This window comes from Salvelinus namaycush, chromosome 10 (genome assembly GCF_016432855.1).
Source record: "Salvelinus namaycush isolate Seneca chromosome 10, SaNama_1.0, whole genome shotgun sequence".
In the NCBI taxonomy this organism is placed as follows: Eukaryota; Metazoa; Chordata; class Actinopteri; order Salmoniformes; family Salmonidae; genus Salvelinus; species Salvelinus namaycush.
Window position 1 is genome coordinate 17,861,054 of NC_052316.1, and position 288,358 is coordinate 18,149,411.

General features: G+C 44.2%; 8 protein-coding genes, 1 non-coding gene and 2 pseudogenes across 9 annotated transcripts; 7 read left to right on the forward strand and 4 right to left on the reverse strand.

The window, feature by feature from the left end:
• Positions 1-12,493: 12,493 nt before the first annotated feature.
• Positions 12,494-21,734, reverse strand: LOC120054463 (transmembrane protein 59-like). The gene is made up of 8 exons (XM_039001884.1): positions 21,570-21,734; positions 19,928-20,033; positions 19,433-19,527; positions 19,069-19,221; positions 15,472-15,577; positions 14,105-14,225; positions 13,884-14,001; positions 12,494-13,055 (listed from the first exon to the last, which is right to left on the reverse strand). The coding sequence occupies exons 1-8, from the start codon at positions 21,732-21,734 to the stop codon at positions 12,897-12,899; spliced, it is 1,023 nt and encodes a 340-aa protein (XP_038857812.1). The 3' UTR covers positions 12,494-12,896.
• A 7,266-nt stretch (positions 21,735-29,000) lies between these two features.
• LOC120055198 (cytokine receptor-like factor 1) lies at positions 29,001-37,057 on the forward strand. The gene is made up of 7 exons (XM_039003120.1): positions 29,001-29,058; positions 30,446-30,724; positions 32,555-32,684; positions 33,032-33,201; positions 35,038-35,195; positions 35,509-35,677; positions 36,807-37,057. The coding sequence occupies exons 1-7, from the start codon at positions 29,001-29,003 to the stop codon at positions 37,055-37,057; spliced, it is 1,215 nt and encodes a 404-aa protein (XP_038859048.1).
• A 19,423-nt stretch (positions 37,058-56,480) lies between these two features.
• Positions 56,481-60,052, forward strand: sac3d1 (SAC3 domain containing 1). Its single transcript, XM_039001885.1, has 4 exons — positions 56,481-56,537; positions 56,948-57,329; positions 57,425-57,701; positions 59,038-60,052. The coding sequence occupies exons 1-4, from the start codon at positions 56,509-56,511 to the stop codon at positions 59,499-59,501; spliced, it is 1,152 nt and encodes a 383-aa protein (XP_038857813.1). The 5' UTR covers positions 56,481-56,508; the 3' UTR covers positions 59,502-60,052.
• A 1,260-nt stretch (positions 60,053-61,312) lies between these two features.
• On the forward strand, positions 61,313-110,566 carry LOC120054787 (C3 and PZP-like alpha-2-macroglobulin domain-containing protein 8). The gene is made up of 43 exons (XM_039002410.1): positions 61,313-61,756; positions 64,054-64,205; positions 65,043-65,065; positions 65,603-65,768; positions 68,267-68,319; positions 68,858-68,875; positions 69,622-69,676; positions 69,757-69,870; positions 70,082-70,166; positions 70,301-70,409; positions 70,533-70,760; positions 70,896-71,066; positions 71,443-71,571; positions 71,766-71,958; positions 72,173-72,348; positions 74,561-74,710; positions 74,807-74,968; positions 75,059-75,201; positions 75,478-75,540; positions 76,687-76,918; positions 77,521-77,674; positions 78,869-79,008; positions 79,150-79,201; positions 79,550-79,848; positions 81,131-81,356; positions 81,660-81,836; positions 82,681-82,762; positions 93,634-93,790; positions 93,876-93,950; positions 95,410-95,575; positions 95,727-95,813; positions 95,946-96,082; positions 96,345-96,500; positions 97,115-97,177; positions 100,377-100,630; positions 100,749-100,836; positions 103,082-103,156; positions 103,267-103,372; positions 103,618-103,728; positions 104,835-105,047; positions 106,162-106,236; positions 108,115-108,304; positions 110,454-110,566. Coding segments are annotated over exons 1-43 (5,586 nt in total). The 5' UTR covers positions 61,313-61,676; the 3' UTR covers positions 110,455-110,566.
• On the forward strand, positions 101,387-101,441 carry LOC120055230. The gene has a single exon (XR_005477683.1). It is a non-coding gene; the product is annotated as a U7 small nuclear RNA (small nuclear RNA).
• A 1,571-nt stretch (positions 110,567-112,137) lies between the features above and the next one.
• On the forward strand, positions 112,138-115,483 carry LOC120055199 (annotated as a pseudogene).
• A 98-nt stretch (positions 115,484-115,581) lies between these two features.
• On the reverse strand, positions 115,582-117,310 carry LOC120054466 (cyclin-dependent kinases regulatory subunit 1-like). The gene is made up of 3 exons (XM_039001886.1): positions 117,109-117,310; positions 116,529-116,656; positions 115,582-116,182 (listed from the first exon to the last, which is right to left on the reverse strand). Exons 1-3 carry the CDS (start codon positions 117,165-117,167, stop codon positions 116,139-116,141), a joined length of 231 nt encoding a protein of 76 aa, XP_038857814.1. The 5' UTR covers positions 117,168-117,310; the 3' UTR covers positions 115,582-116,138.
• A 6,727-nt stretch (positions 117,311-124,037) lies between these two features.
• LOC120054467 (SHC-transforming protein 2-like) lies at positions 124,038-141,417 on the forward strand. The gene is made up of 13 exons (XM_039001887.1): positions 124,038-124,979; positions 129,824-129,894; positions 135,965-136,025; positions 136,115-136,234; positions 136,384-136,437; positions 136,637-136,688; positions 136,910-137,036; positions 137,697-137,874; positions 138,268-138,361; positions 138,515-138,685; positions 138,867-139,174; positions 139,442-139,606; positions 139,836-141,417. The coding sequence occupies exons 1-12, from the start codon at positions 124,257-124,259 to the stop codon at positions 139,568-139,570; spliced, it is 2,088 nt and encodes a 695-aa protein (XP_038857815.1). The 5' UTR covers positions 124,038-124,256; the 3' UTR covers positions 139,571-139,606; positions 139,836-141,417.
• Positions 141,418-147,959: 6,542 nt separating this feature from the next.
• On the reverse strand, positions 147,960-151,723 carry LOC120054468 (ankyrin repeat domain-containing protein 24-like). Its single transcript, XM_039001888.1, has 6 exons — positions 151,443-151,723; positions 150,012-150,245; positions 149,472-149,648; positions 148,666-148,848; positions 148,503-148,568; positions 147,960-148,389 (listed from the first exon to the last, which is right to left on the reverse strand). The coding sequence occupies exons 1-6, from the start codon at positions 151,638-151,640 to the stop codon at positions 148,315-148,317; spliced, it is 933 nt and encodes a 310-aa protein (XP_038857816.1). The 5' UTR covers positions 151,641-151,723; the 3' UTR covers positions 147,960-148,314.
• A 12,671-nt stretch (positions 151,724-164,394) lies between these two features.
• LOC120054469 (SH2 domain-containing adapter protein F-like) lies at positions 164,395-188,788 on the forward strand. Its single transcript, XM_039001890.1, has 7 exons — positions 164,395-164,573; positions 167,038-167,419; positions 169,861-170,011; positions 172,095-172,325; positions 183,034-183,208; positions 184,786-184,905; positions 187,858-188,788. The coding sequence occupies exons 2-7, from the start codon at positions 167,084-167,086 to the stop codon at positions 188,042-188,044; spliced, it is 1,200 nt and encodes a 399-aa protein (XP_038857818.1). The 5' UTR covers positions 164,395-164,573; positions 167,038-167,083; the 3' UTR covers positions 188,045-188,788.
• A 72,339-nt stretch (positions 188,789-261,127) lies between these two features.
• Positions 261,128-264,620, reverse strand: LOC120054788 (annotated as a pseudogene).
• Positions 264,621-288,358: the final 23,738 nt, after the last annotated feature.

Consider the following 288,358-nt stretch of genomic DNA (forward strand, 5'->3'; position numbering starts at 1 on the left):
GAAAAATTACTTGTGTCATGCACAAAGTAGATGTTCTAACCGACTTGCCAAAACTATAGTTTGTTAATAAGACATTTGTGGAGTGGTTGAAAAACAAGTTTTAATGACTCCAACCTAAGTGTATGTAAACTTCCGACTTCAACTGTAAATAAGTAATATATAAATTGGATGGGGAAAATACTGGAGCCTCGGAATGAACCAATAGATAGAGCATCTCTCCTCCTATCCTCTCCTCTCTCCCGTTGCCATTTCATCTAATCAGTGACCCTGTGAACAGCACAGGCAGGTTTAACTGATCTGTTTAAAGACACACGGGCTGCCTGATTATCGTCTCTGTATCCGGCCATAAATAATGAGATTTAGCTCAATTAGAATCCTCTTGAGGTGTAAAACAAGTGGAGAGGCTAGAGTAACCAGCAGTAATCCACACACCTCCTGCTCTCCGCATAGTGGATTACACCCCTGGCCACTGTTTATCGTTTACGTAAACTAGCCGCTCCGGAGCAGACACCTCCTTGCCAGATAGGATCTGATCCCAGCCGCTTGATGAACAACAGGGCACAGCCTGGCTTCTTCCACTGCACCAAACCCCACAACACATTAAGACTGTCTCAGTCTCATGTACAGTTCAGACTCAAGGTCAGTTTCATAACTGTTAGCTCATTGATTGGTATGGTGTGGTTCTCTGTAGTCGCCTATAACACAGATTGAGGTAACATGACACTACAGCCAAGCTCTGGAGTTCAGTCAACTCACGGGTGCTGGCAAGGAGTTAATGAAGAAAGCTTTGTCCAGTGTCAAGTCAAACAAGCAATGCTGAAAAAGCTAAAGAAGTGCTTCAGGATTAGGAAAAACAAGGAATTCCTCTGTGTGCACTGTGATGCCCTCAGGTGTCACGCCCTGGCCTTAGTATTCTTTGTTTTCTGTAATATTTTGGTTAGGTCAGGGTGTGACAGGGGGGGTGTTTGTGTGTATTTGTCTCGTCTTGGGTGGTTGTATTGTATAGGGGGTTTTGGTAGAGTGTATGGGTTTGTGTTGAGTGTAGGTGTCTAGGTAAGTCTATGGTTGCCTGAATGGTTCTCAATCAGAGACAGCTGTCATTCATTGTCTCTGATTGGGAGCCATATTTAAGGCAGCATAGGCATTAGGCTATTGTGGGTAATTGTCTATGTGTAGTGTTTAGTGTCAGCACTATTTTGTTTGAATATCTTCACGGTTGTTTTGTTCGTCTTCAAAATAAAAGAAGATGTCTTTCTATCACGCTGCGCCTTGGTCCTCTATTCAAAGTTACGACGATCGTGACATCAGGATTATAAAGACAACAGCATTACAATTGACATCAATTTGTTTAACAACAAGTCATCCCATGATGGACAGGAATGGTGATGGAATAACTAAGTTTACCTTCCTAAGATGACTTAGTCTTTGCATAACCCTACTGTTTGATAGTGTGAACATTACATCATTGTCTGTCCCAAATGATTGACACCTACAATACCACAGGAGAAAAAACACACCAGGGCCACTGAGGTTTGACAACATTTTCAGATGGGGTTTGGAATCTCTCCCAGCCAAGTGAAAGAGTCTTGGACTTCCATTTTATGGACTGTTCCCCAGTCCTGCAAAAGATATGGTTTCATTCCCCCAGATCAGAGCAGAGTAGCTACAGCCAGACACTGGCCCCTTCGCTGACAGCAGGTTTTATTTGATGTGGATGTCTTGTATTCGGTTACAGCGCAGCCTCTACATATGATCTCCATTATGGCTATAGCATGAGCTCACGCTGGTTGCTGACTTGTGACGTTGGGCAGAGGGACAGAGTTGATGTAAGTGTTCATAAAGACCAGTTGGGATCAACGCTGAGGTCCTCTTTTTCTCTGGCGGACTGTGGGCACGTACGCAACATGCCCCACTATGTCCAAAAGGTGACACTACTCTGTGTCTATCTATTCTAGACTGCCAACAGATCCGATGGATGGAAAACTGTTGAAATATGAACCACTGCCTAATTGTTTTATTTCCAAGGAATTAATTTCATTCAACATTTCAAGTCACTGGTGTAAACTAGAGTTGTGTTGAGAAGATAATGAGAGTTAGATAATCAATGTGTTTCTTCTGTTATTTGATAGCTTGGACTATATCTAATAGATAGCCTAATCTGGAAAATGATCAAACTGTCTCAATCTTTCTCAAATGCAAGAAACTGCTTTCCCTGTAAACCTCTATGCATAAAATGAATGGGTACTGTTGAATTACTTCCACAACCAAAGAGGCTGAACTTTGATGAAAACACTTTGTCTCTCTGATGGTGACCTATGTTCCACTGGTGTTGTTGTGTAAAGAGGTCGATGGTTTCAGCTATATTGCTGTTCATCCCAGCCTACTATTGATTCTTAAACAGAGACATTAAGATAGGAAATGGTCAACTTTAACTCCAGAAGTGAAAGTGGTTCATAACAAGACATTGATCAATTCCATTGCCATGATCATGAGCTTGAATCCATTTCTTAGTAATAGTTACTTCTCCATCATGAAAATGATCTGAGACTTGCCAGTTACTTTATTATAACAGTCCATTGATAAACCAAGCACATGTTGAGACACCAGACAGAGCATCTTGTTGTAAGATGAAAATGTTCCTATATTACTGTTTCAATCCACGGTCTCTCAAACTTCAAGAGAAACAAATATCAGTGAGAAGTGAAAAAAGTTAGATAACGTTATGGCAGTATTGTAAAAATAGAGTGGGGTGGTAGGCCTATACATATTGAATTTATCTGAGTGTTATGGGGAAGACATGGCCGTTTACATAGCACCCACTATGTAAGGTCAAAACGATTAGTGACTGGATTTCAGTGTACAGTATATCATTAGGCCAACTTATTCATTCTCTGTAATATGATTGTATAAAGCAATACAGACCAATAAATGACTTAAAGAAATATGCATTAGTGACATCATACAAAGACCACCTCTTTGTAATATATTGCCCTCATCAATCACATTTTTGTCACACTTGCAGCTAAGAGCTGTGACTATTGCAGGAAGCACCAGGAATTAGTGAATTTAACAAATTCATATTATCAAAGGTTCCCAATAATTCCAACAATTACTACTCCATAATTATTGGTCCAGAATATGTGACCTTCAATATCATATTTACTTAATTCTTCAAAGCATTTTGTATGATATGATATTGTTACAACAAATCAAAATCAAATCAAAATCAAATCTAATGTTATTGGTCACATACACATGGTTAGCAGATGTTATTGCGAGTGTAGCGAAATGCTTATGCTTCTAGATCCGACAGTGCAGCAGTATCTAGCCGGTAATAACTAAAATTTCCACAACAAAACCTAATACACACAATCTAGTAAAGGAATAGGTTGAGAATATATAAGTATAAAATATATGGATGAGCAGTGACAGATGCTAAGATGCAATAGATAGTAAAGAATAGATAGTGAAGGATACAGTATACAGTATATATGTACATATAAGACGAGTAATGTGAGATATGTAAACATTCTTAAAGTGGCTAGTGTTCCATTTATTAAAGTGGCCAATGATATCAAGCCTGTAGGTAGGCAGCCACCTCACTGTGATAGTGGTGGCTGTTTATCAATCTGATTACCTTAAAATAGAAGCTGTTTTTCAATCTCTGTCCCAGCTTTGATGCACCTGTACTGACCTCGCATTCCGGATGGAAGCAGGGTGAACAGGTAATGGCTCGGGTGGTTATCGTCCTTGATGATCTTTTTTGCCTTCCTGTGACATTGTTGTAGGTGTCCTGGAGGGCAGGTAGTTTGTCCCTGGTGATGCGTTGTGCAGGCCGCACCACCTTCTGGAGAGACCTGCGGTTGTGGGCGGTGCAGTTGCCTTACCAGGCGGTGATACAGCCCGACAGGATGCTCTCAATTGTGCACCTGTAAAAGTTTTCGGTGACAAGCCAACATTTTTCAGCCTCCTGAGGTTAAAGAGATGCTTTTGCGCCTTCTTCACCACACTGTCTGTGTGGGTGGACCATTTCAGTTTGTCGGTACACCGAGAAACTTAAAACTTTCCACTTTCTCCACTGCTGTCCTGTCGATGTGGATAGGGGAGTGCTCCCTTTTCTGTTTCCTGAAGTCCACGATCATCTCCTTTGTTTTGCTGACATTGAGTGAGAGGTTATTTTCCTGACACCACACCTCCTCCCTGTAGGTGTAACAGTATAGCTTCTGTCCCTCTCCTCGCCTCGAACCAGGTACCCTCTGCACACATCAACAACTGCCTCCCACGAAGCATCGTTACCCATCGCTCCATAAAAGCCGCGGCACTTGCAGAGCAAGGGAAACAACTGCTTCAAGGTCTCAGAGCGAGTGACGTCACCGATTGAAATGCTATTAGCGCGCACCCCGCTAACTAGCTAGCCATTTCACACCGGTTACACTCACCCCCCTTTTGACCTCCTCCTTTTCCACAGCAACTAGGGATCTGGGTCAACAGCATCAATGTAATAGTTTAGCTTCCGTCCCTCTCCTCGCCCCTACCTGGGCTCGAACCAGGGACCCTCTGCACACATCAACAACTGCCTCCCACGAAGCATCGTTACCCATCGCTCCACAAAAGCCGCGGCACTTGCAGAGCAAGGGAAACAACTGCTTCAAGGTCTCAGAGCGAGTGACGTCACCGATTGAAACGCTATTAGCGCGCACCCCGCTAACTAGCTAGCCATTTCACAACGGTTACATAGGCTGTCTCGTCGTTGTTGCTAATCAAGCCTACCACTATTGTGTCGTCTGCAAACTTGATGATTGAGTTGGAGGCGTGCATGGCCATGCAGTCGTGGGTGAACAGGGAGTACAGGAGAGGGCTGAGAATGCACCCTTGTGGGGCCCCAGTGTTGAGTGGAGATGTTGTTTTCTACCTTCACCACCTGGGGACGGAAGTCCAGGCCACAGCTGCACAGGGCGGGGTCAAGACCCAGGGTCTCAAGCTTCATGACGAGTTTGGAGGGTACTATGGTGTTAAATTCTGAGCTGTAGTCAATGAACAGCATTCTTACATGGGTATTCCTCTTGTCCAGATGGGATAGGGCAGTGTGCAGTGTGATGGTGATTGCATCGTCTGTGGACCTTTTGGGGTGGTAAGCAAATTGGAGTTGGTCTAGGGTAACAGGTAGGGTGTAGGTGATATGATCCTTGACTAGTCTCTCAAAGCACTTCGTGATGACAGAAGTGAGTGCTACGGGGCGATAGTCATTTAGTTCAGTTTCCTTAGCTTTCTTGGGAACAGGAACAATGGTGGCCATCTTGAAGCATGTGGGGACAGCAGACTGGGATAGGGATTGATTGAATATGTCCGTAAACACACAAGCCAGCTGGTCTGCGCATGCTCTGAGGATGTGGCTAGGGATGCCGTCTGGGCCAGCAGCCTTGCGAGGGTTAACACGTTTAAATGTTTTTCTCAAGTCAGCCACTGAGAAGGAGAGACCACAAAAGCGCGCAAAGAAGTTGTTTAATTTGTCTGGGAGCAAGACGTCGATGTCCGTGACGGAGCTGGTTTTCTTTTTGTAATCTGTGATTGGCTGTAGACCCTGCCACATACGTCTCGTGTTTGAGCCGTTGAATTGATACTATCAGTGTATAAACACAGAGGGCATAGGTTATTATGTTCAATAGGTTATTCTTATGATTACAGGATGGCAGCTCTTTTCTTATGCTGATTATAAACTCTCACAATGTGTTGAATAATTTGATGGTAGGCTATATAGGAACAAAATCATACTTATGGGCTTTAATGTTTGGACCATTTTCTCTCTGTAAAATCGAGACTGCACACTATTCTATAATTCCCCCTTATCAGCTAAAGGCTTTAGTTATTTACTTTAAAATTGACTAATTTCTTATTCCAGCGGAGGGAGGAATGGACGCTGACTTGAACAGCTGCTTCATGACCCAAAAAACTGTCAGTCTTTCCCTGGAATAAATTGTGGAACGTTCCATTTTTCGAAGCGGGGTACAGAAGCTATGAGGAATAAGAAACATGAGGGATAACCATTTAAAACATTATTACTTTGGCCATCAGTAAAACAAAATTAGGTTTATAACATAATTATTAAATAGTTTATTATCCCGATATGATTTGTTGGTCATAAACGAAGAGATAGACTTTAGATTACTAATACACACCCCGCTCAAAAAAGCGCAGATTCGAGTAGGCTCATAGTAGAATCAATTCACAGAGAGGGTAGCTTGAAACCGTCAACTCATGCCTGTGCGCAGAGTTTTGGAGAGTGGCGTGTCGGGCAGCTTGGAGTTTAATAGTCCGAGTAGCATCCGTACAATGTAGTCTGTCTATCCATACGTATGTACATGTGTGTAAGAGTTCAAATCTAATAGGAATTGTAATTGTTTAAAACAGATGTTTAGCCTATGCTGTAGGAAGAAGAGCGCAAATACGGGTTCAAATTAAACTGGATTTGATGTTACCAAACTATCTTGTCATAACTTTATTGATTGTGTGTGTGAAAGAGAGAGAGATAGATGTGTTCCTAAGTGTCCCTATAAATGTAACTTTGTACGAACTTTGTAAAAATACTGTATAGTCTATCGTCAGACAATACTCATCTTTGCAGTACCAGGACATATTATATAGTAGCCAAATACCCATTTAGCCTATGTTGACAGATTAGGCTACAGCAGGCATGATTTGCACCTGTGTATGGCCACAATTGAAATGTATACAATGTCTCAGCTTATTTGAATTGGAACTGACAGAATGTGTCCACCAAACTATTCAGTCACAGATGTGAAGAGTTACATAGCAATTTCAATGTATCACTCCTTAAAAACTGTTCCTCACTCAGCTATTGATTATAGCCCACACTTAATTATGGAAAACAATCCCCCTAAATTGTACCCATGAGAGACCTGTCAGGAGCTGTTACTTGGTCAGGAGTTTTCCCGGTGAACTGACCATGAAAATCTCCTGGCCCCTTATTATTACCCATATTATCCGTGAGGTCACATCAGTCCCAAAACAAGACTGTATTTTGTGTTTGGATGTCTCATACACTCACCACTTATCATAATCTACCCCTGGCATTATCTTGTCAATTAAATATCTTACTGTAGTACACCTACAATGAAAGTGTATTATTCATTCCAGTTTGGTTTACTTTTGAATCGGTTGTCTGTCCAGTGATGATGTTTTCTTGACCACAGTGCTTTAACTACACAGGGAAGTGGAGTCTCCTCAACACAGGCCTTTTGTGTTACATTGTAATTACATTGTAGATCCAACGACCATTTAGGAGTAAATAGAATCTTTCAAATATAACTATAGCCATCAAATCTAGCCAGATGTCATTGCCTGTCTTCACAGGATACTAGTAGAAACAACATAATCCACTGTAAATCTCAAACTTCACACAGCTATTGAGTCGGCCACCCAGTGGCTGTGGCCTGTCTTGACCTGATGAGAGAGATTGTTTTTATTTTGTCATAAGTTTTGCTCTAATATGGAGGCAGCACCCATCCTCGCATTAGGAGCAGAGGTTCTCTGAAACCTATTGACTGTTTTGATATAGCTTAACTATTTCCTTTTTATGATCACAAGTTAGTTAGCATGGAGTTATCAATGTCGAGTTTAGACAGAGCTGGATTCCTGAGCTTCTCCTCAGTCTCAATCAACACAAAACACAAAAGCATCAGCCAGAACACGATGAAGATGTAAAACTACAGAATACCCTCGCAATCGACTAAACAACAAACGCTACACAATCTCCCAAATGTCACACAAAGCATGACCACATGGCTCACGCATCCCTCCCCTCAATCTCTGTCTCTACGTCCACCTCTCTCTGTATCTCTCTTTATCTGTCCCTCCTTCCCTTCTCATTATTCTGTTGGTTTCTCCAGTCCTGTCCAGTGGTGCTGTGTGTGTGCGGTGGTGGGCTGTGCTGTTTAATGCACTGCAGGTTGGCTCCAGCAGCAGCAGGTTTGACCAGATAAGAGAGCAGCTCTGCCTTCATTCTGATGGGGGAGAGGAGAAGAGAGGATTAGAAAGAGGAGAGGAGAGGAGAGGAGAGGAGAGGAGAGGAGAGGAGAGGAGAGGAGAGGAGAGGAGAGGAGAGGAGAGGAGAGGAGAGGAGAGGAGAGGAGAGGAGAGGAGAGGAGAGAGGAGAGGAGGAGAGAGCCTGTGGAAGAAGCCTAGTGCCTCCAACCCAAGGAACTAAGGCAAGGAGCTGCGCTCAAACCTGGATCTGTGGCTCCCCCTGTGTCTGACTCACAGTAATGCAGACACTAGAGTAGATCATTTTAGAGCTCATGTTTGGGTAAGACGCCAGTGCCACCACCAAGTTGGTAGCCTGGCGTGCCAGGCTTGTAGGCTCTGTCGTCAGACACACAGCTGTTAGTGAAGACTAACAAGGCAGTGCTCCATGTTAATTGAACCAACATGGATTTGTACAACCCAAACAGCTTTTCACCCCCCTATTAGACAGACAGGCAGACATAAACAACCGGCTGCTCATGGATGTTGAATTAGGTACAACTGTGGAGGGTATTATTTCCGTGAGGTCACATTTCACAGTTTCAAACGATTGTAAGGCAGAAACCCATAAAAATCACAGATTACCTCTCTATGTCAACAGACCCAGGGAAGCCAGCAGAATGTATTTTCATTAAAGAGTCTATTTCACAAATGAAAAGAACATTCTTTCTTGTGTTGTTCCTCAACGCCCATACAGAGACCTGGATATTTTTTTGCCAGATCAGATACCCTGTGCGCCCACCAAAGAGCGTTTTCTGGCGTGAGGCATCAGCGCCTGTGATCTCTGTGTCCTCCCCTTCACCAGGCCTAGTCATCTGACATTGTTATCAATGGGAGCCCAGCTGCAGCCTGCCTCATTCATTCCAGATATAGCGCGGATGGTTCACGTTATTGGAGTGGCGGTACAATGGGATGCAGGGTTTAGTCTGTACAGCCCCTGAACATATGGGAGACAATCAGCACATTGAGGCAGCTCTCAGCCCCGGTGTGCCGCTGAATGGGAGTCGGGTGGCATTGTTTGCACACCGCACTGGCTGCGTCAAGAGCCCAGACAGCCTCCAGAGTGACTCATCCCTCCACCGCGAATAGGCTTCTTCTCAAGTTATGAGGGAGAATGTCTTCCCCTCATTATGGGCCATGACGAGGCTGGGGGACATGTTTAAATATGCACCACGACACATTGTTTTCTTACTGTCTAATATTCACACAGCCTGGCTGCCGATTATGCAGATGGACTGAGGGTGAGCAAATGGACATCATGCAAATAGGAAGACATTAATATCTATGAAGTGGAGGAAGTCAGAGGAGAAACACGAAGACGATATTGGAATAGCTGTAGAGATGAATCAACATTGGCTCTCTTAGAGGATCATTATCATTGATATGAAATCTTCACTCAGAGCCATGAGCATAAGATTAAAATGTAGTTCAATTCAAATACATTTATTTGTAACGTTTTTACTGCTATAGAAGAGGATAAAATCCTACTCCTGGTTTAAGTGGTATAAAAACCTTAAAGGATCTGCTAATGTTTTCTCCTATATGCTCAATGAACAGCAGGGTAGCCTAGTGGTTAGTGTGTTGGACTAATACCTGAAAGGTTGCAAGATCAAATCCCTAAGCTGACAATGTAAAAATCTGTTGTTCTGCCCCTGAACAAGGCAGTTAACCCACTGTTCCCAGGCTGGCATTGAAAATATGAATTTGTTCTTAACTGACAAAATAAAATATTTTGTCAGTTAAAAAAATAATGGTTTATAAAATTATTGACACTGAGATGGACACAGCAACATGATAAGTTTGACATATTTCTCTGTTTGTCTCCGTTTCTAAGCCAACATACACCATCTTGTGAAGACAGAACAGAGGGTCAAATTCACATCGTAAATTGAAAGATATGATTCTGTCACAGCAAAGATAAAAGGTAATCGAAACGTGGCCAGGAGTACAGATTGGGTACTGAAGTTTAGGTGTGTGTTACTTGCATTCTACAACAAATGAGTATAACGATTTGTGGAAGAGTAAAATACTCACAGTAGAAGATGAGATTGAGTGCATTTGTAATGTGAAAATTTGCACAGCATCAGCTTTCAGTAAGTTTCAATCAAATCCACAAATAGGGCCCTGGCCACAGTAAAATACAGGTTTGAAATTCTCACAGGAGAATCATAACCTCTCAGATATCACAAGTCAAAGAAGTATAAAATATATATATTAATACATTGTATTGTCACATACACCAGATACAGTAGGTGCAGTGAAATATGTTGTTTTTACAGGGTCAGCCATAGTAGTACGACACCCCTGGAGGAAATTTGGGTTAAGTGCCTTGCTCCATGGCACATAGACAGATTGTTCACCTTGTTGACTTGGGTATGCAAACCAACAACCTTTCGGTTACTGCCCCAACGCTCTAACCACTAGGCTACCTGTTGCCCTTGTATAATAAAACCTGTCTTCTGATTCCGGAGAGTCACAAGGCAAGACAAACAGCTAAAAACAGACACAATGAAATCAGTGAGGAGCTTTAGGCGCCACCGTGTGGATAAAAATGACAATCGCGTTGAGATTTTCCATGCATTCATTCCTCAGTGTATGTGATCCACCTCCATCATTAGGAGTTCATTCTGAATTAGTAGCCCTGTGTACAAGCTACAGAAAACAAAATAAGTTGCCCCACAGCAGAGTGAGAGGGGGAAAAAAGCACATTTCAGCCACCCAAGGCTTTGTGTGTGTGCCTTTTGTCTGGACAGGAGGGTTTCTAATGAGTTCCAGATGCATTTGGTGGGGTTCCCTCACTTCCCTGCAACTGAAATGTTCCTCACTTGGGAGCACAGAGACTCTGAAATAGCACACAGAAACAATGAGAGTCTGGGGATTTGTACATGCAAAATGTTGGACGTTTTTACAACCAAAATAGAACATTTGACAAACGGAAGATACTGTACCAACTAGTATGACGTAGTGCTATGTGATTATGTTGTTGATATTTCATATCCTCCATGAACAATTTGAATGTATGGAAGAAAGTGGAAATATATGTTTTAAATTAATATGGTATAAGAATGGCTTAAAGAACGTCTTGAATCTCAATGGGACTGCGAGTCATTCCATAATTGATCATGCATACTGTAGATGCGATACATGTATGTGTACTGACATAAAACCCACAAAGTCATCTCCATTATATTTACCATGAACACACTTTATTCATCATGTTATAGTTATGTATTATTTAATTGAAAACAAACAGATAAAAAGGAACCGTTTACAGTTCGAAACTCTGATGACATTCTACATGAAGCTGTAACCTTCACTTGAAGCAGGACTGATATCGAATGGCTTTTAGAGATATCCATCTTGTTTCTTAACTTAAATCATGAGATTAATATCCTAACATTCTATTCGACACTTAAATAGAAACACAAAAACCACAAGTGTACATTAGTTGCCTGCCATACTGAGATGGGTGGTTTCATTGAATGTGGTGTAGCGTACTAGCATGCACAGTGAGTAGGCAAAAGGAAAATGTACTTTACTGGGCATCAACATCACTGAGGAGAGAACTGAAATCTCATTGAGTGTGTTACTCGATAACAAAGGTCTTTTCTAAAAGCCTTGCATTGAGCATCCCATTGGTCTTCCCTATCATTATGTGCCTGTATAGCATACAAAACAGTCTACTATTAGAAAGCGCATGGTACATTTAAGAGCTAATAGGACTAACCCTTAAGGAGATATAGTAATAATACAGTAATATTAGTCTTCCGGCATGTCTCTGGAAAAGGGGGTACATTGTTGTATTACAGCTGTAGCAATAGGATAGATTTGGATAGATGAGTATTTACATGGGACTTCACTGACACTAGTAAACAGGTACCTTATGTTATTGGTTCTGAATAAATACACAAAGTCATGAATAAATACATACGATAATTCTCATTCTGAGTGGGCGGTACAATTCCAGTTTAATTCAGCACCAAGTACTGTTTTTATTTTGTTCACACACACATGCACACGCCGTGCGCACTCTCACTCACACAAACACACACACACAAACACAGTTAGCTGAGGGTGTCAGTCAACATAATTTGAGCACAATTCCTTTATTTGCCAAATGTCAGAATTCAATTAAATGGGGTGTTTCATCTGATCTGAGAATTCTCTGTAAGATCTACAGAGATCTATAATTTATGGAGTGTATTTGCTTCTTTTAGGTGATATATCAGTGATTATCATCAAAGGTGAAACCTGGTAGCCATTGTCTCCTGCAGCGTTCACAATATAGCTTTCAAAGCATTTTAAACATCTCCATACCTTTTCTCTATCTACACAAATTAATTCCAAGAGGATGTAAGATCATTTTTATTCATCTTCAATTTGAATCCCTGTGTGTGTCCTTTCTTTTTTATCACTTGACATCAAAAGCCTGGAAAGCTTTCAGAGCACATGTTCTCCTTGACTTCCTCACAGGCAGATCTAAGTAGTTACATTTAATAGTTACAATGTCCATTAAATACGCCTTAAGCAACTGCATTGTCAAATACAAAATGATAGGTACAAGAAGGTGGTGACAACTAGATCTCCACACTCTTAGTGAGATTTATCAACGGACACTAGGGATCTAGAAAATTGGTATTGTATGCAGAGATAAGCACAACAGGCTAAGATCTGATGGTCAGACTTGTTATAGAAACTAGAATTCAGACAGGACAAATATGTTTTGAAGGGATTGTGCCATGTGTGTATAAAAAATCTGGTGTGTGTGTTGGTGTGTTTCTGTTCCCCTCTTTTACTGAGGGAGGTTTTTACGAAATGGTTACCCTAGAAACCAGAGAGCCGATCCCTTTGGTCCCCTAAAGAGATGTCTTGTTGAGGTCAACCTTGACTGGCAGTGGTCCAGCTTCCTCGCTCTCCTCTGGTTGGTCGATGGCTACAGCAATCACAGGGGTCAGATAGTAGGGGTTGACCTTCTGGACGTCATCCAGAAACTCATTGTCTCCGTTGATGCTCAGCTGGGAAAGGAATCAGTTATTCATTCAAATCGATAGAAATGTTCCCATTGTCTCTAGGCCTAATTCATCTCAGGAAAACACATGTTAAAGCTGGAATCAGTATTGGTGAAACTGCCACATCCATTTGTGATATTACAAAAACAAAGAAATTCCTTAAAACAATGAAAAATGTTTGTTTCCCTAGGACATCATGCACACCATTGCACGCGCGATAGAAGAGCAGAGTATGAATTGCATTTTTTTCATCACGATGCTGGATGCTACTCTCTTCCATTTCATAAACAAAACAAAAACAATAACAAATGTTCCGTGGCTCTGTTTCCCCAAATGCAGATTCCAGCTTTCAGGTAACACTTCAGTGAGTTAACAATTAATCTAACACAGGGGAAATGAAGTTACATAGAGGGTTAGCTGGTTTTAATCTAAAAGACAGAGTTTGCCAATATAATTCAGGTTTTTCGTGATGCTGTTCTGGTGCTGTGTTGACCTGTGTTGTGAGGTGCTGTGTTTACCTCTGTGTTGATGTGTTGCTCTGGTGCAGTGTTTACCTCTGTGTTGATGTGTTGCTCTGGTGCAATGTTTACCTCTGTGTTGCTCTGGTGCAATGTTTACCTCTGTTTTGATGTGCTGTTCTGGTGCAGTGTTTACCTCTGTGTTGATGTGTTGCTCTGGTGCTGTGTTTACCTCTGTTTTGATGTGCTGTTCTGGTGCAGTGTTTACCTCTGTGTTGATGTGTTGCTCTGGTGCTGTGTTTACCTCTGTGTTTATGTGTTGCTCTGGTGCAATGTTTACCTCTGTTTTGATGTGCTGTTCTGGTGCAGTGTTTACCTCTGTTTTGATGTGCTGTTCAGGTGCAGTGACCAGGCTGGCACAGCTCAGCCACAACATCACCATGATGGACAGGAAGAGACAGGCAGCCAGGATCCAACGAGGCAGTCCTGAGCGCCTGAGAGAAAGGGGAGGTCCTACAACTCAGAAGACCTCTAAATCAGAGGGAACGAAATGGGTTGATTTGGGCAGATGACTGTTGTTGTTCAATATTTCCTCACCTTGACATGCAACCCAGGAAGTCATGCTCAGCGGTGGGGTCCTCTGTATGTTGCTGGACTGCTGGGTGCTTCCCCTTGCCTCCGGTCTTGGCTGCTCCCTTCTCCCCATGTCCTTTCACACCTGCACAGAGGTGAACACTTATGAGCAACATACTTTGTGACTTTGAGATCAATAAAGCATATTCAATTCAATGTAATCCTCCTTTAACCTGTTAGTGATCCCTTCACGCGGCAATCCCTTTAGCGGGATCGATTTGACAACATCCAGTGAAATTGCAGAGCGCCAAATTCAAACTACAGAAATATGAATATTCAAGATTCACGAAAATATAAGTGTAATACATCAAAATAAAGCTTAACTTCTTGTTAATCCAGCCGCTGTGTCAGATTTCAAAAAGGCTTTACGGCGAAAGCAGACCATGCGATTATCTGAGGACAGCGCCCCGCATACAAACACATGAAAATAATTTTCAACCAGGCAGGTGGCGACACAAAAGTCAGAAATAACGATATAATAAATGCCTTACCTTTGAAGATCTTCTTCTTTTTGCAATCTCAAATGCCTCAGTGACACAATGAATGGTCGTTTTGTTCGATAAATTCCTTCTTTATATCCCCAAAATGTCAATTTATTTGGCGGGTTTCATTCAGAAATACACCGGTTCCAACTCGCCCAACATGACTACAAAGTATCTAATAAGTTACCTGTAAACTTGGTCCAAACATTTCAAACAACGTTCCTAATCCAACCTCAGGTATCCTAAAACGTAAATAATTGATAAAATTTAAAACGGGATAAACTGTTTTCCAATACCGGATAAAAACAACGTGAAGCACGTTCCAGTTCACGCGCACCAAACAGTAGAATCCATCTGGAGTGACACTTACAAAGAACAGCCATACTTCTTAATTTCTCAAAAGAAAAACATCAACCAATTTCTAAAGACTGTTGACATCTAGTGGAAGCCATAGGAACTGCAACCAGGTTCCTATTAAATAGGGCTTCCCATAGAATACCATTGGGGAATACTATGACCTCAAAAAATAAATTCCCTGGATGGTTTGTCCTCAGGGTATCACCTACCAAATCAGTTCTGTTATACTTACAGACATAATTGTAACAGTTTTAGAATCTTTAGAGTGTTTTCTATCCAAATATACCAATTACATGCATATCCTAGCTTCTGGGCCTGAGTAACAGGCAGTTTACTTTGGGTACGCTTTTCATCCGGACGTAAAAATACTGCCCCCTATCCCTAAGAAGTTTTAATGCACTGTATACTAGGTCTTATTATGATTTGTACATTATGGGTCTCGATGTGTGACAGAGCTGCATGCCACAACACTGCAGGCGGTTGGTGTCTCACCATGGGGTCTCTGTGTGTGGGAGTGGACCTGTGGCCAGGGCTTGTCTGCCACATTGGAGCGGGGAGCCTGCAGCTCCGGCAGAGTGTACTCAATCTCTGGTTGGCTCTGGTAGGAACAACAAACAAAGTCAATTCAGGCACTAGTAATTACACACTGTAATTCACTGAAAAAGTGGCAGAAAAATGTATGTTTTACACATTGAGGTTAGACCATAATGAAGTCTGGACTAAGAATACTCAATGAACAGCTAAACACGACAGGGAGAAATACACACAACTGCAGACTTAGATGTAGAGGATACTGCCACATGTACTCAAACAAAGAGAGGACTCACTGATTATAGGAGAACATTGCATTTTTACAAAATGTGTGCTGCTGCAAGCCAGGCACTGTGTACCTCAGCCATCTGTGAAATTAAGCCAGATAGACTTCCAAACTACCAAACAGTACAAAACGGTACTTCCAAACTACCAAACAGTACAAAACAGTACTTCCAAACTACCAAACAGTACAAAACGGTACTTCCAAACTACCAAACAGTACAAAACGGTACTTCCAAACTACCAAACAGTACAAAACGATACTTCCAAACTACCAAACAGTACAAAACGGTACTTCCAAACTACCAAACAGTACAAAACGGTACTTCCAAACTACCAAACAGTACAAAACGGTACTACCAAACAGTACAAACATAAAACCACTTAATCACACCTTACAATGGCTGTTCAGGTGGCACTGAGCCCTCCTGAGGTATAGATTGTATAGAGCAGATTGTATGGATTGTTCTTTGGCACACAGGTGGAGTTTTAAATCAGCATTTCTTTCTCTCTAACTTCATTAAAGGACCCCCTGCTTGCCCATTGCTGAGTCTGTCCTGGTTGGCTGCTCAAGAGCCCCCCAATTCATTCTCTCTGAGGAGAGTGAAAAGGCCACTTGACTGAAGAAAGTGTCTCTGAAAAGAGGCCTTTAAAAACAGCAATTGTGCACTACAGTATGTGAGCGAACCTGAATGACTTAGAGTGAAGACAGGGTTAATCCCTATGTCTATACACACACACATTCAAGTAGGCGCGCAAACACACACACAAGCACACTCGCACGTACACATGCACGTGCGCGCGCGCACACACACACACGCACACACACACACATTGACCCAGCTCTGTCAGCAGAGGCATCATTGTGCCTTTCATTATGGAGACTGTGTTTCTGGCTCCCCCTGGAGAACTCATTAAAATAGGATTTTGGTTACCCTCTACTGAACCTTTCCCAACAACAAGACGTGTAGACAGAGGGAGTCCTTTTTTTAAAGAAAAAATCATAATCTTGACACACAGGTCCATGTATGCATGCGTAGTTATGACAACTGAAAATAAAATGTATCAATCGGCATTTGAATAGTCTATGGGTCAACGAATGTGAGATAAGCAAAGAGAAAAGGAAGTAAATTGGTCAGATATAGTCATTTAACTGAGATGACCTATGTGGGAGAGAATAAGGCTTGGTCTAACAAAAGGTCATAGATATTCAGACAAACTATTGTTATTTTCAAAGTCATTTCACCACCAGTTTTAGCAATAGCAAGGATTTTACGGAGCACATTGGATCCAGGTGTAATATTGGGGGGAAAGGCAGTGGGAAGAGAAGAGTGAACATTTGAGTATGTTAGTAGTTATTGGCTGCAGACTGGAAATCTTGCCATCAGTAACAGTAGGCCTTCTGATGTACATCTGTCATGCATTATTGTCCCAGAATGCCAAAGGTGCTCTAGCTATAGAGGCACAAAGACCAACAGGAAGGAGGGATCCTTTTCCAAAGTAACAACCTCCCTTCCCTTATTTGGTATTTTTGGGTTATTTGGGCTCACTTTCTTCTTAGAGGGGGGGATGTTATAGAAGTAGTATCTATGTATGTCCCTATTTCCTTCAAGGGGACCCTGCATCATGTGAATGTTGGACGCGGAAGGAATTGAAACAAGACCCCTTTTCCAAACAAGCGTTATCCCCCCAATCAGTGATGAGAGGGCCCTGTTGGCTGTGTTTACTCCCTCTAAGCCCGGAGGAAACAGCTTGATTCTCGCTGATTACCTTGGAGGAGCACTCCTGAATCACTGGGAGGCTAGGATGGCATGAATAAGTGTGATTAAGAAGGAGGCTGCCACTTAACCCATGTCAAATGTGGGTAGGAGAGGGATGGATGTTCCCCGAGCTGGAGCTCAGCCCATTGTCTGAGATACAGCTAAAGGGAGCTGAAGAAGGGAGAATCTGCCGCTTGTGGGACTGAGACTCAAACCGCCGCCCTCAGACACAGGTGGCTTGCCTGGAGCAATCAGAGAAGCTGCTTTGATCACAGTTGCATCTAAACACACAAACTTTTGGAAAATGTTGTGGGTAACCCACATTGATATAGAACCCAGATGGTTTATGTGCACTGCGTTAGTCCTCTAAATGTAATGGACCTGGTATCAATCTTCAGACGTTTGTGTGACTCAAGACCACATTAGACCTGTGAGCTAAAGCCTCAATAGCTCTTGGAAATAGAGTCTCAGTTCTTTAGAAAGTAGTTTTGGGAATCACCTCTGTACATCACATAGCAAAATACACCTACATCTATTGGCTCCTTAGTGAATTAAAAGTCTTATTTGTTCAAATGACTGATTAACTGAAGGAGAGCGCACGTAATTCCACTGTGAACTGATTCAAATAGAAATCACTTGGCCCAAATAAACTTGTCACACTGAACACTGCATGAAGACCAAGTGCCATTCATTCCACAAGTTGGCTCTCTCACTAACTCTTGAAAACTCATATGAACTTGTTAATACATTTATTTTTGTCCGATTCACTTCAGCTCCAGTAGTGTACTGTGTTGCAATTGAATGGCCCTTTTTGAGAACTTACTAAAACTGCTACATAATGTGGACAAACTGCTAGCACAGTGGGTCTCCTAAACATTTCCTGTTTGTTTTGTATCACGCCTAAGGCTACAAGTCACCATGGTCCTCCTAGTGAGTCCATACAGCCTGTCATCCTACACAGCCCTCTGCTCTGCAGAACCCACTCATTCTGAATGTCTGCAGTTGTGATTTGTATTGCAGCGGCGGCTTGTCTTCTCTTTCAGCTGTCCCTCAGCCTTAGTGCTTTTCTGTTGTTTCTTTGCCCCCAGTCAATTTGTCAAGAGGGTGGCAGCCAGCCAGTTGCCCACTAAACACAGGCCTGCTAGCCAGCTCAGAGCCTGTGGAGCCTGCTCTCACCTCTGCTAGCATGTCACATCCATAGAAGACAAGCATCCATCCATCACCCCTAAGGCTAAAGAAAGAAATGGCATGAAGACTGTTGTTTTCATAATTTCATGTTGTCTCACCACGTGTCTTTTTATTACTGGATTTACAGATCTCGGTTGTCCTTCTCTATAGATTCAGCCAGCCTGTCTTGACTTAGCCGTCACTTATCAAGTAAATCATATACAGTACTGATCCCACGCCCTTTTCACCCTTATGTTTGAGTTGAGTTCACCTCTGTTGCCCCCAAGGTTTGAATTACAGCTGTACCCCCAATAGTCACTGTGTAACTTGAGTCCTGACAGTGTCTCACCTGGAAGACAACCACCTTGCCGTCGTCGGCCTGCAGGTAGAAGGTCCAGGTAGAGGAGATGAAGCTCTGAGCAGAGCTGACGATGTCGTTAAACCAGCTCGACACGGTGTCCATGACAGAGGGGGGCTTGGGACGGTGGGCCATGGCCTTCAGCTGCAGGGAACAACAGGTTGAACTGTCTGAGTTCAGGTGCCATTATTTCCTCTGGCAAAAAAGTAATGGTGTGTGTTGCTGTACAAGACTATGTGTGTGTGTGTGTGTGTGTGTGTGTGTGTGTGTGTGTGTGTGTGTGTGTGTGTGTGTGTGTGTGTGTGTGTGTGTGTGTGTGTGGCCTACTGAATGGCTACTGAATGACCATGCTAACCTTCCTCCTCTTGATCTCAGGTTCGGAGGGCTGGCTGGCACAGCCGGTGCTGCAGGCCTCCTGCTCCAGCAGTTTGCTGTATGCTTCCTGGCATGCTACAGAGAGAAAGGGGGGGGGGTAGAAGAGAGAGGGGGAGAGGGGCGAGAAAGATAAGGGAGGGAGAGAGAGAGAGAAGAGAGAGATAGATAGAAAAAGAGGTTAAAGAGAAAATACACAGCATGTGTTAGTCATTGCGTCCCTATTCACCCCTCCCTATAGTCATCAATATCAGAACATTTGAGCATCTACTGCCGGGACCAGGGAGGACAGCAGATCACAGGATTGATTTTCAATAAACAAGTCACCAACTGAGTGAACAGCTTCAATTGAGCCACACACACACAGGGTTCCATTAATGTCATGTTGGCCCTGGTACAGGCACATGATAGGCCAATAGGTTGAATCAAGTGCTTTCTGGCCTTGAAGCATAGCTTGGGATTTGTTTGTTTTGTTTACCTCCTTGACACTCCTCCCTGCTGGTGTTGAAGCCAGCATTGCCATTCACAAACTGACATATGGAGTAGAGACGACAACCACGGTGACAGGCATTCAGTATGGAGTCCTTCAGGAGAGAGAAAAACATAGGAGCTAATTATGACTATTCAAACAAAGCAGATATCCTCAAAGAGAATGAGATATTGTCCTGGATTTGTGTGTGATTAATTAGATAGGCAATTAGATATGCCTATACCACAGAGGTATTTCAATTGGATAATGTTACAGACTAAATATTTTAAATGAGGTGAGGAATTATTGATCTTAGAGGTACACATGGAAAATACTGCAAATGTCGTGCCAGGGAATTTTGTGATGAGTGAAGAATAACAATCACTTGGTCACAGTTTCCGCCAAGCCTGGTTCTATTACAGAAGAACAAAACAGCGCCCCTAAGCGACTGACACAGGAACGTGAGCGACAAAGTGATCCCCTTGTCCGACCATCAACGGTTACATGCGTATTACAGTGTCATGCGTGTCATCCTTTCGATTTACTGCGTTTTCCCCTGTTCGCTGTGGGTCTAGCGGGACTTTATTCTGACCCAGGATGCACGGTTCCTTTGTATAGGTAATTATTTGCTTACTACACAGTGGCAATTATAGTCCCATGAATAAAATAAACGGAACATTGTTCAAGCACTGACTATTTGTCACTAAGGTGTTGTTCAAATAATACGCGCACATCAAAGGCATACTTTAGGGCCTATAAACTGGTGCAGTGTTCTGAAAACAGGTGATTCCGCATAGTTCACTGTGATCCATTTTGCTGCTCTGCTCCGCACTCCCCTGCATGATGTCTGAACCACACCTGAGCTGAGCCGAAACGATGATGTGTAGTTGGGAAAATAATAGCCTAGCTGAGGGAGTTACCGTTATTGGCTATAGCCACTAATCATCCATTAGCCATCTTACAGGTTATAAGTATTTTTCAAATGGTACATTATTTAAGATTATTCAAACATGGATATTGTAATTAATTAGATACTATTTACATATCCTGCATATTGCTGTTCATCGACAAATAATTGCAAATGGCAATAGGCTCTATTGGAGAATGCCATGCTTGGTCTGGTGCCCTCACAACAATTTTACGACTGGGTTTTATATGAACATACATAAGTTATGTAATTAATGTGTAAATCAATCAAGAGGAAGTAGGGGGAGTAGGCTATATGGCTATAATGGAGGATCAGAGCTGTGGAAAGAATAACAATTAGATGCGTCATAAAATGATATTTTCGGCCAAATCGTGCATGATAATGTCCACTTAGTGCAGAAATTAAGTTAGGTAGCGTAGCCTAGCCTACGGTTGATACGATTTAGGATAACCATGCCATTTAGTAAAAATGTGGGCCTTCGTTACGCATTGGCCATGCTACATTTAAACAACAGATTTCCAGCACTTAAAGACTAAAAGGAAGTCTATCGGTTATCGATATACCTTATTCAATTTCGGATACAGTCGTCGAAACGTAAGAACTTATTATAGCAGCGATTCAAGCACGAAAACAGACTTTTCGTCACATTGATATGGAGCCGAATATATACTGCTATTCTGCTATTCCTCAATGAGGTCTATATCGTTTCCAAGTATCACTTACTTTAGCTGGGCTTTTGTTTTTGATGGTGATCTGGCATTGCTTTTTGCAGTAACTGATGTCGCCTAGTTGGTTGTCAAATAGATCAGAAGACGCAGCCGCCAGCCCCGCCAGAAGCAGCCAGACGACAGCGGAGACAACGCACACCCTGCCGCCGAACTGAAGCATTTCAAAGACGGATTTGATCACCACAGTCTGGACGAGCACTGGCACTTTTAGTGGGCTCTGGGCTTCTCTGATGGATGTTGCTTCAACCCGATCGCTATCTGCTTCGGTAATCTTGTGCTATGGTTTCGTGGTGTCGTCACTCCAAACATCATCGCTCACACGCTGCTGCGCGCCCCCTCTCTGTGCGGTCTTCACTCCACACAGCGCAAATTCTCTGAGGTGTATACAGTGCATTCGGAAAGTATTCAGACCCTTTCACTTTTCCACATTTTGATACATTACAGCCTTATTCTAAAATTGATTAAATTATTTTTTTTCCCTCATCAATCTACACACAATAGCAAAGCGAAAACAGGTTTGTGGCAATTTTTGCAAATTTATTAAAAAATAAAATACAGAAATACCTTATTTACATGCGTATTCAGACCCTTTGCTATGAGACTCGAAATTGAGCTCAGGTGCATCCTGTTTCTTGATCATCATTGAGATGTTTCTAAAACTTCATTGGAGTCTACCTGTGGTAAATTCAATTGACTGGACATGATTTGGAAAGGCACACACCTGTCTACATCAGGTCCCACAGTTGACAGTGCATGTCAAAGCAAAAACCAAGCCATGAGGTCAAAGGAGTTGTCCGTAGAGCTCCGAGACAGGATTGTGTCGAGGCACAGTGTAACGCTTGTCGTGGTTGGAAGAAGAGGAGGACCAATGCGCAGCGTGGTAAGTGTCCATAATAGATTTTTAATAAATCAAAATGAACACAGAACAAAAAATAACAAAACACGAACAAACAACCGAAACAGTCCCGTATGGTGCAAACACTGAAACAGGAAACAATCACCCACAAAACACAATGAAAAACAGGCTACCTAAATATGGCTCCCAATCAGAGACAACGACTGACACCTGCCTCTGATTGAGAACCATACTAGGCCAAACACATAGAAATATACCAAACAGAACCAAAACATAGAATGCCCACCCCAACTCACGCCCTGACCAAACTAAAATAAAGACATAACAAAGGAACTAAGGTCAGAACGTGACACACAGATATAGGGAAGGGTACCAAAACATTTCTGCAGCATTGAAGGTCCCCAAGAACACAATGGCTTCCATCATTCTTAAATGAAAGAAGTTGGAACCACCAAGACTCTTCCTAGAGCTGGGTGCCCAGCCAATCTGAGCAATGGGGGGAGAAGGGCCTTGGTCAGGGAGGTAACCAAGAACCCGATGGTCACGATGGTCACTCTGACAGAGCTCCAGAGTTCCTCTGTAGAGATGGGAAAACCTTCCAGAAGAACAACCATCTCTGCAGCACTCCACCAATCAGGCCTTTATTGTAGAGTGGCCAGACGGAAGCCACTCCTGGGTAAAAGGCACATGACAGCCTGCTTGGAGTTTGTCAAAAGGCACCTAAAGGACTCTCAGATTATGAGAAGCGGAAGCCAGTCCTTGGTAAAAGGCACATGACAGCCTATGAGAAGTGGCAAGAGTCTCTGGTCTGATGAAACCAAGATTTAACTCTTTGACCTGAATGCCAAGCGTCACGTCTGGAGGAAACCTGCCACCATCCCTACCGTGAAGCATGGTGGTGGCAGCATCATGCTGTGGGGATGTTTTTAAGCGGCAGGGACTGGTAGGCTAGTCAGGATCATGGGAAAGATGACCCCAGCAAAGTACAGAGAGATCCTTGATGAAAACCTGCTCCAGTGCGCTCAGACTGGGGCGAAGGTTCACCTTCCAACAGGACAACGACCCTAAGCACATAGCCAAGACAACACAGGAGTGGCTTTGGGACAAGTCTCTGAATGTCCTTGAGTGGCCCAGCCAGAGCCAGGACTTGAACCTGATCGAACATCTCCGGAGAGAACTGAAAATAGCTGTGCAGCGATTCTCCCCATCCAACCTGACAGAGCTTGAGAGGATCTGCAGAGAAGAATGGGAGAAACTGCCCAAAAACAAGTGTGCCAAGCTTGTAGCGTCAAACCCAAGAAGACTCAAGGCTGTAATCACTGCCAAAGGTGCTTCAACAAAGTACTGAGTAAAGGGTCTGATACGGAGTAAAGGGTCTGAATACTTATACAAATGTGATATTTCAGTTTTTTAAACATTTTTATACATTTACAAACATTTATAAATACCTGTTTTTGCTTTGTCATTATGGGGTATTGTGTGTAGATTGATGATTGGGAAAAAACGATTTAATTCATTTTAGAACAAGGCTGTAACGTAACAAAATGTGGAAAAAAGTCTATAGTTCTGAATACTATCCGAATGCACTGTAGGCCTACAAACTAAGCATTCATAAAATGTATGATTCAATATATATATTTATACATCATGGGGTAAAAGAGACATTCTTTGCACTAAATTATATTCTATCAATTATTTAACCGGTATGTAAGATAATGCTTATATTTATGCGTAAATGTAACGGCTGTCTAATGCCTCCTCCTCGGATGAGGAGGAGGAGTAAGGGTCGGACCAAAACGCAGCGTTGAATGAAGACTTAATGAATTTATTAAACGAAAGACGAAGAACACTTGAATTGATTACAAAATAACAAACGACGTAGACTGACCTGAACAAGAACTTACATAAAGACACGAAGAACGCATGAAACAGGAACAGACTACCTAAAACGAACGAACAAACGAAACAGTCCCGTGTGGTGCAAACAGACACAGGAACAATCACCCACTGTCACGTTCCTGACCTGTTTTCTGTTAGTTTTTGTATGTGTTAGTTGGTCAGGACGTGAGTTTGGGTGGGCAGTCTATGTTTTCTGTTTCTATGTTGGTTTATGGGTACCTAATATGGCTCTCAATTAGAGGCAGGTGTGTGTCGTTTCCTCTGATTGAGAGTCATATTAAGGTAGGTGTTTTCACACTGTTTGTTGTGGGTGGTTGTCTCCTGTGTCAGTGTCTGTATGTTACGCCACACGGGACTGTTCTCGGTATGTTTGTTCGTTCGGTTTTTGTGTAGTCAGTTTTCCTGTTATTGCGTTCTTCGTGTTTCATGTAAGTTCGTCGTCCAGGTCTGTCTACATTCGTTTTGTTATTTTGTTAGTTAATTCAAGTATAGTTCGTTTTTTGTCTTCGTTGTTTTGTCGTGTCTTAATAAATCATGTCATTTCACAACGCTGCGCCTTGGTTCAATCCATGCTCCTCCTCTTCGGATGAAGAGGAGGAGGACTACCGTTACAGAACCACCCACCGATCCAGAACCAAGCAGCGTGAGTTCGAGCAGCGGCCAAGAGATCAGGACTCATGGACTTGGGAGGAAGTATTAGAGGGAGAAGGACACTGGGCGCACATTGGGGAATATCGCCGCGCTCGTGAGGAGATGGAAGCAGCGCGAGCCCAGGAGCGGTGGTATGAGGAGGCAGCAAAGAGACGTGGCTGGAAACCGGAGAATGAAGCTCAAAACCGGATTTATGAAGGTACGCGGCTAGCACGGAAGCCCGTGAAGAAACCCCAAAAATTTCTTGGGGGGGGGCTAAGAGGTAGTGGGCCAAGGGCAGGTAGGAGACCTGCGCCCACTTCCCAGGCTAACCGTGGAGAGCGGGAGTACGGGCAGACGCCGTGTTACGCAGTAGAGCGCACGGTGTCTCCTGTATGTGTGCATAGCCCGGTGCGGGTTATTCCACCTCCCTGCACTGGTAGGGCTAGATTGGGCATTGAGCCAGGTGCCATGATGCCGGCTCAACGCATCTGGTCTCCAGTGCGTCTCCTCGGGCGGCATACATGGCACCAGCCTTACGCATGGTGTCCCCGGTTCGCCTACATAGCCCGGTGCAGGTTATTCCACCTCCCCGCACTGGTCGGGCGATGGGGAGCATTCAACCAGGTAAGGTTGGGCAGGCTCAATGCTCAAGGGAGCCAGTACGCTTGCACGGTCCGGTATTTCCGGCGCTACCTCCCCGCCCCAGCCCAGTACCACCAGTGCCTACACTACGCACCAGGCTTCCAGTGCGTCTTCAGAGCCCTGTTCCTCCTCCACGCACTCTCCCTATGGTGCGTGTCTCCAGCCCAGTGCCTCCAGTTCCGGCACCACGCACTAAGCCACCTGTGCGTCTCCAGAGCCCTGTACACACTGTTCCTTCTCCCCGTACTCGTCCTGATGTGCGTGCCCTCAGCCCGGTGCCACCAGTGCCGGTACCACGCACCAGGCAAATAGTACGCTTTGAGAGTCCAGTGTGCCCTGTCCCTGCTCCCCGCACTAGGCTTGAAGTGCGTGTCTCCAGTCCGGTGCCTCCAGTTCCGGCACCACGCACCAGGCCTACAGTGCATCTCAGCCGGCCAGAGTCTGCCGTCTGCCCAACGGCGCCTGAACTGTCCGTCTGCCAAGCGCCGCATGAACTGCCCGTCTGTATTGAGCCTTCAAAGCCGCCCGTCTGCCATGAGCCTGCAAAGCCGCCCGTCTGCCATGAGCCTACAGAGCCTTCCGCCAGACAGGAGCCGCTAGAGCCTTCCGCCAGACAGGAGCCGCTAGAGCCTTCCGCCAGACAGGAGCAGCCAAAGCCTTCCGCCAGACAGGATCAGTCTGAGCCATCCGTCTCCGCAGCGCCATCTGAGCCATCCGTCTCCGCAGCGCCATCTGAGCCATCCGTCTCCTCAGCGCCGTCTGAGCCATCCGTCTCCCCAGCGCCGTCTGAGCCATCCGTCTCCCCAGCGCCGTCTGAGCCATCCGTCTCCCCAGCGCCGTCTGAGCCATCCGTCTGTCCCGAGCCATTAGAGCCGCCCGTCTGTCCCGAGCCGTCAGAGCCGTTAGTCAGTCAGGAGCCGCTAGAGCCATTCGTCAGTCAGGATCTGCCAGAGCCGCCAACCAGACAGGATCTGCCAGAGCCGCCAACCAGACAGGATCTGCCAGAGCCGCCAACCAGACAGGATCTGCCAGAGCCGCCAACCAGACAGGATCTGCCAGAGCCGCCAACCAGACAGGATCTGCCAGAGCCGCCAACCAGACAGGATCTGCCAGAGCCGTCAGTGAGCCATGAGCGTCCAGAGCCGCCAGTGAGCCATGAGCGTCCAGAGCCGCCAGCCAGCCATGAGCGTCCAGAGCCGTCAGCCAGCCATGAGCGTCCAGAGCCGTCAGCCAGCCATGAGCGTCCAGAGCCGTCAGCCAGCCATGAGCGTCCAGAGCCGTCAGCCAGCCATGAGCGTCCAGAGCCGTCAGCCAGCCCGGAGTTGCCAGTAATCCAGAACTGCCCCTCAGTCCAGAGCTGTCTCTCTGTCCGGAGCTGCCTTTCAGTCCGGAGTTGCCCCTCTATCCTGAGCTACCTCTCTATCCTGAGCTACCTCTCTGTCTCGACCTACCTCGCTGTCCTGAGCTACCTTGTCTTGGTGTTGCCCCTTATATTAGGTGGGTGGAGAAAGAGGGTGGTCATTCTAAGGGGGAGATGTAAGCTGGGATTGACTATGGTGGGGTGGGGACCTCGCCCTGAGCCTGAGCCACCACCGTGGTCAGATGCCCACCCAGACCCTCCCCTAGACTTTGTGCTGGTGCGCCCGGAGTTCGCACCTTAAGGGGGGGGTTATGTCACGTTCCTGACCTGTTTTCTGTTAGTTTTTGTATGTGTTAGTTGGTCAGGACGTGAGTTTGGGTGGGCTGTCTATGTTTTCTGTTTCTATGTTGGTTTATGGGTACCTAATATGGCTCTCAATTAGAGGCAGGTGTGTGTCGTTTCCTCTGATTGAGAGTCATATTAAGGTAGGTGTTTTCACACTGTTTGTTGTGGGTGGTTGTCTCCTGTGTCAGTGTCTGTATGTTACGCCACACGGGACTGTTCTCGGTATGTTTGTTCGTTCGGTTTTTGTGTAGTCAGTTTTCCTGTTATTGCGTTCTTCGTGTTTCATGTAAGTTCGTCGTCCAGGTCTGTCTACATTCGTTTTGTTATTTTGTTAGTTAATTCAAGTATAGTTCGTTTTTTGTCTTAGTTGTTTTGTCGTGTCTTAATAAATCATGTCATTTCACAACGCTGCGCCTTGGTTCAATCCATGCTCCTCCTCTTCGGATGAAGAGGAGGAGGACTACCGTTACACCCACAAACAAACGGTGTGAACAGCCTACCTTTATATGGTTCTCAATCAGAGGAAACGTCAAACACCTGTCCCTGATTGAGAACCATATAAGGCTAATTACCAATGAACCTAAACCTAGAAACACATAACATAGACTACCCACCCAGCTCACGTCCTGACCAACTAAACAAAGTAAAACAAAGGCAAATAAGGTCAGGAACGTGACAGTAAAGATGCATACACATTCTCATTGCAATAATGAGTCTAATGAGATGAAAGATAGTAAATAATTAAGTATACAAATACGACTAATACAGAGACCACACCTGATGGCACAGTGCAGCTTATGAGACATGCCAACTATTGACCCACAGTCTTTTATTCTGTAGCCTAAACAAGTATTATATTATAGGCCTATAATATATATGTAAAAACTTGTATTAATTTCAATTAATGCATAGCCTATGTATTAACTACAGCCTACTGTAATAAACCCCTTACAATTAAATGCCACTCTTTACCCCTTTGTCATGTGAAAAGTGAAAAACACATTTGCACCACATTTAACTTTGTTTTTATAAACATAAAAATAGCATATTTAGTCAATTATTCTAATGAGTGCTTTGGATAGGATGGACCCTGTACAGTGTAAGAATGTGCCATGTAACCTGTATGATTATAGGGCCTTAAGAGAACTTTATTCACATTTCCCTATAAACCCCATGCTGTGTTATAGTGAATCAAATCACCTGCCTAGCCTAACAATGAAGTAAACCTAAACATAAAATCGATGGGGGTGTACTAGAATAGAATAAAACATATACTTTAAAATGGGCTATTGAAATGTTTTATTTCTTTTGGGGGGGAATGGATATGACAAAATAAAGAGAAATAATGACTTGAGACTGTGTGGGAAGACAAGGGAGGGGCTTATAAAGTATCAACTTGAATGTTTTAGCTGTTGAGGCGTGCACCAATGCAAACCCTCACTAAACTAAAGGCAAACCTTAAGTTACTTTCATACAACCACTGTTTATCAGCTTATCCGCACTTACATACGGAGCTCCGACGTTCGATGTAAAACGTAGTTCCTTCGTTAGAATCAGACTGTTGATTCAACGGTGTTGGATAGCTGGGTTTCAAATCCTTCGTTTTCTCCCTTAGGAGTGTGGTTTTAACCCACGTAAGAGGGAAATAAAGGACAAGAGAGCGAAAGGAGACGAAAAAGGCTATCTGAAACATGATCTCCATGTTGTGTCTCATGCTGTTTGTTCCACGTGTGTTCTCCTCATCGACACGTAAGTACAAAACTCTGAAGTGTGATATTGTGAGAAGCCGACTACCAAATGTACCATAAGCCCGTTCCGGGTAGACTGATTTGAAGGGGAGGGGCGCTACCCCATTTGTCAACAAAAAAGTTACATCTAATGTACATGGTACAAGTCTTAACAATGTGTTAGATACATTGTATGTACATTGTGTAAAGGCACGAAACACAAGACTCACTGAATCACAGGTGTCCAGACTGTCCACATGTGTACTTGCCAAGTTATCAAATGTTTGACCTGTAATAAAGTAAAGAACATATATTTATATAGTAATGAATGAACAGATGATGAGTGATATTTGAAGATGTCATACTTCTAGATTTTTTGCTGTCCAAAATATAGGGCATTCTGGATTTGCCGATAAATGGTAAATAATTGGTAATAACTACTTAGGCTCTGTCTAATGAAACAAGTCTGCAAAAACGTATTGTACGGAGATTATGGCTTTGTACATCTTTGTGCATGACTAAATGTAAACTATTTTCCATTGATATTTCACATATTGAAATCAACAGGCTATTCTGTGACAATCTTCCACAGACAAAGTGAATGCTGAATCATTTTATATCTACAGTATTGCTTTTCATTATAATGCATTATTGGACTTATAGCACTGAAATAACAGAGAAATGTGCCACAAAGGTTTTCAAGTTCAACATTTCAAGTTCATTTGAAATTCCTAATTTGCAATGTTGCTGTGAAACATACAATTAATTTACCCCATTTGAGTAGCTATACATAAAGTGGAAATATCAGTGCAGACACACTGAATTCAGCACAAAATGTCTCACACCAAGTCCTCTTTAGCCTAGTCAGACTCATAGTGAGCAGCATATTGGCACATATGTTAGATAGCTTGTCCACCGCCCACCAAGAGCACACTTAATAAACCTTACATTAACCCTTGAATCTCCCCCAAAGGAACCGAGTGGTAACATACATTTCAAACAGTATCGCTTCTCAGGGCATTTCTCATGAAGCATTAATCATAAGATAAGAGTCAGAAGAGTAAAGGATTAGTGAGGATGGAAAAGCATTCAAGAATTTGACCAACAACCTTGTCTGACCTCTCCAAGTGATCTCCCAACAGTTTCAGCCCAGGACCCATAAATCCACTTCATTACTCTCAGGTCATAAATATCGCCAGCTCTTCTCTGAGTTGGAGTGTTTTGCACTCAAAAAAATAGCAAAGGTTGCTTATGATTCATTATCTATTCACTCTGAACAGACATGAGATCAAGAACAAACCTTTTCAAGCAAATCAAATCAAAGTTTATTGCCATACGTGTTAAGCCATCATCACCTCTAGGAGTGCAGCCCATATAAAGTAAAGTGTGTCTGTGTGTCTCCCCCCCAGAGGTGGCTGTAATCTTCCCCCAAGACCCAGCATTGTGGATGGGCTCCAGCCTGACGGCCACGTGCACAGTGAGCCCCGAGCGGGGGCTGCATGCCAACACTATGTACTGGACCCTTAACGGGAAGAGACTCCCAAGTAGCACCTACGGCCTGCTGAGCACCAACGGCCTCAGTGTCACCCTCCACCGCCTCAACGGCTCCCAGCAGCAGTCTGGGGACAACCTGGTGTGTCACAGCAGAGACGGACATGTCCTGGCTGGCTCCTGTCTGTACGTGGGCAGTAAGTGTCAGATTGGCCCTGGAGGCCTCAACCACTTCTTCTGGGGACAAGTTGTCAGTACATTTAATCCACAACAAAATTATATTTCCCCTCCAGATTTAGTTCCTTCTTAAATTTGGGTTAAAATGACAAATCTGAACCAATTCTGTGATGTTCTGAAAAACTGCATTATGACTTTTCATGGTGCATTAAAAGGGGTGTGCTCAAAAGGACAGCGCTGTGGGGTAACAAGGAGATATTGGCAAATGCATTTGTTTGTTTGCATCAATATTGTCTGAGTAAGCAGCTCAGGGCTCTGCATTTACAAAGAGATTATTGTTTTTTTTGCCTTTTTGATGATAAACTGTGTGTTTGCTATGATTTTAAAGAACCACTGAACACTCCGATTGGCACGTGTTTTTCTGTTGCTCATTAGAGAAACAAGATTTGAGTCTCGGAGGTGTGTTTTCTGACTGATTCCGCGTACAGTTAATGGTGTCCCCCCCCCACGAGACACTGTAGAAGCAGATTATTTAACTTCCTCAAAATCCCCAGAATTAATCTAAGATAACTAAAATAAAAACTCTGTAATTCATTTAGACGTTTTTGCCGAAGATGTTTTAGTTGCGCAATTTTACATCTAACTAAGGTGTTTGGTGCAGTATTTCTCAAGTAAAAAATGTGCGACATGTTGTTTTATGTAAACAAAGTCGGCCTGCTGGGCAGGTCTGTCTCAATGTCTATGCTATTGGATAGAGAGCAATTACTGTATCTGTTCACCCCATGTTAGAGGGCAAATGTACATCGTCAAATCAAAATCCAACCATAATTTACCCATTGTGACGCACAGATGTTCCATACTCCGTTTTAGACAAGACAAAATAATCCTATTTACACTTTGCAGTCAGTTTTGACACTAGAATAACTATTTCTGACTTCTATCGATGTCACGTAGGCCGTTTTCAAAGGGATACATTGCTTTTTAAAGGTAGTTGCTCTTTAAAGCCTGTTATATTACCCCACTCTAATCTGTAGTGTCTCTCAGCACAGTATGTAATGCTGTCTTTGAATCATACCCCAAAGCCTCAGTTTAGCTGCTCAGTAGGTTGTAATCAGCGCCATTACTTTGCTTCTCTCTCTCCACATCTGTGTTTGATAGTCTATCATTGAGAGGAAATGAGACAGGCAGCTGAATCCTCTAGCCTGTCGTCTGAGGTTAAGTAATGTGCCAGTGCATGGGTGTCAAACTTACGCTCCACTGGCCGGGTCCGGGCCACAAAAAACAATATATATATATATATATATATATATATATATAAAATTCTTATTTTTATTTATTATAAATATTTTTGGGGGTTGGGGGAAACAAACTCAATACACTTTAAAATGACTAAAACCAGATCAAAACTGTTTAGAAATGTTAATGGACCTACATTCATACAGTTTCTTGACCGTGTCCAGCCCACTAATAATAGCCAAAATGAAAGCTAGACAGTTAGGGAGCTTAGAAAATTGTTATAAATGATGGAGAGAGGAAAATGTTTAGCTAATTTTGACTGCGAGGAAATATAACCAATTTTCAGTGCAGCCCTCCGGACCTCGTTGAACACCGAATGTGCCCCCCAGGGCAAAATGAATTTGACACACCTGTGCCAGTGTATGATTATGGGATTGAGTGACCATTTATACCCGTTGTGATAGGAACTATTATAGTGATGTATTTGTTGTGGTTCAAAACCACTTTGTTTAATTCATGCTAGGGATTATGAGTGACAATGCATGCTATGTATGATACACAACCACTGTGATTAGTTACTGAGAGAACCATGTATTTTCACTGTTAATATGCAGTGCCCCCGGAGAAGCCGGTCAACCTAACCTGCTGGTCCCGAAATACAAAGGACCTGAGCTGCAAGTGGACCCCCGGTGGTCGGGGTGAAACCTTCATCAAAACCAAATACACCCTCAAGTACAAATTGAGGTGAGAGCCACAGATCTCCAGCATCTCCCAGGTGATCACCCAACCCACCATAATTTCTGCTTAGAAACAATGATAGATGCATCACCTGGAACACAATTACTTTATTTTACTCACTAGAGGCCTATGTCATTGTGATGAGGCATTTCTAACACTGCAATTGTGCCTTTTGTACTGCAGATAGATGTGTAATGGACTTTCATTTGACTCGTAATGCCACTTGTACTGTTAACATTTCATGGTCCAGAGCACACTGAAAATGTTACGCTTCGCTAGTTGTTGGCAGTACATTATATTGACCATTTTAGTACAGATATGATTGTCTTCACGTTGCTGTGTGTTCTGTTCAGGTGGTACGGGCGAGAGAGAGAATGTGAGGACTACAGCACGGGGCAACGCTACACGTGTTACATCCCCCGGGACTTGGCCCTCTTTACTCCCTACGAGATCTGGGTGGAGGCGTCCAATCAGCTGGGGACTGCCACCTCTGATGTCATCACTCTGGATATTCTGGATGTGGGTAAGTGGAGTGAGCCTTTGGCCCAGTCTCCCTCCTGCTCCCCAGCCTGCCACACCCCGCCCTCACCAGTGCCAGAGTGGGCAGGGCATGAAAGTGTCCCGTCACCATAGTGACAAGAGGGCGTGATAAATGCTTCCGCTCCCCCGTGTTACATGAGTCCTTCATGAGCCCATCCTTTCCTTTTTCTCTTCTCTCCTCCTCGCCTCACTTCACTCTCTAACTCACCGCCAGATCTCCTGCATATGGCTAACACACTTTCACGTGAGAAAGGAATTTTATGTGTTCTCAATCCATCCCTATAACAATATCATCGATTCTGGCTGTGATTATAAAAGATCAACTGACCTGTCGTAAAAGTTCACTAAACACCAGACGTTTGGAAAAAAGTGATACACAAATGATGATGGATAGATAAGGTTGAGGACACAAAACTAAATATCACTTGTTAATTCCAACAACATTTTGCTTGGCCTTGTACATTTTGGTGTTGTATTGTTGGAGTAAGCCAGCTTACAACACTAGTTTATGGTAAAAAGATGATCATTAGCCATATGTTGCAGTATTGTCTAGCTTTACGATTAAGGCATGTCCCTGTGAGTAGAAAGAAAACTGTAAGCAATTGATCTTTGTGTTGGTCTGCTACATCCCTACTGTACGTGACACATCTAGAGACCACAGGTAGGTTGGTCGGAAGAAAGAGGATCCCTATAACATGATGCATCACTAACCTCTTGTTTCTTCACCCTCTCCACAATGGAAACAATAAGCTGTGAAATTTTTCTGTGGAATCTTCCATGATTTTTTGCTCCCCCAGTGGTGAACTTGGTCAAACCAATAAAGTGCATCAGTAAACAAACAACAAGGCAAACCTAAAATGAAGGGAGCTATAGATTTATAGAAAATCACAAATGGGCTGCTGACATTTTTATATGATTCTCTCTCTTTCTCCCTTTCTCTCCTCTCTCATCCCCCTCTTTCCCTCTATCAGCGGCATCAAAGTCATTTAATTCTTTGAGAGCCTTATTGCGTAGGGAAAACATGTTTTTTTAATGCTGGAGCGAGGGACAAAAGTACTGTGTGCATAAATCATCAGACTGGGGAGAGAAGGCAGAAACAGACACTGACCTCATTACCCTGCTTCCATAACTACACTCATTAAAAGGACTGGGAGAGGGAGAGAAAGAGAAGGCGAGAGAGAAGAAGAGAGGGGGGAGGGGGAGAAAGAGAAGGCGAGAGAGAAGAAGAGAAAAAGAGCAGGAGAGAGAAGGAGAGCGAGGAGTAGAAGGAGAGAAAGAAAGAGAACAAGACAGTGAGATAGAAAGGGAGGGATAGAGAAACAATCAAATGTAGTGGATAGACTGTGAAATAAAGTGAATTTAAGGAGAGAAGCAAAGTGTTCTGTCATAGTACATAAGGGAGACAGCGTTGGTGCTGGACAACAGTACAGCCCAGCCCTGACATTAAACATTCATCACCATATTTTATTCAAGCATGGTGGCTGTGGTGTCTAGATATAGCTGTAGTGTCTTTACAGTGTGGTACAATATTTACCAGGAGGTTTCTCAGAGGGGAGAGTGCTTTCAGGTACACTCTGTTGGAGTCATCCAAAGGATGCTGATCAGTCCTCTACTTGTTCTGTCAGAAATACAGAACATAATGTACTGCAAAACCTTAAACAACGAAGATTGTATACAGTATTTTAGTGCTTATGAAGCAGTGCTGAGAGTGTGATATACTCTATGTACTGAATTTTGTACTGAGTTTTGTGTTCCGTAGTCTTGGCACATAACTACACAGCTTTGTGACTAACCTGTGTCTGGATCCCTGTTGTTTCAGTGACTACAGACCCTCCAGACAACGTCCATGTGAGTCGTGTGGGGGAGCTTGAGGACCAGCTGACAGTGCGTTGGGGCAGCCCCCCGGCACTTAAAGACTTCCTCTTCCAGGCCAAATACCAGATACGCTACCGACTGGAAGACAGCGCTGAATGGAAGGTAGAGTAGTACTTTATTTCAACATTCAGACACATTTCTCTTTCTCTCTCTGTCTCCATCAGAAACCCGATGGCATCTTTTATCTGTGTAAATATTTGAGATGCATGAGTGTCAGGTACTCTCGAGGGACTATAGAGCTATATTTTGACTGTCAAGCCATGCTTGTGCATGCTTGTTTGTGAGTTCTGTTTCCACTGAACTATACAAGTGCTATGTGTGAAAATCTGATTTATACTACCTAACGTGTGTGCGTGGTGGTTAATAGCTTCACTGTGAGCGTGTTTTTATATGTTTTATTTGATATTGCGCTCAGTTGGTGGATGATGTAGGTAACCAGACATCGTGCCGGCTAGCAGGGCTAAGGGAAGGGACAGTATACTTTGTCCAGGTGAGGTGTAACCCAGTGGGGATATACGGCTCCAGGAAGGCTGGGATCTGGAGTGACTGGAGCCACCCTACAGCTGCCTCCACGCCCCACAGTGGTGAGTAAAGATTTACATAGCTCTTGAAGAGGAAGGATTTTATAAGGGCTTATATCGCTGCATTAGCATTTAGTTAGATCAGACATACAGTATATTCTTGCGGGGGCAATTATGACATTCGTGAGCACTTGTTACATGCGTTTTCAATGCAATTAAGGGGATATTAATAAAATGATCTTCAATAGTGCACATTGGAGATATTATTGTGGGAGATATGTCGTAATCTTTAATACTTCCCAAAGTTTATTTTTAGATCAAACAGTGTTATTATAGCTCAAAAGCCATGGGACATAAAAACTACCCACTAATAATCAACCTTTCATTGCCAAATAAACCAAAGAAACAATAACCTCATCCCAGATTAGGCTTCAACATCCTGGGAAAATGAGATCCAAACCGTATGTGACCCCAGAAAGCCAAACATCAAATGACACGATAGAGATCTTTCATCCAAGGATTAAAAGAACTCAAGCTGAAATTGCAAAGAGCTGAGGGGGACATCTGATAGATAGACTTCTTTTTCACTTTCGTTAGCCTTGAAAAATTGATCAAGTTGAAATGCAGTCTGTCAGTTGCACACAGGGAATTAACACAGAGTGGAAACAGATTTGGGGAATACAACAGCAGATAATGGGTTACATAGGTTATGTGGTATTTACTTCCAATGGGGAGGAAGTTGTTATCAGGCTCTGTTGTTTGCCATGGAGTATTGGTTGTGGCAGGCTTTATAATAATGTTGCCCTCTACACTGGAAGTGCACCAGATCCATTTTGTGAATCCCTTCTATTGTAGTCATATCAAATCTATTGTAATCAAATGGACTATTCTCAATACGCAGCAGAATGACCTTTCACAATAGCCAGAGCCCAGAGGTCATGCTGAGGTCCTAGCCCTGTGTGAGCCACTGACAAATCTGGTCCCAGCTGGTTTAGTTGTAGGAAGAGACAGTGGGTTCAATTCCATTAAACCTGAATTGAGGTGTTTACGCGATAGCTCTTTTTCCCCATGGTCAAACAAAAACACATAATGGTCCAGCTACTGCAGGTAGTGCGTGGGCAGCATGCAGGAGCTATCCTCTCTATCTAACCTTGTCCTTGACCACACTGCTGCCTTCCTTCTCCCTGGGCAGAGCCGCTGCAGAGTGGGTCATGTGATCCCAAGTCGGGCGAGCAGAACTCCACCCTGCGACGGGAGCTCAAGCAGTTCTTTGGCTGGGTCCGCAAACACGCATGCGGCTGCAGCGGCATGTCAATCAAACTCTACGACCAGTGGCGGGTGTGGCTGCAGAAATCGCATAAAACGCGCAACCATGTAGGTAAGAATAATATCCCCTTTATTTCTGTTCCAGCTCAGCATAGGCTTCACAGTTATGCACCATGATTATGTACTACTAGGCTACTGTAGTTCCTTATCACAACAACACCCTTTGTTGTCAATGTGTTGAACTCTGTTTACACCCCTATTCTCTGACCCCCTTTGTCCTGAATTGTACTTTTGTGTTTTGCGATGTGGTCAGCGTTTTGGAAGCACACAGAACCATTCCCCTAGAACTGGTTAGACTTTCTGAAGTCTCAGTCTGATGTTTTATGTTCAGGTATGTGTGCGGTTTCCACTTTATTGGCCCAGAGTACAGCATAAAGTTGATATCCGCTCAGTTCTCCAAGTCATGAAATCTCATTTTATTACATATTTTAATGGCATAGACTTATGATCTTCAGTCGATTGCCACAACAAAGGGAAATGAGCATGTAAATATAATTAACAACCACTATAATGTGTTCCTTTTGTGTTTTGTCTCTCTGTGACGTGAGGAGCTTGTTTCACAACATAACTGAGCCCAAATGGCAGCCAGGAGGACTGAACTCACCGCTAAGCCACATCCTCTGTTCGCCCCCTGAACCCAATCGCTGGTTGTTATGCTACTGAGGAGAAGGGAACTGCCCGAGTCTTTTATCTCACCTGATTTGTGTGGTGTCCCTGAATAATGTCTGTGTTTAACTGCTCTGACAGGCTTATATTGATTCATCTCAGAGAAAAAAGGAGCAGTTTAACTGGCTGTTACCAATACGCAATTGGTGTCAGTATGATAATGATATGAATTTCCATCCTTTGTCTATTTAATTATCCCAATATTAAGCATATGTTTTCCCTTTCAGATTCTACAAGGCGATTAATCCTAACACATGCTAAACATCATTGAAGTATTTAAACAACATTCACAACAGCAACTGAGAAACTGTCTTAGAAGGCCACTTTGAGGCCTGTGGGTGAAAGCCATCCAACACTCTGGATATTCCAGCATTTGGTCACACACACCAACTTTCTTTTGTAGGAATCCATATGGAACAGAAAAAGAACTGATGCGAGACGCCAGCGTTACACTACTGTCTGCAGCCCAGGATTCAAATAGAGAGGAATTGCTCTTTGCTCAGATACCAATACCTATCTCGAAGAACTGCTCGACCCCCTCCTCTCCACACACACTCTCTCTTACACACACATCTCCGGGGAGTGGCAAAGAGGAGAGCCTTTCTCTGATCACTGAGTGGGAGCATGGAAAAGTTTCTTAATGTAGCATTAGTACATGTTTGACTCAGATGGCCATAAATCATCTTACTGACTACCATCAGATCAGACACGTAGTGGCCAGCTTCACAGGCTTTTACCAGAGAGACAAGGGCATTACGCAATCCTCCTGGAATGTCATATACAGTACAAAGAACTTCACTAATTCAGCTCCTGTTCAGGAAACTCAATCACAGAACATTTGTCAGAATTCTAGAAGATGAATGTACTTTCATAATGTATTTCCATTCTAACCACTTTAATAGCCACACAGTTGTCTAAGCTATGTGTCAATGCAATTTAATTGTATGGGCCTTTTACTGGCAAAAACATGGTTGGTATGCTAGCAAATGCTAACACACCATTTTGTAGATTAGCTTTGTTGCAGTAATAGCAATTGAACTTGATATATTTTTGGATTGAAGTCAGGTTTGTGGGTCACCATGACCAAAGCCCATTCTGCAGTTTGTTGTTAATATGGAAGTGTTCTCTTGTCCTGAGGGTTTGCACCACTCTGGATTCCTCTTATTGAAATTAAGTGGCATAAAGTTTAACTGTATATACTGTGTCTGTGTGACTGTGCGGATTAAGACATTTTTATATTTTTTTATCTGCATATTTAAGAGATCCTAAGTAATATGTCTCTCATTAAGTTATGTTCAATTATCAATAATAATTATGAATATGTCATATAGTTTGACAGTTGTCTATAAAACAATAAAAGAATGACACTTGCCTTGGAATGTTTTTTATTAACAAAGCAATTGTCAGATTATTGAAGTATATTTAAGGCTAATGCAATATTTGTATCCTTAAAAATATTTACAAGACAGGACAGGAGAAAAAAGGCTTTTTTTGCTAAGGCCACACAGGCATACACACGCAGAGACACACAGGGTACGGAATGACTCTGGGACGCAAGAAACTGCAGCAGTCAGGTGGTGTGAGGGAGGGATCAATAACTTAGGCAAATTAATACAAAGAGGAAAGTTGTAGCAGAGGAGTCCATCAATCCCTGTCTGGGCAGCAGCCTCCAGGGAGTCCCCATCACTCCGACTCCTCCGAGTCGTATTTAAAGTCCCGCAGGATCTCACTCAGGGCCTCTTTATTTTTTATGATGCTGCAGGAGGGGAGACAGAGTTATAAGAGGATTGAGTGCACTCCTGTGAGTAGTCTGCATGCAAACAGCAGGTAGGCCTAATGACAAATGACATCAGTGATCAGACATGACAATGGAGCAGCTTAACGAGACACTGAGCCGCTTCAGCAGCTACAACACTCCATTTTTAGAGTCAGCACATTGAGGGAATGGGTGGGTCAATGGGGAGATAAAGCCCTGAAAGGAGGGGTAAAATCTGCTCTTACTCCTGCTTGATCTCCTGGATCTTCTCCTGACAGCCCTCATCTTCTGGGTGATCCTGATTCTGCTTTGCCAGCTGCAGCTTGGCCGTCTGTGGACAAGACACATCAGACATGTGCAAACCATTTATCAAACGTTGAGCTGGAGCAATCAAATGTTAATACCAACCCGAGCCTTGCCCAGAAGGAAAGCCGATGCCAGACATTTAACATTGGGAAAATTGATAGTATGGAAATGAAAGCCATTATTTAAATCTTGTTCAATTCTCCTGTTTACTGCCTGAGATTCTGCGCTTCACATGACAATTGTGCATTACGATGTCAGATCCTTAAGAAGTTTCTCTACTATTTGAGACATTTGTTGCATGATACCTTCTCTCGATTGATAACAAGAATAATGTCTGACCCTATGCATCTCTAATTTACCTAGTCATGTTCAATCCCTGAACAATGAAGCAGAAAATACAGGATATTTGTTACATTCTCAGAGGACAAACCTGACCCCTTGTGGCTGACTGGAAGAAGTCTTATGATGAACCTTGGAGGTCATGCATTATGGAAGGGTGGGTTGTTCAGCAACAAAAGCGATGTGTGTGCAACCGTGGACAAAAACAGGCGTGGTTGGCTTAGAATCAAAGGATTGTTGACAACATGTAAACTACAGGTAACTGCCATAATAAAGGAAACCATTAGGAATTCAAAGTATATTTTTACATTTACATTTAAGTCATTTAGCAGACGCTCTTATCCAGAGCGACTTACAAATTGGAAAGTTCATACATATTCATCCTGGTCCCCCCGTGGGAATTGAACCCTGGTCCCCCCGTGGGAATTGAACCCACAACCCTGGCGTTGCAAGCGCCATGCTCTACCAACTGAGCCACACGGCCTGAAAGCAGGTTCTTCCACACAGGTGTGGTTACTGAGTTAATAAAGCAATTAACATCCCAACATGCTTAGGGTCATGTATAAAAATGCCCAGTTGCCCAGTATTTTGGCTACCATGGCTAGAAGAAAAGATCTGACTTTAAAATAGGTCTCAAAGGCGAATAGCGGGTTTAAAGTGTGTGTGTCTGTTACCAGATCACCACCCAATTGAACACTTGCAATGAGCAGCATTTCCTGTATGACCTGGGGTTGTATGTGTGGGAGGGTGTGTGCTCTCTCGCTCTTTGAAAAATAGATGTCTTACTCTGGTTAGAAAAGCAAAGTCAACGTACTTCTTGAATTGTGTATCTGAGAGGGGTGGAAATCCAGCTAAATTCTGGAATGTGGTCAAGTCTTTGCCCCAGCAGGTCATGATATGCCTCTGCTCCCATAAAAGACACACAAATGACATTGTTGGTGCTTTTAATAACCATTTATCCTCCGCTGGCCATCTATTTGACAGAATGGTTTCTGAAAATACCTCAAGTTCCACTAGAGGGAGTCCTATATTCACCTCTAAACATGGTCTGGAAGTGCATCATTCTCTGCTCTCACCCTTTTTTCCCCATTTTAACCATTTCATGTCAATTATGTATTAAGTGTCTTGCAAAACATTTATGTCAACAACAACAAAAAATACACACGATCCCTTTCTACTGCAGCATTCTGCCCCCCTCATTTTAGAACCTTTGACCCACATTTGTATTTAACAATTGCTTCTGGTGCTATCCCTAATATCTGGAAGGCAGCAGATGCCCTCCCCCTTGGTGGAGATCCTGACCTAGATAACTACTGCCCAATTCCTAAACTAATCTTGCCTTGCGAAAATATTACAATCACTGGCAAACTGTCAAGTACCTTTTTTTAACAATGATATTGTTAATGTGTACCAGTCTGGTTTCAGACCTGGACACAGCACAGTTTCTTAAATATTATACTAAATTGCTCAGATCATAGGAATCACTGGGCTGCCATATTTATAGACCTATCCAAGGCCTTTGATACTGTTGAGCATCCCCTACTTATTCAAAGGTTGTCTGAAATGGGCCTCGACCAGACGTCTTGCAAGGGGTTTGGAAACTATCTGTCAGACAGGACACAATCTGTGCTTTCTGATGGTGTCAAGTAACCTCGATATTACTAAAGGTAACCCGCGGGGGTAGATTTTGGGACCTCTTAACTATTTATACAAATAATATTGGTCAATCTGCAAAAACCTGTAACAATCATCTGTATGCAGATGAAACTTACGTATGCTATTGCCCCTATGACTGACCAGGCTGTTGGAGCTGCAATTCCGCCTTGCAGAAAATCCTTGTTGATTTAAACTTAGTACTTAATGCATGTTGTTTTCTAATTCTCTTAGAAATATTTCAGATGGCTTACACATTTATGCATTGGATGGTTCTTTCATCCTTTAAATATCTGGCCTTTTGGATTGACAATAATTTGACGTTTAAAAAAAATTACATACAGAAGAGCTAGTTAAGAAGCTGAGATTTAAAGGCTTATTTTATATAACTAGATCATACCTCTCCCTAAACAGCAGGAAGCAGATTGTACAGTCAACTTTCCTGTCAGTTCTTGTCTAGTGACACCATTTATCGGAATGCGGCAGCCACTACTCTTAAACCTTTGGATGCAGTCTACCATAGCGCCCTTCACTTTATCATAAGTGTTTTAATACGCATCACTGCATCCTGTATCAAAGGGATGGTCCTCATTAAAGTCCCATAGATCACATCATTATTCCCTCTTTGTTTATCACTTCACTGTTAAAATGTAAACATATGACACGCCAAACCCGTTCACAGGGATGGTTAACTCAAGGTTCCACAACTACGTACTGATTTAGGTAAATCCGCCATCAGTTTTGGTGCCCCCATTTTTTGAACAGCCTACAAAACTCCCTACATCTTGACTCTCTGGTGCCTCTAGGGAAGTTTAGGACTTTCATGTTGAGAACTTCAACTGTTTGGATGGAATAACTGTATTTGTGGTGTTTGAAGCTGTAGTAATTTGTAGTTAATTTATTTTTTACTCATCATTTTGAATTTGTTGTACTGTTGTACAATGGTGTCGCATCCCTCCAATAGAGTTCCAGACACTTGTAGAATCTATGCCAAGGCGCATTGAAACTGTTCTGGTGGTTCAGCGACCTATTAAGACCCTTATGTTGGTGTTTCCTTTATTTTGGCAGTTCAAATATTTATTGAAAACATAAATACATCTGCACAATGAGCACTTGTTGTCTCTTAAACACATCCTTACAGATGTTGGTTAGCTGGCCCAAAGGCTGAAGACCATGATTTGAATTAGGTGATATTAATGGGCTTGAACAAAAGCATGCACATGCAGTAAATTGCCAGGACTGGAGTTGCAGAACACTGCATTATTGTACATGTACTGTCAATATACGCTTGTTCAACTGAAGAAGATTCATCAAAGCTGTATAAAACTCAATGCTTGACATCCATATGTAATCCCTAAGATCCAACATCTATCAACTAGGCACTGTTACAGCAATACAGAGCCTGCACTTCGGTTCAGTCCCACTAAACATGGAGTAAAATAATATGTTACACAATTAGTTAAGCCCATGTTAATACCAATACAATGTTTCAATTCATGAGGAGTGAGCAAGTGCACACTCAGGGGGGAGAAGAGTAGGGGTCTGTTGTGTTCTTGCCATCTCCACTGAGCATAGTCAAGCCATTTTGTACATGATAGCACAAACAGACTGGCAATCAGGCTAAAGTGTACTGGGTAAGAGAGACTGACTGTGTTTCAAACTCAAAGTAGACAGCTCTCAGCCCTTGAATGACGTATCACATCATCACATCAGAGTGTACCTTAAAATGTCCCTTGCCCAAGCGAGAGAGAGTGGTGATCGGAGAGGCAACGTCCTTGGTGGAAATCTTGAAGTGGAGCTTAAAAAACAACCACCCTAAAGCTATTAATGTACCTAGTAAGCTAACGTATCTAGCTAGCACTCCTGTCAGGTAGCTAGCTACAGTTACCCATAGCCGGCTAGCTAGTTTTATAGTTAAATAATTTTTCCCAATAAATTTCAAAAATATGTTTATGAATCTAGCAACGTTTTACAGGCTCCTCACTACGAGACTAAACAAATTTGCCAATGCTAAAGTCAACTACCGTTCAAAAGTTTGGGGTCACTTAGAAATGTCCTTGTTTTTGAAAGAAAAGCACATTTTGTCCATTAAAATAACATCAAATTGATCAGAAATACAGTGTAGAAATTGTTAATGTTGTAAATTACTTGTAGCTGGAAGCGGCTGATTTTTTAAATGGAATATCTACAGTTGAAGTCGGAAGTTTACATACACCTTAGCCAAATACATTTAAACTCAGTTTCTCACAATTCCTGACATTTAATCCTAGTAAAAATTACCTGTCTTAGGTCAGTTAGGATCACCGCTTTATTTTAAGAATGTGAAATGTCAATAATAATAGTAGAGAGAATGATTTCTTTCAGCTTTTATTTCTTTCATCACATTCCTAGTGGGTCAGAAATGTACATACACTCAATTAGTATTTGGTAACATTGCCTTTAAATTGTTTAACTTGGGTCAAACATTTTGGGTAACCTTCCACAAGCTTCCCACAATAAGTTGGGTGAATTTTGGCCCATTCCTCCTGACAGAGCTGGTGTAACTGAGTCAGGTTTGTCGGCCTCCTTGAAAAAAAAAGCGTACACGCTTTTTCAGTTCTGCCCACAAGTTTCTATGGGATTGTGAGGTCAGGGCTTTGTGATGGCCACTCCAATACCTTGACTTTGTTGTCCTTATGCCATTTTGCCACAACTTTGGAAGTATGCTTGGGGTCATTGTCCATTTGGAAGACCCATTTGCGACCAAGCTTTAACTTCCTGACTGACGTCTTGAGATGTTGCTTCAATATATCCACAGAATTTTCCTACCTCATGATGCCATCTATTTTGTGAAGTGCACCAATCCCTCCTGCAGCTAAGCACCTCCACAACATGATGCAGCCACCCCCGTGCCTCACGGTTGGGATGGTGTTCTTCAGCTTGCAAGCCTCCTCCTTTTTCTTCCAAACATAACAATGGTCATTATGGCCAAACAGTTCTATTTTTGTTTCATCAGACCAGAGGACATTTCTCCTAAAAGTACAATCTTTGTCCCCATGTGCAGTTGCAAAATGTAGTCTGGCTTTTTTATGGCGGTTTTGGAGCAGTGGCTTCTTCCTTGCTGAGCGCCTTTCAGGTTATGTTGATATAGGACTCGTTTTACTGTGGATATAGATACTTTTGTACCTGTTTCCTCCAGCATCTTCATAAGGTCCATTGCTGTTGTTCTGGGATTGATTTGCACTTTTCACACCAAAGTACATTCATCTCTAGGAGACAGAATGCTTCTCCTTCCTGAGCGGTATGACGGCTGTGTGGTCCCATGGTGCTTATACTTGCGTACTATTGTTTGTACAGATGAACGTGGTACCTTCAGGCGTTTGGAAATTGCTCCCAAGGATGAACCAGACTTGTTGAGGTCGACAATTTTTTTGCTGAGGTCTTGGCTGATTTCTTTTGATTTTCCCATGATGTCAAGCAGAGGCACTGAGTTTGAAGGTAGGCCTTGAAATACATTCACAGGTACACCTCCAATTGACTTAAACGATATCAATTAGCCTATCAGAAGCTTTTAAAGCCATGACATTTTCTGTAATTTTCCAAGCTGTTTAAAGCACAGTCAACTTAGTGTATGTAAACTTCTGACCCACTGGAATTGTGATACAGTGAATTATAAGTGAAATAATCTCTGTAAAAAAATTTTGAAAAAATTACTTGTGTCATGCACAAAGCAGATGTCCTTACCGACTTGCCAAAACTATAGTTTGTTAACAAGAAATTTGTAGAGTGGTTGAAAAACGAGCTTTAATGACTCCAACCTAAGTGTATGTAAACTTCTGACTTCAACTATACAGAGGCCCATTATCAGCAACCATCACTCCTGTGTTCCAATGGCACGTTGTGTTAGCTAATCCAAGTTTATCATTTTAAAAGGCTAATTGATCATTAGAAAACCTTTTTACAATTATGTTAGCACAGCTGAAAACTGTTGTGCTGATTAAATAAGCAATTAAAACTGTCCTTCTTTAGACTAGTTAAGTATCTGGAGCATCAGTATTTCTGTGTTTGATTACAGGCTCAAAATGGCCAGAAACAAAGAACTTTCTTCTGAAACTCATCAGTCTACTCTTGTTCTGAGAAATTAAGGCTATTCCATGCAAGAAATTGCCAAGAAACTGAAGATCTCGTACAACGCTGTGTACTACTCCCTTCACAGAACAGAGCAAACTGGCTCTAACCAGAATAGAAAGAGTGGGAGGCTCCGTTGCACAACCGAGCAAGAGGACAAGTACATTAGAGTTTCTAGTTTGAATAACAGACGCCTCACAAGTCCTCAACTGGCAGCTTCATTAAATAGTACTCGCAAAACACCAGTCTCAACGTCAACAGTGAAGAGGCGGCTCCGGGATGCTGGCCTTCTAGGCAGAGTTCCTCTGTCCAGTGTCTGTGTTCTTTTGCCCATCTTAATCTTTTATTTGTATTGGCCAGTCTGAGATTATGGTTTTTTCTTTGCAACTCTGCCTAGAAGGCCAGCATCCCGGAGTCGCCTCTTCACTGTTGACGATGAGACTGGTGTTTAGCGAGTACGAGTTTACGTTACTATAACTATTTTTGGGAGCTGGTGTTAGTTAGATTGACATAGTTACATGTTTTTCAGAACTTGACAACGTCCATTTACCTACCCCACTGGGTAAAGACGTAATTTCATTGAAATGACGTGGAAACAAAGTTGATTCAACCAGTGTTTATTAGCTAACTAACTTTAGTTAAACGATATTGTTATAGCTAGCTTGATAGTTACACAACAATGTGCCTACTTGGCATTGTAGCTAGCTTCTTGCCCTGTGTATTGCTCACTTACTTAGCCCACGCGAGCTATCTAGCTTTCATAGACAAACTGCATGTTGTTGCCTCAAATGTACTGCAATAATACACAAACTTGCAATGGTCTTGAAAATATCGATGTACAGCTTGGTTAATGCATGAGGTCTAAACCAGTAGCACGTATTGATGTGCTGCTGTTCAACATTATCCAACTATTTTCAAGACAAATATACTTCTTCTGGGGTTTAACGGCGGTTGGCATCCAATTTGTTGCATTGCCGCCACCTACTAGACTGGAGTACAACTCCCTTATACTTTGCTTGAAAAATAAAAAAATACTAAATAAATACCCTACCATCTAACACTACACTCACTAATTTCAAAATTATATTAAATTAAAACCACCATACTCCACTAATTAAATGTATTTATTCCTACCTCATGCCCTCATCCTAAAAGGATGGGACATCACCACTTAACACACCCTGTAACTCTTCTGATGTCAAGTCTCGCACACCCAAATACCTCTCTGCACCTGTCACCACAACCTCAATTTTCTGCGACTTCGGTTCCATCCCTGCAGTACAGTTGATAACCATTGCTATAAATGCTAAAAATCCAATCTTACTGAAACTTATCACTTTTTGTCCTATCCCTCTGTACTGGTATACCTCTACTACTCTCACCACTCCTCCCCTTACCCATCTTCCTCTACTTTCTTCACTGCCTCAGCATATGACAACTTCTGCACCACTCTAACCCTGGAAACCTCAACCTGCATCTCTCTCACGGGACATTTCGGTTCCCCAGCTCCATGGGCACCCCTACAATTAACACATTCCATTACTTTCCCCAATAGTACACATTCCTTTGTCTTGGTCACATTCCTACTACACACCCTCCCTCCTACACACTGATGCCATATGCCCATAAGCTTGACACCTGTAACATCCTAATGTATTTGGCACGTACAGGATAACTTCTATATCCTAACTTCACTTTGTCGGGCAAAGACTCATCTTCAAAACTCAAAAGAACAGACAATGACTCTGTTTCCCCACTCTCACCACCCTGTCTGCGTCGCATCAAACGACGAGCATCACATACACAGGGATTCTTTCCCCTCAGCTGGTCAACTTTTATATTTATCTACAACCCCAGTGATCACTCTTTTCATTGGCGCTCTTTTCTTGAGAAAGAAACAATTCACTTTTCTTGCTCCCATTCGTTGTATTCCGAGCGCATTCTCCCTCTGACCAACAGAAACACAAACAATTATCACTAGACTACTTCTGGTTACCCTCACCGATTCCACGTTACCCAACTCTTTTTTCACCCATAGTGAAACCACAAATGGATCAGCCAAAAGGAAAGAGTCCACTTTTTCCATAAACCAAAAAAGTTTGCCAACATTCCATTAGAACAATGCAGTCAATCCACTGCCACACACTGGCTGAAATCAGTTGATGATAGAAGTTGTAAATGCAACAAGTAATGATATTGTATCATATAATAGCACTCACAACTTTCCAAGAAAACCAAAATTGAGACATGTATGGTCTGTTTACATATATTTTAGAGGCTATTTTTACAGAACATTTCTATAAAACCTGCATAAACTGTATTTATAATTATATGACAATATAAGACCCGTTTGGGTCTTTGCATGTCAAAAACTATACACGTCGTGTGTACTGAATTTGCACGTCACGCCAACCACCACCATTACGATCACTGTCAAAGCTGTAAAATACTGCGTTGGTAATAAGGCATTATTTGTTTGACCGAATGTGTAAACGTCTGTGTGAGCATTTGAAATTAGATCAGGATCAAAAATGTTTACAATTATCTTTGGTACAGATGTTATTAGCAACTTATGTGGTAGCTAGCTAGCACCAATGCAACCAGTCTGAAAACAATGACCAGTAGAAACTGCAGTCATTTTCAATATTCTTAGCAATGGTTTAGGAATCCATGTGAGTAAGTATTAGCCTGGTAGCCACTTGTTGTTCTCCTATTGAAATAACTAGCTAGCCAGCTACTTAACCCTGTTGCCCAAAACAAACGTTATAAACAGCCAGCTATCTTCATCCGGCTAGTATGGCTTGACCGGACCCGGTTATGTGTTGTGAAGCTAACCACAATATAGGATTAGCCACAATAGTAGAATTGGCATTTCAAATCAAATAGAATTTGTTACTTGCGCCGAATACAACAGGTGTAGAACTGTCACGCCCTGACCATAGAGAGCTGTTTATTCTCTATGTTGGTTAGGTCGGGGTGTGATTAAGGGTGGGTTATCTAGGGGAATTATATGTCTATGTTGGCCTGGTATGGTTCCCAATCAGAGGCAGCTGTTTATCGTTGTCTCTGATTGGGGATCATCTTTAGGTAGTGATTTCCCCATTGTGATTTGTGGGATCTTGACTATGTATAGTTGCCTGTTAGCACTATTTTGAGCTTCCCGTTTTGTTTTGTTCGCGCTATGGTTTTTGTTCTTTTAGTTATCTCTTCCTAATTAAAGGGATGGAAACATAGCACGCTGCATCTTGGTCCAATAATTATGACGATCGTGACAAGAACAGTGAAATGCTTACTTACAAGCCCTTAACCAACAATGCTTTAAGAAGTTTTAAGAAAAAAAAGTTAAGTATAGATAGGTAAAAAATAGAAAATAAAAGTAACAAATCATTAAACAGCAGCGGTAAAATAACAATAGCGAGGCTATATACAGGGGCGGGGTACCGGTACAGAGTCAATGTGCGGGGGCACCGGTTAGTTGAAGTAATTGAGGTAATAGGTACATGTAGAGTTAAAGTGACTATGCATAGATTAACAGAGTAGTAGCAGTGTAAAAGAGGGGTCTGGGTAGCCTTTTGATTAGCTGTTTTTATGGCTTGGGGGTAGAAGCTGTTAAGAAGCCTTTTGGACCTAGACTTGGCACTCCGGTACCGCTTGCAGTGCGGTAGCCGAGAGAACAGTCTATGACTAGGGTGGCTGGAGTTTTGACAATTTTTAGGGCCTTCCTCTGACATCTCCCTGTATAGAGGTCCTGGATGGCTGGAAGCTTGGCCCAGTGATGTACTGGGCCGTACGCACTACCCTCTGTAGTGCCTTGCGGTTAGAGGCCGAGCAGTTGCCATACCAGGAAGTGATGCAAGCAGTCATGATCATCTCGATGGTGCAGCTGTAGAACCTTTTGAGGATCTGAGGACCCATGCCAAATCTTTTCAGTCTCCTGAGGGGAATAGGCTTTGTCGTGCCCTCTTCACGACTGTTTTAGTGTGTTTGGATCATGATAGTTTGTTGGTGATGTGGACACCAAGGAACTTGAAGCTCTCAACCTGCTCCACTGCAGCCCCGTCGATAAGAATGGAGCCGTGCTCAGTCCTCCTTTTCCTGTAGTCCACAATCATCTCCTTTGTCTTGATCACGTTGAGGGAGAGGTTGTCCTCGCACCACACGGCCAGCTCTCTGATCTCCCTATAGGCTGTCTCATCGTTGTTGGTGATCAGGCCTACCACTGTTGTGTCATCGGCAAACTTGATGATGGTGTTGGAGTCGTGCCTGGCCATGCAATCATGAGTGAACAGGGAGTACAGGAGGGGACTAAGCGTGCACCCCAGAGGGGCCCCATGTTGAGGATCAGCGTGACGGATGTGTTGTTACCTACCCTTACCACCTGAGGGCGGCCCGTCAGGAAGTCCAGGTACCAGTTGCAGAGGGAGGTGTTTAGTCCCAGAATCCGTAGTTTAGTGATGAGCTTTGAGGGCACTATGGTGTTGAACGCTGAGCTGTAGTCAATGAATAGCATTCTGACATAGGTGTTCCTTTTGTCCAGGTAGGAAAGGGCAGTGTTGAGTGCAATAGAGATTGCGTCATCTGTGGATCTGTTGGGCCGGTATGCAAATTGGAGTGGGTCTAGGGTTTCTGGGATAATGATGTTGATGTGAGCCATGACCAGCCTTTCAAAGCACTTCATGGCTGCAGACGTGAGTGCTACTGGTCAGTAGTCATTTAGTCATCATTTTGCCTTCAAAATAAAAGTCCCCATTTGAAAGTGATGCAGAAGGTTACAATTGGTGGAATCCTGCCATGCTTAGACTAGATAATGTTAAACAAGGTTGGAGTGTTGGAATGTGGAGCAATAAAGTGCTTTTCCCCCAAAGTCCTCCTCAGCGTTATCTGGCTACCAAAACATCCACATCTTATTGTTTTTCCTCTGGAATAGTGTTCAATTCACATCGTAGGTTGACTGGTACAATAAATGTTGCTCAATTCACAGTGGTTTCAGAGTCCCGCAATAAGAGCTATGACCCTAATGTTCTAAAATAACCCTAATTTACAAGACAGCTGTTATTTGGTTAATGGTGGTCGGACCCAACTGTATGAAGCTAGCCACAATAAGGATTAGCCGCAATAGTGGAATTTGCGGTTCGCCTTCAAAATAAACGTCCATTGTTGAAAGTGATGCAAATTAAACACATGGTGGAATCGTGCCATAATGGAATAGATCATGCTAAACATGTTTGGAATGTTATATAAATGTAACAAAATACAATAATTTGTTAATTTGACAAAAATATGTTAATCACACTGGATCTATTAGACTTTAGAATTGCATTGGGGGCATACTTATTTCACTGTTTAGCCTTACCTATGGAGTGTGGATCAATGACATGGGGTACCAGTCTGCTCAGTGACACCCAGAGAACATTAGGGTCATAGCTCTTATTTTAGATGATGACACCTAGCTAGATAGTTAGCTAGCTAACTATAGCTACTGAAACAGATTATGTCGTTTTGCTATGTTTTTGGGGAAGAACATTGTTTTTTATTTTATTATTATTATTATTTATTTTTTTTTGGGGGGGGGGGGGGGGGGGGGGGGGGGGCATTGTTTGCATCCATCCATCATGCATCCATGACTTGCCTAGTTAAATAAAGGTTAAATAAAAAATAAAAATCAGCTAGCTAGCTTTTTTATGACCAGCACTGTCCAGAGCAAGGGAAAGTGTGTCTGTGCTCGTGCGGCAGCGGCACGGTCATGAATCGTTGTGACATGAAATACGAGTGATAGTGTAATCAATGTTTAATAACTTCGTAAAAAATGTATGAACGTGTTCAATTATTACGTGACGTGCAGTCATATTCAAGTCCTGATTGGTCAACAAGCTTATTTGACGCGTCAAATAGTGTTATTTGACACATTCAAGGTTGACATAGTGATGGGCATTCCGGATCTTTTCAGTGAGCCGGCTCGTTCGGCTCAGCTCACCAAAAAGAGCCGGCTCTTTTGGCTCCTAAACGGCTCTTTAAAAAAATATGTTTTGTATTTTTGACAATGCTTGGTGTTAAAACGATTCTAAATAAATTATTAAATGAAATCATACTGTACCTTAACCACAATGTATTTAAAAATCCATTGGTTTGTAATGAAAAAATGCTATTAAACATTTGCATTTAAAGTATAACTTTTTAATGTACATAAACAAAGTGCATATAAATCTAACCATTCAAAACGAACACAATTTGAACAGCATAATAGAATATTGCACCATATCAAAGAAAAATAACAGTTTCTGATAGCACGTGATTATATTCCATTCTGTGGAACTTTCTGTCCATTGATGAACATAGGGTGTCCATCAACTCTGTCACATGCCCTGTGGTTACATTTGCTTCTCTCTGGCGGCTGGCTGTGATTCGCTGCAGACCCTTACACAGAAGTATCATTTTTGAGGCTGTCCATAGCTGAAAAGAAAGAACAGTAACTTATTAGTTCAGGTTTATGTTTTGTCTACTGATACTACATTCTCATCTACCTCAAATATACATATATAATACTGGATTAAATAATGATGTAGTAATAACTGCTTACTGTACCTCTCTCTGCTGATCTCCACTGTGACCTGCTCAAAGGGTTCCAGGACTCTGAACACCTCCTCCACCACCTCGCATTCCTCTTGGGTCAGAGCATCAACAGGTGCATTGACAATAGAGATGACAGTAGAGATGATGGCATCCTTTGACTCAAGAAACCGCTTCAACATATAAAATGTTGAATTCCACCTTGTAGTGCAGTTTTGTTTAGGCCTCAGTTCAGGCATCCCCATCTGGCGTTGTGTAGACTTAGTTTTTCAGCACCTACTGTGCTCCTGTGGAAGTATTCCACAGCGGCTTTCACTTTGTTCACAGTGGGCTTCATCACCTTTAGAGCATCTCTAACAATCAGGTTGATTGTGTGGGAAAGACATGGATGATGGGTCCATTTGAACATTTTCATGGCTTTGGTTATGTTAGCTGCATTGTCGCTAACACAACAGACCACTTTTCCATCTACTTGCCATTCTCTGGCCACTCAAAAGTTCCTCTGTCAAGTTCTCTGAGGTGTGTCTCTCGCTGAACTCAAAGCAGTCCAGAAGACAGCTAGACATCGAAAGTCTTAAATGAAGTGACATGTAACCGACATGTAAGAAGCGGTTACCCTTGATGTCCAGCAGTCAGTGGTAAGGCAAACTGCAGTTGCTTTTTGGACTCTTTCCCGCACTGAAGCCTGTGTGCTCTCGTACAGTTCTGGAATAAGTGATTTTGAAAGGGTTTTCCTGCTTGGAATTGTGTACATTGGATTTAGACTATTGCTATAATTTCTGAAACCTCTGTCCTCCACGATCGAAAATGTCTGGAAATCAGTGGCAATCATTTTAGCCAATGTAATATCAATTTGGCCTTGTTTTGCTACAGACATAGACTTTGGCATAAACTGGTCCATAGAAGACTGCGTTGCTGTGGGTCGCGGAGTAGGCCTAATTGACTGAGTGGATACATCTCCACGTGTGGAGGTGCTGGCTCCACCACTATCACTAGCAGGCCCACTAGTTTCTCAAAGCTCCGCTTCAGCTAGCTTCACAGTTGGGTGCACAGTTCGCATATGCCGGTGTAGGTTGTGCGTAGAACCGGCTTTATGTGAGATTTTGTTTTGGCAAATTCTACACTGTGCTCTAACATTGTCTACATTATTAAAATGCACCCAAATGCTACTGTGCTTTCGACTCATTTTCCAGCTGTTGTTTTCACAGCTGTCCTTCCTCTCTCTCCTCGGCTGCTAAGTGTGCGACTGTGAGTGAGTAGGCTTGGCCATCCCTCACGCATCTTTGGTTCATTGGTTGACATTGCGTGTCTGATTGACAAGATCAACAGGTGAGGCTGTTAGTCTGAGTAGACAGTCAGAACGAATGTGTGTGCGCTTGAGCATTTAGGCCTATATTATCATTTTTTTTTTTTTGTTCTATTCATTTAAATCTTTTGATTATTTATATCTTAATTTTTGTATATTTTTATAAATAGATTTGGCTCTTCTGATATGCGAGCCGGCTCCCAACGTTCACCTACAAGAGCCGGCTCTTAGAGCCGACTCGTTAGCGAACGACCCATCACTAGTTGACAATAATTACATTACACAATTTAACTGTGATGGTGCTATCAGCTGCTAACTAGCAGTGTTGTTGTGGACACGTTACAAGAAAATCTGTACGGATACGTAAGGTTAACTTATGTGCTGTCACTATCTTGTGGATCTCACCATCTTTTATTAGCTGCATTTACCCTTAGGCTACATGTTTAAAGTTTTATGTTATTTTCAGTTCCAAAGCTGTGAGTGAAAACAGCAAGAACAACAACAGTGGAACTGTTGGAAAGGCACCTCTCGCCAGGGTAGTGTTATGAGTTAATGTCATTTGCTGATCTCTTATTTTTTAACATTTTTATTAGTAGTTAGAGTTCTCACAATTTGAACTCATTGCACCCATGTACTTTTCCACAGAACAATTCCCTCACCAATGAGTCCACCTTCGTGCCACCAAGGCCTGCCCCACCTAAACCAGGTGGTGATAAACCACGGGTGGGCTCCCGCAAAGTGTTCTATGGCTCCTCAGTCATTTCGCAATCCTACTCGTGAGTGCTTCCAATGATCAGTGAGATGTTTGGCTGTGATCTACCATGGGAAAAATGTTTATTTTCCCAATGTCTTTGGCCATGTGGAGTTGGTTAAGTGTCGAAAGCCTAAGTCTGAGATGATATGCTTACTTGCAACACAACCCTTTTTATCCTCCAGCAATGATGTCCAGTGTCCTTGAGCCTTCACAATTTGGAACAAGTATTCTGCAATACACAATCTTAGATGGTCACTGTCTTCGCCCAGACATTGATGTATCTGCCATTTTAAAGGTAAACTGTCCTTTTATTCAGATCATGATGATAACAAACCAACAATAAGATAACATGCCATGTCTCACCTATACTACAGACAAGACAGTCTTACCAAATGCAGCAGTAGAACCTGAAAGGAACAATGAACATGAAAAGAGACTCCAAGAGATGCAGACATTCTTGTTGGCCTACCTCACAGCAAAGGTAACTACTAACGGTTGTATTGAGTGTTTTTCTAAATTGGACAACATGTTCTATTGGTATTTCACCCATTAGGATGAACCTTTTTGTTAATCTACTCTGTTCTGTTTGATTTCAGATGGAGAATAATAGCCAGAAATTTGAGGTGGGGTTGTATTTTATCAGTGATGGAGGAAGAGGAGCAGCTACGGAAGGAAGTCCATGAGAAGAACAAGCAGCTTTATGACCAGCTCGATTTACAGGTCAGAGGTAATTTCTCTCAATACATCCTAAACAATCTTTGATTTATGTAAACAAGTTGTGAAGCTGAAAAAGTTGTTATCCTTTTTGTTTTGCGTGTGTTATTATTTTGGGATGGTTATTGATTTGAATTATAAAAGATAAATTGCTTGTAAACATGTAAAACAATCAAACAACATTAGATTTTCAGATCACAGCGCTAACTCCTGTTGCTGATGCTGTCAAGCAGTTCACAGAGAAATACAAGCCTTTTGCCACCGCAGTCGACACCCACGTCATGAGCTGCCAGTGAAGAACTTCTTCATTGAGGAGGACAGAATGACGTTTCTGGGTTGGTGTTATTCAATTCTTTCTTTACTGGTGTGAAGCGAAAAACCTACATCAGAGTTAAACATGTATTTATTGCTTTCGCATAGGATATGATTTCCTATGAATGTGTTTGAATGTGTCCTACCCATGCAGATAAAGTCACTGCTAGCCTGAAGATGAGTGAGGAAGTGTTACTGCAGTGCACACAGGGAGCTCAGCATGAGCTGAGAATTCTGTTGAGTGCCTGAGAGGGATGAATGAGAATTCTGTTGAGTGCCTGAGAGGGATGAAAGCTGCTGCACAGAACATCAGCTCTCAGGGTAAGACTATAGATTAGAGACCTAAGATGTTATTTTTTGTTTAAGTGTTTTGAAGCAATTATGAATTTTCAACTTGTTATTAGTGAGTCTTGCCCTTTGACTGATTTACTGTATGTGTATGCACGCATAAGCTAAGTGTTTACACTGGTCAACACACTAACATTATGGTGTCACTTCAAGACACTGTAACGTTTTCCAAAGAAATGATAAACAATTAATTAATGTCTAGTGGGTTTATTTTTGTTTTGGTGACCACAGGATTTCCTTCTTCACAGGGGTCTTTCAGAGTTGGTGGAGCTGTCATCGCTGGTCAGTTGCCAGACCGTTCAGATTCAGCAGGTCTTGGAGGAGCTTGGCTTGACCAAAAAGTGCCCCAAACAGTGAAGCAGCATTGGAGAACCTTGTATAGCATGTACAGTCTATAGTTTTGTTAACATAGTTTAATTACTGAACATGGGAATTGTTTTGTAAAACTTTATATATTGTATACCTCAATATTAAATGTATTTTACGTGCTTTTCAAATGACTTGATATTGTAAGACATTTCCGTCACCTCGGAAGTGTTTCAATTGTAAACATTTGTATCCGTATGATATTGCTGCAAGGATACATTTTTAGCACCGTTACTGAATTGATACATGTGACAAGTTATTGCTAAAGTTCCGTTCGCCGGATGTGACGTAGAAGCCATCCCGATAAACGTGGAATTCGTTGTTGCTGATTGGCTCATTCTGGCAAGTGACGTTGTTGCCGTCACAGTTGACCAATGAACAACAAGAGAGCGTCTTGTCGTGTGTGAGTTTTTGTTTGTTTTGATCTAAATATAAGTGTTTATCCACGTTTTTAAGATGAATTTGTAAATGATCTGTAGCATCGTAGAAAATGGATAAGAAAATTATCTTGCACAGTATTATGTAGAATCAAGTACAGTAAGATAACACTGGCAAGCAAGCACACAGCCTAGCTAGCTAACGTTAGCTATACATTCAGGGAGTGCTTAGTCGACTGGCATTTTCTTCGTACTAATTATTTTGAATGGCAGCCTTGCATGTAAAGCTGCTAGAAGGATGAAATAATGCCATTCCCGCTATGAACATGCTTTTGTAAGGACCGCTAGTGCTGCGTCCATTATACTTATTTAATGTTATCCACTTCTTTCTCAGTGATAGTATTTTGAGGCTTGATCAAAAATGTCTCTTCAATAGTTCCCACTCCAGAAGGAGAGGACAGCCCGTGGAAAGGGATTGGAGGCAACACCACAACCAGGGGGTATGGCGAGAAGTGCAAGAGGAGAGGAGGCAGGAGTCCATCCCCAGGGGTGTCTGCCTGTCTATGTGCCCTATCCGCGAGCTGCAGGACAGGGAGGCCCAGAACTTACTGCACCGATTTGAGGTGTTGTCAGGTACTGAGTGGGAATGCTGGCCCACGGCTGACCCCTCAGGAGTGGTAAAGGAGTATGCTAGACCTGCAGCAGGGAAGGACTCCACTCGACCTAGTGACCTGCGACCACCAGCTGTGCTGCTAAAGACGGTGTTCTACCTCGTCGACAACATCGCTGCCTCCCCCACACTGCGTCCATGGACCGAGGCTAGTCATCTCCACTATATGCCTTCTGTTATCTTGTCATATTATTTTATGCAACATTTCATTAACACATTTCTTCTTGTGCTGTGCATTTCTAGGTGTATGACTTTGTCTTTGACCGGCTGCGCAGTGTGAGACAGGATATGATAATCCAGAGGGTGTCTGGTGCTGACTGTGTGGCCGTGCTGGAGAGGACAGTCCGCTTCCTGATCTACGCCTCCTACCGGCTGTGTGGGGAGCCCCTGCGCCTCTACGACCCCCGCATCAATGACACCCACCTGCAGGAGAGCCTCAGCTGGCTGCTGGAATGCTACACCAGTGGAAAGCACCCCAACCAGGAGGAGTTCCAGGCCCTCGGTCTCCTCTACAACCTGGGTGAGTAGCCCTGGGCCCAGTCTCCCAAATGCATCTTTAAGCTAAGTTCGTCGCTAGAACCTTTGTAGGAGTGTCGGTAAATTCCTGAGCTGTTTCCCCAAAACCATTGTTATTAACGTTGCACTTAAACGCTTATAATCTAACGCCTGCCACAGACCACTCGTCGAACAGCTAAACAGGTCGTTAGATGCTTTTTTTGCCCTCCCACCTCACTTTATACACAGTTCTCCGCTAAACATAGAATCACATGGTTTATTTGTCTCTCTGTGACGCCGAGAACTTCAGAACAAAGTTGACTACAAATACAAAGTTGCCAATGTTTTTGCAGTTGATACAAACAAGCGATGTGTAAAAAGATGCTTCAAATAAAAACAAGAACTGCATTAAAATATGAACAGTAAGCTATTGGCCCCTTTCAATCATATTAAAATACATTTAATGTTCAATCAGTTCTATTTTGCTACTGTCTGTAATTTGTCAACATATTTCATGTGTAGTTTAACATTGGTGCAATGATGTGCCAAATTGGTGATAAGCCACCTCAATATTTGCAGCCATAGGTGGTAATATCTTTCTAGGAGCTGATCTGTCATCAGTTTTGTGAAATAATTCTAATGTTAAGGAAAGATTTGAATGGAGAAAGCTGATCTGAGAGCAGTACACCCTTTCGATCCTATCCGTATCAACACATGCTCCAACAACGTACGACTGTTCTCTGTGTGTGGTGTTTTGGGAAATGCATGTTGCATCTTTGCCCGCTGTAAGAAAGATGCATGGTTAAAATACTCGTAAGTTCTGGGCCCTGGATTGTAGCCAACATTGTGTTCACATAAATACAAGACAACCTGGGTAGGTTCTAGCTTGTTGTTTTTTTTACTCTCACTTACTGAGACATCCACTGGGAGTTTGGGAGTAAAAAACACAAAAAATGGATGGTAAATTGCTGTCTTCATACAAATAGCTGACATGTAGAGCACGACTCTTAAAGATAATTGAATCACAGCCTCTCTGAGGACAGGGTTGGGTTCACCAATGGTACATATGAGATGAAGGAAATGGCCAAAGGACCAATATTGTGTAAAAGAGCTGCATATGATTAATGATGGTGTTACTGCGAATTAGACTTGTAATTTCACTAAAAGAGGAAACGCCAGAGAAACTGACAGCCGAGTGTACTGAAAAGCAACAGGTGGTCGTCCTATCGCCTCTGACCATAGAACATCATCAGTCATTTTATATTAATTTCTAGACGATTCTACATGTTGATCTTCACGGTGATCTACTGTGCACTGTCTGCTCTCTTAACAGACTCATATTTCCTGTATAATATATCCAGGTTCAAGCCGTGCCACACAGCACACCATGGAGCTGCCAGAGCGGATACGCTCCTCCCCTGTCATGCATCTGGCCCTGTCAGTGAGCCGGGCCTTCATGGAACGCAACCCTGTACGACTCCTCCGATTGGCCCACAGTCTGGACTTCCTGCAGAGCTGTGCCCTGCACCGGCACCTAGAGACCTGTCGCAGGGACCTGCTGCTGATCTACAGCCACGGACACAGCAGCAAGAACTGCCGCTTCCCCCTCCACAAGCTGGCCCACATCCTGGCCCTGGATGTCCCCCTCACCAACCAGCTGTGCCAGGCCCATGGGGTGGAAGTCCATGGGGACTCTGTGGTCTTCTCCAAGACCTCCTTCACTGAGCCAGAGGCTGGGAAGCTTCAGTGTGCACACTTTCATGATCTGGTGGACAGGAAGCAGAGGGATCTCACTGTTGGTAGCATCATTCATGGCTGCACTTGATATGACCAGACATGGACATTGGATAAACTGCGGCCTGCCTGCTCCAAGAAGACTGAGATGCACTTGATTTTATAGATTTTTAAGTTGTTTTCTAAATAAACTTGTTTTAATGTGAATTGTGAATGTTCTCTTAACATTGACACCTTACATTTACACATAAAAATGTGTGATTATTAAGTTGCTTTTTTGGTCAAATCAAACATTTCATTATGATAGATCAGCGATCATACAAGAAATGTATGTCATATAGAGAACCACACGAATTGCCATGTTTTATACTGTGTATATATACTGTATCTATAATTGTTTTTGACTTCTGCTGCCTATGGTTTTAAAATTAAGCAACTATTTTTTTAAAGTTTAGTCTGTTTTCTTTCATGCATTTTTACTTCTCTGCCAGTGCTATTGACATTTTGTGTGTGCTGCAGTGGTTGAGTATGAGTGGGTGTAGCCTAGAAGTTCAGGCTTCTCACATGAGTCAATGAAACAACATTTGGAAGGATGGTCATGTGAGGCTAGAGCGGTTGTGACAGGCTGTTTTCCTATAACTAAAGGGGTAAATACAATTGCTGTCTTTCTAATGAATCCTTGTGAATTGTATGAAGCGCTGGAAGACTGTATGGAAAAGTATTCAAGTGCTCATTCAATGGAAATGATTGTCCAGACTGTTACATTTATCAGTGCTCACAATTTGCCACTTGAGGGGGCTAAAGGTTTATCTGGAGAGTGTGAGCACTGCAAGCATTGAAACGCATATTATGACTGCGACAAAGATTAATTTGAACTACCCTGATATTTCGAACATTAGTTCACATACCCAAGTTAAGAGGGTTTTCATCAATATTGCATGTATGCAACTAATCATATTCATACTTAGATCACTTCTGTCAGGTTAATCAAACATCATGCCTGGATTAATTAGACTGCTAAGTAGACAACACTGATTAGTACAAAATGTAATGCCAACTGCAAAGAGATTTTACTCCAGACTGTTACATTTATTTATTTTATTTTTATTTCACCTTTATTTAACCAGGTAGGCCAGTTGAGAACCCTTTACAACTGCGACCTGGCCAAGATAAAACAAAGCAGTGTGACAAAAACAACAGTTACACATAAACAAACGTACAGTCAATAACACCGAAGAAAAATCTATGTAGTGTGTGAAAATGTAGGGAGGTAGGCAATAAATAGGCCATAGAGGTGAAAAATTACAATTTAGCATTAACACTGGAGTGATAGATGTGCAGATGATGATGTGCAAGTAGAGATACTGGGGTGCAAAAGGGTAAGTAATAATATGGGGATGAGGTAGTCGGGTGTGCTATTTACAGATTGGAAGCAGGGGCTTAGTTGTATTTTTATTGTTGTTCAGGCCAGGGTCATTGTCAAATGTCCAGATCAACTGGTCGTATCACATGAATACACATTAGACATGACACAATGTATAAAATTGCAAGAAATGTAGCTTTAAAACTGCAACATTTTCTTTTTCACCTATGACAAAATGTGTAGAATTGCAGGAGTTAAGCTTTAAATTATTTCCACTAACAAGCAGTTTGTGTCATGAACAGTGCTGTGCTCATAGAAATAGACGTGGCGCGTGCGCGCGCGGGGTGAATTCTGGAAGAGGGGCCCCGGAGTGAAAAAGCTTGGGAACCCCTGAGTTAGGCTATAGGAGCTGTTCTGACTCGAACCAGCCGTGACAAAAGCTTTGAAACGTCAAGGAGGCGAGGAGGCACAGTTGGAGAAGAAAGGGACAACACCAAGGCTCTGGAAATAAATGTATAAACATGATCTATTTTCTATCGTGCTACATTTCAGGGGATGGGAGGACACTAATAATCTGTAATGCTGTTATATGAGAGAACGAAACTGAGGCGGGTGAATCAGGCACGCAAAAAGAGGACTGTCTATGTGCCTTGAGCTCTGACGGAAAAAGCCAGTTGCCCCGAAACGGGATTTCTCGAAGTGGGATGCTGATAACATGATCCTTGCTTGTCGATTCGAGGCAGAAGTTGGCGCTCACACATTAGTGCCTCAATGAATAGGCTACGTAAGAATGAGAGGCTGGTCGAAGCTACTGTACATTTGAAGCGTTGAGTGAAAGTCTGAACTTTATAACTCTGAGCGACTTTAGAACTCTCGTCACAGCAAACTGGGGTAACATTGAGAATGTGGAGGTCCTGCTGGACAGCGTGTATCTCGTGGACTTTATTCATCTGCATCGTCAGAAGTTATGCACAAGAAAGACAGTAAGTGGTTGACCTAATTCTATTGTAAATGAGCATGTTGCCATCTTTACTGTAATACGCAAAACCACACTGTTTCAACTCTGCTCATTCCTAGTTTAACAGATCAATCACTACTTAATTTATTGCAAACATTTTTACTTTTACACATCGCATTGTTTTGTATTTGTATTGTTTTTTCCCTTCATTTTCAGTACAAGCTGAATTTTGCATTTGCGGAATGAATTCAGGATTGTTTGGAAAAATCGAATGACATGGATTTATAAAGAGGGTTTGTTCATTATGCTATGAACGTGAAACAATGTATCGAACTCACTTGACACGTTCAGCGCCCTAGTTGCGGTTGGATTGATGATGCTGTCGACACGTTTTCACATGAAGTATGGGATTTTTAAAATTCTAAAATGTTATTACAACGCTTTATACATGATACTATGTCCCATAAGCAGACGACATTTGGGTTATATGATGTAAATCGAATGGTTGAGCCCCAATTTATTTGTGCCTTCGTTGTAGTACTTTGCAGTACTTCGTTGTAGTACTTTGCAGCAAATATCAACCCTGATAAAAGTTTGTGTTTTTCTCATTAGTTTTCACCTACTCCCTATTTGCATAAACGACACTATTGAAATTTAAACAGTTAAAAATAAAGTAATTTGTATAAAATTGGTCCATCAGGACTCCTGTTCTGCTTCGAGAAGTGTTTTAGAGCCCATTTACAACAAGAAAACAGTAAATGTTTTATTTTACAATACACCATTCATATACCATTATCTCTGGTAGGAGAAGAAAATGACAAAAAGCTTACAGTCTAAGAGCAATGAAATGCTTTACTTGATTTGTGTACATATTATTTCCTATGAATGGAAAACTATCCTCCACACTTAGCACCTTATGGTCACTATAGTACCATACCACTATTTCCTCCACCTCCCTGTGTTTGACAAAAAGCTCTACTGAAATTCGTTTGACTTTGGGCTCTTTGATGCTATCAGTTGGGCTGCTGTCAACAGTATGACAGAGCTTAATCCTGAACAGTGGAGAATTTGGCTGTGTTAATTGTGAAGGGTTACAAGCTGTGCTGAGGCCACAACACCACACCATAGAGAATGCTACAGGACTAATACCAGCGTTCCTAACAAAAGAACATCAGTCTTCCAGCATTGGAGACTGAATTCTGAGGCAGGCAGAAACCACTGTGAGTTCAGTGCATCTGCCTGTGTGACTAAAGTGAGCATGGTCCTCAGCACCTGACGCAGGCCTATCAAAGAGATGATTGAACTTGCTACAGATCAAACCCTGAGAGTCAATTTCCTCATATTATCTTGCTATTCTCAAAGCCCCCCTTATCCAAGGGATTTTCTCATGACTCTTGGACTTAGATAGCCTTAGATAGCCTCTGGCTCCCAGCACTGTAATGCTAAACACATGATCGGACACTCAGACATGCAATTGCATTGGTGGATTCCATGCTCATTCTAGTTTGGGTGATCTCGATTAAAGTTTAAGAGAGCTCCCAGGTCTGGAAGAACTGTCACCTGAATGACAAACAGAACTTGCCTTTTAAATAATGTAATCACATTTTTATTGAGTTTCACTCATGAAAGGGTGAAATGAGCATGTAATAACACCGTAGCAATTGTAATGTAATAGTGTGATAAAAGAACAACATGGAAACCTAAGTATGTCTCCAATCTAAAGCCAGTTGAACCCCTTGCTCTCATTTATGGTGGTCTTTTGCCAACTATTGGTCAAAGTTTAATTGGACTTTTAGAATGTTTATGTGCATCTGAGGATGTCCTTTGGCCTCCAACCCTTCTGACAGCCTTCTTCCCTCGACTAAATATCAGAATGACTGTCTGGAATCTTGTTGGTTATGTTTAAAAAACCAACGACTATAAGGTTACATCAGAAGTGGTTTCAGACCACCCAAAGAGAACACTAGAGCAGAGCCGTGTTGGCTGACAGGTACTGTGTCGCTGCTAACCTCGCAGTTAAACCTCATCTCACTTTACAAATCCCTTGAGGTGTGTTTGTGTGCATGTGTGCGCGTCAATACTGCCTTAGGAACAGCCATATTTGGAGGGCAGGAGGAGGGTGAAGTTGGGGCCACTGGTATGTTGATATTGGGTGCTGCTGGAAGCATAGTGGGATGAGAATGAATTATTTATCAGAACCTGTAAAAAACAGCAAGCCCTCAAGGACCAGAGTTGTGAACCACTGGCTGAAGTACTGTCTGATCAAAAGTTTCCCTGGCCCACTGTTTGTTGACCAAGCCCACTCTTTGTCCTGGTCACTAGGGGTTACCTGATTGCTGCTCCCTCAGTTTTCCGCGCTGGCGTGGAGGAGGCCCTGAGCATCACCATCTTCAACGCTGTGGAGGAGACGCATGTCCAAGTCCAGCTCTCTGTGAAGGGTGAGACGGTGGCACACAGCCATGGCACTGTGCTAGGTGAGGACCCCCACACACACACACACACATGCTGACGTAGAAAAACACACCATCTTTCCCTACACACACTGAGAGTGGATTACACACACGCTCTTACAGGGGACAGTGTGAGGCTGATTGACCCCTGACCTGTCGGGTTGAGTGTAAACTCCTGACCTCACAGGGCCCTTAACGGATGTTTCTTATGATAGGGGGTTTATGGCAAAGCCTGGCTTGTCTAACCAGGCTTTTGTGTATATCTATGTGGGCTTTGTTTGACAGCACTACTAATGGGACTTCAGCACTTCATTGAAAGAGTCTGTAGCTGTATTTCCTGCAGAGTGCATCGCTCCAGTTCCACTGGTTTTCCTTTCCTCTGGCAATTCATTGATAACTGTAAAATTGAGATTTCACATAACTGGTTATTGTGATGTATCTAAATGTTTGCACACATCGCACCGAATGTGGATCTAGCGTTCGTCTGCCAATCGTTCAGACATTTGTCACTCGATTCTACATGTAAACTCGATTCTACATGTAAAATCGGTGCGTCCTCGGTTCGCAAATTACGTTCATTAGTGCTAAGTACTCTTGGCCAGCAAACGCTATTGGACTTGTGGCTGAGCCTAAAGTACAGTATAACCAAACATTATATAACTAAGGTTCTTGATTACTGTAAACGGCAAGGACGGAAACCGGTATACAATGTGCCCCTCAAGGACCGGTGTTGAAACGAGTTAATGTTCCTTGAATCAAACCACACCTCAATCACAAGAGCTTAATCATTTTGAGAGAAGGTTTTACTTGGTTTTGTGTGTACTTTTACTGATTGATTTTATTCCCTTTTCTCCATTTCAGACAAAGGTACAATCAAATTAAAGGTGAGAGCAACGTCATTGTGTTTAACAGCATTTTTATCTATCATTCATCAGTTGATTATATCAGGTCTTTGTTGTGTAGAGTTATAAATAAAGAACGCAATTGTTGTTTCAAGAGTGTATTTGAAAGGCATTGAAATGGTTGTGGCTCCAGCTGTGCAGTAGTGAGATCCCATTCAGTTTGTCCGCATTCCACAAACGACATACAGAACAACACTAACATCATTTGTATGTGAACATCTGCCTTTTTGCACATTCATTTGGAATAAGGTAACAGCCTCAATATAATATGCAACATCTGTTTATGTGCATGTAAGGGTCTGTAGCCCCCAAAGGCTGGAATGGATCAATCCAACATGCACGACTTGATTCCTCCCATCCCTCTAACCCCCACCCCTGTCTTTATGAAATATAGTCTTGTATTGTCCACTGTGTTAGATAAGCACTTTAGCATCTGGTTTGCCACTGCTCTGTGTGGTGTGGTGTTGTGTTAGGTACCGCACCCTGAAGATATACTGTATGCGTCCTTCCTGGTTCCAGGTCCCTCCTGGTCTGAGAGGTCAGGCCCATCTGAAGGTGTGGGGGAATCGCCACATTACTGAGGGGGGATATATCTTCCACAACTACACCACTGTCACTGTGGACAGCAAGGGCACAGCCGTCTTCATCCAGACGGATAAGCCAGTCTACAAGCCTAAACACAAAGGTCTCAATCTCCCAGGCCCTTTTTAAAAAATGTATTTCACCTTTATTTAACCAGGTAGGCTAGTTGAGAACAAGTTATCATTTACAACTGCGACCTGGCCAAGATAAAGCAAAGCAGTGTGACAAAAACAACATCACAGAGTTACACATGGAATAAACAAACATATAGTCAGTAATACAGTAGAAAAAAAGTATATATACAGTGTGTGCAAATGAGGTAAGATAAGGGAGGTAAGGCAATAAATAGGCCATAGTGGCGAAGTAATTACAATATAGCAATTAAACACTGGAGTGATAGATGTGCAGAAGATGAATGTGCAAGTAGAGAGACTGGGGTGCAAAGGAGCAAAATAAATAAATACAGTATGGGGATGAGGTAGTTGGATGGGCTATTTACAGATGCGCTATGTACAGGTGCAAGGATCTATGAGCTGCTCTGACAGCTGGTGCTTGAAGTTAGTGAGGGAGATGAGTCTCCAGCTTCAGTGATTTTTGCAGTTCGTTCCAGTCATTGGCAGCAGAGAATCGGAAGGAAAGGCGGCCAAAGGAGGAATTGGCTTTGGGGGTGACCAGTGAAATATACCTGCTGGAGCGTGTGTTGCGGGTGGGTGCTGCTATGGTGACCAGTGAACTGAGATAAGGCAGGCTTTACCTAGCAAAGACTTGTAGATGACCTGGAGCCAGTGGGTTTGGCGACGAGTATGAAGCGAGGGCCAGCCAACAAGAGCGTACAGGTCGCAGTGGTGGGTAGTAAATGGGGCTTTGGTGACAAAACGGATGGCACTGTAATAGACAGCATCCAGTTTGTTGAGTAGAGTGTTGGAGGCTATTTTGTAAATGACATCACCGAAGTCGAGGATCGGTAGGATAGTCAGTTTTACGAGGGTGGTTGGCAGCATTAGTGAAGGATGCTTTGTTGCGAAATAGGAAGCCAATTCTAGATTTAATTTTGGATTGGAGTTGCTTAATGTGGGTCTGGAAGGAGAGTTTACAGTCTAACCAGACACCTAGGTATTTGTAGTTGTCCACATATTCTAAGTCAGAACCGTCCAGAGTAGTGATGCTGGAAGGAGAGTTGTATGGCATTGAAGCTCGTCTGGAGGTTAGTTAGCACAGTGTCCAAAGAAGGGCCAGAAGTATACAGAATGGTGTCGTCTGCGTAGAGGTGGATCAGAGAATCACCAGTAGCAATAGCGACATCATTGATGTATACAGAGAAGAGAGTCGGCCTGAGAATTGAAACCCGTGGCACCCCCATAGAGACTGCCAGAGGTCCCGACAACAGGCCCTCCGATTTGACACACTGAACTCTATCAGAGAAGTAGTTGGTGAACCAGGCGAGGCAGTAATTTGAGAAACCAAGGCAGTTGAGTCTCCTGATAAGAATGTGGTGATTGACAGAGTCGAAAGCCTTGGCCAGGCCGATAAATATGGCTGCACAGTATTGTCTCTTATCGATGGCAGTTATGATATCGTTTAGGACCTTGAGCGTGGCTGAGGTGCACCCATGACCAGCTCGGAAACCAGATTGCATAGCGGAGAAGGTATGGTGGGATTCGAAATGGTCGGTGATCTGTTTGTTAACTTGGCTTTCGAAGACCTTAGAAAGGCAGGGTAGGATAGATATAGGTCTGTAGCAGTTTGCATCTAGAGTGTCTCCCCCTTTGAAGAGGGGGATGACCGCGGCAGCTTTCCAATCTTTGGGGATCTCAGACGATACGAAAGAGAGGTTGAACAGGCTAGTAATAGGGGTTGCAACAATTTTTTCCAGATCATTTTAGAAAGAGAGGGTCCAGATTGTCTTGCCCAGATGATTTGTAGGGGTCCAGATTTTGCAGCTCTTTCAGAACATCAGCTATCTGGATTTGGGTGAAGGAGAAATGGGGGAGGCTTGGGCGAGTTGCTCTGGGGGGTGCAGGGCAGTTGACCGGGGTAGGGGTAGCCAGGTGGAAAGCATGGCCAGCTGTAGAAAAATGCTTATTGAAATTCTCAATTATCTTGGATTTATCGGTGGTGACAGTGTTTCCTAGCCTCAGTGCAGTGGGCAGCTGGGAGGAGGTGCTCTTATTCTCCATGGACTTTACAGTGTCCCAGAACTTTTTTGAGGTTGTGCTACAGGATGCAAATTTCTGTTAAAAAAGCTTGCTTAGCTTTCCTAACTGCCTGTATATTGGTTCCTAACTTCCTTGAAAAGTTGCATATCACGGGGGCTATTTGATGCAAGTGCAGTACGCCACAGGATGTTTTTGTGCTGGTCAAGGGCAGTCAAGTCTGGAGTGAACCAAGGGCTATATCTGTTCCTGGTTCTAAATCTTTTGAATTCCATTTTGAATTTAGTATCAACCATTGGCATAAACCTTCTACAGTAGATAGATTTACTCATAGGCCATTATGTCTTAATAGCAGCCCAGGAGAAAAGCTAATGACATGGATTGTCTATTCCACTCTACATAAAGAAAATGCATTAAAGTTGGTAATAATCTGTTCCTCTCAATCCAGTGCTCATCAACGTGTACTCTGTCACTCCGGATCTGAGGCCGGCCAATGACAAGGTAATGCAACCAGTCTCTCACATCAAAGCCAAGACATCACACCCACTTACAGGAAATGGATGGGATATGAATTATGAGAATCAGGTGTGTTGACCTAATGTGTGTCAGTGGGCCTTGATGCCAAGCAGCTGGCCTCCTCTCTTTTGATGTGTAGCGGCTTCAAATGAAGGGTGGCGGCATCATGTTAGTTTTACACACTTATTTTTTTCAAGAACCCCTCAGAGGGGAGTGAAGTGGGGGAAACCTGGCCTGAGTGTACTAAATGTACAGTAACCTATTTACCTCCACAAACCTTGAGTCATTTCTGTTGGAATTTTTGAACTGGCTCCAAATATACCATTGCCACTGTGTAGACAGTGTGTTTATTGATGGCTAGAGCTATAAAGGTCTGCTGCTGGCAATGGCTAACGATCGCACTCACAGATGGATGATTGTTGGAGAGGGGAGGAGATATTTTACCATGTGGCTGTGCAGTTTGTCTAATGTGTGTGCCAACCTTGACTCTTTTTTTTCCATCTTCTTCTTGCCCTGGTTGCAGATTGAAGCCTACGTTGTGGTGAGTGGATGGAGAAGGACCACTTGGGCCGGGAGGGAGGGCCACGGACACTGAGGGTTTAGTGTCCCAACCCCAGGCAGAAGATTACAGGGCAGGGAAGGGCTCACTTTGATAACAGGCCTGTGCTCTGAGCTCCAGCCTGGCCCCTGAAGCAGACCAACCTAACACTGAACATGAAAGGAACTGCTCTCTTTGACTCAGCTGCTCTCCCCTGCTGTTACTAGCTCCTCAATCTCTCTCCTCTCTCTCCCCCACTCTCCGTCCATCTCATGTCCTCCAGTGCTCTGTCTGCAGTGGCTTTGTAGTGTAAATATGCTACTTGGTGTTACGATTCCAGTAGAAGTTGTTGTATAAATGAGCTCAGCTCAGACACTAAGAATAACTGTGTAGCTGTTGTGTTATTCTGTCACCTGCAGCCAGCAGAGCAGTGGCCTTCTGGGTAGGGGAGTTTCTGTGAGAGTAGCTGTAATTACCTGATTGACAGCAGTTAGTGTTAGTCTTTCTCCTAGAGTCAGAGCCAGGCCAGTAAGAAGTAGCTTACTGTAGGAGTGGGGGACATGGAGGGGTTATCCCCAATATATGTATTTACATAACCCTTACATAACTTCACTCATGAGTACTTTTGTAAGTTCATGCTGTTTTAGGGCAATCCCCCACAGCTTTCACGTAGGGAGAAACAGATTGATGCTTGTTTTGATGAAAGTAGAATCTCTTGATCAACTGTGTATTCATACTCTGGGTTGCAGGACCCAAGAGGATCTCGGATGGTCCAGTGGAAAGGGCTTAAACCCCTCTGCTGCGGTGAGAGAAACTCCCTATGTTATCATGTGATGTTGACTGAGTCAAAAACACTGTTTTTTTACCCCTGCTTTTCTCCTCAGGGGTCGTCAACATGAGTTTCCCTCTCTCAGACCAGCCCGTGTTTGGAGAGTGGTTCATCTTTGTAGAGATGCAGGGACACACCTACAACAAGTCCTTTGAAGTGCAGAAGTATGGTGAGTTGATAACTGAGCGTGACCATTTATCCAGATTGGGATGTGGTTTGGGTTGAAAGGTTTTGGAACTCCAGCATGATTACATAACATAGATACGTTCAAAGACCCTTCTGTTTGAGGTGGTATTTATAGGTTTGAACTGGGACTGTACAGCCAAGTTGTCATGCCTCTCTTTGCATAATGTGGACTCCTCTCCCCCTGCTCCACACAGTGATGCCCAAGTTTGAGCTGGTGATAGACCCTCCACAGTACGTCCAGGACCTCAACATGTGTGAACAGGCCACTGTGAGGGCCAGGTGAGTGACTGACTCGCATCATTCACTTCAACATGGCCAGTGTGATTTCCTAACACATATTGTTCTTTGAATATTAGAGAGGCAAAGTAGCACCTCTACTCTTGTTAAAACACAACCTACTTTTCTGTCTTTAGATATATCTTTGGGAAGCCAGTGACCGGGAAGATGACAGTGAACATGACAGTGAATGGAGTTGGGTACTACCGGCATGAGGTGGGCCATCCTGTGGTCAAGACAATGGAGGCGAGTGAACCCTGCTGCAGTGCTGAATAATCTAAAACGATCAGGAAAATGGAATCACATTCAACCCTTTTAGGATTCATTTCAGATATTTAACAGTCTGTCTGTTTCCTCCACTATTATTAGATCAAAGGCTCAGCGACCTTCAGCCTGTGTGTCAAAGACATGATGCCCCTGGATGTGGCTGATCATTTCCGGGGCACGGTGAACATGTGGGTGTCAGTGACCAGCAAGGACGGAGGGCGACAAACCATGTTTGATGATTCAACCCCAGTTCACAAGCAGCTTATCGACATCAAATACTCAAAGGATACTCGCAAACAGTTCAAGCCTGGCCTGCCCTACAAGGGAAAGGTAAGAGACAGCCAAAGGTATTCATATGATTGACTTCACGTGACCTCTATCAAGGGAAACTGGACTGTACAAGACTTGCGTTCACTTATGCGTCTCAATGCGAGAGACCTGATTGTCTGTCCCCCTGTCCCCCAGGTAGAGGTAACTTACCCTGACGGTAGCCCAGCAGATGGGGTGCGGGTGCGTGTGAAGGCGGAGCTGACCCCTAAGGACAACGTGTACACCAGCGAGCTGACGTCCAGGGATGGCCAGGCCACGTTTGAGATCCCCTCCATTCCCAACTCTGCCCAGTACGTCTGGCTGGAGGTCAGTGGACCATGGGGGTGGAGAGATGTGGAGAGATGGAGGGAGGAGGACAAATAGAAGGAGGTGGACAAATAGAGGAAGGTGGACAAATAGAGGAAGGAGGACAGATAGAGGCTGTTGGAGAGATGGATGGAGGAGGTGGAGGGATAGAGGTGGAGCGATAGAGGGAGAGGTGGAGCGAGAGAGGGAGAGATAGAGGGAATGGAGATATAGAGGGAGAGGTGGAGGAGGAAGAGAGAGATGGACGTGGACATGGTTAGAGTTTAGTTAGCTTCTCATAAGAGCTATTCATAAACTCCGAGCTATCAGGATTTTGTTTGATAGGATTTTGCTTGATGTATTGGTGGGTTAAATCCTGTTGTGTGTTGTGCCCCAGACCAAGGTGACAGCCATAGATGGCCGTCCGGCTGGAGACCAGTACCTCCCCAGCTACCTGTCCATCAGCAGCTGGTACTCCCCCAGCAAGTGTCACATTCAGATCCAGAGCCTCAGCGCTCCTCTCAAGGTAGGCACTCCACTCGACTTATCATTACTTTACTAGCATTACAGATCATCAGGTCTCCAACACCATCGTTGAGACATGGGCCACATATCATATACAGACTGTATGTAAGCAGTAATAACATGGTACTTCTAATACTATTATGATCCTTAATGATGTCCCTAGGGTAATAGTGGTGTGTGTTTTTGTGTGTTTAGATCGGTCAAGAGGCTGATGTCACTTTGAAGTCCACCTGTCCCTGTAACTTCACCCTCCACTATGAGATCGCCTCCAGAGGAAACATTGTCCAGTCCGGCCAGCAGCAGCCCAACGCTACAGCCCACAGAAGCAAGAGGGCAGCGGTCACCTTTGACAAGAACATCCACACCACCACGCCACCCAGTGGCTCTGGTCAGTACTATAGAGTCCCATAATGAAGAGCAGAGAACATTGACCAATGGACACCATGTTTGCACCAAATGTTTCAATGCATTCTGCTAAGAATGCATAGAGGATAGTTGTTCAAACTCTGTACATATTTAGCTCTGAATCGCCCCTCTCTGTCTCTTCCACCCCTTATCTCCTCTCTCCGTTTACCCTCATCTTCTCTTCCCATGCTCTCCAGGTCCGGCAGCCTCCTCCCCACAGGGTGAGACAGACAGCTGTATGTTGGTGCTGCGTTTCCCAGTGACCCACTCCATGGCGCCCCTCAGCCGCATCCTGGTCTACTATGTGAAGGAGAATGGAGAGGGCGTCACTGACAGTCTACAGATCCCTGTACAGCCCAGCTTTGAGAACCAGGTACCGTACAGGACGTCCCTCTCTGAGTCCTTGCGTCCCTCAATGTGCACTGTACACACAGTCTTGCCTGTACACACAGTCCTACCTGTACACACAGTCCTACCTGTACACACAGTCCTACCTGTACACACAGTAGCTGTCAGAATGATAGGTAGGTCTATCATGGTTGCCAATTTGTCCCTGATTTAGCCAACTCATACCAGACAACAAAGGAGTTGGCTAAATCAGAAACATACTGGCAACCAGGCCACGTTCAGTTTGGGATAGGGCTGGGCAATATGGCCTAAAAATCCTGTCACGATTATTATTTTTTATTTTTCAAAAAATATGTTTTGCTGTACAATTAAAGGTAAAATACACTGCATGTCAAACAGTCAGCAATAATCAAATTAATTCAGGGCTTGTGAAATGATACCTAAACTAAATATAAGCCTTACAAAACCATAAGACCCACTAATTATTTCATTATTTCAAATAGATGCTTTTTTTGCAATAATCAGTGATCTGGCATTCAGGTCAGTCTATGAAAAGGCCCTTTTTGTTACCAATTTAACCTGAATGCACATTCACTAATAATGACTAACTTCTTGAAACAGGCATTATAGAAAATTAACACAGGTCTCATAAACAATATCTCAAGCACAAGCCCACGTGCTAGTGAGTATCCAGATAATATTTATATTTGAAGTTTATCCAACTTGGATCTATTTGCTAGCTGACAAGGTAGAACAGTTGAATTGTTATGAACACACCCTTCTGTCCGTCTCCAACTGTTTAAACAGCATGCTACCCTGTCCACTTTGTTCAGATGTTGAAATCAAGTGGCCTACCTTATTTCTCAGAATGAGAACAAGTTGGCAATTTCTTATACAAATGCATCTTTTTATACTTATTGCACATTTATAAAACACACACTAGACAGCTAGTATAACAGTCTTTGGCAGAAATGCTGCTATAGTGGTACTGCAATGGCGCGCGACAAACTGAGCCTTCATTTTCCAGAACCAATGTGCATCAATACTCCTGTTTTAGTAGTGTCTGTTTTGCGTGCAATTTGAGTAGTTGAGACATAAAAAGGGTTAACTTCTCCTCTGTTACAGTAAAATGCCTCAATGTGTTTCGGTGTCCATGTGACCAATTCTGTTGGACCAAACATCAAATGCAAATAGCGATTTGAAAGCACTTGTCAGAGAGGAAGAAGTGATCTCTCATCTTTGTTGTTGTGAGTGGCGGGAGAGGGGCTTGGTGTGTGTGTGTGTGAGTGTGTGTAAGCGTAAGCAGAAAGGAAGAGGCGAAGCAAGAGGTTTCACTCTTGCCAAAATCTGTCCAAAATATGCCCAATGTGTTTCTATGGGTTTATTTTGGACCTAAGCTTGTCACCTATCTTCCTGCCTTTGGGACAACGGCTCCAATTGTTAGGGCGGAGACATGAGCATCTCGTCATTATATACAGATCTCTGGTGTAAATGTGAAGTTGCACACAGCACAGAAGGCGTGAAAGAGACAAGAGGAGACCAAAAAGACAACATGAGAACAAGCGGACATAAACGCTCATAAAAACGAAAAATAACAAAACCTTGATTCTTGCGATACAGGCATTTGGAATATCGCGCAGCCCTAGTTTTGGATGACTGAGACATTACCCACTGTTCGTGTGTAGTTGACTGAAGTCTCATGCTATGCTACAGTGGGATCCCCAGTGCCAGTGAGTCCCTGTAAACAACCAGCTGTATTGGCCCATGAGCTCCCCAGTTGCTGGCTGCATTAGGCAGGCTGGGTTAACTCCTTCCCTGAAGTATTTACTGCTCCCTGGTATGCAATCAATGAAGTAGGGAGGTGTGTGTGTGGCTACCTGCATGGGCATGATTAGACAGAGACTGTGTGTGTGTGTGTGTGTGTGTGTGTGTGTGTGTGTGTGTGTGTGTGTGTGTGTGTGTGTGTGTGTGTGTGTGTGTGTGTGTGTGTGTGTGTGTGTGTGTGTGTGTGTGTGTGTGTGTGTGTGCACGCGCAGGGTCATGACAGGCAGGATGATGAGGGGTTAGGTTAGGAGCTGGAAAAAGAAGGTCAGCAGGAACACATAAAGGGCTAAAGTTTAGAGCTGTCATTGTCCATCTTCAGGCCTTGCGTTTAACTTTTGACTCCTGACCATAAATACATCATCATGGCTATGGGTCTCACAGGAACTCTCATCTTTATCTTTGTTTGTCTGTAGGTGTCTGTCTCTCTGTCTACCAATGAGTCGATGCCAGGTGACCCTATCAGTATGCGTGTCACTGGTGAGAAGGGCTCCTGCGTGTGTGTCGCCACTGTGGACAAGAGCCTCTACCTTCTCAAGCCAGACTTCCAGCTCAGTCCAGACAAGGTCTGTCTCCCTCCATCTTACCTTGTTTCTAATCTATAGTACCACTACATTCGAACAGGAAAATAATGTGAGCCATCCATGTCCACTGTTCTGTAGGTGTTTAAAGAACTGGCAGACTTTGATGTGTCCGATGGCTTTGGAGTCCCCAAAGACGACGGGCACTTCTGGTGGCCGGGTCTGTCGTCTAAGCGACGGAGGCGTTCTTCAGTGTTCCCCTGGCACTGGGACATCACTAAAGATGCCCGCTTCGCCTTCACGGTGAGAACAACGCCCAATCACCAGTCATTAGGCGTAGCATAAGATCCTCAGTCTATCGTTTTTACAATGTGTGTCTGTGATGTGTAACAGGAGACTGGTCTCGTGGTGATGACTGACATGGTGACCCTGAACCACAGACAGACTGGAGGGATGTACACAGATGAGGCCGTTCCTGCCTTTCAGCCTCACACATCCACACTGGTGGCAGCCATGCACTCGCGCACTGTGCCCAGGTAGCTACACATACAGTATAACGCCAGGTTTTTGCCCATTAGAACTAGTCAATGTGCCCACTATTCTGAACAAGAAACTGGACTGTTGGGATGGGGACCATAAATATTTAGGACTTTACTCTTCAAATGACTTCAATCCTTGAGATGAACATTACACACGTGCCTTAAATGTCAGCGTGGGTTTAAAAACAATCCATTTTCCAATTACAGGTTATTGCATCCAGATCCATAATGGAAGGCCTTTATTGATGTCAGTTTGTGTTGTTTTGGTTGCAGAGCCGAGAAGCGCAGGCGGACATTCTTCCCGGAGACGTGGGTGTGGCACTGCATCAATGTCAGGTACAGGAACACCCACATCATCTGTGTGTGTGTGCGTGTTTGTATGTATGCGTCTGGGTAAAAGATTGAAAGGAATGTAAGTCTTATTTATTAATTGCTTGCTTTTCTAAAGTCTCCCAACCTTGCCAGCAGGCATACCAGCTGAGATAGTTAGACAAGCTAGCTACTCTAACTTGAAATGGCTTCTTGGTATGAGGTTTGGAGATTGAGAACCTATCTGAGCTAGCTTAAAGCCAACTTCATAAAATTGCTAGGTGGCTTGTAGTATTACAGAGAAATGACAACAACAAAAAATATATATATATATATTTTATATTTTTTTACGGGTCAAATCTGAGGTTGGCACGTGCCCCTGTGCCCCCTATGAGTATGACACCTGTGTGTCTGAATGCATTTGTGTGTGTGTGTTTGAGAGAGTGGGTGGAGATGGTCTCAGCTGCAACAGATTGTGGGTATTTAATTGGGATTTGGTGGTGTTCCAGATCTGTGAGGATGGAGGAGTGGGAGGGGTAAGGGAGCACATATTTGAGAGGGGGATATTTCACCACTGCACTTTCTCCCAGTGGGTGTGAATGTGGCCCATTTAAGCAGGGTTGTCTTGGAACACACATCGGCTTTCTCAACAGCTCCTGCTATTCATTTCCAGCCAATATAAATGAACTGGCCATAGATTTCCATATGCTTGATTCCTTTGGGCAGAGTTATGTTCTGCCTAATTTCCTATTCAATCCAACGCTTTGATTTCCCTTATTGAGTGTATCAAAGTAATTTTGGGTTGACTTTGATCAAAAGGCAGTGCGTTAGTAATTTCCGAGAACACTTATTATGCCCTGTGAAAGCCGGCCAAAACCAACGTCAGTACGGGTAGCCAACAATGATCTCACTAATTTACAGCTTTACTGAACACCTGCCTGTTTTTCACACCTATGTATTGCAATGTGTTATGGGCAGAATATTACTTAGTTACAGGTGTTTCCCAGATGAGACACATATTAGATCAATCCCCTTCATTCCCATAACGTGGTCTTGTTCCAAACATTAGTCTGAAACAGTGTTTTCTATGGGGTCATGATTAGAGAACATTGTTTGTTGGAATGGTGCATTAGCTTTTGAGTAAAAATGTTCCACCCAAATCTGTTTTGGCAGTGATGTCACCGGCGAAGCTGAGTTACGATTGGACGTTCCAGACTCCATTACCACCTGGGTGACAGAGGCCATTGGCTTGTCAGAGGAGAAGGGGCTGGGCCTTGCCAAGAGGGCGGAGCTTCGTACCTTCAAGCCCTTCTTCGTCGACTTCACCCTCCCCTACGGTGTGATACGTGGGGAGCAGACCAAAGTACCGCTGACTGTTTACAACTACCTGTCTACCTGCGCAGAGGTGAGGGGGCGAAAGAAGGGGTGGATCCTATACCATGACGACCACAAGGAAATATGTACGCTTGGAGCAGAGAAATCTGGTCCTAACATGACCATAAGTGTGTCCATCCTCCTGTTTACAGAGATGACATCATGATGTTGGCAGATGAGCCTGTTGAAGGGCTATGCATGGTGTGCTTTAATGTCATGTTAGGTGATTATGTAAGCCAATGGAGCCCTGCCTTTGATGTCTGCCTGAAAACATGTGATTCTTATATTTCCTGCAGTTATTTACGACTTGTAGCGTGTGGGTAAAGAACAGTGAAACAATCTGACTGCATTACCGAGCCCTCTGCGAAATTTGGACGATGGGTGGAACTTAATCCTTCAGGGAGCCTTAGAGCCATGAGTCAGTCAGCATGGAAAATGTGCAATGTGATTCGAAATTCCCCAAAATCCTTTAAGAGCTTTGAGGAGGTCACGCTACATGAAGGGACGAAACGGAGAGCAGATATGACGAAATCATGTCTTGTCAGAAGATATCCATATCTGTTGCGCTAATGCAGTGCCTTCCTGTGTGTGTATGTATGTGTGTGTGTGTCTCCCTCTCTCCATCTTGCTCAGGTCTATGTCAAAGTCACCGTTCCCAAAGGCATCAAGTTTGTGGGTCACCCCGGGAAGCATCACCTGACCAGGAAGAAATGTGTGGCTCCTGGAGAGGCCACACCCACATCCATAGTGCTGTCCTTCACTGAGCTGGGCGCGGCTAACATCACAGGTTATTCCATCTAGTCAGTTACTGGGGAACCCCTGGGGAAGAGTTCTAAGTTCTCTCATAGTTCTTACGGTTCCGGAACACCTCCGTTTTCTGATGTTGTAAGCGTATTGCTAGTAACTCTTGAAGTTAGGGATTTATTTGATTCATAGGATATTGCAGGTTGGTATGGTACACTGCCCTTTTGTGAATGCTGTTGTTACATGCTGAATGAGTAACACCTACCTTTTAACTCTCCTCTCCATCCAACTCTAAATTCATGAGGCCTTTGAAGGCTGCACTGTATGCCCAAGAGGTTCAATACTGCTAAAAGACCCGAGGCTTAAGGCTTCTGCATTCTTCCCAGACGAAACAGTTATGAAGAGTTTGTGCATATATTATGACGACATTGCGAAGTACTGCACCAAACATCTTAGTTAGATGTAGAATTGCGCGACTAAGATTTCCTCTGCAAAAACTTCAAAATGAATGACAGTTTTCTTGAGTTCTCTTAGATTAATTGTGACTATTTTGAGGAAATGTATACTGGCTACGGCCTCTCAAATTGGACAATGAGTACTATTGCCGCTTGTTTCTCGCAAAGGTCTTTTAAGGGAGTGTGCTAGCACACTCGTTCGGTTCGCCTAGCCGCCAGCCGAACTGAAGCATGCTGACGCCTTTATGTGATCTGGTCATCCAGCGATACAAACAGTCCCATCAAAGGTACAAAGCAGGCCACCAGCGGGGGAGCAGCCGGGGCCTTGCACTGACACTCAGTGGCATGTTGATGAGTTTTCAGGTCACTGGTGGTCAATGGGCCCCCCACGGCTCTCTCGTTCCCCTGGCCCCTAGTCTTTCCCTTTCACTACACACATACAAAGAGAACACATTGGCACACAGCCACGTCTCCAATGTGCTCCTCTGCAAAGGGAACTACATGTTCTTTGACAACCATGATTTGTGTTGTTGTGCAATGTGGTATTGTGTTGTTGATAGATGTATTTCAAAGCAATTTCATTAACATAACTATGTTTTCTTCAAATAGCATTCTTCACGCTATAGTCTTTTGGCTGCTTGTTCGGGTTTATTTTATACAGTACATTTGTACTTAAAATGTATGCAATAAAAGTCCTGCTAAGTGGGAACTTACAGGCAAAAAAAACTATCCTGATATAAAGTATGGTGAGGTGAAGTATGTCTCTGTTTTTCCTGCCGTAGCACGGGCCATTGCCTATAGTGAGCCGGGCTGCTGCTTAGATGGACTCCAGTCAACTAAAACAGGCAAAAACATAGATGACCTGGAGGACCGGAGGACCCCCATTGGCCTTGACTATGTCCGAAGGAGTGTCCTGGTGGAGGTATGAGAAATAGGGGAGAGACTGCCTGGGGAGAGAGCTGAGATGGGGAGCAGATGCTTGCTGTACCATGTACTGCTGTACCATGTACTGTCATTAGTAGAGAGTGATGTCAGCTCTAACATGTTGTTTATCCCCCTACAGCCAGAGGGCCTGCCCAGACAGTACACCTACAGTGTCTTCTTCTGCCCCAACGGTCAGTATACAGTTATTTGCGCGACTATTGCATCTTGCCTATGCCGCTCGGCCATCGCTCATCCGTATATGTACATATTCTTATTCCATCCCTTTACATTTGTGTGTATAAGGTAGTTGTTGTGGAATTGTTAAATTACTTGTTAGATATTACTGCACTGTCGGAACTAAAAGCACTATGTGTATGTAACCAATACAATTTGATTTGATATATGTTGTACTTTAGTACTACACGGGTATAAGAGCAAATAGATTTTAAGTGTTACCCAATACCTTTCTGCCTCTACAGTCTGGTTTATTTTCTGCACTGGGCCACAATTTAATGTGAATCTGACATTTCTATTCTCAGAGCGAATCCACATCTCCACACCCAACAAGTATGAGTACCAGTACGTAAAGAAGCCGGCCAAGATGACTCACTTTGAGGTGGCAGTGAAGACCCACAACGATGCCCATTTTGCCCTCTCACCCAGCCCCCACGACTGTGCTGAGATGCTGGAGATTGTACTGGGGGGCAGACAGAACACTCGCTCCTGGATCTCCCTGGGCAAGATGGGTGAACCAGTGGCCAGCTCCCCCACCCCGGGCATCCTCTCCTGGGATGAGTTCCGCAGCTTCTGGGTCAGCTTTAAGGGTGGTGTGGTGCAGGTGAGAGGAGGGGGGGTGGTCAAGCCTCGTTCTCTTGGTTATTGTAGCATCTATTCTATATAATGAGTTCTGGGATTTGTGTCCTCATATGAATCCTATACAGATCCACTGTGGCATCTCCAACAAAGAGCCACAGTCAGACAATCAGACAATCAGACAGACAGACAGACAGACAGACAGACAGACAGACAGACAGACAGACAGACAGACAGACAGACAGACAGACAGACAGACAGACAGACAGACAGACAGACAGACAGACAGACAGACAGACAGACAGACAGTCAGTCAGTCAGTCAGACAGTCAGACAATCACTCAGACAATCACTCAGACACTCAGTCTGTCAGCAAGTCAGGGCTTGAGGTAGAGTATAGTAGTGAGTTGGGGTAGTAAGTTAGAGAGGGAGTGTTCGACTGGGCAGGCACAGGGGCTGTGTAGTCAAGAGGACTGGCGCCACTTTTAATGACATGCTTGTGAGGTCACGCTTAACGGGCTGGACACTCTGTGATCGGTGGCGTCCGCATGGCGCTGCCTGGCACACGGGCCTGAACCCTGCATTAGCCTCGTACCATTCACCAAAGGGAGCAATTAAAACCTTGCACTAGAACCCAGTATGGCCCAATAAGATTCATTTATTTTTCTAGTGACTGATTGCATTTCATTTTCAGCTCTGCATGGTCTATGGTTTAATGTGATTACAAAATGCCTAGAAATACCCAGGGTGCCATCTGTTCATTTGGAACTACGGATTGAGTGGATGTAGGAAAAAGGTGATGCAGACTGCTGTTGCCAACTCTTGGAAATTGACTTTATGTGTGCCTAGGATTTGAAATGCAAAAGCAACCCAAATGGCTTTTAAGTAGAATCTTATTGGCTTCCAGTATTTTACTATTGACTTTAAGCCACAGGGGCTTCCTCTATACAGCATTAGCAAACACTTATTTCTATCATGTTATTAGATATTCATTTAATCAGGGTGAAATTCAGAACCACATTTATATCGTGTCAGGCTTTTATTTGAACCTGGCAAAAACCAGGTCACTACACATTGTTGTAACAACCATAGAATTTGAATTACAACCTCCTGGTTTATCTCTCTGAGTTTGACCAGTACTCGAGGTAGAAGTTGCCCTTAAGCACAGATTTAGAATCAGATACCTTACCCTCAATCCTAATCATTAGGTCAATGAAAGACACCTGACCCTGCATCATTGGTTAGGGACAACTTCACTCTTTCACTCCAGTCAAAAACCTAAAATCTCTCAAATCGATCTCTGATAGGTCGGACATGGTTTGCAGCCATCCAATGAGTCGGTGATCCTACAGTGGTCTGGCCCCCTCCCTGGCCAGGTGCGTCACATAGGTTTCTCCACGGGCTGGGGCTCGGTGGGTGAGTTTAAGATCTGGAGGAAGGAGGACTCTGATGAGAACCACAACGAGGCCTTCACCCTGGGCGTCCCTCACAACGTGGTGCCTGGCTCTGAGACCGCCACTGCCTCCATGATAGGTGAGGAGGGACACCATTTATTTCTCATCCTTCTTAAAGACCTATCATTTCCATTATCTGAATGTCTGCTTCTCCTCCTCCTATTCACTTTGACATACCTTGTCCGTGTGGTTAATTAGAGTTGGAATGAATCATTTCTCTCTGAATGACATTTGATGGAACAGTTGTAACCTACCATTTGTAATACTGTTGACCCTGCAGCTGTGTTGAAGAAGAGATGTTATCTTAATGAAACTAACTTTATGTGAGGCAGTGTAGCAGTGTTGCTGAACAGTTTCTGTATTGTGTTTTGTGATATGCCAGGAGACGTGATGGGCCCCACCCTCAACAACCTGGACAAGCTGCTGCGGCTGCCCTTCGGCTGTGGGGAGCAGAACATGATCCACTTCGCCCCCAATGTTTTTGTCCTCAAGTACCTGCAGAAGACCAGGCAGCTCAGCCCTGAGGTGGAGGCTGAGGCCACAGACTACTTGCTGCAAGGTAACCACCGGAGAGATCAAGTAGTTCAAGGGCTTTGAGACCTAGGGCCAAATCCTACCTTGAGAACCTTGAGATATTCCCGTTGGGTGATGTCAGTTACCCCTGTGAAGATCATCTTATAAAGTCAATGCATTTACTGTCCACTTAGTTCTAAAACAGTGTTTCTCTGATATTCACCAAGGGCCCAGATTCACAAAACCTTCTTAGGAAGAAATTTCTTCTTAACTGCCATTTTTTTCCTTAACTATAGACTTAAGAAGAAAGTTAAGAAAAGTTGCCATTCCTCAAAAGGTTATTGGAAATGTTATTGCGCTATTTCCTATGTTTCTTCTCCTTAAGCAAAAAGTTAAGAAGAAATTAGATTCTTGAAAATAAAGTTATTGGAAATGTTGTTCATTCCAAGATAGCCTTAACCCTTGTCTTAAACTCAGGGCAGTGAGGAAAAAGCTCAGGAAAGCAACTGAACATGTTTTATTCACTCAGACTTCCTCTGAATGTTTCAGTGTTGATTATTTTAAACCCAAGAACATGTTTTAGAACAGTAATCTCAGTAAGAAATACGCTAACATGATTGCTATTGCTAGAATGGTTGCTTAGCAACAAACATCTTAAGACAATTTGTAAGAAGATATTTGAGAAGTTCTTAAGAAAATCATTACATCTTAAGATATTGTTGAGGATTTGCAGTTACAAACTATCTTATGAAGTTCTTATTTTTTTTCTTAAGAATCTTACATTTTTGCGTAAGTGTTTTGTGAATCTGGGCACTGGTTTGGATAGCAATATTAATGAAAAAGTGCTTTAGCATCAACCCGATAATTCCCTCTCCCATGTACTATCCCAGGGTACCAGAGACAGCTGACCTATAAGCGCCAGGATGGATCCTACAGTGCCTTTGGAGAGAGGGACTCCTCTGGAAGCATGTGGTAAGTCATCTACTCTTTCCTTAGGTTTACATCCCTCAGTAAGTCCTTTACTTTTCACTTTGGTTTACATCCCTCAGTAAGTCCGTTACTTTTCACTTAGGTTTACATCCCTCAGTAAGTCCTTTACTCTTTCCTTAGGTTTACATCCCTCAGTAAGTCCTTTACTTTTCACTTAGGTTTACATCCCTCAGTAAGTCCTTTACTTTTCACTTAGGTTTACATCCCTCAGTAAGTCCGTTACTTTTCACTTAGGTTTACATCCCTCAGTAAGTCCTTTACTTTTCACTTAGGTTTACATCCCTTAGTAAGTCCTTTACTCTTTCCTTAGGTTTACATCCCTCAGTAAGTCCTTTACTCTTTCTTTAGGTTTACATCCCTCAGTAAGTCCTTTACTTTTCACTTAGGTTTACATCCCTCAGTAAGTCCTTTACTTTTCACTTAGGTTTACATCCCTTAGTAAGTCCTTTACTCTTTCCTTAGGTTTACATCCCTCAGTAAGTCCTTTACTCTTTCTTTAGGTTTACATCCCTCAGTAAGTCCTTTACTTTTCACTTAGGTTTACATCCCTCAGTAAGTCCTTTACTTTTCACTTAGGTTTACATCCCTCAGTAAGTCCTTTACTTTTCACTTAGGTTTACATCCCTCAGTAAGTCCTTTACTTTTCACTTAGGTTTACATCCCTCAGTAAGTCCTTTACTTTTCACTTAGGTTAACGTCCCTCAGTAAGTCCGTTACTTTTCACTTAGGTTTACATCCCTCAGTAAGTCCTTTACTTTTCACTTAGGTTTACATCCCTCAGTAAGTCCTTTACTCTTTCCTTAGGTTTACATCCCTCAGTAAGTCCTTTACTTTTCACTTAGGTTTACATCCCTCAGTAAGTCCGTTACTTTTCACTTAGGTTTACATCCCTCAGTAAGTCCTTTACTTTTCACTTAGGTTTACATCCCTTAGTAAGTCCTTTACTCTTTCCTTAGGTTTACATCCCTCAGTAAGTCCTTTCCTCTTTCTTTAGGTTTACATCCCTCAGTAAGTCCTTTACTTTTCACTTAGGTTTACATCCCTCAGTAAGTCCTTTACTTTTCACTTAGGTTTACATCCCTCAGTAAGTCCTTTACTTTTCACTTAGGTTTACATCCCTCAGTAAGTCCTTTACTTTTCACTTAGGTTTACATCCCTCAGTAAGTCCTTTACTTTTCACTTAGGTTAACATCCCTCAGTAAGTCCTTTACTCTTTCCTTAGGTTTACATCACTCAGTAAGTCCTTTACTTTTCACTTAGGTTAACATCCCTCAGTAAGTCCTTTACTCTTTCCTTAGGTTTACATCCCTCAGTAAGTCCTTTACTTTTCACTTAGGTTTACATCCCTCAGTAAGTCCTTTACTTTTCACTTAGGTTTACATCCCTCAGTAAGTCCTTTACTTTTCACTTAAGTTTACATCCCTCAGTAAGTCCTTTACTCTTTCCTTAGGTTTACATCCCTCAGTAAGTCCTTTACTTTTCAGTTAAGTTTACACCCCTCAGTAAGTCCTTTACTTTTCACTTAGGTTTACATCCCTCAGTAAGTCCTTTACTTTTCACTTAGGTTTACATCACTCAGTAAGTCCTTTACTTTTCATTTAGGTTTACATCCCTCAGTAAGTCCTTTACTTTTCACTTAGGTTTACATCCCTCAGTAAGTCCTTTACTCTTTCCTTAGGTTTACATCCCTCAGTAAGTCCTTTACTTTTCACTTAGGTTAACATCCCTCAGTAAGTCCTTTACTTTTCACTTAGGTTTACATCCCTCAGTAAGTCCTTTACTCTTTCCTTAGGTTTACATCCCTCAGTAAGTCCTTTACTTTTCACCTAGGTTTACATCCCTCAGTAAGTCCTTTACTTTTCACTTAGGTTTACATCCCTCAGTAAGTCCTTTACTTTTCATTTAGGTTTACATCTCTTAGTAAGTCCTTTACTTTTCACTTAGGTTTACATCACTCAGTAAGTCCTTTACTTTTCATTTAGGTTTACATCCCTCAGTAAGTCCTTTACTTTTCACTTAGGTTTACATCCCTCAGTAAGTCCTTTACTCTTTCCTTAGGTTTACATCCCTCAGTAAGTCCTTTACTTTTCACTTAGGTTTACATCACTCAGTAAGTCCTTTACTTTTCATTTAGGTTTACATCCCTCAGTAAGTCCTTTACTTTTCACTTAGGTTTACATCCCTCAGTAAGTCCTTTACTCTTTCCTTAGGTTTACATCCCTCAGTAAGTCCTTTACTTTTCACTTAGGTTAACATCCCTCAGTAAGTCCTTTACTTTTCACTTAGGTTTACATCCCTCAGTAAGTCCTTTACTCTTTCCTTAGGTTTACATCCCTCAGTAAGTCCTTTACTTTTCACCTAGGTTTACATCCCTCAGTAAGTCCTTTACTTTTCACTTAGGTTTACATCCCTCAGTAAGTCCTTTACTTTTCATTTAGGTTTACATCTCTTAGTAAGTCCTTTACTTTTCACTTAGGTTTACATCACTCAGTAAGTCCTTTACTTTTCATTTAGGTTTACATCCCTCAGTAAGTCCTTTACTTTTCACTTAGGTTTACATCCCTCAGTAAGTCCTTTACTCTTTCCTTAGGTTTACATCCCTCAGTAAGTCCTTTACTCTTTCCTTAGGTTTACATCCCTCAGTAAGTCCTTTACTTTTCACTTAGGTTTACATCCCTCAGTAAGTCCTTTACTTTTCATTTAGGTTTACATCTCTTAGTAAGTCCTTTACTCTTTCCTTAGGTTTACATCCCTCAGTAAGTCCTTTACTTTTCACTTTGGTTTACATCCCTCAGTAAGTCCTTTACTTTTCACTTAGGTTTACATCCCTCAGTAAGTCCTTTACTCTTTCCTTAGATTTACATCCCTCAGTAAGTCCTTTACTCTTTCCTTAGGTTTACATCCCTCAGTAAGTCCTTTACTTTTCACTTAGGTTTACATCCCTCAGTAAGTCCTTTACTTTTCACTTAGGTTTACATCCCTCAGTAAGTCCTTTACTCTTTCCTTAGGTTTACATCCCTCAGTAAGTCCTTTACTCTTTCCTTAGGTTTACATCCCTCAGTAAGTCCTTTACTTTTCACTTAGGTTAACATCCCTCAGTAAGTCCTTTACTCTTTCCTTAGGTTTACATCCCTCAGTAAGTCCTTTACTTTTCACTTAGGTTTACATCCCTCAGTAAGTCCTTTACTTTTCACTTAGGTTTACATCCCTCAGTAAGTCCTTTACTTTTCACTTAGGTTAACATCCCTCAGTAAGTCCTCTACTCTTTCCTTAGGTTTACATCCCTCAGTAAGTCCTTTACTTTTCACTTAGGTTAACATCCCTCAGTAAGTCCTCTACTCTTTCCTTAGGTTTACATCCCTCAGTAAGTCCTTTACTTTTCACTTAGGTTAACATCCCTCAGTAAGTCCTTTACTTTTCACTTAGGTTAACATCCCTCAGTAAGTCCTCTACTCTTTCCTTAGGTTTACATCCCTCAGTAAGTCCTCTACTCTTTCCTTAGGTTTACATCCCTCAGTAAGTCCTCTACTCTTTCCTTAGGTTAACATCCCTCAGTAAGTCCTTTACTTTTCACTTAGGTTAACATCCCTCAGTAAGTCCTTTACTTTTCACTTAGGTTTACATCCCTCCGTAAGTCCTTTACTCTTTCCTTAGGTTAACATCCCTCAGTAAGTCCTCTACTCTTTCCTTAGGTTAACATCCCTCAGTAAGTCCTTTACTTTTCACTTAGGTTTACATCCCTCAGTAAGTCCTTTACTCTTTCCTTAGGTTTACATCCCTCAGTAAGTCCTCTACTCTTTCCTTAGGTTTACATCCCTCAGTAAGTCCTCTACTCTTTCACTTAGGTTTACATCCCTCAGTAAGTCCTCTACTCTTTCCTTAGGTTTACATCCCTCAGTAAGTCCTCTACTCTTTCACTTAGGTTTACATCCCTCAGTAAGTCCTCTACTCTTTCCTTAGGTTTACATCCCTCAGTAAGTCCTCTACTCTTTCCTTAGGTTAACATCCCTCAGTAAGTCCTCTACTCTTTCCTTAGGTTAACATCCCTCAGTAAGTCCTCTACTCTTTCCTTAGGTTTACATCCCTCAGTAAGTCCTCTACTCTTTCCTTAGGTTTACATCCCTCAGTAAGTCCTCTACTCTTTCCTTAGGTTTACATCCCTCAGTAAGTCCTCTACTCTTTCCTTAGGTTAACATCCCTCAGTAAGTCCTCTACTCTTTCCTTAGGTTAACATCCCTCAGTAAGTCCTTTACTTTTCACTTAGGTTTACATCCCTCAGTAAGTCCTTTACTCTTTCCTTAGGTTTACATCCCTCAGTAAGTCCTCTACTCTTTCACTTAGGTTTACATCCCTCAGTAAGTCCTCTACTCTTTCCTTAGGTTTACATCCCTCAGTAAGTCCTCTACTCTTTCACTTAGGTTTACATCCCTCAGTAAGTCCTCTAATCTTTCCTTAGGTTTACATCCCTCAGTAAGTCCTCTACTCTTTCCTTAGGTTAACATCCCTCAGTAAGTCCTCTACTCTTTCCTTAGGTTAACATCCCTCAGTAAGTCCTCTACTCTTTCCTTAGGTTTACATCCCTCAGTAAGTCCTCTACTCTTTCCTTAGGTTTACATCCCTCAGTAAGTCCTTTACTCTTTCCTTAGGTTTACATCCCTCAGTAAGTCCTTTACTCTTTCCTTAGGTTTACATCCCTCAGTAAGTCCTCTACTCTTTCCTTAGGTTTACATCCCTCAGTAAGTCCTCTACTCTTTCCTTAGGTTTACATCCCTCAGTAAGTCCTCTAGTCTTTCCTTAGGTTTACATCCCTCAGTAAGTCCTTTACTCTTTCCTTAGGTTTACATCCCTCAGTAAGTCCTTTACTCTTTCCTTAGGTTTACATCCCTCAGTAAGTCCTCTACTCTTTCCTTAGGTTTACATCCCTCAGTAAGTCCTCTACTCTTTCCTTAGGTTAACATCCCTCAGTAAGTCCTTTACTCTTTCCTTAGGTTTACATCCCTCAGTAAGTCCTTTACTCTTTCCTTAGGTTTACATCCCTCAGTAAGTCCTTTACTCTTTCCTTAGGTTTACATCCCTCAGTAAGTCCTTTACTCTTTCCTTAGGTTAACATCCCTCAGTAAGTCCTCTACTCTTTCCTTAGGTTTACATCCCTCAGTAAGTCCTCTACTCTTTCCTTAGGTTTACATCCCTCAGTAAGTCCTCTACTCTTTCCTTAGGTTTACATCCCTCAGTAAGTCCTTTACTCTTTCCTTAGGTTTACATCCCTCAGTAAGTCCTTTACTCTTTCCTTAGGTTAACATCCCTCAGTAAGTCCTCTACTCTTTCCTTAGGTTTACATCCCTCAGTAAGTCCTCTACTCTTTCCTTAGGTTTACATCCCTCAGTAAGTCCTCTACTCTTTCCTTAGGTTTACATCCCTCAGTAAGTCCTCTACTCTTTCCTTAGGTTTACATCCCTCAGTAAGTCCTCTACTCTTTCCTTAGGTTTACATCCCTCAGTAAGTCCTCTACTCTTTCCTTAGGTTAACATCCCTCAGTAAGTCCTCTACTCTTTCTTTAGGTTAACATCCCTCAGTAAGTCCTCTACTCTTTCCTTAGGTTTACATCCCTCAGTAAGTCCTCTACTCTTTCCTTAGGTTAACATCCCTCAGTAAGTCCTCTACTCTTTCCTTAGGTTTACATCCCTCAGTAAGTCCTCTACTCTTTCCTTAGGTTTACATCCCTCAGTAAGTCCTCTACTCTTTCCTTAGGTTTACATCCCTCAGTAAGTCCTTTACTCTTTCCTTAGGTTTACATCCCTCAGTAAGTCCTTTACTCTTTCCTTAGGTTAACATCCCTCAGTAAGTACTCTACTCTTTCCTTAGGTTTACATCCCTCAGTAAGTCCTCTACTCTTTCCTTAGGTTTACATCCCTCAGTAAGTCCTCTACTCTTTCCTTAGGTTTACATCCCTCAGTAAGTCCTCTACTCTTTCCTTAGGTTTACATCCCTCAGTAAGTCCTCTACTCTTTCCTTAGGTTTACATCCCTCAGTAAGTCCTCTACTCTTTCCTTAGGTTTACATCCCTCAGTAAGTCCTCTACTCTTTCCTTAGGTTTACATCCCTCAGTAAGTCCTCTACTCTTTCCTTAGGTTTACATCCCTCAGTAAGTCCTCTACTCTTTCCTTAGGTTTACATCCCTCAGTAAGTCCTCTACTCTTTCCTTAGGTTTACATCCCTCAGTAAGTCCTCTACTCTTTCCTTAGGTTTACATCCCTCAGTAAGTCCTCTACTCTTTCCTTAGGTTTACATCCCTCAGTAAGTCCTCTACTCTTTCCTTAGGTTTACATCCCTCAGTAAGTCCTCTACTCTTTCCTTAGGTTTACATCCCTCAGTAAGTCCTCTACTCTTTCCTTAGGTTTACATCCCTCAGTAAGTCCTCTACTCTTTCCTTAGGTTTACATCCCTCAGTAAGTCCTCTACTCTTTCCTTAGGTTAACATCCCTCAGTAAGTCCTCTACTCTTTCCTTAGGTTTACATCCCTCAGTAAGTCCTCTACTCTTTCCTTAGGTTAACATCCTGCACGTCAGTTCACTCCCGATGGTACATAGTTTAAAACTGCATACTGCTCCTCCACTTACCCTGACCTGAAATGGATTATTGGCAGAAACAATGGGGGCTCTTATCAGTAACATTGTATACGCATGTTCAACATTCTTACCCTCATATTCCTGTGTTTAAATCGGTCTGAGTTATGCTCGCTGAGTGTTTATTTAATGTTTACACATCCCTGGAGGCAGGCAGGCGGCCACGACCATGTCATAATATTTGGAATAGTGAATACGGAGCGAATGAGAGGCTCCAATGTTCTGCTTGCATATTCGGGCCACTTGCATACCTTCAGGGTGATTTATTAGTTGATGTGGGTATTATGATATTTAATAGAGCTCAGACTGTGAAACAGTAGGTTAAATAAACCCAGGAGAATCATACACAAACTTCTAATTGGTTCCCAAGGCAGCCGTGGGGCTCCAGTAAGCTATTTGCTGTTAAAGAGGGTTAATGCATATGGAACATAATGGCCCCTGTTTGTTTTGGCCCAGGGGCGAAGTAGCACCTCTGTATGTAGGCTACACTGACTACCCCCCCACCCCCTCTCAACCTCCTCCTCAGTCCCCTACTACCACTGGAGACACAGGAGCTTGCTAGGCGCTCGGCCACTTAACGAAAAAAGCATTTTGACTTTCGACATGCCCTAGAAACTGGAACTAGTGCATGTCTTGTCCAAAACAATTGAATCACTGCTCTGGTGTAATTGGTAATATCATTCAACTTTTCCATGAAAACCCTTGAAACCTCCATATGCGGGAAGAGGATATTAAGAAGATATGAAGTGTAACGGTCATAATAGTGTAAGCGCCGGTTTTGGAGCCACGGGCAACATGGCAGGACACAGATGTTGAACCTTATGTAAACCTGTAGCAACAAACTCTTTATTAATCCATCAGCTTGGTGTTTATATGTCAGAACAACCCACCTTTTGTTTGGCCTCCAGAGTTAGTCATTCGTACAGGTCATTTATGGGCAGGTAAACAGCGTTCTTAATGCAGTGTTAATGTAATCCAGTTGTAAAATGGTATCTAAGCGGAAATTGCAGGGCCTAATGAAAAGATTGTACATAATGACACGGGCAGTAATGTCTCCATAGGCTAATGCTGGGTCTGGGTGATGCCAAGGCACTTAGCCCTACTCTACTCTACTTTTCTCTACTCTGCTCTACTCTACTCTACTCTGGTCTACTCTACTCTGCTCTGCTCTGCTCTACACTGCTCTACTCTGCTCTACTCTGGTCTACTCTACTCTGGTCTACTCTACTCTGCTCTACTCTACTCTGCTCTACACTGCTCTAGTCTACTCTGCTCTACACTGCTCTACTCTGCTCTACTCTACTCTACACTGCTCTACTCTACTCTACACTGCTCTACTCTGCTCTACACTGCTCTACTCTGGTCTACTCTACTCTGGTCTACTCTACTCTGCTCTACTCTACTCTACACTGCTCTACTCTACTCTACACTGCTCTACTCTGCTCTACACTGCTCTACTCTGGTCTACTCTGGTCTACTCTACTCTGGTCTACTCTACTCTGCTCTACTCTGGTCTACTCTACTCTGGTCTACTCTACTCTGCTCTACTCTACTCTGCTCTACACTGCTCTACTCTACTCTACTTTGCTCTGCTCTGTTCTGGTCTCTGTGCCTGTCCCTGTGGGTTGAACAGTCCCTGTGGGTTGAACAGGACCTCGGGGCACAAAGCTGAGGATGAGGAGGGGCTGGTTCTCATCACTAACCCTTGCTTGCCTCTCAGGCAGATGCAGATACCACTGGTGTGTGTGTGTGTGTGTTTAGGGGGGTGGTGTTGGGATATATCAACATATCTTTGCGGGATTGGAGGTGGGGGTGTTGTGGTGGGGCCTGGAGCGGACGTGGCAGCCCCTCTTCCGGCATCGCTTGCATACCTGTCTCCGTCTGGATCCAATGAGAGCCACATGCTGCTGTAATCTGCAGAACCCCCACCATCACCACCCTCCACCCCCTCAAACCCCGTAGCCTACTTAATACCCTGGCCTGGGGTAAATATGCAGCCCGATGGAGGGCTCCACAGCTCCACACTGTGGGTCTATTATTGGTAGTCACTCTAGATATCCGCGTTGCCTCCCACAATTTTCAAATGTTCCTAGGGTCTGGTTTTCAAGACTATGTTAGTGGTGCCTGATTAGATACACACGGGACGTGTTGAGGCTGGCAAGGTATTTCCCTGTGAATGAGATTGATCTGGCAGTGGGGCTAGAGTGGATTGGATAGCAGAGATGGAGAGAACTGATCTACAGTGTTGTTAAACTATCTATTTCCAATCCAATGCCAAACATTGGGTGATTATAGCAGGAATTTGGTGTTTTTATCAAGCCAGATCTTAGATAACTGGGTGCTGAATTGATAGATGTTTACATGTTGAAATGGAGAATGGTTGTTATTGTTCTGTGCTTGGATGTGGTAACCCTTTCTCTCCCCCCTCACACACCCTGCCATGGAAGCCCTGGTGTGTGTGTATCCATGTGGTTTAACCACAAACAGAGCACTCTGTCCTTCATTCAAACTGAAACTGCCTGCAGTAACGACTGTGTGAGAACCAGGATAATCTGCTGCCTTTCAAGACTTTAAGGAACTTGAACTATCATTTTGACTTTGAGAAACTATCATTTTGACTATCTTTACTTTGAAGATAAAAAAGATCTTCTGTTTTGGACTTCACCTCAGTCTATTTGGACTTCATATGCCCCACGTTTTACAACTGCTACTCAAACGATAAATATGTTTATAAAACCTGCATCAAAATAACCAGTAGCCAGGGAATTTATCATGTTGTGGAGTTGTTAACATGGGCCGTATTTGTCAGTAAGTCTCGGTCGTTCCTGTAGGCAGTTATAAAAACCTTGGTTTGGACTTGCATTGACGTTGCAGGATCCAGCTCCAGTGTGCTGTTCTGAATGACCTCTGCATGCTATCCAGAAAACATGTCAACAACCTCCCCAAACTGCAATACAAGGGGAGGGGAAGCCCGGAGGGAGGGACTTCAGCGGGCCAGAGTGGAGGAAGCAGCCCTGTCTCTGTCGTTTCCTCACACACTAAATCATCTATACGCTACCCAGCACCTCTCCCTGGGGCCTGGCAGTTAAAGCCGGTGACACAATATTACTTAACATTATAAAAATTCCTGCCGGCTTAAGACTCCATCCTTGCTGGCTCTCTGGGGAGACATAACTTCCAGGGCCCAGCAAGGGAAGATTTAGTACCGTGGTTTATGGGAGAGCGTTTTTTCTTACTCTCTTGGTTTGTTCCTTCAGTTACAGCCCAAATGTATGTTTGGGGGAAAAACACACATGTTTTATTTATTTATTTCACCTTTTTATGGTAAGCAGCTTGCCTCATCACTTGGTTGCTCTGGGGAGGATGCTGTAATGGAATGCCAGTCTGTAATTGAAGAGCATTGGCCGTTGTGTGCAGGGGTTACTGAAGGGCAGTTGTTTATGTATGAATGTGTGTTTATTAGCCTAGCCAGGTCCCTCAGTCATCACCATTGGCCTCTCTGTGGGTCTTGAGTTCTTCTCTGTGGTTCCCGCTGTGATTCCAGTTCAGAAACTACAGGTCACACACTGTTGCTGGAGATTAGGAATGCCAACCCTGGCGATGGCTGTTTGTATAAGTTCAGAATGCTTACGGGATATTCCGGCATGCAGAAACATACTTGATTTTGTATTGTGAAATTCCTTGTTCTTGAGACGGAACAGCTGCTGTATCCTGTGGTGGCAATATGCGCTTTTCCCACTCCTCCTCCATCTTCCCCTCTTTCATCTTCATCTGCTCTCCCTCCAACCCCCTCTCTGTCAGTTAGTCTGTTTTTGCCTGACAGGATTTTGATGTAGTTTGATCTTCTCAGCATGACGTGCTGTGTAGTTTGGCATGTATCAGCTGCCATCTCACTCATCCCTGTTACTGTTGAGAGATTTAAAAGGTGTGACTGGTTAGGGAATATTTCACCCCATTCAAATGGTTTATGTGAACTCCGATGTGAAGTTTGCTAAGTATTTTTGAAAGATATGTCAGCACATGCTTGAAAGAGACCCAATCCCTCTCTGTGTCTCTCTCTCTCTCTCTCTCTCTCTCTCTCTCTCTCTCTCACTGTCTCTGTCTCTCTCTCTCTCGCTGTCTCTCTCTCTCTCTCTCTCTCTCTCTCTCTCTCTCTCTCTCTCGCTCTCTCTCTCTCTCTCTCTCTCTCTCGCTGTCTCTGTCTCTTCCCTCTTCCTCTCTCCTCTCCAGGCTGACAGCGTTTGTGTTGAAATCCTTTGCTCAGTCTCGTGGGTTCATCTTCATTGACCCAGAGGAGCTGCAAGCTGCCAAGGCCTGGCTCATCAACCACCAGAGAGAGGAAGGCTCCTTCCCCGCCATGGGACGCATCCTCAACAAAGACTTGCAGGTGTGTGTGTGTGTGCGCGTGCCTTCCTGCGTGCGTGTGCATGTTTTCATAAGCACCATTAACCAGTGTTATTCTCCATCTAAAGGGAGGAATCCATGGAAAGATCTCGTTGACGGCATACGTGGTTGCAGCCCTCCTGGAGACAGGAATAACTTCAGAGGTAAGAGGATCAGTGGGGGGACCATGACCTCTCCCATTAAACACCCTCACCTCCCAAACAGTATTATTTAGCACAGTATTCCTCAAGGGGCGAATCTTAACCTAACATTCATATGTTAGTGTAAATTGGACTTTCAATTAAACTTTCAGGCTCAGACCTAATACCAGACTTTTGTAAATACAGCTCTCTCACCCAGATATAGGGTGTGTGTGTGTGTGTGTGTGTGTGTGTGTGTGTGTGTGTGTGTGTGTGTGTGTGTGTGTGTGTGTGTGTGTGTGTGTGTGTGTGTGTGTGTGTGTGTGTGTGTGTGTGTGTGTGTGTGTGTGTGACTGTGTGTGCCGGTACATTCCCATCAGTCGGAAATGTGGATGTCCTGGCACAGAGCCCATTCATTTTTGTTATGCTCTAGTGGCTGTAATTTAATATCTAATCCCTGGCTGACTGCATCAAGAGATTTATGAGGAGGACATGCAGAGACAAGGATGCCTGTGAAAGGTAGTACACCCCGGCCACATTCCTGTCACCTCGCCATGCTCTTACCCTGGTGCTGAACCCTTGACGACGTGCTTACCGACCTGTTGAACTCTCTCCAGTGTGCATTGAGGCAACCCATAGGACACACTGGCAGTTGAACATTTGATCACCGTCATGGTCGCTCTAGTAAAAAGAGATCTTTGGCTATTGAAAGGTAGCAGTGTCCTTATTTTAGGGCCAAGTGTGGAATGCTCTTTATCTGCCAAAGTCATTGTTGCAGAAGAATGTTGCTGTTTATGTGTACAGTGACCGAGTCCATGTAATGTTTATGCTTTGTCCTACATTGAGTGTGTTGCCAATACCAATGTTAAAATCCAGATTGTTATTGTGTCAGCTCTCTGTTCATTCAGGCACAGCTCTTCGCAAAGTATTCACAAGGTAGTTCTTCCCTCTAGTTCCCCTTCCATCCATTTCCCTCCTCCTTCACCAAACCCCCCTCCTCTTCCAGTCTTCCTATCCTTCCCTATCTATCCTGAAGGGCTCTCCGGAGAATCAGGCCTCTAAAACTGATACCAACTGAAAAGGGATACTTGACATCAAAGCAAAACTCCTTCTTCCTTCCAAATTCAGTTAATTAAAAGGTAACTGGGCAGATTAAAGTGAATGACTGTTGAGGTCTCTCATTTGAGCACATCTGGAAAAGCTCCTGCCTTTAATGGCAAAGTCGATGTTTATTTGCCTTTTGATAAGCAGCACATCTGAGTTGGGGAGTATGAGTTGGAACAGGACTGATCTTGAACACTCAGCAAAGATCAAATATGCCGGACTTAAGTGAAAGATGAATACGGAGGGATGGAGGGAGTTGTGGAGAGAGGTGTATCCATCACTCATACGAAGGTTTGGTCTCTGTGCACACATATGTGTGACATGTGTTAGTGCACCTGTGTTTATGTCTATTTAAATTAATATGTGTACTCTTCCCCAGGAGGAGAAGACTGCTGTGGCCAAGGCAAAGGGTTTCCTGGAGAGTAACACATACACAGCTGATGACCCGTACACCACAGCCCTGTCTGCCTACGCCCTGGCCCTGTTACGAAGCCCCTACGCCACCCTCGCCCTTCGACGCCTCAACCACATGGCCATCACACAAGGTACTCAGCTGTTAGGAAGTTTGGTTGCCTACCAATTCATATGAAACACTAAGCTGACATGACTAACCCACTGTTCTCCCTCATACTGTTTCTTACACTTTTGTCTCTCTCCATTTCCTTCTTTCTCTTACTTCTCTCCTCTTTCAATCAGACGGCTTTACCCACTGGAGTCTGACTGGCAGCACGGTGACAGATGAGGCCACCTTCATGGGCTTTAGTGACGGTCTTTCTCAGTCAGGTAGACACACACTGTCAGGCCACAGCCTGACTGTCCTCTATGATGGATGATTCTGATGTTCTCAGATCGGGACTTTTAGTGTTAGTGTGGCTGTCTGTTGTTTGTACGCTAATAGTCTCCTCCGTGTCCTAGTGGTGTCAGCGGAGGTGGAGATGACAGCATACGGTCTGCTGACCTACGCCCTGCTGGGTGACGTGGCCTCCGCCCTGCCTGTGGTCAAGTGGCTCTCCCAGCAGAGGAACGCCCTCGGGGGCTTCTCCTCCACACAGGTACACCTCACAAACCCTGGAGAACCAGAGCCTCTCAGTCTCTTAGTCTAAAGTATTCTCCCAGATGCATCTCTCCCATATGTATTGTGTTTTTTTAAGCGGCCAAATGTGGTTTTATTTGACCAGGTTTTACCAGGTTAGCCTGATAATCTCTTTTAGAAGAGAGAACTGTCCTACCAAGGTCTATTTGAAACAACTGGTAATTGGTCATCTGGTGTCCAAAGCCTCCTTCTAATAACTGTCTGTCCATCCACTCTCCTAGGACACGTGTGTAGCTCTTCAGGCGTTGTCTGAGTACGCCATCCTGTCGTACGTGGGAGGAGTTAACCTGACCATCTCGCTGGCCTCTACCAACCTGGACTTCCAGGAGAGCTTTGAACTGCACCGCGACAACCAAAAGATGCTGCAGAGCGCCTCGGTAAGGAGTAGTGCCACGTTGCCACTAGACTCTAATGTAAGGTCAGTTATGGTTTTTCCTTTAATAGTTAAGGTTAGGATTGGAGGAAGGTAATCTGATCCTAGATCTGTTTCTAAGGGCATCTTCTTTCTGAGGTAAACGCTCTTTCTCAGATAGTGAAGAGACTCCTACTGGACCAAGATACACACTACACACAGAAACTCAAGTTACACAATTGTCTGTTTTCAATGATGAAAGGTACCTTAAATAACATCCACAAAGTCAATTCACTTGACGATGACAATGAGACTCTATCTAAGAGCAATGGAATATGTTTCCCAGTGAATGAACCAGTGAGTGTTTTCAGGCTGTTCGTCTACATTTCCTTCTCATTCCCAAGCACCTGCCAATCAGTCACAGTGAGGGAGTAGCTCAGGTGAAGGCTTGAACTTTTGTTCCCTCTGCCGGGCATGTAATTCTCTGCTGTAATTAGCTCTGTCAGTTTAATTGGGGGCAATTTAGCTGTGCTGGTTAGTGGCCAGGCTATTTGACTGCTACTGCTTGGGTCTACAGCATTAATTCACTTGATAAGTGTCTCTCTCACCCCCATTTTTTTCTCCTCTCGCTCTGTCTAGATCCCCAGTATTCCCACAGGGCTGTTTGTCAGTGCTAAAGGCGAGGGCTGCTGTCTAATGCAGGTATGTTACTACTGATCTCCTCTTCTATCATTCTATCCTTCAGTCACACTGAGAATCCACCAGAGGGGAAAAGCCAGTCCATTCCCATGACTCATTGCTCTAATGCCCAAATTCCTGACTGTAAATTGGAATGATCTGGTAAAACTTAGGCAATTGTTCAGCGGGGACTGTTCGTTCCTCAATAACACTGACCCCCTGGATAGGATGCTGTTTTCGCTGTACCTTGTCACTAAAAACAAAAGGCTCTTTGAGGCCAGGGTGCATAAACAACTTCTTGGGGGGCCAGTTCCTCCTCTCTTCTTCTCTCCTCTCCTCTGCTGGATGTTTAGAAGAGTGTGTCAACCTTATCCCTCTTCACATGACAGGTGATCATTACGCTGGTCTCAAATGGGCTCTGTGATCCTTCAGATAACACTTAACAGTTTTTGGATCCTTTGAAAAAGGACATAAAGCTTATGTGTATTACTACTATTACTACTGTTGTAATGCTGCATTTATATATATGTATATATCAATCAATCAAATGTATTTTATAAAACAATTTGTCACCAAGTGCTATAGAAACCCAGCCTAAAACCAAAGAGAAATAAATACAGATGCAGAAGCACAGTGGCTAAGAAACTCCCTAGAAAGGCAGGAACCTAAGAAGAAACCTAGAGAGGAACCAGGCTCTGAGGGGTGGCCAGTCCTCTTCTGGCTGTGCCAGGTGGAGATTATAAGAGTACAAGGCCATTAAGGCCAGATCATTCTTCAAGACATTCAAATGCTCATAGATAACCAGCAGTGTCAAATAATTATCACAGTGGTTATAGAGGGTGCAGCAGTTCAGCACTTCAGGGGTAAATATCAGTTGGTTTTCATAGCCGAGCATACAGTGCATTCGGAAAGTATTCAGACCACTTGACTTTTTCCACATTTTGTTACGTTACAGCCTTATTCTAAAATGGATTGTCTATTTTCCCCTCATCAATCTACACGATACCCCATAATGCCGGAGCAAAAACAGGTTTTTAGACATTTTTGCATATTTATAAAAAATGTAAAACTGAAATATCACATTTACAGGATTCAGACACTTTACTCAGTACTTTGTTGAAACACCTTTGGCAGTGATTATAGCCTCCAGTCTTCTTGGGTATGATGCTACAAGCTTGGCACACCTGTGTTTGGGTAGTTTCTCCCATTCTTCTCTGCAGATCCTCTAAAGCTCTGTCAGGACAGATGGGGAGCGTCGCTGCACAGCTATTTTCAGGTCTCCAGAGATGTTAGATCGGGTTCAAGTCCAGGCTCTGGCTGGGCAGCTAAAGGACATTCAGAGACTTGCCCCGAAGCCACTCCTGCATTGTCTTGGCTGTGTGCTTTGGGTCGTTGTCCTGTTGAAAGGTGAATCTTCACCCCAGTCTGAGATCCTGAAGACTCTGGAGCAGGTTTTCATCAAGGATCTCTCTGTGTTTGCTCCATTCATCTTTCCCTAGATCCTGACTAGTCTCCCATTCCCTGCCACTGAAAAACATCCCCACAGCATGATGCTGCCTCCACCATGCTTCACCATAGGGATGGTGGCAGGTTTCCTCCAGACGTGACACTTGGCGTTCAGGCCAATGAGTTCAATCTTGGTTTCATCAGACCAGAGAATCTTGTTTCTCATGGTCTGAGAGTCTTTAGGTGCTTTTTGGCATACTCCAAGCGGGCTGTCATGTGCCTTTTACTGAGGAGTGGCTTCCGTCTGCCACTCTACCATAAAAACCTGATTGGTGGAGTGCTGCAGAGATGGTTGTCCTTCTGGAAGGTTCTCCCTTCTGCAAAGAGGAACTCTGGAGCTCTGTCAGAGTGACCATCGAGTTCTTGGTCACCTCCCTGACCAAGGCCCTTCTCCCCTGATTGCTCAGTTTGGCCGGGCAGCCAGCTCTAGGAAGAGTCTTGGTGGTTCCAAACTTGTTCCATTTCAGAATGATGGAGGCCACTGTGTTCTTGTGGACCTTCAATGCTGCAGACATTTTTTGGTACCCTTCCCCAGATCTGTTCCTCGACACAATCCTGTCTCGGAGCTCTACAGACAATTCATTCAACCTCATGGCTTAGTGTTTGCTCTGACATGCACTGTCAACTGTGGGACTTTATATAGACAAGTGTGTGCCATTCCAAGTCATAACCTATCAATTGAATTTACCACAGGTGGACTCCAATCAAGTTGTAGAAACATCTCAAGGATGATCAATGGAAACAGGATGCACCTGAGCTCAATTTCCAGTTTCATAGCTAAGGGTCTGAATACTTATGTAAATTAGGTATTTCTGTTGTTTAAAAAAATATAAATTAGCTAAAATTGTTTTCGCTTTGTCATTATGGGGTATTGTGTCCAGACTGAAAAAAAATGTTTTTCATCCATTTTAGAATAAGGCTGTAACGTAACAAAATGTGGAAAAGGGAAGGGGTCTGAATACTTTCCAAAGGCACTGTATACACTGAGTGTACAAAACATTAGTAACACCTTCCTAATATTATGTTGCACCCCTTTTGCCTTCAGAACAGGCTCAATTTGGACTACAAGTTGTCGAAAGCATTCCACAGGGATGCTGACCCATGTTGACTCCAATGCTTCCAACAGTTGTGTTAAATTAACTGGATGTCCTTTGGGTGGTGGACCATTCTTGATACACACGGGAAACTGTTGAGGGTGAACAACCCAGAAGCATTGCAGTTCTTGATACACTCAAACCTGTGCGCCTGGCACCTACTACCATACCCTGTTCAAAGGCACTTAAATCTTTTGTCTTGCCCATTCACCCTCTGAATACACAATCCATGTCTCAATTGTCTCAAGGCTTAAAAATCCTCAACTTCATCTACACTGATTGAAGTGCATTTAACAGGTGACATCAATAAGGGATCATAATGTTCACCTGGATTCAACTCATCAGTGTATGTCAATGAAATAGCAGGTGTTCTTAATGTTTTGTACACTCAGTGTATATAGGGGCCATGGCTGAAGAAGGCCACTATTGCTGCCTATCTCTGCCCCCCTCCACTCCTCCATACATCCCTCCATCTATTCACACACCTCATTTCCTGCTTTCACACCTCTATCCCTCCCTCAGCACATCCCTCTCTCGTGCGTGCGTTAGCTTCCATATTCAATGAGTTTTCTCTGCACTACCTACTACACCCACAATCTGGAATACATTCTGTCTCTCCTCAGATTGATGTATCCTACAACGTGCCTGACCCCTTGGCCAAGCCAGCCTTCCAGCTCAAGGTGGACCTGAAAGAACCCAGGCAGGAGCGGCACCCGCCAGCACCACCCTCCCCCCACCACCCTAGTCCTCGCTCCCGTTCCCGTGCCGACAACCGCTCAGAGCTGAGCCGTAAACGCCGGGCGGCCACCGATGATGAAGACCCCGCAGCTCACCAAGACAACCTGGACTACCGCATCACCCTGGAAGCCTGCGCCAGGTAGGGCAGAGACAGTCGGCTCAGTGCAGCAGCCTTTAGCCTAGCTAGCATTTAGGCTGGTAGTTGGCCTATTTCTGCTAGCATTTAGCTTAGCATCTAACTCTGTTTCTCTCTACAGGTGGCTCCACTCAGGTTCTTCCAACATGGCTGTCTTGGAGTTCACTCTGCTCTCAGGTTTCCGTTCCGATGTGGAAAGCTTGGAGAGGGTAGGACATAAACAGACATACAGACAGACAGACAGACAGACAGACAGACAGACAGACAGACAGACAGACAGACAGACAGACAGACAGACAGACAGACAGACAGACAGACAGACAGACAGACAGACAGACAGACAGACACGACTTAAATCTGAAGACCATTTCAGATGAGGCGGTGTGGCGTCGTATTGATCAGGTGAATTAGGCAAGGATTTCCTTTCTTTTTCGGATTCCTCACTTGAAACATAGTTTTTGTGTTTAATAAGCTAAATTAAACCTTTACTCCAGAGTGATCAGTTCTTGCAACTTGTAGTCTATGATATTTCAGATTTAGATATGATTATTTACCACGAAGTAGTTTGGATGTAGTGAAGTAGTTTTTCAAAGTAACTTCTTTTTTTTCTTAAGTGTAGCTTAACTTCTTACACACACACACACACACACACACACACACACACACACACACACACACACACACACACACACACACACACACACACACACACTGTATATTCCCTGCCCAAACGCCAGTCCTATCTACCTACAGGTTATGGAACATTTGCTCTTTTACTATTTCTCCAGTAGGTTTCCTCAAGGAGAAAGCCCTCCACTTCTATGTCAAAGATAATAAAACCAAAACCCTTTAGTAAATACTACTGTATACTACAGTCCGCACAAACACTACAGTAATTACTATACTATATACTACTATTTTGTTACAGTATTTATACTATAATAAACTGTAGATAATATAGTATACTGCAATAAATACTACTATATACTACAGTAAAATCTCCAAAAACACTAAAGTGAATACTATAGTATTCCTACCATAGTATACACTATAGTATTTTTTCATGTGAGTGTGCTGGAACTCTTGACAGACATAGCCAAAACTGGGTCGACTGGATCTACGTGTGTGTGTTTATGAAGCAGTGGGGTAATCACTATTGAGAGAGTATTTTTACTGCAGTGTTTAAGGACTGTAGTGTTGTCTGGATGAGGGCCAACTCTGGCCCAGTGTTCATTACTGTGTCTCTGGGGCTCCACAGGGAGCCAGGGCAGGGGGCACCTACCCTCTCTTGGCCTAAAACCCAGCCGCCAGGGCAGGGGGTTGCCACTGTTTATCCCAACTACCCCCCTCTGAGAGCTAGGGGAGAGGGACCCAGGGACCCATAGCAGCCATCTTAGGGAGGGGTTAGTTGAGGTCACCTCCCCAGGCACTCATCAAATGCTTATCTCCCCCATTACTGCAGAGTTATGGGCCACAGACTCCAGCTATACACCTTTATAAAGACCTACCTACCTGGGAGGAGATAACACACACACACAATCACACACACATAGCTCCCTGAGACATGAGGGAGTCAGTGCTGACCTGTGTTGTTTAGTGGCTAACAAGCTAGGTTTACAGAGCCACCCCTGCTAGCCTCCCTGCCTTACGACTGCCTGACTGCCTTGACCAGCAGGATTCCTCACTTTACGAGATGGAGCCTCGCTTATGCAGTCATGTGTTGTTGTTTTCATCAATGTTACTTGGAATGATTACACAACACACTTTGGCTTATGTCTCTATGGCTCTTTTTATCAGTATAATGGGGCTGAGCTGAATGGAACAAAATGCCTCACATTAACTATGCTACCTATTTTATTTTACTTTAAGTGCTAAGAGAAGGTGAATGGAATACATTTCAAGTTGTTACTATAATTATAGTTATTGTCAAACAACACAGCCAACACACAGCCTACTCACACACAGACATACACACACTCTATTACTCTCTACCGAACTCTGTGTGTGTGTGTGTGTGTGTGTGTCCCAGTGGCGCCAGCTCAGGCTGAGCACCTCATAAACTTCATCTGTCCGTAGGACTGCCACCTTCTAGAGAGCCCTGTGGGAGGAGTTAACACCCGTGCCCCCATGCTCCCCCCAACACCCAACCCCTTACGCTGGAAACAGCAACTCCCTCATAGACACTGATACTGTTATTGGAAGCTGTCTCTGGCTCCCTCTCTTCAGCTTGTAAACAGACTTGACCTACCTACTGTACAACTAGGCTGAAATGAAGTCACCAGAATACTGAGACAACAAAAAAGCTTTGTATTTAACCCTTTAAACTAAAAGGCTTTGACAGTGGTTCTGTACTGTATAATAGTGTTTGTTGAAAGGGATGTTATTGAATGTTTGGTTAATTGTAGATTAGAATATGTACTGAACCCCATCCTCTCCCCTTTCCTCATCAAACAGCTGCTGCTGGACAAGAGGGTTGGTCTGAAGAGGTACGAAGTGGACGGAAGGAAGGTCCTCTTCTACTTTGATGAGGTACCAGTATATCACCATTGTGATCTGTTTATAGCTGTGGTGTACTGTACTGTGTGATCAATTCTAACTGGTTAACATTTTACCTGTCTCTGTGTTTTCCCACCACACAGATCTCCAGTCAGTGTATGACGTGTGTGGCCTTCCAGGCTGTCAGGCAGTACATAGTGGGCAAGACAGCGCCTGTTCCAGTCAAGGTGTACGACTACTACGAACCAGGTGTGCCTCTGATGTTATGAATATGCTCACTTTGCGAGCAGGGAAACCCTCCTCCATCTTCACAATGATTTAGTATGATTTACCGACAGCCTTCTCTCAGAGGAAATTGGAATTCAATAGTATGTGGTTTAAAATATAGAGACAGCGTTGTTTTGTGGAGAGAGAGGTGCATCCACCACTCATACAAATCTTTGTGTGTGTGTGTTTCTGTCTTTCTCTCTCTCACACTCTCTCTTTCTCCACAGCGTTTGAGGCCACCCGCTTTTACAACGTGAGCGAGAGCAGTCCACTGGCCCGCGAGCTGTGTGATGGCACCACGTGCAACGAGGTGGAGAGCTCAACCAACCAGTGGATAGGTAAGAGCTACACCACCGAGTTACAACACTCTACTGTATTTCCATTAATGGAACTACACCATTATATTTGTGTGAGTGCCCATTAAGCTTAGCTAAGAGAGAGAGAGTGAAAGTGTGACATGTCTCACGGGGCTCCTCTGTAAACCTCCCTGTCCCTATGCTTTCTAAGAGCGTGTGTGTCGTGCCTAAATTGTTATTGGCACGGGCCGATATTGGAAAGAGAAGAAACAGAAAAACAGCCCCACACAGGAATGCCCACTGGCCCTGGTTGTCATCGTGCCGAGCCGAGTGTTTTCGTTTCAGCGAGACACAACCACACACACATACACACACACACACACACACACACACTCTCTCATTAGCGAGGACCGATGTTGCTACAACAAATGGTGAAGTTTGCCTCTGTCACCGTGGTGATGAGTGGATGACCCTGTGTGTGTTGGCACTGTGTTTTGCCGGCCTGGCTGAGAGAGTGGCAAAGAGAGAGAGGCTGAGGGGCTGGGACCCCGTGCAGCTGGAACCAAGACCATGCTCGGACCCTGGGGAACCGCTCTCATCAACACACACATCCTCTCACACTCTTTCTTCTCTCTCTCTCTCTCTCTCTCTCTCTCTCTCTCTCTCTCTCTCTCTCTCTCTCTCTCTCTCTCTCTCTCTCTCTCAACTTTCCTTCCTATGAAATATGTATTCTCTATTTCCTACCCTTTACCTGACCCATGTCGGCACTGGATAAACGTAGAAAATAAGGTCTGTGGTAAACGCAGGCTTAAGAAATCGTATACATTTTGGTCTATGATAATCTGCATCAGCTAGCATCACTTTTTGTGAATTTTGAAGCGTTTATGTAACCAAAAAAAACACATAAAGCACTAGTATTTACCTCAGACCTTATTTGGGCGTTTATCCCAAAACCCTATTCTTTCCCCATTCATGTTCCCCATAGGAATGGCTGAACGAACCAGAGGTAACTCATTTCCGGGTTTTAGGGCGACAAGCTGATGAGCTCTATTATGATGGTTAAATGTAACAACTAAAGTCACACATTGTTGATAAACATTGTTAGAAAAATGCAAAAGATCCTGTCCTGTGTGTTTCCTCTGACCCAGGCTTTGTCCAGGGGAACCAATGTAACAACGTGTTTGGCTGTCTGGAGGAGGAGAGGTTTGAGCGTTGCACCTGTTACAGGGACTGTGGCTATGACGGGGAGCTGGTGTGTGGCTCAGACGGACATCTCTACCAGAATCAGTGCCAGATGGAGGTCTTTGCCTGCCGCAACGGGACCCGCATAGAACAAGTGCCCATGTCCCAGTGTCCTGAGAGTAAGACTACTCTACCAGGGATGGGCTCCATTCCATTTGAAATGAAGTTAATTAGTTGAAAAATCCTTAATTACAGTAATGGCCAATTAATCAATTCATGACTTTGATGTGAATTCATCCTCTGAATGGATTTAATTAAAAGCTGCTACAGCTGTGCCCCCACACCCACTGACTGCTAATAACACTGCCAGGCTCTGAACCCCTCCCAGTGTCTCTGCCAGCCACGCTCACATGTGGCTCTAACTTATCGGTCAGCTTTGGAGACACATTGAAGAGCTAAAACATGATCTATTTCATAGTCAAACATTACATCCAACGAAAATATGTCTCCAAAATGTTTTGATTATTAGAAACACCCTTTGAGGAATTGAAGAGAGGATGTGCTGGAAGAGGGTGCAGGGCAGCCCAACATGCACATAATCTATCTCTCACACACACACACACACACACACACACACACACACACACACACACACACACACACACACACACACACACACACACACACACACACACACACACACACACACAAAAGTAGGAGAAGAAAGGGTGGTGTGTGTGTGTGTGTGTGTGTGTGTGTGTGTGTGTGTGTGTGTGTGTGTGTGTGTGTGTGTGTGTGTGTGTGTGTGTGTGTGTGTGTGTGTGTGTGTGTGTGTGTGTGTGTGTGTGTGGCTGTGGTAACAGCTGTTCAGGTGCAGGCTGGATGAAGTTTGTGAGGAGAGCTTCCCAGCGCTGCTATATTACAGGGCACCCCAAATGACAGAGTGCTTTTGTCCAGGCCTTTGAAAACCCTGTCACATTCCTTTCCGACGCACAGACCAACAACAAAGGAGCCTTCTTGTTGTGGAGCGGATTGGGAAAAGACACAGACAAAACCTGTGTGGGAACACTAGGCTGCCTGTGCCAAATGTTTCATACAGTAGATTATCAGAAGGAACGGATACGTGTTTAGACCTTCCTATTGTCGCTTGTTTGTGTATGGGTAATTTAGAGATATGCACCCATGTTGGAAATACGGGAAAAGATATCACACTTGTACTGTAACCGTACAGTTTAATATGTGGTCCGTGTAACATTGGCTTGTTGTCATTGTGTTGTGTCTTTGTTCACACAGCGGAATCCACCACGGAGGACAGAGAGACTACAACAGGCGAGGAACCAGGGCAAGCTCCTGTGGCTGTACACAAAGGTAAATACAGTGCCAGGCAAAGCACTCACACACACTCATACAGACACCACACACACACACACACACACACACACACACACACACACACACACACACACACACACACACACACACACACACACACACACACACACACACACACACACACACACACACACACACACACACACACACCACTCTCTCTTTTCCTCTCTCTACACCTCCCCCACCCCTGTCTCTCATTGGATGCCAGCTGTTCCCAGCTGCAGGAGGGAGTGTGTGTGAGAATTGAGGAGTGTGAAGAGTGTGTGTTGTGAGTGCCAGCCAAAAGCAGGGGCTGGAGAGTTCAGGCATATCACCTCTGAGTGAAGCTTGCGTTGACATGTGCAGGCGTGTCAGGCGGCTCATACTGTAGGGAACCCTGCTCTGCTCTGTTCCCACTCTCGAAACACTGTATACACACCTGACAGAGGAGGACCAGACCTCTACTGTGCCCACTGTAAATGTATATCTGCATGTATCCATTGATTTGTATTGTATGAGGGATTGGAGCTTATTCCAGCTCAGACTATACACATGCAACCCTCTGAGAACATTCACATACAGACTGCCTACAATAGTTTGCTCTAACCTACACCCACTGTAAAGTATATGTCCACCAACATGCATCTGCTTCTTCTGGCTTATAAAGAGTTTGATCATTTTTACAAGTAAAAATAAGTCTAAGGAGTTTGATCATTGTTGTAGAAGAGCTAGAGGTGTAGATGAGAGCCCCTGCCCTTCCTTCCCTCCTGTCCTCCAGGTCTGATCACTCTGTCTGCCTGCAGTGTGCTGGGGGCTGTTGGGACTTGCCCCAGTCTGCAGGAAAGGTGAGGAGAAGGGGAAGTAGAGCACTCCTCAGTGGATCACCTCTACAGGCTACTCTCACATTCAGATAAACAGGAGTATAGGCTTCACTTAGGTGGATCGTTTTTCTTAAAGGGGATATTTGTTGCTCCACCACAGGGTTCACTTACATGTCATGCTGAAATAACTTGTTACAGAACTCCTGGTCAGATATATCATTCTTTATGTTGGTGTGTAGCAGGGATCGTGGGTGTGATATAGAGTAGGCTCAAGTCCGTGCGTGCGTGTGTGCGTGCGTGTGTGTTTGATGTGGCCTATGCCTGTGCTGACTTGTTCCCAGCCTGCAGCTCACAGTAGCTGTAATGGAGTTCCACAAAGGTCAAAGGTCTCCTCAGTACAAAGACTGATGCTTCACATTGGAAGACACCTCACCACAGGAATGCCATTAAAACTCTAGCGGTACACACGTACAGAAAACATGTTTCAAACCAGATTATTACACTCAATGAACATTGTGCAAACTGTAATGCTGAGCTATTATATGTTGTTGACCTGAGCTACACTGTGTGTTAGGTTAGGTAGATTGTGATGGATGTGATTTTGTGTGCCAAGAATCTGACAGCATTCTCAACAGATTTAGTGAAAACATTGAGACTTTGGAATCAGTTCCTCCCTTAGTGGTGAAACAGCATCAGAGCTGAGTGCATGATTAATTCAACAAAACACTATGTTTAAGAGACTGGTTAAAATAAATGGAATGTAGTGTGTGTAGTCATCTGAAATATATGATTTCCAAAAGGAACAGTGTGCATGCAGTGCTTTACGTGAGGCTGAACTTTTAAAGGACATAGTGACCCCTACTGGCCACTTTGTACAATTAACTCATTTTTGGTAGATTCTCTGTGGAAACATACTGTTATACCCCTTAACTTTTTATCCAAAACTAGTGTTCTCTCAAACAAAAGTGTGTTGAACAATTGTCTCACGTCTTTATTATTTATATTTTTTTCAACATCCCTCCTCCCCTCTCTCTGTCCCTCTTTTATGCTGTAGGTGAGGAAGAGCAGGGTTCCATGGCTGAGGTGTCCTACTACTCCTATGAGTATGACCCAGACTCAGAACCCTTCGCTGCGGAGGGGGAGGACCACTTTGAGCTGGCGGAAGGGGAGCAGGGGGGAGAGCAGGACAGTCCATCAGATAGCCAGCTACCCACACTGGACACAAAGGACACCCATGAGCGATGGTATGGCCCTCTGACCTCTCCGTCTGTTTGCACAACAACACTGAGTTGGAACTGTTAACACGGTGGTAATGTGGATAGGACTTGAAATTAACTCAACTGTGACTTTCTTTCCTCAGTAATAACAAAGTGTATTCAGATACCTCTACGTCAAATCAAATGTTATTGGTCACATACACATGGTTAGCAGTTGTTAATGCGAGTGTAGCGAAATGCTTGTGCTTCTAGTTCTGACAGTGCAATAATATCTAACAAGTAATCTAACAATTCCACAACAACTACCTTTGGTGCGGCAGGTAGCCTAGTGGTTAGAGCGTTGGGCCAGTAACCGAAAGGTTGCTGGATGGAATCCCCGAGCTGACAAGGTAAAAATCTGTCATTCTGCCCCTGAACAAGGCAGTTAACCCACTGTTCTTAACTTAACTGACTTGCCTAGTTAAATAAAGGTTAAATAAAAAATAAATAAAATACCTTATACACACACAATGTAAAGGGATGGAATAAGAATATGTACATATAAATATATGGATGAGCGATGGCCGAGCGGCATAGGCAAGATGCAGTAGATGGTATCAGTGGCAGTCAGTGCCGTTTAAGATGAGTGATGACGATTGGCCTTATTTCTATTACAGCAAATTGGATGACTGTCATTCATATTCCATTCACCCAGTTCAATGAAACAGTGATAGGTTGAAGCTACTACGTGATACTCACATTTTCCCTATACCCATCATGAGGTTGCTACAACCAAGTTTATGAAGGAAAGTTTACAACGTAGGTGCACACAGGTCGATAGAAACATTTGAGGTGACAGACAGTGACACAGACAGACAGTGACACATTCAATGCTGCCTTGCACACTCTTGCCTGCATCTAGCTGATCTGGGGTGTAATCATTAAGTTGCAAACAAGTTTTTTATTGGACAAATTCAGGTATGTTAATCCCTGTTCCGTTTTCTTCCGTTTAAGAAAAGTTTTTCAACAGAATACACCCCTGATCATGCGTAAACACAGTTCACTTTCATAGCAGCCACATTATATTCCTTCTAGCATCTATGCGCTCTCCTCCTCTCAACTTTTCACTTCACTTGTGGACTTCAATGCACAACACATCAGATATATGTGGCCAGATGAAAAAACATATCCAAGCCAAACCATATCATAACTGCTACACACAGCCTAAATCATTGTCACCATATTAGCTAAAGTAAAGTCATAGTCAACATAGCTAATAGAACTAACGCGTTAGTAAACCCGCTACAATCATGCAGTAACGTTACAGTGTACAGTCAGTAAGCAGTTGAGCACTTACACCGGCGGGCCCTGGGGGCAATAAATTAGTAAAACCAAAAGCTTACCTTCACTTGGAAGAGTTCCAGTGTTGTGTTGGATAGTCATAGCCAGCTAGCTAAAATGGCATCCCTCTGTTTGAGCAGGCTGTTTAAGTAGGCTGCATTTGCTAGCTAAGTAAGTTAAACTGAAAGTGATTTATTTTTAATTAACCCTCTCTCTCTTGCTTCTCCTTCATTTTGGAAGAAATTAATTTGTTCAAAACTGTTAAAGTATTGTCTTTTTCTCTTTTTGAGTCAATTACTCACCACATTTTAGGCACTGCAGTGCTAGCTAGCTGTAGCTTATGCTTTCAGTACTAGATTCAATCTTTGATACTTTGATTGGGTGGACAACATGTCAGTTCATGCTGCAAGAGCTCTGATAGGTTGGAGGATGTCCTCCGGAAGTTGTCATAATTACTGTGTAAGTCTATGGAAGGGGGTGAGAACCATGAGCCTCCTAGGTTTTGTTTTGAAGTCAATTTACCCAGAGGAGAACGGAAACTAGCTGTCCTCCGGCTACACGAAGGTGCTAACCTACAGAGTGCTGTTGAGGCTGCTGTAGACCTTCATTGCAAAACATTATATTTTAATATATTATTTGGTGACATTAATATATTTAGTATAATTTTATCTAAAAAGGATAACTTTTTTAATGTTTTACTATATTTATGAAATTCACTTAGGAGTATGGTCCTCCCTTTCCTCCTCTGAGGAGCCTCCACTGCTCTACATCAAAGAAAGCATATCTATACCTTTCTATCAAATTGCAATGAACATCATCAGAGATCTTATTCAGTGTACTGTTCTCTCCTCCACAGAAACTTCCCCCGACTGCATCACCAGCCAGATCTCCAAATTGTACATTGTTTGTTAATATGTTAGAGTGGGTGGAGAGAGAAGGAAAAGTGGGGACTGCCCATCCTGAAAGGAAGAGATGGTGGGGGGGGGGGGGGGGGGGGGGGTGCGTGCGCGCATATGAATGACTTAAGGACTACGCGTGTGTGTGCGTGTGTGTGTGTGTGTGTGTGTGTTACTATGCTAGTCCCCCTCCAGCCCTCTGTATTTCTCTCTTTTATATCTCCAGTCTCCTATTCAACAGTAGACACCATAGCGTCTTTGATATTCACTGTAGTGCCTTTACATTGTTTTTCTGTAACCTCTAGATGGAGGTGTAATTACACCCGAGTTAAAACAAATGTTTTTTTTAACTGTGGTATTTATTTGTAGCTAGTTCTTCTTTTGGTTTATTTGTTCCAATGCCTCCCCCTATTGCCTTTTTGTCCTGTCACCTACACCGATGTCTTCATTTAATTCATAAAAAATATGTCAAGATGTCATGGACCTGTTTTTCTTATTCTGAGGAAGCCTTAGGTCGAACACTGAGGTGTACAGTGGATATCTTTATGTACTTATTTGGTGTGTTAACCTACTAGAGACTGAATTTCTGCAGCCTTAAACTGGAGGATTAAGATAAGCTCAATTCTTCTAAACATTTTTACCAAGCTACCAATATCTCCACATAATAAGTCCTATTTGGGTATAGCTGTCACCTGAACAGACAGGGATTTGATTGTACAGTACATAAGCTATTTTGTTTTGTTAAATTTTTGATTATTGATATCCTAAAACAAGAATAAAGGTTTGGAACTACGGTACATTTACCACATTTAAACCAATGTAACCCCACATCCATTTTCAATACAGCTGCTTTTGAAAAACAAGAGAATAAACTTTGTATACAATCCATGTCTCTGTTTGCAGTTAACTTTACATGCTACTGTAAGTCTCTCCTCAGGTAGCAGTAATTCTATTCCCTATATGTATAGGCCTATATGTTACATAGGAAACGAGGAGCAGACCTGGTGGTTAAGGAGTTGTGTTGGTCCATTTCCTTTGATACGGTAGTTTAGCCTGAGGAGAATTTCCTATCATCCTGTCAGCAGTTAGCTGTGTCATTATGAAGCGCTGCGGCCTTTCAGAATACCCTCTGCTTTGAAGGCTGTGACTCTGTGACCCCTGGAATGGCTGTGTGCAGCTGGACCAACCCGTGTGTTTGCCCCTGTTAACAACACACTCAGGTTACCTAAACAGCAGCCAGGAGAGAGTTGGAGCCTGTTAATGTTTAATGTTGGTTAAGGCACTTGTCAATGTTCTCAGTTATAATATAGCTTCTGGCAACTATAGTGTGTGCTTCTGCTGCTGTTTAAAATGAATACCTGGTCAAAACGGCACATGGATATGCCTTTTCAATGTAGAGGTTATTGAATGGGTCATGAGCCCACTGTATGATCAAACTACAGGAATGGTGGTGGAAAACTGTCAGATTACACATTACATATGTTATAATATGCATTGTCTTTCTCACTTTCAGTGTTTCATATACTGTGCTATGTCAAGAAGGATAATATTTGTTCACTCCACTGCTTTGCAGGTCTCGAAGGGATACTGTTGTGATATAAAGTGTGAATGGTATATCTACATTACAAGTGGGAGGTCTGCTGTATGAATGGGGAAGGTACAGTAGGGAAACTCACTTCGCTGACCAAGCGATGCTGAAGCCCTGGTTTCTGAGACTGAATATCATGGAACATCTCCCTGGCAACTGCATGCATGGTTGAAGTGTAATATTCTGCCTCCACGCTGCGATGAACAGCGAGAGTGAAAGAGTAAGGAGGGAGAGGGGGATCTTGGTTTCATGAATTGCTCTGTGGAGATAGTGTTACATGACAGTGAATTCGAGTGATGACATTGTTTCTAAGCACCAGCAGAGCTGGGCTGCCATTTAACTGGCTGAGATGATGGACTAGTTGGAGACAGCATTGGAGTGAGATCAAACATTTGTTCATTTTAAAGGCCCTTCTAAACAAGATGCTCTATTTTTTATGGCTTTTATGGGCCTTTGATGTAGGGCTGGGCGATATATCGTCTTTTAAGGTATACCGGTATAGATTTTACTATACTGCCTATAAAGGTAATTTAATACAGTGCTAAATAAATAAAATGTTCTACAAATTGGACTACTTCCCTGTCAGTTTTGTCCTAGTTTGTTTGAGTATAATCAGAATGCAGAAAGCCCATAAAAAACACTTAGAATTAATTTGTTGCCATACTCGGGCCATGCACTACTCATAAAACATATTAAGAACTTTTATGATTTAGAAACATAAAATACCGCCATACTGTAAAAAAATAGAAAAATATTGTGATATGATAGTTTGGCCATATCGCCCAGCCCTATGTGATGGTAATGGATCTTATTTTGGAGTGATTAACTGCACAGACTGTTTTAAGGTATGCATTTCTGAATAGGTGAGCTCCATACTGTGTTTAACTCGGGACTTGGGAGATGTTGCTGCTGAGTGGAGAGCTGACATCCATCTGACACAGAAGATCACCTCACAGAGAGGAAGACCTGCTGGCTATGAAGGATCTCTAGAGCCTGTTTGTGTCCACATCTACAGTAGTATGCTCCCTATACCTGTGTTTTTGTGCATACTGTATTGTCAAATGCCATCTTATTATTGATTGAATAGAGCAGTTTATGTAATGATTTGGAGGATTTTTTTTGTAGTACTTCTTGTAGGACCGTAAATCTCTTTGACCATTGTGGGGAGGTGAAAAAGCGCCCCATCATTGCCGGCAGAGAAAGATGAGCTTCCCGAATGGAAGAAACGGTACTGTACTTATTCAATACAGATCACTCGTGTATTCTGAGATGAGTTAATTTAACATGTAAATGTTACATGTTTAGCTAGTTAGTAATTTAATGTATTTCATCATGTCAGAGAGGGAACATTGACTGGAGGAGTTGATCATTTCTCAGAGCTTGGACTAGCCAGAACTCGCTTTATTCAGTGTTAATGTTCTCAGTTCCCAGTAGCTCTGCTTGTGCAGTGTGCACAGGCATATGAACATTTGTATGCTGACGTAATGTCATTCCCCAGGTTGTATATTGGTTCGTTCCACAAAATGTGTGCCATCAATATTTTACTTTTAAAAGCCTGTTATATTGAATGAAGTGCCCTTTAATATAGACCACATAAAGAATTAAATTAATCTGATTTTGTGTATGAATTAAGACTTCAGCATTTTCACATCCCTCTGTGACTAGGAAGATGTTAACCAACTTAATCCCAAGATTTCTCAAAATGTTCACCATCATTTTAAAGCCCCAGTTATATTACTGCTTTGAGAGTCATTTCAGAAGATTATTTATTTCATGTGATTAGTGATTCACATATGTCTGTCCCTCATTTTAAGGTCAACCCTGTAATGTGAATTTAACTGTTGTTTTAATATGGTGAAAAATTTAACATCTAATAGTCAAATCATAGTGTAAAAGCAAGTGAGCTGGTTTTGGCCATTTTCTGGTGGAAAACAAAATGGGTCGAGCATAACACATCAACCCACAGGCTCAGGGCATTATGCTCTGCCACTGACCATTGCTTTCATCGGCCATGACTTCACCAAGCCAACCAGCCCTGCTTACTCCTTCCACGGCAGGATAAGCAACAATTGTGAGTACTACAGAGGTCACAATAGAGGTCCCAAGCTACTCTATTCAAGAGTCCTAAACTACCCCAACAAGTAGTTGCTCATGAAAGGGAATATTGAATGTTGTAATGCCAATGTAAATCCACTAAGGGGAGACACCCCAAACACTTTTTAAGCTGTGAACCACCCTATAACAGTACAGTATACCACTTATCAGCCAAATGTGACACTGTCCTTAGGGTACTGGCAAACTTACTACAGTATTGTATGTCAGCTAGTTATTTGATTGTTTCTCTTGTTTGTGTAGTGTAAGGTGTTGACGACAGCCTCAGTATTACATTGATGCAAAAACCACCCGTTTCGGCAGGGAAGGCAACACTGCATATTCCACGCTGGGCAAAGTGAGAGGATAATCAAGTAAGTTCCCACCAACTTCAGGTAAATACTTTTAATTCAGAGCTGATTTCATGCGTTAATGTGCCTATAACATTGCAATAAATCAAGGATAACCATGTTTTTATTTGACAGATCAAAAGCATCCTATTAGAGGACTGCAGGCTCAGGGCGATATTTATTGGATGTGAAAATGTTGATTTTCCTGATAGAGATGTTAATTACATAAGGACCTTGTTGAGTGTGGCTGTTTATAGGCCACTTACAGAAGTAGGGCAACAAGATACAGCTGGATGTGACAGCTCAAGCCTTGCCTTCTGCTGTTAGATCTAAACTTCTTGAACGTACTTCACAAATATGCATACTCTAAATTAACCTATTGCATTCCACTTTAAAATGTTGCTTGTTTTTAGAAAGCCAAAGCTAACTGCAGCCATTTCCACCAGCAGGGCTTTTCCAGACTCCTGGACTAGGGGCATATAGCCCTGAGAATGCTCCTCCATGCAACATCCAGCGCAGACCCCCATCCTATACCATGTGCTTCCACACTCGCTACTGTAGCAGCGACTAACAAGCACCGTCTTCCTGCTCTCATGAGCCCCCAGGTCCCCACCAAGCTAGCCAGGGGGTCCTCAGAGGACATGTCCAAGACCACAGGCCCTGGTAGATACAACAGTACAGATCCAAGTGTCTACCTGCCCAAGCAACCAGCTTTCTCCATGCTAGGTCGCCATGGCTTCCCCAACAATGCCACTCTAAAGCCTGGCCCTGGAACTCGTAACCCTGAGAAGGTGATTGTCCACAAGCCCCGGGCCCCAGCATTCTCTCTGGGCATCAGACAGAGTTTGTCACCCCACTGGTGGTCAATGTAGCTGACTACACAACCATGTTCCTCCGTCATATGGGACTAGGCCTAACCAAGGTTGGATTTATCTGCAAAACAAACAACTCGATGAGGTGACAAATGAGAACCATTTCTACTGCCATGCTGGCTTATTATAAAATATTAAATGAAGGACGTTTAGATACAGAAAAAGAACATATACAAACTTCCACACAGAAAGTAAAGAAATATATTGTATTTACGTACTATCCAGCAACAGTGCTATTTAGAATGAACAGAAATGTGACTCTAGTCAGTCAAAATGTATACTGTCTGATAAGAATATATATATATATATATATACACACACAGAAAAACAAATAAAATCATTTCTTTTTTGAATAAAATATACCACGTTCAAGAAAAGAATAACTACATTTGACCACTATGCTCATTAATACAACATATATTGACAAGTAAACATCAATAAAAGTGTAGCAAATGTTATTCAAGCTTGGTAAAGTCTCATGAGAGAAATTCCATCTTCATATTGTTGCCACTTATCAAAGCAGAACTGCTCACCATCTCTTAGTCAGGGCCGAGCCTTCTGCCTTCCACTCTCCTTGGGCTACCTCTATCATACCTCCAACATTTTGAGGAGTTTAAAAAAACTGAAAATAAATGGTCTATTCTATACACCAAAACACATGGAGAGATGTACATCTTGTTTAGTCAACAAAGACCATACAATTCAACTGAGGCGGTTTTCCGGGATGTGGAAGATGATTTCCACTCAATCTTTTGGAAGAGGTCTTCGGAAAAGCAATATATGCGGCTCTAGAAGTAAAACAAGTAAAGTTATTCAGTACTCACTTCAAGCTACCAGAGATAGCTATGTTATTTTCAAACATGCAGATGGCAGAACAATGGCTTTACATCAGTAGGGATGTGATCATGACAACATAAGATTGGGGAAAAGAGGTCAATGGTTTGTGTCAGAGTCATGTAATAGGCAATACAATATGGCTAGTACATTTCAATTGTATTAAAGAGGATGTCGGAAAAGCAAGAATTCCTGATTAATCTGTTCATAAACAGTCATGAGAAGACTTGTGACATAAGTAAACAAATAACATTAGTAATGCTGAGATGTTGCTCTATGAAACATCAGTCAATAGCTCACCTGGCTTGTGGATCATGTAGTGGATCCAGCCCTGGCTCTGCTGCACCCCCAGACCCCTCCATTCATCTTCTGTCATCAAATGAGAAGTGGGCACCAGCTTGGATAACGGTTTCGGTAGCATAACATGCCTGTGTAGGAAAGGGACATTGAGTTCAACCAATTAATTTAGTTACTACCTAAATAGAAAGGCCTCTGTGATTTACATGTAACTTAAGTACCAGTGCAGTAGCCCAAATAACTTTGGACATGTGGCACCACCAGCTGATATTATTAGCTAACGTTAACCAAGTCACCTGATAGTTAACGTTACTCACTGCAAAATAAACACATGAATACAGCCTTCAGCTAAAAGCAAACAAATATAAATTTAATAGCAGTAGCTAAGTATCATTATAATTTTAGCCAAATAAAGTATTATGGCTGTTTCTCGGCTAAAGCTAGCTAGCAAGTTGTCAAAAGCCAACGTTGGCTAGCTAGCTAATCAACCTGGGGGTTGTGTAACGTTACACTTGCCTGCGCTAGCATATCAAGCAAGCGTGCATGCATATTAGCTGCTCCGCTAGCTACAAAGTCAACCTACCTGTACTCGAATGCTTCATCTGTGTACTTGTCAGAGTAATAAATTTCTTTCTTCGACATGTTTAATCAAACAAAAATATATTACACAATCTTCTGGATTCGTTTTCGTATTTTCAGAAAGGTGTCGATAAGCTTAGCTAACTAGCTTGGAATGGGCGCAAGTTGTCATCTAAAGTGTATCGGCAAATTTTGAACTCAAACCGTCCCTCTCTTGGCCCGGATTGGTGAAGGCGCGCGCGGATCAAAACGACATGTGAGGCGCCCCGCCCCGCCCCGCCCCGACCCCATCTTCTGAAGTTGACAGTTGTAACGTTAGATTTGTTTGTAAAAATGTTTCCTGTGAAATAATGTTTTTTTCTTTTGATTTGTTAATCGAAAGAATGACACACTAGCCAACTAGTTATAGAAATAGAGTCAATGTCCATTTAGCGTGCTTCTTTAGTACTACAATCATGTCATGAATATTCAATCATAAATGTTGCCTAAGGAATCCTAGTTATTCCACTGATAACATCAGTCACACTCTTTCATAAAGTCATAAGCACTTATTTTTGTGTTGTACGTAATGTAGCTAGCCATCAGTGTTTATTTTGAGTTGCTAAATAACACTTAAATGTCAAAGGAACCACATTTGTTCCTGTGACCTTTGAGGGTTAGAGTGCTGTATAAACAAATACTGTCATTTTACTTCTGTGCTTTATCATCTATTTGAAATTCATCACCTATACAATAATAATAATTTTCGATAGTATACATGCACATACAAAGACATGGTCTTCTTTATAACTGCAATGTAACAACAGGTTTAAACCTGGGCTGTTTTAAAAGTGGAGGATTTGTGACTTTAGAAACCCATCTGTTTCCACAGGCCCCATGTATGATAGTTTCCCTTGTGAATTAGTTACATAAAAACAGCCTGAGTTCTCAGAGAGTGTGTTTGCACGTTGTTATCACATCTCTGGGCTCTGTAATGGTTGCTAATGAGACATAGTGCATGCACAGCCTGCCTTATTCCACTGCTTATTGCAGTGGTACAGCACGCTGAAAACCAGGTGAAAATTAGCTCCTTGTATTGCAGTGCAAACAAATTAGTTGCATTTCCAAACACACTGTAAGTGTTACAGATACAGATGCATTCAATTTGATCAGAGAAGTTTTTTCATTGTGTCTGCAGTGTGTATTAAAAGTCTACATTCACTTTTTTTATTTAGATGTGTTATAAAGAAGCCTGTCTGGTCTGAAACGCTACTTACTTTTTTGATAGATTTATATTAATCTGGTGATATATCGTGGAGCCTGTTTTCACTCTCCTCCCACTTATCATAGAAGTGGTAGACCTAGTTAGTAGTATGGTCTGATGCTACTCTCCCTATTAGTCATCAGTCACATCCTACATATTGATGACATTTGGTTTATCAGTAACTTCTCAATTCTCTTATGCCACAAACAACCAAGTGATGTGATTGGTTGTCGAGGAGTTGGCATGTGTGTGTGTGTTTTTGTGTGTAACTTGTGTTAACTGTGGCTTGTTGCCATTGCTGGAGCGAGTTTGTTCATTCAGTCTATGACTTGCAGAAGGGTCTTATGCTCATCAAGCCGGTATGCTCTCTCACATACTCTGAACTTCCTTTATTGCTTTTGATTTTGAGTTTTAAGTTTCTGGGTTATTGTTCAAGTCAGGGCATCTTCACTCTGCTCTCCAAATTTCTGAGATATAGGTGAGTCTATTGCTGCCTCTCATAATTTCTATGTTTACTGCATGTACAGTGTATTGTATTTGTTTGCTATTTTATCTCTGAGCGTACGCACTCTTTAAATCTAGTGCGTTTAATTTTTGCCTTGCACAATCAATTTTATGGTGCGCTAAGCTTTTTCAACTTCCACCTCCGCAAATGTTGGCCTTTGCAAATGAACCAAGATGTTTTTTGACATTTGTATGTGACCTTTTGAATTGTAATCAAATGTTCCCAGTGTTGCTTTTTCAAATAGTGTCATATTTGAATTATTTTGAACCATGTCTCCATGTCATGAGCAGTAACAAGACTATGCCCTCTGAGGAACTACTGCGGACTAAGGTGATATATTGTGGGGCAAAACTAAATGTTTGTCTTTCATCTCAAAGTCTGGGTTGTTGGAGGAAGCAACCAGGTTGTTTTGATGGCTTTATCCAATTTAAATTCAAATTAACTTGTTTTTACAGCGTATTACAGTATGAGCAGCTAGCCATGGAGTTCTGCTCTGCCTTGGATGAGAGGGTGGCATGTTTTAGTTGGTTGATTTCCCTCTACTTAGATAATAGGTGATTCAGTTAAATATTTGGTCATCCATGTTAACATGCTCTCCTAAATAAAGTTGTTATTTTTTATTTATTTTTTTTACAAAAAATCACATGATTGGATACAAAGCCTAACCTTAAAGCGTTAGTTGTTGTTTGTGTACTGTAATGTAGGTCACTGTGGAATAATTGCATGAATACATATCTAACTCGGGCCATGCACAGTGTGTTGTGAGTATGTTGGCCATTCTAATTATTCTTGTAAAAGCCTGTTAATTCAACATTTTATAAGTTTATATTAGGCCCACTGGCTTTCTAATCTACAGCACCTTCAGAAAGTATTTACACCCCTTGAATTTTTCCACATTTTGTTGTACTACAGCCTGAATTTAAATGTGCATAAATTTAGTTTTTTTTAATGTTACTGGCCTACACACAATACCCCATAATGTCAAAGTGGAAATATGTTTTTTCAAAATGTTTAGACTAATAAGTTGCATGGACACACTCTGTGTAATAGGTCCTAGGTGTATCTGGTGTAGAGAGTCAGGCGCAGGTCAGCAGATATGAGTAATCAAACGTACTTTACTCAAAAAGTAAAATATACAAAGTAATGAACACACGTACACCATGACAGACCGAAAATACAAATAAACAATCACTCACAAAAACCATGTGGGGAACAGAGGGTTAAATAATGAACAAGTGATTGTGGGATTGACAACAGGTGTGTGAAACAAAGACAAAACAAATGGAAAATGAAAAGTGAATCGGCAGTAGCTAGAAAGCCGGTGACGTCGACCACCGAATGCCGCCCGGACAAGGAGAGGGACCGACTTCGGCGGAAGTCGTGACACTCTGTGTGTAATAATAGTGTTTAACATGTTTTTTGAATTACTACCTTATCTCTGTACCCCACACATACTAAGGTGTGTCCCTTAATCAAGCAGTGCATTTCGAACACAGATTCAACCACAAAGACCAGGGAGATTTTCCAATGCCTCGCAAAGAAGGTCATCTATTGGTAGATGGGTAACAAAAAAAAAGCAGACATTGAATATTTCTTTGAGTTATTAATTACAATTTGGATTTTGTATCAATACAACCAGTCACTACAAAGATACAGGCATTCTTTCTAACTCAGTTGCCGGAGAGGAAGGAAACTGCTCAGGGATTTCACCATGCGGCCAATGGTGACCTTAAAACAGTCACAGAGTTGAATGGCTGTGATTGTAGTTACTCCACAATACTAACCTAATTGACAGAGTGAAAAGAAGGAAGCCTGTACAGTATAAAACATTTTCCAAAACATACATCCTGTTTGCAGTAAGGCACTAAAGTAATATTTCAAAAAATGTGTCAAAGCAATTAACTTTTTGCCCTGAATACAAAGTTTTATGGTTGGGGCAAATCCAATACAACACATTACTGAGTACCACTCTTAATATTTTTAAGCATAGTGGTGGCTACATCATGTTATGGGTATGCTTGTAATCGTTAAGGACTGGGGAGTTTTACAGGGTAAAAAAGAAACAGAATGGAGGTAAGGACAGGCAAAATCCTAAAGGAAAACCTGGTTCAGTCTGCTTTCCATCAGACACTGGGAGATTAATTCACCTTTCAGCAGAACAATAACCTAAAACACAAGGCCAAACCTACACTGGAGTTGCTTACCAAGAAGACAGTGAATGTTCCTGAGTGGCTGAGTTACAGTTTTGACCTAATTCTACTTGAAAATCTATTGCAAGCCTTGACAATTTTTGTCTAGCAATGATCAACAACCAATTTGACAGAGCTTGATACCTTTTTTAAATAATGGGCAAATGTGGCACAATCCAGGTGTGGAAAGCTCTTAGAGACTTACCTCGAAAGACTCACAGCTGTAATCACTGCCAAAGGGGCTTCTACAAAGTATAGACTCAGGGGTGTGAATACTTAAGTGAGTGAGATATTTCTGTATTTCATTGCAATAAATGTGCAAACATTTCTAAAAAATAATTTAACTTTGTCATTATGGGGTATTGCGTGTAGATGGGTAAGAAAACACATATATTTAATGCATTTTGACTTCAGGCTGTAACACAACAAAATGTAGAATATGTCAAGGGGTATGAATACTTTCTGAAGGCACTGTATCACTTGAGCTGAGTAGTGCAGTGTTCCAGAGCAGAATGGCTTCAGATTTAAATGATTGTATTTCACTCTATTAATATTCTAAGTCCACTTCCTGTGTGTCTGATAATATGACCTTGGGTTTGGTTTTCTGCTGCGTGACAAAATATTTTTCCCAGAAAGGTGAGCAGAACAAATCCCTGCTTAACCCACTTTGTTGTGGCTTTCTGAGATGACTCTTCCCCCTTCTGTGGTAATGTGAAAGTGAGAGAATGAGAGAGGACTACACTCTTAGAAAAAAGGGTTCCAAAAGGGTTCTTCGGTTGTCCCCATAGGAGAACCCTTTTTGGTTTCAGGTAAAAACCCTCTGTGGAAAGGGTCCTACGTGGAACCCAAACCTAAACCTGGAACCTACAATTGTTCTTCAAAGGGTTCTCCTATGGGGACAGCCGAAGAACCAGTTTAGGTTCTAGATAGCACATTTTCTTCTACGAGTTTAGAGTGGGGAGCTAAAAGGTCTGATTTCCTCCAGTAGGCACCTTTAGAAGACTGTGGATAGATCTCTTGAGAGAGGGGTGGGAAAGGGGGAGACATGGGGAGAGAGGTCACACAGATGGGACGGGCTGGGATTGTTACTGGGAGTAATTCTCAGTAGAACTTTATTGTTAGCTTTGTTCGTTTTTGCCTGCTTCATGACAAATGCAATAAATATGTGTGCATTTGGACATTGGATGTTACATTCCACCATTATTGGACATGAGTCACATGCCGTGGCCATATTTCCCCATCACACCGAATGATTTGAACTCATAGACCCCTTTCTGTGTTTGCAAACATTGCAGCACGAGGGTGATGTGCGCAAGTTGGTGTCAGAACAAGGGGGAGTTCTTATAGAACGCCAGCAAAAAAAAGCATGTCATACTACTTTTGTATTATAATTGGATTTTAAGGCTCGTGTGAATGTCCTGCTTAATATAATGTTTGTGTCATCATTGCAAATCAACTGCATTATACTTAAAAAACACTTCAACTTCAACCAGTAAAATGTCTCTTTGGCTAGCTTTTGCTGCAGCCTGCAGTATATCAATGAGAGTTAGCATTTTAGCTAACAACTGCTGCATCCAAAATAGTTATTTTGCAAAGAACACAACCAAATATAATCTTAGCGACTATTCAAGCAAGAATCAAAACATCATTGTAAGCATATTATGAGAACCCAAAAAAGTAATTTTGTTTAGAAGTAATACAAACGTAAATCTAGGCTATGTTGAATGGGCACGGATGGCGATGGCTTTCTTACTGCCCCCAAAAGTTGGGCGCATCTGTGCTTGACGTCAGTGTGTTAAGTACTGGAAAAGGGTCTATATAGTCAATCTGAATATGAATTGTTTTCATATTCTATAGCAAAAATAAATAGATTCATTCATTACAATTTTACATATGCTAGATAGAAAATAAGTTAATTTCAGCTACTTTATTGTTGACAGGTGCACATTCATTATTGCTTTTTCCTTATTATTGAATTAGGTGCTGTGCCAAACCATTTGCTAAATTATTATTTTCTTTAGTAGTTATGGATTAAGCACAAACCTTTGTATTCTATATACTGTAGGGAGATGGGTGGTGAACACTTACACTACACACAGAACACATACCAACCACACAGCAGAGGAGAGTACTTCCTGTTATTTGTTGCCTGTGACAGAGGATGCAGTTTGGATGCGATACTGGGGACATTGACGTCAACACCAAAAGGAAATTGGGGTTTCTAACGTCACAGCACCCCATATTGCACAATACTAATGAATGTGTTTCCCTTGACGTGTGACTCTCTCACATTCGAAACAAGAAAAGATTGTCAAAGAGATCATGTTCCTCAGTCAAGTCCCGGCTCTCAGTCATCATCATCCCATTATGAAATCAGAAGTGTAGCGAGCAGAGAGATAGGACATTTCAGGTATAGTGGGCTTTTCTCAAATGTTTTACATCTCTACAACCACTGATAATTAATTGCATTTTGTCAAAGTCACAGCTGCTTTATCTTAATATACCGGCAGCACAATTCAGTCCCATAAATGTGAAATATTGATGTTAATGTATAGTAGCTAAAATATGATGTGTATTGACACTCTTCACTAAATAATTCATTGATGGTCTTTGTTAAAAATGGCTGCAGGCATGCATGCTTTGCTTTTGCAGCAATTGCCTACGGTATGTCTTATGGTGGGAAGCTCTGTCTTTCTGTCATTGCCACATGCAGGGACAATATAATGTGTAAATGGTGTCTGTGCTCTGCATGTAGATGCTGACTGTGTGAACGAATGAACGTGCGTGCGTGTATGTGTGTGAATGCTTGTGTGTGTGTGCTAGGAGGGAGGCTCAGGCAGATGTGTGATAGCTAATGCTGTCTGAGAGCAGCTGGGCAGGGCGAATAGACAAGCAATAACACAATGACATCACCCAGAGAGAGAGAGAGAGAGAGAGAGAGAGAGAGAGAGAGTGGGGGAGAGTGTGAGCGAGCCAGAGAAAGGGAGAAGGCTGGAGCAGGCCAGCTCAGATGCAGAGAGGCTAGAGAGTGAAATGAGCCTGTGTGAGTGGGAGAGGACCATACAGCACTCACTCAACAGGGGATACAGCTATTTCCGGAAGATTTTGCAGATTTTTTCCCTCTCTTCCATTGCACCTCTCCCCCTCCCCCTTTCCCCTTCCCCTCATCCTCTGTCAGCCCCTCTCAGCCTCTGCTTCAGGCTGCTCCTCCGGGCATGCTACTTAAGCCAAAGTATGGCCGCTTTCGCAACGACTCTGTGACCTCCTCCGACGACCTGATGCAGAGCTTAGCTATGAGCGGAAAAGTGGTGGCCACCCCGGTGGTCCTCCCCTCCGCCCCCAGCCTGCCACTGCCCCCCCTGCCTCCTCTGGAGTCCATCCCACGGTCCTCCTCCGCAGCCCCTGCTCTGGCCGACTCCCCCTGCCTGGACGGGGAGCAGGACGCCACCACCACTTTCTGCATGCTCATCCCCAGGATGCCTCAGTGGAAGTTCTCTAACTCGCTGCTCAGCAGGAGCCCCTCCAACTCCAGCTCCAGCAAGGACTCGGGCAAGGCTGCAGCCCCCTCATCGCAGGGCTCGCACGGCCCCAGTGGAACTTCTGCCCCCAATGGTCCCGTGGCCAGTCTGGCTTCTGTTTTGAACTCCTGTGACCCTGTGTGTGTCAACCCCTGTTCCCTACAGGCCATTAGCAGGCAGAGATCTGCAGCGGGCTCAGCCAGTCCAGGCGGCCACGGCGCAGGGGCTGCAGAGTGCACAGGGAGCCCCGGGGGCCACAGCGGATCCAGGACGGGGATGAACCGCAGGACAAGGGTGGAGGGCATGTGGCTGGGAGGGGAGGACTTCAACCAGAAGGGCAGCTTCATCCACAAGCCTTCCCAGGGCTGGCTGCACCCAGACAAGAAGATCACAGGCCCTGGGGCTTCCTACATAGTCAGGGTGAGTAACCATACATGCAGCCCCTCTACAGCTTTGTGCATTACCCAAATGTTGTTATCGTTCAGCATACCTTTGAGCATTTCTGCATTGCATTTTTTAAGGGTCGTCTTCCATGCAGTTAAATACTGTATCTATCAGCGATAATTTGACAGCTTGTTGATGGTTTCCACCCAGAGTTCATATTATGTTGTTCACAAAAAAACCTGTAGAATAGTGAATCATTTAAATCCCCTCAGTAAAGCTTTAATAAGACAAAACTGTAAGAAGATATACTGTTTGCAGTTAACATTTGGGACATTTCATTCCTTAGAAATAATATCAACGTTAAGATGATTCACCACCCTAAAGGTGTCTCTTGGATACAATTGGACATGCAAATGTCAGGCAGTGTGTTATGCAACCAATGGGTCGAGGTTGAGGAGGAATACATGATTTAATCCAGATAGATGGCTCTCTCTGCTTTGTTTGCTGTGGTGTGGTGGGGAGACTGCGTCAGCCTACAGGCTTCAGGCTTCAGGGTGGGTGGGTGGGAGGGAGGAAATAAACAGAATGGAATCGTAAACAGAACAACACATATTGCATGTGATGAATGAGAGACACACACACACACACACACACACACACACACACACACACACACACACACACACACACACACACACACACACACACACACACACACACACACACACACACACACACACACACCACCCTTTCTTCTCCTACTTTTGTGTGTGTGTGTGTGTGTGTGTGTGTGTGTGTGTGTGTGTGTGTGTGTGTGTGTGTGTGTGTGTGTGTGTGTGTGTGTGTGTGTGTGTGCGAGTGTGCTAGTGTGCGAGTGTGTGTGGGAGTGAGTGGCATGTTTCTTGATCTTAGTTTGATTGTTTCCACCTAAGTGAAATATTGGATGTCATATCATTTTGGACAGACATGCATACAATACATACAGTCTTAATCAGTGACAATGGTAATGATCTTTTTACAAATCCTGATGGTAGTGGATACGTTAGGTGTTATCACACATTTGGTCAAACTACACTTACCCCTCAAAGCCTGGTTCCTCTCTAGGTTTCTTCTTAGGTTCTGGCCATTCTAGGGAGTTTTTCCTAGCCACCATGCTTCTACACCTGCATTGCTTGCTGTTTGGGGTTTTAGGCTGGGTTTCTGTACAGCACTTTGTGACATCAGCTGATGTAAGAAGGGCTTTATAAATAAATGTTATTGAAATTTGACTTACAAATAGAAGCGTATCTGAGAAATATAGAAAACAAATGATAATATTGTCCAATGAAATAGGTCATTTTAAAAACCATTGTGTCTTTTAGTGAGTAAGATGTAATTTCCTAGTCTAAGCCCGTGATTCTGGCTCACAATGGGTTACATCCAAGGCAGACTGTTTGACGTCAATGTCAATGATCTCCCCTCAACAATTCCCTCTGCCCCTTCGCTCTTCCCATCCCCCCCTCCTCTACTCCCCCCAGCCTCAACAAAACGGCATGGCTCTTTATTAGCACAGTCTAGGCCCAAGCACGCTTTCTAATTACATCACACAGGCACCATTCATTCCTATACTCCATTACATTTAATCACAGTCATTTGTATCACACGTGGTAGGGAAGAACTAGGGTGACATAGCAGGGTCAACGAGTCCATCTGCATTAACACTGAGGAGTAGTAGTAGCAGACAGCATAGAGAGAACACTCAGCCAGGGGCTTCCCTAACCGTGCTTTCCTCACATTAACGCCTCTGACTCTGCCATGCCTAATATAATCCACAGTTAAACATGCTACACTGAGAGGAAACACCAGAGAGCATTACAGGAAATATTTCATTATGGTTGTGCCCTGCACAAGTTTTCATTAGCAGTTTGCTCTAGCCTAATCCGTTATAATAATATTTACGTAAATGGCCCCTGCAGCAAGACAGGCAGATAAGATGTGTGTATATAAGAGGCGTTGTGTCTTTTCATCCTCGCTATCAAATGTGGTGTGCAGGGAGGAGCACCAGTGAATCTATTACAGTCTGTATGACAGCAGATTTATGCTGCTCTCTGCTTATCTCTTTGTCATCATGACATACACTACATGGCCAAACGTGTGTGGATACCCCTTCAAATTAGTGGATTCCGCTATTTCAGCCACACCCATTGCTGGCAGGTGTATAAAATCGAGCACACAGCCATGCAATCTCCATAGACAAACATTGGCAGTAGAATGGGCCGTACTGAAGAGCTCAGTGACTTTCAACATGGCACCATCATAGGATTCCATATTTCCAACAAATCAGTCAGTCAAATTTCTGTCCTGCTAGACCTGCCCCGGTCAACTGTAAGTGCTGTTATTGTAACGTCTAGGAGCAGCAACGGCTCAAGCGTTGGCTGGAGTGGTGTAAAGCTCACTGCCATTGGACTCTGGAGCAGTGGAAGCTTGTTCTCTGGAGTGATGAATCACGCTTCACCATCTGGCAGGCCAATGGACGAATCTGGGTTTAGTGGATGCCAAGAGAATGACTGAATGCATAGTGCCACTGTAAAGTTTGGTGGAGGAGGAATAATAGTCTGGGGCTGTTTTTCATGGTTTTGGCTAGGCCCCTTAGTTCCAGTGAAGGGAAATGTTAATGATACAGCATACAATGACATTTTAGATGATTCTGTGCCTCCAACTTTGTGGCAACAGTTTGGGGAAGGCCCTTTCCTGTTTCAGCATGACAATACCCCCGTGCACAAAGCGAGGTCAATACATAAATGGTTTGTCGAGATCAGTGTGGAAGAACATGACTGGCCTGCACAGAGCCCTTACCTCAACCCCATCGGACACCTTTGGGATAAATTGCAACTCCGACTGCGAGCCAAGGGCCTAATCACCCAACATCAGTGTCCGACTAATGCTCTTGTGGCTGAATGGAAGCAAGTCCCCGCAGCAATGTTCCAACATATAGTGGAAAGCCTTCCCAGAAGAGTGGAGGCTGTTATAGCAGCAAAGGGGGGACCAACTCCATATTAATGCTCATGATTTTGGAATGAGATGTTCGACGAACAGGTGGCCATATACTTACCATGTAGTGTGTATCTTCTTTCCTGCACATTTCCACCCAGTCACTTCCTTTCTTCCACCGCGGCCAGCCAATCAGCCGGGCAAGTTGAACCAGCATTTGTGGTGTGGCGGCCCTGCATCTGCCACTTCAAAAGCCAAGCCACTGCAATGCAGACTTCCTGGCCTGGCAAACCGCAACTTAAGAAAGAAAAAATTAAATTGCAACTTGGTTCAACTGACAGGTAGCGACAATACAGTATATCTTTTCCACTGAGCAACATGAGCCCCTTGCCAGTCTCTCCCTGCTGACCCCTGCTTCTATCTGGAGAGCCGAGCAGCAGCAGCAGAGATATTAGATAATAAACTTTGGCTGGAGACTTGAACAGGATGTTCTCTGTTGCAGTGATAGTGGGGCCAGATTAGCCCCAGTAATATGATAGATATCCTTCGTTGATGTTCACTTCCTTGAAGGCAAGGCAGTGGCTGAGATGGCGTCTCTTTCAGAGAAGAAAGGCACATTTTCGCCATTTCTCTGGAATGTTTCTTGGAAACGCTGCATCACTGGTTCCAGGAAGGGAGTATTAGAGATTCTGCCGGGGGGCGGAAGGAAAGTTGAGAGCTCGATGGGACAGTGAATCGTGCGGAAGAGAGTGTGACAATGAAAGCATTGAGAGAGAGAAGGAGAGGGAAAGAGGGAGAAGAAGAAGACCGTCTGCCTGATGGAAGACTTCCCCAGTCTCCTAATCTGGTTAGGGTGCTCATTTAGCTCTCAGGCAGAGGAGTTAGCCTGATTATTTATCTCCCTGTCTCTGGCAGCAGCCAGCCACAACAACAGATCCAGACAACAAACTAAGAAGACATTGATTGAGCTTGAGTCAAATGAGGATGCATGGACATGAATGATAGAGCGTCGAATAAGCTCTTACACCTTTGAAAGTAAAGGGGACTACCGTACAGTATACATACCCTATCTCAGTGGATGCTGGTGGGAGGAGCTATATGAGGACTCCGTTGTGGCCTATTTTAACATCATCTAATTTGGCCTATGCCTATGATGTTTATATGACCTCGATACTGATATGGTTCAGTAACGTGGCACATTTAATGTCCAAGTATATTTAGCATACGTATCTTGTATAATTAGTATTTTTGGTGTAGTAGGAGTTGATGGAGTCCCCTCTCCCAGAGCACTTTGCCTGGTCCCCAGTGAGAGAGAGAGACACGCACGCACGCACGCACGCACGCACGCACGCACGCACGCACGCACGCACGCACGCACGCACGCACGCACGCACGCACGCACGCACGCAGGCAGGCAGGCAGGCAGGCAGGCAGGCAGGCAGGCAGGCACGCACGCACGCACGCACGCACGCACACACACACACACACACACACACACACACACACACACACACACACACACACACACACTGCTCCTCTGCAGCTACAGTTCCCTGAATACACTGAGTTCTCAGTGTTGCTAATCTAGTCATGGAGACATTATTACCACCTTAATGTGGCCATTACTCCGCCACTCACACTGCCTGCAAATAACTGGGCCTTTAGTACTATGGTATAAATGATTGTCATACATGCTATGTGTTAACCATTCTGGAAATACATGCTACTCTGTGTGTTATACATGCTATTGCCGTAGTACCATGTATCAGTGAAAAAGGCTGTCATGACAGTTCAAGTCTCATGACCTAAAGTGCTTTAATTGGATTGAGAAAAATTATCTATATAATAATACATCTGGTTGGAAATCTATCATGTAATAAAGTATTTTTCTATCTTTTCTATCTTTGCAGTACATGGGCTGCATTGAGGTGTTAAAGTCGATGCGATCGCTGGACTTCAACACTCGGACCCAGGTGACGAGGTAAGGGAGGATTGATTCTGCCCTGCTAGTGATGAGTCAATAGAACCCGATCTGATTAGAAGGATAAGGTACACAGAAGAGTCACAGTGATACCAAATCAGGTAGAAATTCACAGGCACGCCAGTCCTGCTTTTCACTGTAATGATATTACTAGCAAGGCCCAGAATATTGTGTATCTGGTAAACATTATTTTGACTAAGCCATGGATGCATGTAAATGGCACATGTGAGCCTTTGCTGTGTGTTTGTGTGACTGTGTGCACTCACACGTTTACATGTGTGTTTATTTGTGTACGTGTACACATGTGATGCTGGTGGCACGAAGGTGGCCAGGCGGGGCTCCTTGTCTGAGTTGGAGCAGTGCAAGCTTTCTTTCTTGTCTTTTTTTTCCTTTTTCTTGTTTTATTACGTTTATTTGGACAGGGACAATGTACAACAAAAACATCTCAGAAGTGAGAAGTGAGAAGTGATGCGTTGCACCAGATTATATTTTACAGCTAATTCACATCTGCAGTCCCGGGCAGGTGAACATATAAACATGAAAATAGCTCCGTATGAGAAAGCAAATTGGGAAAAGGTGGTGGTTCGTTTGGGGACGCTGCAGTCCCCCCTGGTGGAGGTTCTTGTGACCAAGGTTATTATAGTTTTGTGTTTTTTATATTCGTTTTTATTTCTATACGTTTTAAGATTTGTATTTGAAATTCTATTTAGTTTCAATTATTTTTCAGATCTACTTTACTAGTTGTTTAAGTTGTATATATTACGTTTTTATATTATTTTGTTTCAGTTTTTGTTTTAGTGTTTGGGACAGAAAGTATCCTGTGTGGGAGGCTAGGAGCCATTTACGTGTTGTATATACAGTACCAGTCAAAAGTTTGGACACACCTACTCATTCAAGGGTTTTTCTTTATTTGTACTATTTACTACATTGTAGAATAATAGGGAAGACATCAAAACTATGAAATAACACATATGGAATAATGTAGTAACCAAAAAAGTGTTAAACAAATAAAAATATATTTTATAATTTAGATTCTTCAAAGTAGCCACCCTTTGCCTTGATGACAGCTTTGTACACTCTTGATTATTTATTTTTTTATAGGGGGAGAGATGTTACTTCTTGCCACTGTCGGGTAGAAATGCATAAGGTGAAGGGTCAAATCATAGGATAGGTTAGGTTTAAAGGTAGACTTACAGAAGCGAGATGACGTAGATGTGGGAAGTAAACAGTAGTAGTGAGTCAATTTCCACAACAACCAGGAGCGTTGAAGCGCAAGGCTAAACTTCTCAGCTGTTTTGGTCCCGTAGCTACCACGTTGTAGCAGGGTGAAGAATCCATGCACATGCGCAGATAGTCTGTTTGACTGTGTGAGAGCAAAGTTTTGCATGGCGCTCATCTCAATGGGCGTGTTCGACCAGATCACTTTTGTCAAGTCGCCTTTCATTCTGGAGATAAAAACTGTCCGACTGGCTCCTACATGTAGACTGCATGAACTTTACAAAAATCATGTGATCAAAGGTCATTAAGTTTTGACTGCAGAAGACTGCAAGTTTATGCAGTTGCTCTTTACCAACTTCATCCTGCAACCATCGCCTGCATTGTGGGTGGCTCATTGCCAACGAATCATTAGGGTGTTTCAGTTTAACCCACGTGAACAGGAACCAATTTGCCGTGATATATGTGTACAATGGATATACAAATAAATGTGATATTTGAGGCTTTGTCTCACTAATTGATTGTACAATGTGTACACACATCATATTATATTATGATTTCAGTTTGTGAGTGTGTGATTTGAGGGTTAGAAACAACCTGTACGCTCTCGTTGGCTGGCCCTCGCTTCAAACTCGTTGCCAAACCCACTGGCTAGGTAAAGCTCCGCCTTATCTCAGCTCACTGGTCACCATAGCAGCACCCTCCCGTAGCACGTGCTCCAGCAGGTATATCTCACTGGTCACCCCCAAAGCCAATTCTTCCTTTGGCCGCCTTTCCTTCCAGTTCTCTGCTGCCAATGACTGGAACGAACTGCAAAAATCACTGAAGCTGGAGACTCATCTCTCCCTCACTAGCTTTAAGCACCAGCTGTCAGAGCAGCTCACAGACCACTGCACCTGTACATAGCCCATCTGTAAATAGCCCATCCAACTACCTCATCCCCATACTGTATTTATTTATTTATCTTGCTCATTTGCACCCCAGTATCTCTACTTGCACATTCATATATGCATATATATATATTCTGCACATCTACCATTCCAGTGTTTAATTGCTATATTGTAATTACATCGCCACTATGGCCTATTTATTGCCTTACCTCCCTTATCCTACCTCTTTTGCACATACTGTATATAGACTTTTTCTACTGTATTATTGACTGTATGTTTGTTTATTCCATGTGTAACTCTGTGTTGTTGTATGTGTCGAACTGCTTTGCTTTATCTTGGCCAGGTCACAGTTGCAAATGAGAACTTGTTCTCAACTAGCCTACCTGGTTAAATAAAATATATATAAATAAATAAAATACATGTTTACTTAGCCAAAATAAAGAACACATTTTATTAACAATGGCAACACTGCCATGTTGATCTGAGCCTTGCTGTGTGCGCCATCGCACGCATTTTGACGCAATCCGACGCGATCTCACGCACACCAGACGCAATCAGGACACGCAGGTTGAAATATCAAAACGAAATTTGAACCAACTATATTAATTTGGGGACAGGTCGAAAAGCATTAAACATTTATGGCAATTTAGCCAGCTAGCTTACTGTTGCTAGCTAATTTGTATAAATTATATTTTAGCACCTGGCTACGCAGACGCTCGTTGACGTACACCAGCAGTGTGGGTGCAATGATTGAATAACATGTATGTATATATTTATTTTGCAACGATCGCGCACACGACACCAGACGTGTAGTCAGCATGTAGTGTCCGATTTTTATCTGTCGCAGATGAACCACCCCTGACTTCATTCCTCGACTGTCGTTTGCAGTTTGTTGCTTTCGCTTTACCATTCAAACATGCCCGATATCTGCGGTGCAGCTCGTGGCAACGTCATCTCGCTGTCTACCTTTAAATTAGAAAGTCTGTCAATGTGATCCGCCAGATTCAGAAGTTTGAAAACTACATAAAAAAACAACTTAAAAAAAACCATTATATTCCTGCCCCCCAAAAACCTACAACTGAACATAATTTATGATGGTTTTATTTTATTTTAATTTCAGTTTTTGTTTACTTGTTTGTGACCCTGCTATTTTGGTCTGAGCAGAGGTTAAAAAATACCCTCAGAGGTGGTGATAGTACATTGTGTGTAATCTTGAACACCAGACAGATCTTTCTATCCTCTATGATCGATTGCCAGTAATCTGAGCCCCCCAACACACACGGCTTAAGTGCAGGAGGAGAGGCAGAAATGGAGTGATGGAGAGATCTATTATTGATGATGTTCGCTAATGACTGTTGAGAGCTGAGCTGCAGGGGTCCACGCGGACACTCCCCTGCCTGCCTGCTGGAATATGCCTGTAGGAGACAACAAGGAAGAGGGAGAAGAGCAGAGATTGAAAATTTATGTATTTATGACAGTGTTATGGCAAGATCTATGAAATAATGAAGTTAACAATGCTCCATTTGAATTACTTAGTAGCATAATAAGAAGCTCAATATCATTGCTTTCAGAATGACATTTGTTTACATTATACTGTTATTGTTTAAGGATGTTGAAGAAGAGATTGGGGATGTCTCCATTTTACCGTGCATTCCGGATTAATTAATTTAATTTAATTACATTTAGTTGAGGTTTCCTGTTCCGCTTCTATTTGGTTTTTCCTGTTGTGTCTTTTCTGGAGTCACTTGTTATTGGCAGAGTAAGAAAGAGCCTGACATTCCCCATGACACATCTTCAAAGACTGACTGGAGAACACTGATTATCATTCGGTCCAGCATGAGTCTGGAGGTCCTCTTTGACAGGTGTCAAAGTGTGATGGTTTTGGGCCAATATGCTACAAACCCACATGAAAAAAGACTATATTATACTATGTATATGTAAATACTATAGTGTTCACTGTAGTGTTTTTTCCTGTTAAGTCCACAAAAACACTGTAGTATGCACAGTTAACTGTAGTATGCTGTAGTATGCACAGTTAACTATAGTATAAATAATGTAGTAAAATAAAACTGTAATATATACTAAAGTAATTAATGTAGTGTTTTTGCAGATTCTAGTACACTGTAGTATTTACTGTATTGTTTTTCAGAATGTACTATACTATTGTATTTACTGTAGTGTTTTTGCGGACTGTAGCATACTGTAGTTATTTTGAAGACATTACTGTAGTATTTACTATTGTATTTTTGTTTGGTTATCTTTGATTATCATAGAAGTGGGGGATTTCTCCTTCAGGAAACTTACTGGAGAAATACTAAAAGAGCACATTTTCCATAACCTGTAGGACTGGGGTCTGAACAGATAGTTCAGAGCTCTTCCATAACCTGTAGGGAGCACAATATGGACTATACTTGGCATGTAGGTTTCTCACTTATGGGTGGCACAAATTGCAATATGGGTGAGGGGAATGGGCATATGTCAATTAAATCCTATAATATTTACTATAGTTGCGGACTGTAATGTTTTTGCAGACATTACTGTAGTATTTACTACAGTGTTTTTTTTTACTGATAATACTGTAGTGTTTACTATAGTATTCTACAGTAAGTAAGTACTACAAATGATCGAGGGATACTACAATGTGTAGTATAGTATTCTACAGTATCACTACATCATGTAGTAAACTATAGTATTTTTTTCATGTGGGATGGGACTGTACATGGCCAGGAGAGATACTGCAAACAAACCAACACTCACGTTCATTATCCATGTGTAAAGGACGTCACGCTGCTTGTATAGCGAGTACCACTTCCTCCTGATTCGTCTCACATGAGGCACGAACCCAGGACTTCTGCTTTGCTAGCACACATGACAGCCCTCCTGAAGCATCTTACTAGTCGCACCACATGAAAAGCTAGATATTTGGTAGTGCAAGTGGGGACACTTCAGGCTGAAGAGTAAGTTTCACACATTGCATGCACTAATATTCTCCCAGGCGGCGAGTTGAGTCTCTTTGAGAAGTCCTTTACTGGAGACGGCCGCTCCTGCTTTTTAAATATTTACGAGTCAATTGATAGGGGCCGGGTCCTTGACTCTGGCAGCCAGCCGCACCTGTCCCCTCTGTCCCCTGACACCCTGTGTTCCGGCTATCTCTGCCACCACACAAGGGGACATCATCAGACATCATCACTCATAAGTCCCCATGCTCACAGCCTAATGACATAGAATACACTGCAGTAGTACACCACACGCTTCTGATTGGAAACAAAATGGAGAGGAAAATGAATGCAAATCAAATAGAGCTTGATGAGCACATAAATCATCAGACCAAGACACTACGCTGTTACTTTCAATCATGCTGAGATACTTGTGTTTCTTACCCTAATAGAATTTACTGGGGAGAATTTGTTTATGTGAACTCAGCTAAATGTGATTATGATATTACGTGTTCCTGTTAGCCGTGTATAAACTGAGATTAGACGTCTGCTGTCCTGCTTTATTCCGAGGGCCTCTGTGTCCTTTGAACTGAAATGGATTGGTGACTCTTGACCTCTGACCATGACCTGAGGCTGAGGGAAGGACGACTGACCTGCTCTTTTTATAGTTTATGCAACCACTTTACCCGTACGCTGTCTATAGGATGATGATGATGATGATGGAGTACAGTTAGACTTTTCAACCTTTTCCCATGTAGCTGCTTGAAGCTGAATTCCAAATTGACCCCTGGCCTCTATCCTCTAGGCACTTTAGTTGATCTGAAAGGATTGGCTAGATGTATCCAATATGGCAAGATGCCCTTCTAGCCTATCAAAGGGCAAGATGGAACTATTACCATGATGCTCTCAGATTTACTGTTTGTAAAGGGTATGGTTTAGGGGAGATTTGGGATTCATTGTGGGGACAACTGTCTGTGTGTTGTCATTCTGACCCCTCCACCTCTCCTCTCCCCCTCTCCACCCACCCAGGGAGGCCATCAACAGACTGTGTGAAGCTGTGCCTGGGGGTAAAGGGGCCTGGAGGAGGAAGGTGAGCGAACGTATTTTGATGCAACACTAGTTAAATTGTGTATGTGTGTGTGTGATGCTAAGCCCAGGCTCTGTGCTCCTGTCCTGTAGAACATTAACAAGGCCCTGCAGTCCGTCATGGGGAAGAGTAACCTGCGCTTCGCTGGTATGAGCATTGCTGTCAACATCTCTATAGAGGGTCTCGGGTTGCTCATCCCCACCACACGACAGGTTGGAGATCTCTTCAACTAATGCAACACAAACAATACATTTCAATCTTTAGAAACCTGTTTTCCTAACAGGATAGCTGATTTGTAGATTATTTGATGTGATGAAGGACTGATATAAAAGCTGCACCTCCCTCTCTTCCTCTTTCATAGGTGATAGCACACCATCCCATGCAGTCCATCTCCTTTGCCTCTGGGGGAGACATGGTGAGAGTTTGCAGCATAAGTGCACTTTGTGCTTTCCTTTCTCTGTCTGTTTGTTGACATGGGCCGCTTGGTAGACTGCATGTCTGACTTGGTTGCTTTTGACCGCTTTCCAATCCCATGACTTCATGATCAATAAGGCCTCTAATGCAATTATATCCTAATTCATCAGAGTTTATTGAGGTTTTTCCCTCTGTTGCAGGACACGCCCGATTATGTTGCTTATGTGGCCAAAGATCCAGTCAATCAGAGAGGTATCTCCTTACACACTATTCAGTTTACTATTGTATTTAATAAACAGAAACAAAGCTATGCAGTTTCTTCCTGGCGTTAAACGCATTAGGATTTGCTGGCATTATGGTTTACTAATGCTTGTTTAACTTAAAGATATAGGTTTTTCTATTTTTTCTTGAAAATATAAGTTGTTATCCTCACAGTGGGGTTGCGGCACTCATATCCTCTATGTTCTCTTCAGCATGCCATATCCTGGAGTGTTGTGATGGTTTAGCTCAGAATGTCATCAGCACCATCGGGCAGGCCTTCGAACTGCAGTTTAAACAGTACCTCCACAGCCCTCCCAAAGCCATCCCCACCATGGAAAGGTGAGACAGGGCCACTGCAGTGAATATGGGATGATAGAGGGAAGTGAACCAGCAACCATCAGGTTTCCAGACTAACACACTACAAACTGCTCCAAAAGCCCAGACCATTGGCTGTTGTTGTAATGTGCTAACTTAGCTGTAGTCAATAAACCAACACTCATCCATCGCACACCACTGGATGGACTGTTTGACAGTGTGTACAATGACACACAGGCTTGAAATGAGCACCACAATCGACATGTAACCACATGCACCATGGTCTGTGTGCACAAGCACTGCACTCAATATAGGGTTGTGTCTGGAAAGACAAAGACTCTACACACACATGCACTCAGTGTGTTCAGTGTGAATTGGTACAGTGCAAGCATGGTGTGCTACTTAAAGCGTTGACTTGCATTTTCCACAGACACACGCTCAACTCAATATGAAACTCAAAAATGTTTAGCTCAGTCACTTGCTAGAAATGTGATATGCTGTGCTCAGATTTCAGTCCATCGAAATCAAAACTGTTATTTAAAGCAGAGTGTGTATCTCCTGCTACCAACAATAGAACCATTCAACTCTAGTGTTTAACGTTATCGAATGTGGAGGAGGTATCTGATCCCTTGCCTTGTCATATTTGGGAATTAAATTACCTCTATTCTAACCGTGTCACCTCAGGAACATCAGGACAGAAGACTCAGCGTGGGGAGATGACGAGGACTCGTTGGAGCACGACTACTACAACAGCATCCCTGGGAAGGTGCCTCCTTTTGGGGGAGTGGTGGACTCAAGGCTGAAGCCTTGTACGGCCTTGCAGGGCCACGTCCACAGCCAACCAGAGAGCAAGGCAGTGCAGGTGATTCCCCAGCCTCCAGCCTCACCACCAAACCCTTTGATATAGTATTTCTGGACACATGACTAACGACCTTGCCTGGCTTTTCAACATAAAGTCTCAGAGAAGAGAGAGAACTGTGAGCATACAGTAGCAGGGAACCCAATAACTGTCTTGTAGATGTGCAAGGTACATAATTACAAGAGATTGATATCACTCGAGATAGAAACCAGGCCTCTGGGTTAGCTAATTGGTGAGAGGAAAGTCTTGCTCATACCCTGCAGCCTATACAGAGGATTCAAACATATGGTGTCTGTAGAAGTGGAACTATTTATTACCAGGTGGTCTGAAGAGTCATAAAGAAGTACATGTCTACTATTAGTAATGCTAATGTGAGTTTTGGGCATCTGTTTTTAGATGGGTTCTCCGTCCAGGAGAGACACAGCTTCCTGCCCTTCAGGTCAGCTGTGCTATGAGCTTCACTGGGATACTGAAAACAACGGCAGCTCAGGTGAGACACCATGTGGTTTGATATGGTACTGCATGTCACAATACTGCAAGTCACAGATATTACAATGTCTGTGGATACTTTATTTTTTAAGTAAGAATATTGCAGAGAGTATGTAAGTAGCTATGTATTAGTAAACTGAGTTGTGATTGACAGGTCTGACATCAGATGGTTACCAGCGGGCAGACGGCCAGCCTCCGGGGAGCAGGGACTATGAGGAGCACCTATATGTGAACACCCAGAGTCTGGAGGGATTGGAGCAGGGAGCAGAGGACCACAGGGGGGCCAGGGGGCCAGACAGCCCCATGAAAGACATCTTTGACATGAGTGAGTCTCATCAACAGCTATCCATCCACTGAACACAGCCACTGACACAATAGAGATATTATTATTCAAGATGAAGGGAGTATCTGGGAAATAGGGTTGGCGTGTATGGAGGATGTCATTCATGTTACAGGTTCCATGTGTGTGCCATGCATGTGTTCTCACTTTTCCTGGTTCTCTGCAGGACCCTTTGAGGATGCTCTAAAGATGCACGAGGCTGGTGGTGTCGGTGGTAACGGTGGGGTGTGTGTTTTGAAGGACCAGTGGCCCAGCCCGCCCCGACGTCGTGCCCCTGTTGCCCCTACAGAGGAGCAGCTCCGGCGGGAGGCCTGGTACCACGGTCGTATGAGCCGCCGTGATGCTGAGAAACTGCTGGTCCGAGACGGGGACTTCCTGGTACGAGACAGTGCCACCAACCCAGGCCAGTATGTCCTGACGGGCATGCACTGTGGTCTGCCCAAACACCTGCTACTGGTGGACCCAGAGGGAGTGGTGAGTGATAATCACCTTCTGGCATTTAACAACAGTCACCTATTGACATCAATGCATGACTAAGTGAAAATTATACTTAAGTGGAAATTAGGATTTGCTCCTTAGAGTATATATTTTTATATGGAAATGGTGTCAGCCACTTAGCTATAGCCTAGCATTAGCATTGTTGAGTGCAAAACAATGGTATCAAAAGCATTCTTGTTAGCATCCTTACATATACGGTGACCTGCTAACATCTGTTAGCCCACTCCTCCTCGTCACTGTCAGGTACGCACCAAAGACATGCTGTTTGAGAGCATTAGTCACCTGATCAGCTACCACCTGAAGAACGAGCTGCCCATCGTTGCGGCCGAGAGCGAGCTGCACCTCAAACAGGTGGTCCGGAGGAAACAGTGACCCAGCCAGCCACGGAGGGGATGACTTTCTGGAATGGTAAGAGACAGCAATGACAGCCCAAAGTGATTGTGCTCAGCACTGCCTAGTTCTAGATTAGAATGACTGTCTTGTGATAACCATTGTTTCAGTGTGGGCAGATTATTGATACATGATACTGTATTAATAAAGTTTATGTTCTAGATTTTAGTCTTCTACTGGTCTAGTTCTCGAATATGTGTTTGAGTGATATCCTTTGAAAGTTTTCCAATTTTGCCTGTTTCACCAGGAGTCAGAGGTGTGTCCATGTAAGCCCAAGGGAGGAAGATCTTCACTGCCATATCCATATCCCCAGAATCAGAGCTTTCACTGGGGTAGGAGGACACAGGCGACTCCCTCTGCCCAGGACACAGGGGCATCGCTACAGTACTCGGCTTCCTCCCGCAGTGCCCACAACTGTCCACCATTTCCGCCTGAACTCTCAGCATGCAGTCATTAAGCTAACAAACACCTGGATGCCTCAGAACGGGAGGTAACAGACCAGACAATCACAAGGATGGAATTCTAGGTCAGAGGTCACAGATGGTCCGAGGTCAGATGACATCATCACAGTGACAAACAGTAGTTGTTCCATAGGAAATCATTATTTTCGAGTGCATGATGATGTTGCACCTCATACTGAATCTCAAACTGCTGTAGTCATGCACAGTCCCAGAATGATTTGGGTTCCCTGTGTCTTTCACTGAACAAATGTGAACATTCATAGACAAAAACATTGTAAATGATATGTAAGAAACTCCTGGCAGAAAAATATCACTCAATTGTTTCATCAGAAAGCAGTTCTTTGCTCCTCAGACTTTGGGATGCTTTAATGGACTTTTATATACTGTTCATCTGCAGCAGTAGCAACTGCACCTTCATGAGATTTATTCATATGCAATCTCAGGACCAAATTCTGCAGGCTTTAAATATCTGATAGCATATGCTTTAGAGATACAGTACTAACCAGACACAAACATAAAAAATGTGTCTATCACCTCAATATCCACAAGACTACATAACACAAAATACATGGGCAGAACTCTGAATATGAATGTGATTGTTCAATTATAACCACATACTTGTCAAAGTGTTTGTATCGGACAGTCATAGCTCATCATTGAATACCTACCCGAGTTGTGTATTATCAAGCCTATTGTATGAAGAGAGCACTGGTCAGAGCCTGTACTCTCAGAAGGCGGACTACATTACTACAAATGACTCAGTGTATATATAATGAACATCTCCTCAGTTCAGTTCAGTGCCTTAATTGTCCATGTGTTTCATATCTTTCCTCTCAAATCGCTTGTACAGTGTCATACATTCTACATCTACCACCGAAGAAATACAGTAGTGTGGAATGTATGTATGCCCTGAGAGCAAATTACACATTTTCTTGCCATGCCAAACCATACTTTAATCAATGGATAGAGTGGACTGAAAGAAATCATCCATTTTTATTGTGAAACTTTCTATAAGCTGCTGATTAATGGGGGGATACTGTATACTGTAGCACCTCCCACAGTGTGTTCTGATTGGTTGTCCTATTATGTGCTTCCTGTTCTATTGTACGAGTCCTCCAATCAATAATATTTGCAGGCATGGGCCCTAACTGATTTGATCAGGATTCTGTGTTGTTAATGGAAACATGGTTGATCAATAGATGGGGGATCCTTTGGTCTCTGCTGTATCTTTGTCTCAAAGGGGAAAGAGAGAGGACATGGCTTTCTGTGATGTTAGTATACTTTATGCAACTTTTCTAAAATGACCCCTTTGCTTTCTCAGGGCTTTCTTGTATCTACTCTTCTTTGAACTAAATGCATTTTTTGCAATAAAATATGTCAAATTAAGGTTATTCAAATGTGCCTGATTTAGGGCTGACCTCAATTAGTCAACTGGTCGATGTTTGGTCCTTAGGCTGTTGGTCGACCAATAATGTTTTAGTCGAGCAGTAACAGATATATACAGTCCATTCAGAAAGTATTCAAACCCCTTGACTTTTCCACATTTTGTTACATTACAGCCTTATTCAAAAATGCATTAAATCGTCGCCCCCCCCCCCCCCCCCCCCCCATCAATCTAAACACAATACCCCATAATGACAAAGCAAAACAGTGTTTTTTTATACATTGCAAATGTATAAAAAATACAAAACTGAAAAATCAGATTTACATAAGTATTCAGACCCTTTACTCAGTACTTTGTTAAAGCACCTTTGGCAACGATTAAAGCCTAGAGTCTTCTTGGGTATGACGCTACAAGCTTGGCACACCTAAATTTGGGGAGTTTCTCCCGTTCTTCTTTGCAGATCCTCTCAAGCGCTGTCAGGTTGGATGGGGAGCATTGCAGTGCAGGTATTTTCAGGTCTCTCCAGAGATGTCAAATCAAAATCAAATCAAATTTTATTTGTCACATACACATGGTTAGCAGATGTTAATGCAAGTGTAGCGAAATGCTTGTGCTTCTAGTTCCAACAATGCAGTAATAACCAACAAGTAATCTAACCTAACAATTCCACAACTACTACCTTATACACACAAGTGTAAAGGGATAAAGAATATGTACATAAAGATATATGAATGAGTGATGGTACAGAACGGCATAGGCAAGATGCAGTAGATGGTATAGAGTACAGTATATACATATGAGATGAGTAATGTAGGGTATGTAAACATAAAGTGGCATAGTTTAAAGTGGCTAGTGATACATGTATTACATAAAGATGGCAAGATGCAGTAGATGATATAGAGTACAGTATATACATATACATATGAGATGAGTAATGTAGGGTATGTAAACATTATATTAAGTGGCATTGTTTAAAGTGGCTAGTGGTACATTTTTACATAATTTCCATCAATTCCCATTATTAAAGTGGCTGGAGTCAGTATGTTGGCAGCGGCCACTAAATGTTAGTGGTGGCTGTTTAACAGTCTGATGGCCTTGAGATAGAAGCTGTTTTTCAGTCTCTCGGTCCCTGCTTTGATGCACCTGTACTGACCTCGCCTTCTGGATGATAACGGGGTGAACAGGCAGTGGCTTGGGTGGTTGTTGTCCTTGATGATCTTTATGGCCTTCCTGTGACATCGGGTGGTGTAGGTGTCCTGGAGGGCGGGTAGTTTTCCCCCGGTGATGCGTTGTGCAGACCTCACTACCCTCTGGAGAGCCTTACAGTTGTGGGCGGAGCAGTTGCCGTACCAGGCGGTGATACAGCCCGACAGGATGCTCTCGATTGTGCATCTGTAGAAGTTTGTGAGTGCTTTTGGTGACAAGCCAAATTTCTTCAGCCTCCTGTGGTTGAAGAGGCGCTGCTGCGCCTTCTTCACAACGTTGTCTGTGTGGGTGGACCAATTCAGTTTGTCCGTGATGTGTACACCGAGGAACTTAAAACTTTCCACCTTCTCCACTACTGTCCCGTCGATGTGGATAGGGGGGTGCTCCCTCTGCTGTTTCCTGAAGTCCACAATCATCTCCTTTGTTTTGTTGACGTTGAGTGTGAGGTTATTTTCCTGACACCACACTCCGAGGGCCCTCACCTCCTCCCTGTAGGCCGTCTCGTCGTTGTTGGTAATCAAGCCTACCACTGTAGTGTCGTCCGCAAACTTGATGATTGAGTTGGAGGCGTGCATGGCCACGCAGTCGTGGGTGAACAGGGAGTACAGGAGAGGGCTCAGAACGCACCCTTGTGGGGCCCCGGTGTTGAGGATCAGCGGGGTGGAGATGTTGTTACCTACCCTCACCACCTGGGGGCGGCCCGTCGGGAAGTCCAGGACCCAGTTGCACAGGGCGGGGTCGAGACCCAGGGTCTCGAGCTTGATGACGAGTTTGGAGGGTACTATGGTGTTCGAACGGGTTCAAGTTCGTGCTCTGGCTGGGCCATTTAAAGACATTCAGAGACTTGTCCCGAAGCCACTCCTGCATTGTCTTGGCTGTGTGCTTAGGGTCGTTGTCCTTCTGGAAGGTGAACCTTCGCCCCAGTCTGAGGGCCTGAGCGCTCTGAAGCAGGTTTTTATCAAGGATCTCTGTACTTTGCTCCGTTCATCTTTCCCTCGATCCTGACTAGTCTCCCAGTTCCTGTCGCTGAAAAACATCCCCACAGCATGATGCTGCCACCACCATGCTTCACTGTAGGGATGGCCTTTCTCATGGTCTGAGAGTCTTTAGGTGTCTTTTGGCAAACTCCAAGCGGGCTGTCATGTGCCTTTCACTGAGGAATGGCTTCCGTCTGGCCACTTTACCATTAAGGCCTGATTGGTAGAGTGCTGCAGAGATGGTTGTCCTTCTAGTAGGTTCTCCCATCTCCCCAGAGGAACTCTGGAGCTCTGTTAGAGTGACCATCGGGTTCTTGGTCACCTCCCTGACCAAGGCCCTTCTTGCCCTGACTTCTGCTGAGGCCATATCCGTAAATGCCATAAATGCTGCATGGCAAATGCGCCCAGATTCACAATGCACTTCTCAGTCCAGAATGCACGCTCTCCTGCCAATTTGTGCACATTCATTGTTTCATAACTTAATTGTGTGAATTGTTTCCATTTCATTGTTATTGTATATCAATTGTATATCAATATGTCACCATTAGTACATTTACCATTAATTCCGATAATGTCTAATCTACATGTTTTACTTTGGTTACGGTCATTTTCTTTATGCATTCAATATTATTATTCCAATCCTCCTGTTCTCATTCTCGGAGTGGAAACATTGTTTGCAGAGTGCACAACCTATGCTACACTTGTGAGAAACAAGTAGGCGTTCATTTAGCAGTTCTGTCAATTTAGTCGTTGTCTTTTGTTTAGAGCGCCCGTGTCAATGTTGAGTAAGTAGGCCTATAGGCTATCTGGCCTGTGCGCAAACCTAGTCATATTATTGTGCCCATTGGGGATCTGATAGTATTTCTGATTGGTTTAACGCACCACCACTAATGACCTGTGGAGTTTCTCAAAGTAATGTTTTCTTCACCTCAAACAGCAAGAAAACGAAGCCTGTTTTTACATCCATTGAGAATTACAATAGTTCCTCAATGTATCTGAATTTTTTCCCCAGCTCTCTCCCTTTCGATAACCACTCAGCGTGAAAGGGAAAAATGTCATGCTCTGATCCGGTGGAAACATAATACAATAGGCTTCTTATCAGTGCTTGGCTTGACTTGGACTGAAATAGGTTCCGGTACTCATTTTGGGTGCAGGTACTGTTTATAATTAGGTGCAGGAGCTCCACAATACCTTTGAGTTGCTAATATTCTTTAAGGGGAACAGGAGCTTAATAAACAGTAGAACATTTGAGGTGCTGGTATTCAGCTCCGTTGAGGTCCTGTCACGAACCGGCTCATTTCCCGTAACAAAGAGGCAACAACAAAAATATATTTACTAACTGAAGTAAAAAATAAACAAGTAACAATGGTGTGTGTAGTCAGTAATCAGTAGTGTAAGTGAGTGGTTGCAAAATAAAATACATGAATTAAACATTTAAAAAGTGAGTGGTTGCGTGCATAGATGGTGATAATGACGGATCTTGAGAGGTGCCAAAACAAACAAACCAAAAATTGACCGAGGTAAAAACAGTTTCAGGTTGGATATTCGACGGATATTCGCGCTTTCAAACCACTTGAGCAGTGGCATGCCGTGGGCCTGGGGCATGGGCCTTCAGTGAGGTCCTACACAGTCCCACCCCAATTAATCCACCTCTTATTACCATCATTATGATGCCATGGCATCATAGACAGAATACATTTAGACACTATACATTTAGACAGAAACGCAGTATAACCAGGCGTTGCGTCACCTTGAAATTGACAAAAATTGACATTTTTGGGTAAACAGTGTTTACCCAAAAACATGACACAATCAATGAATCTTTTCAATATTTCCCTATTTTTCTTCACCTTTTCATTGTGCAGCTCCGTTGCCCTGCGCGCTTGTTCGTTGAGCTGTAGATCCACTCGGGTGTGCCCAAAAGTTTTCAAAAGCACCATTGCTTGTAAGTGCCCAGCCGTACTTTGGTGTCTCGTTGCTGCCTTGGTTAGACAACTCAAGTTTGCAAAGCCAGTGTGGCTCCAAACACCAAATCGATCACTTGCAAATAATAGGCATTCCCAGCAGTACAGTTTGCAGTGCTTCTCGGAGCCTGTGAGCCATTGATAGCGCTCGTAGTTGGAACTTTGAAAGTGGCGAACGAACCCCTTTCCCGCCTGTGACAGGCTTTGTAGCATCGGCGTCGGGCGACCTCTCCTTACAATGTCTAACTTTTCTTGAAAAGTTCGTCTTGAGAATGGCGTTATAATTATATCCTCGACCAAATCGATATCTTCTCCTCCTTCCGCCATTGTGGGTTGAAAAAACAGCTTAGTAGTACGCAAATTAATTTGTTTATCAAATTCAGTTACCTAGTTCTTAGGTTCTGCATAGACCTGCCCATAGGACCTGCCTCTCAATATTGGTAATCCAATCAAAAGACGTGCACGCACTACGCCTGCTAGCTGGCTCCTGTGTAACACTGGAGCCAGCCAGCAGGCGTACAATAGCCAACTCTAAAGCTGATTGGTTGACACTAAATTTTCATTTCCATTCACTTTAAGCTACAAGTGCCCGCACTGTTGATTCTGAAGGCCTGAGGGCAGATTTTAGACCCCTGGCAACACATGATGGCTGAATATGATTGGATAAAAGATCTAACATAAAGACCAGCCCTCCAAATCTCAACCTGGGGCTGGAAGCAGTACAACCAAGAGGAAAGCTATGAAATGAAGAGTATAACTCTTACTCTGGGGAATAATTTAATACATATTTGTGGGAAAATATATTTAAAAAAAATTATATTCTGATGATGTTTAGGCCAGCAGAGAAGGCCTTGCTGGCCCTGACGGCCCACCACTGCACTTGAGCCACAGACTCCAAATAAGTGTCATGATGTTGCGCACAACATTGTACAGGTCTTATTTTCACGATTTGGACCTTAATTCGCTTTGCAAAACTAATAAACATGTGGAAATGTAAGCAGTATTTTGTATTCCAGTTGAATTAGTTAGGGAGCGTAAACAAAGTACAAACAATAGCTCCTTGGTCTGGTGACCAACTGACCTCATAGAAAGTTCAGAATGTTCAGGCCTACACATTGCACACCCTTTATTTTTTCCATTTTAATTTCACACGTTTTTACATAAAAATGTTAAACTTTCTAATTTCAATAGCTCCTTGGTCATGTGACCTACTGACTTCAAACAAGGTTCAGAATGTCCACTGACTACCCTTCTATATTGCACACCCTTTAGTTTGTCCATTGTCATCTCACATGATTTTTACATTACATTTTTTAACTTTCTAATTTCACTAGCTCCTTGGTCATGTGACCTACTGACTTCAAACAAGGTTCAGAATGTCCACTGACTACCCTTCTATATTGCACACCTTTTAGTTTGTCCATTGTCATCTCACACATTTTTACATTACATTTTTTAACTTTCTAATTTCACTAGCTCCTTGGTCATGTGACCTACTGACTTCAAACAAGGTTCCGAATGTACACTCAGTGGGCCTTCACATTGCACACCCTTTAGTGTGTCCATTTTCATCTCACACAATTGTACATTAATTTTCTATGTTTTTCACTGATTCTAATTTCAATAGCTCCTTGGTCATGTGACCTACTGACCTCAAAGAAGGTTCATAATGTCCACTGACTACCCTTCTATATTGCACACCCTTTAGTTTGTCCATTGACTGTACATTCTGAACCTTGTTTGAAGTCAGTAGGTCACATTACCAAGGAGCTATTGAAATGTTACATTTGGAAAAATTCATGTAAAATCGTGTGAGATGAAAATAGACAAACTAAAAGGTGTGCAATATAGAAGGATAGTCCGTGGACATTCGGAACCTTGTTGGGAGTCAGTAGGTCACATGACCAAATAGCTATTGAAATTAGAATGTTTACGAAATCATGTGGGATGAAAATGGACAAACTAAAGGGTGTGTAATATAGAGGGGTAGTTAGTGGACATTCTGAACCTTGTTTGAGGTCAGTAGGTCACATGACCAAGGAGCTATTGAAATTAGAAACATTGAAAAACATTGAAAAATCATGTAAAATTGTGTGAGATGACAATGGACAAACTAAAGGGTGTGTAATGTGTGTTGGACCTAATCCACAGCACTCTCCCTTCATCTGGATTTATTAGGAATGTAGGCTAATGTTGGATGTCAGGCTTTATGGGAGCACATGTCAGCTCCCACTGATATCCCTGGCCTAGCCTAAAACAGCTAGAGGAAATCAATGAAAAGCTTCTGCGTGTTAGTCCTATCACTTTTGAGCTTTTAGTATTTATTTATCTAATAAATAAACATCTAAACAAGGAGGTAGAGGCAGGATTTTGGTTTCTTTCTACGTCTTTATTGTAAGAATATCATACAAAATATATTCAATCAGTAGGCTCATCACACGATTGAGACGAGATACATTTTTGTTACTCAATACAAGTAATTATCTATACAGACATTTCTCTTTCTGATACCAGAAAACCATACCTGTCCATGTCTATCCAGTTCAACGCTAGTCATGAAGGGGCTAGCCTCTATGTCTTTCCAAAGCTACACGTACTGTACTGTATGCAGAACAGACCAGTTGCTTTCAGTAAGTGTGTACACATACTGTAGTTAGTAGATGGTGTAGTACAGTAATGGGTCCCATAGCCCGTTGTGTCTTCCATTGCACAGGGAGTACACTGCCTATGGGGGTCAGTAACCCTGGTCCTTGTGTGACATCCTCAGGATCTGCAGTAAGAGATCTTGGACCTCCTCATCCATCCGGCCCTGAGGAAGATACAACAAGTCTCATTCACATCCCCTCAACGACACAACAACACTTCATATTGCACTGACCCGATAAGGACGTCTTCTACAAAGGTGCATAGAGTTGGACTTACCTGTACAGCAGCCAGTAGATGGGATCGGTATACAGCTACAACTTGTCTGTGCTTTCGTTCCCAATCCTGTAATAAGATATACAATACAGACAGTATGCTCCAGTGCTCTTTAAACCATGAACCTAGGTATTTGGTATTTGTTTTGGCTCAGTGATGCCCTCACCTGGAGCTCCTTGGAGAGTACAGCCACTCTGTTCTGCAGCGCCACCTGCTGGCCAGGGTTCACAGGGGGGACTCTCTCAGAGTGGGAATGAAAGGAGGAGTGGGAGGAGGAGAGTCCCAGAGGAGGACTCAGGGCCCCCAGAGCTTCCTTCAGACGGAAAACCTCCTTAGACAGCTCCATTATCTACACACAACAAGAGAGCGAGGGAGGGAGATCACAGATCCCTTCATTTCCCATGGTCTTTTTCTCAGTTCCAAATCCCACTCATGCCCTCACCCTTTAGCACTATGTGTTGATCTAAAAGGAATGGACAGCAACATGGCCAAATTCCACCCAGCTTACCAGAGGGCAAGGGGTAGGTTGCCTGATGACTTATACTGAATTTAATTCCACTGCTCTATTTATTTATCGCTACGTACTTTCAGTCTGAGACCACCATCGTAAAAGTTGTTTCTGCTGATGTAAAAGAGTGGGGCATTGTACAAAACAAGTCATCAGCGATTGGATCGTCTCTAACCAATCAGAGTATCAAAGCCAATGATTTTACCCACATGTGTTCAGGCTCTAGCCCAACCCATCGGTTTCTTTGACCAATCAAAATGGTTTGAATGTGTTCGCATTCGAGAAGTCATGAGGGAGGAGATCAAATCCAGACTCATCATGGAGAAGAAACATTAGCTGGTGTGGCGTTTGGCCTAAGCGATGTGGATGGGTAGCCAGGCAAAGAGGTAAGGGCTAGGGGTCGATTTCCAAATAAAGTACAGTGTCGCTCAATTTAACTTCTACCATCTGTGTCTCTGTCTCACCTTGCGGTCCTTCTCCTTGACCAGGCCCTGGGAGTCCTGGATGTCTTTGTGGAGCTCCTGGACGTGGCTGGACTGGGCCTGCAGGTCAGCCAGCTGCTGCTGGGCCGTGGCCAGCTGAGCCTCGGCCACCTGACGTTCACTCTTATTAAACAGAGCCTCCCGCTGCACCTGGAACACCTGTTGGGAGGGAGACAGGGAGAAAGAAAGATGTTTTATTGTCACACACCGGATAGATGCAGTGAAATGTGTTGTTTTACAGGGTCAGCCATAGTAGTACAGCGCCCCTAGAAAGGGGGGAGATAGATGACGTAAGGGAAGAGGCTGTAAGGAGATATAGAACACACACATAAATAACGCAAAAGGAGAAAGGAAACCCTGGTGCACATCAGTTTGTCCGCTATTGTGGCAACAGTCCAACCTGTAGTCTGTAGCATGTGACTTTTAGTCAACTCTTGAGTTAACGTTTCAGTCTCTAACTTTCTTCAAATTCTCAGTATTTTGGTAAACAAGAACAAAAACAACACACACACACACACACACCTCGGTGCAGGTCTTCTCATGTTTGCGTGTGAGGTCGTTGAATCGGGCGGTGAGTGTGTTGATATCGGCCTGCAGTGAGAGGCGCTGGGACTCATGGTCCTCCTTGGACACCAGGCCCTGTTCCACAGCCTTCTGTGACCTCATGTCTCTCAGCTCTGTCTCCTTCACACTCAGAGCATCCTTGGCCTCTGCCGCACTGCTCTCACTGGCCTGCAGAGCGCGCTGCAGCTCCAACTGATACATCAGGAACAGTAGACAGCATGAAGTCAGGAAGTACTACTTTCATAGTACTGTCAAAGATTTTTACAACTAACCCAGGATAGACCAGAGCATGTCGTTTTCAATAGGAGAAAATTAATCACAGTGGGCAAACCAAGCAAGGAGTTGGGCCGAGCAAAGCACGAGCTAGTGAGATCCTATTGGTGCGTTTTAGAATTTATTGGAAAATTTCCATTTGGCGAATGCCCACACTGTGACGTGCGTGTGTGCAATAACTCAATCTGCCCTTTGCACTCTTAAACAGCGCCATTTTTTGAAACTTTGGCAAATGGTAAAGTCCACAAAACGCAGTCCACTCAGTTTTTTTCAGATTTTAGTTTTGGAAACAGAAAACTGTATGGAGATCAAATGTTTCATCGATGAGAAAATTAGCAGAATGTTGGCCAAAATCCAGCTTCTCTATCTTCTCCCACTGCCGGCCAAAATCCAGCTTCTCTATCTTCTCCCACTGCCGGCCACTGGGCTTCCTCTCATCACTGGATGCTTCACATGTATACATCCGGTGAAATATCGGTCTCATTGATCTATCTGTGGTACTGTAGTGTAGGCTACCCAGTCCCTCCAGGATTTCACTGGGATTTTTTGTGATATTTGCGGGGGAAAATGCTTGATTTTGCTGGGGTAATTCTGACATTTTGCATGGCAATATGCAATGATTTTGTCCAATTTGTCACAAAAATGTGTGGACGAGGGAAAGAGTTTGTTGACATGTGGCTTGATTGAACTATATTATGCAGTAAATGTGCAGTGATCGATTGAAATTGCGTGCCCTTTTTTGTACTGCGGTGATAGGTTCGCTCTTTTGCGATAAAATTGAAATTATTTACTGTTTTATGCGGAAATAGTACAGTGATTAGTCTAATTTTCAAGCCCTCGGATAATATGCAGGGAATTGTTGATTTTGCAAAAGAAATTGTGATTGCAGAATCGCGGAATCCTGGAGGGACTGGCTGTATATGATTGACAGAAGTGGTGCCATACGTGGCCAAATGTGGGTCATACACAATTCTGGCGGTTAGTCATTTGTGCTAAAACATATGTTGTATTTATGATAGCCTAATATCCATTTACTTAAAACCTCAATATATACTGTATATATATGATCTGAGGCTAACTCCCTCATCGCTTGCATGCATTTCTCTTCAAGCTAACCTTAACTTTGTTGTGCTCTTCCCTGGGTATACGGCTCTGTTGTGTGTCCTGTAGCTGGGCCTCTAGCCTAGCCGTCTCAGTCTGGGCATGGCATCGCAGGGCCCTTTCTGCCTGCAGCTCCTGGGCTGTTTGGGCCAGCTGCTCCGACAGGGCCGACAGCGCCTCTGTGTGTTGGGACAGGGATACTGCGTCTCTCATGTGGAGGGTGTCCTGAGCCCGGCCCTCGCGTTCCGCACACAAACAGTCCAGTGCCTGAGCTGCTTCCTGCCTAGCTACCTCCAGTTCCTCTCTCACCCGTCTCAGGGAGGGCTCTAATTAGAGAGAAGAAATATCACAGACTTAGAGAGTGTTCTGATTGGTTAGAAGTGTCATCACGCAAAGCCTCAGAAAGTGTTCTGATTGGACAGAACTGCCGTCAAACTCAGAGAGACATGAGTCATTACATGACAGCAAATGAATGGTTATAAACAAGTTATTTAAAGCTTACCACTGTGATTGACTACAGTGAAATAATTTGTCCTTGTGCCACAAAGAGAGCAAATATGATAGATAAGGTAGAGAACACTATAATAACGGAGTATAACAGTAACAGGACACCAGTTAGACACCAGGGAAACACACCTGATGTGATGGAGGGCTCTGACCCTTCAGACCTATCTTCCTCCTCTTCCTCCTCCTCGTCTCCTTGGTGGTGTGTGGGGCTGGGGGGCCGTAGTCTCTCCAGCTCCAGTAAGGCCTCGTTCAGTCTCAGGCTGGCCTCAGCCCTCTCCCTGGCCAGCTGCTCACACTGCAGACCCAGGGTCACCTGCACCTCGTCCAGCTCCAAACGGGGAACACACTGCCTCAGCTCCTCCTCCAGCTCCCCCACACGCCCCTGCAGTCTCCGCACCACCTCCCCTTCTTGCTTTACCACACCCTCTCTCCTTTCCCCCGCTCTCCCTGACTCCTTGCTCTCTGCCAGGTCGGCTTCAAGCTCGCTCACCCTCTCCCTGAGGCTCCTCACTGTCTCACTCTCCCCTCCTCCGTCCTCCTTTTCGCCCCCTTTTTCTGTTCCTTTATCTTCCAGGGCTGCCTGTAGTTCCTTAACTTTCTTTCTCAGTTGTTTGACTGTGTCATTGTCCCCTGCGCTCTCGCCCTCACCCTCACTCTGTCCCTCCCCCTGTCTCTCTCGCTCGTTCAGCGCCGCCTCCAGGTCCCTCACCCTCTCTCTCAGCTGCTGCGTCTCCTGGCTCGCCCCCTCCGTCTCACCCACCGTGCCCCCATGGCCCCCCGCCTGTTCCACGGAGTAGATCCCAAGGTGCACCTGTTCTCTCAGCTCCTCCAGTTCAGACTGGGAGTTTGCCAGCTGCTCCTCCAGCCCACACAGCCTCTCCTTCAGCTCCTTACTGCTCTCCCCCTCCATCTCCTCTGTCCGCTCCTTCCCCTCTGCCCCTGACACCCCCTCTCCTCCCCCTTCCACCTCCTCACACCTGCAGAAAAGACAACAAACATCAGAACCGAAGTGAAGTGAGAGGTTTAACTATGGTTGTAGAGGCATATTATGTTAGCTAGAATCTTATAATTACAATACTGTGGCTAGCAGGGTTCAAATTACACACTGACTCTTAAATAGTGGGCTTAAAGATGCTAAAAATAGTGGGCTGGGCCAGTGTTAATATGTTGAACCCTTATGGGGGTGCCCATGTTTATTTAATACTTTAGTCCTTACTGGGGTGCCCTCATGGTAGTGCTCAGCACCCCAGGGCATCTCTACAAATGGAACTCGAACCCTAGTGGGTGGTGTGAATGTGACATTTTAGTCATTTAGTAGATGCTCTTATCCAGAAGGTATAAGGTGGCTGGTGTAAGATGGTGTGGGTGGTAATCCTTACCCCTGTTCCCCTGCCATGCTGGAGGCCTCAGCTGAAGCCCGAGCCTGGGAGTAGTGCACCTGCAGAGCTTCAAACTCCCTTCTCAGGGAGTCATACAGAGCCGTGGGGACAAAGTCTGGGCCAGATGTCTGCATGTCAGTGTCATCTTTCTCAAACATCTCCAGCATCTGCAAACCACACAAGATCACAGTACAGAAATAATCAGTGAGGGTTTGTTTATTCTCTAGCAGCTGTGATATGTATATCATTGGTTAAGCATCCTATTTTCCTATTGTCAAAACATTATCAACTCAAGTCGCCAGTCACAGAACTCCTCTACTCCTCCTTGGTGACAGGTTCAGACTTTATACCAGCCCTTGTACTAGCCCTCATGCAGTACACAGCCTCAGACACACCCTCCAATGGTAGCCTGGGTGTAACCCTTTGTCCCGATTCTGTCTACTTGTACAGACCATGACCCAGTTAGTGAAGAATGCCTGCAACCAGTCTCTGTGCCTCTCTGTGATGCTATTATTCTATTTCTAGCTGGATGCTACATCATAGGCCTATAAAGTGGTTATGACTAATGGTCCAATCTGACGCTGCTCAGCCAGCCTTGAACCAGCAGCATCATCAGTACTACTCTGGACTCTGAAGGGCCTTTTAATAACTCCCTCTCTATCAATCCATTAGCCGATGCTGTGTGTGTGTTTAGTGTGTGTGTTTGTTACCTGCACTTTCAGGACCAGCTCCTGATTCTGTAAGGCCAGCTCCTTCAGCTGTCTGCATAGCTCAGCCACAGTGTCTGGGTCTGCAGCACCAGGAGAGGTGGGGTTCAGGGAGTCTGCCTCGTCCAGAGCAGAGGGAGACTCTCTCGACCGCCTGGAGAGCAGCTTCTCAGCACCTTCAAGATAGATGGAGGTAAATCAATGCCATATTTTGACTAACAAAACATCAGCCATTGCCATGTCAGTAGCTAGAATTTGAGTGATGATTCATCATCTAGGTATGACTCTCATTAGGCTGCTATAGCCTTAGTCCATCTATCCAACATTTGGTCAGTTTAACAAATTTAACAAACTGCCAGCAGTATTCCCTCTCTACCCGCACACACCTTGGAAGTCCAGCATGTCGTCATCTGAGTCACTGGCACCGATCACCTGACCTGCCTTCAGCTCCTCCAGCTCAGTCTGTAGCCTGTCCCGCTCTGCCTCCGCCTGCTGCAGACGCTCTCTCAGCTGAGTCAGCTAGCACAGGGAGAGAGTGAGTTCACAGTGGATATCTTTTCAGATATATGAGAGGTTTCTAGGGAATAGGCGTTTGAGCTTGAGCACAGGCTCGGAAGTGAACATTGCATGCAGTACCTCCTCCAGGGCAGTGTGGGCGCTGTTCTGCTGCTGCTCCAGACCTTTGATCTTCTGGAGCAGACGTCCCCTTTCCAGACGCAGTCTGCGGATCTCCTCAAACACCTCCTCATCCTCCATCTCACAGACACACACATAGCAATACCTATCAGTAATATCACAGTCGCACAGCAGCACCGTACTCATTAGCAGTCTCAAATTGAATACAGTAGATAGTCATTCACTATGTATTGTTTGTTACTGTCTGCTACAGTCATAAATACTGATCCTAAAAATTGATATCTAAAGAGGAGTACCTTGAATTGAGATGTGTTAAGGTTGTATACCACAAGGATAAGCATATTTTATCTCCTGTATGCTTAGGTGCTATTAGCGTTGCAAATGGAGGGTATATTACTGGTAACATTTACCAGTAAACTAACAGAATCTAGTGGCCTTTTTGGTTAATTCAGATTATCACAGGTGTCTGTAATTATCTCTGGTCTTCTGTGTGGCCTTATCACTTGTAAAATATATACAATAATACAATAATTTTTAAATGTAAAAAAAATGACAAAACTGTAAAACATTAACCTAAATATAACCAATCAACTTGTTGAATAACATTGATGTTTAAAATGAGGGTTACAGCATTAAATATCCTTTATATTTTTTACACACTTTTATATATTTTACTAGCTTTGTCAATAGGTCTTTGTTGTTCATTTCTTTTGCCGCCAAACTGGTGGCAGTTGCGAAAAAAAGTAAATAGTTGGAAGACTTGCAGAGTTAATTGAAAATAATGCCATTGTTGATTAGATACTTTTTTTCATAAATTAGGCTATTATCTCTTGAACCATCTACTAGAAACTCATGGACAATATAGACAAAGATATCAAATAGATGACCTATTAATTACCAAAATTGCAGAACATTTTGGTAACTTTGGTAAATTACCGGTAGTTTTGCAACCCTAGGTGCTATGCATACAGTATGCAGTGGCAGGGGACGTAACTCACAAGGTTAGCCTGAGCAGAGCGCTGCGTCTCTGGGGACTGAGGAAGGGGAGCGGGTCTCTGGGTCTGAGGCTCAGGAGAGGCTGGGGGAGGAGGGCTCTGGGAAGCAGGAGATGGCGGGGAGCCCGGGAACATGGTTATCAAAGTTATTATGAGCATGATTATCACAGCATAAGTAAGAGTTAGTAAGAATCATACAAAAAGCATTTTGATATGTCAAAGTAACAACTATGTCATCCATCTCTGGAGCTGCAGTCATACCTGGGGAGGGGAGCGCGGAGGAGGGGGGGCTTTCCTCTTGCGGGGGGTCGTACCCCCTGGTAGAGGAGGGGGAGGAGGAGGCTGTCGCTGGAGGCACAAACAAACAGAAGGAACAGGGGAAAGCAGGAGGAGAGGAGCAGCAAGGTCCAAAACAAAGCAAGCAGTACTGTAGCCTAAAATGTCTTGTAATGAGATTTTTACGTGTTTTCCTTGTGAGATGTTACTTCAGCTGTTGTTGTTGTTGTAGATTGAACATGTGATAAGAAGTTGGTGTTCGTTCCTATGTCATAAAGTCTATTATGTACAATTCAGTAATACTGGCTATGTTTTCACATGAACGTGTAGTGAGTGAAAATGAAAATTAAATGATGAGTGGTAAGTTACCTCTTCTCCATTGCCCTCAGTGGCTACGTATGCATGGGAGAGACAAACAGCAAGGCCTTTTAACCTCTGGTCCATTGAGATTCAACACACTCGCACAAACACACACACACACACACAATGATTTACACTGCAGTTAAAGCTAAAAAGCATACCCACTACCCACAAAAGCATACCCCAAAAAGCTAAATAAAAAATCCTCCTATATCCTGTCGCACACAGTATACCACCACACAACAGCCCTACTGTAAGCTGTAAGCTACAAGACTCCTCATATATCAGATACACCAGAGACATTTTAGGGACTGCTCTATTTTCATTCACCTCCATTTCAAATGAAGCACACATCTGTTTTTCGTAAATCAGCAAGCCTTTGTTTAAAGATAAAAGTGCAGCAAGCCTTCCCTCTGTTTCAGCCTGTTACAATTACTCCCAGCTGTCTCCTTCATCGACTTCCTCACATTACAGCCATTTCCTGGGGGACCAGATTGAGGCCATAACCCAGACCATAGAATTACAGCTGATAGAAAGGATAAAGCACCATGGATTTTGGTACAGTACACCCAATAGCAGACATCGTTTTGTGGCAGTTACCATGTCAATTGATTAAACATTTGAAATGGTACACCAAATATGGCCTCCGTACACCCAGCAGGGAATGTTGATTTGAATTAGTCTATTCTATCGATTATAATTCTATGCACCAGACTGCCACTGCCAGAGCCCAGAGTAGGGCTGCAGTGCATAGTCGGGGTCGATTCCATTTCAATTCAGAGGGTGGATGGAAATTCCAATTCAACCATTGTAAAAATCCTAATTGAAATGGAATTGAGCCCAATCCTGCTGCAGTCGGCAGGTGAGACAACCAAAGGTTACCGTTGGTTACCTGGAGCTCTGTTTTGCAGCAGCTGTGCGATGCGCTGGTTGCCGGCGGTTGCGCCGTAGTGGGCTGCGTGGTGTCCGAGGGCGTCGGCCAGATGTGGGTTAGCCCCTCCCCTTAGCAACGCCTCCACAGTCTCTGCACTGTCACTCTCACAGGCCAGCATCAGGGCTGACCTACAACACAAAAAAACACAAGATTAAGAACATAAGATCAGGACACATAACATACATTTATCCCCTTATGAAACACTGCAGGTATATCTGACTACATAGCCAGCCATCACCTTTGACTTATGTTCAGTTTGTTTTGCATAAGTCAATCTAATACAAAGCCTTGTTTGTTGAGTCTTGTTGAAATACCTGCCCTGGCTGTCCTGTATGTTGGGATTGGCTCCTCGGTCCAACAGGAAAGCACACAGCTCCACTCTGCTCATCTGGGCTCCTAGGATCAGCGCGGTCACCCCATCCTGAGATAGCGAGTCCACAATGATTTAACATGGTTGATTGAATCATGTGTGTTAGTAATGGTCTGTAACAAAACCCTGCACACCCTTTAGCTCTCCTGGATCTAACTTGGTGGCTGCTGCCGTACAGAGACAGTCGAAGGCCTATGCCACTTACCCCATCCTGGGTATCCAGACTGGCTTTGAAGTCCCACAGAGTCTCAGTGCAGGACAAGCAGCCGCTCACAGCTGCAGGAAGATGGACAGACACCATAGTGAAACAAATGGAAGGTACAAAATGGTTGAGTTGTTTACAGTGTTACACATACAGTGCTGTAATCAATTGTATTATACAGTAGCTAGTGCATTGCAGACCTGCGTGATGCAAAGCTGTCCGGCCAAAGCTGTCTGTGGAATCTACAGGCAATCTCTCCTGTGGGAGTATGAGACGCATTTCACCAAAAATGCATGATAACTGCATACCTTATTTTCCACGTATCGTAGTAATATTAACTGTGTCTGACTGTCTATTGCACCTGTAATAGTCTCTTCAGGCACTCAGGCTGGCAGTTCTTGGCTGCTAGGTGAAGGGCACTGAAGCCTTGGGGTTGATGAGGCCATTTCAATCACCAAGAGAGAGAAGGAAAGAATGAGAGTAGCAAGAGAGCATGTTGTAATTGTTTTGACCAGGTATAGTCACAAAGCGTTACCTTGGCAGTCCGTGACACTAAATGTGTTAACAACATGTTCAGGTAATGAGACTGTCGTTTCACCTGTACCATCTGTCACGTTAATGTCTGGCCCGTGAGCCAGGATGACCTCCAAGCAGTCCAGACGACCCCGAGACGCACAGAGATGGAACCTACCAGGAAGAGATCATGTCCTTATGGTGATGAAGATAATCAACAAGAAGATAATCAACAAGATCATCAACACTAGTAAACTCAGCAAAAAAAGAAATGTCCTCTCACTGTCAACTGCGTATATTTTCAGCAAACTTAACATGTGTAAATATTTGTATGAACATAACAAGATTCAACAACTGAGACATAAACTGAACAAGTTCCACAGACATGTGACTAACAGAAATTGAATAATGTGTCCCTGAACAAAGAGGGGGTCAAAATCAAAAGTAACAATCAGTATCTGGTGTGGCCACCAGCTGCATTAAGTACTGCAGTGCATCTACTCCTCATGGACTGCACCAGATTTGCCAGTTCTTGCTGTGAGATGTTACCCCATTCTTCCACCAAGGCACCTGCAAGTTCCCAGACATTTCTGGGGGGGAATGGCCCTAGCCCTCACCCTCTGATCCAACAGGTCCCAGACGTGCTCAATGGGATTGAGATCCGGGCTCTTCGCTGGCCATGGCGAAACACTGACATTCCTGTCTTGCAGGAAATCACTCACAGAACGAGCAGTATGGCTGGTGGCATTGTCATGCTGGAGGGTCATGTCAGGATGAGCCTGCAGGAAGGGTACCACATGAGGGAGGAGGATGTCTTCCCTATAACGCACAGCGTTGAGATTGCCTGCAATGACAACAAGCTCAGTCCGATGATGTTGTGACACACCGCCCCAGACCACGACGGACCCTCCACCTCCAAATCGATCCCGCTCCAGAGTATAGGCCTCGGTGTAACGCTCATTCCTTCGTCGATAAACGCAAATCCGACCATCACCCTTCCTGGTGTAACTCGGGCAGTTGTTGTTGCCATCCTGTACCTGTCCCGCAGGTGTGATGTTCGGATGTACCGATCCTGTGCAGGTGTTGTTACACGTGGTCTGCCACTGCGAGGATGATCCGCTGTCTGTCCTGTCTCCCTGTAGCGCTGTCTTAGGAGTCTCACAGTACGGACATTGCAATTTATTGCACTGGCCACATCTGCAGTCCTCATGCCTCCTTGCAGCATGCCTCAGGCACATTCACGCAGATGAGCAGGGACCCTGGGCATCTTTCTTTCTGTGTTTTTCAGAGTCAGTAGAAAGGCCTCTTTAGTGTCCTAAGTTTTCATAACTGTGACCTTAATTGCCTACGTCTGTAAGCTGTTAGTGTCTTAACGACCGTTCCACAGGTGCATATTCATTCATTGTTTATGGTTCATTGAACAAGCATGGGAAACAGTGTTTAAACCCTTTACAATGAAGATCTGTGAAGTTATTTGGATTTTTATGAATTATCTTTGAAAGGCAGGGTCCTGAAAAAGGGACGTTTCTTTTTTTGCTAAGTTTAGTACTGCAACAAAGAAAGTAGAAAGGAGAATTTCAACTATTTACCCGCAGTGACACAGCTTGAATAGTAAGGGCCATTTCGTGGTGCATTTAAACCTAACCTTAGACTAATAAGCAAGTTCAATAACGATTCTCCATTGAAAGTGCTCCTTAGTCTAAGACTAGGCTTAGTCTGTGTCCGGGAAACTGGCTCTAAGTGCTGGTACTTACGCTGACTTTCCCTCCACGTCCAGTTTGGTGGGACAAAGTCCCTTCTTCACAATCAGGGCAGCTACTTTCTCAGGCTCATTCTGCTCTACAGCCTGCAGTAGTCTCTCATCGCTCTTACTCCAGTCCTGACTCTGAGGAGACAGGGACAGATGGGTCACGACTCAGTTGCAACCTGGGGCTCATGATCAGAGCTAACCAAATTACAGTACAGAATAGACACGGACCCCTATCTAATTACATACTATACAAATACCTGAGTGATGACTGACCATAGGTCTAGATGAGACTGCCAGATCTAACACTGTGTGCCTCGTCAAAGTGAAATGACGATGGACATACGGCACAAGCTGATTGCTTCTATGGGACATTACACACAGTACACAACATTTATTTTGAACAGTTTTTGCCAGAAAAAGTAACCCTTTGAGAGAAAGTACAAAGGAAAGACAGCTGAGGTCAAACAGATGTAAAAGAGAGTGTACCTACCACCAGTAAGCTGAAACAGGGACAGAAATAACGCTTCATCAGGCTCAGAGCTGACGATCGATAGAGCTAGGAAGGATCCATAGACCCATAGAGCGGTGCACAGCCTGATCAGAATTCTGACACACACAAATACACACTACTCAATTGCCACTAGGCCTTAAATACAGCATCAGAGTTTAGCACTAACTTAGCACTGACTTAATGACAAAGCATAAATGCACAGCATAAACCTCACTGAAAACAATCGACAACCCCATGCATGTATCAAAACAGAACCATGATGATGCACATACTAAAGATAAACATTAGGCTATACTTCCTTGCACAAACACACACACTGCTTCAGCCCTCTGAGTCTCACGATAACATCGCTCTCCATACGCAGTGCTCTGCTCTCTCAGCCAAAACACCTTCCCCTCTTCCTGTGCTGCTGCTCTCAGGGACCTACGTACTCAGTCTGCAGTCTCAACCTGGCACACACACTCTCTCTCTCTATCTCTCTCACACACACACATATATACATACACACACCACCTCCCTCTTTTGGTGCCCTTCTTATTTTTCACCCCAGCCTAGTCTAGTACTGTCTTCTCTACCTCCTCTCGCTCCTCTCACAGTCTGTCCATTTATTTCAGTCAGCTCTCTCCCTCCCTGTGCTGTCCTACTTGGACTAGGCAGCCCAGCCACACTCTTTCTCTGGGCCAGGAGAAGATGAATGCTCAGCAGAAAGAGGAGAAAATAGCTGGCTGGTACAGGGCTGGTAATGCCAAGGTAGGGCAGAGGGGACACGCTGATAAAAAAAGAATGATTTATTGTCACATACACCGGATAGACGCAGTGAAATTTGTTATAATACGTCATCCCTGGAGCAAATTAAGGTTAAGTGCCTTGCTCAAGGGCACATCGACAGATTTTTCGCCTTGTTGGCTTGGGTATTCAAACCAGCAACCTTTCGGTTACTGGCCCAACGCTCTAATCGCTAGGCTACCCTCAACCCTATATATATATTTTATAGAATAATAACATCCTGACTCGACTCTCGTCTGACCTGGACGCAGCCACTTACAGCATTAGAAGTAACTGTCACAATAAGTGAAATAATATAATCTATTATTTTCTTAAACTGAGATGAGGTCATAAAGTAATTATATCCTTTTCTGTTTGCATTATGCATTGTTCTATCAATTGATTAACTCTGTAGAACGGAGGGAAGTGTATACCAACATTAATAACCAGTTAAGTAGGCTGTTTCTATTCTCTATAGTGTGCTTATGTGTGGTCTGTGTGTGACCAAGATCGTGAGACAAATTAAGATGGATGATAAGCTACCTGAGTTGTGCTCCATCTAGTCCATATAGTGTGATTCCCCTTCGCTCCCCCTCCATATCTCTCCCACCCTTTCGCTCTCTCTCTCGCTCTCTCTCCTTCTATCTCTCTAAATGAAAATCTGAGCATCCCTCCCAGTGAGAGGGTAAGTCAACGACTGATTAATAACTTACTCTGTTCTCTCTCAGCTTCACCCCAGCAGAGCAGCCATATCACTCAGGCTCTGGGGATCTCTCACTAAAACAGGCCAAGGCACACAGGAGTTGAATTTCTACTCAGAGCTTACTGTATAGCATAGCCACACAACGCTATAGCTACCAGCTACTTGCTACCAAACACAAGGCTCCAGTTGCTTGGACATTTAAGACATTAGGCTATACAAAATTAGTACAGACTGGTTCTTGTCTTGGGATTGATTACTTTATTTTCACCCTGACATTACAACCACCTGCATAATGGGATGGGGACGATAGCAGGAAATGAAGGATTATTTGAATGTGTGTGTGTGTGTGTGTGTATATGTGTGTCCAGCACAATGTGTGTGTGTGTGTGTGTGTTTGTGGAGGGGGGGCTGAATAATTGAAGGCTACCTGAGAGCTCTGGTTACAGCATCAGTCTATAGACTGGCCTGCTCCCCTGCTGCTCAGTGATACTGACACCCAGCTCAGTGCCCCCCACAAACATACTGCCTGTGAGCACTGGGATCAATATACAGATAGCCATCAGACAAAGAACACCCTATCACCACCGATAGCAGTCAATATCAGGCCCCAAAAAAGTTTGAATAATACTTTTTACTGCACCTAAATACACCTACGAACTCTAAACGTAACTGGACTCAGTGTATGTAGATATCAGTGCATGAGGTGGATGGTTTTGTAAGAGACCGTCTCCTACTCTTGCCTCTTACCTCATTTTTCTTAAATTTTGCCTTGAGGCTCTTCATTTTGGTTTATAGCACTTTGCATCCAGGAAAGGGAAACTGAAAAGAAATACACCAATTTACTCACCATAGCATTTCAATCTGCCCAAAAAATGTGGGTTGCTAGCTTTTAACATGCATTCAAACAGGTTTCCCTTTGCATAGCATACAATACAACAATAACCAGGTTTGATGGAGTCTTGTGTGATAAACCACCATATATTTTTTATAATGGCATCATTGAGACACAGGGCTATTCTCAGTTTGATTAAAGAAGCATTTTGCCTTTTGGAAAACATAACCAATACATTTACAGGTAATATTACAGTGGTAGTACATAGGTGATAAGCATGTAGTAGGCCTACACACATTAGGCTAAATCCTCAACATTCAATTGGTATAGAAAGAAATACCTGAGATAGAGTGATGTTTTTTGGAGGGGGTTTCTTCTGTCCCATGAGTTGCCTGCTGCCGCAAAGTACACAACTGTCCCATCCCTTTTGGACTTTCAAATGCACCTGCCCTTTCTTCCAGATCCTCCAATCACCTACGCATCAGAAGCCGGATCAGATTTTGATTGGCAGGCGTACATGACCGATTTAGTGTGGTATGCATTTTTTTATGTAAATATTGGGATAACTCATATTTGTCACTTGAGGATAACGATTCAACTTTTATATCAAATAAAAGTAATTTCTCATTAGAAATAATCTGGTTTATTGCGATAAACCATGTTTCACTGCATTGCAGTTTGTCGTCACAGAGTGTATTGCCGCATATCCCAAATTGTAACACTAACGTATTAGGTCAGATGTTGCAGTTTTGGATGACTTCGGGACTTGGATACATTATTTGATAAATTATAGCCAATCACTAAGACCAAAGCAAAAAGACGTAGCCAATGATGATAATTGGGGGGTGGGATTTAAGATCAGCCCGGAAGTACAGTAGTGCACCAGGACAAGAGATGGAGAAGAAAGTAAACAGCGTCGCATAAAAAAGTTGAAAAGGTACAAAGCACTTTAAACGAAATTTGGCTTGTACAGAGAGCTGGGTAGGTTAGCTTACATGATAGTAAATATTCATGTTTTCTTGTAAAGATCACATTTTAGCTGAACATGGCTCATGCAATTATAACATTATAAATGCCCTACACTAATTTACTTACAAATAAAATATATCTATCTAATTGAAACTACTGGACATTCTGTGTATAACCCTCCAAAGCAAACTGAATTATCACTGAAATATGTTCTTTACAGCAGGATGGACGAGACAATGGCTACGTTCACACAGGCAGTCCAAATCGGATCTTTTTTCCACAAATTGGTATTTTGACCAATCACATCCGAAGCACCATGGCAACGTGCTATATTTTACAGCGAAGGCTGCAGCAGAAGCGAACTCCAGCAAATAAACACAACATTGTTTCACCTTCTTTAACAAAAGACTCATAAACAGAAACAGGCAATAGGCTACAGCTTGCTTCACAGTTTCTCCACTAACGATGTACTGTATCTCGACAACGTTGAGTGCACGGGGGTATGTACCCAGCGCAGTACAGTACCAAAGTTTTGGTCGATAAGACCAATTAGTGACAAAAATATCAGAATTGGGCTGCCGGTGTGAACACAGCATATGTGGATTGCCCCATAACAGAGACCTGAATGGTGGAGAGCAGAGCACTTTAGCCTGTCTCTAGGAACTTTGGTGTCGCTTGAACGGGAGAGACTCAACCCCAGGATCAGCACAGACAAACCATACCAGCCAAACAGTCAGGTCAGCCCCCTGCAACAGGTATCACGTCGTATTTAATCAGATAGTTTATTGAACCGGTGTCTGTCATGAGAATGAGGTTAATAACAGACTGTACTTTATGCAGTTCTTTCAAATCACCAAGAGATGGCGATACATGCCAAGCATTACATCTACTATGCTGTTACTGGCCTTCATTAATGATTGTGTAAAAGTATTTCCACACAAATGGGTTTTCATTACATTTGATTTAATTTGAGTCCTTGGTGGAAAACCCAGGCATGTTGTTTACTCAAACACAACATTGTATGAGTAAATGTGATGTAGTGTCCTCCTCTCTCTGCAGCGGCCAGAGGGTACTGTCTTTCCTTCTTTTCTTACTCTACTTCACTCTTTTGTTCCCCACTGTCCCTCCTGCCAGGCATACCAGCCTGGAAGAAGGAATTTGAAGAGTGTGGGAGCAGTGGGGGGTGCGGGGAGTTGTGGCAATGGCAGTGAAGGCTGCTGCTCAGCTATGACATCATCCTCCGTTCTCCCGGGGAGATAGTGAGATCATGGCTGTCATGAGGTATTTATGGTGTCTTAACTGGCCCAGATAACAGTATCACCCACTGGATCGCTGAAATTCAATTAGCTTCTTAACAACTCTGTGGTCCGGACAAAAAAGGACATCTGTGGACGTATGAAGCCCACTTCCCTATATAACAATGTGCTATCTTTTGAACAGAAAGGATATTTTCTATTATGTAGATTATGTGTTTATTTGCAGATTTTGCTTCACCATGCTTTTCCTGGAGGGTATGGCAGGCAGGCACCGCACATCTATTTGCTTGCTCAAAATGTGTTTGTCAGACTGATAACAGTTTGTGGGTGTAAGTGTTAATTATTGTGCAGAGGAAATTATTTTTTCTCTCTTACCAATTTACCAAACTCATTTACAGAATTTTGAATGGCATAGCCTAATTTGCTATTAAGGCAGGCAAATCAGCAAGAGAGTGCTGGGATGAGGACAAATTGAGAGGGATGGAGGAAACATTGCAATTATACAAAACTTGTATTCTCTTTTCATGCGTTTGGAATCGTTTTGTTGTTCAATGAGAACAAGCATTTCACTGATCTGGTCAAGTATCTGAATGCCTGAGTATTTTAAACCTGATTTTCATTTAATTTGTAGGGCTACTACATATTTATTTTTTTAGATGCAGCCTACTTAATTTTCCATAAGCAATTAATCTTATGATATGGGACTGGTCTATGCAGAATTATTAAATGAAAAATCGGCTGACTGTAAAAGAGATAATCCATTGTGAATCATGGAATGAACCCCTCCTCTTTAATTGCGTGGTTTCTCTCTGGTTTCTATAGGTTTCCCTCGTAGTTGCTCTCACTTGCGATCAGTCGTTTCCTAGCGGAACTTTGCTGTTATTCTCCACCCTCGCACGCAGGCTGTCACACTGGAGCGAAATGATTGTTCTTTCCATCGTTACGTTCATGGACAAAAGCTATTAACATAGGACTACTTTCTACGATCAAAATGAAGAAAAGTGGAATAAAACGCTCGCACACTGAGTGGTAGGACTGAAGGTGTGTCTCAGCGCAATGCACTTTCATTATAAAAACTGGAATTTAGTGAAAAGCTTATTTTAAAAGTTGCAGAATTTACGTGGAAGTAGAATTACAGATTTAAGTGCTTAAATTGTAGTTTGTTTCAATGTTATCATCGTTGTCGATGGTGAAATAATGAACATATCAAAGAGGACAAGAACGAAAGGAAAACATAATTACAATGGGATGTTTTGGACCAATATGTTTTTAGCATATAAAGACAATTTTATTAGGTATGATTGTATTTAATGCGTGTTAAACAGTTACCTGTATTGTTGCTTTTATGTTAGTGGTATTTTGTTGTGAAATATAAGTATGATGTAACATATTACTTATCTTTGTTGATTGCCTTCTGTTTTGAAGTTTGACACAGGTCAGGAAAACGGTTTTGCTTGTTCTTATCCATGACTTGCAGTTGTTCCTAGTGGATTCAGTATCTGTTAATTAAATCAGACTTTATTACTGGGTTTACAATTTAATTGCTGTTCTCGGGCAAAGTCTGCTATAAAGACTGCTTTATTGTTTCTCTGAGCATTAGTAGTAATTAGTAGTTACTACTGATTAGTAGTAATTAAAGTCCAGCTGTCACCGAGACTAGGGTTAGTTTTTTTCTTAAATTTGTACTGGCTGTTGCACAGTGGCCCCTGGACCAGTGGGAGAAGTGTCCATGTGCACACAGAGATGATTATTGTAGGATATCCTAGTAGTCCTACATTTTGAATGAATGATGACATTATGTTAAAGTGTTTTACTTAACTTCAGAACAGGACACACAATGTTAATCCATCCACTGTCTGTTGTCTAGTGAGTCTGAGGTTTAGAATCAGGTCACTAAAAGGAAAGCAAGTAGTTTAACAAGAATCATAATATTTTCCCTTCACAGAAACCTGTATTTCAACCCATCAAGTGCCTGAGGGAGCAGAGGTCAAATGGCAAAGTGGCTCAAAGACTATTTGAGTTTTGGGAGCAGGAGGATGCCTCCTCAGCCACCCAAACCAGACTACACAGAGAGTGAGATACTGAAAGCCTATCGGGCTCAGAAGAAACTAGACTTTGAGGACCCATATGAGGACTCTGAGAACCGGGCCAGAAACGAGTCTGGGTCCTCAGACTCCTCCTACCCTGCCTTTGGTACTCCTCTGAAGTCCGCCAGCCTGGATATGAAGGTTGTATCTCCCAAACATCGCCTCATCAAGATGGACTCTCAGGACCTGGGAAGAACTAAGATCTTACTGAGTGCCGTCTCCCTAGAAGATCAAGAGCCTGTAAGTCATTTCCTGTTCCACATTAACATTCATTACCATTACAAAGACCTCTCTGCTTATTGATTAAGCCCATATGCAAGTGACTGGTAATGTGAGTCAGAAGTATGCAATGTTTCAATACATCATGCCATGTTTGAAGTGGCCCATAAATTGACCGGTCTTCGATGACTAATGGAAGGAAGCGTTATTGATGGGATGGATGGCTCGTTGAGTGGGGTGTCACAGTCCCCGGAGTTTATGTCCAGACATAAATAATACATGGTATTTGGTTTAGCAAGCAGGGAGAGATCGCCATGTGAACACATGGTGAGGAAAGCCATACAGGCCTTAGGCTGCTATAGTACCGTATGCCACACTTGTGCTGCCATCAGGCACATAGACCCACCCTGGATGAGTACAGTATGTGTTGGCAGGAGAACACACAGGCACAGCTGCAAGGGTCGGGGATGCTCAGAATTTCATAGAGCGACAGAGACAGAGACAGAGAGTAAGATAGTATTTGCCTATAGAGGCAGGGAATGCACATTGATTCAGTTAACAAATCAGCTCACACATCATCACTAAGGTAATGCATTAAAATCCATCTCTTATTCTCATTTGAAAAGCCTCAAGTGCACAGCTCCTAAAGTGCATTGAAGGTCTAAGGGAAGGTAGAGTCGATACAGACACTCTGCGTGGGTGCTCTGGCTGCCCTCATTAATGTCTGTGTGGAATTCTGGTGTGTTAGAACATCCATCCCCTCATTAACATTGCAATTTCAATCCTGGGCTTTCGATAAGAGCAATTCCACGGTAACAATGATGCTAAAATGCAGTCTTTTCACTTAAAAATGTATGTCAAACAAAACCAATGATTGCACAGTTAAACCACAACTCTATGTACAAGGGCTACTTTTAACAATTTCCGCAGAAAATTTTACAAAAACACATTTACTTGAAGAACAGTGCAGATGCAAAGTTTGTTAACAGAATGACGGTTTGTGCTGTTAGTGTATAGTGCATTCGGAAAGTGTTCAGACCCCTTGAGTTTTTAAACATTACGTTACAGCCTTATTGTTACGTGACAGCCTTATTCTAAAATAGATTAAATATATATACAATAACACATAATGACAAAGCAAAAAATATTTTTTGACAGTTTTTTAAATGTACATAAACTTAAATATCACATTTGTATAAGTATTCAGACCCTTTACTCAGTATTTTGTTGAAGCACCTTTGGCAGTGATTACAGCCTTGAGTCTGCTTGGGTATGACACTACAAGCTTGGCACACATGTATTTGGGGAGTTTCTCCCATTTCTTCTCTGCAGATCCTCTCAAGCTCTGTCAGGTTGGATGGTGAGCGTCGCTGCACAGCAATTTTCAGGTCTCTCCAAAGATGTTTGATCGGGTTCAAGTCCGGGCTCTGGTTGGACCTCTCAAGGACATTCAGAGACTTGTCCCGAAGCCCTTCCTGCATTATCTTGGCTGTGTGCTTAGGGTCGTTGTGCTGTTGGAAGTTGAACCTTCACCCCAGTCTGAGGTCCTGAGCGCTTTGGAGCAGATTATCATCAAGGATCTCTCTGTACTTTGTTCCGTTCATCTTTCCCTGGATCCTGACTAGTCTCCCAGTCCCTGCTGCTGAAAAACATCCCCACAGCATGATGCTGCCACTACCATGCTTCACTGTAGGGATGGCGCCAGGTTTCCTCCAGACGCGACACTTGGCATTCAGGCCAATGAGTTCAGTCTTGGTTTCATCAGACCAGACAATCTTGTTTCTCATGGTCTGAGAGTCTTTACTGTAAGTGGCTTTTGGCAAACTCCAAGCGGGCTGTCATGTGCCTTTTACTGAGGGAATGGCTTCCGTCTGGCCACTCTACCATAAAGGCCTGACAGGTGGAGTGCTGTGGAGATGGTGGTCCTTCTGGAAGGTTCTCCCATCTCCACAGAGGAACTCTGGAGCTCTGTCAGAGTGACCGTTGGGTTCTTGGTCACCTCCCTGACCAAGGCCTTTTTTCCCGGATTGCTCAGTTTGGCTGGGTGGACACCTCTTGGAAGAGTCTTTGTGGTTCCAAACTTGTTCCATTTCAGAATGATGGAGGCCACTGTGTTCTTGTGGACCTTAAATGCTGCAGATTTGTTTTTGTAACCTTCCCAGATCTGTGCCTTGACACAATCCTGTCTCGGAGCTCTACAGACAATTCCTTCGACCTCATGGCTTGGTTTTTGCTCGGGGTCTAAATACTTATGTAAATAAGGATTTGTCATTATGGATTTGTCATTATGGGGTATTGTGTACAGATTGATGAGGAAAACAATTTATTAACTCCATTTTAGAATAAGGCTGTAATGTAACAAAATTTGGAAAAAGTCAAGGGGTCTGAATACTTTCTGAATGCACTGTATGAGTGATACATTGTAATGTACTGTGTCTTAATGAGTGTCTGTTATACCCCAGGTGGTTCCGTCAGCCCCAGCAGTAAGAGATGCAGATTACTCTGATCCGTTTGATGCTCACCCAAACCCCCGGCCAGAGCCTGATCTGGGACCTGTGCACTGCGAGAACAACGGCTACATGGAGCCTTACGAGGCCCAACGCGTCATCACAGGTGAGTCTGTTAGTAGGCTTTGGTTTTTGGATGAACCAAGTATTTCTTTGTCACAGGACAAGTAGGCTAATCACAATTGACGGAATATATTCTCTCCATGGCGTTTTTGTTCATATATCTCTGTCTTCTAGCCTGTTACCAGATCTGTTTGTGGTTTAGCCAACTCCTCTGACTTTGGTTATCATGCCTTAGATAGGAGAGTTGGCTAGAGCCTAGAGTAAAAACAGATCTGCCGACGAGGCCACTACACCCTCCACTGCAGGAGCGAGACTTTTCCCCAGTCAGATTGTCCTCTGTCTGACTCACAGCCTTACAAATGTCTCTATCCTACTATGCCCTTTCCCTTGCGCTCATCCTCCATCCCTTGGTTCAGATCTATCGTTTCTCATGTTGCCTTTCTGTAGTAACAACTCTGTTTCCTCAGCCACTGTCTGTCAGACCCATGCAGTGAAGCGTCTCTCACTAGAGTGGTGGAGGGATTCTCCCCTAGTTGCCCTCGGGACTCTGGGTAGCTTTTTAATCCGTCTGAGAGTCAGTGTGCGTTTGACTGTTGTCTTTGCTGGCTTCATTCAAGTCAGAAGCAGTTCCGAGTCACAGTGTTAGGACAAAGGGGCTCTTAGTCTTTCAGCTTGGTAAATACACAATGGAGCCTAAGCCAGTGAGCCAGTCAACCCAGGACTGAGTTACTGTGGTATGTCAGTGGACGCTCCATTAAAAACATGGTGGAAGAGGGAAAGCCAGGTGTGACACTGAATATCGCTCTGATTCTCAAGTAGAACAGCTATTATACCCCCCCCCAGAGACAGATTATCAACTGATGTGTGTTTTTGGCAGATGTCGTCCCCAAGGTATCTTAAATGCGCTTCTGTCACGTTTTTGAAAGTTCAGTTGGGGAGAATAAAGGCAGAACTCAGTTTCTATTCTCTGTCACCCGCTGGTCTGACATACATTTGCATACCGTAATAGATTCCTGATTCCCTTCAAGATACGTTCTCTCAATTCTCTCTCCCTTCATGTTCCCATCCATTTCTCATTCCCACCCTGCCTATTTTCATCTCCCTCCCCTAATCTCCTCCATCTCCTCTCTGTTCCCTGACATTCCATGCTCCCTGCACAGGTACAGCAGCATGCCACAACACCAAGCCTGCCTCTGTCTCAATGATTTAACATCAAACCAACCCAGCCCTCCCTTCCTCACCTCCTCCCACCTCAGGGTCTGTCCCCAGGGCTGCCTCTGTCGCCATGGAGACGGCAGGGGCGCCCAATAGCAGTCTTTAGTCTGAAGGTTAAAGTTAGCCTGTTCTGCTTTTCACCAGCCAACCCTTCCATTTAAGATCCAGCACTCTTTCCCTCTCACATCACTGCACCTCCATAGATAGGCTGATGGTGGAGACAAAAGATTCTTCCACTTTCCTTCCATCCAATATTGCCTGGTTTTTGAAGCTTTGGGCTTCACAGCCCACATCAATTTGACATGGCAGTTGTTTCAGAAGTCTGTCTTCAGGTGTTTTGTTATTTCAATAATCTATGGCTTCTCAGCTCAAAGTCACACGTAACTCTCTGAAGGTTGACGGTGTTGGGAAAGATTTTTATAGAACATGCTACATGCTGAGAATTCTGATGAAAATGCAAATGAGACTGGCTGTTGTGAGATGCAGCAACTAGATTGCTGCTGTAACTGTGAAGAGAAGTGCTGTTCTTCTGCTACACGGCTCCGGGTCTAGCCCAGAGTTTAGTTAAGCCTCTCCATATGACGCGTTGAGCCTTCAGCAAGCTGTGCAAACATAATTTGTTTCCCATCCTCAAATTCAACTCATGTTGTTTTTGCTCAACAGGCTTTTCATATAATTTGCTGTGACAGATGCAATTGACCTCCTGTTGTAGGAATCTTGTGTTTTCTAACCATAATAACAGTTTGTTTTCTGTTTCTGTGTTTTCTTCTAAATTATTAACTGCTGGTTCATAAATCCTTCATGTCAGAATCTGACTTTGAAATGTGTGTGTGTTCTCTCTTTGAAAAACAAATGGAATAGTCACACACTATTCATTGAAATTAGTCAAATGTTTGTGTTCTCTCTAACAGAGTTGCAGCACGGTCCCGGAGTGGGTCGGACACGAGGCGAGGTGCAGCTCTACGACACCCCCTATGAGAATGAGCGGGGGCGGGGGCGGCCGCTAGGGGTGGGGCTGGGGTACGGCGACCCCCTGGAGGAAGGCAGGGAGAGCCGGTTGCCGCAGGATGACGAGCGGCCAGCAGACGAGTACGACCAGCCCTGGGAGTGGAAAAAAGAGAACATCTCTAAAGCCTTCGCAGGTACTGACCTACTTAAACATTTTTATATATATTTTTTATTTAACTAGGCAAGTCAGAACAAATTCTTATTTACAATGACGGCCTACCCCGGCCAAACCCTCCCTTAACCCAGACGACGCTGGACTAATTGTGCGCTGCCCTATGGGACTCCCAATCACGGCCGGTTGTGATACAGCCCTGGATCGAACCAGGGTCTGTAGTGATGCCTCTAGCACAGAGATGCAGTGCCTTAAAATGCTGCACCACTCGGGAGCGCTGACTGACCTCAGTCCCATCCTCAGCAACCTGAGTAGCTATCTCACACTGTCACTATTACACTCATTAGGGTTCGACTGTTCAGTACATGTATTATTATTATTTTTTTCAAGTTCTATTTTTAGAACACAAGAGCAAGGCCTACATTGGATTTTTTCCCTCACATTTTTTCCACGCTCTTTTTTCCTGAGCACTTATCACAGTCAAGATGCACCTATATTATTGCAAAAAACATGATTTAATATGACAAAATATTTTTCCAAATGAAAAAAAGTTGCCGGTGCGAAGCGTGCATCTTGCGTGTCTGGAACTGTTATTTTCAAAGAGTGATAATTTGAAACGGGGCTTAGTTTGGCGTGTTAAAAGACCATTTTTACAGGGTTACAAACCAAAATCTGTCTTTTCGATATAGGCCTACAGACGTTCGATTTAGTTTAATCTGCCTGTTCTTTGGAATTTTTTAAATGGATGAACAATTCCACATTGCACGCTGCATGGTGATGAATTACAGCACGACATCTGTTTGGTGAGTAGGCCTAGGGTTAATGATTCTGATGAAAATCTGCTCTTTGTCTTTATTAACCTAATGTTTTTGCATATTTCAGTGTGGAACCTCTCTATGTTTAGGGGGGTTATGGCTTAGGCTAACCAATTCTAAATGGCACCAGCAGTTCACAAAGCAGCCTAAGCAGAAAATAGACTGGACACAATTATTCCCAAACTGCAGCTCATTGTTCGAACACATATTTCCCTACTTCAATCAACCAGTCAATGTTTTATTTATGATTTAAAACTGTCGTCATTTGGCAAGGAATGTATCTTGTGCATCCTATCAGTTAGAGACCTTCTTTTTTTTATGCCCACCGTTCCTAAGTTTTTATAGGCATTTATTTCTGTAGGCCTAACGGGAGCTTGTGTGCCAACTCAGCACGCGTGTCTATAGGGAAGGGTTGGAATGCAATTGAGTGCGGGAAAGGGAATTTAGGGAGAAGAACTGAGTGATGCTTGCCTTGTTTTGTTTTTGCCCCTCAAATGCACATGTACAAATGGAATACTAGAGTCAAAGCAAATTGACGTTGTCTTCAAGACAAAATGTCGTCCACCCCCCCAGGACAAGCCACAAAGCACATTCCACCAAATAGTTTTAGAGTATTTCATTTTTTTATTTCTTATCTCTGGTTAAAGCTAGTTTTGACGTCTGTTCGAGTACTCATCCCTAACGCTCACAACCACCCTTTTACACTCAATGAATAATCTTTCACTTTTTACTCTCACCCTACTAAACATACACCTTGAATGACCACTTCCACACTCTGTCCATTGCACACCCACACACTTTGAATGATCACATTCATGACTACTTGCCAGTTGAACACAAGACTGGATGATAAAGGTGACTTTGCTGTGTGTGTTAATGAATTTGCTATCTGTATCCGACACTTACGCTGAGTATAAAAAAACATTAAGAGCACCTGCGTTTTCCATGACATAGACTGACCAGGTGATTTCAGGTGAAAGCTATGGTCCCTTATTGATGTCACTTGTTAAATCCACTTCAATCAGTTTAGATGAAGGGGAGGAGACAGGTTAAAGAAGGATTTTCAAGCCTTGAGACATTTGAGACTTGGATTGTGTATGTGTGCCTTTGAAAGGGGTATGGTAGTAGGTGCCAGGCGCACCCATTTGTGTTTTGAACTACAACGCTGCTGGGTTCTACAGGACTCAGACTGTAGAGGGGTTCTACTAAGCTATATGGAATTGTTTTAAGAAGGTCATACCAAGGATAATTTAGCTATTTGATTTGGAATTTTAAGACCCCTTGAAGTATCAAAAAATATGCTTAATTAAAATATATATATATATAATTTGGCCTTCCTGCTATTATTCCATACAAATGCATTGAATAACATATTCACTATATAGAACAACAGATAACCTCCCCCCCCCAAAAAAAATCTAAAGGAAGTTTGTTATGAAGTGTATGTCCTATATCTGAGAGAGATAAGAAGAATCAGGAAACACACACACATCTAATATATATATGTAAATGTGATATTTTATATACATTTTTTTTTTTTACATGTATATAACTCCATAATGACAAAGCAAAAACTGGTTTTTAGACAGTCTTATTTTTTATTTTATTTTGAAAAAATATCACATTTACATAAGTATTCAGACCCTTTACTCAGTACTTTGTTGAAGCACCTTTGGAAGCAATTACAGCCTCGATTCTTCTTGGGTATGACGCTACACGCTTGGCACACCTGTATTGTGGGAGTTTCTCCCATTCTTCTCTCCCATTTTCTCTCAAGCTCTGTCAGGTTGGAAGGGGAGCGTCGCTGCACAGCTATTTTCAGGTCTCTCCAAAGCTGTTCGATCGGGTTCAAGTCTGACTGTGGCCACTCAAGGACATTCAGAGATTTGTCCTGAAGCCGTTCCTGCATTGTCTTGGCTGTGTGCTTAGGGTCGTTGTCCTGCTGTCCAGTCAGGTCCTGAGCGATCTGGAGCAGATTTTTATCAAGGATCTCTCTGTACTTTGCTCAGTTCATATTTTGATCCAGACTAGTCTCCCAGTCCCTGCCACTGAAAAACATCCCCACAGCATGATGCTGTCACCACCATGCTTCACCGTAGGGATGGTGCCAGGTTTCCTCCATACGTTTGGCATTCAGGCCAAAGAGTTCAGTCTTGGTTTCATCAGACCAGAGAATCTTGTTTCTCATGTGTGGAGATTGAGGAAAAAAAACATTTAATACATTTAAGAATACAGCTGTAACATCACAAAGTGGGGAAAGGGTCTGGATAATTTCTGAATGCACTACACTTCATTTAAAAAAAAAACTGTCACCGGGGGACCTTTAGATGAGGCCTGTGGGCATCCTTGAGCAAAATTAGTGTGTAGCCAAACTGTTCGGATGCTACACACAGAAGTTTGCAGATTGGCTTTACCGACTTCAGGCGAGTCAATGTGCTTGTGGTTGTGGCAGAGAAACAGAACACCATCGTTTTCGTGAGTCTCATCTTTCCATAGAGGGAGTCATAGTTTGTAGGCCAAACCGTTTGGACGCTATAGACGATTTTGTGAGAAGACTGATTTTCGGGATGTCTCATGATCTGACAAACACTGCTCTATATCTGTCACCTTTCACCGCAGATGCGGAATATTGTATTATATTGTGAGGCCCTGTCTCCGTTTCTGGTGTGTGTGTGATTGACAGACTGGACGGTGGGCAGTAGATCAGTTACGATACGGCAGGGCAAGCCTACTTAATTGAGCTGCATCTCAGTCAGGAGGTCAAGGTGACAGGAGAATAAATCAACACGCTTGCTTTCACTCCTCTTTTTCATGCATTCGCTCTCCCTTCCTCCCCCTCTTCTCAGTTAATTACATGCTCGCGTGTGCATGACTGATCCAGTGTTAATAAGCAGGTGGTCAGCAGAACTGCTACAGCAACACACGACACAGACACAAACACACAGAACATGTTCAAATCACATTACCTCGCAGGCATTAAATAGACAACGTAGCGTTGACGGAGAGGATTACTTCCATCGGGTGAGTGACCCTCTCAGAAGATTTAAGGGATAATTCCCAGATCTCTTGGACAGGATCTATTACAACACCAATAAGAACTGGTACCAGATGGGGGGGAAAAACCTTCACTCATGATTTTCTGGCACCTGTTTTTCTACCTGCAGTCGGTTAGCTGCCAGCACCCCGGCCTGTGTGAACAGATTGGTTGGAGTGAAAAACAGAAACACTACAGTATGTTCCATTCTCACATTTAATCCATATTCCCAGTCAGATGGCATTACTAGGCAAGCTTGGTATGGCAGCACTGAGGGTTAGTTGAAGAGCTGTAGAGAGAGAGAGGGGGGACTTCCAAGGTTATGGCACATTTGATGTGAGCTCAGTGCGGATGTTTGTGGAGCCCAGCGACTCCGAGGGGAGGGGACAGAAGATAATGAATGGCATTGGCTGTGGAGGAGCAGGGAGGGGGTGAGGGGGGGTAGAGGCCATTGTGACAGGGAGCAATCAGTCACGCGCGGCGCTGACACCTTCGCCTTCACTGCGGGCTCTCCTCCCACAGCGGTGACAGGACTGTCCCTGCAGTCCTCCCTCCCTGCCGAGGTGACACACCGCCTGATAACCTACGATCTGCCAGCAGTGCCTCAGCTCTCACCTCATCACCACATGCACTGATTATCAACAGTTACCACAGACAGGAGAAATATTCCCTTAAATTTTTTCGGCGCTGAGAAAATTTCAGGTCTGCTGAGCGCAAACTTGAATGTTGTGAAAATTTAGTGCAACTTCCAGCAAGCATTTACTGTGAACACTGAGGCTGTACCTGCTTTAAGTTAGTTTCAGACAATGGTCAAGTAGGCTACTGTGGCCAGTTGATCATAATGTAGGCCTACCAGAGTGGCCTACCATCAAAAACAATGGAGAAAATGCATACCATTACATTTTAACATGGAAATGGATGTTCTATCATTCAGCCTACAGTAGCAGCCAATGTGTTGTTCAATGTAGGCCTACATTCCATGAGACTTTTGAAAAGAATATGCAGGGCTTGACATTAACCTGTTTATCCACTTGTCCTTCAAACAAGGTGACTGAAAATGTTGTGTTTTGATGCAAGAAACCACTATACAAAATTAAAATGCATTATTATTCCCATAACATTATTACAGAGAATTAGATAAATTATGCTACCCTCTGCCAATTGGCTACTTAGCTTATTCAAGCCTCTCTCAAAATACAACACTGCTCCTTTAAGACAAAAAAAAGCTGTTTATCCGACTCACTTTTGAAAGAAAGAAATGTATACGTTTTGTGCTCTTATAGGAAGCAATCACTCTCCCATTGCTGACTACAAATGATCTATAAGTAGGCTAATATGAACACGTGCACACTTGGCTACATGCAGCTCTTGCTTGGATCTCAAAACAAGCGCATCTACTCATGCTGTAAACACAGTCTAGTTTAAAGTGAATAGCACAGATCCATATATGGCAATGGTCTATTTGCATATTTATATGGCAATGGTCTATTTGTATATTGGTCTACTGCAGCTCTGATTGGTTATGCTGCACTGCGTTCTGCCTCTCTTGCATAGTTATTTCTGCATACTTAGTCTTGTATAGTTAGTTATGTTTTGGTATGTTGCATTGAAAGTGGATAATATTGCGTTGATTCGATCACAATTCCCACAGTAAAGGGAAATGTTGATAGTGTTAACTAAGGGGAAAAACTGTAGAAAGTTAAGTTCAATCTTGTGTTTCTCTGCGTGTGCTGATATTTCTTCTGCACGGCAGTCCTGGGGAGCTGCAGTCCTGCGAACGAGCGCAGCTTAGAGGGAACATTGGTCAGGAGTGAGAACAGGATGCTCATTAATAAAAGAAAGGCACATTTAGAGGTGGCTTTTTTGGATAGTTGCATATTACATGCACAATTATGATAATCAGGAAGTAAAATGCTGTGCATATCCTCTTTTTAGAGTGTGATGTACAGTATTCACTGTGGAGTCCAGCTCAGGTGGAGATCAGTGTCTGGGTGTGAGTTGGTAGTCAATTACGTGACACCAGCAGTGTGAGAGAGCCTGCTGCTGGCAGACAGACATGCCTCAGTCCAGTAGGTTTTAATTAGAATACTACAAATCTGTCACTAGCACCTAGCTCCCCCCTATTACAACCATCATTAATTCCTGTGAATGTTTTAACATTCAACAGTGAGAGCTGCATAGATAGCCCTGCAGCCATGCAACACCAATTAGTGAGCTAATGAAATGGACACTCATTACTCCACACAGAATGCCCTGTGTAATGAGTAGATGAATGGTGTTAGGTACACAGCGTATTTGATCTACAGTATGTGCTGTTAGTATCTGATCTCTGATATCTGGTTTCCCTCCACAAGTAGGAGGCCTTAAATATAATTTAAAGGTCTTTCACACAATATTTTGCAGATACGGAATGTTGGATTGGTTTTCCAGGTGTGAATGTACTGTAGACTGGCGTCTGGAAAGTCTACAAAGACACCTCTGTGCACGTGTGTGTGTGTGCGTGTGTGCGTGCGACGCAGCAATCATGAGATTTCCATCACCATGGCCGGTGTGTCCCTGGTCTGTTAGCTCACTCTAAGCTGGCCCTGGGGTTCCCAACTGGCTTCTCCATCAATTTACAGGATGTGTCGTGACGACATTCCTCCAACCCTCGCGCTCTCTCGCTCCATGTGAAGCGTTACTGATGTTAATGAAAAGACATGTCCTCCACGATCCAGACTCGTTCCCTCAAGTGAGCTGGATGGGAGGCAGAGTGAGATGGGGAGGGGGAGAGAAGTAGTGAAGGGATAGATAATGCACCACTTAGTGGGGGAGAGAGGGAGGTGTGTGTGTGCGCAGGAACCAACAGAATATACAATCCCAGAAAAATTGAGGCCAAGAAGAGAAATCGGAAAGGGAGGAATAGTAGAAAGCCATTGGTTTGAGCTGAATAAGAAAATGGAAGTTCTGTCCATGAAAATGAATTTCAAATGCCATGTCATATTCCTATTTTATATGCCTTAGTGTGTATTCATGGATAGGGGTGTTAATTATCTGTCATTAGTAGGAAGAAGTTGTGCCCGGCAAAAAGCCTTTTGTTGGCAGAGAGAACATGGGGAGCTGGGCTTGTTACAAAGCAGATGTCTTCATAATTGTGTTTAATGACGAAATACAGCAGGATTTATCCAATGCTCCTGTCACTTGATTCCAGGATAGTTATTTTGATTAAAAATAAAATGGCTTTTTATATTTACTCAGATTATGAGCTCTGAGGTTATAGTGCCATTGTCTTCCACACTGAAAGAGTAAAATGGATTGAAAACTTGTTTTATACTGAAATGCCTTTTTCTTGGTTCAATCAGTGGACCCACTTCAGTGTGAGGTTGTCTTTTGTGTCTGCTGAGTGGTTTGTACAGGTTTTCAAATATATTATTGAATATTCTATTCTGAAATGTCAATCTGCCTGCTAGTTCTCTCCCCTCTCTCTCTCTGAACATGATGTTGTCAGAATGTCTATACATCACAAGAAAGACCTTCGGGCAAATGGCCTCCACAACCTGTGTGATAGATCCACAGGTTCCCATTAGTAGTAAATGGAGCCCAGATGTTCCCTCTGTTTGAATGACAGCTCTGTGTGCGCGCGCCAGCAAAAGGTCACGTCCTGCCCTTTGTCACAGTGATGAGTGCTGACATGTGTAGGAGGAGGTAAAGGTGATGTCATGAGGGGATTATAAAGGGGCCATTTAGGGTAAATGTTACACTGCAGGCAGGAGGTCGCACTGAAACACAGATGCCCCAAACAGCCTTCCAGACATTCAAACATGTATACTGGGCACTTGTGTGCTACAAATAGCAGCAACTGTGGAATCATAAAATATGCACACCCACTCGTACTGCTAGTGCAACTGGTTTCTAAGTACATGGTGTACTGTATGTCCTTGGTATTGCATACTGTCTGGAACTCCCCCTAAACAGGGCAGGAATTCTGTTGGAATTTTGTCATTTAACTGTGACAAGCAAAGCTTAACTCTAACTGCAATCCCTTTTCAAAAAAATGTATGATTCTCTTCACTGAGTTCATTCCCTCCTTCCTTTCATTCTAGCCCTCCCTCGCTGTTGTTCTCTCTGAGCTGGTCACACTTTAATGATGGCTTCTGCAGGGCTGGGAGGGCTCTCCAGATGGGGCCATTGTACTGCGTCAATAGTTCACAGAGAGCCAGAGAAAGTGGCGGAGTGTTTTCCCTGCTCAATAAGGAACCAGTGAGAGAGAGAGGGAGGGATGAGAGTGAGGGATGTATGTACAGCATCACTGGGGTCTCTCCTAATGCCCTGTTCAGCTGCCCTTTTATGTCACACACCCAGGGGGTCTTTGGTTTTGTCAGATCATCAAGATGTCAGCCCCCCTTCATTTGTTTAGTAATTCTGCTTCACTGTGTGGTGTGTAGCACAGCTGTGGCGGATTCTGTGTGTGTGTGTGCGCCATTGAGACTGCAGTAATGGGTTACGTGGTTGCTTGCCACGGATTGTAATGAGCTATTTTGGTCCTCTCCTGCCTCATTTGTTCGCCCTGTCCTCACCACCCTAGACGCACAGTCCACATCATTGTCAATCTGACACACAGCATCTACTTGGCTACCTTCACTCTTTCTCCTGTCAGAATTATTACCTCTCCTCCATATTCTATCCATCTCCGTATTCATTATACTTCCCCTCCTATTTTCACCAAGACTTTCATATTCTCTATACTACAATATCTTCCTAGCCACTCTCACACCCATATCCATCGATTATTTTTTATCTGTCTCTCCTCTGCACCTGGCTCCCTGTAGAGATGTCAGAGCTGCCTGAGCTACCCTGGCCCCCTCCAGTGGGGCAGCAGCTGGAGGAGGAGCTCCTGCTAGGACAACACCTACCCAGGACAACACCTTCTCACTCCCCAACCTGTTCCCTGACCCCCTAGGACCCACCAGCCTGAACCCCCAGTGTCCTGCATCTGCCCTGCCTGCTTTTTGTAGGATGTTAACATACAGTACCAGTCAAAAGTTTGGACACACCTACTCATTCCAGGGTTTTTGTTTATTTTTACTATTTTTCTACATTGTAGAATAATAGCGAAGATGTCAAAACTGTGAAATAACACACATGAAATCATGTAGTAACCAATAAAGTGTTAAACAAATTCTTCAAAGTAGCCTCCCATTACTTTGATGACAGCTTGGCACACTTTTGGCATTCTCTCAATCTGCTTCATAAGGTAGTCACCTGGAATGCATTTCAATTAACAGGTGTGCCTTGTTAATAATTTGTGGAATTTCTTTCCTTAATGCGTTTGTGCTAATCAGTTGTGTTGTGACAAGGTAGGGGTGGTATACAGAAGATAGCCCTATTTGGTAAAGGCCAAGTCCATATTATGGCAAGAACAGCTCAAATAAGCAAAGAGAAACAACTGTCCATCATTACTTTAAGACATGAAGGTCAGTCAATGCGGAAAACTTTTCTTCAAGTGCAGTCACAAAAACCATCAAGCGCTATGATGAAACTGGCTCTAATGAGGACCGCTACAGGAAAGGAAGACCCAGAGTTACCTCTGCTGCAGAGGATACATTCATTAGAGTTTACTGTACCTCAGATTGCAGCCCAAATAAATGCTTCACAGAGTACAAGTAACAGACACATCTCAACATCAACTGTTCAGAGGAGACTGTGTGAATCAGGCCTTCATGTTCGAATTGCTGCAAAGAAACCACTACTAAAGGGCACCAATAAGAAGTAGAGACTTGCTTGGGCCAAGAAACACGAGCAATGGACATTAGACCGGTGGAAATCTGTCCTTTGGTCTGATGAGTACAGATTTGAGATTTTTGGTTCAAACCGTCATGTCTTTGTGAGACGCAGAGTAGGTGAATGGATGATCTCCGCATGTCTGGTTCCCACTGTGAAGCATGGAGGAGGAGGTGTGATGATGTCGGGGTGCTTTGCTGGTGACACTCAGTGATCTATTTAGAATTCAAGGCACACTTAAGCAGCATGGCTACTACAGCATTCTGCAGCGATTTGAGATGGTTTGTGATGAGTTGGAACACAGAGTGAAGGAAAAGCAGCCATATGTGGGAACTCCTTCAAGACTGTTGGAAAAGCATTCCAGGTGAAGCTGGTTGAGAGAATGCCAAGAGTGTGCAAAGCTGTCATCAAGGCAAAGGGTGGCTACTTTGAAGACTCTATAATATATTTTTATTTGTTTAACACTTTTGGTTACTACATGATTCCATATGTGTTCATAGTTTTGATGTCTTCACTATTATTCTACAATGTAGAAAATAGCAAAAATAAAGAAAAACCCTTGACTGGTACTGTACATCAATGGGTCACATGACCTAACAACCCAACAATAGGTTTGGCAACAAGTGGCTATTGGAGCATTTTTTGTAACGCACCGTAATGGGTCTAGTAAGCCAGATACTGGTGATAGCACACAGCAATGGGTCTCATAACACTACATTGGGTCATGATGATATTTTGCCTGTCGCCACACAGCACTGACTCTCCCTCTACACCGCACTGCAGCCCCTCAGGGCCCGCTTCCGCCACTACCCAGAAGCCCCCTGTGCTATGTGGTCCTCTCATGCCTCCTTTCATTAGGTCACCCTGCAGATCTGCCCTGGAGCAGCTCCTAGTCCCAGCCAACCATTGGATGATGATGTTGCACCCAGTCAGATCTGTGCTACCAGCTCTCCTCTCCACTGTGTACCCCTTCAGCAGAAACAGTCTGTTCTCTGTGCTATGGCATGCCCAACCCTTTTTCCATCTGCACCAACAACAGTATCTACACTGTTTTCCCAGGCCTGGCTTGAGTTTTCCCTTTTTAATGAGATACTCTGTCTGACTCACTTTCTTTTTTTCAGTGCAGTTTGATGGTGCTGAGTGGGACCGGTCCTCGTCCCCCACGGAGCGCCTGCGTCCACCCAGGTCCAGTCCCTCCCTGGCAGGAGGGAGCATGAAGTTCCGGATGCCCTGCTCTGACCCTCACAACATGATGGGGGAGAGAGTAGACCCCAACCTGCCCCTGGAGAAACAAGTGTACGTACCGTACTCTTTTCTTTTGTAATGACATTTTTATTGTTTACTTTGATATCTCTTGTTTGGGTTGGGTGTTATTGCTTTGTCTACACAGTAATACGGAAAGCATCACAGTAGAATGTAAATGTGGTTTTGTTTTATACATGTATATCATTAGAATTAAGTATGTTTCGATATACAATATATGAATTAACAAACTCTACTAATCAATCATATATTTGTACACCAGGCCATGGTACATGAAGTGAGAGGGTAGTACATTACTCTGTCATTACTCTCCCAGGTGGTCTTTTAAGAGTTGTTATAGGATCCACTGGAGAGCCCTACTCATGTTTGAGTGAGTGTGGTCTTGTCTCATCCGACCCCTGTGCCACCTGCCAGAGTTAGTAAACTGTGACTAAAGGAGACAATGCTTGTTTAAAGTGAGAAGAAACATGGTTATAACACACTACATGACACATTTGCACATACAGAAACACATTTCAACAATGGTGACAATCAAATATTTGCACGTCACTTTATTTTCACATCTGTGTACTGTATGTCACAAAAGAAAATCCCTTAATTTACCACTAATATTTGACATTGCACAGTACTCCAGGGGCTTAATTGATCAACCGTGTGTATATTTCTTACAACATGTTGGCGTAGGTGGAGATTCTAGGATTTGCGCCCATCACAACTTATTGGGATGTATTAAACTGTACGCAACATATCCACATTTTTCTTTATTGATAAATCGGAGACATATTGTATACAGCCCTGCCTGGAAAATGCCCTCCATTCACCTTTATGGTAACGGTAACACCCTCATTTGCTGTATGATTTGGAAATATTGCAACTGGGCCATGTCAGTTTCTAAAAGAAAGCACAATGGCAAATTGGAACACATTTCTGTAGAGGTGTGGGAGATGTTTTCATCTTTTGCTGTTACTTTTTCAAACAAAAAATGCATGTCGCTTATAGCGAATACCAACACTTGCTGCGTATTTTATTTAAAAAATGTAAAGTAAATACTATAACCCACACTATGCAAAATACAAATTGTTGTTCAGTATTTTGTGTGTCAATTGACTGTGTTTCTATTTCCTGTCTTGGTATAGGCTCTGAGATTAAGTGGGCTATGATGTTGTGCTCCTTGGCTATTGAATGAGCGATGAATAAGTAGTAGCCTGATATTTGTTGTGTGTAGTGTGGAATAAACCAGTTATGTCAGTAAATATGATTATGATTTCAGACCATATTATAAGACTCATAGAAAATATTTGGCTACATGCTGCTCTGCAAACTCCTTACCGATGGCAAATGCATCTGTTATATAATTAGCCTACGTTTTAGTGCTTTTGTTAGCCTTCAATAAATATCAAATTCTGTGCGTCAAACACCTCCATTTCCCCAAAAATAACAATGTTTGCTTGTAATACAATTCTTTAACCCTGAAGTTGTGCGTACGCATGGTCTGAGATTTGCTTGGAGATACGCACACTTTAAAGTTCAAATTTGATAAATATCAACCTTTTGATAAATAAGGCCCCATGTCTTTTTCCTTCCCTCCATTCATGTTGTGTATCTGTCAGGTGGTACCACGGGGCACTGTTGCGGTCAGAGGCAGAGTCTCTGTTGACCCTGTGTAAGGAGTGTAGCTACCTGGTGAGGAACAGCCAGACCAGCCTCAACGACTACTCTCTCTCACTACGGTATAAAGCTCAACATAATCACACCATTTACATCTGAACAGCAACATCAAATCATTGCTAATGCACTTAAATACAGTTTGGTATGAGTCAAACAGTCCAATAAGTATAGTAGGTTAGAATATTTATTGAATCATCCTCCGATTTAACTACTCTATGACTTGATTGTCTCCCGAGTGGCGCAGCGGTCTAGCGGCGTCACTACAGACCCTGGTTTGATCCCGGGCTGTATCACAACCGGCCACGATCGGGAGTCCCATAGGGCGTCGCACAATTGGCCCAGCGTCGTCCGAGTTAGGGGAAGGTTTGGCAGGGGTAGGCCGTCATTGTAAAATAGGAATTTGTTCTTAACTGACTTGCGTATTTAAATAAAGGCAAGTATACTGTGTACAGTATACTTGCAGCCACCTTCCCTACTGAGCTTCTATCTCACTGTATGTAGGCCTCCATCTGTCTCTCTTAACCTCCTCTGCTTTCTCTCTCCTCCCTCAACCCGTTGAAGATCATTGGCACACTGATTTTCTTCTCAATAGTCCTTCACGCCGCGTAATAGTGCTTATATGGTCAAATCTCTTCTCTCTAATTACTAGCTTGATCCTTAAATCCCCTTCTCCATCACTCTCCCCCTTTTTTTTCTCCCTCCCTCACTCTCATTCCCCCTCTCTCCCCCAGCACCACTTCTCTCTCTGAGTGGTAATCAGGCAGATACAGCACACTGCAGCTCTCACATCAGCCGCTTTCCAATCACTAATGAATATGAATCACCTTCTGTGGGCCACACACAGGCACGCCTGAGTGCACGCACGCACACTACATTAGAGGTTCTCATCTTCAGCCACACAGAGATACAATGTCACTCAAACACACACACAAACACACACCCGCCGATGTTAACAGCTCAAATAGACAGGCTGACATTGTGTGAAACGACAAAGCTACAGTATGTGGCCCTCGTCTCACAATAGGAGGTCCAGGGGTCTGAAAGAAGCAGTGGTTTGATCTTTAGACTGGCAGGTGCTTTGTGTCTCTAAATGGTTGTGAGGGAGACATGCCAGAGGTAGTTGGAAATGGAATCAAAGCGATAGAGAACCAGTAGAGTGAGTCGGCATGGAAACAGACTGACACACAGCCCAGCATCACACCAATATGGATGAGGCAAATACACAGACAAATCATGTCTCTTCAAGAGAGATTTTTCTCTAACAGCTTGTCAGGGATCTGTGATTTAATATGAAACATAGACTATATATACTAAAGTGTGTGGACACCCCTTCAAATGAGTGGATTTGGCTATTTCGGCCACACCCGTTGCTGACAGGTGCACAAAGCCATGCAATCTCCATAGACAAAAAGTGGCAGTAGAATGGCCTTACTGAAGTGCTCAGTGACTTTCAACGTAGCACCGTCATAGGATGCCACCTTTCCAACAAGTCAGTACATCAAATTTCTGCCTTGCTAGAGCTGCCCCGGTGAACTGTAAGTGCTATTATTGTGAAGTGGAAACGTCTAGGAGCGGCTCAGCCGTGAAGTGGTAGGCCACACAAGCTCACAGAATGGGACCACTGAGTGCTGTAGCACGTAAAAATAGTCTGTTCTTGGTTGCAACACCACCGAGTTCCAAACTGACTCTGGAAGAAACGTCAGCACAAGAACTGTTTGCCGGGAGCTTCATGAAATAGGTTTCCATGGCCGAGCAGCCGCACCCAAGTCTAAGATCACCATGAGCAATGCCAAGTGTCGGCTGGAGTGGTGTAAAGCTTGGCGCCATTGAACTCTGGAGCAGTGGAAACGCGTTCTCTGGAGTAATGAATCACGCTTCACCATCTGGCAGTCTGACGGATGAATCTGGGTTTGGCGGATGCTAGGAGAATGCTACCTGCCCGAATGCATAGTGCCAACTGTAAAGTTTGGTGGCAGAGGAATAATGGTCTGGGGCTGTTTTTCATGGTTCGGGCTAGGCCCCTTAGTTCCAGTGAAGGGAAATCTTAATGCTACATTATACAATGACATTCTAGACGATTCTGTGCTTCCAACTTTGTGGCAACAGTTTGGGGAAGGCCTTTTCCTGTTTCAGCATGACAATGCCCCCGTGCACAAAGCGAGGTCCATACGGAAATGGTTTGTCGAGATTTGTGTGGAAGAACTTGACTGGCCTGCACAGAGCCCTCACCTCAACCCCATCGAACACCTTTGGGATGAATTGGAACACCGACTGCGAGCCAGGCCTAATCGCCCAACATCAGTGCCCTTCTTCACTAATGCTCTTGTGGCTGACTGGAAGCAAGTCCCTGCAGCAATGTTCCAACATCTAGTTGAAAGCTTTCCCAGAAGAGTGGAGGCTGCTATAGCAGCAAATGGGGGACCAACTCAAAATTAATGCCCAGGATTTTGGAATGAGATGTTCAACAAACAGGTGTCCACATATTTTGGGTCATGTAGTGTACCTTTCAATCCTGATGGTTGATGTGCTCCAAAGAACACAAAAAATAAGCCATAGCTAATTAGCAATGTAGTGATGCTGGTTCTGTTTGTTGTTATTGCATTGTGTAGAACAACAGATTTCCCTAGTCTTCCATTGTTGATTTTGCAAACTAATGATGACCAATTAGAGCCAAATGTCTTTCCCTCTGCTTCTATAATTAGACATACATCATGATGGCAGCTAGCTCTTAAAGGGGAGGTGCAGCGCTGCTCTACTGCTAGTTCTGCATTGCTTGCTTCCTCTCCGTCACTCTCTCTCTCATCATCTTTGTCTTGTCTCTCACAAGCCATTACATTACTAATTTATACTGTATAATTCCCCCCTTCCCTCTCTCCTTACTAGTCCTACATTATATGTTGTTAAATCTTGGTAAGAAATACCTCATAAAATGCCAGAAATAAGCAGGCTGTATATGTCACTTCCAGTGTGTCATCATGTGGTCCATGACTCTGCCCTTCGGCCTTCTCTCTCAGGTGCTGCCAAGGCTTCATGCACATAAAGTTCAGCCAGTGTAAGGATGGGAAGTACGTCCTGGGGCAGAACAGCCTGCCATTCAACACCATCCCAGAGGTCATCCACTTCTACACCACACACAAGCTACCAATCAGAGGAGCCGAACACCTGTCTCTGCTCTTCCCTGTGCTTGTACAGACCCTCTGATTTGCTGGGACAATGGTCCTGGAATCCTGGGTCACATTGTGATTGGACATTGACTTTAGATTGTGTAAATTCCTTTAATATTCAAGTCAATCAGGCCATCTGTGCTCTCGTTGGACAAGACTATTTTGTTGAGGATTCAGCATCCGCTGGCTTGTCAGTACCTTCACAGACCTTCTCGTTTCTGTTGTGCCAAATCTCTCTGATCTGGGAACAGATTCATATGAAACGCAATACCTGGACTGTACCAACGCCTTCTCTCTGTAGCCTACCTGGGATGCTATCTGGACTGACTGTTGCAGAATGAGCCTCTCACTGAGCTAGTGCTGCTGCCTGTACTGCTCCACTGGTTGACAGTCTGAGGGGAAACGTGGTTCTACTCACACAAACCTTTGTTGATTTGATTCTCTCTGTATTGTTAAGTAAACCTATTTGTCAATGCTTTATGTTGACGAACTGGTGTCAACCCGCATCACTTACTGTATGGCTGTTGTAGCAGCAGCTGTGTCTGATTGTACTACTGTTGCCGTGTGGTTGTCATATGATCTGTTTGTCTGGACACTGTCACTGACTGGTTGCAGTGCTCTGTAGTTGACCAGAACAATTTTCAATGGCGAGACAAAGGTTTAAACCGCCATATAAATGGCCATATCAGTGGTAATGGGTGTTATGGTTTAATGATTATTCTTATTACCTGGGTCGTCATAATCAATGGCATTGTTGTCGTCTCTGATTGTAATTATGGATAAGACGCGTTCTCATTTACCTGCTGTGTTCAACCGTTTCACGTGGTAAAACAATAAACAGTTTCTTAAAGAGCCGTGTGTGCTTTGTGCATCATGTGGAACGACGAGCATCAATGTCTGATTATGTAGATTAGTCCTCAGTCTTATCTGATGTGGTGTCATTTTTTGACATGTTAATTCTCAGAAAAAAACAAACTCACACGGTTTAACACTCATGATCTTGGCCTTTTGGGAATAGCCAGTACTGTACCTACCTTGAGATTAGACATTGATTTGCAGAACTCTGAGTGGAACACGGAGAGGATGGTGGACTACAAAAGCATGCAAGTGTCCATGTTGCCTCTACTCCAGCAGACGCAGGCTCTTCCCCAGCCATTAGGCAGCAGGGGGAGAGGCGAGTGTGGCGAGAAGGAGAGGAAGGCAGGTCTCATTATTTAGGGTTTGCTGGAGTGAAAGGCACTGGGATTGCTTTCATTACTGAGCCAAATGCAGCAGCTGATTACCAGTGGGACGAAGAGCAGAGACGAGCGAGATCACTCACCCTTGAGAGGGGGAAAAAGAGCGTAGGCGCAAGGGAGGAAAAGAGTGTCGTGTCTGTATTCCTGTATTCAAACACAAGACTAATAACAATAGCGATGAGTAATACAAATGTCGTAAGTGTACTAAGTAATCCACAAGCACAGTGATTATATATTTTCAGCGTTCTCCCTAAACTGCTTGTTTTGTGTGTTCAGATAAGCGTCATATGTTATTATTGTGGGCCGAGGATTTCTATAAGGGTTTTGTTTAAATATGGTTGCATGTGGGTGGGTACTGTACAGTCGTGGCCAAAAGTTTTGAGAATGACACAAATATTAATTTCCACAAAGTTTGCTGCTTCAGTGCCTTTAGATATATTTGTCAGATGTTACTATGGAATACTGAAGTATAATTACAAGCATTTCATAAGTGTCAAAGGCTTTTATTGACAATTACATGAAGTTGATGCAAAGAGTCAATATTTGCTGTGTTGACCCTTCTTTTTCAAGACCTCTGCAATCCGCCCTGGCATGCTGTCAATCACCTTCTGGGCCACATCCTGACTGATGGCAGCCCATTCTTGCATAATCAATGCTTGGAGTTTGTCAGAATTTGTGGGTTTTTGTTTCTCCACCCGCCTCTTGAGGATTGACCACAAGTTCTCAATGGGATTAAGGTCTGGGGAGTTTCCTGGCCATGGACCCAAAATATCGATGTTTTGTTCCCCGAGCCACTTAGTTATCCCTTTTGCCTTATGGCAAGGTGCTCCATCATGCTGGAAAAGGCATTGTTCGTCACCAAACTGTTCCTGGATGGTTGGGAGAAGTTGCTCTCGGAGGACGTGTTGGTACCATTTTTATTCATGGCTGTGTTCTTAGGAAAAATTGTGAGTGAGTCCACTCCCTTGGCTGAGAAGCAACCCCACACATGAATGGTCTCAGGATGCTTTACTGTTGGCATGACACAGGACTGATGGTAGCGCTCACCTTGTCTTCTCCGGACAAGCTTTTTTCTGGATGCCCCAAACAATCGGAAAGGGGATTCATCAGAGAAAATGACTTTACCCCAGTCCTCAGCAGTCCAATCCCTGTAACTTTTGCAGATTATCAGTCTGTCCCTGATGTTTTTCCTGGAGAGAAGTGGCTTCTTTGCTGCCTTTCTTGACACCAGGCCATCCTCCAAAAGTCTTCGCCTCACTGTGCATGCAGATGCACTAACACCTGCCTGCTGCCATTCCTGAGCAAGCTCTGTACTGGTGGTGCCCCGATCCCGCAATTGAATCAACTTTAGGAGACGGTCCTGGCGCTTGCTGGACTTTCTTGGGCACCCTGAAGCCACCTTCACAACAATTGAACCGCTCTCCTTGAAGTTCTTGATGATCCGATAAATGGTTGATTTAGATGCAATCTTACTGGCAGCAATATCCTTGCCTGTGAAGCCCTTTTTGTGCAAAGCGATGATGGCACGTGTTTCCTTGCAGGTAACCATGGTTGACAGAGGAAGAACAATGATTCCAAGCACCACCCTCCTTTTGAAGCTTCCAGTCTGTTATTCGAACTCAATCAGCATGACAGAGTGATCTCCAGCCTTGTCCTCGTCAACACTCACACCTGTGTTAACAAGAGAATCACTGACATGTCAGCTGGTCCTTTTGTGGCAGGGCTGAAATGCAGTGGAAATGTTTTTGGGGATTCAGTTAATTTGCATGGCAAAGAGGAACTTTGCAATTAATTGCAATTCATTTGATCACTCTTCATAACATTCTGGAGTATATGCAAATTGCCATAATACAAACTGAGGCAGCAGACTTTGTGAAAATTAATATTTGTGTCATTCTCAAAACTTTTGGGCACGACTGTACACCTATACGTATACATGCATTGCACGGAATATCCAGCTGTCTTATCAGAATGTTTGTAATATGGGGGCCTCCCGGGTTGCGCAGTGGTCTAGGGCACTGCATCGCAGCGCTAGCTGTGCCACCAGAGACTCTGGGTTCGCGCCCAGGCTCTGTCGCGACCGGGAGGTCCGTGGGGCGACGCACAATTGGCCTAGCGTCGTCTGGGTTAGGAAGGGTTTGGCCGGTAGGGATATCCTTGTCTCATCGCGCTCCAGCGACTCCTGTGGCGGGCCGGGCGCAGTGCGCGCTAACCAAGGTCGCCAGGTGCACGGTGTTTCCTCCGACACATTGGTGTGGCTGGCTTCCGGGTTGGATGCTCGCTGTGTTAAGAAGCAGTGTGGCTTGGTTGGGTTGTGTTTCGGGGGACGCATGGCTTTCGACCTTCGTCTCTCCCGAGCCCGTACGGGAATCGTAGCGATGAGACAAGATAGTAATTACTAACAATTGGATACCACGAAATTGGGGAGAAAAAGGGTGTAAGTTAAAAAATTAAATTAAATAAAAAAATAAGAATGTTTGTAATATGGGGTGTGGATATGGGGTGTGGGGTGTGGATTATAATATGGCAGCAGCTGGTAATCTCTTAGACTGAGAGGAACAGACATCTGTGATCACTGTGGAGCCAGAGAAATGTCGCACCCATAACACACACAGAGACGCACACACCTTGAGATTTACACTTCCAACACACACACACCGACACACACAAACTCAAGGCTAGTCATGGGTGACACCACCACACACAGATTTCTCACACACGCACATAAAGCTCGAGGCTTGCATGCATGGTGCAGAGAAAAATACCCAGCTGTGTGCACACGCACTGCCACAAGTGGGGGCCACGCATGGTGAGCCAGGGACACAGTCTCCCCTGTCACATGCCCCCACAGACACTAATCTCTGCAGTTGTGCTGCAGCAATGAGGCTGGGCAGCCAACTGGGGGAGCGTGGCTGTCTGTCTGGGCAGGTGTGTGCGTGCCGTCAGGCCCCGGATCCTGCGATCTGAGATGGGTCACAAAAGCAGCTGGATGGGGGAGGTGGAGGGGGATTGAGGATAGAGTAGGTAGGGTGTGAGTGGTGAAGTGGGGCTGCTGCTTAGACCACTTTACACTGCCTGCCCCTGTCGGAAATGGATGGACACCATTCATAGGTCTACAATTACGAACACTGACAGCATTCATCATTAATCCCTATAAAATGGGTATAACTTTACTTAGCTGACAATAATGTTAGTGGTTAGAGCGTTGGGTCAGTAACTGAAAGGTTGCTGGATCGAATCCCCGAGCTGACAAGGTAAAAATCTGTCATCCTGCAAGGCAGTTAACCCACTGTTCCCCGGGTGCCGTGGATGTCGATTAAGGAAGCCCCCCGCACCTCTGATTCAGAGGGGTTGGGTTAAATGCGGAAGACACATTTCACTTGAAGGCATTCAGTTGTACAACTGACTAGGTATCCCCCTTTCCCTTAATTGAGAATAATCTCATCAGTCACAATTAGGGCTGTGGCGATCATGAAATTTTGATAGCTTGTGATTGTCAAGCAAATAACTGCCGGTCTCACGGTAATTGACCGTAAATGAACGTAAACACATTTAGCATCTCGTGGCTTCCACGCATAGCCTACAAGCCACTGATGCAGACCTTTGGAACATCTACATTTTAAAAAGTCTAATAAATACATGTAATATAGCCTACACCTTCACAATAAATCCCTTATTTATTTTAGACGGATCTAAAGAAACATGATATGAAGAAAATGTAGTCTATTTCAGAAGAACAGAATAGCATACTCTGTATTGCCTTATGTTGGGCCCTGTTAGGCCCACAGGCATATGGCTATGCCATATATCCTTAGTATTATTTTATATTGTTTTATAGTATGACGAATACAATTGAGCATAGATAAATAAAATATGTTGATTGGTTAACAAAAACCGGTACTCCTAAATGCTTAATTTAGTTATTTATGTAACTTTAGTTCTACAAACTTTGGCCTATATGTTTTGATTTTTAATACATTCTAAGGCTGCATGATGCAACTCTAATGATGAGCTCTGCTTTTTGTGCAGGCTGTACACACTTCATCAGTCTCTCATTCACAATTTGACAAGCACTCGATAATGCCTCAAATTTCCTGGCTGCATCTGCTTTGTGGGGCCATAATCCCCCTAAAAGAAATCCATGCCTTTTGCACCCAGTGGCCATTATGCCCTTGGGCTGAATATAATAATAATTATAATTCCCTTCTCCCCGCTCGGGTCTTTCTCACAGGCTACAAGTGAAGATGGACATGTGCGTCCTTATCCAGTTCCGAGGCGCATATTGAAGATATTGTAAGAACTGTCCACATTTACATTTACTTTTCCATTCAACAAGATGAGTAGCCCTAGCAAACAGCAAAAGCATTAGCCTATGTCAATCTACTATCCCCCATAGTGCATAAATTGACCTATTCTGTGTGAGAAATAAATATTCCAAACATAGTCCGGGACAGTTGCGGGATGCGATAGATCCCAAATTAATACAACCACTAGCATAAAAAAAACCTGTTTTAAGCAATGAGCCTAATACAACAGATGAGAACATTTAGCTTAAAATGTTGATAAACTATTAGGCTATTTCTTCACATTATAAGCGCAGCAATGCGCACACAGAAGTAGGCTATAAGTGTGAATGTTCCATTAGCAGGAAAACACCATTCTCAAAAGTGACCACAAATGCGATTATGCATGTAATGCTTTTATTATAAAAGTGCATTTTTATGGTGAAAATTAGCTTACCCAAACATGAAACTCACGCGCTGCGTATGTATGCCAGTTAGGCTCTACACCCATTGTAAAGTGGATTAATGTGCTTCATTTTAAGAAGTTATTTGACCACCTTTAGTTGTGATACAAACCTCATCAAAACATATAGGCCTATGGGCTAGGCTACATGAGGTGTGTGACTGTGATTTTGAAAAAGTCGCAAAAAACAAAGCATGTGCTGTTTGCCTTAAGCTGGGCATCATTCACAAGTGATAATGTCATTCAAAAGTGGTAGGCTAATATTGTCACCCATCACACTATTCTTGATTTAATCTTGTCTTTACATATACTAAATTATTATCATGCGCCTGTATTGAAACGGGCAGCGGGGGGGAAAATACATGTCATCTATGCATTTAAATAGCGCATGGAGGACGCTTTTCCCCGTGGTTCCTGTTCATGCCAGCCAGGTAGGCTATACTCCTGTTTTAAAGAGAAGCAATGTGCTTAATATTAGGAATGTTGAGAAATAAATATAGTAGGCCTAGCCTAAAGAAAGCTGATGGGATCCACCTCTTTTTAATAGAGGCCATCACTCTTTCTCCCGCAATTGCATAGCTTTTAGAAATGTTGCCAACATGAGCTCATGGGCTCTCATGAAGTGTTTGATTTGATTTTTGATTTGATTTGCATTGATGTCAGAGTGATTAGAGGGATAATAGAATGCTGAGTACCAGGCAGTTAGCAAGTTTGGTAGGCTACTAATGACTAGCAGCATCATCGGAGCCTGGAGAAGCCTAATTACCGTGACTAAACGGTCACATGGAATTTGACTGCCATCATGACTCGTGACCGCCGGTGTGGCGGTAATACGGTCACCGTAACAGCCCTAGTCACAATTCGATTTTTACATTAAAGATGAGAGGAGGCACTTGAGAATCTACATGTATATTTCTGGCAATAATGTGTAAGCAACATTTCAGTGTTCCACAGTGCATAGCTGGTTGAGGGGTTATGCTTGGGTAATGTTTAGGGGTGATTAAAAGGCAATGGGGCATGGGTAAGTGGGGTGTTCAACACTGCTATAATATCCTGTGCAATAACCTTTGAACTCCCTCCTACAGCCTGCTCCCAGATAAATCTCCTGATCCTGGGAAGATTATCACTAAAGCCTGCCTGGATACCAGCTCTTATTGTTCCAGACACAATTACATTGAATTGAGGAGCTTTGTGTGTTTGTGAGGGAGAGAGAGAGAGATTCAGTTGTGATGGAGAAAGCAGCGAACGGGAGGATAATCTGGGACTCTGGGGTGCGAGTGACACTAACCAGTCCCCTCACCCTCACAATGCTCTGACCCCCTCCACCCCTGAGCTTGTGAAGAGGAACCCATGGTCTTGTGAATGGCAGAAATTATCCACACTGGCACAGCCTTTGGTGGAGGCCAGATGGAGTCTTTGTCTTCTAACACACAGACCCCAGTGGGCTCAGTGGAATGCCAGCAGAACTCTCTTGTCCTCCACCATGTTCACATGACTCATGTGCTAATAGCCATTATTCACAGAGAATGATACAAATCCACCATGTCTAAGACCATCACAGCACACTGGTGATGCTTATTTACTATGATAGCACAATTTAAGGTGTGTAATATGACTTTGACCCAGTTGGAGATCCAAACTGTTTTTGACGTGGATGTTTATTGTGAAGCAGGGCTTATTAGCAGTTGGTATCTGGTATCAGCAAGTGACGTGAAAATGTCCTAACTGCTGATTATATCTAAGGAATAGTCATCCAGAACTATTTCAGTGACATAACTGAACATGTTATTTTATGTCTCTCTGGGTGACAGATTTTAGTGTCTGCCAGTAGAAACACACTTCAATATTCGAGTGTAATGTAGGCCACTATACATTTTCACATTCATATTTCACCTGGACTGACTAAATATTGAAGTGCATGCCATTTCATTCAGGCTACAGACAGTTTGTTGAGAGATTACATGATGACATTGAGTAGATTTGTTTTGACAGTAAACCAACATTAGGCAGGTTTCCATTGACCCAGTTTTTTTTTTTTATTGAAGAACACACAAACACAAAATGGGCGGGCAGGTACAGCACTCATCCCACGTACATCAAATGAGTTACAGTAACACCATGTTTGAATTAGACAACATTGAAGTACGAAACCCATTTTTCCCGGTATTCCTGGCCTCTCTCTGTCTTCTTAAAGTAATGGGCTCCATATAGTGTATTTCTCTAACATTTCCTAGTGACAGCCTTTTTACTGGCTGCCAGTAGGACTTTCAACAGGTATTGCAGGTATTTCCCCTAACTAGAGAGTAATGAATGTTTGTTCTCTGTCAAAACCCATTTCTAATTAAAGATCTTATTTCTCCCCAGTAGGATTCAATAGCGGGGAATAACCAAAGGATATGAGAGTGATCCGCCATTGAAAACCCATATTCTCTTGAAATAGTTTTTTTTGTACTCCAAGTTGTATGCGTTATTGAATAAATCTGGTACGCTCGAAGGGTCAATCACTTTTAATTATTTTTAAAAGTACTGTCGAACTTGCTGGTATTTGTAAAAATCTTGTTTATCCAAGCCATGTTTTTTACTTAGGTCCTGAAAGCGATCTAGAGCCCCATTCCTTATAATTCTCTGTCTAAATGAAGTTGCTTGACTACCCTAAACCATGTCTTGAGAGAAAATATTGTGTCTATTGTGTATTTCTATTATCATGTCCTTACTACCCAAAACTGACTGTGGATGTCTCTATCAAAGTAGTCTCAATGTCTTTCCATTTAGATTCAAATTCTGAATTGCACCAACACACCAGAGGTCTCAATTGGGCTGATGTAAAATAATATTTTAGGCTTTCAGTAATTTTAAATGTTGTGTATCTAATTTGTGGTCTCTTACTGTTCCAGATAAACCTTGATATCCATTTATCCCTAAACTGTTTAGGTAGGATTTCTATGAGGTGCAGTGATTGGAACAAATACAGTAACCTCGGCAAGATATTCATTTTGATTGTTTCAATTCTACTACTAAGATCCAAAGGAAGTGAATTCCACCTGTCCAGGTCATCATATATTTTCTTGCTGATAGCAACATCATTTAGGTAAATTAAATATTTTTGCATCTGAGCTCCTAGAGTGTGCGGCTCTCCTTTATTTTGAAGTTTTCTACTCCGCTAGCCAGCACCTCGCCTAAATAGGTGTGCGTTTCTTTTTCTTCTAGATAGCAACATCATTTATGTCATAAAATTTGCCTGTATCTTTTGGTAGATTTACTCCAAGATACTTAATGGATGAAGAGGTCCACTGGAAGATATATCTGCTCTTCAGCTCTTGCTGTGGGGAATAATGAAATACTAGGGCTTGGGTCTTGTGTACGTTAAGCACATACCCTAAATATGTTCCAAATGTTTGTAAAACATCCATCAATCTAGGTACACTTGAACCTGGGGCTTTAAGGAATAACAGATTACAGCCTTGTCTTGCCCCTCGTTCTAGACTTATTGTTTGTGACAAATGTCCATTAATCATTATTCTGGCAGTTGGATATGAATACAGTGTTTTGATGCACTGTATCACTTCTTTGTTGAAACCACATCTACCCATAACTTCGAATAGATAATCCCAACCCACTGAATCAAATGCTTTTTCTGCATCCAGATGAGCTTCAATGCCATACAACTCTCCTTCCGTGGCCTCCAACTGCTCTTAAATACAAGTAAAACTAAATGCATGCTCTTCAACCGATCGCTGCCTGCACCTGCCCGCCCGTCCAGTATCACTACTCTGGACGGTTCTGACTTAGAATATGTGGACAACTACAAATACCTAGGTGTCTGGTTAGACTGTAAACTCTCCTTCCAGACTCACATCAAACATCTCCAATCCAAAGTTAAATCTAGAATTGGCTTCCTATTTCGCAACAAAGCATCCTTCACTCATGCTGCCAAACATACCCTCGTAAAACTGACCATCCTACCGATCCTCAACTTCGGCGATGTCATTTACAAAATAGCCTCCAATACTCTACTCAATAAATTGGATGCAGTCTATCACAGTGCCATCCGTTTTGTCACCAAAGCCCCATATACTACTCACCACTGCGACCTGTATGCTCTCGTTGGCTGGCCCTCGCTTCATACTCGTCGCCAAACCCACTGGCTCCAGGTCATCTACAAGACCCTGCTAGGTAAAGTCCCCCCTTATCTCAGCTCGCTGGTCACCATAGCAGCACCCACCTGTAGCACGCGCTCCAGCAGGTATATCTCTCTGGTCACCCCCAAAACCAATTATTCCTTTGGCCGCCTCTCCTTTCAGTTCTCTGCTGCCAATGACTGGAACGAACTACAAAAATCTCTGAAACTGGAAACACTTATCTCGCTCACTGGCTTTGGGCACCAGCTGTCAGAGCAGCTCGCGGATTGCTGCACCTGTACATAGCCCATCTATAATTTAGCCCAAACAACTACCTCTTCCCCTACTGTATTTATTTATTTTGCTCCTTTGCACCCCATTATTTCTATCTCTACTTTGCACATTTTTCCACTGCAAATCTACCATTCCAGTGTTTTGCTTGCTATATTGTATTTACTTCGCCACCATGGCCTTTTTTGCCTTTGCCTCCCTTGTCTCACCTCATTTGCTCACATTGTGTATAGACTTATTTTTCTACTGTGTTATTGACTGTATGTTTGTTTTACTCCATGTGTAACTCTGTGTTGTTGTATGTGTCGAACTGCTTTGCTTTGTCTTGGCCAGGTCGCAATTGTAAATGAGAACTTGTTCTCAACTTGCCTACCTGGTTAAATAAAGGTGAAAAAAAATAAAAATCTAGATGGATTAATATAGCACCCATCTTATCCTGAGTGATGTGGTCCATGACGTAGTGTTCTCCTTATGCTGTCCTGTATCTGTCTATTTCGTGTGAAACCAGTTTGATCCCCATCAATCAATTCTGGGATTATGTCCTCCATTCTTTTGGCTATTATTGATGCATATGGTTTATAATACATCGTTAAGAATCGTGATAGGTCTATAGGAACTGCATTCCTTATCTTTACCCTTCTTTGGAATTAAAGATATTAAGGCTTCTCTCCACGGTGGTGGTAGATTTCCCCCCCCCCCCCCCCCCCCCACCCAATCTGCTCGGACAGATTTGTATAGTATGATTCAAATGCATTCTGTATTTCATCCAATTTGCATGTACATTTTTTTTTTAATGTATTCTGTGCAAGTTGTTTTCTGAGTCTCCAAGCTAGTTATTTATTTGCCTTTGAGCCTGCTTCATAATATCATTGCTTAAGGAACCTGAGCTTTTTCTTTACCTCTTCACTATAGATCGGATCAATTTCCTGTTTTACCTTTGGAATCTCACACAATATAACAGGGTCTTTGAGATCACTATGAGAGCATTCTAAGCTTCCTAATGTTTAATGTAATTTCATTCGTTTCTGTACTGTAATCATTTTCTTGAGTGATGATGTGGCTATGATCTTCCCTCTAATAAGCGCCTTAGCTGCATCCCACAGTGTAGCAGGAGATACTTCCCCGTTTTCATAATTCTCCAGATAGATGTTTAATTCTGTTTTTATTGATTTCTTGAAAGCTGTATCCTTCAGCATGCTTGTATTAAGCCTTATAGAGTATTTCTTGGTTGGCTATAAATGTGCAGTTAAGTAAACTCCATTACGGTCTGATAAGTCCCTCTATCTGATCCTACAATCCTTAAACCTGTGCCTATCTGGACTGCACATGAAGAGGTCGTCTAACCTGTAGTATTCAGTGTGGCAGGCTGAGTAAAAATTATATTCCCTTTCTGACATATGGAAGTTGCGCCATACATCAATCGGTCCTAAATCCTGTAATATCCTATTGATCATTTAGCAACCGGACTTCCTGTTCTGATTCATGCTGTCCATTTTTGTTTAAAATCATGTGGAATATCCCCTCCACAGATAAGTGCCAGAGGTTTCTGTGGCAATTAAATCAAACACTGTTTTTAAAGAAGACCATGTCACTCCCCGGGGGCGCATATACTGTACATAAAATTATGTAACTCCCTTATGAAACAGTTTACATTTAACAAATATACATTTACAATCCTTGTCTTTTATTTCTGATTTCAACTCAAAATGAACTGAATTTGGGACCCAAATAGCAACACCCCTTCTACCTGTTTTATAAGAGAAAACAAGTTTCTCGTGTTCAGGACGGGATAAGTGAGTTTCCTTCCAGAATAACATGTCAGCTCTCTTTTCATCTTTGATATTACCTTCTCTTTATGGCACTCCCCAGTCCGTTCACATTGACCTTAAATTCCCAATGATGCATCAATATAGACCAAAAGAAAGTGGACCATAACAGTCTGCTTAACATGAACCTCAAAAATAATGAAAGAACAATAAAAAAAAGTTAACCAAAAGGGAAACGACGACTCCTGCCTCTGGGGTTTGAGGGGATGAGCCTGCCCGCTGGATGGGCCCCTCGCTCAACTATCAAAATGTGTGACGCATTGACAAAATGCAAAACACCTGCACAGCAAATAATGACGAGTCATTACAGCAGATTTACTATTATTATTTTACTCGAAAAGAGCATCTTTAACAGTTTTTGGAATTAAGTGACTGATTGTGACCACGAGGTAAAACAGAGTTAATTTGAATAGAGTGTTTATAAGTAAGTATTGCTAGAGTCAATGTGATCCCGCCCACAGATTAGCAGTTACATTTAGATTTTGCCGCCATTGATATTTTCTTCCTCGCATTCGCCTCAGGTAAGTAATATGGATTTGAAAAATAGAATTGTAGGTTAATGATTTCTTAAAATATTATTTTGGCCTGACATTTAAAGCATGCTAAATAGGGTTAGTGTATGACTAACAATCAAATGTAAAGACACAGATATGCAATTTGGTTGTATTATCCCTGTAGCATTGTTGAGAACATAGCATTCATTTATTAATCTAATAGGCAGATTCTGTTAACTCTTCTACAAACTGCTCCATGGATGTTTGTGGTTCGTCAGACTGACACTCTTACCCTGACACAAAGTTCTAACAGAAAAAGGAGAGCAGAGGAAGACGGTGCAGCCAAAGTAAGCCTTTCATTATTTGCTCTGATTGTCTTTTTATAATTAAAAACTGTATTGATCTTCCTGAGGTTCCATCTTTGATCTTGGGTAGGCCTACTCCAACAGAGTGTGGGTTTTTTCCAGTCCTGCTCTTATCGACCTAAATCATCTTAGAAGATCCTAATGTGCAGCTTAGTGATATAGCCAGGTGTTGGAGCAGGGCTGAAACCAATGCTTGCACAGTAGCTCTCCAGGAGGATGGCTGGCTACCACTGAGCTCTTTCTCAATTTTTCTGTCCTTGGCTCCTTGTGTCCTCTTCTCATCCTTCTCAAAACCAACTACAGAAGAATGAATTAGGAGAGGAACATTGGGTCTCATTATCAAATGGGATTTTAGGAAGCGAGGAATCAATAAACTATTTTGATAAAGAACCCTGGTGTACTAGGGTCTGTGTCTGTTGTGTTTTTTTGTTAGATGATTGAGGACATTCTCCAGAGCAAAGCTGGAGGGGAAAGGATCATGAACGAGTATGCTCAGACAAAAAGCTTGAATTACCGCACCAGACGTGATATGATCAAGATATTGGTTGCAAATATGACAGAGGATCATGGGTAAACCATCACATATTTTATGCATTAAGATCAATGTTTTGCATTCATGTATTATTGCCAATCTAGTAATTATGTATATTTTTTGGGTTCAGAACAAGTTCCCCACGACATGGGAAGGAGGAGGCATATGCAACAGGAAAAGTTTCCTTGTACCCCTATCTGGCTGACCGCAAAAGCAAGACAGACTGTTAGTACGAAATATATCTGGGTCCCAAATCACTTCACCTTAGCCCTTTGATGTTTGCAGATTTGAAGGGTGTGGATAGATGTAAGCAGTGTAGTTGTGGAGCTTTCACCTTATGGATCTGATAGGGTTATAGGGCCAAGGGGAAGTGGTGACTATTTTTAATCTGCCGATAGTGAAACTGCCACATCAAATGATAAACACAGAATTTTCCTAATCACTTTTCAAGGTGCAAAGCTGTCTGACATGACACTGTTGTTGTTTATATGCTCATCCTTGGTCACTTGTAATTGAAGATAACATCAATCAGGCTTTGTGTATGTGAAGGTGACTGAGGAGCATTAAACATTACAGTCCCTGCTACTGTTAAACCTTTCTTCCAGATTCTAACATGCACCAGTGACACATTTGCTTCATGTGAACAAAAGGTTTGTTTATTTCTTGTCTGTGTTTATCTAGGCCCACCATTACAATGCAGAAGACTGGAGTGGCTACTTGGTATGGAGACTGAAGGACCTGCAAAAGGAGGCTGCAGAGGGAAGAATAAAGTCACTAACGGGTGGGTCAGCTAGTTGGCATGCATAAGTATTTTATTTGAGTGTGTATGGTTTGTGCTCGCTCGGGTGTAGGCATGTGACGGTGTGTTCACAAGGGAGTGAGACTTGTTTTTTACGTGTTTTTCTCACGATTCAGTGTAATGGGGTTTGGTTGGACTGTTTATACCAGTGTTGTGTGTTCCTGTCCCTTTTCATCTTTTGGTTGAAGGTGGACCAGCTGTAGACAGAGACCCCTTCACGGACAAACACTGGCTGAGTGAAGAAGGGCAGTGCCGAGAGCCATCGCACTGATGAAACACACGTCTGATGAAGCAACCGTAAAATAAAATATATTTTTAAATTTAACCACTATAGGCAAGTCAGTTAAAACCTTTTATCAATAGGGGGTGCTGTTTTCACTTTGTAAAAAATTCGTTCCCAAATTAAACTGCCTCGTACTCAATTCTTGCTCGTACAATATGCATATTATTATTACTATTGGATAGAAAACACTCTCTAGTTTCTAAAACCGTTTGAATTATATCTGTGAACAGAACTCGAGTTGGAGCAATCTTCCTGTCAGCAAGTGAGAAATCTGAAATCAGCCAGGCTGTTCTGAGGTCAGTTTATTAATTTGCATGTCTTCTATTGGTTGAGATGCACTGCATACGCCTTCCCCTGGATGTCAGCAAATAGTGAGAATTGGAATGGAGTTGCTAGGCAGATCTGAGGCCATATAAATGGACTGGGAACGTGGGGTCCAGTCTTTCCTTCATTCGCCAAGACGCAAGACAGACCTCAGGATGGCGTTCTAGAAAGCTCCCGTTATAGCCCTTAGATATATCCGGCTCTGATTTTATTCGATATAGGTGTTAAAGACATCATAATGTTGTTATTTTAAACCGAGTTATATCAGTTTATATCAGTATATTGCGATTTTCGGTATTTTATTTGTGATTATGGTGATTTGGACACGTCTTCGCCACATGGCTAATGTTTACTGCTAATTCCAAAGTTGAAGGCGACAATCTACAACCGAGCAACGATTCCTCTGGACAAAGGACAACTTGCCCAAGATTCTGATGGGAGCTCATCAAAAAGTAAGAAGTATTTATGATGTTAATTCGTTGTTCTGTTGAAAAATGTGAAACTACTGTTCCGCCATTAATTTCGGTGCGGTCTCGCTTTAACGCACGCTGTATGTCGTAGTAACGTTAATTTAAAAAATCTAACACAGCGGTTGCATTAAGAAGTAATGTATCTTTCATTTGCTGTCCAACCTGTATTTTTTAGTCAAGTTTATGATTAGTTACTGATTAGATTAGGTGCCTCTCCCAAGATTTCTCCCGACATTTTGTTTGCATTTTGGCTACTATTCTCATTGTATAACCACGATTTGTGCCGCTAAATATGCACATTTTCGAACAAACTCTATATGTATTGTGTAATATGATGTTATAGGACTGTCATCTGAAGAAGTTTGAGAAGGTTAGTGAAAAAATTTATATCTTTTGCTGGTTTATTCGTTATCGCTATTGTTGGCTTGAATCAATGCTGTTGTGTGGTTGGCTATTGTAGTAAGCTAATATAATGCTATATTGTGTTTTCGCTGTAAAACACTTAAAAAATCTGAAATTTTGGCTGGATTCACAAGATCTTTGTCTTTCATTTGCTGTACGCTGTGTATTTTTCATAAATGTTTTATGATGATTATTTAGGTAATTCACGTTGGTCTCTGTAGTTATTCTAGTTGCTTTGGTGAGAGTTGTGATGGTGGCTGCAATGGTAAACTATGATTTATACCTGAAATATGCACATTTTTCTAACAAAACATATGCTATACAATAAATATGTTATCAGACTGTCATCTGATGAAGTTGTTTCTTGGTTAGTGACTATTTATATCTTTATTTGGTCGAAATTGTGATAGCTACCTATGCAGGAAAAAAATGGTGGGAAAAAAAGTTGTGTCTTTTGCTATCGTGGTTAGCTAATAGAAATACATATTGTGTCTTCCCTGTAAAACATTTTAAAAATCAGAAATGATGGCTGGATTCACAAGATGTGTATCTTTCATCTGGTGTCTTGGACTTGTGATTTAATGATATTTAGATGCTAGTATTTACTTGTGACGCTATGCTAGGCTATGCTAGTCAGCTTTTTTACTGATGGGGGTGCTCCCGGATCCGGGATTGTGACCAAGTAGAAGTTAAGAACAAATGTTTATTTACAATGACGGCCTACCGGGGAACAGTGGGCTTAGGGGCAGAACAACAGATTTGTACCTTGTCAGCTCGTGGATTTGATCCAGCAACCTTGCGGTTACTGCCCAACACTCTAACCACTAGACTACCTGAAGCTGACCTTTGCCTAGCACCAAAAAATGGTCCATGACCCACAGAACACCTCCAACATACTCAGTGTTTCTGCGGTTCCTGGACATACCAAGCATGGTATGTATGAAATGGACTCTGTCAACTCCATAGCATGCACGTGTGAGAACGCATAAATGACATGTTCATGTATTGTTTTCTCCAAAGCATGACCATGTCGCAATTTTGTCTTTGTGTGTTTTGTCTGTAGATAGAGCAAGATTTTGGACTGATGTTTGGTGATGCAACTTCCACAAAATTCCTGAAGAAATGGCCTACTGTCTTCAAACAGAAGGTCATCCTGCAGAGCCATGGACTCCCACCAAAAACTGAGCTTCGGGACGTGATACACAATGCTGAGTTCGCAGCTGAGGTGGATAATGGTACAGACATACCATTTTACACTATAATATTAAGTTCTAGTATGGGCATGTGGGAGGGAGAAGAATTTTAGGATTGTGGTTGAAAGCGAAGTGGGTTAAATGAGTGTTTCTAGGCTGGGACAGTGACACATCATCCATTCTTCTCCTCGACCATCTTCTGCCTCCCTCTGCTCAAGGCCACAACAAGCCAGGAAAGATGTCAGCAAGACACGCAGCTGAACATCTTGTGAAGTTCCTAAAGTTCAGGCTACAATTCAACACAATTATAGGCAAATTGTGTCGCTGTATCTTGATCCTTCCCCCTCTTCCCCTTTACCACTTACCCCAGCAAAGAGCACTATCATGACCTTTACTGCTATAATAGCACTTACTAGTTAAACTACTACAACTGTCGCAGTATACATATAAGAATCACTACTGTCTGGCTTGTGAGACTTATAGTAGATGTTCTAACGATACATTATTGTCTTCTAGGCAGGGACCAGCACCCTCGATGCCATCACCGGAAGTCAACAGCCCTATCTGTTTGCCGTGGGGGACCCAGAGAGAACGAGCATTCACGCCTACTTCATTGTGATTGACAAACATGCGGTACCTTGTAAGGCATCTGGCTCACTGGGCTGTTTTAATGAGCTTTTCAAAGCTTTGTACCTCATACAGTCAGGGTCTGGCAAACATGTACACTTTTCGGCAAACAACAATCTACGAAATTGACGTTGATACAACTAAGGTGAATCCCAGGGTAGCAGAGCTGAAGGCCAGAATGTTGCATTAAACAGATCTGTTTGAGGCACAATTTTTTTGTTTTGTTTGCAAATGCCAACAGCCTTGTAAAACATCTGAAGTTAATCCGCGGTCTTTGTTCAGGGAAATTTCTGCATTCAAAGTGTGGTCAGGTTGGTTGTTCACATGTATTTGCCACTTTTCCTAGATTTCTAAAGCATCTAAACAAGGCACATGAAGAGTGTAACAGAAGTTTCTGATAAGGGTGGTGGAGGCCCCTCTACCGCTACTAACAGTTTTGCAGCAAACACTTCAGTCAGTTTCATGGAAGAGATAGACAGCCTATAGGGAGGAGGTCAGAGACCTGGCAGTGTGGTGCCAGGACAACACCCTCTCCCTCAGTGTGATCAAAACAAAGGAGATGATTGTTGACTACAGGAAAAGGAGGACCGACACGCCCCCATTCTCATCGACAGAGCTTGGTGTCCATATCACCAACAAACTATCATGGTCCAAACATACCAAGACAGTCGTGAAGAGGGCACGACAACGCCTATTCCCCCTCAGGAGACTGAAAAGATGTGGCATGGGTCCTCAGATCCTCAAAGTGTCACGACTCCCACCGAAGGTGGCTCCCCTGCCTGTTCGGGCGGTGCTCTGCGGTCGTCGTCGCCGGTCTACTAGCCGCCACCGATCCCTTTTTCCTTTTCTGTTCGTTTGGTCTTATTAGTTGCACCTGTTCCTTATTGTGTTTCTTGATTTTTGTCTATTTAAGCCTGTTAGGCCCGCCTAGGTTTGTGCGGGATTGTTATTCTGTTAGTTTGTGGATGTTCGATGGTATTTTGTTTTTCCGGTTATTTTGGGTCCTGTGTATGGGCCGGTCAGTTTATGCGCCTTGTGTTTATGGCATGACCGTTTTTCCCGGGAATAAATATACATTTATTCAAACCCTCTGCTCTCTGCGCCTGACTCCAACCGACTGTTCTTTAAGGACTCTGACACAAAGTTCTACAGCTGCACCATCAAGAGCATCCTGACTGGTTGCATCACCGCCTGGTATGGCAACTGCTCGGCCTCCGAGAGCAAGGCACTACAGAGGGTAGTGCGTACGGCCCAGTAGATCACTGGTGCCAAAAAATTGCCATAGACTCCAGCCACCCTAGTCAAAGACTGTTCTCTCTGTTACCGCACGGCAAGCGGTACCAGAGCGCCAAGTCTAGGTCCAAAAGGCTATTTAACAGCTTCTACTCCCAAGCCATAATACTCCTGAACAGCTAATCAAATGGCTGTTTCAAAAACTGTTTCAGAACTGTTTCAGTTCAGCAATATTCTTGGGATGTCTGGTGTGAACTGCTCTTGTGAGGTCATACCACAGCATCTCAATCGGGTTGAGGTCAGGACTCTGACTGGGCCATTCCAGGAGGCATATTTTCTTCTGTTGAAGCCATTCTGTTGTTGATTTACTTCTATGTTTTGGGTTGTTGTCCTGTTGATTCACCCAACTTCTGTTGAGCTTAAATTGGCGGACAGAGCCTAACATTCTCCTGCAAAATGTCTTGATAAACTTCGGAATTAATTTGTCTGTCGATGATAGCAAGCTGTCCAGGCCCTGAGGCAGCAAAGCAGCCCCAAACAATGATGCACCAACCACCATACTTTACAGTTGGGTTGAGGTTTTGATGTTGGTGTGCTGTGCCGTTTTTTCTCCACACATAGTGTTGTGTGTTCCTTCCAAAGAACTCAACCGTAGTTTCATCTGTCCACAGAATATTTTGCCAGTAGCTGTGGAACATCCAGGTGCACTTTTGCAAACTTCAGACGTGCAGCAATGTTTTTTTTAAACAGCAGTGGCTTCTTCCGTGGTGTCCTCCCATGAACACCATTCTTGTTTAGTGTTTTACATATCGTAGACTCGCCAACAGAGATGTTAGCATGTTCCGGAGATTTCTGTAAGTCTTTAGCTGACACTCTAGGATTCTTAACTTCACTGAGCATTCTGCGCTGTGCTCTTGCAGTCATCTTTGCAGGACGGCCACTCCTAGGGAGAGTAGCAACAGTGCTGAACCTTCTCCATTTATAGACAATTTGTCTTACCGTGGACTGATGAACATCAAGGCTTTTAGAGATACTTTTGTAACCCTTTCCAGGTTTATGCAAGTCAACAATTCTTAATCTTCTGAGATCTATTTTGTTTGAGGCATTGTTTCACACCAGGCAATGCTTCTTGTGAATAGCAAACTCACATGTTGTGAGTGTTTATTATAGGGCAGGGCAGCTCTAACCAACATCTCCAATCTCATCTTGTCACGTTCCTGACCTGTTTTCTGTTGTTTGGTATGTGTTTAATTGGTCAGGGCGTGAGTTTTGGGTGGGTAGTCTATGTTATGTGTTTTCTATGTTGGGTTAATGGGTTGCCTGGTATGGCTCTCAATTAGAGGCAGGTGTTTGGCGTTTCCTCTGATTGAGAGTCATATTAAGGTAGGTTGTTTCACATTGTTTGTTGTGGGTGGTTGTCTCCTGTGTCAGTGTCTGTATGTTACGCCACACGGGACTGTTTCGGTTTGTTTGTTCGTTCGTTCGGTTTATGTAGTCTGTTCCTGTTTCATGCGTTCTTCGTGTCATGTAAGTTCCTATGTTCAGGTGCGTCTACGTCGTTTGTTGTTTTGTAGTTTGTTAAAGTGTTTTCGTGTTTTTTCGTCCTGTCAAATAAATAATTATGAATTCACACCCCGCTGCACTTTGGTCCAATCCTTGCTACTCCTCTTCGGATGAGGAGAAGGAGGAAGCCCGTTACAGAACCACCCACCGAACCCGGATCAAGCAGCGGGTTATCGGACAGCGCACGAAGCAGGATTTCTGGTCTTGGGAGGAAATCATGGAAGGAAAAGGACCATGGGCTAAGGTTGGAGTGAATCGCCGCCCATGGGAACAGCTGGAGGCAGCTCGGAGAGCGGAGGAAACCGGAGAGAGGAACCGACGTTATGAGGGGACTCGTCTAGCACGGAAGCCTGAAAAGCCCGCAAGTACAACCCAAAAATTTCTTGGGGGGGGGCTAAGAGGTAGTGGGTCTAGGGCAGGTAGGAGACCTGCGCCCACTTCCCAGGCTAACCGTGGAGAGCGGGAGTACGGGCAGACACCGTGTTACGCAGTAGAGCGCACGGTGTCTCCTGTACGTGTGCATAGCCCGGTGCGGGTTATTCCACCTCCCCGCACTGGTAGGGCTAGATTGAGCATTGAGCCAAGTGCCATGAAGCCGGCTCTACATATCTGGCCACCAGTGCGTCTCCTTGGGCCGGCTTACATGGCACCAGCCTTACGCATGGTGTCCCCGGTTCGCCTACATAGCCCGGTGCGGGTTATTCCACCTCCCCGCACTGGTCAGGCGACGGGGAGCATACAACCAGGTAAGGTTGGGCAGGTTCAGTGCTCAAGGGAGCCAGTACGCCTACACGGTCCGGTATATCCGGCGCCACCTTCCCGCCCCAGCTCAGTACCACCAGTGCCTGCACCACGCACCAAGCCTCATGTGCGTCCTCAGAGCCCTGTACGCACTGTTCCTCCTCCACGCACTCTCCCTGTGGTGCGTGTCTCAAGCTCAGTGCCTCCAGTTTCGGCACCACGCATCAAGCCTCCTGTGCGTCTCCAGAGCCCTGTACGCACTGTTCCTTCTCCCCGCACTCGCCCTGAGGTGCGTGCCCTCAGCCCGGTACCTCCAGTTCCGGTACCACGCACCAGTCCTATAGTGCGCATCGAGAGTCCAGTGTGCCCTGTTCCTGCTCCCCGCACTAGCCTTGAGGTGCGTGTCTCCAGTCCGGTACCACCAGTTCCGGCACCACGCACCAGGCCTACTGTGCGCCTCAGCAGGTCAGAGTCGGCTGTCTGCCCAACGCCGCCTGCACTGCTCGTCTGCCCAGCACCGTCTGAGCCATCTGTCTGCCCAGCACCGTCTGAGCCATCTGTCTGCCCAGCGCCGTCTGAGCCATCCGTCTGCCCAGCGCCGTCTGAGCCATCCGTCTGCCCAGCGCCGTCTGAGCCATCCGTCTGCCCAGCGCCTTCTGAGCCATCCGTCTGCCCAGCGCCTTCTGAGCCATCCGTCTGCCACGAGCCATTAGAGCCGCCCGTCTGTCCCGAGCCATTAGAGCCGTCCGTCAGTCAGGAGCCGCTAGAGCCGTCCGTCAGTCAGGAGCTGCCAGAGCCGCCAGCCAGTCAGGAGCTGCCAGAGCCGCCAGCCAGTCAGGAGCTGCCAGAGCCGCCAGCCAGTCAGGAGCTGCCAGAGCCGCCAGCCAGTCAGGAGCGGCCAGAGCCGCCAGCCAGTCAGGAGCTGCCAGAACCGCCAGCCAGTCAGGAGCTGCCCTACAGTCATGAGCTGCCCTACAGTCATGAGCTGCCCTACAGTCATGAGCTGCCCTTCAGTCATGAGCTGCCCTTCAGTCATGAGCTGCCCTTCAGTCATGAGCTGCCCTCCAGTCATGAGCTGCCCTCCAGTCATGAGCTGCCCTCCAGTCATGAGCTGCCCTCCAGTCATGAGCTGCCCTACAGTCATGAGCTGCCCTCCAGTCATGAGCTGCCCTCCAGTCATGAGCTGCCCTCCAGTCATGAGTTGCCCTCCAGTCATGAGCTGCCCTCCAGTCATGAGCTGCCCTCCAGTCATGAGCTGCCCTCCAGTCATGAGCTGCCCTCCAGTCCGGAGCTGCCACTCAGTCCGGAGCTGCCACTCAGTCCGGAGCTGCCACTCAGTCCGGAGCTGCCACTCAGTCCGGAGCTGCCACCCAGTCCGGAGCTGCCACCCAGTCCGGAGCTGCCACCCAGTCCGGAGCTGCCACTCAGTCCGGAGCTGCCATTAGTACAGAGTTGTCCCTCTGTCCTAAGCTACCTCTCTGTCCGGAGCTACCTCTCTGTCCGGAGCTACCTCTCTGTCCGGAGCTACCTCTCTGTCCGGAGCTACCTCTCTGTCCTGAGCTACCTCTCTGTCCTGAGCTACCTCTCTGTCCTGAGCTACCTCTCTGTCCTGAGCTACCTCTCTGTCCTGAGCTGTCTCCTCTATGTAGGAGGGGCCTTAGTGAAGGTTCCTGGACCATGGTCGGGGGCGAGGGTCGCCACTCAAAGGACGCGAAGGAGAGGGACAAAGACAGTGGTGGAGTGGTGTCCTCGTCCACCGCCGGAGCCGCCACCGCGGACAGATGCCCACCCAGACCCTCCCCTTGAGTTGTAGGGGTGCGCCCGGAGTTCGCACCTTGAGGGGGGGTTCTGTCACGTTCCTGACCTGTTTTCTGTTGTTTGGTATGTGTTTAATTGGTCAGGGCGTGAGTTTTGGGTGGGTAGTCTATGTTATGTGTTTTCTATGTTGGGTTAATGGGTTGCCTGGTATGGCTCTCAATTAGAGGCAGGTGTTTGGCGTTTCCTCTGATTGAGAGTCATATTAAGGTAGGTTGTTTCACATTGTTTGTTGTGGGTGGTTGTCTCCTGTGTCAGTGTCTGTATGTTACGCCACACGGGACTGTTTCGGTTTGTTTGTTCGTTCGTTCGGTTTATGTAGTCTGTTCCTGTTTCATGCGTTCTTCGTGTCATGTAAGTTCCTATGTTCAGGTGCGTCTACGTCGTTTGTTGTTTTGTAGTTTGTTAAAGTGTTTTCGTGTTTTTTCGTCCTGTCAAATAAATAATTATGAATTCACACCCCGCTGCACTTTGGTCCAATCCTTGCTACTCCTCTTCGGATGAGGAGAAGGAGGAAGCCCGTTACACATCTCATTGATTGGACTCCAGGTTAGCTGACTCCTAACTCCAATTAGCTTTTGGAGAAGTCATTAGCCTAGGGGGTCACATACGTTTTCCAGCCTACACTGTAAATGTTTAAATGATGTATTCAATATAGACAAGAAAGATACAATAATTTGTGTGTTATTAGTTTAAGCACACTGTTTGTCTATTGTTGTGACTTAGATGAAGATCAGATCAAATTTGATGACCAATTTATGCAGAAATCCTGGTAATTCCTAAGGGTTCACATACTTTTTTTGCCACTGTACCTCGACATTGACTCTGTACCAGTAACTCCTGTAAATACCCTCGCTACTGTAATATTTTTGTTTCTCCTTAATTATTTTTTTGTTTATTTGAGTAAATCTTTTAACACCTTTTTTTCTTAACTGCATTGTCGGTTAAGGGCTTGTAAGTAAGCATTTCACTGTAAGATCTACACCTGTTGTATTCAGCGCATGTGACAAATAAAATTTGATTTGATATTGTTGATGATATCCACAGTCAAGCTAAAGAGTCAGTGAAGTGTCTGTCTTTACAGGAATCTGGAAACCATAAATGTTGGGTGTAAAAGAGATCAGTGTTTTGGGCAAATTGAAAATCCTTTCAGTGGACTGAAACCAAAAGGTTGAAATATTTCTCAGAGAAGTGGGGAACTGTAGATCCAGTTGAATATGTTATTGGCAAAAGATTTGACACGTGACACAATACAACCACTGAAACATATATTATGACCAGGTTATTGTTGCAGCTAAAAATGTATTTACATACCCATTTTGCAGACGTTAGTCTAGTTGCAAAATGCACACATAATTAAATGTTGCAGCCTGTGGATGGTCCCAAAGAAAGTCTACTTTATGACTAAATGTTGCAGCCTGTGGATGGTCCCAAAGAAAGTACTTTATGACTAAATGTTGCAGCCTGTGGATGGTTCCAAAGAAAGTCTACTTTATGACTAAATGTTGCAGCCTGTGGATGGTCCCAAAGAAAGTACTTTATGATTAAATGTTGCAGCCTGTGGATGGTCCCAAAGAAAGTCTACTTTATGATTAAATGTTGCAGCCTGTGGATGGTCCCAAAGAAAGTACTTTATGACTAAATGTTGCAGCCTGTGGATGGTCCCAAAGAAAGTACTTCATGACTTGCATGATGGATCTTTAAGAATCATGCTCTTTTCTCAAAAGAGAAACATGCGATACAAATTATTCTATTCTATGACGACTTTGAAACTACTAATCCTCTTGGATCCAAGCGTGGCATACATCATTTGGGTGCCATTTACTTTAAGAAATCTCTCAAGTGGAATTCCTCTCTGCTCAATATTCACCTGGCTTCTCTATTTCATGCTCAAGATATAAAAACCTATGGATTTCACTTACTACTTGACCCAATTGTATGAGATGTAAATATTTTGGAAAATGATGGAATTAAGGTTCCCCTGTACGATTACCAAATTCATGGAACTATCGTCCAAGTAACAGGTGACAACCTTTGTATTCATAGTTTATTTGGTTTTGTGGAATCTTTTAGTGCACGATATTGCTGCTGTTTCTACCTTGCTGAGAAAAACTACTTTTAGACAGAGTTTAGTGAAGACAATGCCAAGATAGTATTGCGAACTAAAGAGATGCATGTGGAACACTGCCAAACAATGGGGAGATTTCCCGCTCTGCCCTATGTGATAGGTGTTAAAAAATCCTGCCTGTTTCAAGTTTGTTTGTTGTCCTGTACTGCTTCATGTGATATTATTTCCACGCTTATACACAGTATCAGAACAATTGAGAAATTCCTCCACGGAGGCACAGGGGTGTGGTTTTTAATTTGTACTGTCCCTATTGCTTCATTTTATTTCTATAATTGCACACCATGCAAGTAGTGTTTGGGCTGTTGTGGGCATCTTATGTAATAAACAAATGCTGTTATGCAATATTTTGTGTTGACTGATTTATGGTAGTCATAATTGTTCTGTGTTTACCCTTATCAGTCAATTTATTTAGCATTATAAGTCAGAGTAAATTTGTAATGACACTGGTAAGAGTAAACATTACTCAACAATTAACTCTAGAATACTGAACAACACTGCAGAGTAAAACAAGTGACAGTTATTTTAAATGAATACTGTACAGAGTGAAATGCAATGACACAGTTCAATTTCAAAACTAAATTGAACAAATACAACTCTGAAAAAATAACAATTTTTGGACTGGGACCAAATTATCTTTGGCAGAGTAAATTTTTCTTCAAATAGAGTTCAATTCACTGTCATTGTTACTGTGTGGTCTTCAGGTTGGTTAAATCAAAAACACAAAGTGACTACGGCACTCCATGACCAGTGTTTCATAACCCTGACCTATTGGAACCAAAAATAAAAAGGGTGCCCTTTTCATCGCCTACACGCACAGGTTAATTACAAAGAAAGGTGTATAGTTTCTGTGTGCTAAGGGGGTAAGTATAATGTATTAGGATAAATAATGGAAGAAAAACAGTATTGTCTGTATCTTATTGCCTATAATAGCCTACTATGTGTTAATAAAAGCTATCAACCATATGCTGTCCATTAATTGAATCCTCCCCATGTTATAGCCTTCTGTCAACTTGTTGTCAGTGTCATTCATCATTAGCTAACAGATCTGTTATTAACGTGACCATACGTAATGTGTCCATATAGGCCACATACTTTAGGCTTCTCACCATTACACAGCCAGGGGGAAAATAGGGGAGCTGTTCTACTACTTGCAAAGTCAACCATAACGGCCTAATATGTCAAACAGCTTGCGCCTCGGGGTAACTATTAAGTCCGTTAAATCCGATTCAGTATCTTCTAGTCGGAGATGACTGAGTCTCTCTCTGAGAGAACGTCCTCTCGCCAAGGTGACATCCATCTTTTAGACCACGATCTATGAGAGGGGCTGGTTGAGTCTTTCCGCTGGTGAAGCCAGCTGTCTCCTGGAGGTATACTCCACTGGGATGTCCCTCGACTTCAGGTCCTCAGACGGATGCTCGTGTGACCCAGGTTGTTATCCAGAAATACTCGCATCCTTGCCAAGAATGGTGTTTGGAAGTGAATCCCTTTATCTTTTAGTGCCTTCTTAATAGGTGTGTTTTCTTTCCTTTCCTTCCTTCCTTACCGCATTCGTATCGCCTGGTTCACCAACTACTTCTCTGATAGAGTTCAGTGTGTCAAATTGGAGGGCCTGTTGTCCGGACCTCTGGCAGTCTCTATGGGTCGGAGGGCCTGTTGTCCGGACCTCTGGCAGTCTATGGGGGTGCCACAGGGTTCAATTCTTGGGCCGACTCTTTTCTCTGTATACATCAATGATGTCCCTCTTGCTGCTGGTGATTCTCTGATCCACCTCTACGCAGACGACACCATTCTGTATACTTCTGGCCCTTCTTTGGACACCGTGTTAACAAACCTCCAGGCGAGCTTCAATGCCATACAACACTCCTTCCGTGGCCTCCAACTGCTCTTAAATGCAAGTAAAACTAAACGCATGCTCTTCAAACGATCGCTGCCCGCACCCGCCCGCCCATCTAGCATTACTACTCTGGACGGTTCTGACTTAGAATATGTGGACAACTACAAATACCTAGGTGTCTGGTTAGACTGTAAACTCTCCTTCCAGACTCACATTAAGCATCTCCAATCCAAAATTAAATCTAGAATCGGCTTCCTATTTCGCAACAAAGCATCCTTCACTCATGCTGCCAAACATACCCTCGTCAAACTGACTATCCTACCGATCCTTGACTTCGGCGATGTCATTTACAAAATAGCCTCCAACATTCTACTCAGCAAATTGGATGCTGTCTATCACAGTGCCATCCGTTTTGTCACCAAAGCCCCATATACTACCCACCACTGCGACCTGTATGCTCTCGTTGGCTGGCCCTCGCTTCATATTCGTCGCCAAACCCACTGGCTCCAGATCATCTATAAGTCTTTGCTAGGTAAAGCCCCACCTTATCTCAGCTCACTGGTCACCATGGCAGCACCCACCCGTAGCACACGCTCCAGCAGGTATATTTCACTGGTCACCCCCAAAGCCCACCCAACTACCTCATTCCCATATTGTTATTTATTTTTTGCTCCTTTTACCCCAGTATCTCTACTTGCACATGCATCTTCTGCACATCTATCACTCCAGTGTTTTGAGGCCAGAGTTCGGTGTGCTCTTGATTCCCAAGTCACTGTCATCTTAAAGCATATCCTTGTATAGACCCTCCACAAAATTGGGCATAAAGTATTTTTCTGTGTCCTCAGCCAGTCTAATGTTATTACAACGTGAAAAAACAGATTTCTGTCACTTTTGCCTGTAGTGCGACTGGCTTTTCAAAGACTTCACAAGTGCGTCCTTGACCACAGTGTTCTACGTGTCTATTTCCCCAATGCCCTGTTCTGCATTGCCCATTCTTGTTAGATAGTTTCTGGTTAAGGTCCTTCTTGAACTCATTCAGTTATTTTCATACATCTTCTCGAAGTTCCTCTCTAAAGCTAGTGAGCATCTCGCGCAATTCCTCCTGTTGTCATGCCCTGACCATAGTTTGCTTTGTATGTTTCTATGTTTTGTTTGGTCAGGGTGTGATCTGAGTGGGCATTCTATGTTGTATGTCTAGTTTGTCTGTGTCTGTGTTTGGCCTGATATAGTTCTCAATCAGAGGCAGGTGTTAGTCGTTGTCTCTGATTGGGAACCATATTTAGGTAGCCTGTTTTGTCATTGTGGGTTGTGGGTGATTGTCTAAGTGTAGTGTTTTTGTGTCAGCACTATTATTCATTAGCTTCACGTTCGTCATTTATTGTTTTGTATAGTTTCGTTAAGTGTTCACTGTGTTTATTAAATTCAAGATGAACACTTACTACGCTGCATATTGGTCCTCCGATCCTTCAAACTTCTCCTCCTCAGATGAGGAGGACGACGACCGTGACAGAATCACCCACCACAACCGGACCAAGCAGCGTGGTATCGGGCAGCAGCGAGTTCTGGACTCCTGGACATGGGAGGAGATTTTGGATGGTAAAGGACCCTGGGCACAGGCTGGGGAATATCGCCGCCCCAAGGCAGAGCTGGAGGCAGCGAAAGCTGAGCGGCGGCGATATGAGGAGGCAGCACGGCAGCGCGACAGGTACGAGAGGCAGCCCCCAATTTTTTTGGGGGGGGAGGCACAGTGTGGCAGAGTCAGGTTGGAGACCTGAGCTCACTCATCGTGCTTATTATAAGCAGCGCGTTACTGGTCAGGCACCGTGTTATGCGGTTAAGCGCACGGTGTCGCCAGTACGTGCCCATAGCCCGGTGCGCTATAGCGCAGCCCCCCGAAAGTGTCATGCGAGTTTGGGCATCCAACCAGGGCGTATTGTGCCTGCTCAGCGTGTCTGATCTCCGGTACGCCGTTTCGGTCCAGGGTATCCTGCGCCGGCTCTGCGTGCTGTGTCTCCGGGGCGCTGGGAGGGTGACACCTGTCACTTCACGGTATGAGGGTTCTAACTAGTTTGCGTTATCGAGCTCTGCCTTGTCTACGATTTAAGCTTCTCCTACTTTGTTGCGGACTATCATTGTAGCGCCACGACTTTTTCCTGCTTTCCCCTTTTCAATTTGAACGTAAGTTACTATAATTCTCACTGTAAATACTTACATTTATGGGGAAAATACCAAACCGATGACGGTACAAATAATCTGGCAGCCAAAAGCAATGTCGACAAAAGCAATGTCGACAAAAGCAATGTCGCAAAAAAATCACATGTAATGGAAATGGTATAGGAGATATAGGAGACATTTTCTAAAGGTCAACAAAAATTGTATCCGTTCTACAGGCTTGAAGAAGAAAAAAAGTTATTGCGACAAATTATGGAAATTGTGTTTTTCGAATACATGATTGCCACATTTCATTCAAAATGCCTACTTCTTGCAAAATAAAAAAAAATGTAACTATAAAAATGTTTCTTTGCAGGACAAGGATTTTCAAGAATGGCTGAATCTCTTCCCTTTGCTTTTCTGGTTGGCTGGATACAAGTTTCACCATCTAATTATTTCAGATCTACAGGAGTGCAAAATTGAACATGGCACAGACTATTGCGATTCGTTGGCACATGAGAATTGTTTGAATATGGCAAATATTAAAATGCAAGAATTTACTATCAATTGAGACATGAAACAGATGTGGGAGGGCATTCAGGCTGTCACCAATTTATTAATGCGCAATTTGCCTAAATGGATCATGGAAACACTTAAACCAGTTCATTTTTAATCGACACTAGGTGTGACATCACGGCCAGCTCTTTTTATCGACACGACAGTTCAATAGAAAAGCACCATAGCAGTCTATTTTCTATGCAAACTTTCTAAATGTCGACAAAAAATTACTGGACAAGTTAATGGAAACATAGCTATTGACCTTTAAGCACTTGAGTTCCCTCTTCCACTTTTTCCTCAGACTGAGAGATGGATGAAATGAGAGACTGCCTGTGGGTTAGGTGTGTCTGCTCTTAATGTCATGTCAGCAAAAATCGGATCCACCTATGTCTGAAATGTCACCACTCAACAGTAGGAAATTACATTTGTGTGGCCATTTTTGCTGATCTTTATTTACATTTTTTGTGTTGAATATGAATATTGCAAAAACATAGGATAGCCTATTCTCTTTATTGTAGACATCTTCATATTTTGTAGCCCTGCCCAACGTTTTACAGATAAGCAAACATATTTCCCAACCCCATAAGCCTCCAGTCTTCTGGGAAGGCTTTCCACTAGATGTTGGAACATTGCTGCGGGGACTTGCTTCCATTCAGCCACAAGGGCATTAGTGAGATCGGGCACTGATGATGGGCGATTCGGCCTGGTTCACAGTCGGCGTTCCAATTCATCACAAATGTGTTCGATGGGGTTGAGGTCAGGGCTCTGTGCAGGCCAGTCAAGTTCTTCCACACTAATCTCTACAAACCATTTCTGCATGTACCTCGCTTTGTGCACAGGGACGTTGTCATGCTGAAACAGGAAAGGGCCTTCCCCAAACTGTTGCCACAAAATTGTTTAGAATGTAATTGTATTCTGTAGCGCAGTGGTACTCATTGCGCGGCCCGAGCTATTAATTTGCAGCTCGCTGTGATTTTCCTATTTTCCATTCATAATACATAACAATGATACAATTTCAATTCAATGTGTTTAATGGAGGCCTGAATCACTTCATTTAATATATCTGCTGTTCCATGGACTGCAGATAGATGGCAGTATAGCGCAGCTGTTGAACATAAAGGCCGAAATAGAACATTTAACTGAATAGAATGCAACTGCTCAGCTACAAGAACCGACACATATCAGTTTGCTACTAGCTAATTTTGCAGTCTGGTTGACATGGATTGATTTATTGTAAAAAAGAAACGTAAATCTATTGACAATGATAATGAGGGGGAAGAGCTGGAGAACAACGTGACAGCTATGAATGAACAACCACCGGAGAGCCAGGAAAATCAGGAAGATGGCGGCGGGGAAATGCAGCTTGCTAACGTAGTTAACGTGTCTAACATGGCTCTGGTGGCTAAGAGAAAGATACAGTCGATTCAAGAAGAACACAGAAAGTTCCAAGAGAAATGGACAGACAAGTATTTTTTTGTACTGCATGATGGGACTAGCTTTCTTTGTCTTATTTGCCAGAAGGCAGTCAATCGTTTTAAACAAGCAAATTTAGAGCGACATTTGCAGTCACACCATGCGCACTTTGACAAAACATATCCGCCACAAAGTAACCTCAGAAACAACAAAATAGCTCAACTCAAAGGACAGCTCAAAGGACAGCAACAAATGATGGACAGATCTAGCACTGTTGCAGAGAAAAAAACAGAGGCAACATATGAGATTGCTTGAATACTCCCGAGAAACAAGAAGGCCTTCACAGACGTGGAGATTGTCAAATAATGTTTTTTGGCGTCAGCCGAAATATTGTACGCCGATTTCACAAACAAGGAAGCTATTTTAAAGAAAATTAAGGGACTGCAACTCTGACTCGACCATAACAAGGCGCATAGAAGACAAGGGCGAGGACATCGGTAAGCAACTGATTACTGACATATCCGTGGCGCCGTGTTTTAGTATTGCGCTTGGCGAAAGCACTGACATAAATGACATTGCACAATTATGTGTTTGGGTCCGCTTCCCTCAAAACGAGTCGTTCAGAGAGGAACTTCTATGTTTACTGCCCCTTCAGGGACAAACACGAGGAGGATATTCTGAAAGCCCTTGTTACAATTTTTGCTGATGATAATATTGACTGGTCAAATCTGGCATCCGTGTGCACTGACGGCGCACCAAACATGCGAGGGAAGGAGAAGGGACTCATAGGCCTGATGAGAAAGAGAGAGGATATTCCCGAATTTGTTACGTTTCATTGTATCATTCATCAGGAAGCACTTGTGGCTAAACTCAGACTGTGACTTACAGAATGTGATGAAGCAAGTCATGCGCATGGTGAACATCATTATCGCGAGGGCACTGAATCACTGACAATTCTCTGAGTTGCTGGAGGAATACCAGACATAATACGGCAACTTGATATTGCACAATGAGGTGAGATGATGGCTGGAAAGATTTCTCTCTCTCTTGCAAGCAGGGGGAGAGAGGAGCCAGAGCTGGATGATCCACAGTGGATATTAAAGCTGGCTGTTTTAAATGACATCACCTGCCACCTGAACAAGGTGAATCTCCAGTTTCAAGGGAAAGCTAAAACCCCGGGCAAACTGCTGCGTGTGGTCACAGCATTTCAAAATAAATCACCACACTGTTCATACCTGACAGACAGTTTGTTAATTTCCCAAAACTCAGAGCAGTCACCAAATCCAATCCAGACATACTGCAACATTTTAGCCATGATGCATTTGTGCGTGTTTCGGAAGAGTTGAAGTTGGAGTTTGAGTCAAGATTATCATGGAGTACAAGGAGTTTTTCAACTTCATTGAGAACCCCTTTCATGTGCCAGTGTCATCTTTGACCCCAGTCATCACAGCCCTCTGTCCTGACTGTGCGGGAATAGAGTGAGATAGTGGAGCTGCAGGCAAATTACACATTGCAAGGTGAACAATGGTCAGGTGTTACCCATTTCTGGAGCCTTGTGTCAGACACAGAGTATCCACTTCTGAAGGTGTGCAAAAGGTGACATTTTTTGTCAGCACATTCATGTGAAGCAATATTTTCAACAATGAACATTGTGAAACAAAAACAGAGAAACAGACTGACCAATGCACACCTGGATTGCCTCACAGGGATAGCAACAACAGACTATACATTTTGAATGCATTCAGTCAAGGAGCAGAAGGGACATTTTTGATCATCCAACTATTGTAGTAACACTTAATATGGGTCTGTGACGGCCCGTTCCTGCTCTGTCTACTGGGTTTTGCTGTGCTTACTTCCTGCAGGAGATTGATGGGTGGCGTAGGAGAGGTGGGCGGAGCTGGGGGGGGGTCGTCAGTGCTGATGGGGCACACCTGTGAAAGTTCAGCTGTGGCATAAAGCCACTGTTTCACCATTCAGCAAGAGATTCCTCTCTCCATGCATACCGTTGGTTGTTTTGTTGTGGCTTTGGCAGTTGACACCTAATTTACTGTCCTTCATGCCTCATCTAATTATTGTTGTGAGTGTTTACTTTATTTAGTTATTCCTTTACCCAGTGTGTGGTTTCCCATTGTTACAATGTTGAGCCAGGTTGTAACAAGTGGGGCTCATCTGGGATCTCTGTGGAGTTACTCCCTTGAATTGTGTTTGTTTGGTAGCGTTTGCTAACTGGTTAAAGTGGTATTTCAAAGTAAAGTGCTTTGTGATTGTTTGGCTAACCCTTGTGTCAATGGGGTTATGTTGTGGGCACTACTTTTTATTTTATTTATTTTTTTACCCCCAATTTTCGTGGTATCCAATTGCTAGTAATTACTATCTTGTCTCATCGCTACAACTCCCGTACGGGCTCGGGAGAGACGAAGGTCGAAAGCCATGCGTCCTCCGAAACACAACCAAACCAAGCCGCACTGCTTCTTAACACAGCGCGCCTCCAACCCGGAATCCAGCCGCACCATTGTGTCGGAGGAAACACCGTGCAACTGGCTCCCTTGGTTAGCGCGCACTGCGCCCGGCCCGCCACAGGAGTCGCTGGTGCGCGATGAGACAAGGATATCCCTAACCCGCCAAACCCTCCCTAACCCGGACGACGCTAGGCCAATTGTGCGTCGCCCCACGGACCTCCCGGTCGCGGCCGGCTGCGACAGAGCCTGGGCGTGAACCCAGAGTCTCTGGTGGCACAGCTGGCGCTGCGATGCAGTGCCCTAGACCACTGCGCCACCCGGGAGGCTGTGGGCACTACTTTGATTGGGAGTTACATACTGAGGTACACGTACAAAGTATTTGTGACATTTGGATACTGCCTGTTACTACTTTCTTTGATTGCATGCCTGTGGTTGGTGTGGAAGTAGTGTTGGTTTGTGCTGCAGTGAAGAGACTCAGTTTATCTCCATCCCCTGTTCCGGTTGGCGATCCTGTTTTGCTCATTGTTGGGACCTCAGGTTAGTGTTTGTGCGGTGTTAGCAGTGAGAGATTGTTGGGGTAGTGTGGATTGGCTACCTTGAACTCTTGTCTTCTCCCCTGGTAGGTTTAGCGATGTGTGTCCCTTATGACACATGTTGGGCAGTGTTAACGCTCTGTTATTTTTGTGTGGTGACCGTGGCTGGAGCAGTTGTCTCAGGAGCACATCCCAGCTTCCAGGGAGCTTTTTCTGTGACAGCGGGCTAAAGTGCATACATGCTCACCGCCAGTAACTGCACGAAGACTAGGGAATGAACTAGTAATAGGTCTTAGGGAAGCTCCATTTTCTTTTCTCTCGTGGTTGACACTGCTTTTGTTTTGTCTGGTTTGGTGTACTCAATTGGGGCGAGTGCAGGTTGTTCGTCCGTAGTTAGTTGACTATGGTTAACATGGAGGAATTCTTCCAAGTCCCGAGGGAGGATCGTATAGATTGCTATACTGAAGACCAATTGTTACGAATTGCGACATGTTATAACATTGAGGTTAAAGATAAACGTCTGAAAGATACAGTTAAGTCCATCCATTTTGAACAGCAAAAGGAGCTGTTGCTACAACTAGAGCATGATAGGCTGAAACAGCAACAAGCCTTGGAAAAGGTGTTGGAGGTAGAAAGGGTTTCAATTGTTCCACCTCAGGACCAGTTAAAAGAACCATTGGATATGGTTGACAGTGCATCCATCTATTCACCATTCATTACGGAGGGTTACGTATCCCTGATAGATAACCAAGAGAGGGTCCCAGTTAAAGTCCTGCGAGACACTGGTGCTTCTGTCATGTTTTGTCTTTCATCATGTCTTGTCCCTGTGCTTCCCTCTGCTGGTCTTATTAGGTTCTTTCCCTCTTTCTCTCTCTCTATCGTTCCGTTCCTGCTCCCAGCTGTTTCTCATTCTCCTAACGACCTCATTTACTCTTTCACACCTGTCCCCTATTTCTCCCTCTGTTTTCCGCTTCTGTCCTTGTCGGATTCTTGTTTGATGTTTGCTGTTCCTGTGTCCTTGTTCCGCCCTGTCGTGTTCTTTGCCTTCTTCAGATGCTGCGTGTGAGCAGGTGTCTATGTCAGCTACGGCCAGTGCCTTCCTGAAGCGACCTGCAGTCTGTGGTCGCGTCTCCAGTCGTTCCTCTCTATTGACGAGAGGATTTCAGTTCCTGTTTTGGATTGACCATTGATAATATCCAGGAGAATCATTATTTGTTTATTACTGGAATAAAGACTCTGTTACTATTACGTCGCTTTTGGGTCCTCATTCACCAGCATAACAGCTTCAGTCTTTCATTCTGCAGTCAGTGCTCCCTCTTTCTCCAGAGTCAGATACAGGACAGTGTCTTGATCCGAGGGATAGGTTTGCATATTGTGTCTGTCCCTTTACACAAACTTGTACTCTCCAAAGATCTGGTACAAGGTGGTCATCATAGGAATGTGTCCCTCATTGCGTGTCGGAGTGGCGGTGATTCTAGGAAACGACCTTGCCGGTGGGCGGGTCCGGTGAGATGTATCACCACCTCCCGTGGTTTCCGTGCCTTCGGCCCATCTCAGAGGGGTGCCGGATGAAAGTGCTCAGTTTCGCCAAAGTCCTTTGTCTGTTTCCTGTAATGACCTGGTAGCGGAACAGCAGGCTGACACTACTCTGAAAGGGTTGTTTGAGCAGCTCCTCCCGGATGATGTTCCAAGTGTAGTACAGTGATACTACTTACAGGATCAATTGTTGGTGAGGAAATGGCTGCCTCATGGTGACCATTTTTTGGGTGACCCTGTCGTTCAAATTCTAGTACCATTTGGTTTTGCAGTCCTCTCATGGGGATGTTGCTGGTCATTTGGGTGTTCGGAAGACCTATGAACGTATTGTCCGTCATTTCTTTTGGCCTCGGCTGAAAAGAGATATCCCTGCATTTATCAGACTTTGCCGAACTTGCCAGTTGACTGGGAAGCCTAACCAGTTGTTTAAGCCAGCACCTTTGTACCCAATACCAGTAGTAATTTCGGTGTTCCTCAAGGTTCCGTTTTGGGACCACTATTGTTTTCACTATATATTTTACCTCTTGGGGATGGCATTCGAAAACATAATGTTAACTTTCACTGCTGTGCGGATGACGCACAGCTGTACATTTCAATGAAACATGGTGAAGCCCCAAAATTGCCCTCGCTAGAAGCCTGTGTTTCAGACATAAGGAAGTGGATGGCTGAAAACGTTCTACTTTTAAACTCGGACAAAACAGAGATGCTTGTTCTAGGTCCCAAGAAACAAAGATCTTCTGTTGAATCTGACAATTAATCTTGATGGTTGTAAAGTCGTCTCAAATAAAACTGTGAAGGACCTCAACGTTACTCTGGACCCTGTTCTCTCTTTTGACGAACATATCAAGACTGTTTCAAGGACAGCTTTTTTCCATCTACGTAACATTGAAAAAATCAGAAATGCTGCCCAAAAATGATGCAGAGAAATTGGTCCATGCTTTTGTTACTTCTAGGTTGGACTACTGCAATGCTCTACTTTCTGGCTACCCGGATAAAGCACTAAATAAACTCAGTTAGTGCTAAATACGGCTGCTAGAATCCTGACTAGAACCTATTTTTTTATCATATTACTCCAGTGCTAGCCTCCCTACACTGGCTTCCTGTTAAGGCAAGGGCTGATTTCAAGGTTTTACTGTTAACCTACAAAGCGTTACATGGGCTTGCTCCTACCTATCTTTCCGAGTTGGTCCTGCCGTACATACCTACACGTACGCTACGGTCACAAGACGCAGGCCTCTTAATTGTCCCTAGAATTTCTAAGCAAACAGCTGGAGGCAGGGCTTTCTCCTATAAATCTAATTTTTTTATGGAATGGTCTGCCTACCCATGTAAGAGACGCAGACTCGGTCTCAACTTTTAAGTCTTTACTGAAGACTCATCTCTTCAGTGGGTCATATGATTGAGTGTAGTCTGGCCCAGGAGTGTGAAGGTGAACGGAAAGGCTCTGGAGCAACGAACCGCCCTTGCTGTCTCTGCCTGGCCGGTTCCCCTCTCTCCACTGGGATTCTCTGCCTCTACCCTATTACAGGGGCTGAGTCACTGGCTTACTGGCGCTCTTTCATGCCGTCCCTAGGAGGGGTGCGTCACTTGAGTGGGTTGAGTCACTGACGTGATCTTCCTGTCTGGGTTGGCGCCCCCCCTTGGGTTGTGCTGTAGCGGAGATCTTTGTGGGCTATACTCAGCCTCGTCTCAGGATGGTAAGTTGGTGGTTGAAGATATCCCTCTAGTGGTGTGGGGGCTGTGCTTTGACAAAGTGGGTGGGGTTATATCCTTCCTGTTTGGCCCTGTCCGGGGGTATCATCGGATGGGGCCACAGTGTCTCCTGATCCCTCCTGTCTCAGCCTCCAGTATTTATGCTGCATTAGTTTATGTGTCGGGGGGCTAGTGTCAGTTTGTTATATCTGGAGTACTTCTCCTGTCTTATCCGGTGTCCTGTGTGAATGTAAGTATGCTCTCTCTAATTCTCTCTCGGAGGACCTGAGCCCTAGGACCATGCCTCAGGACGACCTGGCATGATGACTCCTTGCTGTCCCCAGTCCACCTGGCCGTGCTGCTGCTCCAGTTTCAACTGTTCTGCCTGCGGCTATGGAACCCTGACCTGTTCACCGGACGTGCTACCTGTCCCAGACCTGCTGTTTTCAACTCTCTAGAGGAGCGGTAGAGATACTCTTAATGATCGGCTATGAAAAGCCAACTGACATTTACTCCTGAGGTGCTGACTTGCTGCACCCTCAACAACTATTGTGATTATTATTATTTGACCATGCTGGTCATTTATGAACATTTGAACATCTTGGCTATGTTCTGTTATAATCTCCACCCGGCACAGCCAGAAGAGGACTGGCCACCCCTCATAGCATGGTTCCTCTCTAGGTTTCTTCCTAGGTTTTGGCCTTTCTAGGGAGTTTTTCCTAGCCACCGTGCTTCTACACCTGCATTGCTTGCTGTTTGGGGTTTTAGGCTGGGTTTCTGTACAGCACTTTGAGATATCAGGTGATGTACAAAGGGCTATATAAATCGATTTGATTTTTGATTTGATTAGTAAGCCAACCCTTCGAGCATCTAACTATTGAGTGTGTTGGCCCATTGGCTTGTTCCAAAGCCGGTAGTATTTACCTGTTGATGGTGATGTGACCCGTTATCCCGCTGCTGCTTCTCTCCGTACCATAACCAAGTCTGTTAGGGCATTGACTCGGTTTATTTCTGTTTTTGGAATACCCAAAATTATTCAGTGATCAAGGTTCCAACTTCACTTTTCACATGTTTGCACAGGTGTTACACCAACTTCGCATCAGACACAATCTTGTGACCGCTTATAATGCACAGTCAGGGAGCCCTGGAGATAGCCAGGAAATTGAGCGTCCTGTGGCGTACTTCTCCCTGGCCGGCCGGGCCAGCCTATTTAAAAAATATTATTAATATAAATATTATTCATATTTTTAAACAAGGCACAAACAGGTGAGAACTTCAAACTACTTTTCCCATTCACTTTTCCTATTGTACATGATGAGCTAGCTAAACGGCTCAAGTGGAGGATGCATACAAGGTAATGTGGATGGAGAAGGAAATTCATTGCTTTACAATAACCATCAGGGTGTACCTTTCCATGCATGCTAAATGTTTGCACTTTTGGTGACTTTTTTATTTTTAATACATTTGCAACATTTAAAAGCCTATTTACGCTTTGTCATTATGGGGTATTGTGTGTAGATCGAGGGACTTATTTTTTTTAATCAATTTAAGGCTGTAACAATGTGGAAAAAGTCAAGGGGTCTGAATACCTTCCAAATGCACTGAAAGTCAGAATGTCAGATGATGATAAGACATAGAAGCTCAGTATTTGGAAGTCGTGATAAAAACAGTACTTAACCAGTCTTGATAAGTTGGCTCTGAACGGTCATGGAATTTTACACATGCTAATAGACCCTAACACCTTGTTTATCACCCCCTCCACCCCCAAATGTAACATATGGCTTTGCGTTAGAATATGTGTTATGCTGGTGAATGAGGACCCAAAAGCGACGTAATAGAAACAGAGTCTTTATTCCAGTATTAAACAAACAATGATTCTCCTGGATATATCAAAGGTAAATCCAAAACAGGAAACTGAAATCCTCTCGTCAGTAGAGAGGAACGACTGGAGACGCGACCACAGACTGCAGGTCGCTTCAGGAAGGCACAGGCCGTAGCTGACATAGACACCTGCTCACACGCAGCATCTGAAGAAGGCAAAAACACGACAGGGCGGAACAAGGACACAGAACAGCAAACATCAAACAAGAATCCGACAAGGACAGAAGCGGAAAACAGAGGAAGAAATAGGGACTCTAATCAGAGGGCAAAATAGGGGACAGGTGTGAAAGAGTAAATGAGGTCGTTAGGAGAATGAGAAACAGCTGGGAGCAGGAACGGAACGATAGAGAGAGAGAGCGAGAGAGGGAGAGAGGGAGGGGGAGAGAGAGGGATAGAAAGAGGGAAAGAACCTAATAAGACCAGCAGAGGGAAGCACAGGGACAAGACATGATGATCAAAGACAAAACATGACAGTACCCCCCCACTCACCGAGCGCCTCCTGGCGCACTCGAGGAGGAACCCTGGCGGCAACGAAGGAAATCATCAATCAACGAACGGTCCAGCACGTCCCGAGATGGAACCCAACTCCTCTCCTCAGGACCGTAACCCTCCCAATCCACTAAGTACTGGTGACCACGTCCCCGAGAACGCATGTCCATGATCCTCCGTACCTTGTAAATAGGTGCGCCCTCGACAAGGACGGGGGGGGGGGAGGGAAGACGAACGGGGGCGCGAAGAAAAGGCTTGACACAGGAGACATGGAAGACAGGGTGGACGCGACGAAGATGTCGCGGAAGAAGCAGTCGCACAGCGACAGGATTGACGACCTGAGAGACACGGAACGGACCAATGAACCGCGGAGTCAACTTGCGAGAAGCTGTCGTAAGGGGAAGGTTACGAGTGGAAAGCCACACTCTCTGACCGCGACAATACCTAGGACTCTTAATCCTACGTTTATTGGCGGCTCTCACAGTCTGCGCCCTGTAACGGCAAAGTGCAGACCTGACCCTCCTCCAGGTGCGCTCACAACGTTGGACAAAAGCCTGAGCGGAGGGAACGCTGGACTCGGCGAGCTGGGACGAGAACAGAGGAGGCTGGTACCCAAGACTACTCTGAAACGGAGATAGCCCGGTAGCAGACGAAGGAAGCGAGTTGTGAGCGTACTCAGCCCAGGGGAGCTGTTCTGCCCAAGACGCAGGGTTTCGAAACGAAAGGCTGCGTAATATGCGACCAATCGACTGATTGGCCCTTTCTGCTTGACCGTTAGACTGGGGATGAAACCCGGAAGAGAGACTGACGGAAGCACCAATCAAACGACAGAACTCCCTCCAAAACTGTGACGTGAATTGCGGGCCTCTGTCTGAAACGGCGTCTAACGGGAGGCCATGAATTCTGAACACATTCTCAATGATGATTTGTGCCGTCTCCTTAGCGGAAGGAAGCTTAGCGAGGGGAATGAAATGTGCCGCCTTAGAGAACCTATCGATAACCGTAAGAATCACTGTCTTCCCCGCAGACGAAGGCAGACCGGTAATAAAGTCTAAGGCGATGTGAGACCATGGTCGAGAAGGAATGGGAAGCGGTCTGAGACGACCGGCAGGAGGAGAGTTACCTGACTTAGTCTGCGCGCAGTCCGAACAAGCAGCCACGAAACGGCGCGTGTCCCGCTCCTGAGTAGGCCACCAAAACCGCTGGCGAATAGAAGCAAGCGTACCCCGAACGCCGGGGTGGCCAGCTAACTTGGCAGAATGAGCCCACTGAAGAACAGCCAGACGAGTAGAGACAGGAACGAACAGAAGGTTACTAGGACAAGCGCGCGGCGACGCAGTGTGAGTGAGTGCTTGCTTTACCTGTCTCTCAATTCCCCAGACAGTCAACCCGACAACACGCCCTTCAGGGAGAATCCCCTCGGGGTCGGTAGAAGCCACAGAAGAACTAAAGAGACGAGATAAGGCATCAGGCTTGGTGTTCTTATTTCCCGGGCGATAGGAAATCACGAACTCGAAACGAGCGAAAAACAACGCCCAACGAGCTTGACGTGCATTAAGTCGTTTGGCAGAACGGATGTACTCAAGGTTCTTATGGTCAGTCCAAACGACAAAAGGGACGGTCGCCCCCTCCAACCACTGTCGCCATTCGCCTATGGCTAAGCGGATGGCGAGCAGTTCGCGGTTACCCACATCATAGTTGCGTTCCGATGGCGACAGGCGATGAGAAAAGTAAGCGCAAGGATGGACCTTATCGTCAGAATGGAAGCGCTGGGACAGAATGGCTCCCACGCCCACCTCTGAAGCGTCAACCTCTACAATGAATTGTTTAGTGACGTCAGGAGTAACAAGGATAGGGGCGGATGTAAAACGCTTCTTGAGGAGATCAAAAGCTCCCTGGGCGGAACCGGACCACTTAAAGCAAGTCTTGACAGAAGTCAGAGCTGTGAGAGGGGCAGCCACTTGACCGAAATTACGAATGAAACGCCGATAGAAATTAGCGAAACCGAGAAAGCGCTGCAACTCGACACGTGACTTAGGAACGGGCCAATCGCTGACAGCCTGGACCTTAGCGGGATCCATCTGAATGCCTTCAGCGGAAATAACAGAACCGAGAAATGTGACAGAGGAGACATGAAAGGCGCACTTCTCAGCCTTCACGTAGAGACAATTCTCTAAAAGGCGCTGGAGTACACGTCGAACGTGCTGAACATGAATCTCGAGTGACGGTGAAAAAATCAGGATATCGTCAAGGTAAACGAAAACAAAGATGTTCAGCATGTCTCTCAGTACATCATTAACTAATGCCTGAAAGACAGCTGGAGCATTAGCGAGACCGAACGGCAGAACCCGGTATTCAAAATGCCCTAACGGAGTGTTAAACGCCGTTTTCCACTCGTCCCCCTCTCTGATGCGTACGAGATGGTAAGCGTTACGAAGGTCCAACTTAGTAAAGCACCTGGCTCCCTGCAGAATCTCGAAGGCTGACGACATAAGGGGAAGCGGATAACGATTCTTAACCGTTATGTCATTCAGCCCTCGATAATCCACGCAGGGGCGCAGAGTACCGTCCTTCTTCTTAACAAAGAAAAACCCCGCTCCGGCGGGAGAGGAAGAAGGCACCACGGTACCGGCGTCGAGAGAAACAGACAGATAATCCTCGAGAGCCTTACGTTCGGGAGCCGACAGAGAGTATAGTCTACCCCGAGGGGGAGTGGTCCCCGGAAGGAGATCAATACAACAATCATACGACCGGTGAGGAGGAAGAGAGTTGGCTCTGGACCGACTGAAGACCGTGCGTAGATCATGATATTCCTCCGGCACTCCTGTCAAATCACCAGGTTCCTCCTGAGTAGAGGGGACAGAAGAAACAGGAGGGATAGCAGACATTAAACACTTCACATGACAAGAAACGTTCCAGGATAGGATAGAATTACTAGACCAATTAATAGAAGGATTATGACATACTAGCCAGGGATGACCCAAAACAACAGGTGTAAAAGGTGAACGAAAAATCAAAAAGGAAATGGTCTCACTGTGGTTACCAGATACTGTGAGGGTTAAAGGTAGTGTCTCACATCTGATACTGGGGAGAAGACTACCATCTAAGGCGAACATGGGCGTGGGCTTCCCTAACTGTCTGAGAGGAATGTCATGTTTCCGAGCCCATGCTTCGTCCATAAAACAACCCTCAGCCCCAGAGTCTATCAAAGCACTGCAGGAAGCAGCCGAACCGGTCCAGCGTAGATGGACCGACAAGGTAGTACAGGATCTTGATGGAGAGACTTGAGTAGTAGCGCTCACCAGTAGCCCTCCGCTTACTGATGAGCTCTGGCTTTTACTGGACATGACATGACAAAATGTCCAGCAGAACCGCAATAGAGGCAAAGGCGGTTGGTGATTCTCCGTTCCCTCTCCTTAGTCGAGATGCGAATACCTCCCAGCTGCATGGGCTCAGTCTCTGAGCCGGTGGGAGGAGATGGTTGAGATGCGGAGAGGGGAAGCACCGTTAACGCGAGCTCTCTTCCACGAGCTCGGTGACGAAGATCTATCCGTCGTTCTATGCGGATGGCGAGTGCAATCAAAGAGTCCACGCTGGAAGGAACCTCCCGGGACCTCCTCCTCCCATCCTTAACCTCAGCGTGAAGTCCCTCCAGAAAACGAGCGAGCAACGCCGGCTCGTTCCAGTCACTGGAGGCAGCAAGAGTGCGAAACTCTATAGAGTAATCCGTTATGGATCGATCACCTTGACATAGGGAAGCCAGGGCCCTGGAAGCCTCCTTCCCAAAAACTGAACGATCAAAAACCCGTATCATCTCCTCTTTAAAGTTCTGATAATCGTTAGAACACTCAGCCCTTGCCTCCCAGATAGCTGTGCCCCACTCCCGAGCCCGACCAGTAAGGAGTGATATGACGTAAGCGATCCGAGCTCTCTCTCTTGAGTACGTGTTGGGCTGGAGAGAGAACACAATATCACACTGGGTGAGAAAGGAGCGACACTCAGTGGGCTGCCCAGAGTAACATGGTGGGTTATTAACCCTAGGTTCCGGAGACTCGGAAGACCAGGAAGTAGCTGGTGGCACGAGACGAAGACTCTGAAACTGTCCAGAGAGATCGGAGACCTGAGCGGCCAGGGTCTCAACGGCATGACGAGCAGCAAACAATTCCTGCTCGTGTCTGCCGAGCATTGCTCCCTGGAACTCGACGGCAGTGTTGAGAGAATCCATAGTCGCTGGGTCCATCTTGGTCGGATTCTTCTGTTATGCTGGTGAATGAGGACCCAAAAGCGACGTAATAGAAACAGAGTCTTTATTCCAGTATTAAACAAACAATGATTCTCCTGGATATATCAAAGGTAAATCCAAAACAGGAAACTGAAATCCTCTCGTCAGTAGAGAGGAACGACTGGAGACGCGACCACAGACTGCAGGTCGCTTCAGGAAGGCACAGGCCGTAGCTGACATAGACACCTGCTCACACGCAGCATCTGAAGAAGGCAAAAACACGACAGGGCGGAACAAGGACACAGAACAGCAAACATCAAACAAGAATCCGACAAGGACAGAAGCGGAAAACAGAGGAAGAAATAGGGACTCTAATCAGAGGGCAAAATAGGGGACAGGTGTGAAAGAGTAAATGAGGTCGTTAGGAGAATGAGAAACAGCTGGGAGCAGGAACGGAACGATAGAGAGAGAGAGCGAGAGAGGGAGAGAGGGAGGGGGAGAGAGAGGGATAGAAAGAGGGAAAGAACCTAATAAGACCAGCAGAGGGAAGCACAGGGACAAGACATGATGATCAAAGACAAAACATGACAATATGCATCAAAAGTCCCAATGCAAAGTTACACCTCACCTATTGTTCAAGTAATTACATAAAACTGATCAGAAATGAATGTCCATAGGGGCAGTATGCTCTCAATGGTGCTCCTGTAGCACACTGATGGCCCTCGGAGACAGGTTGAATTTCTTCAGCCTTCTGAGGAGGATGGGTGCGTGACCAGCCTGGTTCCTCCTGAAGTCCACAATCAGTTGTTTTTGCTGAGGTTGATGTTTACCTGGCACCACACCGTCAGTGTCTACCCCCTCTCTGTAGCCATCTTGTTGGTAATCAGGCCTACTACTGTCGTGTCGACAGCAAACTTGATGGAGTTGGAACTGTGAGGCCGCACAGTCGTGGGTGTACAGGAGGGGACTGAGGACACTGCGGATCAGTGTGGAGGTAATATTGCCTACCTTCACCACCTGGAGGCGGCCCGTCAGGAAGTCCAGAAACCAGTTGCATAGGGAGGAGTTCAGTTTCAGGACTATGTGCTCAGAGGGCACTATGGTATTGAAGGCCGAGCTGTAGTCGATGAACAGCATCCTCACATATGCATTCCTCTTGTCCCTTTGGGTAAGGGGATTGTGCAGTGCAATGGCATTTGTGTTGTCTATAGGTCTGTCGGGCGGTAGGCAATTTGGAAAGAGTTGAGTGTGTCAGGGAGGCAGGAGGTGATGTAGATTTTGATTAGCTATTTTGAAGTACTTCATGATGACTGAAGTGAGTGCCACAGGTAGTCATTCAGTTCCGTTACTTTCCCTTTCTTGGGAACGGAGATGATCGTGGACATCTTGAAGCAGGTGGGGGTAATGGCCTGAGCTAGAGAGAGCTAGCTGGTCAGCACTTGCTCAGAGTGCAACTAGGGATGCCGTCTGGGCCGGCAGTTTTGCGAGGGGTAACTTTGAATGACTTATGTCCTCCGTTGAGACCGTAAGCACTTAAACCTCGTCGTCCTCAGGCACTCCTCGGCAGCTCGAAGTTGTCTTGCCCGAAGCGTGAGAAAAAGGTGTATCGCTGATCCGGTAGGGCCACGTGGTGTCCACGACGTGACTGGCTTTTTGTAATCCATGATCGTTAGAAACCCCTGCCACATATGCCTCGTATCCGACCCGCTAAATTGCTCCTTCACTTTGTCCTATACTTGTGTCGCTCTAACTTTAGAGCTGTGTAAGTCATATTTGTACTGTTTAACCATAGACTATTTTTGGTGTTGGCTTGGGGCGGGATGTACATAGCTGTGGCGATAATCTTTGAAAACACTTGGAAGGTAAAAATGGGTGACATTTGATGACCAAGTATTTCAAGTCAGGAGAGCAGAATTCCTGTACGTTTCCCCTGTTGTGCCACTTGTTAGTGTTCATAAAACAGAGCCCTCCACCTTTGTTCTTGCCAGAGAGAGCCCTCTTCCTATCTGTTCGATGAACTGTAAAGCCCATGTTGTGTATAATCCGTTTGGATGTTGAAGGAAAGCCATGGCTCAGAAGGGAAAAAGTTATACTCCAAAAGCGATTCAGCCAAGTTTAAACAAAAAGGGTGAATCAGGTACTTGACTGATGGACTTCCCAGCTAGCAATGAGGAATCGGCCCAGAGGTGGACCTCTTCTGGGGGCCCAGAATCTAAATGAATGACTGCCCAGAATCGGCCCAGGTACATCGGGCCGTTTCCATCTACCGGAATTCAGCTAACTTTGCCGGCATCTTACCAGAACCCCCCTCCCTCCCCCTCAGAAGCGGCCTGATACAAATTGAAGTAAATGTATACAAAGTTACCCGATTTAGTCATTTTAAATTTTACTATTATACCCATCCACAAATAAAACATGTGTCGGAGGAAACGCCATACACCTGGTGACCATGTCAGTGTGCATGCGCCTGGCCCGCCACAAGAGTCACTACAGCGCGATGGGACAAGGACATCCTGGCCGGCCAAACCCTCCCCTAACTCGGACAACGCTGGGCCAATTGTGTGTCTCCTCACGGGTCTCCCGGTCGCGGCCGGCAAGGGTCTCAAACCAGCATCTGTAGCAACGCAGTTGGAAAAATAAACGAAATGTTAATAATATAAAGCAGCCTGTGTAATCATCTGCCAGAGTAGCTGCAATCGACCCGAGCCCCAAGTATTACACTTGGGCCAGATAACTCACACCGGAATCGGCCCGAGCTCAATGCCCGCATCCTAGCCATAAGTAATATTGCCGAAGGCGGCACAGACTCGGGCCACATGACGTTGGCCGAGTCTGCCTCTCAGCCGAGTGCCCCGACTCTCAGCCAGAATCGGCCCAGATCCACTGTGCTAGCTGGGTTCAATCTAAAAAACATTACTTACCTAAGGATACTTCAACGGGTGACTATCCAGGAGAATAAAGAGAACGGAGCACTCTTTCTGTGTAAATATGAGATTTATTAACGGGACTAACAAACAATAAGCTTACGTTTAGGCATGAATCGCCTTCATCAGAGCATTGAGTAGAAAAGGGTGGGGGAGTGTCCCACTCATGTCAATTAAACATGCAAGTAATAGTAGTAGTAGTAGCAACTAAACAGGTCATTCAAACATGGTGATTACATTTTGTGAATTTGATCATGCTTTCTTGTCATGTAGATACACCAAAGATTCTATTTTATGTCCAGCAAATCTTTTTTTTTTTAAGGCCAAATACAATATTTTTTAGGTCCGGAAAAGGCTTCTTAACTTCCTTAAAATGCATATTTTCAACATCTGGCAAATACATCAACTTTTCATTCAGAACTGATAATGGACATAATTTCTGGAAAAGATGTCATTTGGCTAGTTTACTGGGAAAGATAGCCTGTCTGTGAAGTCACTTTTTAAATGAGAATCGCACGCAAATGTTTGGGTTTTACAGAGATATTTCTCTTTTTGCTGTAGCCTCAACAAATTGGCTAAATGATGAGTCAACAACATGATTTTGGTATGAGTTGACAGGATATGAGCTTTTCACTGGACAGTTACATTAAATTACAGAGAATATTCTGTCCCTTTTGCAACCTTGCTCCACATCCCGCAGACACCCCCACCCCCCTATCCTTTCAGCATACATGCCTCCACAACATTTGGAGTAGGTTAATTTAGGCATATAATAGGTTTAAGTTTAGGTTAAATTAAGCAACCCATTGGTTAGTGTTTAAAAATGGGGTTAATACATTGAGATTGGTGAACTTCATGAGTACAAATAAGGCAAATGAATCTGGTAATGGTATTGTAGGTTTGCAACATTGTGCTGAATTAACCTGATTTTGTACCAGTGAAGTAGACAGGGACAGGATACCTATTTTTACAGTACTGTTTCCATTTGTATTGATTATATTTACTTTGTTTTAGCTTCAAAATGTTATTGTACTTTCCTGTGTGACTTGCCAATGCAGTTGGTTGTGTGTGTACTCATTTGTTGGGCTTTCTCTTGTCATACACTTCTCCTTTCTCCCTCTTATCTTGCAGGTTGTGGTAAATTAAGTCATTTTACACTAGGTTGAATAAGATGTTTATCCTATAGCTGTCTCCCCTCTCCACTAATTCATCTTTCCCTCACTAGGTGGCAGGGTTGTACCAGTGGCCACGCCAATCTCTCATGGAACAGATTGAGTTGCTGAAATGCATCATCCTCTTGTGATATGTAACATTAATTGCTGGAAAGCAGAGCTTCCATATGATGTGTGAAATGGTTGAATGAATGGCATGGATGCTTTCTATTAGGATATTAAATGGTATCATCTGAAGAGTGTAATAAACCATTACAATTAACAGCTGTGTGTCATTAATGATAGTATGTTTATCTCTGAATTGGGATCTGTTATAGTTCCATTGGAAAGATTAATTAAGGCTTTGAACAGATTGAAATGTGACAGATGTCACGTCTACAGACAGTAGAGCAAATGGAATTAAAACAATGTGGGAAAACATGCTGCAATGTGTACAGTAACTGCTCTGAGAATACATCCTAGTGGGCAAAACTTGGTTGAAAAGATGTCAGTCTTATTCTGGTTGTATTTTTACAGACCAAAATATTATGTATTTTCTGACCAACATCATTCGGTCATCATTCGTACCACTATATTATGTAGCCTACTGGTTAAGATTTCATTACCTGGTAATGACTACAGCTTATTACCTACGCTCCATAACTCTTACATAACATAACTCTTACATAACTGTACATACTCACCACACCGATCCTGTTGCAAAATAAATGTACACGTTATTCAATCATTGCACCCACACTGCTCGCACGCGCCAACGAGCGTCTGCATAGCCAGGCGCTAAAATAGAACTTGGTTCTGCAAGTCCTGCCTCGCCCGTCTCCTCAGTTTTTTTTAGGAGCGTATACTCACATGCCAACTCCTCCTTGGTTTTTAGGAGCATACAACCACGTGGGTGAACTAAACTATTTTCTCTTATTATCACAGACATGGTGAGTCGGAGGAGAGGACACCATTCTCGTGTCCTTCGGCGCCACAGGGTAGTATGCTGACAACTTACACCTACTCTCCTTTACATCTTCTCAGTTCTGTCTCACACTCGCTCAGCGTCTGGGTAGCACAGTCAGTATCATCCCCTGTATGGGTCCCCTTGAATACTTCTGTGATGGGTCAGATCTGCAGTGAAGAGAATCAGCACATTACAATTTGAGATTTTAAGAAATCTAAACGACATTCCTGAATAAAAAATGTTGCACTCAGCTGGCTAAAAGTATTTCCATGGTACTAGTTGAAGAGGTTTGTGACAGTTATAGCTTAGAGTTGTCTTTAAAAAATACCAACTTGCTCATGTACAGTGCATTCGGAAAGTATTCAGACCCCTTCTCTCTTTATATAGTGTTGTGGTGTCTCTCTTGTTGTGATGTGTGTTTTGTCCTATTAATATATTTTTTATTCCCAGCCCCGTCCCCGCAGAAGGCCTTTTGGTAGGCCATCATTGTAAATACAAATTTGTTTTTATCTGACTTAAATAAAATAAAAAATATTCTAAATTTGATTAAATCGTTTTTTCCCCGTATCAATCTACACAAAATACCCCATAATGACAAAGCGAAAACAAGTTTTTAGAAATTTTAGCAAATGTATTAAAAATAACACAGAAATACCTTATTTACGTAAGTATTCAGACCCTTTCCTATGAGACTCGAAATTGAGCTCAGGTGAATCCTGTCTACATTAGTCACCCTTGATGTTTCTACGACTTGATTGGAGTCCACTTGTGGTATATTCAATTGATTAGACATGATTTGGAAATACACACCTGTCTATATAAGGTCCCACAGTTGACAGTGCATGTCAGAGCAAAAACCAAGCCATGAGGTCAAAGGAATTGTCCGTAGAGCTCCGACACAGGATTATGTCGAGGCACAGATCTGGGAATAGTACCAAAAAGTTTTGTTTTTTTTACCCCTTTTTCTCCCCAATTTCGTGTTATCAAATTGGTAGTTACAGTCTTGTCTCATGGCTGCAACTCCCGTATGGACTCGGAAGAGGCGAAGGTCGAGAGCCATGCGTCCTCCGAAACACCAACCAAGCCGCACTGCCTCTTGACACGATGCCCACTTAACCCGGCAAGCCAGCCGTACCAATGTGTTGGAGGAAACACTGTACACCTGGCGACCGTGTCAGCGTGCACTGCGTCCGGCCCGCTACAGTAGTCACTAGTGCACGATGGGACAAGGACATCCCTGCCGGCCAAACCCTCCCCTAACCCGGACGACGCTGGGCCAATTGTGCGTTGCCCCATGTGTCTACTGGTCGTGGCCCGGCTGCGACAGAGCCTGAACCCAGAACCTCTAGTGACACAGCTAGCACTGCGATGCAGTGCCTTAGACCACTGCGCCACTCGGGAGGCCTAACCAAAACATTTATGCAGCATTGGTTCCCAAGTACACAGTGGCCTCCATCATTCTTAAATGGAAGAAGTTTGGAACCCCCAAGACTCTTCTTAGATCTGGCCGCCCGGCCAAACTGAGCAATCGGGGGAGAAGGGCCTTGGTCAGGGAGGTGACCAAGAACCCGATGGTCACTCTGACAAAGCTCCAGAGTTCCTCTGTGGGGATGGGAGAACCTTCCAGAAGGACAACCATCTCTGCAGCACTCCACCAATCAGGCCTTTATGGTAGAGTAGCTAGACGGAAGCCACTCCTCAGTAAAAGTGCACATGACAACCTGCTTGTAGTTTGCCAAAAGGCCTCTCAGAACATGAGAATCAAGATTCTCTGGTCTGTTGAAACCAAGATTGAACTCCTTGGCCTGAATGCCAAGCGTCACATCTGGAGGAAACCTGGCACCATCCCTACTACGGTGAAGAATGGTGGTGGTAGCATCTTGCTGTGGGGATGTTTTTCAGCTGCAGGGACTGGGAGACTAGTCAAGATAGAGGGAAAGATGAACGGAGCAAAGTACAGAGAGATCCTTAATGAAAACCTGCTCTGGAGTGCTCAGGACATCAGACTGGGGCGAAGGTTCACCTTCCAACAGCACAACGACCCTAAGCACACAGCCAAGACAACGCAGGAGTGGCTTTGGGACATGTTTCTGAATGTTCTTGAGTTGCTCAGCCAGAGCCTGGTCTTGAACCCGATCAAACATCTCTGGAGAGACCTGAAAATAGTTGTGCAGCAATGCTCTCCATTCAACCTGACAGAGCTTGAGAGGGTCTGCAGAGAAGAATGGGAGAAACTCCCCAAATACAGGTGTTCCAAGCTTGTAGCGTCATACCCAAAATGACTCAAGGCCGTAATATAGTTATGTAAATGTGATTTCAGGTTTTGTGTGTTTATTTTTAAATTTGCAAAAATGTCTAAAAACATGTTTTTGCTTTGGCATTATGGGGGATTGTGTGTAGATTGATTTAATCAATTTTAGAATAAGGGTGTAATGTAACAAAATGTGGAAAAAGTCAAGGTGTCTGAATACATTCCGAATGCACTGTACATACTTTGAGTCCTCCTCCACCATGGCAGTCAGAGGCATTTGAGATCTTTCCTGAGAGCCCGCAACACATCAACCTCCTGAGTTTTGTGGCTTTCATGACACTTGCTGTTAGCATAAAAAGACAAGAAAATAAATTAATGATTTTCATAATGTGGGCATGCAGGACACGGCAGAACAGTAACGTACAATAAAATATGTTCAACAGTCAGAATCTACAAAAAAATGTCTCATTGTCTATGTTAAATGCCTTGTGAGAATTTGTCGAGAGTGGGGAAACCACCGCTACCATCCGTCCTATTGGCCAACGTGCAATCATTGGAAAATAAACTGGATGATCTACAATCAAGACTATCCTACTAACAGGACATTCAAAACTGTAATATCTTATGTTTCACCGAGTCATGGCTGAACGACGACACGGAAATCAAATCAAATTTTATTGGTCCCATACACATGGTTAGCAGATGTTAATGCGAGTGTAGCGAAATGCTTGTGCTTCTAGTTCCGACAGTGCAGTAATATGTAACAAGTCATCTAACAATTTCCCAACACCTAATACACACAGATCTAAAGGGGTGACTGAGAATATGTACACTACCGTTCAAAAATTTGGGGTCACTTAGAAATGTCCTTGTTTTTGAAAGAAAAGCTAATTTTTTGTCCATTAAAATAACATCAAATTGATCAGAAATACAGTGTTGTCACGGCTGTCTTCGTCCTCCTCTGACGAGGAGTAAGAAATGTCGGACCAAGATGCAGCGTGGTGAGTATCCATTTTAATATGAATACTTGAAACAAACAAAATAAACGAACGAAGACGAAACAGTCCCGTAAAGTGACAACACAAACACAGGAACACAGTAACAGGAACAATCACCCACAACCCACAATACAAAACAGGCTACCTATATAATATGGTTCCCAATCAGAGACAACGACTAACACCTGCCTCTGATTGAGAACCATATCAGGCCAAACACATAGAAACAGGCAAACTAGACATACAACATAGAATGCCCACTCAGATCACACCCTGACCAAACAAAACATAGAAACATACAACGCAAACTATGGTCAGGGCGTGACAAGTGTAGATGTTGTAAATGACTATTGTAGCTGGAAACGGCTGATTTTTAATGGAATGTCTACATAGGCGTACAGAGGCCCATTATCAGCAACCATCACTCCTGTGTTCCAATGGCACGTTGTGTTAGCTATTTCAATTTTATAATTTTAAAAGGCTAATTGATCAATAGAAAACCCTTTTGCAATTGTTAGCACAGCTGAAAACTATTGTGCTGATTAATGAAGCAATAAAACTGGCCTTTAGACTAGTTGAGTATCTGGAGCATCAGCATTTGTGGGTTCGATTACAGGCTCAAAATTGCCAGAAACAAAGAACTTTCTTCTGAAACTCGTAAGTCTATTCTTGTTCTGAGAAATGAACGCCATTCCATGCGAGAAATTGAAATCTCGTACAACGCTGTGTACTACTCCCTTCTCAGAACAGTGCAAACTGGCTCTAACCAAAATAGACAGAGGAGTGGGAGGCCCCGGTGAACAACTGAGCAAGAGGACAAGTACATTAGAGTGTCTAGTTTGAGAAATTGACGCCCCACAAGTCCTCAACTGGCAGCTTTATCAAATAGTACCCGCAAAACACCAGTCTCAACGTCAACAGTAAAGACGCGACTCCGGGATGCTGGCTGTGAACAGGCTCGGATGGTTGTCGTCCTGGATGATCTTTTTGGCTTTCTGGTGACATCGGGTGCTGTAGGTGTCATGGAGGGCAGGTAGTTTGCCCCCGGTGATGCGTTGTGCAGACTGCACCACCCTCTTGGAGAGCCTTGCGGTTGAGGACGGTGCAATTGCCGTACCAAGCTGTGATACAGCCCGACAGGATGCTCTTGATTGTGCATCTGTAAAAGTTTGTCAGGGTTTTGGGTGACAAGCCAACTTTCTTCAGCCTCCTGAGGTTGAAGAGGCGCTGTTGTGCCTTCTTACCAACACCATCATTAAGTTTGCTGACGACACAACAGTGGTAGGCCTGATCATATAGGGAGGAGACCTGGCAGTGTGGTGCCAGAACAACACCCTCTCCCTCAGTGTGAGCAAGACAAAGGAGCTGATTATGGACTACAGGAAAAGGAGGGCCGAACAGGCCCCCATTAACATTGATGGGGCTGTAATGGAGCGGGTCGAGAGTTTCAAGTTCCTTGGTGCCCACATCACCAACAAACTATCATGGTCCAAACATACCAAGACAGTCGTGAAGACCTCATCAAAAGGCATTACAGTTTCCTCCACGACAAGTTTGTCAGGGGGCTTTGGAAACTGAGTATATAGAAATAGATGATGATGAAGCTCCAACATTTTAATTATTCTGATCATGGGTTTTATTTCAAAATATTAACCATTTTGTTTTGTATTCCTCTGTTTTTGAGGACTAGGTCTACCAATATCTAGACATTTAAAGTAAAAAATATTCAGTAAATTCATTTTGAAAGGGAGCATAAAAAGGGCGCATAAAGAAAGCCCCCGAAGCTACTTGCTTGATGAGGTGTTACATTTACATTTACATTTAAGTCATTTAGCAGACGCTCTTATCCAGAGCGACTTACAAATTGGTGCATTCACCTTATGATATCCAGTGGAACAACCACTTTACAATAGTGCATCTAACTCTTTTAAGGGGGGGGAGGGGGGGGTTAGAAGGATTACTTTATCCTATCCTAGGTATTCCTTAAAGAGGTGGGGTTTCAGGTGTCTCCGGAAGGTGGTGATTGACTCCGCTGACCTGGCGTCGTGAGGGAGTTTGTTCCACCATTGGGGTGCCAGAGCAGCGAACAGTTTTGACTGGGCTGAGCGGGAACTGTACTTCCTCAGAGGTAGGGAGGCGAGCAGGCCAGAGGTGGATGAACGCAGTGCCCTTGTTTGGGTGTAGGGCCTGATCAGAGCCTGAAGGTACGGAGGTGCCGTTCCCCTCACAGCTCCGTAGGCAAGCACCATGGTCTTGTAGCGGATGCGAGCTTCAACTGGAAGCCAGTGGAGAGAGCGGAGGAGCGGGGTGACGTGAGAGAACTTGGGAAAGTTGAACACCAGACGGGCTGCGGCGTTCTGGATGAGTTGTAGGGGTTTAATGGCACAGGCAGGGAGCCCAGCCAACAGCGAGTTGCAGTAATCCAGACGGGAGATGACAAGTGCCTGGATTAGGACCTGCGCCGCTTCCTGCGTGAGGCAGGGTCGTACTCTGCGAATGTTGTAGAGCATGAACCTACAGGAACGGGTCACCGCCTTGATGTTAGTTGAGAACGACAGGGTGTTGTCCAGGATCACGCCAAGGTTCTTAGCACTCTGGGAGGAGGACACAATGGAGTTGTCAACCGTGATGGCGAGATCATGGAACGGGCAGTCCTTCCCCGGGAGGAAGAGCAGCTCCGTCTTGCCGAGGTTCAGCTTGAGGTGGTGATCCGTCATCCACACTGATATGTCTGCCAGACATGCAGAGATGCGATTCACCACCTGGTTATCAGAGGGGGGAAAGGAGAAGATTAATTGTGTGTCGTCTGCATAGCAATGATAGGAGAGACCATGTGAGGATATGACAGAGCCAAGTGACTTGGTGTATAGCGAGAATAGGAGAGGGCCTAGAACAGAGCCCTGGGGGACACCAGTGGTGAGAGCACGTGGTGCGGAGACAGATTCTCGCCACGCCACCTGGTAGGAGCGACCTGTCAGGTAGGACGCAATCCAAGCGTGGACCTTGCCGGAGATGCCCAGCTCGGAGAGGGTGGAGAGGAGGATCTGATGGTTCACAGTATCAAAGGCAGCCGATAGGTCTAGAAGGATGAGAGCAGAGGAGAGAGAGTTAGCTTTAGCAGTGCGGAGCGCCTCCGTGACACAGAGAAGAGCAGTCTCAGTTGAATGACTAGTCTTGAAACCTGACTGATTTGGATCAAGAAGGTCATTCTGAGAGAGATAGCAGGAGAGCTGGCCAAGGACGGCACGTTCAAGAGTTTTGGAGAGAAAAGAAAGAAGGGATACTGGTCTGTAGTTATTGACATCAGAGGGATCGAGTGTAGGTTTTTTCAGAAGGGGTGCAACTCTCGCTCTCTTGAAGACGGAAGGGACGTAGCCAGCGGTCAAGGATGAGTTGATGAGCGAGGTGAGGTAAGGGAGAAGGTCTCCGGAAATGGTCTGGAGAAGAGAGGAGGGGATAGGGTCAAGCGGGCAGGTTGTTGGGCGGCCGGCCGTCACAAGACGCGAGATTTCATCTGGAGAGAGAGGGGAGAAAGAGGTCAAAGCACAGGGTAGGGCAGTGTGAGCAGAACCAGCGGTGTCGTTTGACTTAGCAAACGAGGATCGGATGTCGTCGACCTTCTTTTCAAAATGGTTGACGAAGTCATCCGCAGAGAGGGAGGAGGGGGGAGGAGGGGGAGGAGGATTCAGGAGGGAGGAGAAGGTGGCAAAGAGCTTCCTAGGGTTAGAGGCAGATGCTTGGAATTTAGAGTGGTAGAAATTGGCTTTAGCAGCAGAGACAGAAGAGGAGAATGTAGAGAGGAGGGAGTGAAAGGATGCCAGGTCCGCAGGGAGGCGAGTTTTCCTCCATTTCCGCTCGGCTGCCCGGAGCCCTGTTCTGTGAGCTCGCAATGAGTCGTCGAGCCACGGAGCAGGAGGGGAGGACCGAGCCGGCCTGGAGGATAGGGGACATAGAGAGTCAAAGGATGCAGAAAGGGAGGAGAGGAGGGTTGAGGAGGCAGAATCAGGAGATAGGTTGGAGAAGGTTTGAGCAGAGGGAAGAGATGATAGGATGGAAGAGGAGAGAGTAGCGGGGGAGAGAGAGCGAAGGTTGGGACGGCGCGATACCATCCGAGTAGGGGCAGTGTGGGAAGTGTTGGATGAGAGCGAGAGGGAAAAGGATACAAGGTAGTGGTCGGAGACTTGGAGGGGAGTTGCAATGAGATTAGTGGAAGAACAGCATCTAGTAAAGATGAGGTCAAGCGTATTGCCTGCCTTGTGAGTAGGGGGGGAAGGTGAGAGGGTGAGGTCAAAAGAGGAGAGGAGTGGAAAGAAGGAGGCAGAGAGGAATGAGTCAAAGGTAGACGTGGGGAGATTAAAGTCACCCAGAACTGTGAGAGGTGAGCCATCCTCAGGAAAGGAACTTATCAGGGCGTCAAGCTCATTGATGAACTCTCCAAGGGAACCTGGAGGGCGATAAATGATAAGGATGTTAAGCTTGAAAGGGCTGGTAACTGTGACAGCATGGAATTCAAAGGAGGCGATAGACAGATGGGTCAGGGGAGAAAGAGAAAATGTCCACTTGGGAGAGATGAGGATCCCAGTGCCACCACCCCGCTGACCAGAAGCTCTCGGGGTGTGCGAGAACACGTGGGCAGACGAGGAGAGAGCAGTAGGAGTAGCAGTGTTATCATTGGTAATCCATGTTTCCGTCAGTGCCAAGAAGTCGAGGGACTGGAGGGAAGCATAGGCTGAGATGAACTCTGCCTTGTTGGCCGCAGATCGGCAGTTCCAGAGGCTGCCTGAGACCTGGAACTCCACGTGGGTCGTGCGCGCTGGTACCACCAGGTTAGAGTAGCAGCGGCCACGCGGTGTGAAGCGTTTGTATGGTCTATGCAGAGAGGAGAGAACAGGGATAGACAGACACATAGTTGACAGGCTACAGAAGAGGCTACGCTAATGCAAAGGAGATTGGAATGACAAGTGGACTACACGTCTCGAATGTTCAGAAAGTTTAAGCTTACGTTGCAAAAAATCTTATTGACTAAAATGATATAGTACTGCTGGCTGGTGAAATAGGCTAGCTAGCAGTGGCTGCGTTGTTGACTTTGTTTGAAAGTGTAGCTGGCTAGGTAACCTCGACAATTACTCTAGACTACACAATTATCTTGGATACAAAGACGGCTATGTAGCCAGCTAAGATCAAACAAATCAAACTGTTGTACTGTAATGAAATGAAATGTAATACTACCTGTGGAGCGAAGCGGAATGCAACTACTCGCTCCAACCCGGAAGTGCGTATCATAGAGGGAGAGGCAATAGAAGTGTTGTTTCTTGTATTATTGTCTTTTGTGTCTTTAGAGGACTGCTTCACCTTAATGTCCCCTTTCCCTTTTCTTCTGTCCTTATTTTGTCCCACTTTGTCCCTTCTTTGTCCCTTCTTCTCTTCTGCCAACTAGACACTCCTTGTTAGCTAGCTAGCTTCTTCCAGGAATGTCCCTAGCAACTGCCTAGCAACAGGTAAACAACTTAGCTAGCTAAGAAAACGGTATAATTTTATGAAAAATTGTTACTTTTTCAAAAGCCTTTCTTCTTTGTTAGCTGCTTGTTTGGTCTCCTATTCAGTTTGCAGTTTTCTTTTGATTTTTTTCGATGTACTTTACTCTAAAAAAACATTTAAATTTCAATATTTGTAGGAGCTCATCTTTTCAGCTGCTGCTGCTTAATTACAATAATAATTTTTTGTGTTACAAATTACTGTCACGTTCCTGACCTGTTTTCTGTTAGTTTTGTATGTGTTAGTTGGTCAGGACGTGAGTTTGGGTGGGCAGTCTATGTTTTCTGTTTCTATGTTGGTTTAAGGGTGACCTGATATGGCTCTCAATTAGAGGCAGGTGGTTTTCATTTCCTCTGATTGAGAGTCATATTAAGGTAGGTGTTTTCACACTGTTTGTTGTGGGTGGTTGTCTTCCGTGTCTGTGTATGTTGCGCCACACGGGACTGTTTTCGGTTTGTTTTGTTCGTTCGGTTTTTGTGTAGTCTATTTTCCTGTTCGTGCGTTCTTCGTGTCATGTAAGTTCGTTTGTTCAGGTCTGTTGACTGCGTTTGTTATTTTGTAAATTCTCAAGTGTTTCGTGTTCGTCTATCATTTAAATAAATTCATTATGACTGCATACCTCGATGCGTATTGGTCCGACCCATGCTTCTCCTCTTCAGACGAAGAGGAGGAGAGCAGCCGTTACAATTACTGTACATCTTAACGTGTCTAATACATACAGTTCTGAACAAACTGAGTAAAAACTAAAACGGACAACTAGAAAAAGCTCAAACCAAGTTTATTCACCCACTGGGTCGTACAGCTGCATGATTACACAAGCACATATATTTATAACCTTCTAATAGGCGTGGGTCAACTCCTTACACATCTAGACAACCAATACCTCTCTGTTGCTAGGTAGGAATTTAATTGGTTCCTCTCACTGGTGTTGTCACAGCCCTGCCTGTTACTAAAACCTTTGTGGGCGTGGAAGGGTATGTGTCAGATAGTACTGCAGTAGGAGAGACATTGTGGTGGGCCTCTAGGGCCCCCCTCCCAGAGGTTCCTTCTCACTTCATCTGTTGATTTGACCTCGAGACGTTTTCCTCACTCCTCCATAGTTCCGCAGCCGGCCTGCCTTATCAGAGACTAATAATTGCCTTTCACCTCTCTCCTCAGAAACATGGAACAGAAAATGAATCTTCTACTCTCAGTAACTTTACATATTCCTAGTTTCCATCCTTCTCTCGTCCATACTCCTTCCACACCACTCTGTACCACAAACTTTTGGAACAGATTCACGCGTTAGAAAATGTTTGCACTTCCAATAGTCAAATAGGCCTCTATCTATACCTTACTGGTGAGGTTAAGAATGAAAAGTTCCTTAATGATCTTCTTAATGAAGGAAAGGGTCCAAAACTGCTCCTGTCCTGCGTGGTATGTTAATGAACTGTATTTCCACTGAAGTTGATCTACACGTACAACTTATTTTCTACCCTTTTTAGTGCTACTCAAAAATAAAATGTCAAGCAAAGTAGATTTGCAGGGTGAGCGAAAAAAGCACTCCAAGTCATTGTTGCTTAAGACATTGTACAATAGTGTCCCATCTAATCTGTTCTCCTCCACAATGGCAACATTTTGGTTGCTCAACATGAATGTGCCATTTATTTTGTTTGCAGCCAGATAGAACCCTTTCTCCTGTGTTGGAGCAGCAGATTATCCTCTGTTTGTTTTGTCAACCTCACACAACCCCGTAGTTACGTATCTGAGCAACAGGGTTGTTGGAGTTTCTCACAAGCTTCTTTACCTTGTAGAGGTACAGTTGAAGTCGGAAGTTTACATACACTTAGGTTGGAGTCATTAAAACTTGTTTTTCAACCACTCCACAAATTTCTTGTTAACAAACTATAGTTTTGGCAAGTCAGTTAGGACATCTACTTTGTGCATGACACAAGTAATTTTTCCAACAATTGTTTACAGACAGATAATTTCACTTATAATTCACTTTATCACAATTCCAGTGGGTCAGAAGTTTACATACACTAAATTGACTGTGCCTTTAAACAGCTTGGAAAATTACAGAAAAGTATCAATATCCACAGTAAAACGAGTCCTATATCAACATAACCTGAAAGGCCGCTCAGCATGGAAAATGCCACTGCCCCAAAACCGCCATAAAAAAGACAGACTACGGTTTGCAACTGCACATGGGGACAAAGATTGTACTTTTTGGAGAAATATCCTCTGGTTTGATGAAACAAAAATAAAACTGTTTGGCCATAATGACCATCGTTATGTTTGGAGGAAAAAGGGGGAGGCTTGCAAGCCGAAAAACACCATCCCAACCATGAAGCACGGGGGTGGCAGCATCATGTTGTGGGGGTGCTTTGCTGCAGGAGGGACGTGCACTTCACAAAATAGATGACATCATGAGGAAGGAAAATGATATGGATATATTGAAGCGACATCTCAAGACATCAGTCAGGAAGTTAAAGTTTGGTCGCAAATGGGTCTTCCAAATGGACAATGACCCCAAGCATACTTCCAAAGTTGTGGGAAAATGCCTTAAGGACAACAAAGTCAAGGTACTGGAGTGGCCATCACAAAGCCCTGACCTCAATCCTATAGAAAATTTGTGGGCAGAACTGAAAAAGCGTGTGCGAGCAAGGAGGCCTAGAAACCTGACTCAGTTACACCAGCTCTGTCAGGAGGAATGGGCCAAAATTCACCCAACTTATTGTGAGAAGCTTGTGGAAGGCTACCCGAAACGTTTGACCCAAGTTAAACAATTTAAAGAGAGACATGAGACATGCTATTCAGTTGCTCATGATTGCCTGATCTTACACTCTTACAAAAAAAGGTTGTATCTAGAACCTGAAAGGGTTAATTGACTGTCCCCATAGGAGAACCCTTTAAATAGCCCTTTTTGGTTCCAGGTAGAACTATGTTGGGTTCCATATAGAACCCTTTCCACAGAGGGTTCTACCTGGAACCAAAAAGGATTCTCTTATGGTGACAGCCGAAGAACCTTTTTGGATCCCTTTTTTCGAAAAGTCTATTGTAAGTAGATCCAATTGAAATAGTTCCGCCTCTAATATAAGATTGTAAAGCAAATCAAATCCAATTTTAACTCAGCTTTTTTTTTGGGGGGGGGGGGGTGCAAAACCCTTGTGTCCTGATTCAACAGACACCTCCCCCTTGGTGAGTCGAGTCGCTAACTCGAAAACACGTGCAGTTGCAGAGAAGATGAAGAGATTTGACAATTACACCCATGTCTAACACTGTTTGTTGCAGGAATGATATGACAGACAACTTTTGAACAATATCATAATTGATTGTCTCTCTTTATTGCCTGTTTACACATTAACATTTTTGCATTTAACTTCCTTTTTTTAAGACTGCCAAGCTGTCTTCAATTGGGTAACCTCTGTCTGGGGCAATGTCCTCAGGATTATGGAGTGGTGTGTTTATAAAAAGTTATTTGAATATTACAACATTTATTGGTATTAAGCAAAACATTTAGTCTAATTGTGATATCCTCTTTCTTAAAATGTTTCATATTGATGACCAATTAATTCATGTCTGACTTCACTACGAAGGGACAGAGGAGCAAACATACCTTTGTTACCACTTTTAGTAGATTGACTGTTAGATATTTCACTGTGTGTTACTGTTATGTTGTGTCCTGCATGCTCACATTATGCCAATCGTTATTTATTTCTATTTTATGCTTACAGTAAGTGTCATGAAAAGCCAGAAAACTCACGAGGTTGATGTGTTGCGGGCCCTCTGGAAAGTCCTGAAATATGCCCCTGAGCCGTGTTGGAGAAGGACGCAAAGTATGTATATGAGCAAGTTACTCTTTTTTTTTTTTTTTTAAACATCCCTAAGCTATAACTGCCACAAAATTCTTCAACTAGTACCATGGAAATACTTTTAGCCAGCTGAGTCCACAAAAACATTGGGCCTTTATATACTCCCAGTATTTCTATGCATGACATTTATAAAAATAATTACTGTATGTGTCACGACTTCAACCGAGGCAGGCTCTCCTTCCCGTTCGGGTGGCGCTCGGCGGTCGTCGTCACCGGCCTACTAGCTGCCACTGACTCTTTTTCCTCCCCCTCCCTATGTGTTTATTTGTATCACCTGTGTTGAGGTAAATTGGCAATTAGGGTGGCTTTATTAGTCAGCCAGCCCGTATGCTTCTTTGTGCGGGATTGTTCGTCTGTAGTTGGATTTCGGGAGTGGTTTGTAGTATTGTGTACTGGGTTTGTCTCCCGTGTTTGTGGACAGGTGTTTATGAAACCCAGTAAGTCCGTGTTTGACATTTTGTTTGCCGGTTGGGCATTAAAGAATCACCGTATTGAAGCTCTGCTGTTCCTGCGTCTGATTTCACAACCCCCGACACCCAGGTCGTTACAGAATCCCGCACCACTAAATGGAGTCAGCAGGAGCAGCAGCCAACCCTCTCCCATCGATGGAGGAACGGGTTCTCCACCACACCACCGTCCTCCATCGGATCAGATCAGCCATAGACCAAATGATGGAGAGAATGGAGCGATGGGAGAGGAGTGGGCTCCTCTCTCCACCTTCGGCTCCCCCCCCCCCCCAGGACTCTCCATCCCCCGGCTCCAGCGCGCTCCGTCTTACGCTCCCGAGGGATTATGATGGAGCAGCGGCAGGTTGTCAGGGGTTCTTACTCCAACTGGAGCTATACCTGGCCACTGTTCGCCCCACTCCCTCGGGAGCGGAGAGGGTGAGTGTCCTCGTCTCCTGCCTAACGGGTCGTGCTCTGGAGTGGGCCAACGCAGTCTGGAATGGCCCGGACTCCGCGAAGGAGCACTACCCGGAGTTTACCCGTCGTTTTCGTGCCGTGTTTGACCACCCCCCAGACGGCCGAGCGGCGGGTGAGAGACTATTTCATCTCAGGCAGGAGAAGAGGAGCGCACAGGATTTCGCACTGGAGTTCCGGACCTTGGCCGCGGTATCAGGGTGGAACGACAGGGCCCTTATTGACCACTACCGGTGTAGTCTCCGGGAGGACGTCCGCAGGGAGCTAGCGTGTCGGGACATCGCGCTTTCTCTAGATGAGCTTATTGACATGTCCATCCGACTGGATAATCTGCTGGCTGCCCGCGGGCGTTCGGAGAGGGTCCTGTGCGTTCCACCACCCAGCGCCCCGGCTCCCATCCCGATGGAGTTGGGAGGGACCGCGCCTAGGGGTACCGGAGGAGGAGGCCCCCCCTGCACCAACTGTGGTCGGAGAGGACACACGGTCGATCGGTGCTGGGGGGGTCTGTCTGGGAGTCGAGATGTCAGGCGGAACGCTTCTCGATCACCCCAGGTGAGTCAGCACCAAACTGACTCAGAACCCCCTGTTGGTCACATGTTTGTCTCAATTTTTTCCTTTATTTTTTCCCCTCTTCCCAGCATAGGGCACTAGTCGATTCAGGTGCAGCTGGGAACTTTATGGATCGCGGACTCGCCCGTAAGTTGGGCGTTCCGCTTGTGCCGATAGATTCTCCCTTTCCCGTTCACTCCCTAGATAGCCGGCCATTAGGGTCAGGGGTGGTCAGGGAGGCCACAGTTCCCCTGGACATGGTGACGCAGGGGAATCATAGGGAACGTATCAGTCTATATATTATTGATTCGCCTGCGTTTCCAGTGGTGCTGGGTATTCCCTGGTTGGCCCGGCACAATCCCAATATTTCGTGGAGACAGGGGGTTCTCCAGGGGTGGTCAGAGGAGTGTTCTGGAAGGTGTCTGGGAGTTTCCATTGGTGCCACGTCGGTGGAGAGTCCAGACCAGGGTTCCACGGTGCGCATTCCCCCCGAGTATGCCGATTTGGCAATCGCTTTCTGTAAGAGGAAAGCGACGAAATTACCACCACATCGACCGGGTAGGGATTGTGCGATAGATCTCCAGGTTAACGCTGCGCTTCCTAAGAGTCACGTGTACCCTTTGTCCCAAGAGGAGACGTTGGCTATGGAGACATATGTCACGGAGTCTCTGGGACAGGGGTACATTCGGCCCTCCATCTCACCCGTCTCCTTGAGTTTCTTTTTTGTGAAGAAAAAGGAGGGAGGTTTGCGTCCGTGTATTGATTATAGAGGTCTAAATGCCATCACAGTGGGGTTTAGTTACCCACTACCTCTCATCGCTTCGGCGGTGGAATCATTTCATGGAGCGCAGTTCTTTACAAAACTGGACCTCAGGAGCGCGTACAGTCTGGTGCGTATTCGGAAAGGAGACGAGTGGAAAACCGCATTTAGTACCACATCGGGCCACTATGAGTACTGCGTCATGCCATATGGGTTAAAGAATGCTCCAGCCGTGTTCCAATCCTTTGTAGATGACATTCTCAGGGACCTGCACGTGCAGGGGGTAGTTGTGTATATCGATGACATTCTGATCTACTCAACTACTCACGCCGCGCATGTATCTCTGGTACGCAAAGTGCTTGGCAGACTGCTGGAGCATGACTTATACGTCAAGGCTGAGAAGTGTGTGTTCTCCAAACAAGCCGTCTCCTTCCTGGGTTATCGCATTTCCACCTCGGGGGTGGTGGTGGAGAGTGACCGCATAAAGGCCGTGCGTAATTGGCCGACTCCGACCACGGTAAAAGAGGTGCAGCGGTTTTTGGGTTTTGCCAACTACTACCGGAGATTTATCCGGGGTTTTGGCCAGGTAGCAGCTCCCATTACCTCACTGCTGAGGGGGGGTCCGGTGCGGTTGCGGTGGTCAGCGGCGGCGGACGGAGCTTTCAACAGGTTGAAGGCTCTGTTCACGGATGCTCCCGTGTTGGCGCATCCGGATCCCTCTTTAGCATTCATAGTGGAGGTGGACGCGTCCGAGGCTGGGGTGGGTGCCGTGCTATCACAGCGCTCGGGTACGCCACCAAAACTCCGCCCCTGCGCTTTCTTCTCTAGTAAGCTCAGTGCAGCGGAGCGTAACTATGATGTGGGGGATCGGGAGTTGTTAGCGGTGGTCAGGGCTCTGAAGGTGTGGAGACACTGGCTTGAGGGGGCTAAGCACCCCTTTCTCATCTGGACCGACCACCAGAATCTGGAGTATATTCGGGCAGCTCGGAGACTGAACCCACGTCAGGCAAGGTGGGCCATGTTTTTTACCCGGTTTCGGTTCACGTTGTCCTATAGACCCGGCTCCCAAAACGTAAAGGCAGACGCACTGTCCCGCCTTTACGACACGGAGGATAGGACCACCGAACCCACTCCCATCATCCCCGCCTCGAGGCTGATCGCGCCAGTGGTATGGGAGGTGGACTCGGACATCGAGCGGGCGCTACGGGCGGAACCCGCGCCTCCTCAGTGTCCGGCGGGCCGTAAGTACGTACCGCTTGGTGTTCGGGACCGACTGATTCGGTGGGCTCATGTCCTACCCTCCTCGGGTCACCCTGGGGTGACGAGGACAGTGGGGAGCCTTCGGGGGAGGTATTGGTGGCCTACCTTAGCTCGAGACGTTAGGGTTTATGTCTCCTCCTGTTCGGTATGCGCTCAGAGTAAGGCTCCTAGGCACCTTCCTCGAGGGAAGTTGCAACCCCTCCCCGTTCCACAACGGCCATGGTCTCATCTGTCTGTAGACTTCCTGACCGATCTTCCCCCCTCTCAGGGAAACACTACGGTTCTGGTAATTGTGGATCGGTTTTCTAAGTCCTGCCGTCTCCTCCCGTTGCCCGGTATCCCTACTGCCCTACAGACTGCGGAAGCCTTATTCACCCACGTCTTCCGGCACTACGGGGTGCCGGAGGACATCGTTTCTGATCGGGGCCCCCAGTTCACGTCCCGAGTGTGGAGGGCGTTCATGGAGCGTCTGGGGGTCACGGTCAGCCTGACTTCCGGTTATCACCCCGAGAGTAATGGGCAGGTGGAGAGAGTGAACCAGGAGGTGGGTAGGTTTCTGCGGTCGTATTGCCAGGACCGGCCAGGGGAGTGGGCGAGATACATTCCCTGGGCCGAGATGGCCCAGAACTCACTACGCCACTCCTCTACTAATGTGTCCCCCTTTCAGTGTGTGTTGGGGTACCAGCCGGTCCTGGCACCATGGCATCCGAGCCAGACCGAGGCTCCTGCGGTGGAGGAGTGGGTACAGCGCTCCAAGGAGACCTGGAGGGCCGTCCAGGAGTCCCTCCAAGAAGCTACTAGAAGGCAGAAGAGGAGCGCTGACCGCCACCGCAGTGAGGCCCCCGTGTTTGTACCGGGGGAAAGGGTCTGGCTCTCGACCCGAAACCTACCCCTCCGCTTGCCCTGCCGGAAGCTGGGGCCGCAGTGTGTAGGGCCCTTCAAAGTCCTGAGGAGAATAAACGAGGTGTGTTATCGATTAAAACTCCCTTCCTATTATCGTATTAACCCCTCGTTTCATGTGTCTCTCCTCAGGCCGGTGGTAGCTGGTCCCCTGCAGGACGGTGAGGTGCCGGAGGTCCCTCCTCCCCCTCTGGACATCGAGGGGTCCCCGGCGTACACGATACGGGCCATTCTGGACTCGAGACGCCGGGTGAGGGGCCTGCAGTACCTCGTGGACTGGGAGGGGTACGGTCCGGAGGAGAGGTGCTGGGTACCGGTGGAGGACATTTTGGATCCATCTATGTTAAGGGATTTCCATCGCCTCCATCCGGATCGCCCTGCGCCTCGTCCTCCGGGTCGACCTCGAGGCCGGTGTCGGCGCGCTGCGGGAGCCGCGCGTCAGAGGGGGGATACTGTCACGACTTCAACCGAGGCAGGCTCTCCTTCCCGTTCGGGTGGCGCTCGGCGGTCGTCGTCACCGGCCTACTAGCTGCCACTGACTCTTTTTCCTCCCCCTCCCTATGTGTTTATTTGTATCACCTGTGTTGAGGTAAATTGGCAATTAGGGTGGCTTTATTAGTCAGCCAGCCCGTATGCTTCTTTGTGCGGGATTGTTCGTCTGTAGTTGGATTTCGGGAGTGGTTTGTAGTATTGTGTACTGGGTTTGTCTCCCGTGTTTGTGGACAGGTGTTTATGAAACCCAGTAAGTCCGTGTTGGACATTTTGTTTGCCGGTTGGGCATTAAAGAATCACCGTATTGAAGCTCTGCTGTTCCTGCGTCTGATTTCACAACCCCCGACACCCAGGTCGTTACAGTATGCCATTGCTTGATCTATTTTAAAATGTAAGAATATGTTAGTGACTATGGAAACAAATACAAATGTAAATGAAAAATGTTTTCAATATACAACTTTATCCTCTGTGTCACGTTCCTGACCTGTTTTCTGTTAGTTATTGTATGTGTTAGTTGGTCAGGACGTGAGTTTGGGTGGGCAGTCTATGTTTTCTGTTTCTATGTTGGTTTTGGGTACCTGATATGGTTCTCAATTAGAGGCAGGTGGTTTTCATCTCCTCTGATTGAGAATCATATTAAGGTAGGTGTTTTCACACTGTTTGTTTGTGGGTGGTTGTCTTCCGTGTCAGTATATGTTACCACACGGGACTGTTTCGGTTTGTCTGTTCCTGTTCGTGTGTTCTTCGTTTCATGTAAGTTCGTAAGTTTAGGTCTGTTTAGTTCGTTTTGTTATTTTGTTTTTCTAAAGTGTTATTTTGTGTTTCGTCGTTTGTTTAATAAATCATGTCATCTCAAGAAGCTGCATTTTGGTTCAATCCTTGCTCCTCCTCTTCGGATGAAGAGGAGGAGGAAAGCCGTTACAGAACCACCCACCAAACCCGGATCAAGCAGCGGGTTAACGGACAGCGCACGAAGCAGGATTTCTGGTCTTGGGAGGAAATCATGGAAGGAAAAGGACCATGGGCTAAAGTTGGAGTGAATCGCCGCCCATGGGAACAGCTGGAGGCAGCTCGGAGAGCGGAGGAAACCGGAGAGAGGAACCGGCGTTATGAGGGGACGCGTCTAGCACGGAAGCCCGAAAAGCCCGCAAGTACAACCCAAAAATTTCTTGGGGGGGGGCTAAGAGGTAGTGGGTCTAGGGCAGGTAGGAGACCTGCGCCCACTTCCCAGGCTAACCGTGGAGAACGGGAGTACGGGCAGACACCGTGTTACGCAGTAGAGCGCACGGTGTCTCCTGTACGTGTGCATAGCCCGGTGCGGGTTATTCCACATCCCCGCACTGGTAGGGCTAGATTGAGCATTGAGCCAAGTGCCATGAAGCCGGCTCTACATATCTGGCCACCAGTACGTCTCCTTGGGCCGGCTTACATGGCACCAGCCTTACGCATGGTGTCCCCGGTTCGCCTACATAGCCCGGTGCGGGTTATTCCACCTCCCCGCACTGGTCAGGCGACGGGGAGCATACAACCAGGTAAGGTTGGGCAGGTTCAGTGCTCAAGGGAGCCAGTACGCCTACACGGTCCGGTATATCCGGCGCCACCTTCCCGCCCCAGCTCAGTACCACCAGTGCCTACACCACGCACCAGGCTTCCAGTGCGTCTCCAGAGCCCTGTTCCTCCTCCACGCACTCTCCCTGTGGTGCGTGTCTCAAGCTCAGTGCCTCCAGTTTCGGCACCACGCATCAAGCCTCCTGTGCGTCTCCAGAGCCCTGTACGCACTGTTCCTCCTCCACGCACTCGCCCTGAGGTGCGTGCCCTTAGCCCGGTACCACCAGTTCCGGTACCACGCACCAGGCCTATAGTGCGTATCGAGAGTCCAGTGTGCCCTGTTCCTGGTCCCCGCACTAGCCTTGAGGTGCGTGTCTCCAGTCCGGTACCACCAGTTCCGGCACCACGCACCAGGCCTACTGTGCGCCTCAGCAGGGCAGAGTCGGCTGTCTGCCCAACGCCGCCTGCACTGCTCGTCTGCCCAGCACCGTCTGAGCCATCTGTCTGCCCAGCACCGTCTGAGCCATCTGTCTGCCCAGCACCGTCTGAGCCATCTGTCTGCCCAGCACCGTCTGAGCCATCTGTCTGCCCAGCGCCGTCTGAGCCATCCGTCTGCCCAGCGCCGTCTGAGCCATCCGTCTGCCCAGCGCCGTCTGAGCCATCCGTCTGCCCAGCGCCTTCTGAGCCATCCGTCTGCCCAGCGCCTTCTGAGCCATCCGTCTGCCCAGCGCCTTCTGAGCCATCCGTCTGCCACGAGCCATTAGAGCCGCCCGTCTGTCCCGCGCCATTAGAGCCGTCCGTCAGTCAGGAGCCGCTAGAGCCGTCCGTCAGTCAGGAGCTGCCAGAGCCGCCAGCCAGTCAGGAGCTGCCAGAGCCGCCAGCCAGTCAGGAGCTGCCAGAGCCGCCAGCCAGTCAGGAGCTGCCAGAGCCGCCATCCAGTCATGAGCTGCCCTCCAGTCATGAGCTGCCTTACAGTCATGAGCTGCCCTACAGTCATGAGCTGCCCTACAGTCATGAGCTGCCCTACAGTCATGAGCTGCCCTACAGTCCAGAGCCAGCCATCCAGAACTGCCCCTCAGTCCAGAGCTGTCTCTCTGTCCGGAGCTGCCCTTCAGTCCGGAGTTGCCCCTCTATCCTGAGCTACCTCTCTATCCTGACCTACCTCTTTGTTTCGAGCTATCTCTCTATCCCGGTGCTGTCCCTTGTCCCGGTGCTGCCCCTTGTCTCGATGTTACCCAAAAAATTAAGTGGGTGGAATAGGAGGGTGGTCAGTCGTAGGGGGAAACGTAAGCTGGGATTGACTATGGTGGGGTGGGGACCTCGCCCAGAGCCTGAGCCACCACCGTGGTCAGATGCCCACCCAGACCCTCCCCTAAACTTTGTGCTGGTGCGCCCGGAGTTCGCACCTTAAGGGGGGGGGTTATGTCACGTTCCTGACCTGTTTTCTGTTAGTTATTGTATGTGTTAGTTGGTCAGGACGTGAGTTTGGGTGGGCAGTCTATGTTTTCTGTTTCTATGTTGGTTTTGGGTACCTGATATGGTTCTCAATTAGAGGCAGGTGGTTTTCATCTCCTCTGATTGAGAATCATATTAAGGTAGGTGTTTTCACACTGTTTGTTTGTGGGTGGTTGTCTTCCGTGTCAGTATATGTTACCACACGGGACTGTTTCGGTTTGTCTGTGTTATTATAAAGTGTTATTTTGTGTTTCGTCGTTTGTTTAATAAATCATGTCATCTCAAGAAGCTGCATTTTGGTTCAATCCTTGCTCCTCCTCTTCGGATGAAGAGGAGGAGGAAAGCCGTTACACTCTGCAATACTTTTTACAGTACACGCTTAGAAAAAAAGGTGCCATCTAGAACCTAAAAGGTTTATTCAGATGTCCCCATCGGAGAACCGTAGAACCCTTTGAGGAACCCTGTTTGGTTCCTGGTAGAACCCTTTTGGTTTCAGGTAGAACCCTTTTGGGTTTTATATAGGACAATTTCCACAGAGGGTTCGACATGGAAACAAAAGGGTTCTACATGGAACCAAAATGGCTTCCCCCTGTGTAGGTTCTAAATATCAGAGTAAGAACTCGGACACGATGAAAGCTTAAACCAAGTTTATTCATCCCAAAGGATCGAACAGCTGAACCAACAAAAACATATTCACACAAGCACTGACATTTAACCCTTTCTCCTGCTGAGTCTCCTCCTACACATCTGAGCAGCCAATGCATCTCTGTTGCTAGACAGAACCTTAGTGATATCTGTTCTTCCTCAGTTCATCTGACCTGACCTCTGACCCAAAGTGCTCACTACTCTCCAACTCACAGCTGTCATGGTGGCTAGTACCAGACTGTCTCTTCTCCTCCCAGCGGATGCCTCCCATACAGTAGGATCCCTGATGGCTAATAATAACATATTCTGACATAATGTAAAAGTTATACATTACCCTTTCTCCATCGGTGACATGAATAAGTATATTTCATATTCTCAGAACCCAACACCTGGAACCAAAAAGAGTTAATCTATGGTGGATGCTGAAGAACCCTTTTGGAACCCTTTTTTCTAAGAGTGTTGGTAATAAGCTGTAGTCATGTGGTCATTACCAGGTTATGATGAGGTCTTAGCTATGACAAGTAGGCTACATAATGTACACATAATATAGTGATCACAATTATGACCAACTTGTCGTATGGTGCTGAGAAATATATGTAATATTCTGGTCAGTAAAAATATATTTTTAAAAACCCTGTCCTTTCTCAACCATACTTCATACTGACGTCTTTTCAACCAGCTTTTGCCCACTAGGTAGAACCTATGCAAACTGCTTTACTAGCACAAAGACTATCTTTGAATAGCAGAAGGACATTGAGACGGACAGTCAGCTCTTCCGTCTTACAAAATGGCTACACAAAGGCTTGTCAGAGAGGAAAGTACATTCGCCAAGTATAAAATGTATTTATGTTTTTGTTTTGATAGGCTTACGATCCCAGCGTCTCAAACACCTGATGAATTCTCAAGTTGAAACGTTTGTGGTTTGTGAATTCTGACTGAAAATGTATTTTGACTGAACAGAAATTGATGACCTAAATGTACGTGGACCTTCTCTGCCACATTGAAAATGTACTTGTTCATTTATATCAAATAACAAGCATTGGTTGGCAATTGTGGTTTTGATTAACCAAAATGATCTGGCTATTTTTGAGTTTATGCATCACTGGCTGAGCTAAATACAGTATTTCATGAGACCCTAACTGCCAGCTGTTTGCCAACTGTGCTAGAAAATTGCAAACCCTGCTGAAAAAGAACATTACTCCAATTTTAATCATTGTAATGGTTCCAGTGTCTTATATGCAATGGTTGCATGGCCCACAAACACTATGCACATGTTTATATAGATTGGTGTGTATTCATTTAGTAGCTTTTAGATAACTGGTCAGTAGTTAAATCAGATATCAACTAAAAACCAGATATCAACCAAAATAAGCAATTTTTCATGATGTCAAAAAGACGTCATGAAAAAGACGTCTTAATCTGGTTGTGATCTGCTTATATTTCAACCAATAAACGACGACTAACAGTAAAAGCCTAACCTACAAAATCATGACAAGCTACCAAAGCTTATAGTTTTTATTAAATTGGTATTTAGACACCACACATGATGTAAAGGTAATTTACAGTCCATTGTTGGTTAAATAATTCCAATACAACTCTCTAGTGGTTAGTGGAAGCGTGAGTGACTTGTATCTATGTTGCTGAGAGGAACCAGAACCAACATTGACACATGTTCTTTACTCTGACAGCAAACTTCAAATCATTACAAAATCAATATTTGACTCACTGTACAATTTAAGGCGTAAACACAAAGGATTAGTACACAGTTCATCATACCGGGAAGGCCTAGTCTTCATTGAAAATAAATATACTGTACTGTCCTAGAAAGAGAAAGGCAGGTGAATTGGAATATATATATACACTGTATGTGCAATACACAGTAATCCAACTTTCATTTGCAAACTACCCATCCTCTATTGCACACATATGAACAGTTTATCACAATTAATCCACTTTTCCCACACTATAGATAGTTGATAAAGCTATATTATGCTCTATTACATGTCTTGTGGGAACATTTTTCATTGTGTTCCGTAGTTATGAACTATGAAGTAAATTAATATACAAGGCATGCCCAAAGGTTCAATGTGAGTAATTTGAACGTCTTTGCAAAATAGTGGCTTTAGATGAGCTATGGTAAGAGTAGATCCTTAGCATCCCTTTGCTTTGCAGTCTTATTAATGAAACATTCGCGCTTGGTTCATAGAACCGGGGTTATGTCAGTAACCTCCAGTAGCCGCTAGATGTGATTGTAATAAACAGAGTGGTTTCTGTTTCCTTCCTACAAAAGCTGAAAGATAAGGCTCTCAGGAACACGAAGGTACGTACTGTACTGTTTCCCTGTACTATATCCATAAGCAGTTAGAACCGAGTGGACAAGGCCAGGCACTAAATTAGACTGGGGGAGAAAAGAACATCCTCAACAATGATGTTATTTTCAACACAGATCATACATCATCAACATTATTGCCTAAAGATCTTCTGAACTTCCCAATACCTTTCTGATGCATTTCAGTCACTTTAAACCACAGGTTAGGATCCAAAATTATTTTCCAATCATTTAGTTTCGAACCGAAGCATATTTTTTTCCGTTCTGTTCCAATGTTTCGACCAGAAAAATAAATTTCTGAACAGGTTCAAACCCCAAAAAGTACCAATTTATATGGTTCCTTTCTGTTCTTTTTTAAACCTCTGAAATATACACTACACGCCAAACATCTCATTCCAAAATCATTCGCATTAATATGGAGTTTCTCCCCCCTTTGCTACTATAACAGCCTCTACTCTTTTGGGAAGGCTTTCCACTAGATGTTGGAACATTGCTACGGGACTTGCTTCCATTCAGCCACAAGGGCATTGTCATACTGAAACAGGAAAGGGCCTTCCCCAAACTGTTGCCACAAAGTTGGAAGCACAGAATCATCTAGAATGTCATTGTATGGTGTAGCGTTAAGATTTCCCTTCACTGGATCCAAGGGGCCTAGCCAAAACCATGAAAAACAGCCCCAGACATTATTTCATTATTCCTCCTCCACCAAACGTTACAGTTGCACTAGCGTTATCCTTGCATCTACCAAACCCAGATTTGACAAACTGACTTGTTGGAAAGATGGAATCCTATGACGTAGCCTTTCAGTATGGGTCATTCTACTGAAAATGTTTGTCTACAGAGATTGCTTAGCTGTGTGCTCGATTTTCTACACTGGTCAGCAAGGGCGTAGCTGAAATAGCCAAATCCACCAATTTGAAGGGATGTCCACATATTTTGTAGTGTATATATTTTTTACATTTAGCTCGACATTAAATTACTTCAACAATTAGTGCGGATAAAGCAGCTTGCTGTGGAACGCGTAAGCGATTTTTGCTGTATAGGAAAGTTGTTAGAGCACATTTTAACAGCATGGTTTAATCACAATGAAAGACAAACACACACTGTGCTGTCAGTCACAGTTTAGGACACAAGATGCAACATCAATTTTGAGGGTGAGAGAATGGAGGAAGCTTCCTTTGAAGCGCTGGGCATCTTGTTATGACATGTATTATCTGAATTAGGCCCACAGAATTATACCTACGGAGGTGCGGGTTCTATAGAGGAACTTTAAATGTCTTTCAACTTCCGAGTTGGTTTATTAACGTTGGAGTATTGCAAACGTTAGCTAGCTAGCTTGTGTGTGCAGAGCAGCACTAGAATTAAAAACACGTCTTACCGTTTTGTAGTTAATAAATCCATTGTGAAATGTGATAACTATAGTATCCTTAACTAACATTTTAAAAAGTCAATCCATTCTTCTCCAATAAACATATCTCTCTAATATCTGAATTACTCTTGTAACATCGTCAGTAGGCTACAGTAACCTAAGCTTCAAAGGGGAGGGGCAGATAGCCTACACAAAGTTTTACAGCTGGCAGGCAGAAGCTGGAATACATTTCTGAGTGACAGAGCCACTTCAGGCACTTCAGATTGAAATACTGTCAGACTGATTTGTAATAGACTGTCATAGACCCAATAAAAAAGTAATAAAAGGGGTCACGGGCCAAAAAAACGTGAGAACCCCTGCTTTACAGCAAGTTCATCAGTACAAACCTCATCCGAGTGTCTACCCAAGGTCTCTTCAGTCAATACTTTCACCAATGCATACTGAAATAGCCCCAGTGTCCATGCCTGTACAATGCCCACTCACAGCATTGCCAGTTATCCATGCAGTGTGAATCTAGCCTGGTCCAAGATCTGCATGTGCTTTAGCCAACTATGACAGACATCGCATGATAACGATAGTCAGAGGAGTTGGCTAGACTACTAGAGCACATACAGACCAGTCTACAGTGAATTAGCTGTCAAATCAGAACTTGCTGAGGGACGGCAGTGCACCAGCCTTGACCAGCACCGCTGACACCAGGTCGGCCGGCCCTGGTTATTAGAGTTCAGGGGCGTGGTCACCTTCCCCCGGGTCAGAGACTTGGCAGCCCCCGTTATCATACTCCCTCCTCCACCCACACTGGACTTGCTGTTCTCGGCCGTGGGGATGACTGTCCCCAGGTGGGGGTTGCCTGCCATGGAGGCTGGGGCCTCCAGGTGAGGCTGACAGCAGCACAGCAGCCTGAAGAAGGCTGCTCTCATCTCCATGCTGGACAGTGTGTAGATGAGGGGGTTGACGGCTGAATTGAGCACGGCCAAGGCGATGAACCAGTCTACATGGTAGAGCACTGGGCAGCGCTCAGGGCTGCAGCCCACATCCAGCAGCAGCAGCAGGAACAGTGGGGCCCAGCACATCACAAACACCCCCAGAACTATTACCACCGTCCTCAGCAGGGCCAGTGAGTGCTCAGAGGGCCTGCTGCTCACCCTCCGCCCGCTGGACGTCACCAGGCGGTAGATGCGGATGTAGAGGATGATGATGGCCACCAGCAGGGCGCTGAAGACGCTGATGCAGAAGGCCACGTAGCTCTTGTCATAGAGCGGCAGCACGGTGGAGCAGGAGGCCAGGTGTTCCAGGCAGTTCCAGCCAAGGGAGGGCAGGGCGCTGAGCAGCACCGACACGGCCCAGCATGCCCCCAGCAGTCCCAGTAACCTCCCACGCCCCGCTGCCTCGCACGGACGCAGCCGCACCATGGTCATGTGTCTCTCGATGCCAATGGCCAGCAGGCTGAAGGTGGAGGCGCTGAGGGCCACGAACATGCTGCCCTCTCTTGCCAGCCACTGGGCCGGTGTCAGAAAGAAGGTCTTGCCGCCAGAGGTGAAAATGTTGACCACATAGGCCACCCCGGCCAGCATGTCAGATAGGGCCAGGTTACCGATGAGGAAGTACATGCGGCTGTGGAAGCGTTTGTTCCTCCATAACGCCAGCAGCACTGTAACGTTCTCCAGCACGATGAGGATACAGATGAGGAGGAGGACAGCAGTCTTACAGACCCCACTGCTCCTCGGCCGACCCCACTTCCCAGAGTGGTTGTAGTGGGCCACGATCACAGGGTTCATCCCCTCCTCAAAGACATTCTCCATCCTGCCTGGCCCTGGCCTGGCCTTCCCCCTTCACGCAGCAGAGGGCGCCACAACACAGCAGACTGCAGACAGAGGATCTACTGACATCTGGCACTGTTGTTATCACACTCTTTATTGGGAGCTGTTGGATAAAATGTGTTAAAATGAGTATTGCTAATTAAGTAAGAACTTTATTCCGATTGAAATATTAAATATGCTGATTAAACTCATGGGAAGTTAGTCAAATAATTCTAATAATACACTGATACAATAATTTTGTGTCACACCTCAGTTAGTTTGAAAACTTTTGTAGCCTAAAATGTATATTCTATGGTAATGTTTAAATTAATAATGATAAAATCATAAATTCCATTTAAGATTAGATTTTTTATGTAATAGTATTTATATTTGTATTCAAATAAGTTATTTAGGAACATGTGGATACATACTATTCTCCATATTTGATAGAATGTGTTTCTCCCAATCTTCCCATCTTAATAGAATTAGACTGAAGATGTCATGGATGGTAATTTACATGTTCCATAATTACTTCGAGGCACTTTTAAATCCTTATTTCTAACGTTTGAAACATTTATGTTCACTGTGCCACACATATCACTAGAATGAAACAGGATTTTCATCATTGTTATGAAAAGGTGAATTTAGTTCAAATTATAAAGATCAATCAATCAATCTTACCTGTCAGACAGTTTACAACTCCATCGCAGATAACTTGTAGCATATGGATATTTTCTTGACAGATATGGTCATTAAAAAAGCGGTGCTTCAATAACCAAATATTCATTGCGTCGTGGCATCGATTCCATATTTTATTCCGGATATTAAAAGTCGCAATATAAATAAAGCTGTTATTGTAGGCTAATTCCCGGTAGAGTTTCATTCCGATAAAGCCCACAACTCCATACGTCGAACTCTTTAGTGGTCCTTCTGTGACTTCTCTGAAACGTTCAACTAATTTCTCCCCAACCTGGAATAGGGCGGGTTCATCCCGTATTCCCAAACCCATTCTCAAGCAATTAGTATAAGAGAGTCATGAGCGGCCAAATGTCGAATGGGATGCTGATGTTTGACTAGCTAAATAGAGCAAGGTATCACTTACTGTAGCTGGGGTGGAGAGGTTTGATTTTTAATTACTTTTAGACTCCGGTAGTCTCTGTGTGTAGTTTTCTATGTCAGACGTCATTTCAACGTCTAGTTTTGATTTATTTACATTTGGTTGAGTTGTAAACGAACGTGAATTAAAAGTTAATTTCACCATGTAATTGGATTTAGGTTAAAAGCTGAGTGAAAAAAGATTAAATTACCTTATGTGACTTTTTGCAAAATCCAATTTTTTGCAATATTTTGACTTTTTGCAAATCCAATTCGTTTTCCATGTTGATTCAACGTCTTCACAGATTTTTGGGGTTGAAATTAAGTGGTTTGTTTTTTCACTTTTTTGTTTCCATTACACAGTAAATGCCAAGGTAAATTACTAGTTTTAGGCTAGAAACACACTTAACTGTCTCCTTGTGTGTAACGCTGTACTTGTCTTTGGTTGCCTACCATACATACAGTTTCGGAAAGTATTCACACCCCTTGGCCTTTTCCATATTATAAAATTGATGAAATTAAAAATGTTCCTCATCAATCTACACACAATACCCTAGAATGACAAGGTTACAACAGGTTTTTTAGGAATACCTTATTTACATAAGTATTCAGACCCTTTGCTATGAGACTCGAAATTGAGCTCAGGTGCATCCTGTTTCCATTGATCATCCTTGAGATGTTTCTACAACTTGATTGGATTCCACCTGTGGTAAATTCAATTGATTGGGCATGATTTGGAAAGGAAAACAACTGTCTATATAAGGCCCCACAGTTGACAGTGCATGTCAAAGCAAAAACCAAGCCATGAGGTCGAAGGAATTGTCCGTGCACCTCCAAGACAGGATTGTGTCGAGGCACAGATCTGGGGAAGGGTACCAAAAAATGTCTGTAGCATTGAAGGTCCACAAGAACACAGTGGCCTACATCATTCTTAAATGGAAGAAGTCTGGAACCATCAAGACTCTTCCTAGAGCTGGCCGCCTGGCCAAACTGAGCAATCTGGGGAGAAGGGCCTTGGTCAGGGAGGTGACCAAGATGCCGATAGTCACTCTAACAGAGCTCCAGAGTTCCTCTGTGGAGAGGGGTGAACCTTCCAGAAGGACAACCATCTCTGCAGCACTCCACCAATCAGGCCTTTATGGTAGAGTGGCCAGATGGAAGCCACTCCTCAGTAAGAGGCACATGACAACCAGCTTGGAGTTTGCCAAAAGGCACCTGAAGACTCTCAGACCATGAGAAGCAAGATTCTCTAGTCAGATGAAACTAAGATTGAACTCATTGGCCTGAATGCCTAATGTCATGTCTGGAGGAAACATGGCACCATCCCTACGGTGAGCATGGTGGTGGCAGCATCATGCTGTGGGGATTTTTTTCAGCGTCAGGGAATGGGAGACTAGTCAGGATCGAGGGAAAGATGAACGGAGCAAAGTACAGAGCGCTCAGGACTTCAGACTGGGCCGAAGGTTCACCTTCCAACAGGACAACGACCCTAAGCACACAGCCAAGACAGTGGCTTTGGGACAAGTCTCTGAATGTCCTTGAGTAGCACAGCCAGAGCCTGGACTTGAACTCAATCAAACATCTCTGGAGAGACCTGAAGATACCTGTACAGCGACACTCCCCATCCAACCTGAAAGAGCTTGAGAAGATCTGCAGAGAAGAATGGGAGAATCTCCCCAAATACAGGTGTGCTAAGCTTGTAGTGTCATACCCAAGAAGGCTCGAGGCTGTAATCGTAATCGTACTGAGTAAAGGGTCTGAATACTTATGTAAATGTGGTATTTCCTTTTATTATTATTTTTATCCAATTTTTGCTTTGTCATTATGGGGTATTGTGTGTAGAATGATGAGGGAAAAAACTGTTTAAGCCATTTTAGAATAAGGCTGTAACTTTACAAAATGTGGAAAAAGTCAACGTGTCTGAATAATTTCCGAATGCACTGTATTTGTTACTATTCAAATGATTTCCTCTCTCTGTCTCTACTTTTTGCAACAGGTATTTTGCACATTGTGAGTCATTCCTCAAATCAAATGTACGCCCATACCACAACCATCGAATCCACTTTGAAATGGCTCACATACACACATTGCCAAACAAAGGGAGAAAAAAGATTAGCTCGGATGAAACTAACGCAAGGTGGTATAAAACAAACAAAATAATGTTCATGCTCGGATGGTTTGTTTATTTGCCTTCTGAGATATTCTCCCAGCTGACAGGTCAAGAAACAACAGTTTATAAACCTTCATATCCATGCTTTGATCAGACATAGTTTTTCATGTTCAGAATGAAGAATTCATTTTCTCTTGGCCCTTCCTGTGTGTGGGATAGGTTACCCCTCTCCCACTGCCCTGCCTGTCCACAGCAGATGAGGTGACACGGTCACACACATTCTCTCACACAGGATCATATGGTCACTCACACTCTCTAAATTACAGGATGTGAAGTTTCTCCCTGGCCTAACACATTGTGACATGAACTGGCTGACTTGAACAGAATGACCAAAACAGGAGGGACAGGGGACACAGAAAAACTACAGCTGAACATTTTGGAACTTGAGGCAGACATTCTGAGTGCTGTGTCTGACCCTGTCACCTCAGCCCCACCCCCGTCCCCCTCGTCCCCATCCCCCTCTCCACTTCGCAGTGGGCTCTCTCCCATATTGTGTTGATAGTCCAGGCAGCACATTCCTAGTATAGTATTCCCCAGGGAAAAGTGGCCCAATCTATTATTATGACCGTTAGATAGTACACTGGCAGGAAAATGCTAAGTGGAGAATTAGGTTGCCATTGCATGCCATTTTCTCGGCTGCTTGCTACATTTCTCAAAATACAATTTTATTGTCACATGCTTCGTAAACAACAGGTGTAGACTAACAGTGAAATGCTTACTTACAGGCCCTTCCAAACAATACACAGAGAATTTTTTTGAAATAATAGAAAAATAATAACACAAGGAATAAATATATAATGAGTAATGATAACTTGGATATATCCACAGAGTACCCGTACCTAGTCGAGGTAATCAGAGAGATAAAGTGACTAGGCGACAGGATAGATAAAACAGTAGCAGCAGCATATGTGATGAGTCAAAACAGTTCAAAAAGGGTCAATGCAAATAGTTAATCAATAGCTACCAGGACTAACTATTTAGCAGTCTAATAGCTTGGGGGTAGAAGCTGTTCAGGATCCTGTTGTTTCCAGACTAGCTGCATCGGTACCGCATGCAGTGCGGTCTATGACTTGGGTGGCTGGAGTATTTGACAACTTGTAGGGCCTTCCTCTGACACTGCCTGGTATAGATGTCCTGGATGGCAGTGAGCTCGGCCCCAGTGATGTACTGTGCCGTACACACTACCATCTGTAGCGCCTTGCAGTCGGATGCCAAGCAATGGTGCACCTGTCGATGGTGCAGCTGTACAGTATTCACCTTTGGAAAACAACACTGCCTCCCCAAAACAAATCCAAGACTCTCAATAGAGAGACTCTCTCAGTAAAGACTCTCTAAACGATCAAACGGTATTATTTGTCGTCTAGTGCAATGGCACAACAGATATGTATTGTAACCATCAAAAGACATGATGCATTATCTGTTTGTCAAAGAGGAATTGGTACGAAATGGCAATCAAACATTTTATAGAAGTGAGTTGTATTCTTGTTCTCCGAATTAAAGAAATATCTGAAAGCAGTAATCATTTTCTACTATTTATCATTGCAAAAGTGTTCCCGATCGATAGAAGGTTGCATAATTAATGTTATAAAGGTGTACTATAGGCCTAGGGTAAACATGAATCAAATGAAGTCCATCAAAAGTACTCAGGTCCAAGAAGGTAGTTACTACAACACAAACTGTAACATACGCACAGTAGTTAGACCTACAATAGGTTGTGAGGCTATACTTGGCTAACAAACCCCTCCAAAACATTATCGGGCCTCTGCAATAGGTCCAGAGCGGTTTGAACAGAGAGGCTGAGAATGGAGGGAGAGATAGAGACTGAGCGAGGGGAATTGAGGAGGAGAGGACGGATGGGACTGAGCGCAGACAACTGAATAGGAGGAGAGGGGGATGGAGAGAAGCGGGGATAGAGACTGCGAGAATGTGTATGAGGCTGTGAGAGCAAAGGATTGGGTAAGAGGGGTGGAGGGGACTGTGAGATTTGGCTGTGTAAGTGAGTGTGAAGTGTTACAGGCGGTCTGGCCCTCTCACACGTCAGCCCCAGGCCCTGCAGATTAATGAATGGCACCCAGCACTGTTGACTTTACCCTGACCGACAAGAGATGTGCAGACACTCTGACAACTCATTTATAACCATATTAAAACACACCAGAGCTCTTGTTGTTGCAAGCATAGTGATTTCCTGGATATACAGTATGGCGCCGTGGGGAGAGGAAATACAGCTATGGGTCAAGAGAGAACATTTGGGTTTTTCAAGAGTCTAGGTTTACAATCGTGTGTTTGTGTGTGTGTGTGTACGCTTATGCTTTTGTTGTGTACGTGTGTGGCACTGTGAGTTAAGGCTGTCTGACGCACAGTTTGGCAGTGAGTTAGCTTGTTTGGAATGTAAAGTTTAGTGGGAACTGGGGGGGTGGTTCTATGGTGGAAAGGGAGGCCCTCTTGTGCCTTCACCTTTCTGCCCCAGCCCCCCCCCCCCCCCCCCCCCCCCCAATCTACCCTCTCTCCTTTCCTCCTCCGCTCCTCACTGAAACAGTTACACAAGAATGAAACATGCTTCTCAACCAACCCTCACGTTCTCAATGTTTACCCTTTGAGTTTGGATTTCATCAGACTTGTACAGGATATCCTGGAACTCTGACAAACACAACATTAGCACAACAGATAGGATTTTATCAGAGAAGTATTATTTTAGATTACTGTGAGGCCAGCATCTGTTTCTCCATCACATTTCAGTCAGTCTGATATCCCTCTATAGGTGGTCTTGATTAGAGCTCTGAGAGCTGATAGTCTATCTGGACATGTATACCTAACTGTTATCTGGACAGTATGTGGCCCCTACAGGGTCCAGGTGGCAGACAGTCTGAGGAGCAGCCCTGCTTCACTCCTGAGATAGCTATTTATAATGGAGAGGTATGTGTACGTGACTGCAGGTTGAAGTTTCCTGTAGGCACTTAACAGTAGGCAGTGGCACAGATCTAGGATCAGCTTACCCTCCCTAGATTCTAACTGTAAGCCCGTATGTGCTTTTTTGTATGAGTACAGAATGTCACTGAAATTTTCTTCGAAAAATCTAATTTTCTTCCAGAAAGTGGGTTGTCGAGGTCACTTCCTGTTCCTGAAAAGAAGTAATCAGTTAACAGGAAGTCTGATGAGAGAAACAGATGACAAGATGGATGAAAGTTTACTCAACTGAGCTGTGTAGATTTCCATACTGAGCAAAACAATCAGACAGCAGATAAAAAGCACAATCAAGGTGAGCAAAGACATTGATTGGTTGATGATCTTACGGTGACAATGCCTTGTTTATGTGCTAGTCAGAACTAGGAAACTCTGACATTTCCGACTGTCTAACTGGTTGTAGTTCTACACGTGCTGCGTTCAACCAGTTGGCAAGTCGAAAATCCCAGAGTTTCCTAGTTCCAACTAGCTCATAAACGTGGCACAATAGACGGAGGAATGAAGAAAAATATTTTTGAAAAAAAGCAGAAGATAATGTACTGATGAGAGTTTACTATGTTGAGTTTAATGTGGTAAGAAACCAGTGGAAACTGAGCTTAAAGTTTAGTGACCCAGCAGGGAGGTTTTAATAGCAAACAAAACATAATAATAAAATGTCCTATTACTCAAAAATGGACATTAAAGTGCTTGTGAACATGGTGCTACAATACATCAAAATAAGGTTTTTTCTTATCACTGTCCCATCTTTGACCCATCATTATCTTCTTTCACATCTGTTGTCGGTTAGAACATACATTTTTTGTGGCCTTCATTTATTTTCCTTGTGATCATGGCCTTAAACACTAAATAAAGTTCTGGCCTTTGCCTTACCAAATAACTTAAAAATAACTTGGACCTCAGTCATGTAAACAAGCCTGCCCTTTGATTCTGCCCGATTCTCTCAGCACTGCTACGCTGATGCCTGGGAATGCTTGTATATCAAATCAAATCTTTATTTGTCACATTTGTCACATGCGCCGAATAGTGTAGACCTTACCGTGAATTGCATACTTACAAGCCCATAACCAACAGTGCATTTCAAGAAAGAGTTAAGAAAATATTTACCAAAAGTGACACAATAAAGTAACAATAACGAGGCTATATATATATATATACAGGGGGTACCGGTATGGATTCAGTGTGCGGGGGTTCAGGTTAGTTGAAGTAATTTGTACATGTAGGTAGGGGGGAAGTGACTATGCATAGATAATAGTCTGGTGGCCATTTGATTAATTGTTCAGCAGTCTTATGGCTTGGGGGTAGAAGCTGTTTAGGAGCATTTTGGTCCTAGACTTGGCGCTCCGGTACCGCTTGCTGTGCGGTAGCAGAGAGAACATTCTATGACTTGGGTGACTGGAGTCTCTGACAATTTTTTGAGCTTTCCTCTGACACTGCCTAGTATATAGGTCCTGGGTGGCAGAAAGCTTGACCCCAGTGATGTACTGGGCCATACGCACTACCCTCTGTAGCGCCTTACAGTCAGATGCCGAGCAGTTGCCAAACCAGGCGGTGATGCAACCGGTCAGGATGCTCTTGATGGTGCAGCTGTAGAACCTTTTGAGGATCTGGGGACTCATGCCAAATCTTTTCAGTCTCCTGAGGGGGAAAAGGTGTTGTCATGCCCTCTTCACGACTGTCTTGTTGTGTTTGGACCATGATAGTTTGTTGGTGATGTGGACACCAACGAACTTGAAACTCTTGACCCGCTCCACTACAGCCCTGTTGATGTTAATGGGGGCCTGTTCGGCCCGCCTTTTCCTGTAGTCCACGATCAGCTCCTTTGTCTTAATCACATTGAGGGAGAGGTTTTGTCCTTGCACCGCACTGCCAGGTCTCTGACCTCCTCCCTATGTTGTGTCGTCAGCAAACTTAATGATGGTGTTGGAGTCGTGTTTGGCCATGCAGTCGTGGGTGAATGGGGAGTACAGGAGGGGACTAAGTACACACCCCTGAGGGGCCCCAGTGTTGTGGATCAACATGGAAGACATGTTGTTACCTACCCTTACCACCTGGAGGCGGCCCGTCAGGAAGTCCAGGATCCAGTTGCAGAGGGAGGTGTTTAGTCCTAGGGTCCTTAGCTTAGTGATGAGCTTTGTGGGCACTATGATGTTGAACGCTGAGCTGTAGTCAATGAACAGCATTCTCACATAGGAGTTCCTTTTGTCCAGGTGGGAAAGGGCAGTGTGGAGTGCGATTGAGATTGCGTCATCTGTGGATCTGTTGGGGCGGTATCCGAATTGGAGTAGGTCTAGGGTTTCCGGGAGGATGCTGTTGTTGTGAGCCATGACCAGCCTTTCAAAGCACTTCATGGCTACCGACGTGAGTGCTACGGGGCGGTAATCATTTAGGCAGGTTACCTTCGCTTCCTTGGGTACAGGGACTGTTGTGGTCTGCTTGAAACATGTAGGTATTACCAGACTCGATCAGGGAGAGGTTGAACATGTCAATGAAGACACTTGCCAGTTGGTCCATGCATGCTTTGGGTACATGTCCTGGTAATCCATCTGGCCCCGTGGCTTTGTGAATGTTGACCTGTTTAAAGGTCGTTATCACACAGTCATCCAGAACAGCTGGTGCTCTCGTGCATGCTTCAGTTGCTTGCCTCGAAGTGAGCATAAAAGGCATTTAGCTCGTTTGGTAGGCTCGCATTACTGGGCAGCTTGCGTCTGGGTTTCCCTTTGTATAAGCCAGACTCCTGCATGTGTATGTGTGTTTTCATCTCTGCTGGTATGTGTTCCCGCATCTACAGGTGTGTAAGAGTGTACAGTATGTCTGAGGGTACTGTAACTCGGTTGACTCCAGTCTGTGCACAGAACTATAACCTAAATGTGACTTCAATGAGCCAATTATGGACAGAACAGTAGTTCAACTGCGTCTCTCGGGTGGGGGGGGGGGGGGGGGGGGGGATATTTTGGCTGTCTGGACAATATCTAGTCTGCTGCCGCATAGGCTGAGGTCAGAGCATGATAGTCCCAAGAGGCTATGGAATGCTCAAGTGTTCCAGTGTGTGTCGCTCCAGACTCCTCTTTTCCATAAGGAGGAGAGCGGGACCAGAGGGCCCCCTCACCCTGGGCCTGACCAGCTGGGCCTCCGAGGGATTGCAGCTGGAGCCTGAGAAAGGGCTTACCCACCAACTAGACCCAGGCCAAGCCCAATTGTACTCCTTACTTATTACTGTGCAGTGGTTGGTTTCAGGGAATGCGTCGCAAACTCTTACAACTTCCTCACTGCACATCAATGCAGCTGCTTTGTTTGTTTGGTTTGGTTCAGCAATGCTGGTTGGGTTGGACAAGCAAGCAATGCTTTTGGGGGAGTTGTTTGTTGAATGAGCCTTTGATTTTGTTTGAGTCTGTATTTAAAGAGGGAGTTGTGAGGGAGAGAGAGGTTAGGTGGTGTGGAGGGTGTCTATGCGTGTATAGGCTTGGCTGTGTATATTTGTACATAGAGTGTGTGTGTTTGTGATTGCGGCAGGGGTCTCCCAGAACGTGACCCTGCTGTGTGTGACTGTGTGAATAGAGCGGACCCCTGGCCTCTGGCTGCTGATGTTAGCTTCTCTGACTGGGAGTCACAGTGAGTGATTCACCAAACAAAGAGCTGAGATGGAGATCTGCAGAGGTAGCAGGCAGTGGCACTGCTGATCCAGCAACAAGAATAAAACAGACTGGGTATGGAGCAAGGCTGCCCAAACAGACTCCATGGATTTTCGGTCTTTACAAGCCAGAATGTTGACAATTTAGTTTACAATTAATTTACTGGTTGTCTGTGCTGTTGGAACTTTTGAAGGTAGGAGGTGGAGATCCCCAAGAAAGTGTTGTTTACCCGACCTTTTTGTGGCGCCGGTAGGTTTTGCCACTTGTATTTTCAATCTCGACACATTGCACGTAATGCACAATATGTAAACAATAGCCGAATGTAACCGAACGTAGTTGACCGAAGCACGTTTCCTCACAATCAGCTGGAAGTGTTTGCCAATCGGTCTGGGGTTCGGTTAGGCTCAGCCATATTGTGCAAGTGTTTGTCACCTGCAAATTGCATCAGCATTGAACATTTAAAAAAAGGAAACACAAACCGATTGTCACTTGTGCTCCCTCTCCGGTCTATAGGTCACCAGGCTGCTCGTTATGGTGCACACCTGTCACCATCGTTACGCGGACCTGCGCGTCATCAGACTCACCTGGACTCTGTCACTTCCCTATATATGTCACTCCCTTTGGTTCCTTCCCCAGGCGTTATTATGTCTGTTCCTGTGTCATGTCTGTGCGTTGTTCGTGTTTCTTATTTTGCATTATGTTGTGTTTATTTATTAAAACACTCACTCCATAAACTTGCTTCCCGACTCTCAGCGCACATCGTTAAACCGATATATAGACCAGTGTACTGAAGGTCAGGTTGATAACACTTCCCTGTGGATATTTTGTATTAGATTACCTTTGACATGGGGACAAAACCGGCAGACAACAGGTAAAGTAAGTTAAAATGTTTGTTCAACATTCTGACTTGTAATGGGACTGTTCAGGAATGCTGAGCCTACATGTTAGAGACAAGTATGTAAGTATTTCACTCTTGGATTCTAAAAGAGGCTAGGAGCAGGGCTCCCCAAAGCTCTCTGGCACCAGAGACAAGTCTCCAGAACACTAGGCTAAAAACACACTTCACATCTAATTACCCTGCACTACTCTGACATCTGATAGCCCCAAACTAAACTACACCACTTACAGCAATGTGACCCAATTTAGGAAGGTGAGCGTAAGACTCATTTTCCTACTTCACAAGAGAGACGTTAGAAAGGGAGAAAAATCTTCCCTCTGAGATTCCCATCAAATAAGAAATGTACACTTTTTCCCAGCAAGATATGTTGTTTTGAATTTTATTGGCTTGGGAATTCCAGAGATTTGTGAGAAAGGAACTGGCTGTGAGAAAAAAAATCAGCTTTAATGATCCATGTTGTAACCTATCAGTTTGGTTATCTATAAATAGATTTATGATGATTGACACATGATTGACACATGATTTAATTGCATTAGAGAGAATGTTTTAAGTGTTTTAATTGAAAACTTAACATATCTGTCACGTTCTGACCCTAGTTATTGTGTTTATCCTTTGTTTTTTGGTCAGGACGTGAGCTGGGTGGGCATTCTATGTGTTGTGTTTCTATGTTGGGTTTAATGTGTTGCCTGATATGGTTCTCAATTAGAGGCAGGTGTTTGACGTTTCCTCTGATTGAGAACCATATTATGGTAGGCTGTTCTCACTGTTTGTTTGTGGGTGATTGTCTTCCGTGTCTGTATGTATGTTCGTACCACACGGGACTGTAGCGTTGGTTTGTAGTCTGTACCTGTTCGTGCGTTCTTCGTGTATTTGTAAGTTCTCATGTTTTAGGTCAGTCTACGTCGTTTATTTGTTTTGTAGTTTGTTAAAGAGTTTTCGTGTTTCGTCGTTTCTGTTAATAAATATTTATTATGTCTTCACAACCCGCTGCATTTTGGTCTGATCCCTACTCCTCCTCTTCAGACAAAGAGGAGGAGAGAAGCCGTTACAGAATCACCCACCCACAAAGGATCAAGCAGCGGGGAAAAGGGCAGCGACAGCAACAGCAGAAATCCCAGGACTCCTGGACATGGGAGGAGATTTTGAACGGAGAAGGACCCTGGGCACAGGCTGGGGAGTATCGCCGCCCCAAAGCTGAGCTGGAGGAAGCGAAAGCTGAGCGGCGGCGATATGAGGAGGCAGCAAGGCAGCGCGACAGGTACGAGAGGCAGCCCCATATTTTTTTGGGGGGGGCTAGAGAGGAGTGTGGCTAAGCCAGGTAGCAGACCTGAGCGCACTCCTCGTGCTTATTATAAGCAACTCGTCACTGGTCAGGCACCGTGTTATGCGGTTAAGCGCACGGTGTCGCCAGTGCGTGCCCATAGCCCGGTGCGCTATAGGGCAGCCCCCCGAAAGTGTCGTGTGAGTGTGGGCATCCAGCCGGGGCGTATTGTGCCTGCTCAGTGCGTCTGGTCTCCGGTACGCAGTTTCGGTCCAGGGTATCCTGCGCCGGCTCTGCGTGCTGTGTCTCCGGGGCGCTGGGAGGGTGCAGTGCTTCCTATGCCTACGCTTCGCTCGTACCGGGCAAATGTGGGAGTGGAGCCTAAGGGAGAGGTGCGCGTAGTAGGCACTAGATCTCCAGTGCTCATCCACAGCCCGGTTCAACCTGTGCCTGCACTCTGGAGGGTACGGGCTGGAGTAGTACTCCAGCCTGGGGGAGTGGTGCCAAGGCTGCGCACCAGGGCTCCAGTGCTCCCTCACAGCCCGGTCCTTCAGGTGCCTCTTAACATCAAGCCTCCTGTAGGTCTCTCCAGCCTGGTGGGTCCTGTGGCAGCCCCACGCACCAGGCTGTCTCTCCGTCTCCTCCCTACAGGTGTGCCCGTCTGCCCAGAGCCGCCTGCACTGCCAGTCTGCCCAGAACTGCCCGTCTGTCCCGAGCCGTCAGAGCTGCCCGTCTGTCCAGAGCAGTCAGAGATGCCCGTCTGTCCCGAGCCGTCAGAGCTGCCCTTCTGTCCCGAGCCGTCAGAGCTGCCCGTCTGTCCCGAGCCGTCAGAGCTGCCCGTCTGTCCCGAGCCGTCAGAGCTGCCCGTCTGTCCCGAGCCGTCAGAGCTGCCCGTCTGTCCCGAGCCGTCAGAGCTGCCCGTCTGTCCCGAGCCGTCAGAGCCGTCCGCCAGACAGGAGCAGCCAGAGCCGTCCGCCAGACAGGATCAGCCAGAGCCTTCCGCCAGACAGGAGCAGCCAGAGCCTTCCGCCAGACAGGAGAAGCCAGAGCCTTCCGCCAGACAGGAGCAGCCAGAGCCTTCCGCCAGACAGGAGCAGCCAGAGCCGCCAGCCAGCCATGAGCAGCCAGAGCCGCCAGCCAGCCATGAGCAGCCAGAGCCGCCAGCCAGCCAGGATCCGCCAGAGCCAGCCAGCCAGGATCCGCCAGAGCCAGCCAGCCAGCATCCGCCAGAGCCAGCCAGCCAGGATCCGCCAGAGCCAGCCAGTCCGGAGCGGTCCCTCAGTCCGGGGCTGCCCCTAAGTCCAGCGGGACCCATGTCTAGGGTTCCCAGTCCAAGGTCGGTGGCGAGGGTCGCCACCTTGAGGAGGCCACAGAAGCGGACAAATACAAGGGTGAAGTGGGGTCCACGTCCTGCGCCAGAGCCGCCGCCGCGGACAGATGCCCACCCAGACCCTCCCCTATAGGTTTAGGTGGTGCGGTCGCAGTCCGCACCTTGGGGGGGGGGGGGTACTGTCACGTTCTGACCCTAGTTATTGTGTTTATCCTTTGTTTTTTGGTCAGGACGTGAGCTGGGTGGGCATTCTATGTGTTGTGTTTCTATGTTGGGTTTAATGTGTTGACTGATATGGTTCTCAATTAGAGGCAGGTGTTTGACGTTTCCTCTGATTGAGAACCATATTATGGTAGGCTGTTCTCACTGTTTGTTTGTGGGTGATTGTCTTCCGTGTCTGTATGTATGTTCGTACCACACGGGACTGTAGCGTTGGTTTGTAGTCTGTACCTGTTCGTGCGTTCTTCGTGTATTTGTAAGTTCTCATGTTTTAGGTCAGTCTACGTCGTTTATTTGTTTTGTAGTTTGTTAAAGAGTTTTCGTGTTTCGTCGTTTCTGTTAATAAATATTTATTATGTCTTCACAACCCGCTGCATTTTGGTCTGATCCCTACTCCTCCTCTTCAGACGAAGAGGAGGAGAGAAGCCGTTACAATATCCCAGACAGCAGTCAAATGATGTTAGCTACTGACTCAGCTGCCATTCTTCCAGACCCTAGCTGTCCTTAAGATGACAATCACTACATTGCCATCCTTCGTAACATATTAGATTTGATCAAGCAGTGTTGCTTGTGTTAAGAAACCAATAACTAGCCTGCTAATATTGTTGCACTCGCTAAGTCTAGGGGTCTTAGGCCTAGTTAACTGTTCACTAACCTGATTTGATGTGTGCAAAAATGTGAGAAGTAAGCGTATGCAACCAGCCACCTTACCTTAGGTCCAGACCTCTTGGTCGGCCAGTCCAAGTGGATTATTATTTGTTCAGATGGTGACGAAACCTAAATATGTACAAATAGGAAAAAATATCAAAGGCATGCCTAAAACTAAAGGCCTCATGGCCACCAAAGAAAACTAGCAGCAACTAAACTACCCCCCCCCCCCCTCCCCTCCATATCATAACACTTGAGCATGAACGTGACTATGAATCCACATCTTATCTGGTAGACATGACAATGAGGATGGTTTTTGTGGGTCAGATCATATGACAATGAGGATGGTTCATGTTTTTGTGGGTCAGATCTTCAACATATGAGGCTGTATATGGAGCCAATTTCCTAAATGGTTTGAAAATAGAACAACAGCCATTCTACAGTAGCCTACAGCGATTCATAAAACCTTATTGTAAATGTCAAGGCTTGTAACTGTACTGTGTAACCAGGCTGTGTTTTATATGACCCATTTCACTGGTTCCATGCCTTCCTGTGGGCCCATGTAGGAGTTGATGGCATGGATAAAGGCCCCGGGGCATCTTGGTGGCACATGTACCTCCAGGTGTGCCTGTCTGCGGCCCGGTGTTGTCCCAGTGTTGGCCCGGTGTGGCCCATCTGTGTTTATGAGAGTAGGACAGCATGACAGGCAATGGTTATTGTCGAATTTGCAGTGCCCAGCCCCCTGCAGCCAAACATCTGTTGGTGTCTATAAATGTGGCCTGTGCACATGTGTCAGTACTCTGGGGTTACAGAGGGCGTCATGCCACAGTGCTTGATGAAAAAGAGCTGCAGTGAGCACGGTGCCGCTCTGTTTATTGATGGAGGTGGACGGAGACAGAAGAGAGGAGGACTGCAGGCGGAATTTGGTGTGAAAATAAACGAGTCTGGCCGCAGACAGTGGAGGGAACAATGATGTTTCAGAGCCGGACCGGCCTGCTGGATGCCCTCTGTGTAAACACAGGCATTATCTTCATGAGCTCATCCTTTCCTATTAGACTGGACTAGAGCAACTTTCACTGTTCCTACATAACATTACAGTATTAGCACCATACACAGCCACACCCGTGCTGTTGAGGAGAGCTAAGTGAACTGTTCCTACTGCCCCTTCTCACAGTTAGAATAATACTTACAGTACATCATACTTACACTATGCACAGCGGATGTGCTCATACTAACACAACACAAAATGATGAAGAACTAAGTAATAATGTTTTGATGGTGTTAATATGGATTGTGAGTACTGGCATGGGAGATATACATCATAAATCACTTTGAGGAATGGTGATACAGTTTTTCTGAAATCTCAACTTGTCACACTAGAACACTCTCCAGTAGTATTTGCCTACACACATCATAACTTGGGCATTTTCTCATCAACCACACGGGTGATGTGGCCATCAGGAAAGACTTCATCAACACTGAATAGCCTCACATTAAATCAAATTTGTGTTTCTAAATGGGTCATTGAACCTAATAGTTTCCATATTGCATCAGGCCTAAAGAATTGTTTTCCATGGATGAGATCCAAAAGATGAAGAAGTGATGTGAGTGAACTGCTCTCAGTGGACTGTGTCTTACCAGACGGCCACCACAGTACTTACTTTGCATTGTTTTTGCCTTTGAATGTTTCACTTAAAGAAATAGTCACAGATGCTTAAAGGAAAGGGTGCACTTGAAGAGGGACGACTACCAAAAATAATAAAGGTCTTATAACATCACTACCTACCGTATAGAATACTTTATTCTGGATTCTAAAAGTAATCAATGCCTTATATCACAAACATAATTTCACATAACAGTACATTATTTGATACCAGCAGTGATGTATCTGACAAAGTATGATTGGTTCAATGAGTTAGTTTGCTTGGATTTTGTGTCTGTTCTTGACCATGTCCGTTCTTGAACTGAGGTATCAACAGTGATTTGAAAAGGATAAGGTGACTAACCTTGCTTTAACAGAAGAAAAAAAACATTGTTGTGTTTGATTAGTTTACAGCTTACAAGATCTGACAATCATGTAATGATGCCATAACCTGACTTGACTTACTTGACAAGCAAACCCAGTCCGAGAACATTTACATCTATATATCTTAACCAGTTTTATTGTTTTGTCAAGTTGTCATGTAGTTAACAATGGCAAACACGTTTAAGAGCCGTTAGAAGAAGCTGCTGAGCAGTGAGAACTCTTAAAGAGAAAACCATTGAGAAGTGACATTTCTAACTGCTCATACCAATCTGGAGAGACAGCAGGTCATGTTCGATTAGGCTGATCCTAACAGGGGTGTGATTGTGTCCAGTATCTATGCCACATGTGTATACACAAGTCCTCTAAAGGTTTCTGAAAGCCCTGTGTGTGTCTGTGCGTCACTGACTTAATGACACTACTTACTCTCTAATTCACACTCGGGTCGGTGTGCTTGCTTGAAAAAACAACATAGACATTGAGCCAACACAGAATCCGTTGTGTCACTCAGTGTGGAAGTGGATACATTCACTGGCGTGTTTGAGCTTTTTTGATATGATAAAAATTGAATTCAGGTGATCCTTTTATTGCATCAAACTCATTTAGCCTGTTTTCATAGCAGGAATGTGAAAAGTGTTACACATTTCAATTGATTATTTTCAATCCAATTCAACATACGGCGTGTGGAGGGTTTGGGGGTAGAAAAAAACAGAGTGGATGGAAAATAAATATTGAAGAGGGAGGAGTGGAACTCCCTCACAGAAAGGACAGGGAAGGAGAGAGGGAAAGGCCAAAACAGGGCAGAGCCGTACACGTCTTTCCCCTCCAGTGGTTTTATTTGAGCCGATTGCGTCTCACAGGAAATGCCCTCCAATGTTTCCACAAGTGGTCTTTCTAATAACAACAGCTTATTAATACGACACTGATACACTAAGTACTGCCACGTAGCACCACCCTAATATCATCATTGGTCCTCATCATTGGTCCTCATCATTGGTCCTCATCATTGGTCCTCATCATTGGTCCTCATCATTGGTCCTCATCATTGGTCCTCAATGATGCCATAACCACTTCATTTTATCGCCACCATGAATCATTAATGATGCCTCCTCAGGTTGTTGACTCTTTGAGTCTACTGCATTTCATGGTGACATTGCTGTGGCACAGTGACTCAAAATCCACAAGCAGCTGATCTGCCATATGACATGTGGTTACCAAAGAATGGGCATGACTGAGTTTTTGTAAGATCTCTAAAGGTTTAACCCCTTTGTCTCTTCGTCAACAGAATGATGGTGATCTGTCAAATCTCTTTCCCAGTTACACAAAGGATGTCTCAGTCTTAGAAGTGATTGTTACTGGTGATAGCCCTGATATTGGTGCGAGTGTTTCTATGTAGGCTATATGTATCTTAGAGTCCCTGACCTGCTGTGATGCTGTTTGTAATAAACATGGGCTGAGCAATAATGATCTGGGGGGGGGGGGCTTGATCTTCACGGCAACAGTGGCCAGGTCAAAGGAAGGGTGAGCGTGCGGTTGGCTGGGTGACCTCCTGTGCTGTCTCAGGCTGTGTGTTGCTTTAGTGGCCAGCAGAATGGAACCTTTAAATCCCAGTTAATCTGCACTGGGAATGGGAGAGGAAGGGAACAGCGGGAGCTGAGCTCTCTACTCCTCTATGCTACTATCAGATCATCAGTGTTGTGCTCTTCAGAGACATTAACATCCTGTTTATACTAACACAGTCAGAGCGAGAGAGGCTTGATGTGGGGAGAACAAGGGATGGGGGGACCTAAGAGGGGGGAGAGGGAATGGGGTAGAGGAGGAGAAAAATAGGAAGATGGGGGGACCTAAGAGGGGGGAGAGGGAATGGAGAGGAGGAGAAAAATAGGAAGATGGGGGGACCTAAGAGGGGGGAGAGGGAATGGAGAAGAGGAGAAAAATAGGAAGATGGGGGACCTAAGAGGGGGGAGAGGGAATGGAGAGGAGGAGAAAAATAGGAAGATGGGGGGACCTAAGAGGGGGGAGAGGGAATGGAGAAGAGGAGAAAAATAGGAAGATGGGGGGACGTGTGATGAAAAATCTCATTACATTTTATTTGTCACGTTTCGTGAACAACAGGTGTAGACTAACAATGAAATGGTTACTTACGGTTAAAGATACAACAAATAGTGACATAAGGAATAAATACATAGCAAGTAATGAATAACAATAATGAGTCAAAATAACATGGTTATATACAAGGAGTACCAGTACCGAGTTGATGTGCAGGGGTATGAGGTAATTGTGGTAGCTATATACATATAGCTAGGGGTAAAGTGACTAGGCAACAGGATAGATAATAGACAGTAGCAGCAGCGTATGTGGTGAGTGTGAAAGTGTGTGTCTGGTGTCAGTATGCATGTGTGTGAGTGTTATGTGTGTGTGGGCATACAGTGCCTTCGGAAAGTATTCAGACCCCTTTACCTTTTACACATTTTGTTAGGTTATGGTGCCAGGTTTCCTCCAGACGTGACGCTTGGCATTCAGGCCAAAGAGTTCAATCTTGGTTTCATCAGACCAGAGAATCTTGTTCCTCATGGTCTGAGAGTCTTTAGGTGCCTTTTGGCAAACTCCAAGCAGGCTGTCATGTGCCTTTTACTGAGGAGTGGCTTCCGTCTGGCCACTCTACGATAAAGACTCTTATCTTACCCTTATCTCAGCTCACTGGTCACCATAGCAACACCCACCTGTAGCACGCACTCCAGCAGGTATCCCCAAAGCCAACACCTCCTCCTTTGGCTGCCTTTCCTTCCAGTTCTCTGCTGCTGGAACGAATTGTAAAAATCACTGAAGTTGGAGACTTATATCTCCCTCGCTAACTTTTAGCATCAGCTGTCAGAGCAGCTTACCGATCGCTGCAGCTGTACACAGCCCATCTGTAAATAGCCCATCCAACAAACTACCTACCTCATCCCCATATTTTTTTCTGCTCTTTTGCACATCAGTATTTCTACTTTGCACATTCTCATCTGCACATCTATCACTCAAGTGTTCATTGCTAAATTGTAATTACTTCGCCACTATGGCCTATTTATTGCCTTACCTCCTTACTTCATTTGCACACACTGTATACAGATTTTTCTATTGTGTTATTGACTGTATGTTTGTTTATCCCATGTTTATCCCATGTGTTTTTGTCGCACTGCTTTGCTTTATCTTGGCCAGGTCACAGTTGTAATTGAGAACTTGTTCTCAACTGGCCTACCCGTTTTTTTTAAAGGCCTGATTGGTGGAGTGCTGCAGAGATGGTTGTCCTTCTGGAAGGTTCTCCCATCTCCACAAAAGAACTCTAGAGCTCTGTCATAGTGACCATCGGCTTCTTGGTCACCTCCCTGACCAAGGCCCTTCTCCCCCGATTGCTCAGTTTGGCCAGGCGGCCAGCTCTAGGAAGAGTCTTGGGGGTTCCAAACTTCTTCCATTTAATAATGATGGAGACCTTCAATGCTGCAGAAATGTTTTGGTACCCTTTCCCGGATCTGTGCCTCTACACAATCCTGTCTCTGAGCTCTACGGACAATTCCTTCGACCTCATGGCTTTGTTTTTGCTCTGACATACACTCCCAATTGTGGGACCTTATATAGACAGGTGTGTGCCTTATCAAACCATGTCCAATCAATTGCATTTACCACAGGTGGACTCCAATCAAATTGTAGAAACATCTCAAGGATGATCATTGGAAACAGGATGCACCTGAGCTCAACTTCGAGTCTCATAGCAAAGGGTCTGAATACTTATGTATTTGGGTGATTCTGCAACTTTGGGCACTTTGGCCATGCAATAGTTTAGACTTTTTTTTATTGAAACACCATTTTACCAGTATTATAATTGTCTTTGATTTGTCTAGACATAATATCTGATCATGGCTGCGATCATACTATTCAGGAATTTATATATTTTTGTCATTTTTCTCAGACAGCCATACACAAATGTCATTTACATCACGTCATTAAACATACATTTTTGTTGAAAATTAAATATCATACAATTAATTTATAACACATTTCTTATACATTTGTACATGAACTTGCATTGAATATTATTTTTATGCTTTTTAAGGTTTTCCTAATATTAATAATTTAACACAACGCCGCTTTATATAAACTTGCCTTTGTGACAGCTGAAAACATTTATTTATCATGAGAAAATAAGATATTTCCACCCAACTTTTCTTTGAGATTATGATAACAACCATATGATTTCCCTATCTAAAACAAATCAATCAATGTAAATTATACATAATATAATATTTTACCCCAAAAAATATGGGTGTGGTGGAAACAAAATCTATGTAAAAGAAAAGTTTATTTTATTGCAAACATTTTGAACAACAACCTCTGTTAAACATTTAATTAATTTAAGACAAAGTAAGATTCCAAAAGTAGCCGATGGGCAGAGCTCAAGAAAGTAGGCCAGTGTTTTTGAGAGATGAGCCCAGATGGGGTAATCTGCATAGAAACAAAGTTTAACTGTACCATTTGTGGTATACCCAACACAGGTGTGGAGGGTCACCTGCTTATGAGAATCACCAAAGTGAACTGCCTGGATTTCACTGGTGTATTTACACAGGTAGTTCTCTCAGGGGCGCAACTTTGGTTTTAGAAGTGGTGATCTCCTCTTTCAGCAGATTCTCTTTTAATTCTCTGTTTGTAGTATTGGTGTCGAATGTTGTACACGTGTTTCCCCAACTTCTCTTTCAATCCTTTGTAGAAGTCCTCCAGTAGAATCTGCAGTGTGCCACACCTTTTCTTTTACTGTCAAATGTACAGTGAACTTCTCCATGTTTCCCTCTTTGTTTTTCCTTCTCTCTCTCTTCAGCTTTGTTTTTCCACTCAAACCACCATGTCTGCACAACAGCATCAAAGGTAGATGTTTTAAGCTCTTTTGCTTGGCAAAGGGAGCACTCTGTCTACATGCAATCTTTCTTCAGGTTTTCACAGCACAAAGACTCAATAAGGTTGTCATTGTTGCTGCAGCTGATCACTTTGTGATGCTGTAGTTTGTCCACCATGAACTGGAGGTTGGTGTGGGTTTTGCAGAGCCATGTGTTCCTATCCTGGACTGTTGGCTTGACAACCCAAAAGGACGTCTTTTGCAGAATTCATAGTAGGACATTTTAATCCCTGAATATTCCCTCTTAAACTTCTGATAAAGGTTCTGAATTGTGCCATTCGAGAAGAGCTTCTGCTTTTTTTCTTGTTCCTCGTTAGTGTGTCCTTTTTCCCTGTTGTTGCTCTGCAGTTGTCATCACGTTCATAGAATCTAGTGATTTTCTCTTCTGTGGCTGTGCTAATTATGTTACACTGCTTTTTCCTGGAGTATTGAAGACTTAATGGCCTGTTTTCATTTGCCCTCATTGCTTTTGCTGAAAATCCAAATTCTCTGTTTGCGACTTTGACCTGTCAGGGTTTACCAAAATTGGACCCAGAAGCAGACCAGGACAAGGTGAGTATGAAGATGGTGAGTATTTATTAATAAATGAGAACGTGGAGGTAGATAGTTCCAGGTGGTGGAGCGGGCAGCGGAGGTGTGTTGATTGGATTGGATAGGCAGATCCAAGGGATAAACAAAAACTGGCGACGAGCAGACAGGGATGGGATATGGGTTCCGGGTGAATGGCTGTAGACAGAACAAACGGAGGTAAGTTAAAGGCAAGCAAGACGTACAAAACAACAAAACAAAACAAAACAAACTCTATCAACTGGAGGCTGGTTCGTGGGCACAACATACTGTTCATGGCTAACGATCCGGCAGGGAATGGATGTCAGGTCCGGGCTTAAAACCTGTTTAGGATGGGTGTTCCGCTAGCGGAACTCCTCCCACATTCCACTGAAAAGGCAGAGCGGGAAATTCAAAAAAATTTTTTTTTTAAATATTTAACTTTCACACATTAACAAGTCCAATACAGCATTTGAAAGATAAACATCTTGTGAATCCAGAAAATATGTCCGATTTTTTAAATGTATTACAGCAAAAACACCACGTATATTTATGTTAGCTCACCACCAAATACAAAAGAGGACAGACATTTTTCACAGCACCGGTAGCATGCAGGTAGCATGCACAAAGCCAACCTAACTAACCTAGAACCAACCTAACTAACCTAGAAACAACTCCCTCAGATGACAGTCCTATAACATGTTACACAATAAATCTATGTTTTGTTCAAAAAATGTGCATATTTGAGCTATAAATCAGTTTTACATTACTGCTACCATCATAGTTACAGTCAGAAATAGCACGGGAGTAGCCAGAGTAAATACAGACACCAACGTCAACTACCTAACTACACATCATAAAACATTTCAGAAAAATATATGGTGGATAGCAAATGAAAGACAAAGATCTTGTGAATATAGCCAATATTTCCGATTTTTAAAATGTTTTACAGCGAAAACACCACGTATATTTATGTTAGCTCACCACCAAATACAAAAGATAGACAGACATTTTTCACAGCACCGGTAGCATGCAGGTAGCATGCACAAAGCCAACCTAACTAACCTAGAACCAACCTAACTAACCTAGAAACAACTCCCTCAGATGACAGTCCTATAACATGTTACACAATAAATCTATGTTTTGTTCAAAAAATGTGCATATTTGAGCTATAAATCAGTTTTACATTACTGCTACCATCATAGCTACCATCATAGTTACAGTCAGAAATAGCACGGGAGCAGCCAGAGTAAATAGACACCAACGTCAACTACCGAATTACACATCATAAAACATTTCAGAAAAATATATGGTGGATAGCAAATGAAAGACAAAGATCTTGTGAATATAGCTAATATTTCCGATTTTCTAAGTGTTTTACAGCGAAAACACAATATATCGTTATATTAGCTTACTACATTAGCTAGCACACAGCATCATTGATTCTAGTCGAACGGTAGCATAGCACAGTTCGACAGATATATGAAAAAGCATCCCAAATTGGGTCCTTATCTTTGTTGATCTTCCATCAGAATGTTCTCCAAGGGGTCCTTTGTTCAGAAACGTCTTTATTTCGATCCAGAACGAACGATTTCCCTCTTGAATTAGCAAGCACACTGGCAGTGCGACGCTAACCTCTCCATCTTGACAAAATTCTTGCGTCGCATCACGTCTAAAGTCCAGAATAAATTTCAATAATATAATTAAAATATATTGAAAAAACATACTTTAGGATGCTATTGTGACATGTATCGAATAAAATCGAAGCCAGAGATCATATTCATCAATAACGAACGTTTTCCAGGAGGCGATACCAGGTCCAAATTCGCGCCTCCCAAAAAAAAAAAAATGGCGGTCCTCTCAATCAAAGAGGTTGCATTCAACCCCTGAACGAGATAATCACCTCATTTCTTCTCTCACTTCCGCATGACACCCAGGGGAAGGCGTATGGCGTGTTTCTACAGTCATAAGTGACAAGCCCTTTTATAGACAAGCCTTTGAAGAGAGACCTCGATATTGGAAATCTCACTTCCGGATAGGAAATGTCCTGTAAAAATAGTTCTGTTTCACTTAGAGAAATAATTAGAACTGTTTTAGAAACTAGAGAGTGTTTTCTATCCAATATTAATAATAATATGCATATTGTACGAGCAAGAATTGAGTAGGAGGCCGTTTTAAATTTTGAACGATTTTCCCCAAAAGTGTAAACTCCACCCCTAATCCTAAAGAGGTTAAGAAGAGGAGAGATGATGATCAGGACCAGGTGTGCAGATAGCTGATGGGATACAGGTGCGGGTAATCAGAACTCTCCCAACTGGCTACATTGCCCGGCAACCAGACAGGGTGCGTTCCAGGACGCCGGAAAAAACACTCCAGGACAGAACACAGGCAAAAAACAGACTCAGGAAACGGGATTCGTGACAGTACCCCCCCTCCGACGAACGCCACCGGGCGGACTACCCGGAGCGCCAGGGTGGAGGCGGTAAAAGTCACGAAGCAGGTCATCGTCAAGGATCTGACGCCGAGGAATCCAACTCCTCTCCTCTGGACCATATCCTTCCCAATCCACTAAATACTGGAACCCTCGACCCCGCCGTCTGGAGTCCATGATACGGCGCACCGTGTAGGCAGGACCACCTCCGATCATCCGAGGAGGAGGAGGACGAGGAGGAGGGGGCAACAGAGGACTGAGAAGAACCGGCTTGAGGCAGGAGACATGAAAGATGGGGTGTACTCTAAGCGTTGCCGGCAATTTGAGTCGGACCACAACAGGGTTAATGATTCTCTCCACCACAAACGGACCAATGAACCTTGGTGACAGTTTCCTCGACTCAGTCCGTAGAGGAAGATCCCGTGTAGCCAACCAAACCTTATCTCCGATGGTATAAGCGGGAGCAGGAATACGGCGACGATTCGCCTGGATCTGATGCCGGTCAGAAACTCTAAGGAGGACCTTCCTGGCCTGATGCCAGGTCCGGTGGC

Excerpts from the sequence above, each read along its gene's own strand:
- LOC120054787 (XM_039002410.1), top strand. The coding sequence starts at position 61,677 with ATGTGGAGGTCCTGCTGGACAGCGTGTATCTCGTGGACTTTATTCATC. Across the intron at positions 71,067-71,442 it reads CCCAGTACGTCTGGCTGGAG|ACCAAGGTGACAGCCATAGA; the intron begins GTCAGTGGACCA and ends GTTGTGCCCCAG. Across the intron at positions 74,969-75,058 it reads ATGCCCGCTTCGCCTTCACG|GAGACTGGTCTCGTGGTGAT; the intron begins GTGAGAACAACG and ends GATGTGTAACAG.
- sac3d1 (XM_039001885.1), top strand. The coding sequence starts at position 56,509 with ATGAACAACAAGAGAGCGTCTTGTCGTGT. Across the intron at positions 56,538-56,947 it reads AAGAGAGCGTCTTGTCGTGT|TTCCCACTCCAGAAGGAGAG; the intron begins GTGAGTTTTTGT and ends TCTCTTCAATAG. Across the intron at positions 57,702-59,037 it reads CGGTCTCCTCTACAACCTGG|GTTCAAGCCGTGCCACACAG; the intron begins GTGAGTAGCCCT and ends TAATATATCCAG.
- LOC120054466 (XM_039001886.1), bottom strand. The coding sequence starts at position 117,167 with ATGTCGAAGAAAGAAATTTATTACTCTGACAAGTACACAGATGAAGCA. Across the intron at positions 116,657-117,108 it reads GATGAAGCATTCGAGTACAG|GCATGTTATGCTACCGAAAC; the intron begins GTAGGTTGACTT and ends TTTCCTACACAG. Across the intron at positions 116,183-116,528 it reads CTACATGATCCACAAGCCAG|AGCCGCATATATTGCTTTTC; the intron begins GTGAGCTATTGA and ends TTTTACTTCTAG.
- LOC120054468 (XM_039001888.1), bottom strand. The coding sequence starts at position 151,640 with ATGAGAGACGCAGTATCCCTGTCCCAACACACAGAGGCGCTGTCGGCC. Across the intron at positions 150,246-151,442 it reads AAGAGCACAACAAAGTTAAG|TTGGAGCTGCAGCGCGCTCT; the intron begins GTTAGCTTGAAG and ends CTGATGTATCAG. Across the intron at positions 148,569-148,665 it reads TACTCTCCAAGGAGCTCCAG|GATTGGGAACGAAAGCACAG; the intron begins GTGAGGGCATCA and ends ATCTTATTACAG.
- LOC120054463 (XM_039001884.1), bottom strand. The coding sequence starts at position 21,734 with ATGCTTCAGTTCGGCGGCAGGGTGTGCGTTGTCTCCGCTGTCGTCTGG. Across the intron at positions 20,034-21,569 it reads AAAACAAAAGCCCAGCTAAA|GACTCCATACTGAATGCCTG; the intron begins GTAAGTGATACT and ends TCTCTCCTGAAG. Across the intron at positions 15,578-19,068 it reads GCAAGGTGGTTGTCTTCCAG|AGCCAACCAGAGATTGAGTA; the intron begins GTGAGACACTGT and ends TGTTCCTACCAG.
- LOC120054467 (XM_039001887.1), top strand. The coding sequence starts at position 124,257 with ATGCTACTTAAGCCAAAGTATGGCCGCTTTCGCAACGACTCTGTGACC. Across the intron at positions 136,235-136,383 it reads TCATCCCCACCACACGACAG|GTGATAGCACACCATCCCAT; the intron begins GTTGGAGATCTC and ends CCTCTTTCATAG. Across the intron at positions 137,037-137,696 it reads GCCATCCCCACCATGGAAAG|GAACATCAGGACAGAAGACT; the intron begins GTGAGACAGGGC and ends GTGTCACCTCAG.
- LOC120055198 (XM_039003120.1), top strand. The coding sequence starts at position 29,001 with ATGATCTCCATGTTGTGTCTCATGCTGTTTGTTCCACGTGTGTTCTCC. Across the intron at positions 29,059-30,445 it reads TGTGTTCTCCTCATCGACAC|AGGTGGCTGTAATCTTCCCC; the intron begins GTAAGTACAAAA and ends TCTCCCCCCCAG. Across the intron at positions 30,725-32,554 it reads CTCCTGTCTGTACGTGGGCA|TGCCCCCGGAGAAGCCGGTC; the intron begins GTAAGTGTCAGA and ends GTTAATATGCAG.
- LOC120054469 (XM_039001890.1), top strand. The coding sequence starts at position 167,084 with ATGGCAAAGTGGCTCAAAGACTATTTGAGTTTTGGGAGCAGGAGGATG. Across the intron at positions 167,420-169,860 it reads CCCTAGAAGATCAAGAGCCT|GTGGTTCCGTCAGCCCCAGC; the intron begins GTAAGTCATTTC and ends GTTATACCCCAG. Across the intron at positions 184,906-187,857 it reads GACTACTCTCTCTCACTACG|GTGCTGCCAAGGCTTCATGC; the intron begins GTATAAAGCTCA and ends CTTCTCTCTCAG.